Consider the following 288,358-nt stretch of genomic DNA (forward strand, 5'->3'; position numbering starts at 1 on the left):
TGCGGTGTTTTAAGAAAGTGACTCTCGGGTAATTGCTGTGTTAATAAAAGGATACACATTTCTCGAAGCATTGTTAAAGATCATGTATCTAGTCAATTTAAACGCTGCGTTTAAAAAGAGATAAAACATTTCTTGAGTCAGTGCAGTATTAAAGGAAATATGTGCGTGAAACCGTGATTAAAGAGATGCTGCATTAGAAACAAGCTCTTGGCATTGCTGTGGGGGGGGGGCGGGGTGGGAGCGCATTGCTTTGAAGTCTGATGCGGGGGGCGGGGGAGCAGCTTGGGAGCGCATTCCATTGAAGTCTGGTGCGAGGCTGATGGGTTTGACGTGCACGCGCGTGTCTCACACGACTGCATCACATGAACTGGGCGTAATCCGCAGTTGGTAGAAAGCACTTCCGGGATAATATACTGGAACCCGGAAGTGCTTTTGTTGGACGCAGGGAGGCGGTCACTCATTTACCAGGCCTGTCATGCGAATTTAGAATTGGCCAAAAGGACATATCATTCTCAGTATGTAAACCTATGTTGGGTTCAATTGGGTCTGGATCCAGTCCTGACTCATCCCTCGGCTCAAATAGGACCCGTGACAGGCCATTTTTAATGTGCATTACCAACTTTATAGACAAATAGCTCATGTTTTAATTAAACTAGACGGTGGCTCCAACGAATACTATATATATATTTCCTGGGCATTGACTCAGCGGTTTAAAGTTTGGGATATCATCAAGATCCCTTGCCTTCAATTTTAATATTTTGCTAAGGAAGAAACACAGCCTTCCTTATATTAGAGAAAACTGCCCTGAAGAAGGTTAACAACTGTCTACTCACCGAAACGCTGCGTCGACCTTGTTTTCTAAAATGTTATGATGAAATGTTTTATATGTAAAAATTGTTTTTAACTTTTGATTGTAATAAACGCATGGAACAAATTTTACTGATACTATTTTGATTGTGTATTTGCCCTTGTGTTGAACTGACGTACCTTATAATATTACTTTTGATGTTGTTGATGGGTTTACTTCCAGTGTGGTTCTTTACATAGTCTTGGCAGAACTGGGCTTCTCAGTAGGGACATTCTTGACTTTTGTACTGTATTTACCCTGTCCCTATTTGTACATTAGGGTACCTCTTCTTTTTTTGATCGGATTTTGAAGGTGACTCATTTCACCACGGTGAGACAGTGGAGTCTACGTAGGTTTCGGCTGATGTGTCAGTCCCGGGGGATGCCGAGGACGAGTCTGGTGGTGGTGTACTGTAATGCTGTTAGTGCGCGGAGTAGGGACTTGCTAATGGTGGCGTAGAGTGCATTTCCTTAGTCGAGTCTACTGGTGAAGAGTGCATGGGTGACTGTCTTCCTTGACTCTGGGGATATCCATTTGAAGGTCTTGCGGAGGATGCGGAGGGTGTTGAAGCAACTGGGGTGACGGCGTAGACCTGTCTGTTCATGGTGAGGGATGGGTCGAGTACGATGCCGAGGTTTCTGGCATGGTCCGAGGGGGGTTGGTGGGCTTCCGAGGACGAAGGCCAACAGGTGTTGCCCCATGCTGAAGGGGTGGTTCCAAGGTAAAGGACTTCTGTCTTCTTGTTGTTGCGCTTCAGACAGCTGTTGGTCTTCCAGACTGCGACGTCCTGCATAACTTTCTGGCCTCACTACACCTGCATGGAGAACATGGCCACCCCTCCGGCCCCAGGCTGCATGACTTGTCCCATTGCCAATTACCAATCACACTGCCGCATCGCAGCGTTGTGATTGACTCAGGGGAGGGAGCCTGGCTGCCTACTTCCTTTTCCTAGAAGCAGACGCAGGAGAGCAGGAGCAGTGAAGACATGGTACACGGCTTGGAGCTAAGACTTCCCTCAATACATTTTCAGCAACACCCGCTCACACACACATCCCCGCATCCATGCACCATCCAGTGTTCTTTCCCGCGTTTACCATCTCAGAGCTGTCCACACCCCCCCACACTTCTCAATGGTGGCCGCTGTGAGCCCATGCACAGCGGGTGTACCACTCTTGTGCCAAAGGCACATACATACTTGCAACGCATGCCATAACATTGCATTACATTCCAATGCATACTAATACTAGCCACATTGCAACAGTAGAGTAGGTGTTGCATAGCGTAGACTTTAAGAACACTGTTCCTACTTCGGTGAGTGCAACCCAAAACTATCCTTTACACCACAAACCCAACCGTGAAGCCTGGAATTCCTTTTTGAGCACCCACCACACACCCCAAAATCTCATTTGAGACTAATGCATACACCATTTTTCATATTTTACCACCTGATATACCACATTTTTCATATTTTACCCCATGACACACCCCATTTTTCATCATTTACCCCATAATACACCCCATTTTTCATATTTACCCTAATAAACACCCGGAATTTAAAATTTGTACATCCGAAACTCATACCCACCCGAAATATTTAAATTACACCATTACTGACCTCACAATGCGTTGTATTCAAATAGGATGTTGCAGCACCTGCATTGTCAGAGTTGCGTTATTAATGATGTACTGCCTGCGTTGTAATGGTCGTCTCCTGAGACAAAGACAACCATAGGCTAGGCCATTTGCATCCGACTGCCCCTGGACCGCGCTCAGCACCAAGGATCATTCCTCTTGGACATTCCACTGATACAACGCCAGCAACCGTCTCACCATCAACCCTAGACGCCACCTCGCCTGCCAGGACCAACCTCTGCTCTGGACATCGCCATCGCTGTCACTGACGGCTGCAGTGTCGCCTGCAAGGAGCACCGCGACCGTCAGAGAGGAGGCATTGCCATCACATACAGAAGCACACTCTAACTGACCACACACTCTAATGACCCAAGGGTGACCATGGACTACAGCAAATCCAAGATCTGGACCAAGCCCATGAACATCCTCTGTGGCACCCTCATGTGCAGGCCCCCCAGGCCATGGCCCCCATTCTCCAATTCCATTGTAGACCTCATTGCACCCCAGGGTCTTCCATCTACAGACGACATCCAACTCGGTGACCTCAAGTTCCACCTGGGCAACCCAAGTGACCAGAGCATCACCCCCTCCTGGGGAAGGTCACCGACATGAGACGCAAGCAGCAACGCACCTCAACAGGCCACATAGCAAGACACAAGGTTGAGCACGTCACCTACGCCAGCGGGCACTTCCACTACAGCCACGACTCCGGACTCTCCTGGCACTACCGTCATTGGATGAATCACGTCTTCACCTTGGCCACCGGACGCCAGCGCCATCATCGCACCCACTCGCAGCTGGATCGGGGCCACTGCAGAATGTCTTGTCAACTCCCTCCGTACCGACTCTCCACCAATGCTTCCAAACCATGACACCGCAGCTCGCAGCCCCCACCGATGGATCTCCAACATTCGGGCACCCCTCATGAATGGCACTGCGTCAGTATTTTCCGCCTGCTTCATTGCAGGCATGAGGGTGGGGCAGTGCCATAGGGATAGGCTGGCCTTTTGCATGGCTGGAGTTGCGTCATGGTTGTGACACGACTGCTGTAATGCGTGACTTTAGTGCAGACAGATACATCAGGATTCCTGACGTATCTGTCATTAATTGCTTCATGGAGCGCTCTCCAGTAAGTACAGCGCATCCATGCTGTTGCAAGGGGGGGGCGTAATGAGAAGTGTTGCAACACTGTCTTTTCGCAGAGCAGCATCACTTTTCATGACTGGGGCACAGGAATGCGCTCTATCTAATTGATGGTGCGCATTCCTGCACTGTATTTTTGTCACAGGGCAGCGCTGCAACATTGCTTGCAGTGCTGTCCAGCACCAAAAACATGCATAGATGTGGGCCCAAGACTTATCCCCCTTTTTAAGACCAGCTATTATCTGGTCTTTAGTTCCTGCAGCTAACGGGCCTTAGCGTGACTTTATTTATCGCTTTGCAGGTTCGGGCCATCCTTGCTAATAAGGCGAAGTGTGGTTAGCGGGAGTTTTGGGGATATTTAGAGGTGGAATGCATACCTTGCATGTCATTATCGAAAATCATCGCTGGCATGCAAGGCGATAGAAAAACCGTCTGCTATCGCCGGAATGCTGTCGCTAATGCCTGTTAGCGTCAGCTTGCTAATAGGGAGATAAATATATTGTCACTTTAGCAAAAAAAAGTGCCGCTAAAGTGGCGATAAGCCCTTGCTAATATGCCCCATGGTTTGATATCGGCACGTGAAGTGAGTATGCTGATATCCTAGAATTTGCAGTGGCACCGCAGCAGTAGACAAATCGGTGGAATTTCTCCTTCGTATAACTTTTGACTTCTAGTTCTAACATATTGCATTCCAACACTGGGAAAGCAGAAAATGGGAGATTTAAAACATAGGATTTATGTTGGCCATTGACGTGCATTGAAGTGGGGACACATTTCAGGCAGAATAAAGCTAAATAAAAGCCAATTTAGGTTTCAAAATCAGAGTTCCCAGCCTGAAACATGTAGTGCCAGCTGCACCGTTAGGACACTTTATCCGTGGGGACATTTCTGATTGAATTAGGACTCTCGCTGCATTGGCAGCAACCTTGACATTATGGTTTCAGAGCATTTGAGTCCCCCTCTGAGATGGCCAGTTGGCCAGGGAGACTGCAAGGTTTGTACAGAGCCAGGCCATGTTTAAGTATTTGTGGTGCTAGGAAATGCCTTTCATGTTGTATGATTTACGCACCCTGTTCTGAGTACCTCTAAAGGTGGCCTTATGATGACGAGGCTGTTGTGCATATTTTGATTTTGCTAGTCAGATTTTGTTCCACCCTATGCTCTTTGCCCCTAATGTTAGTGATTCTCAGGAGATTAGGGTCCAATAGTAGTCTGTTGAGATTATGGGCGTACAATGCGGTTGGTGCCGAATGTGCTTCTGTTACAGGCTGATACTAAGTACAGTGATCACCAGTGGTCACTGGGTGTTCGTTTATGATCTGTTTTACTTTGACTAATTGTGCTTTGTGATGGTTTTGACAGTGGTCCAGTTGGTCCTATCATATGTAAACATTTCCCTTGTAAATATTATCTAGTACTAGTTGGCTTCATGTATACCTAGATGAAGGGCCCAACAATACCCACCTCTCTTCCCGAACGGCACATTAGTTTAGATTTCGTCACCCAACGTCTGGAATATGTGCCCCCTTTTTGTCCTTATACTTCTCTTCACCACCGCTTTCCTAGTAACACCCTTCTCATATCTCCCCAACATGGCCACCACTCGAGTTAAGGCTGGAATTAACTGCTACAAAATCATTTATCATCCCGGCCAGACTAAAGCTTCAGTAAAACGATTGAACCATAACACTATTGAACATTTCCCTGATTCCCTTTTTGTTGATCAATTTTACAATGGTCGTTTTGGGAGGCGCAAAAATGATTTCATTTTCTTTACTCACGACACCCCCTCTTGGTCCACCAGCTTATATAATTCCCTTAATGTCACCTCTTCCTCCTCTATCCCTCATGGGAAATAACTAAAGATTTCCCCCTCTGCGTATTTCAACGGCTCCCTCACCATCTCAATCTATAACAACGGAACTGTCATGATCCAAGGCAAAGTCACCTGTCTCTCTCTCTTTGACCACCTCTTCCCCTCCCTACTCCCCTCCCCTGCGACCGGGTTTTCCCCTGACTCTCCATCTAGCTCCACCATTACTCCCTTTCTCTTCCCCTGACCCCCATACACTCCAATAGGCTGCACCCTTGGGAGGCACAGGTCGGCCCTCTTCCCTCCCCCTCCCTTGTGCCCTACTCTCCCTTTCCTCCCACTTTACAGTTTCCCCCCCCCCCTTCACGTCAGCCTTACCACTAGCTAATACACTCCTTGTCCAATCTGCATCGTCCCGATACTCCAATCTCATCTCCTCCCCCCTACTCCTACCTGCTACTACCTTTTTTAGTACACCTCTCCTCCAACCTCCTCCCCCAGCTAACTTTCCTTATGCTCCCCTCATTCCTCCATCACCCCCTCTTCTCTACCCCCTCCTCCCCTCGCTTCTCACCCAAGTCAAAAAGTTTTTATTTGTTTTGGTACTCAACTGAGGACCACAAATTTAAAACAGTTTACAGAATATATAAGTTTTATCTAAGTATTCAATACAATTTTAAAAAGGATTTTAAAAATTTATAGACATTATAGCAAACCCATTCATCAGTCGGTCGCTTACAAAGTGCAAGTAAGTTATTAACCGTTGTAATATTGCATTTCTGGTATATCGGCTTAAGGTATCTTGCGCGTGCATTTACTACAGTTGCATGAGGACAAACAAATAAAATATGCACAATATCCTGATCACCCCCAAAACAAAGGTTACAAATGGGGGAATTTCCCGGGAACCATTTAGATGTAACAGTGGAAACTGGGAGAATGCCTAAACGCAACATAGTTATACACCTTCTTGCTCCATGTGATAGGGAGAGGCCCAGGTATGGCCGTAGTTGTTTATATTCCAGCGACTCTATATACATTTTGTACGTGGATAATTTACTACAATACTTAAAATCAAGATCGTAGCTTAGCCTGGGAATAGAGCATTTCAGGAATAGCTTTAGTTGGGATTTTGTCCATGATGACAGAATATTTTCAGTCAGGTTCGTTAATTTAAATGCTTCAGACATATTTTTTGAGAAGATCAGGTGGCGGGAATCTGTTAAAAATATCTCAGTCTTTAGCAAGAATCTTAGCGTTCCTTCCTTGGCATGCAGAAGGTTATGCGCCCATCGAATAATATTAGCCATAGCTGTAGCAAATGAGCTTGTCAAAGAGAATTCCAATCTCAGAGCCTGTACAGATGTGGATGTGGAGATTTGTAGTAGTCTTTTCAAGATTTTTCCTTCAGTGATATCCATGAAGGACCATTGTTTTGCAGGCAGATGTTCAGTTGCATAGGACAGGACCGAGGGTATTTTTACTTTGTAAACCTTGAGTAGTGAGGAGAAATGCCTACTTCCTGTGGCAGTATACATTCTAGAGAGTGCCCCGGCATGGATAGCAGATTTTTTCTTTAGATTGTTTATGTGTTTGAGATTTTTTAAGTTCTTGGTGAAAATCCTGCCAAGGTAAGTGTACTCGTCTACTTCCTCTACTCTTTTCCCATCAAGGTTCCAGTAGTATTTGGCACTTTTTTTCCGACCAGAAAATGCCACTACTTTTGTTTTTGTTAGGTTGGGGATTAAAAAATGATCCTTAGAATAGATATTTAAGGAGTCCAGTAAATTTTGGAGACCGAAAGGTGTGAGGTCCAACAGAACAATATCGTCTGCATAGAGTAGCGCGTGTATACTCTGAAGGGCAATCTTTGGTGGCAGACTCGAGCATTTTTGCAAATATGAAGGGAGGTCACTCAGATACAGTGAAAAAAGAATTGGTGCAAGGAGGCATCCCTGTTTAAGACCATTTGACGTGTTGATTGATTTCGTCAGACCTTTTTCACTTCCCATTTGTACCTGGGACCAGGTATTTGTATGTAATTGGATAATGATTTGCAACAAGTTTTCAGCAACCCCGAGTCTTCTCAATTTCCTCCACAGCGTTGGTCTGTCCACACGATCAAACGCTGTGGAATAATCTATAAAGGCAGCATATACTGGTTGTGATTTATTCCCAACATATTTATCGAGGACAGTCTGGAGTACGGAAATATTATCCGTTACCGAGTGGTTGGGACGAAAGCCAGCCTGGTATTTCGGTATTATTTCATTTGAGAAGCACCAGGTTTTTAGTTTGTCTAGAACCTCTGCAGCGAAAATTTTTCCTGTCGCGTCCATTAATGCGATCTGGCGATAATTACTAGCAACATTTCGATTCCCTTTTTTAAAGATAGGGATTATTGTACTTCCTTGCCACGATTTAGGAATTCTCCTGGTGCAGAAGATACAGTTAAAAAGTGATGTTAACAGTTGACTCCATTCCTTAGGATTAGTTTGCAGAACTTTGATTGGTATCAGGTCAGGGCCTGACGCTGAAGTGTTCCTGGCATTTCTAATATGAGTTTCAATGGAATGTGCTGTACTTTTTTCTGTTAAGTTGCTTTCCAGATAGGATTCGACAACATTACTGTCGAACTCAGTTACGTTCACTTTATAGAGGTCGGTTAAGTAGGCTTTCCACTCTTGAGGTGGAACTGGGATAGCAGTTAGTTTCTTTTTGCTTCCGGTTATTTTGGCTATCAAAGACCAGTATTTTCTTTGATTGTATTGTTTCGCCGCCTCTTGTATATCCACCCAGTTTTTGTCTTGTTGCATTCTTTTTTTCCTTATTTTCTCCCTTCTGAGTTGATTTTTTAATTTGTTTATCTCTTGCTGAGTAGCAGATGAGTAAACTAGGTATTGACCTCGTATAAGTTTATTTAATTTCCTCCTGAGCATATTCTCATTGGGATTTGTATAAGCTTTGTTTTTGCATGGTTTTTCTCTCTTGAGAAGGAGTCCTTTAAGAGTTGTCATGATACATTCGAAGTTTATTATTTGATCTTCAGAATGTATTTTAGTTAGAATGTTCTCTTGTAGGATCTTTTCATTTATGTAGTCTATTGTTCCTGAGTTCCAAAATATTCGTCTCTGTTTTTTATCAAGATCAATTTTTCCCTTAAGGTACGTAATTGGATTGGTCGAAGCTTCTTTCAGTGACCAACCAATGGTTAGGCATAAAAGCGCGTGGTCACTTTCTTCTGTGAATTTTACCTTCAAGCTATGGAATGACTCTGATATCTCTATGCTACATATTAGGTAGTCAATGATAGAAGAGGATCCGTTACCCCGCCTTGTATCAGATGCTGGTTTGTCGCCTTCTATATTACCATTCAGGATTAATCCATTTATGTTTGGGAGTGAAGCTAGTAGCATTTTCCCTCTTTTGTCGGCTACCTTCCCTTTAGGGAATATCGGAATGGGTAAATCGATCAACTCATCTTCATACATTTTTGCCCATTTACATATTTCGGTATTAGAAAGTTTCCCGTTCACATCACCCACAATTAGATATGGACTATTTCCTCGGTCTTCAATAATTTTGGAGATTTGTTCCATTGTTTCTATAAAAGATGCATCTTGTGATGTGCCCGGAGGACTATACATGTTAAAGAGCAGAAGGGCGCTTTTTTGTTCAGAAGCGTTTGTTTTTGTTAGGATTTTGATGCATTGAAAGTGGTCTGATTTAGAATCAATTATTTCTTGAGACCATTGATGTTCTTCGCTTAACAGAATAGCCAAGCCTCCTTTGGCATGGCCTCTGCTAGTTGTTATAGCTGGAATGTCGTAGACAAAGTAACCTTTCTGTTTAAATGTGCTAGTTGCCCATGTTTCCTGGATGGCTACAATGGCTGGATTTTCCTTAAGCACTATAATCATTTTGTCGGGTGACTTTCCGGCCATATTCCACGAGATGATCCTTGGGTTACTGTTAAACAGTACATAGCAACTGCTGATTTCGTTTGTTGCCGTTTAAGGCCTCTGATATCCAGGTCCAAGAATCTATTGTTTTTCTGGCCTCTTTTGCTTCAAGATTTTGGGACCATATATTTCTTTGACCATTTTTTACCTGAATTTTCAGAACCTCCTGTCTTGAATTAAAGTTCTCCAATTCAGCGGGGTCTGTGAAGTTTGACGTTCTATTATTTATATGAGTGTTGGTGACCTTTTTTATAGGGCCAGTTGATTTAAATATGGAATTTTTAGATGGAAATATTTCGATAACGTCATATCCATATTTATGCAACGTTTCTTTTTCTCTTATAATGATCCCGGGAATAACAGTTGACCAGAAGGCTACTTTAGTGATTTTTAGATTTTCTTTTTCAGGAAAAGTGACTAAGTCTATTTCCTTGCTAGTAATAGATTGTAATGATTGAATTTGCTGCAGCAGATTTATTACCCTGTTTCGATTTAATGATGAATCATCTGTGGGAAAAAGTTCTTCAAATACTAGATATTTCGTCGAGGGGTGATCGTCGCCATAGGATTGAAACACATTAGTTGTGTTTTCTCTATTTGTTTGATCAGTTCTATTTCCGAAGGGTACGTATTCAGGTGCTTGATAATTCAGATGCTTTGTGAGCACTGTGTCTATAGTTGCATTTTCCTCCTCGACCACAGATTGTTTAGTTATTACTTTGTCCAAAGGTCTTTCCTCTTGATCCTGGTTTGTATTAACATTTTCAAATCTGACCTTTTTATTTTTCTTTTTGTGTATTCTTCTTAATGGCCTTCTATTTCTCATTATCCTTGTTGATCTTTTGCGTCTTTCCTTTAGGTTAGATTTTACATTTTCAGTCTCATCTGGTTCTGATACTAAGGCAGTCAGTTTTTCCCCTTCAGCGGTTTCTTTTATCCTTTTGGCACTCTTAATGGAGAAGATCGGAAACTCTTTAATTGGTGTAGAAGGTACCTCTCTAAACAGTTTCTTCAGAGAGTATATTTGATCCCCGTCTGTATTTTTCACGCTCCTGGTATGAGGTAGATGTGTGGATTTTAGCTCGATAGTTTGAGTACTATTGTCACATTTACCATAGGATTCAAGAGTTAGAGTTTTTGCAGATTGAAACAATTCAGGGGGATCTTTTCTTTCCTCTTCAGAGTGTATATTTTGTATTATTTCAGTGTGTTCTTTTTTTCTCTTTTCTTCAACCAGAAATTTCAGAATGCCAATTTGAGTGTCCAAGGTTTGATCTGAGTTTTCCAAGATGTTACCTAAGAAGGAAAGAACAGATTCGAGTATTTCCTGTAGGGTATGTAAGGATTTTGAAACGGGTGTCGGCATGTTGGTAGAGTTCATGTTATGTGGCAGAAATGTATTCAATGATATATCCATGTCTGTTTTATGATCAGGTATATGATAGTGAGATTCAATTTGCAAATCAACTATGTTAAGTAATTCCTCAGATATATTTTTTGTCGGAATATTCCCATTTCGGTTTTGATCCTCGGTGCATAAGGATTGATTTGTTTGTTTCACCGGTGTGATGGTGAATAATTTTGGGGAGTCAAATAGAGATGTAGATTTTTGAGACTCCTTTGTTGAGCTGGATAGTTGAGGTTTAGGTAGGGAACTTTGATCATCTGAGATTAAAGTAGTGTGAGCATCCGTAGTAGGCACTTGAGCTGCCTCTTGGCATGGATTGTTTACCAGCATTATAGACAAATCACGATCAGGTAGACAAGATGAGTTTTTGGACATGGCTAAGAAATAATTACTGATGGCTGGCGTGCCATTTAGCCGTCCTCGTTTTACCACTTTTTTGGAACTTTGTCTTACTGCTTCTTCTGTTCCCATTCTTTTCATGAAAATAGTACGCGATCTTAGTTTTTTATATGCCATATTCAGTTTTCGCTGTAGGTAATAGTAGTAGTAGTATGAAAGGTTACCGTGTTATGAACCAATGTTGTGTTTATCGATGACAGTTGAAAGCGACTGAAAATTTGCTTCGGGGAACAAACTTTTCCACGTTTGTAGCAAGTTTCTCGTATGTTGTTTCCACAGCAATGACTTTATAAATGTTAGAGGGGTGGCCCGTCCCGTCCTTGTACGTCCTTGGACGGCCTTAGACGGCCCGCCCTTTGCCCGGGCTTCTCCCGGCGCGCTCCCGCGCGCTCCCGCGCAGCGAGGACAATAGATCAAGGTATAGTCTATGGGCACTTACTGGTTGGTTGGCGTACAGGGGGGTGTGGCCAGCGGGGAGAGCAGCCCAGGTGTGTCAAATGGGCGCGCAGGGGCTCCTGGTCATCGGAGTCCCTGCCTGCGTGCTCGCAGCCCCGCCGGCTAGCTCACCTGCCCGCGCCTCCTGTCCTCAGCTGGTTAGAGATCCAAAGTCTGCTGGCTCCTTTGCGCAGAGCGCTGCGGGACCCGCGAAGCGGGTTCCGCGAGGTGAGGTGTATCAAGGGGGAGAAAGAAAATCTCAGCAATCCTCTGCTGTCACGAAGTGCAGGCTCTCCTTACTGCCAGTATCCACGAGCGAGCAGCAACAAAGTAAGAGATCTCTACACAATCCCATTGCATCTTTCCCCTTCCCCCCACTCTGCCAGCAATGCTGTGCTACCCCCTTTCCCCCCTTGGTAACCCTTTCCATCTCCCTCCATCAGACCCAGCAGAACCATTTCCTTTCTTCAACTTCCCCTTCTCCCAAACCCCCTCACTCTGCCAGATGCCTGTTCCCTCACAGCCACCTCTCCTAGCCAACAGGACCTCTCCAACCACCTCCCCTCTTTTCCTCCCAAACCTCCTACACTCCCATGACACCTCACAGTCCTCCCCTCTTCCTCTCCTTCTATCCCACCACCTTGATCCGCACCCATCTCCCCCTAAATATGTCCTTAATTCCTTTCCTTCGTGCAACGCCAACAAAGACAACTCTCCCTTCACCTCTGATACATCAACCCCCGCTCTCAACCTCCACCTTTCCCCACCTATGAACCCTATACCCCAACTCTCCTCCTGTCCCCCCACCTCTCCCTGCCTTCCACCACCAATTTCACCCCCTCCTGTTGCCATCGAGACACCCAACCTTCCGTGCTCTGCCCTACTCTCTCTTGAAAATAAGCTAGGCTCTCTTATCACCTCCATCTCCCAGCTTCTAGCTTCCATTTCACTTTTAAGCTCCAAGATTTCCACTTTCCCATTCACCTCAACTCTTTTGGAAAACTATCACCTTCCCACGAGATGCACCTCGCCCCCTCACCACATCATAGCCAAGCATAACCTGTCGTCTGTAAACATCGTTCACTGACACAAGCCCTTGAACGCCACCCTTCTTCAACTTGCATCTCTGAGTAACCCAACTATCTACACTATTCCGACCATCTCTTCTGTCAGAACCAAGCATCCACCTAAACCCTCCCGTGCACCCCTGTATAAGTACAATATCTCTATCACCCTTCATAGCCCAAGTGCCCCGTCACCAAAACAGTCTCTACAGAGCTGCGCTGTCTGCTCCACAACTGCAGACCTGCAATAAAACACAAACTCGAAATCTCTGATACCATCACCCTTCACAATATTGACATGTTCTTCCTAACAGAGACCTGGTTCAACGATACCTCTCACTCTGTGTTTGATCTTCTATTACCCACAGGCTATTCTATTTTTAGGAATGACAGACCTATCAAAGTCGGGGAGGTGTTGCAGTCATCTTTAGAAACTCCCTTCAACTTAAGGCTTCTCCCATCAGCGCCTTCCGCACTTTTGAATGTCTATCTCTTGACCTTCAACTACACCACCGCTCACCCCTCAGATTTCATGCCATTTACCGCCCACCTGGCAGCGGCCCTTCGTTTATGGAGGAACTCACTGACTTCATCAGCGACCAATACTCGCAAAGTGACAATCAGACCTTCGTGGGTGACTTCAATCTCCACTGGGGCTCTCTGCAAGACTCATCCGCGAACTTGCTGGCCACCTTCCTCTCTACAAACAATCTTATCCAACAATGCACAGAATCAACACACTCTGAGGGCTGAATCCTGGACCTTGTTATTTCTAAAGCAGGCATGCTTTCTATTGCTACCCCTATTCACGTAGGCTGGTCTGACCACCTCCTCATCCCATTTGCTCTTCACCTAGCACACTCTATAACTCTTGGTCAACCTAAGAGGGCTACCTTCTGGTTCCGTGACACTTAAAATATTGACACTGTTTCCCCTCTGTGAATCAGCTTTGCTGTCACTTCCAAGGCTACACCCGAACCTAGATGTTGACGATCTCACCTCCCAATGCCTCTCAGTCCTTGCAGTCGAAATCCATAACGTTGCTCCTCTCCAAAGCAAAAAGAAAAGGCCCATTCCCTCAGCACCTTGGTTCAACAAATCCCTCTATGAAGAAAGGAAGCACCTAAGACTCCTGGAGAAACAATGGAGGCAAGCACCCTCCACCGATAATTTGGCCACGCTTCGTTCAGCAAGATCCAAGTACCAAAGCACATCTTCCTTGAGAAAGCATCACACTTCAGAACCCTCCTTGACTCAGCCAAAAATAGACCCAAAAAACAATTTGATCTCATCAAGAATACTAACTGCTCTCCCCCAACCTCCAAGTTGGAGGATTCTACAAAGAAAGCAGCGGATTTCGCTGTATTCTTTGACGAAAAAGTGAAATCACTTGTGGATCAGGTCGCTCATCCTACCCCTCCAGAGGAGCGCAAATCACTAGCCATTTGGCAGAACTTCAACCCCATCTCTGAAGATGTCCTCCTCAAGTGCATCCTCGAAACAAAGCCCTCCAACCATTCTCTTGACCCCATCCCTAGTGCCATTTCCATTGACTTCTATACCCATTCTCTTCCCTATTGGACTACTCTGGTCAAACTCTCCCTCTGTCAAGGCTCCCTTCCTGTTCCCTGTGGGCAGGTCACCCCTCTGCTTAAAAAACCCACTGCTGATGCGAATGACCTCAACAACTTCCGCCCCATCACTAACCTACCCTTCCTTGCGAAGATCACAGAAAGATGTGTTGCGAAACAACTCTCTCGTCATATCAAGGACAATGATCTTCTTGACAATTTTTAGTCCGGCTTCATCCAAAACTGCAGCACTGAAACAGCCCTGCTGCAAGTGATTGATGACGCGCTGCGGATACTCGATTCGGGGGTGTCTTGTCTTCTAATTCTCCTTGACCTTTCGGCAGCCTTTGACACTGTCAATCACAACACCCTCCTCAACACTCTTCAACAGAGAATGGGCATGGAGGGCACTGTGCTTAAATGGTTTGCTTCCTTCCTCTCTGATAGATCCCAAGTTATCAAAATGGCGGACAGTCTTTCATCTCCATTGGCGGTGGGTCAAGGTGTTCCTCAAGGCTCTATACTTGCACCCACATTGTTCAATCTCTATTTGGAACCACTAGGAAATCTCTAAGTAAATCCGGGGTCCACTATCATCTCTACGCAGATGACACTCAAATCTACCTCAAGGTTGCCTCCACTCACGATCTCTCCGTCCTAAGCTCTACTCTGGACTCCATTCAAAAGTGGATGTCAACACATCAACTGATTCAGAATCCCTCCAAAACTGAATTCCTCCTCCTCTCCTCCTCACTTTCTCCTCCCCCGGTTCAATCATGGATGGACCAGATGAATCTACTGAACAATAAACCCATCATTGTCGACAGCGCAAAATCCCTTGGTGTCATACTCGACACAAAACTCAATCTACTCTCCCACATTAATTCAATTGCAAAGTCTGTTCGATACCAACTGCGCCTTCTTTGGGGGATTCGTCGCTTCTTCCCGGAGCATGACCTTAAAACTCTGGTCCAATGGCTGGTCCTCTCCAGGCTGAGCTACTGCAATTCTCTTCTTACTGGCCTCCCCAAATCCCACCTGTCCCCCCTTAAGTCGGTTCTCCATTCAGCAGCTCGTTTCATTTATGGGGACAAAAGAAGCGACCACATCACACCCATGTTACCCGGCCTCCGTTGGCTTCCCATTGAGGCAAGATCTATCTACAAGACTGCCTGCATCACCCACAAAGCCATGCACTCCTCCTCTCCTCGCTACCTGGCGAATAAACTGAAACTCTCTGGAGGCTCTAGACCAGTGTTTCCCAAACTGTGGTCCGCGGACCCCCAGGGGTCCGTGACACATTCCCAGGGGGTCCGCAGGCAGCAGTTTTAAAAGCACTTGAAAGTATCTTGTATAATTAGTAGTTTTCAAACAACAATTAAAGTGTCAAGATAACACCAGTGATTAATGTACCTGCTGGGGAGAGATGAGAGTTTTGTCCAGTGGCAGCTTTGAATTATCTAAAGTAGCACAGAGGGTTAACATGCCTACTGCAAAGAACATGTATAATGCATTTAAAAAAAGAGATTATTTTGGTACTGTGCAGTTCATAAGTGACACTCGTAATCTATCACAGTGAGCTATAAACTGTCATCAAAGAGCTGCTTGCAACTGCAAGGTACAAGTTAGTGACATGTTTTTCCCAGTCTTTCATTATCCTGATACTGTTAAAAAGGTTTATTTGGGTGGAAATGTATTTTTATTGTCAAAGTTCATGCTAACCACTGTGTTATGTTCTGAACCCTGAATTTGTGCTTTTCCAGACCAAGCATTGTATAAAAATGCCTACCAAAATGAATGACGTGAATTCTACACCTTGTAGTCCCCTTTGCCTTATGTGAGATTTTCTATACACTGATTTACAAGCATGATTCACTGTCTCTATATGTGTGTGATGTAAAGTGCTTTAACATCCTACAGTGGTATGAGAGATGCTATAAAAAAATGTAATACATGTTTCAGAGGGGCTATGGAGAGATGAGAGGTACTGTTGGAGGGTGATAGTGGGGGAATAATTGAAGAACCCCAAAAAAGATTGTCGTATTCTGGTGCATAGTTAGGACTTAATTTACTGTTCTTTAAAAGGTAATACAATTCAATATCTAATGATAACTGTGTTGTAGACTGCACCATTGTTTCCAAAATGTTTTTTGGGGGGCGCATCCCAAAAAAAAACTTTTGTACTGGACAGGCTCCCTCACTGCACTTGGTGTGCACCCTATGGGGACCGGTCCGAAAACATTTGCCAGGGCTGCTTTGGGTTTCCAGTCTGGCCCTGGCAGGAACAGGAGCATCCTACTGCAAAATAAAACCAACCATTTAAAAGTTAGTCACGGAGATGCCGCACCAACCTTCCCATCAATTAGCTTCATTTTTTCCAATTTTTTTCAATATAAAATAGTACAGTAGTGGCAGAGAGAATCGTTAGCCTATTTGGCTTAACGACATACTCCGCCACTTCAGAAACGCATGGCTGTCCCTATATTTACAAGAATATGATGCAGCCCTGTGTTTCCCCTACGCTCACGCTAAACCTAACTTTGTGGTGCCAACGCAGGCACCCTTGCACCGTAGTGCAAGGGTGTCTGCGTGCAGGGGAAGATTGTTTATGTACAGTAAGGTCCCCCTTCCTGTACAAACAATTTTGAAATGCCGTTTTGTCACTTTATATGTGCTGCTTAATGCAGCACATGGAAGAAACAAAATGTCATTTTTTTAAAAGATTGTTTATGTGCAGGAAGGGTCATCTTCCTGAACATAAACAATCAAAGGCGTTTGGCAAAAACTAGGAGAATAAAAGCATTTCTCCTTGTTTCGCCAAGTTGAGACCAGGTTTTCCCTGGTCTTAATTTTGTCGCTGCCTCCTATTTACGCTGCCCTTGTTAATAGGGGGAAGTGTCAAAATCAATGGGTGTTGCGGTGGAACGCCCACCGCAACACCCACTGCCCACCCCTTTCACGCTAAGCATAGGGTGAAAGGGGGTGTTATTTACAAGCCAGCGTTAAGCCTGGTGAAGTGGCTTAACGCTGCCTTGTAAATAAAGCGAAGCCCCTGCCGCCATGGGAACGTCGCAAAAAGTGACATTCTCATGGTGATAGTGGCTTGTAAATATTCCCCTAAAATACTTACTAATCAGAGTATTTGTTTTGTGTGCACATGTGTTTATTTTTTTTTAATTACTGTTTTAATGTTAGAATTTTAAATCCTACAAATTGCGTGGGGGTCCCCGGCTTCCAGTGGTGACTCAATGGGGGTCCGCAGGAGTCAAAAGTTTGGGAACCACTGCTCTAGACCATCACGAAATGCGGAAAATCTACTGCTTGAACCTCCCACTTTCAAGAAGGAAAGATCGATGGCCCAATCCTTTTAAGGCAACGCAGTGAGAATCTGGAACTCACTTCCGCCTCAGCTCAGCACCACTTCCTCCTCCCAGGCCTTCAAAACTGACCTCAAAGTTCTCCTCCTTCTATGACACTTCCAAATTTAATTCATGCCCTCTCTATTATCTGAAGAAAGACCTTTTATTATAGAAAATGTCTATTCTCCATGACTATGGAAGTGCCTTCCCAGTGTGTTCTTGTGGTTTAAGAGTCTGCCATTTATTGCAGTATTATCCTTTTACCTGTGTTGGTACTCTTTTGTAACATGCACACGTCACTTTTCTCTTGTAACACAGTTTGCTACCTCTTACATTTTGTTTACTTTCGATACTTGCACAAGTGCCACCATTGCCTACATAACGTTTGTTCTTTTGTTTGAGTGTCCTCCATTTATTGCAGTATTATACCTCTACTTGTACTTTGTACTCTTTTGTAACCTGCGCACGTCACTTTTTCCTCCTGTAATGCACCGTTTGCTACCTCTTGTATTTTGTTTGCTCACGATTGTCACTTTTGCCTCATGTAATGTAACGTTTGCTTTTGTAATTTGCTCACTTGTAATGTTCTCATGTACCAGTTTTGTTCCTATTGTGAAGCGCTCTGTCACCTTCGGGTAATGTCCGCGCTATATAAAAACGCATAAATAAATAAATAAATAAATAAAAAAGGAGCCTATGTGTTGGCATGAAAGGAGCCTAGGGCTTGATGTATTCTGTGACGAACTGCAACAAAACCAAATAGTCAAACTAGGGATGTGGAAGGTAGGGGGGTGTGCAATTTCTGGGTAACAGAAAGCCTCTTAGGGCCCCTTGCGCCACCGGTATGTCACTTTTTTCCCCATATCAAAAGTGAGGCAGCAGCTGCGCAAGGCGCCCCTAAGAGGTTTTTTGAAACCCAGAAATTGCACACCTCCCTTCTCTGACTCCACGATTGGTCAGTACACGTCACCCCCCTACTCCCTCGTGATTCGTTGACCTGCTATCGCGTTGCTGTCTGCCCGTCGCCTCGTAGTGACGTATGAAAAACGCGCCGTTGTCGTGTGTCGCTTTTTTATGTTTTTTTTTGTCTCCCGGATTACTTCCTTGTGAGGCAGCGTAAGAGAAGAGATTGCCTCGTACCGCAGCCGGACAGAGTAATCCACAAGGAGGTGGAGGTAAACAACGCCGGTTAGTAAGTCCGCTTGCTCAATAACCGTTCTCCGCATGAGACATCCGCTGCTCTTTTTTCTGACAGTACATGTACGCCCTGTCGGTTTGAATGGTGTATTCTACGGATTTTCAAATGCTCTGCTCTTTCCACCTGCACACGTGGCCGCAGCTTTGTGTTTCTCTTCTGCATACGAATGATTTGATTTCACGGCAAAGGATTTGAAAGCTAGCATGTTACTATTGCCATTGAACCCCTTGGCTACTATGTTATCTCCCTGATGACGGGCGGCGTCCAGTGTTGCTGGGGCGTCAAATGTCATGATTCAATGTGATCTTTTTGCTGCGAATAAGGGCTTCAATTGTATTGGAAAGTTAAGATTTCTGCACCATGTTAATGGTGATGACCGTTGGATGTCCACATGTGATCTTGAGTCCGCAATGTCTGTTGTCTTTCCTGATAGCCGGAGTCGTCTTTCCACCAGCATTCTAACTGGGCAGTCTGTAAGCTGCAGGCATGGGTGATGTCAAGAACTTCCTCTACGCCTGGTGCGGCAAAAAGAAAGTGACTCCCAACTATGAAATCCGAACAGCAGGAAACAAGAACCGCCAAAAGTTCAGTTGCGAGGTACTGCAAGCGGTCTAGCATGTGCTTTTTTTGGTGTGGTGGTGGGGGAGGGAATGTTTTGCATGTTTCATATGGATGGCTAACAAATGTTTATCGCAGTTGCTGGATCGCAATTATAGGTTGATAGTCTGTTTAGCAGTGAGGAATCGCGTCATGTTGTAAAAGGAGTGAAATGCGTCTGGTGTTGTAAAAGGGGTGTAGGTTCTTTTATTCCCTGTAAAAGACGCAGGAGATAATAATTCGTTGTCTGTTTTCTGTTGCGCGTTCTCTGGGAGATTGAAGGCAGCTTTGGAGTGAAGCTCTTATGGGCTCCGTGCCCATTGTGTACTCTAGGCATCATTCGAAGGGCCGGATGTTCTTCCGGAAGGCAGGTCGGCATCCTCGTTTCAAACGCACGATATATGTTGTGTAATGTAAATAGTAGTCACATCTTTTGTTCTCCAACCTCTCGCACGACACGATCAAACTAGATGACCGTGTACATTGCGAGTGGTTTAGTTTGGTCTCTAGCTTATTTCCACGTAGCGCCTACACTTTTTTCCCACTCCTTTTATTCCATTCCTTTTTATTTCTCCTTAAATTATTGTCTAGTAAGCTATTTAAATCCAAGAAGTGTGAACGGTTTTTACTGTGGGACAGGGACAGACTAATTTGCATATAGCCAGGTTCTGAGCTGGGATGGTGCAGTGAGCTAAATAACGGTGATGGATCAAGCCCTGATCTTTGGACAGAGTAAGAGTGGTCTGCTTAATTCGGATACTCTGTTCATCACCACCCCCTTTTCTGAATCGTTTTTGGCCACTATAGGTGTGGCAGGGTATACTCAGACATGAGTCCCTTGCTCACTGCACCATCAGGATTCAAGCAAGCCGGGCCGACGACGGCTGAAATGCCAGAAACCGGTCCCCGGTAGCTTGTCTCCTTTCTGGGGAAGAATTGGCTTGGTAGTTTTGTCTGCCCTGTTCCCATGATGCACTGGGCCAGGGACAGACTAATTTGCATATAGCCAGGTTCTGAGCTGGGATGGTGCAGTGAGCTAAATAACGGTGATGGATCAAGCCCTGATCTTTGGACTGGGTAAGAGTGGTCTGCTTAATTCGGACACTCTGTTCATCACCACCCCCTTTTCTGAATCTGTTTTTACTGTGCAGCCTCACTCGTACGTACCGTTTTCTCCTTCATCGTCTTGCTTCAATCATCAAGGGTCATAGACCAATGCTAGATGATAGTCTGAGAAGAACAAATAAAAGGAACCGTCCCAAACTGGTGTGCAAAGTCAGTGAGAATTTACCCCGCCCCCCGTCTAACTTTGTATAAAACTAGGAGCTGCTTGCTCACTTACTTCGGTTTCAAGTCGTCTCTTACAATGAAAGGGGTCCTCCATAGATCACCCATTAGACTACTGCGCAACCAGGACTGGCCTTGCTGTGACTAACTTTCCAGAGGTAAGGGGCCACACCTGGAGTCGCGTGTATAGAGAGGAAACAACTCCACGAGGTCCACAAATAGCGGAGGCTTGTTGCCTATGTTCTCCCCAAAGGCTTCTAGGTTAAGGGGATTCCTGAAAGTAGCTGATAGAGCGCAGGCTCACCTGCTCAAACATACTACCTGGGCCCATATATCTATGTATACATTAAACAGGTAAACCTACAGTCAATCAATTTGGGTTTTACCATTGGATATTATTCCATTTATCTTACCAATCCAGGTCACCAATACCTAAACTCCTAAAGGATCAAAGGAGTTAGAGAGAAAATAGGTAGCAATAATAACATTTAGCATTTCATAAATAACCACAAACTCGGGAAAGGTTTAAAATCTTTATCTAAGTAACAATTTGAAAGACTTATAAAACATGAAACCCAAATTAATTTCTTATTCTGTTCAAACTAATGCAGATTTAAAAACATAAAAATTTCAGAATGAGTTGGAGAGATGTCGTTAAGCATTCGAACAGAGGGTGGGTAGGGAAAAAACAGTACACTGACAAACCCACACTTAATAGCTACATATTCCGGTGTGATGGCCAACCCTGGTCATAGGATGAGTCAAAGAAATAGAATCCCAAAGTGCAGGTGCCAGCAGAAAAGAACAGGTGCAAGCCAGAATCAGGACAGGTTACGGACCAAATTGGATCAGGATAGGACCACCACAGGGTAAGACCAGCACCACAGTTAAAGTTCAAAACACCAGCGTTGTAAACCCTCTCCTAAGCTATCAGTCGAACCCGGATTGGGTCATTGATCTCCTCCCCAGAACCCCGATTGGATTTTCGAATCTTCTGATAGTGCTCCGCCAGCAACTCTGCTCCCGATCACCCATTGAGTGCGTTGGGTCAGTGACAGGTCAGCTATTCGGACAATCTAGCTAGCTAAGCCTACCCTAGTTATACTATTTTTCAGGTCAGTGTATCACCCCTAAATGTTGCAAATGTGTGAATACCACCATTTTATTGGACAAGAACGAGGAGTAGCCATCACACCATATTTTTCTAGAAGCAACTTGTCAATCATGTATTCATGACATCCCCTCCCATAACTTTATCTACCCATGTTCTTTATTCCCATCGGTAGTGAAATGTATCAATGATTATTTTAAAACAATTTTATCAATTCAGCTTCCTCCAGCAAGGCAAGGAGTTCACTCTTTCCGCCTTCTATGTCCATCTTGGCCATGATTCAAGGCTACAGCTTCTGTGGCTTCAGGACATTTGTCGCACAGGCGCACTTTCTCAAAAGATGGAGTTCAGCAAAGCATTTAGGCCCATTCAGTTGATCAAGTAAACATAGAAAAGAACAGTTTTAGAGACACAGAATAAATGAATACACTGTATACCACTTCTTTTCTACTCTACTCCCATTATTTTATTTTATACTATTGCGTTAGAGATTATGCGAAACAGACAGCTTAGCAAAGCAGCGATGCAAGCTTCTTGCATGTTAGGACACATAACGGCCATCTTAGTTCTATTGCGCCGAAGTTTTCCCTCCAAGCATATCACGTGGGCATGACAGACGCATGCGCAGTAGAAAATCCCACGTAGCCGCAGCCATTTTAGTGCAAGCGGATTATTGTTAGTAAAAGCACATTGACACGCTTCCCTTAGATATCTAATATGTCGTGTAATGCACTATTAATAAGACAAATCATATTAGTTAGTGCATTAATATTATTGTCGAGAGGGTTGAGTATGAGCAAGTCACTTTACGTGTGAAACCTTGCTCTATCCTAGCCTTTGCACATTACTCATATTTCGAAGACTGACTGTAGATTGGCGGCAGAAGAAGGTGGTTGCCTATTCGTGAAAAGGGCAAACTGCCTTTGTAGTTGGGTTCTTTTAGAAACAGTTTTTGTTGCATTACCCCCACCCCCCACACCCACTTTTTGCCTGATATCTGGTACAACTTTGACTGAAAGTGTGCTGGGTTCCTGCTAACCAGGTCCCCAGCGTTCTTTCCCTAAACTATAAGATTGTTCCACCTTTAGACCCCTTGTAAAGCCCTAGTCAACTGTACCCCTGGTACCTAGGGCATTGGACATAAAGAGGGTCCCTGTTTGCTGCAGCACAAATTGTGCCACCCTGTTACCCCTCACCAAGCTCATACAAACTGCCACTGAAGCCTAGATGTCTTGGTGCAGAGAAAACGGAAGAGTCAACATGGCGCACATCCCTGTGTGCCATGCCAGCCAAGCACTGCATATGTATAGGTAAGTCCCTACTACAGCAGGCTTTACAAGCCAAAGTCAGGATGCACTATACCCATGTGTGGCCATATCTACCTGAGTGGGTGCGTCCCAGTGATATCCAAGTTCGCCATACATATTGCAAGTGTGCAGGGAAGCCATAAAGAGGCCATGGGTTGGACGCTCGTAGTTACGAGTTCCCTAACTTCATGATTGCTTCACTGTACTCCAATGTGTGGTACCAAACATGTGATCTTAATAAACCCACACTTGTGCCAATGCTGGATTTATTAAGAAATGCACGTAAGAGGGCACCATAGTGGTGCCTTCTGAAAACCTACCGACTACTAGTGTGTTGGCGGACTGGTCCCAACCAACCAGTCACCATAGACAGGTTTCTGACCTCCTGAGGTGAGATCCGTTGCTCTCGGAGATAGTTAACAAAGCCTACTCTGGGCGAATGGACATTTTAGGACAGAAGCTTCAAAAGCCCTGTCATCTTTTGTTATGCGATCCCTGGGCCTCTCCAAGTCAGTCGGCGGCGTCTTTTCCACTGCTACATCTCTTCAGTCCTTCTTAGGTTGTCAAATTGAAGGAGCAATGTTTAGGGTTTCCCAAAATACTAGATTCAGGGGCGTTGCAGGAGTGTGCAGATTGGGACCATATGCCTCGTCCTGATTGAGGCAGTGCCCTCCTCTTCAAGATGAAGCTTCCCCTTCATGACCCTGCCAGTCCTGGGGGAGGAGGCCATGACACCTCTGCCCAGGATGTGCTATGTTTCAGGACTAAGAGAGAGGGGGCCTCAGAGACTGAAGTTAGACCAATTTTGTATATATAAAAAATATTTAGTTTTATTTCTAGAGCCAAGCCTTGCACAGGTAAGTTAAATAAATACTTTGCAATATATTATGCTGTGTTTACAAGTGAATGCAAGTTCAAATGCAGTTGTTAGGAATACAGGTAAGTCAAGGTATTGAAATTCCTGTACAGATAACTTTTTCTACTCAGTTTGATATGCCTAGATGTCACACTGGGACATTTCCTAGAGAAAAGGTAAGTAAAACAGTTTTGCACAATTGTACTTTTTTAGGTTTCCATACAAATCAACTCCACACTTCGAACATTTTCCAGAGAAAAATAGTCAATGGGTTCCTATGGAGGGAAATAAAGTTAACGTTTACCAGGTAAGTAATCGGTATTTGGAGTTGAGCTTCTGGGGTTAGAACAAGGGTCCCCCTAGGGTAAAGGATGCACTCTTGTTACACCCTCAGTGGCACTAGGGCGGCCAGGTGCAGAGTGCTGAGGCCCAGTGTTATCCAATGGGGGATAGGGGGCCTCCGGTTGGTGGCTGCTTACGAGCAGGCCGCTATGTTGTGGGAGCAAAGCTCCTGGCGTTAGGCTCGAGGCAAAGGGGGGGGGGGGGGGGGGGGTCCTGTTTAGCACAAAAAGTGCAGGGGCGGCTGGGTGCAGAGTGCTGTCTTGTCATTGGGTGCCCTGTTGGTTTCAATGGGGATTCTCCGGTTCCAACAAAGACTGCAGGCTCGGGTACAAAGATCTTCTTGATGTGACCACTGGTTGGAGCGGTAAGTTGGGATGCTAGGGCTCCATCGGTTTGACCACCCAAGGCAAGGTCGGTAGCTGGTGGGCTACTGACATTAGGGTGACTGCACCCTTGGTGTGCTCATCCCACGTGGGGCAGTGAACACAATCCCTAATCCTGATTGGAGAGTGGGTTTCTCCTCTCCCACCTGAGGGATAGGGTTGGCAGAAGTAGGCACGCCTTCTGGACTGTGCTTATTTTTCCTGCCTGTCTTCCTGCTAGAAAGGAGGGGAGACAGGAAAGGGTCGTGCTCCTGATAGCAGGAGAGGCTCTGGGTTGCATTACAAAGGCTGCAATGCCCTTTGAAGCTCCCCTGACACAGATGGCTCTTCCTGGCCAGGACTCCCTCCGCCCAGGAAAGGCTTTGTTTATGGGTTCAGGAAGCAAAGGCTCCCACCCCAGGGGTCCCGGAACATGTATTGTGGTGGCAGGCTGGTGTGCCGTTTTTCATGGGGCATCTCTAAGATGCCCTCTGAGTGCATTCTTCATTATATCCCACAATGGCGTCAGTGTGGGTTTAATGTGCTGAGAAGATACCGAACTTCCCCGTTTTCAGTAAAGCCATTATGGTGCTGTGGGGTTTATGATGACAAACTCCCAGCACAATATACTCTTAATGGCATTACTGCACGTGCAATGTCTAAGAACTGGTCTAGACACTGTAGGGGTACAGGGCTCATTCACCTGTACCCCTACAGTGTAGCGGTACAGGTGAATGAGTAAATAAAATAAATAAATACCCTCACCATTGGTATAGTGTACCCAGCTAGAGGTGTGGCTTGCCTTCGCCAGGGCAGTGGGTTGTAGGCATGGCACACAGCGATGTGTGCAATGTTGACTCTTCACTTTGTTCTTCATCAAAACATGCAGCCTGCAATGGCTGTGTATGTGTAAAGGTACAGGGCCCCTAAGGGTGGCATACGAAGTGGTGCAGCCCTTAGAAGCCTTCCCTGGCCACAGTGCCCAGGGCACCCATGGTACCTTTTACAAGGGACTGACATGTGGCCATAGAGGTGCCAATTGGGAGGTACACGGTATAGTTCTGGGAAAGAACACAGACCCTGGGAACCTGATTGGCAGGGACACATGGCACGTTGAGTCAAAGTGCATCAGTGGTCTGGCAAAAAGTGTGTGGGGGTTACTGCAAAAGAAAACCAGTTTCCTACTAGAACCACGCCAGGTTGGCCTTATTTCAGGGGACGTCTCTAAGATGCCCCCGAGGGTGTGTGAGGGTGAGAGGGTGTGTGAGGGTGAGAGGGGGTCTGAGGGTGAGAGGGGGTCTGAGGGTGAGGGGGTGTGTCAGGGTGAGGGGGTGTGTCAGGGTGAGGGGGTGTGTCAGGGTGAGGGGGTGTATCAGGGTGACACTGCTGCTGGTTTGGTAGCCCTTTGCCTTTGTATCGTTTCGATGTTGTTTGCACCAGGGTGTACGTGTTCTGTCTTGGGTGGGATATCTGCCGATAAAGCTTTGCCAAAAGGCGATTTTAGTGAAACGCGTTTGCGCCATGACCGTGCTTCTCCCGACATGCCTTTTAAAATCATAATTTGTAAACTCTGGAAATACCTTGATGCTTTTTAGTACCCAGAGGGCATTGTTTCGGACGACGATCCGAGCGTGAGTCACTCATTTTCATACCGTTAATAACCCTGCCTATCCTGTCAAAGCATCTGCTACTGTATAATAGATACCATGCCCTCCTTCTATGTTCGAACCAACCGTGTGCATTTCAGTAAGTCTAGACTGCTGCTTTTTCTCACTCTGGACTCTTGTCGAACTTTCTTTTTTAGCTATGCTTGGGAGTAGCCGAACGTGCCTTTAAGGCTTTTTAGTTAATGTTGAAACCACGTATTCATGCCCAAGTTCTGCAGGACACGTTTGCATTGTTCTGTCAGATGTAGGGAGGGGGTGGGCAGGCTGATTAGCTGCGGAGCGGATCTCTTTGAACTAGCTCACGGCCTTGAGGCCGTGAAAATTAAAGCAATTAGGGGGGAGGTGGGAGGGAGGCTGATAGGCAGAAGGCTCGGGGCAGATGTCAGATTAGAGGGAGGGGGTGGGCTGCCTGCAACTCGAGCGACCATATGTAGAGGGAGGGGGGTGGGCTGCCTGCTGGGAGAAGCTTGTGTGAGGGAGACTGGGCTGCCTTTGATGATCGAATGCAAGCTCGTGCACGAGGAGCTTGTGGTCACGTGATTCACGTGAACTGTTGGAAATCCTCATCGTAAAAAGTCAGTTTTGTCGTTTGGTTGCAATAGGTCTCTCTGCGAGACTTAAAAAGGGGCACTTTCCTGTAAGGTTCCTCCATGTTTTTTTTATAAGGAATTAGCTTTCTATGGTCAGGGTTATACCCACACCCCACAGAAGTTGTCATATTGAGAATGTAGACACACTAAGATAGGTAGCCCATTGGTTGCAGCATGTCACTCATCGTAAACACAGTTAATCTTAGGCAGGACACCTGAACCCAAGAACTCTGATTCAACAGATCGAGAGAAGGACGAACAAGAGTCGCTGCCTGGCGAGAACAGCAGAACTTTGGACTTGGGTGCAAAACCCTGCTGTCCTCCGCCCTCTCTCGACAATCGTGACAGTGACTCATCTTGCAAGCTGGAGAACTACTAAGGCCTTCGGTAGCTTGCCAGCACTTCGAAAATCACCTACAGTTTCCCTTGGAGTAGAGTATCTACTCCCCTGCAGTCCGTGGGCACAGACGGGCAGAGTCTGGTCTACCGCCTTGCAGCTCCCCAAGTCCGACTGATGCTGCATTGAGTCCACATCTAACAGGATTCCAAGGCTTTTCCCGTTGAGGGTAGTGTATTTACTAGATCTGCAGGCCAAAGTGAGATATTTTGTGTAAATGGCTAGTTTCAACATCTGAGTAAAGTGTTGGTGGTTCGCTATCATTCCCTATTTGACTGCTATTAAGCAAACCAAGTTATTGAGGGCATTGCCAGGCAGCTGAAAGTCTTAGGTTCTGTTCTTGACTTGTTTAGGATGGTTCCCAAAATGTCCTGATTCAGATCCTTACACAGTCTTGTATTCAGGTGGAAAGGAATGGCAATTTTTCATTATTGAGATGTTGAATGGTACGGCGAGTTGGTAGCTTCAGGTCGGGGAAAGCGTTTGAAAGTAAAGTCGCCATGATTAACAAAGAAAATCAATCCAGGGTGTGTCTTGACTAGTAGTACCTTGAATTAGTGATGATTTGTAAATTGCTAAGCTCGAAGTCCGGAGATTAGCTCTGAGAACGGAAGCAGAGTTTCAGAACCTCGTTGTGAAACTTGCTCTGTGAACGTATTGGGAGGTAGGAGATGAAGACCTTATTGGTTGGTCTCAGTCACAGATTACCTGTAAAGCCATCTCTGATCCACACCCATCAAGTGCTATATGAATGCAAGTCTTTCTTCCACTTTTATCCCTCCGCTATCCTTCTCCCTCCAAGTAACTGACTAATATCCACCACTGAAATTACTTCATATTTCACCATATTAATTCACCACTAATCCTTTATAGGCTTCCTGAATAGCATGCGTCAACAAGCCCTATATAAATACAAACCTTTGTCCTCCTCTATCCTTCTGCTATCATTCCAAATAACTGACTAACCTACCCACCACTTAAAATGTACTTGCATGTTTCATTATACTAATTCAACACTAATTCTCTATGGGTCCCGGAGTAGCGTGCTACTCGCAGAAAAAGCGATTTGATGCCTCGTCAGGGGTAGTAAGCGCTATATAAATGCAAATACAATACTCGTGCTCTGGTAGGTCAGATCAGTTTCCCCGCCCAGTGTAAAGACACCAGGACAAACCAAAGTCAATCTGCACCAGCCCGTGGGGTACTGGACTCCCTGCTCTAAACACAGAACATGAGTGTCCATTCAGGACCACATTGCACCAGGACAAAGCCGCCGCCGAGGGATGTCTGCATCACTGAGACCCACTTTGAGAATGGCCCAGCTGACTTGAATTCTCTTCTTCCAGCTGTTTGTCTCTGACCGTGAGGTGCATCTTTGTGCACCCAAACCAGCTGACAAACCCCTCTGCTCCCGAGCCCTATGGCCTGTGTCCCTACAAACCAGCTGTACCCCCATGCTCCAAGTCTCCTTGTGCAGCCTCTTTTCGGGTGGCCCACCTTCACTGTAGCCACACCATCACCCTGCTCCAGGTAGAACCCGGGTGGTTCCAGAAGAACTGCTGCTAATAATACTTTGAATCTTGGCCCCCTACTATTCCGATTCCAGAAGGTAAACCCTTAAGACCGACTGTACCCATCTGTTTGCATCTTTGACTTTTCCTTCAATAGGAATACATTGTGCGTAAAAGCACAGAGGTTTGGACGTTTACGCACCTGTAAATATTTATTTTGAAAACTATCTTGAAACGAAGTTCGGGTTTAAACATATATAAAAAGAAGTGTTTTTCTTAATTGCTCTTCGATTTTGTTCTTTGAGTGTGTCTAATTTATTGCCTCTGTGAGTACAACTGTTGATTGCTACACGAGCGCTGGTCGCGCTGTCACCTAGCTCGGACAACTGGTGATTTTAAACTCCCTTTGCCTATCTCTGTTCATTTAGGTTTTTTAAACCCATGATTTTATCGCCGCTACATTGGGCTTGCTGTCCCCTTACCTGCATTTAATTTGGGAAAACACACCGCCATTTGGCGGGTCCGGGTTCCGGGGCTGATTTCATTTTCGGGCGCCATCTTTGGTTGGGCTGAGTGTGTGTGTGCGCGGGCGCCATCTTGGAGCGTCCCGACGCTCGAGTGGATGTGGGAGACGCCTATTTAAGGCAGACTCGATTGTTCAGGCTTTCTGTTGATTGCTACACGAGCGCTGGTCGCGCTGTCACCTAGCTCGGACAACTGGTGATTTTAAACTCCCTTTGCCTATCTCTGTTCATTTAGGTTTTTTAAACCCATGATTTTATCGCCGCTACATTGGGCTTGCTGTCCCCTTACCTGCATTTAATTTGGGAAAACACACCGCCATTTGGCGGGTCCGGGTTCCGGGGCTGATTTCATTTTCGGGCGCCATCTTTGGTTGGGCTGAGTGTGTGTGTGCGCGGGCGCCATCTTGGAGCGTCCCGACGCTCGAGTGGATGTGGGAGACGCCTATTTAAAGTCGTCCTCTTCCGCGCAGCGGGATCGTGCAGCGGGACGCCGTCGCTTAGCCGGAGTCGTGCCAGAGTCCTGCCCGTCTGCGCCCGTCAGCGTCCCGGAGGCGTACGAGGCGACGGGCAGGAAGGGGCAATTCATCTCGTAGTTAGCTTGTATATGTGAGCATCATGCTCCACTACTCGGGTTCGGAACTTCGGTCTTGGCAGTACATAAATGGCTCCTGCCGGACTGTTTTTCCTGCTCGCCACAAGGGCAAGCATTGCTGCCCTGAGTGTGGCTGGCGCCCGCAGAAACATCTTGGCGATGCGCCGCAGAAGGCGGTGGTTAGCGCTAAACATCTGGGCCTACTGCTCAACACTAGATCTCTTGGCCGGCACGCTCTGGACATTTTTGATTTGCTGGAGTCAGAAAAACCCCTGTTTCTGATGCTCACCGAGACGTGGCTCGGCGAGGCGTCCAACCCAGATATTGCCACTGCTATCCCGCCCGAGTATAACATCTTCAGGCAGGATAGGCCGAAGGGGCGTGGAGGTGGGGTGGCACTAATAGTCAACAAAATGGCCACCTGTACCATCATCCCATCGGACGCGATCAAGGATCGCGAATCCCTTGCCTTTGCCATTGTCCTTTCACCACACCAGTCGATGAAGGGTCTCCTAGTCTATCGGCCGCCAGGGCCCATGGGCTCTTTTTTTGAAGAGTTCCAGTCGGTGACCTCTTCTTTGCTACTTACGTCAGAGCATTGTATTGTCGCCGGGGATTTTAACGTCCATATGGACGTGGAAACGGATGCCGATGCAATGAAAATGTTGGAGGTCACAGCCCCTATGGGCCTGGTTCCCTATCATGTTGGACCGACCCATGAGAAGGGACATACCCTTGATTTGACCTTCTCTACGACCCCTATAGAGATGCTGGCTCCCACCCAGGTGCTTTGGTCTGACCACAGGCTGGTGAAATTTTATTTCTCGGAAGTTAGGAAGCCTTCCGGTGCCCCCCGGCAGACTTCCGTGGGATTCAGGGCACTTCACCGGATTACTCCGGAACTGCTGGCACAGTCTTGCGCGGACCACCCCTGTGCTTTAACGGGGAACTTAGAGGAGGATGTGGAGCGATTGCAGGTCTGGTTCTCAGAGAGACTTAATGATCTTGCTCCTCTGAGACCCCTCCGCAAACCCGATAAAGGTGCATCTGCCCCTTGGTTTACGGAAGCATTGGCGGCTTCACGTCGGCAATGCAAGGTAGCGGAAAGAGCATGGCGCGTGAAATACGACGCGACGGCGAAACTCGCCTACAGGTCTCTGGCGAAAGCTTACCATCGAAACATCCTCGCGGAGAAGAAGGCTTATTTCGCGAGAAAAATTGAAGCTGCCTCCAATTCCTGTAAGGAGCTTTTCGCCATTGTGCGGGAGTTTACAACTTCTCGCGCAGCACCTACCCAGACCCCCCCTCCTGCGCCTTGGGTCAGGGCGATTGCGGACTTTTTCACCTCTAAGATCCAGCGGATCCAGGACTCCTTCCTTGTGCTGGAGCCTGAGATGCCAGGTCGGGCGGAGAATGCCGCTGTTATCCGACCTAACGCAGGTGTGGCCTTGGCAACTTTCCCTCCTCTCTCGCTGACCGCTTCATTTGACCTGATGGCTGGGCTTAAGTCAGGTTCCCCTCGGGATGCCTGCCCCGCAAAATTTCTGGCTAAAATGGCAGCTGTCATTAATCCACTCGTGAACCCCCTGTTGAACTGTTCTCTTGCACAGGGTGTGGTTCCCCAGTCCTGGAAGCAGGCAATGATCTTTCCCCTGCTTAAAAAGCCTGGTCTGGATGTGGAGGTGTTAGCGAATTATAGACCTATCTCGCTCCTGCCGGCTTTTGCGAAGGTCATTGAAAAGCACGTGCATAAGGTGCTTGCCGATTACCTGGAGTCCCACGACCTACTGCACCCTACCCAGTCGGATTTCCGCGCCAATCTTAGCACCGAAACAGCTCTCCTGGAAGTCTCGGAGGCGATAAAGGAGGTGCTGGGTTCGGGCGGGAGAGCGATGCTGGTGATGTTAGATCTGTCGGCGGCCTTTGACACCGTCCCTCATGAGGGTCTGCTTGCCAGACTCTCAGAGATTGGTCTTCGAGGGACGGTACTCCAGTGGTTTTGATCTTTCCTGGCAGGCCGTCGACAAACGGTCTGGGCTTCTGCTTGCTCCGCCGAGATGTCGCCACTGGGTGTCGGAGTTCCTCAGGGCTCTGTTTTGAGCCCAACTCTATTTAACATCTTCATGACCCCTCTGGCAGCACTGGCGGAGTCCTTCTGGGCCCAGATCGTTTCCTACGCCGATGACACCCAGCTCCTCTTCACCTGTGAGAGGGGTGCGGACTTCAATGGAGGTAGGATCCAGGGTTGCCTTGAGGCTGTGTTTCAGTGGTTCCATCATAACAGCCTCAAGTGCAACTCGGATAAATCCGAGGTCCTCTTTTTTGGGTGCAGTTTGGACCCGGACTGGAAAGTGTGGTGGCCTGAGAACATGTTTCCACCAGCAAGTTCGTCCCAGGTGGCTAAAAACCTTGGGATTAAGATCGACAATGGCCTCACACTACGCTCGCAGGTAATCAGTCTCACTGGCACCTGCTTTGGTCTACTCCGGATGCTTCGCAAGTTCCTTCCCCTGCTATCGGAGGAACACAGGAAGATCACGGTGCAGGCGATTATAGGCTCGAGAATTGACTATTCCAACGTCCTCTATCTCGGCCTGCCAGAATACCTGCTCCAACGGTTACAGGTTGTCCAGAATTCGGCAGCGCGTGCCATCTTTGGACTATCTCGCCGTGCCAGAGCCTCGGGCCTCCTGGAGGCTTTGCACTGGCTTCCTGTCCGGAAGCGGATAATTTTTAAGACTCTCACCCTGGCACACAAAGCCTTGCACGCCTCCGGAGCAAAATATCTTCAGAAAAGGCTGACCTTTTACCTCCCGGCCAGGTCGCTTAGGTCTGAAGCCTTGTCTCTTGCTGTGGTGCCCCGCGTGAAGAGAGCTTGCATTGGTGGCCGCTCTTTTAAATTACTAGCGCCTCAGTTGTGGAATAAACTGCCTGTGTCCCTGCGCAGCACTCCTAACCTGTTGGCCTTTAGGAAGGGGCTTAAAACCTGGCTTTTCACCTCTTAGTTTCGGGCCCTATTAGGTTTCCTTTTTTCTCTGTTTTTTATTTACTTTCCCTGTTGTGTTATGAGATTAGTGTGCAATTCAAAGCGTCGGGACACTCTTTCGAGTAGCCGCACGCTATATAAAACCCTTGTATAACATAACATAACAAATGTTTAGCACTACCCTCTGATAAGCCTAACTGCTCGCCCACTCTGTCACAAAAGAAGGTTTTAGTATTCTCTACGTTTGTCTCTGTGAACCAATTGGGGACCATTGGACTCTGCATGGTGTATTTCGTTTTAGTACACTATATAGAGAGACAACTTCCCACAGGTTCCACGCAGGAAGTGAAAACATCAAGTTGATCCTTTCTCAAAGTATATTCTTTCTACGGGCCTATACAGATACCGAAAAGGCAACAGATTATTACATAGATTCATTTTTTTAATTTCATTTCATTTAATCTTTATTTCGGTTATGTGTAACCATAAAAGATACAATAATAAAAGCACATTACATTTCCATGATTACTCCATCATTTCCTATTGAATTAACACAGTAGACAGGGCACAGATCGTGATTTAAAAAGAGCACGGCTATAACTATGCCATAAAAACCTATCTAGCCCAGGCATTACATTGTATTAAAAAACATGCTGGCCATCTATTTACATAGTTAAAAATGATCATTTACAATGCCAGCAACTCAAACTTTAATGCTGCGAGACCGATTGCATTGTAAATGCTTGTTATATAAGGTTGTCAACAATGGGTGCAGGGCCTTTACTAAGGATTGGTGCATTTTTTGCGCACCATCATCCCCTTTCCTTAGTTCGCCGAATGAGCTAATGGTATCGGAAAAAGTATTGTATATTTTTATCATTGTGGCATCTTTGGCCAATATATAAGGCCATTTCAATGCACGTCTATTGTTACTTATACATAATTCGCCTGTTTGATGCGTAATTTCCTCCACCAGAGCGCCCGTAGATTTAAAGGGATAAGATTCAAGTGAGAGTTCTAAGGGAAAGTGATCACTCTCTACTCTCTTACCAATTGTTAGATCGATAGTAATATGCCACAGATTCAAGGAGACTATAATAAAATCAATCTGGCTATAAGTGTTGTTTCTGCAAAAAGTAGCACCACTAGTTCTGTCACGGGAGGCGCCCATTACATGCTCGTAGTTCGTGTCCCAACGTAGCTTTCATGATTTGGGCTGCCGCTACCATTTTACTTCTCTGTGAGAGTCTAGGGTGGGGATTCCATATGCCATGTCTTGATCTTCAAACAGGTCGTCCATTCCTACCATAGGTTCATATTTACAATTGAAATCCCTGCCACAAATTCTACTTGACCCGGGTTCAATAGTGTCCAGGAATACATCCAATTGCCCTATGGCTGGTGATTCCTTGGCACTACTATTTGGTCTATTATATATATTGAATAGGTAAATGACCCTTTTCCCTAGGGTCGTTACTTTCACTCCTACTATATCTAGAGAATCAATATCTAGGGGGGTTACTTCTGCTTCTATTTTTATACTTCTCCAGATGACCAGACCCCCAAAAGGCCTACCCCTACGGCTTGCGTTTATACTGTATGTTTTGTAGCCTAGTCTATGTGGAGTTTCTAGGGACCAGGTCTCCTGAAGTAACACTATATCCCCCTGATCTATATATTCATTCCATGACCCATCTTCTAGGTTCTTAGCTAGACCTGCTATATTCCACGAGATCATTTTTATTGTAGGGTTATCGGTTTTCCCCTTAGCAGTGCTTATTACCATTTGATTTGGTGTATCCTCATTTAACTCCCTAGAATTGTGGTCATAATTCAGACATGTATTTGTGCCTATCAGCCCTTTTTCTATGCCCTGGCTTTCACCTATATTATCTGTCTCCACTATTCCCAATGGTACCCCTGTCATTGCTTTGTTCTTTGCTTTCATGGGGGAATTAATTATTGGCCCGTTGTCTTTACTACATCCAGTCAATCCAAGTCGTCCAACCCGGATAATTCTGTAAATCTGTTGGATAGAGCTACTGGGGAAATCAGGTCACCACCAATACCTCCCCTAGACCGATTGTAAAAATAGCCCAATGGGAATGTGTTTATATCAGTACTGCAATGTGGGTTCGTCTCGTGACAATCCAGTATTCTCTTGACTAACTGTGGTCTCCTAAAGTTTATTGCCACGCAGTCCCCTCTGAGGTGTTTTGGGCGTCCCCTACCGAACCCATTCTACGAACCATTAGTATATCGTCTGTGTTTGCTGGGTGAAACCTTTTGAATTTTTTCAGCCAATATACTGTTTTGTTCCGAAGGTTGACCCAGGATTCTTTTTGGTCTCGCCTCAGAACCGGTACCCCAGTCAGTACTATCACGTAGGGGCAGGAGGCCGGTGGAAGAGTTTATACAACCTCAATTGGGAGTAGATCAGTTTCCTTGGGACTATATATCACTTGTTTATTGAGATGACTAGTTTTAGGGCCTGTGGCTAGTGATGGGGCTACACTACGGCTTGCCTGGGTGGTATGCTGTTCTTGATGCTCCTTTTCTTTTTCAGGCTGACTTGCCCCGTCTCGGTTTAAACTCTCTTCTCGGGCCGTATTCTTGGTGGCACTTTGAGCATTTAAATCTATTGGGATGGTTCTACTTACAGTAAAGTTGTTTGCCCCTGTGTTTTTTTGGGATGAGCTATCTTTCCCTCTGGTGGTGCCTCCTCCACAATTTTTCTCGGGAGGTACCCTTATATACTCAATCTTATTCTCCCGTTTTTTTAGGCTTGCTTTCAAAATCTCCTCAGTTTTGTCTAGCCTATCTTTTAAGGCAGTCTCCACTGAATTTTTGGTACACAACTCTTGTTCTTTAGGAGGCTTTGTTTTCATACGTTTTTTGATACCACCCTCTATTTCTTCCTTCCTAGTTTCGATGCTTGAGATCTTTGTGTTAAATGGCCCCATTACTGTAGTAAAGAGTCTCAAGCCTTTCCCAAAAGCTTGCTTCCCCCATTTCAGACTTCCCACTACTAAAATGAGCAGTGGACATTAACACTTGACCCTCGCTTTTTTCCCCGTTATGTGGATTGGATCTTGATTTACAATACAGGCGATCAGCTTTCCCTCGCTCGTTATTTTTATTCTGGATTTTATTAATATAATTCTGTTTCATTTTCGCCTTTTGTCCCCTTTTTCTTACATGTACATTTTCCCTTTCTCCATCTTCCCCAACTTCCCCCTCTATTAGTTCTGGGTCCGATGTTAATGAAACATCCAGCTCTACTGGATTGTTAGATAAGGGGAAGGGTTCCTTTTCTGTTAATAATGGTTGCAGGGTTGGAGTTAAAGACCGTCTGCCAGCCAAGGGCGGAAGTTCGAATGGCATGTTTTGTTGGATAGGATTAGGCTCTTGCGTCGTAGAACTTGGAAACCCAGCAAACGAGGCCAGTAGTGATGAGTCCAGAGAAGCAACTGTGTTATCCAAAACATTTGATGTGATAAGCCAGGCGGGAGTGATAGGCGCCTCTCGGTGTTCTCGATTGCTGTGGCCACTACGCCTATGGTTTTCTGAAGCATCTTGTCTATGGCAGTTAGACTGGGTAAGGGGGGTGTTAGGAGCTGCTTTCTGCGGTTTTACAGGGGTCTTTTTGCCCATTGTGATATAGCCTTAATACAACAGTAACACTGGCAATGATAATAGCCCCAATATATATATGTGCAAACGAACAATGTTGATACAGACCTTAAGCGATTACCTCAGGCTTCTATTGTTTCTGTGTACTGAAACACAGCTCAGAGGGGTGGCCCAGCCCAGCCCTGGACGGCCACAGACGGCCCACCCTTCGCCCGGGCTTAGCCCGGGCGCACCCGCGACGCGGTGAGTGACGCTGATTTTTATGCGCCTCCTGGCGCCCTGTCCGTGTGCGCGGCTTCCGGCCGCAGAAACCACCGGGACCTGTAGTCCAAGGCTCACCCCCGCTCGGCGGCTGCTCAGCAGATGGAAGAGGCGGCAACGGGGGGGTAAGCAGGAGCAGCAGGGGAAAGAAGCGGGTCCGCAATGAAGACCAGGATCGTGGGTCAATTGCCTCCCAGTCCGCAGCAGGTAGAAATCACCAGAGCCTCCTCAGTATATTTATAAAAGCGTCCCATGCAGGAAGTGAAAACATCAAGTTGATCCTTTCTCAAAGCATATTCTTTCTAATGGCCTATACTGAAAAGGCAACAGATTATTACATAGATTCATTTTTAGGTTTCGACCTGGCCGTAGCACTGCGAAGCAGTGCTCTGCCCAGGCGAAAACTTTTGTTTACAGTATGGGGGACTTGAATCCGCCCCTTCTTCCATTGGCTAGCTCCATAAATGGAGTCTAGCCATTGGAAGAGATCGTTGTCAATCCGTCTTTCCCAGTCAGAACGCGATTCGGGGGCGTTTCTGGGTCTTTTTTTAAGTCCCGCCCTCTCCTCTTCCCATTGGCTGGAATTTTACCTTCCAGCCAATGGGAAGGGGAGAGCACGCAAACACACCCCCGAATCCCGAAATGACCTGTTGCTCTGCTCCAGACTTGTTTTTTGTGTGCCCGGGCCGATTTTCAATCACAATCCAACCCTGGTGGTAATGTAGGTAAAAAAAAAGCGGCCAGTTGGCAACGTTATAATTCAAGCCTCGTAAATAAATAACAATATAAAGCATTTCTGTGGTGTCTCATTTTGATGTGAACAGTGTAAAAAATATAATGAAACGCAGGCATTGTCATGTGTTCAAATGCTACGGATCAACAGTTCCGAGCATGCGCAAACAGCAGTGCATAAATTAATGTAAAAACATTGAAAGGGCTGCTCGTGTGTAACACGAACGCGCTCGGTAAAATCTGGCATCTGCTGCTTCTGTCTCTTAGCACACAATGGGCGGACCTAATTTTATGGGTCATTTCACTCCAGGTCAGGTACCGTGTGGGCATTTCTTTAGCGTTAACGCATTTCTTAGCAATGCATGCTTCTAGGGTCGCCATTAATGATAAGGAACCTGAATAGAAATCGTGTCTTTCTTCCCTAAAGCCAAGTTCATGGGAGAAGTGAAAGGCTATCTCAGAAATGTGTTTAAAAATCATGAAGTATGTACTGCTCTGGCTCTCAACTATCAGTTTAATGCCTCTGCGTACTTGTATCGAAACATATGCTGTGTTTGCAGCGTTTTCAACGCATCACGCTTCAGGTGCATCGTACTGCTTCAAGCATGCTGTATGTTTTGTACAGTACGTAGCTGTTTCTTTTTGTTTTATCAGAATACACCTAAGGCCTTTTATTTATCAAAAAGCCTTGTAAAGCAGTGCAGTATTAGAAGAACTGCTCAGTACCTTTCTAGGAACCTTCCAACCTCCGCAACAAGCATTGATTAAGTCAATAAATTTTCCAACATGTGCAACGCCACCTAGGCCATTTGTACCGATAGTTGCGAACTGTCTCCTTTTTGCCGGGACCTTCCCGGTAAACTGGAGACTGTCCCGGGTTATATTCAGTGTTTTTAAGGTCGGTGTCGGCTCCGCACTCTGTGGCCCTGGGCAGATCACTCAATGTCCCGGTATGAATGTGACTGCTGCCAGCGTCAAGCGCCCTCGGGTCGGGTTGGCGCTATATGACTGATGTGCCGCCTCTCTTTTATCACACCTGTAGACGAAGTGAAAGTGAAAGCAAAGAGGAGCCTGCAGTGTCGTTTCCTGTCCTGATCCACAGTGCACAGTGCTTCGAAGCCCTCGGTGCCCGTCCTGGTGCAGACCAGTGAAGCGTCTGTCCAGGGGTGTCACCCCCTCTTTATTTGTTTGTTTCGCTCCCTGTGTTTCTGTTGCTTTGATGGGCGCTGCCTGTAGTCTGACTTTAAAAGCGCTTAGAAGCCCTCGCTGTATTATTGGTTGAGGAGAGGATGTGTCGTTATGGCCAGAGCTGCCGACCTTGGAACTGGGGGCCAGGTTCGAGTCCCAGCGTCCGCTCCGCTCCGTGATTCTGCGCAGATCACTTCACCTCCCCGTGTCCGATATATGCATGTGTCCTCGTGGCTTGTGTAATGTGACCGGTGCTCGTGGAAAGCGCTTCGATTTTTTGAGCCCAATAAAACTGCAAACAAAACTGCTTTTCCGCCTTCTTTTGCGGCAGCTCTGTTAGTGCTTAGAAGCCTCTGAGGTGACGGACTTAAGGATCTGGAAACCCCCTGCTGCTCTGGGAGGATGAATGCTTTGGCTTCCCCTGCGGTGCTCTAGCGCCTCCAGCGGACGGATAGCGCCTCGATGACCGGAGAGGAGCTAATTTCCCAGAAACGGAGGATTTGATGCAGAGCGGGGGGGGGGGAACCTCTGATGTGAACTGAACAAGTCTGAGCTCAGCCCATCCCAGAACTTTAAGGCTGAGAGAAAACCCACCAATCAGAAGGCAGAACAGCGCGTCATCACTCCGCAGGGAGAGCCAGGCCTTTGCGTTCCCTTTTGATCCTTTTCTCAGCGCTTAGAAGCCCCCTTAACTGTTTGTAGGTTTCACCTTTTTTGTAGGTGGCTCTGTGTGTGTGTGTGGGTGGCTCTGTGTGTGTGTGTGGGTGGCTCTGTGTGTGTGTGTGTGTGTGTGCGCGCGTGTGGGTGGCTCTATGTGTGTGTGCGTGTGGGTGCAAATGCAATAGGTCTCGCATTTGCGAGAGATTACGCTATTGGCATTGTAAATGACAATGCCATTTATTTATCTGTTTTCAAAACCAACACATAAATAAAAAATGTGTCATTTACAATGCCAATAGCTCTAACTTTTACAAAGGCGAAACCGTTGCATTGTAAATGCTTGTTTTTAATAGCTTTTAATGTGCAGTCTTACTTTGCGCTATTTTGAAAGATAGGTTGGCATTTATGTGAAGGCGGCGATCCACCTCAAACAGTTCCAGGCATCTACATTTCTCATAGTAGAAGGGCATGCTTCTCTTACACGTTTGCACTGCTTGTGTGCTTGAGGCTGCAGTTCTTGATGTGTTTGGGCTAAAAATGGACACTTAAAATCTAACATTTGTTTCAGCAGTTGGTAGAATCGTTGGCATGTGTGTGTTTGCAAGCCATAAAAAGAAGAAACCATTAAACTTGGAAAATACTTGCCCCTTGCATGGAGCAGTGTGCGCCCGGGTGATGGTACTTGAGCAACAGAGCATTTCAGAATGAGTAGAACATTAGCCTCCTGGGATTGAGAGTAGTGCCACGAACTACAGTTGGTTAAGGAGTGGTAATCAGAAAAAGGACCTACCCTATGCAAACAAAACACTTATCCAGACATTTCCATAAAAGATCACTTGAGGAGTCCACATACTCTTGTTGTGTATGCATGGTGGAGACGTTCTGTTGGGGATCCATTCCATACTACCCTTCGTTTCAATTCTTTTAGCCATTAGCACGGCTCCTCCTCCGTCTTTGTGTACAGATAAATAAGGCGTTCATAGGATAAACATGTCGAACAACCTCACACCTCTCCGCAAAATAGCCCCAGAAACTGGGGAAAAAAAGAGCATAGTCGTTAGATTGGACTTTTGTGAGGTCATGAGCATCATTTCCTTAGAACTGACCTCGTGCGTTGGATTTTTTCCTTTCATTGTGTACTCAGTTGCGATTGCCAGGTGTCCTAATAAACCATTTCCACCAGCGAGTATTCACAAACAATTAACACTTTGGTTGCCATGAGAAAATCCTAACCACAGGCACCTGTGCCCAGTAGTGTTGCATACAAGTGCAGGGCCGACTAATGTCTACATTGTCGCGGTCGGGTTGGCCACGGCTTTAGCACTGCGAGGTAAGACTGCGACCTTCCAGACAAAGTCGAGCAGGGGACCAATGCCACTGACTGCTTTAAAACAATTAATTACGATCAGGCTTTCCTCGGTCCTGTGTTACACTATCTGGCATAGTAAAGTTTTGCAGTTGGTTGGCCAAAGAGAGCGGCGGTGGTTATATATTCTTATAGAACAGGGGTTACCCCCCCCGCCCCCCTCCCGAATTCATTTATGCATATAATTGTGGGAGAGGACAGCATTACCAAGTGCGTAGTGTTAGTCGACTTCCAGGAATAACGAGATAGTTGTGGAGATTTCTATAATTTATAAGTCTGAGAAATGAAAAAGTTCTGGTAAATCTTCAAATATTTAAGTAGGCCCTCTGCCAATAGGTATTGTGAGTTTAAAAAAAATATATATTTTTATTTATGGTATTTTATACATTTACATTCAGTGAAACGGGGTTTACTTCGTTTTGGGAAGTCCGCCGGTGAGGATACGAGGTGAGTCGTACATAATGCCTAATTCTGACCAGCTGGGAATGGGAATCTCTTTTAAAAAAAAAAAAAAAAAAAAAACTTGATGGCCGCAAGTGCTCTTTCATTGGTTCCACTGGGAAAATTTAGACAACTCATTGCTGGCAACATTCTTCAGTCGCAATTGAATTTGATGTCTACTACTTGATCTTCTTAGTGTTCACCCTTGGCGTTTTTTGTTTTCAGGTGCGTGTGGATAGCTTCAACTACACAGGCATGGGCAATTCTACTAGCAAAAAAGATGCACAGAGCAATGCAGCGAGAGACTTTGTCAACTATCTGGTGCGGATTGGAGAAGTTAAAAGTTCAGAGGTCCCGACATTTGTGGTGAGTGGCTTTCATTTACTGTGACCAGACTGTAAATATTTCGTCAACTGAAACCTAATTGGTAAGTTGTAAGTCTGTCACTTGTCCCGGCTGTTTGTTGTTTAGGCCCTTTATTTGCTTGCTTACATGGATGTGCTACTTTTCCTGTGAGTGTCTGCTGCTGTCAGTCATTGACTCTTCTCTAATATAAATGAACTCCCATAATTTCTCCCACAGCCTGATCAGGAGGATGTTTTAGAAAGTTGTTTCTTGAAAAGGCAGCCACTGTGCATGGTGGCAATAGCCGAAGGCATATTTGAACCAGTGGGGATTGCTGTTACTAAATTTAATAATTAATTCACATTATCTCTTAAACTGACACCTCTCTTTTGTGAAGAAAGAGAGGTTATTGCTTAGTTGAGGAAAGCTTATTTGCAAAACATCTGTTATGGGGTAATATTAATCCTCGAGAAAGTATCCGGATGCTGAGCAATTCCATTGCCATTTTGGTAGTTCATGCCTTATTCTTTGAAAGGGTCTGATTGCAAGGCCCTGCTTCTCAGGCGTGTTGTGATGTAGACTTGATCTCTTGATGCTTAGGATATTTTAGGTTGTTAAGGATGAATCCACCGTCTGTAATCAGTAGACTGCCACTTTCAAAACGGAAACAATGGGAAGGGTGCTCAATGTAACACTAGTGTTTATGCTTGTAGTTCTTTCACTTGGTTGGCCACTAATGTGAGTGGGTGTGTAGTGGCCATTATTACAACACTTATCATATCAGTAGCTCTGACGGATTTTCATTGAACATATGTTTCCGTTATTACAGAAATGGTTGGAGACTCCTGAATTAGACTTTCCTCCCTATGTGTTTAATATAAATAATCCATTGTTTGTAAGGAGTCATGAGTCCAGGAATAAGTGTGCCTGAGAGACGCGGGTGTGGCATTTTCTCTGCATTTTTGTGGGGGTGTAGCAGTTGATAGACATTTGGACTCCTTATCATTTACTGTGCCCAGACTTCTGCTGTTTAAATGAATTGTTCTTTTATCTATAGGTTGGGGAGGGACAAGGATCTGGTGTTCCTGCTGGGGGGTTTGAAGGATCTTCAGGGCCTCTTCCACCACACCTGACAATCAAAAAGGAGACTGGTAAGCAGAGATATGCAAATCCAAGCTTCACTGAGCAGGGTGAAACATGCTAACCTAATAGAATGAATTTTTTCTTTTTTTTTAAAAGTCTGTCTCCCGTTGAACATCTTGACCTTTACATGGACCACAATTTGTCTTGTAATAGTAGTTAAAACTGAGATGGTAATTAAAAGGTTACTGTTCTAATGTCCTCTTTTGTCCACACTATGAATTTGAGCATTTCCGACAGGACTGGTAAGAAATTAGTTACTTATCTGTAACACCAGTTCTCCTTCGTTTTCATATATTCTAATGCTTGAAACACTCCCTGTCATCAGCCTAGGAATCCCCAGTGATATCAAAATAGCAGTACACAGTTAAAATGGCCAGAGGACTTAATAACCGTGTTTGTTAAGTAGCACATCCACCTTACTTAAGGCAACTTTAACTTCGACCAATGAGGTAGAAGTGACTACCATAGCAAAGCAGGCCTACCTTTATAGTAACTGGTTTTGGAGGACTGCCTGTTATACTTCAGTGCCGGCTTCCATGTTCACATCACAGCAGTAGTGCTTAGTGAACGTGTGCCTGCGTCTCCAAGTAGCTGCACCATAGTTGTCTTGCAAGATTGCAGCAGTTGTAGCCATGCTCCTTGTAAAATGAGCCCTCGGTCTCCTGGAACAGGCGTGGCTTTGTTGTAGTAGAATGCTGAGAGCCAACATGCGACCCCCCCCCCCCTGTTTTGGACTGGGGTCAACCCTTTTCTGGTTGGCTGTAGGAAGCGGGCTCTTTTTATATATAGGAAAATGCCAGTTTTTAGGTCTCGCCTAAGCGCCGAATAGAAGGACCTTTAGCCGTCTCTCTGCTCATTTTGAAGCACACACTTGTGCTGGCATCCACCTTGCGGGAGTGCGCAGGGGCACGCCACAAGCACGGATACAGTGCTTCAAAATGAGCAGACTGTGCGCTCACGCACCACTGCAGGTCTTGTTTTAAACAGCGGCGCGCCCAGGGGCTATTTGTTTTTTTTCAAAATACTTGTTTCATGATACATTGCCTTGCAAATTACATTTAAGAAAGTATGTTTTCCTTGTTTGCATGCTGTGCTGCTTCCAGACAAAAATAAAACGCTGTCCTACAGTTGGAACTTAGCACTCAAACTGATTTGAATCTTACCCCTTTACCAGCCCCGCTACTCTTACTCACTGTCCCGAGCACATTGCCTACAACCTGTAAGCAGATGAGGCATAAACTCTCCTTTATGTAGGGGTAGGCGGCTACAAATCGCCATAAACCAGAGCAGATTATTTTAGCATTTTTACGAACGAGGCGGCTTGCATTTAAGTGTATAGGAAGGAATCCTTTAGCAACTCGCTCACACCTCTTATGTTTATTTTGAAAGTTTCTGTTTCAAAGGACACTATTCTTTAGGACTTATGCATTTCCCAAAACACCTACTAAAGTCTTGAATATTAAATGTGATGAAAGTTTGGATCTCAGAACAAGTCTGTCTCTTTGGAAACTTCTGTTTGTAAACCACACCCCATAAACACTTTTGGCATGCCTCGCTTGTCATTGTGGTTCCTGTCGGCTATTGGGTGATTTCTTTAGTGCTACCATGATGCTTGGAAGCCACTTTTAAAAGGAAAGGTAAAAACAGAGTGATGACCCAAGCAAGATGAACACTACGCATCGAAACACTAACCAGCAAAGATAGCGCCATCCTCAACGTTCTAATGCAAATGTCTGCTGCAATTAAACAATGCTGCGTTTCCCCCTGAATTTCATGTATTTTTTTGTGGCCACATATAAGCAAGATACACCAGCCTGACCCTACCATCCTTACAACCCGTCCTTGTCGATCTAGGTGTAATTGACTGGTGATGTGTATGAGCTCAGTTTGTGAGTTGGCATGTAGAATACCAACATTGAGATCCAATGCACACGAGATATTATTGGTTATGTAACTGCTTAGTTCCTTCTGTGCAACAACTGTTCTTGGGCAGAGAATTCTTTCACGGGTGTATAATTAAAAGTCACTGGTGCTGTGGCGGAGTGAGATCCTGCACTAAAATACTTAGTCATGCCACTTTTGAACTTCACTTAAGGAGATTTTTAAGCAGATTCTGAGATTTCTTTTGAAAACAACAAAACATTCTAGCAAGATGCTTTCATTTGGATTCTATTAGGTGGGACGGTTTAGTTACAATGAAACGGACTGTAAACCTATTACACCATACATTAGGAAAGTTGGCAACCCCAATTATTCTTTATCCAGAACCCTAATCAGGGCTCCAATTCCATTCGCATAGTCGAGCTAAATTTAACAAGGTCGAGCTGTTTTTAGGTCCTACTCGCCCTTTCTCTTGAGTAGGAAAACAAACCAACTTTTGTCCTCTGTCTGTGAAAACGGAGCAAATGTGACAAGATAACAAGATTTTAAGGCATTTTTATTGCTCACAAAGTTAATAAGCAATAAAGATGCCTTTAAATCTTGTTATCTTGTCACATTTGCTCCGCTTTCAGAGACTGAGGCCAAGTAGGTTGCAGTTAGGTCAAGGACGTTTTTTAAGGTACTAGTCCAGCAGGACTAGTACAATTTTTTTTTTTTTGCGGGGGGGGGGATTTTTCGAGCCCTGCTAATACAATTTCCCGTGCCCACGGCAAGGTTCGTAGATGTGGAGGATGCGCGAGACAGAGAAGAATTTGTGATGGTGCGCGAAATCCGATAGTACACTGGGCCTGTGGTCACTCCAGTGCTGGTAATTTCCCCCCCCCCCCCCCCCCCCCCCCCCCACCACCACCACCACCAACCAAATTGGAGAGAATCCCAGCACTAAGTATGAAGGTGTCACATGTTTCCTCTTTATGGTGATAGAGGATGCTGCAATGTATTACTCATGAGGCCATGGTCCTCAATTATCAACCCCATAGGATGCAGTGTCTCAAAGGATGCACAGAAAGGAGACTTCAAAAAGGTGAAGAAGAAACTTAATTGATAACAGATTGAGGGGGTGCGCAGCATCCATATAAGACTAGGTTCAACGTTTCTAATTTAGGCATCATCCATTCAAGTCTTAAACCGATCTTTCCTAGACAACCTTATAGGAGACATATTGCGTGTTTTTTTATAATTCTCTAAACCGTGCTAATCATCTAATAAGTTAATAAAACTTAGCTCAACAACATTGTCGTTACTGACTCTACACCTCTCTGCAGGGAACAACAATATGGGCAAGCCTTTCTACCCTCTCTACCTCTCACTCTACCTCTCTCTACCTCTACACCTCTCTCTCTCTCTCTGCCTCTCTACCTGTCTCGATACACCCGCCTCTCTCTACCTCTCTCTCTCCACCGCAACCACTTGAATTCCAGGAAGCCCAAACCATCAGTATTTCAAATCTGTGCATGAAACGTGGGTAGGATGAGCTGTGCAGCCCAGAAAGGGATGCCCTTTTTACATACTATGTATTTATTGGAATTCGGAAATAGGAGAACAGTCTCATGTTGAGATAGGGATTTACATATACTGGCGACCACTTTTGAATTGGCTTCAAAACCATTCAAAGATGGCTGCAGCGTCTACGTGGGATGCGGTGGACTAAGTTGCAGCCAGAGCCTGATAGCACTGCTTGTCCTTTAAAAAAAAAAAAGCATTGGCATAGCCAATAGGTGTTTAGTTATCCAGTACTATATATTCTTGGTGCAACAACATCAAGTGTTGCATGGCTAAACACATTATAAGGTCCCAAAGGCGAGACCTATTGGCTATGCCAATGCTTAACATGGTCACCCCACTTTTTGCCTGGTAAATGTGATTTCGACTGCAAGTGCACTGGATTCCTGCTAACCATGTGCCCAGTGCCAGAGCTCTTCCCCAAAATTGTGCAATTGTTTTCCCAACTGGCAAAACCTTAAGCACCCTCTGTAACTCCAGAGTAAATGGTACCCTGGTATTTAGCGCCTGTGGGACTAAAGAGGTCCCATAATGGCTGCAGCATGACTTGTGACACTCTAAGAGACCTCTCCAAGCTCACGCAAGACTGCCATTGCTGGCTGCATGTCTTGGTGTAGACAATGGTGAAAACACGACATGTCACACATCCCCGTGTGCCGTGCCTCTAACACTGCATGTAATGTTTGTAGGTTACCCCTACAGCAGGCCTGAATATTACATGTGAGAGCTGTAGGAAAGTGACCTTTTTGCATGGTTACCCCCTAACGTTTTGCCAGACACCCGATTTACTTTGACTGTGTGCCCTGGGTCCCTGCCAATCTGGTTCCCAGGGTCTGTGTTCTTTCCCAAACCTGTACCATTGTTTCCACAATTGGCACAACTCTGACCTACCTGTAAGTCACTTGTAAGGGGTACCTATGGTACCAAGGACATGGGAGCCAGGGAAAGGCCTCTAAGGGCTGCAGCATAGATTATACCACCCTCCAAGACCACTCAATACAAACATGCACCACTGCCATTGCAGCCTGCATGTTTTGGAGCAGCTAAAAGTGATGAGTAGACATGGCACACATCTGTGTGCCATGCCTGCCCAGCACTGTATGAGGCAAGTCTCCTTAAGGCAGGGTGCACTATACCTCATGTGAGGACCTATCTGCATGAGCAGACATGCCCCTGTAATATCTATGGCCATTCTTAGAGATTATATGTGCACAGTAAACCCATACTTAGTATATTGTCTAGAAACTGGTGATAACCAACCTGTCCTATGGTGTTATACTTAGCTCTCAGGGCCCAGTAACAACGCCTTTCCTGGGTGGAGGCCGCCTTTGCAAAACTACCCCTTCCCCCCCCCCCCACCCCCCCCCCCCACCCCCACACGTGGGGTGAGGAAGTGCCCTCTACGTCAAAAATTAAGCAACAAATTGGGAGAGGAAAGAAAGGTGAGACAAATAGGAAGGGGTAGGATGAGGGAAAAGACGGCAGGAGAGCTAAAAAGACGGCAGGAGAGACGAAAGAAAGTCTGCCTAAAGACTGACTGGGTAGGTGACGTCTGAGGAGAGAATCCACAGCCCATCACCCCAATAGCTAAACAGGTAGCTCCATCGGGCATCAGTCAGATAGCTACAAATAACTTTTTTATACAAAAAATTGGTCTGGATTCAGTCTTTGAGTGTGTGACATAATTTCTTGCCTGACTGTGTACCATAAATGCTTAAATCTAGCCTCTGATAAGCCTGATTGCTCAATGGCACTACCACAAAGAGTGTGAGGTATTATCTACTTTAGCCTCTGCCATCTATACCTGTGAGGACTCACTGGATTCTGTGCATACTATACCTTACTTTAGCATAGTATATACAGAGCCAGCTTCCTCCAAAGGCATACCTGCATGAGCAGATATGCCCCTGTGCTGGTCAGTCCTATTACTGCCAGTACAAGTAACCAGGGTAGCCAGTTAAGGACATGTGCTGGTCACTGGTGACAACGAGTTCCCGAGCTACATGGTGGCTTCACTGAAAATAGGGATGTTTGGTATCCCTCTCGTATTGGTAAACCTACACTGATGACCGTGTCCGATTTACTAATATATGCACTAAGAGGTGCCCCCTGAAAACCTACCAGCTTCTGCTGTCCTTGCTGACTGGTTTCTGCCACCCTAGTTGCTCTTCTGGCCTCCTAGGGTGAGAGCCTGTGGGTCTCTGGAGGTCCAGAACAAAAACCTGTCTGGGAAGAGGGTGTAATCCCCACACCCCCTGGATGACCTGTTGATTAGTCTCCTTGGGCCGGCGAGCTTCAAAGAAGCTGCCGCCTTTGGAATGTTAATCTGGCTTTTTATTTATTTATTTTCCTGTGACTCTAGTGCATTTTATTCTCGCCTTTTGATATTATCAATTTTACCAATATACTAAGAATTTTAGGTACTTTGGAAGGCACTTTGACATTGGCTGAGTTGTGTGGAAGATGCTCATTATTAACGCAGCCCAGCATGTGAGAACCAATCGCTTCCCCTTTAAGTTCCCCCTTTGTTTGATTATTTTGACCTGCTCTAGGGTCTTGTGGAGGAGATACTTGAAATTGTTTCACTAACACCATCTCACTTCTTTCCTAGGTGAGCCTCCAGTTGCTTCTGGATTCGGAGGAGGTGCTTCTTGGGAACGCGGTGCCAACCTGAAGGATTACTACAGCAAGAGAGAGGAGCAGGAGAATGAGGCGGTATGGTCCCAGGGGGTATCTGAATTTGAGCGGGGGTTGTGCTTTTACTGCCATTTTGTTCAGAAGGCGTTAAGAGCAAAGTTTTTACTTTCCTCAGGTGTCCAGCACTACCTGCTACTTGTAGGGGCATTTTGTGCCCTTGCATGCTTTACGGCCAGAAGACAGTCGCAATTACTTTATGACCTTTTGTGAAATTGGGTGTTACCTTAAAGGGGCACCTTAGTGGAGTTCTTGATTATTTACCCTGTTGTCCTATTAATTCCTTTAGATAGAAAGAATTTGGTTTAGAGTTTAAATGTCGATTGTTAAGACCAAAATCTTATGAACAACGAAGTCCTGATTTCCTCATTAGAGCAGACCAATATAAATTTAGGGAAACGATATGCAGACCTATTCAGCAAAGTATTTGTGTAATGTTGTGTGTTTTCTATTATCCTGTTGCTGTTACACTATTTACCCCACCTGCTTTCTCTCTGACGACAAGCAGCCTTTTGGCAGCAATTGCTGATATATAAATGCCCAACAAAATAACAGTGTAAAGATTTCATAGATGTTAAATCTCCATTTAGCTGCTAATTTCCTTTTGATGTAAAGTTATTCATGAATGTCTTCATGAAGGGCCTTCTTGCACTAATTAACTTCAATTTCCGTCCTATGAGCAAGTTGGGTAATTGACCTTAGTGCCAGCATGATTTTATACCCCTCTCTAATTAGGTATAATTGTGACTACATGTATAATATATTTAAGTTATTTCATGGTCGGTTTAAAGTTCAGCCAGTAAAAAACTGCAGATTCTGTTATGGTGCAGATTCTAGTCCTTAATATGCCAGCAAAGCAGAAACTGTTTCTTTAAAACAAAATGTACACTTTCACTTTTAGACGCTGGAGTCAGAAGAGGTAGATTTGAATGCTGGTCTCCATGGCAACTGGACTCTTGATAACGCCAAGGCCCGTCTGAATCAGTTCTTCCAAAAGGAGAAGACCCAAGCCGAATATAAATATAATCAAGTGGGCCCTGACCATAACAGGTTTGCTAGAGTCGCCTATTTCACGCTTCATTGGCTGCAGTGGTTTCCCTGGAAGAAGTATATTTTTCCTGGCCCTCATATTTTTGGGGCTTGGTGAACAGTTAATGGGTCCATGTTTGTCATATAGAGTTTGCTGGATGGATAGCAGTGATGCCTGGTACTGCTCTTCAAGGAGTTAGCCTGAAAACCTCAATGTGACGTTGCGCTTTGCATTTTAATAGTCCTATTAAAACGGGGCAAGTCTGGTAACTTAAAGAGTCTTTTACGCGGAAGCTGTGGTACTGTGTCATGCCAACACAAGTTCAAGGTGGGGCTAGTGAATACTGGCGTCCTAGTAGAGGAGAGGTCTGGCATGTTGACAATACTGGTTAAGTGGTTATAGATAGAAGTCCTGACAATAAAAGTTTATTCAAAATTAGGAAGTGTATATTTACCTCCATTTACAGCTTAAACGTGCTATTCAGTGTAGCAAGCGTACTGCACCTTTTGGGGCTGATCCCATTGCACTTTATCTGTTCCTCATTTACCCAGCAAGTTGTATTTATCCCTACTGGTTAACGATACTGAAGACGTATTGCTTTCAGGCCAGCATGTAAAATGTAGGACTCTTGGCAGTGAAGGTGACAGTATGTTTCTCAGCCCGCCTGTTACTGTTCCAAAGAGCATTCCAAGGACTAGAGCTTACTACTCCTCTGAAGGCTCGCACTGATTTCAGACATATGCTGAGTGAAAGTAACTGAATATAGGGCCTTGTAACTCAAAGGTTTCCAGTGTTGGTACCTTTCTTAGAGCCACATGCTTCCTAGTCTGGCGATGGAGAATATATTAAGCATGTAAGTCTTTAAAGATCAAATGCTGGTAAATTAGTGGTTTAATGATGTTAATAATGAGCTGTCCTATATGGGAATCCCAAAGTGAAGCCGTCAATGGCACATAGACTAATTAATCCTCGCTGCAGTTTGGTGTTGCTGATATTTTATCTTCATGCAGACCAATCAATCCCTAGGCAGATGTTAGGTGAGGGAGAATGTCTGTGCTTCAAATTGGTACATGCCTTACCATGGATAGGATGGTGTTGCTTGACATAAAACGTGAATCCCAAAGGAGCTTTGAGCCTTTACTGCACATGAATCCCCAGATGATTGGATGACTCCCCACGTTTTTGAATTCCATGGGTGAGCCTGTACAAACACCATGTGTGCATTCTGCGCTCTTACTGCAGGGCAGTGTACATGGTGGAACTGAAATGCCAATAGATTGCAATAGATAAACTTCTGAGCTATGTAGAGAAAAAAAGGGGAGTCCGGTGGTGACATCAGAAATCTGCCTTCATTCACACATGTGATTGCGCTTAGGCAGGACTAAGCAATCCCATGGCTGAACTCTCTGATTTCTGGTGTCACTCTCCCTTGCCAGGTAGAGCATTGATTGGCGAAATTAAGGCTGGCTGAGAAACATACTGACCCCATCGTTTGCACCAAGGAGCTGGGGAGCACTGTGCCATAAGGTCAGTGGTGCAGACGCAAGATTATTGTTCAAATGTGTTTTTATTCCACAGTCAATGAAGCACCTTTTCTTGGGTAACTGTAGCCTCCTTTAGGAAAATGCTTCTGTGCACATTAAATGAACCTGCTGTGTTTGGTGTTTTTTATGTGTGTTTTTCTCCTTGCCTTATTGTTTAGTTTCTTGCATAGCTTCCCCGTGTTTAGCTTGTTTTCAGTCCTTGCCCAAGGCAACTCTCCTTACCATCTTTCTCTCCTGCATTTCATCCCCTCTAATTTCCTTTCTCTGAGTAATTTGCTTTACTTGCTTAATGTCAGTGTGAAGCTGGCTTTGGATGAATCATGGGCTTACCAATGAGGGAAGATGAGTAAGACTCTTGTGACACTTTGCCTTAATGATGTTGTGCTGTGATCTTTGAATTCTTACTTTATATTCTCCATTGTCCACCCTCAAGGCTGTTACTTCTAGTTGATCCTGCAGCATTATTTTGTGTGAAATGTACCATTCTGCAGGACGTCAAAGTCTACCTCCAACTGTGGCACTTATTGGGAGGGCAATCTAGGCTTAGTTCAGTTTTTCTCCTTAATGTAGTCGATAAGTTGGACAGTATGAGGACGGGGCAGGTGGTGTTTTCATCCTGAGAAACGAAAGGACCCTCTCCACAGCTAAGCCTCTGCAGTGACTTACCCATGTGTCCTGTCCTTGTAAAATAAGCGACTGACAGGGTGTACTGATGTAATAACTTTCTTCCCATTTCTTTAATCTCTCAAGTCGGAACTCTATGCAGCACTCTCCTCTGCCCCAAAGCAACTAATAATTCTCCTCCTTTTCCGGTTCCACTCTACCACCATCCTATTCCTAACCTTGTTCCGTGCTGCAGCGTCAAACCGCTCTGCTGATTGTTGTATACGTGCAAACATTACATCTCTTCCCCCCCCTGCAATATGTTAAGTGAACAATCCCTCTTACAATTCTTCAATGAGCTGAATAGTTCACTGTGACCTGAGTAATGGGTCTGGTTCCTTAAGCTTCCTCAGATCTGAAGACATCAACCCTTTCACTGCTACACACTTCTCGACTGAATTCATCAGCATCATGTTCTGACTGTTCCACCAGGGCCTTGCTACTGCATCCTACTTCTTGAAATGAGACGCATTTTGTGTGATTTTTTTTATATATATATATATATATATATATATATAGCTGCATGATCACACTGCTTAGGACGTGTGTGTCCCTGGTAGGGATTCTCGTACGCAGTCTTACCCAACATCAGAGTGGCTGGAGATTTTCCAGCGGTGCTATGAGGCATGGTCCAATATATGCTCCTAGTACTTCATTCAGAGCCATTTGAACATCTCGCCTGGTTAGTTCTGCCTGTTATATGGTTTTCTTTAGTGTGGCCATAAGCTTCTCTACCATCCCTTTGGTTTGAGGCCACATGGGAGTGATTTTCTGATGTTGGAAGTTGAGGTGACTGGTGAATTAAGCAAAGTCATGTCCGTTAAACGGAGGGCCATTGTTGGTTTTAACTACTTTGGGGATGCTCCAAGCTGCAAAGGCCTCATTCAGGACTGGTATGCGAGAGAGGGAAAACAGACTTGTTTCCGTAGCACCCTTTTGGTGGCCACTGTGCTGTGCTCTTGTGTCCTTCATGCACCAGATGAATGATAAACCTGCCGCAACAGTTGAAGTATGACAAACTGTTCACCCGGGGGAAATAATCCATTATCAGTGGTTGTTACTTCTTCCTCTAGTATGTGGAAAGGAAGTCAGATTGTGTGAGTCTATTCCGTTATCGTCATGTGGTTCATCGAGGTGTCTCCATGATCTTGTTCGAAGGAGACTCATTGCGCCTTGAAGATTAGCACCTTTTGCTGTGGTTTTTGTGATTGCTTCCAGTGGAACAGCAGGTGGTCTTGCTTGATCAATGACGAAATGCATGTATCCATCAGCCACTGAGTGTCTCTTATTTGATGTCCTACGATGTCTTGACATGTACGCTGTTTTTTTCTGCCTTTCCTGGCTTGTGGACAATGGCGTACATGTATTCTTGAAGGCGAATGCCCCATCCCTTGATCCTAGGTGGCATCTTTTCTCGGGTTTCCAAATATGGCTGAGGGCATGGTGATCCGTTATACGGGTAAAATGCTTCCCATAGAGGAAGATGTGGAAATACTCACAGCCCAGACGACTGCCAGGCTTTCTTTTTTTGACCGAGTGTGCTCTCTCAGTGTCTGTTAGGCTACAGCTTGCATATGCTAAGCTATCTTTGGTCACCTTGCTTGTCATATTGGACTAAAATAGCTCTGAGTCCCACCGGACTGTCATTTACAGTGATTTTGGCATTCCTGCAAGGATAGAAGTATGCTAGGTAGATGGTAGACCTTACAGCTGTTGAGTGCTTGCTCACAGCGTGCAGACCATTGAAAATGTTGCATTTGCTTTGTGAGTTCTTGTAAAGGATAGCTAATGGTGGTGTAATCCTTCATGTATCTGGCACAATAGCTGGCCATTCCCAGGAAAGACCTTAAATCACGGACGTCTCGTGGACGGCGTGTCAGTCAGTGCAGTCACTTTTCAGGGTCAGGCCTCCTCCCTTCGCTGGAGATGTGACCAGAGATTTTTTATTTTTTTTAACTTTCTTTTTCAATTTACATTTTGCAAATACAAAAATAAATTGGCATCAATACAGCATATGTAGGCATACCGTTGACATTATTAATGGCATGTAGTATAGAAAGTAGCATCGGGGTAAGAGACAATGGGGAAATATAATAATTCGCAAGCTTCTTGCAGTGAGGAAGTAGCACAGGCATGCCACTGACTTCCATTGTGGATAATACCAGGGTTGGTCCTCTCGCTCCTCGTTAAGGGTAGGCCGACTGTCTACATCTAGCCTACTCTCCTTTCTGTCGGTTGTATCCTGCGAGGAGGGCTCCCTCTCTGCTAACCCAGAGGTACACATATCACGCCAAACCATTCGGTCTTCTTGCAGCTTCTCGTGCGTGTGAGGGAGCCTATGCGTGCCCATTGTTTCTCTTCCAGCTGGAGACCAGAGAATTTTAACGTAGATTTGGTAAACTCCAATTTATCGCTATTGAGTCACATTCGCTTCCAAGAGGATGTGACACACCTGATCTAGAGCTTTGTCGTGTTCCTTGATGGTGTCACTGATCACCAGGATATCGTCGCTATAGCTGAAGGAGTTTGGAATGTGATGAATAACTCTCCTTGCCGCTTATTTCTGCGACTGATGAAATGCCAACATTGAGATGTTTGTATCAAAAGTGGCCTTGATGAATTGAGAATGTGGTGATGTAGCGGGACTTCTCATGGGGCACGAGGTGATGGTAACCTTTGTTCAGGTCCAATTTGGACATACCTTTGGCCCATTCAGCCAAGTAATCGTACCACTGATGTTAGGTCACAGGAGCCTCTCTCATTCGATAGCCATGTTTGGTGGCCTCAAGTCAACCCAGTGGCACACTTTGCTGTTGGATTCCCGTTTGAATACTACCACCATTAGGGACACCCAGAGAAGGTTGGTCTGGTCGATCTCTCAATGATGTCAGCCCTCAGGAAGTTCTATAGCTCATCATCCACAGCTTTTTGATGGTGGAATGGCACTTTCCGGTTATGTTGAGCCACATGTGTTACCAGTTCATTGATGTGTAGCAAGACTTTAAAATGAGCCAATTTTCCAAGCCCGGCGAACAACTTGGAAAAATTTGCGTTTTAGATCTGGTTCATCATCCATCTGTACAGTATCTCCTCAAGTTTCAGGAGTTCTGCAGTGGGCAAACTGAGAAGACAGTCTGCTGCTTCAGGCCAACAATGACCTAGATTTGCGCTTGCACTGTCAGGGATGTGTGAAATTGTCCTAGGCAAGGTAGTCGCTCTATGGACATCCAGGAGTACTCTCACAACAGCCTTTTACAGCTTGGGTTTTGGGTTAATTTTGTTGTATTCAGTAACGCATATACAGTTGAGAGAGACTCCACTGTCTAGAACAAACTTTGCCGGATGATTTCCCATTTGAATATGTAGTCTCTGGTATTTCTTTAGTCTGTCAGGATCGGCCACCATGCACTCATATTCGTTGCTGTCTTGAGAAATCGGAATGAGAGATGACTCACAGGACGATAAGTGTTTAGATCTGTATGTGGCATGTGATCGTAAGCTGAATAGTGACAAGCTTGTAGGGTGTTCTTGCCAGTCACATACTGCCTTCACATGTTGAGGAATCTTGATTCTTTTGAGGATTATGGGAAGTCCTTCCAAGAAGCTCTACACACTTTTTCGAAGTAATTTTCCTTTCCACAACGTTCACATTGCTGACCATGGCTGGGCAAGATCCTGCATGTGAATATTCTTGGCTGCAGCAGTAACATTCTGTATTTCTCCTCTGTTTCCAGTCTGATTTGTGCTGAGAGTATGCTCTGTGGGTTTGGGAGTTCGTCCTTGTTCCGACTGGCATCGTTCTTTCTGCTAAGACTGGAGTCTGAACGCTTGTTGTGAGGGCAGGAGCCTGCTAGGTGCTGAATTGCTTTTGGCAAAACTCACTTTTTGCATGTAAAAATGTCCTCGTATACAGACACCGGCTGCTGGGAACGTGGAAGCCTGACTCTAATATGGCTGAAGGGGTAGAAACCAGGCTCCTGGATTACCGGTCTGACTTCAAAATGGCTGCTCGAAAGACTAGGTCTCACAAGGCTTCTGTAGTTCAGCAAAGTGTCCAGTACTCATTGGGGGAGGACATAAGAGGAACCAGCTTACCCCATTGCAGTGGGTGCACTGCAAGGCCAGCAGCTCCTGATGGCGAGCACGGTTGATTCCCTCAGTACCAGAGGAGGGGTGTGCTCTTTCAGCCATGAAAGACTTCTGCCAGTTAACGAGCAAGGTGGACACCTGCTGCAACGAAGAGGTGAGATGGAGCCGGTTAGATTCGGAGTGACCTCCGCCGGGCAATGAGTAGGGTGGTCTCCTACAGCAATGAAGAGGCAAAATGATGCTGGTGGAATGCAGAGCGATGATGGCGCTGTAACGGTGCATAGCAGGCACTCACTACAGACAGCTTCACGGCAAACAAGGTGAGGTAATGAACGTCAACCACCCTCGTCTCCAGTTGTCAAGTCCTTGTAAAATAAGTGACGGACGCTGTATACTGAAGTAATAACATTATTAATTCCTATTTCTTGAATCTCTTGAGCAGGAGCTCTATGGAGCACTTGCCTCTTCCTTTTCCCATAAGCAGCTAATAATGCTCCTCCCGCTCTGGTTCCTGTCTACCTCCATCCTATTCCTAACAGTGCTCCGGGTTGCAGGGTCCTATTGCTCTGCCAATTGCAGTACACATGAAAACATTACACCATGAACCACTGTCATTTGGCATTTGCTGCTCTTGTATGCCAAACTACCCTCACCATTTTAATAGTCAAAGCAGTTGTTTGCTAAGTACCCTGTCCTATACCAGTCTCGTGTATAAAGGTGACCGACCATGTGTCCACCCACTTGTCTCCAGGCACACTGATAGGCAAATAGGCATTTGTACACAATGACTACATGCTTGTCTCAACACCTCGTATAATCTGCCAGCTAGTTGCAGCTGGATCCAGTTTCATCCTTGCTGCACATATACAAATATGCTGTATGAGGTAGGCTTTGAACGTCCCCCAAATAATAATAATTTTCTCCTGCTGTAGTAAAATTCTCTTATTTCAAGCTTTTTTTCAGCGTGGTGTTTTTCCCCATACCCTAATTGTCCTTCATGGAACTATTTGCAGCTAAGGATGTTTAACTAAATTTTTTTTGGTTTTTAGCTGGTTCATTGAACCAGGACACCATCAGGTTCTACTAACTCATGATTGTCCTCTTTTTCCTAGCTGCCTTGCATTAATTTACTATTTTGTGACTCCATTGTGAATCTCCTTCAACTTACTTGAGTACTAGCTGTTGACTTCAGTTTGTGCATGTGGGGTTATTATTCCAGAGCCGAGTTGGAAAGCAGAGCTCGTGGGAAGTATATATGGAGCTTCCCTCGTGGTGAGCCTCTTCTACCATGCTAGAGTCCTCGTGAGTTACTCTTTGTCTGTTGACCATAGATTGTCAATGATTGTGCCGTTGCCCTTCACCTCATTGCCAAAACCTTTGGTGGGAACTCTTACCACTGGATGCTTACCTCCGTGGTGAAGAATTCCCCCAGAACATCTTGATTGTTTTCTCCCTTGGGACAGGTGGGACTCCCGCACCCTTAAAGTGGAAACTCTTGCAGAATTTTAAATTTGCAGATCCTCCATTGTATCTGAAGTGAAATCCTACAGGTAGTGAAAGTCCTGCTGCTGCTGAATGGCTTTTAGTGATTCATTTTTTTCCCACACGGTCTCCTCGGACATCCATTTGCAACACTGATGCATGATCTCCCCCTGTGTCCTAACTGTGGGACCGGAATACAGATTCTTCGACCTATTGTACATTGCACATTTGAATTTGGGCCCTAAAAGCCTCCAACAATTCCTACCCACACACACACACACACACACTTTTTTGTCCTGTTCTTGAAATGTTCTTTTTTGTTGAAGGTGCATTTTGTTATTTCCTGCTTTTACTATTCAGATTCTACCTTAACATAATCGGGCAAAGGGCCCCAAATCTTCTGGTGTTTAGTGGACCTCTAGATGTGTACACAACCTCTTCCTCAGTCAAATCTGTCCATCCCGCTCAGTTGTAAAACCTCATTCTTAACCCTCTGCTGGGTCCTCTTTTTTTTTCAGTTCCTCCCTTGGGTAAATCAACTTTCCATTTAGTTCCTTGTGTTGATGGATGTTAGTGTTTTATTAGCTACTCGCTTTAGCAGGTGACTAAACAAGCTGGTGATCTAGAAGCTGTCTACATTAAGAATCGTTTTTTTAACAAAGTAACTGCCCTTTTGAGTCTATTTCTGGCCTGGCTGCACATGGGACGGTGGATAGAAAATGGCTAGGGTAGTGGAAATGAGGCATGCAAATGTGTTTATTACATATTCAGTGGTGACCAGTTATTGACACACGGCTTTGAAGCACACCTGCGTGATACCAGCACTTTAGAAATAGCTTGGCCCATTGTTGTCCCTTAGAAAGAGCATCAACACAGGCGTTGAGGGTGATACAGTTGGAAAGGCCAAAGATTGTGAACGGGGAATGCATTGCTGTACTGGAAGTCTGAAGGGCATTTATATAGGAATTCAACATACTGGTTAGAGTTGTACGAGCACAGGAAACTGAGTATGTCTGTTGTAAACTACTCCTGTAAGTACCTATGAAGAGGGGTGTGGTTGTGTGTGCAATAACAGCTTGTATGGATAAACTAACAGTATCTTTCTGTCTGCAGGAGTTTTATTGCTGAAATGGTCCTTTACGTGAAGCAGTTGGGACGAAGTAAGGTTTTTTCTTTGCTTTCTTTTGTGCTCTTGTAAACAATTTTAAAGCAGCTTTGTCCATTGAACAGGAGTAAGCTAAATAATCAAATGGTTAGCCGCCCTTACTGCATGTGGCATCTAGTCGAGCTCGTTCTGTTTTTAGGCCTGTAAGAACAATTGCATCATTTGTCAAGGGCAGAAAACTGCTTTTTTCTATCTAAGGATTTGTGGTATTTAACGGGTAGGATAATCTTTGGAATGCTGATTGCTAATTTTGATTTGACTGCTATCCCAAGCCTTAACTTGTTTGTTAACTTGCATTTTTGACCGCGTCTGCTGGTGAAACATTTAGGGACCAGTCCACTATTACATTCTGATGTTGTATCAGTGATTGAACATTTCTTCTCAAAATCTCATTTTTGGGACCCTAGTCAAATTAACTTTTTTGAACTCTGCAGTGTAGGTATGAAAAACCTTCTAATTGTCCACTCGCACCTCTAAACTGCAGTTCTCTAGTAGAAATGTTGCCAAAAATAAAATTCAAACCTTTATGCATTTTACGAGCTTGTGATCATATGCAGAGTTCACTTTGACCTAACAGAGCTTTGAGCTACTGTGTTTGATAATGAGAACAAGATTGGGACATTAGCTAAGTTACGTAAGGCATTTCCCAGGTTGGGAAATTTGTGACAAATCATTTGTAGTTGAAATGCAGGACCACTATGTTAAAGGTGACCTGTTGAGCAGAAGGCTCAGGCTGGGAAATAATGACAAGTATACTTCATGCCTTTACATACAACTTTATTTGATTTGAAATATTGAAACTTTTACTGGAGATACTAGTGGCCATGCTTGGTTGAAGCACTACATAGGCCAAGCCATAGCCAAGTTGACTCCCAAGATTACTTTCAGGGAACCAGTGGACTGAAGGGTAGTCGTAACAAAGCTAACTAAGGCCTACAGCTTTGTTCTTGTGTGTGTGTGTTTTTAATTCTCTTTTTTTTTAAGCAGTGAATAATGTTCTTGTCCTCTAGCATATATAACCCTATGATATTCATTCTGGAGCTCAAAGTAGCCCCAGGCGATTTTCTCAGTCTTTCTTTGAAAGGAAGGAGACACTAGTTATAGGTGTCCCCAAGTACTTGAAAACGTATGTCAAAATCTGGGCATATAGGAATCCATAGCTTACAGGTTGTGATTGTTGCAAGTAAAATATTTATTTCCCCCCAAAAGTAATTGGGCATTCCCAGGCAAAAATAGGGAGGCCTTCTGTTTTCTCCTTTCAAACAGACATTTGTATACAGTTAGCAGGTCTCTGACATCCAGCTCTTGCATTGTAGCACTCCGTAAATCATGACGTGTTTCAAGGCAATTTTTCCTTACAGGTTTGTATGTCTTGGGTGTAAGGCATGACTCGCAAAGTCTTCTCTGTATAATAGTGACCTAGTGTACTTTAAAATGCTACTTGTGACGGTAGACTTTTCAGTCAAACCATTTTTTGGGAGATTATCCTAACGCCACAAAGTTCATGTACTTTTGGGGATGATTGAGGTTATTGCAGAGATATTCCAGCAACAGAAATCTGAGTCTCAAATGTGGGAGAAGTAAACCTACAGCAATTTTTCTTTTTGAAATTCTGGGAAAGCGCTCTTGGCTTGAAAAACAGGCATTGGCATAGCCAAAAGGTCTCACCTTTGGGACCTTATACGTGTTTAGCTATGTAACAGTTGATGTTGTTGCACCAAGGATGTTGTGCTGGATAACTAAGAAATATAAGGTCCCAAAGGCGAGACCTATTGGCTATGCCAATGCTTGTTCATCTTGGTGCCATACTCCAATTTCTAGCACAACCTATTATGGAAATTCTCTTGTTCCGGTATCCATTTTTGGGGACTTGCCATTGCAGTCTGGCTTGTAAATTACATGTGCTGTATGGGCCCTTGTCACTTTTGCTCTGTTAATGAGTACTTTGTAAGTATGTGAGTTGAATGAGAGGTGTGTAATATGTACTCTTTATCATCTCAACAATTAGAAAGCTCCACTTGTCAGGCCTTGAGGGGCTGCGTGAGACCTAGTTACGTTTTGTCAGTTGTAGGATCAAAGCAAGGAAGTTTTCCCAAACAAAATGGCCTAGTGATCAACCAAGGAACAGCATTTCTAATGTATCTGTCCCAATAAATTGCCAATAATGTTTTCCTATACCTTTGCTTTAAGTGCCAACCATGGGAGGCAAATCATGAGATTATTAACCACAATGGAAAGCAGGGTGCACTGGCGAGCAAGACAGCACCACACTGTTTCCTCTCTGAAAGTTGGTCAGGGCAAACAAAGGCGGTCACTAGGATGACCCAGGTACATAAATTAGTCAGGGCATCAAAGGTATGTGAGGAAGTGCCGTCTTGCATGGTATGCCCCCACTTTTTGCTGAATTGCTGATGTGCTTTGACTGAGCGTGCCCTGGGCTCCTGCCAACCAGGTGCCCAGGGGTGTGTAACTTCACTAAAACGGTGTTGAAACGAAACAAAACCCAATTGGCATCTCTGGCCACCTGTCAGCCCCATGTAAATGGTACCCTAGGTACCCAGGGCCTTGTGACCAGAGAAGACCCCTGAGGGCTGCAGCACTTATTGTGCCACCCTTTGGGGCCCTGTACCCCGACACACATACACTGCCTTTGCAGGCTGAGTGTCTTCGTGCAGAACCAAACAGAGTCGACATGGCACACACCCCTGTGTGCCAGGCCCACAAACACACTGCCCTGGCATCCATCAGTCACCCCTCTAGCTGGGTGCACTATGCCAGTGGTGTGGGCACAGGTGCATGAGCCCTGTGTCCCTACAGTACCCTGGGCCATTCCTGGGCACTGTAAGTGCAGTGATACCATTAAGAGTATATGGTGCTGGGAGATTGTCATTACGAACTCCACAGCACCATAATGGCTACACTGAAGACTGACAAATTTGCTATCAAACTTCTCAGCACATTAAACCCACACTGATGCCAGTGTGGGATTGAATGTAAAATGCACTACAGAGGGCAACTTAGAGTTGCCCCCTGAACCTAACCTACAATCCACGTCTTGTCTGAGAGGCTGCCTAGGCTGCCACACAGCAGACATGTTGCTGGAACCCTGGGTATAGAGCCATCCACTCTCCTGGGCCTGCAACAATGCACGTCCTGGGCGAGGTGCTAGGTCTCCTCCCCCAGAATGGGCAGGGGAAGCTTCAAAGGCATGCCTTTGTGAGCTTCTCCAGACCACTTGCGGTACCGAGCAACTGGCCCCCACCGGTTCTGACCCCCACTCTGGCAGGAAACCCTACGTAAGCAAAGGGGGTGTGCCATCCTGTGCCAATTCCACCCCTCAGGTGGGAGAGGCGAGGTGAAGCACAACTCCGGGCTCCAGCCATCTTGAGGATGGGGAGCCCTGCCCAATCAGAGATAGGCTCCTGCCCCCCTCCCACAGGAGAGGAGCAGGATAGGGGGTGTACTCACCCCAGGACAGGGACCGATTGGTCCGGTCCCTTCCCCTACCTGTAACACCCCTAAATTTAGTATTTTGGGGCACCCTGAACCTTCCTTCCTCAGATCCCGATTCCAAAACAAGAAAGAAGATCAAGAAGAAGCCCTGCCATGCAGCTGCTAACAAGAGGACGACACCAACTGACTTGGCCCCAGCCTTACAGGCCTGATGATCCTTGAACCTGAACCTGCTCCTGCTAAATCCCGGCGTCTCCTGCGGACAGCAACCTTGAACACCCCGGAGGACCTCCTGCCTTGAACCTCTTAAAGACTGGGACTCCCATGAGCAGTGGTTCTGCTCAAACAGCAATACCCCTGGTGCCAGCCAGGAACCGCAAATCCAGCCCACTCTGCACCCGCCGAGCCCGGCCTGTGCCCGAGTGGACAAAGACCCTGAGGACGTCCCCCCCCCCACACCCCCCCCCCGGCGATTGTGACCTGAAATCCAGTGCCCAAGGACCCTCCTCGATGACCCAGACGATGCCTGCAGTCTCACAACAGGAGACCCCTCCAACCGCTACCAGCAGAGGGTAAGATTTCCCGACGTCAAAAGACACCCCTGCACTCTTACAAGGTGACGTTTGTGGTTCAAAAAGCTGCAGCAGATGCACAATGAAGAACAGATCAGCGATGGCTGGCATCACATCGGAGGCTTTCCTTCGCACGCACCTTGCCCCAGCAGCTGGCGGCATTGCTATGAGGTTATTTCATGAAGGCCACATGCAGAAGGAGCTATGGGTGAGTCATCCTCCTGGAATGTGACTGTCTGAGCAAGCAGCGCGCGCTGAGGGTTACAATCATGTGGAGTGAAAGGAACTGTAAGGGCCTGTGCATCTTTGCAGACATGTGCTCGAGGCCTCCTCTCCTGTCCCTACTATTAAACGTCAGGAGTTGCACACTGTTTCAGTTCTGCTAATGAAAGTATTAGTTCAAAGATACCTCCTGGAAACCCTATCTGGTGATTAGCCGTGCTTTATTGATTGACTGATTGATTGTATGACTGGAACATTTCCCCAGATATCTATTTAATCTTAAGCCTATCTTCTATCACATTTCGAACTGCATGCTGCCAAAACATTTAGTGCAAAATTAACAGTTAATGGACAGAATGCAGAACAATGTCATACATTCACCCCCTACAGAGATCTGGGCCTAAATCCATCGTTTTTTTGCACTCCACACCACCCCAGTTCAGACATGGCTATATGCAAATCAGCCTTGACCCTGTGCCTCATGGGAACAGTCCAGCCCGAACTGCCAAGCCATGTCTTTCCTGGACCGGAATCAAGCATCCTAGGACCGGTTTCTGGCTATCAGCCATCTTCAGCCAGGATAGCTTGACTCCAGTGGTGTGGAGAGCATGGGACTCGCGTCAGTAGCAGCTTTCATTTCAATTTGCATGTTTAATGAGACGGGCATGGTGGCTTAGTGGACTAATTAGTTCACTGTAGGGGCATGTGTTTGACCGCAGGGTTACCGGTTCAAATCCTGCTTGGTCCATTCAGCTTTGCAAACACAGGTTCTGTTATGACATTATTTTGCATTGTGGCTTTCTTTCCAAAGGAGTTAATTTCATACACAAAAAGCCATAATATAGAATTCGCCGTTTTTTTTCTTGCATCTGGCCACATAAAAATACAGGTGGCTTTGCTTCAAAGCTGGTTTGTTTTTCATAACTCCTTTTATATATCCATGAGGTGACCATATCTATGCAGTGAATGAAGGCATTGTTTCTTTAATCATCATGAAGTTTCAAAACATCTGACACTGATAGCGGTTCTGCTTTTAATTTCAAAACCGGAGGAGTAAAGTGCTGAAGTAAACAGGAAGGACAGAGCACTGAGCTGGCCTGGTTACAATTCCAACTTGTGGCCTCCGATGACATAAAAAAAAAAGCCTGCGAGTGGTGTGCGTGCGTGCACTGTAAAGAATTTAAGGAATGCAGCAGGCACAGTGCGGGCTGCTGCTTGCTCCCTAGGCCAGGGGAGAGAGCAGGCGGGACATGCACCCGCCTTTGGCCAGTTGCGTGCTGTCTTTCTTAGATGCACGCAAAGGCCAATAGTGTGAAAAAGCACACGCACGAGCGTGTGGTCCAAGTTTGAAGTCCTCACTAGAAGCCTCGCAGAGCAGCGCATGCGAGCTGGCTCAGGCGAGACCTAAAAATGATTGTATTGAGTCATTCAATACCCATTTTTCCTTTTAACTATTTTGTGTTCTTGCAGGCTTGCTGTAGGAAAGTGCCTCTTGGTCGCCCCCACTTTTTTCCTGGTAAATGATGGGATTTCGACTGAAAGTGCACTGGAGTGCCTGCTAACCAAGTCCCCAGAGTCCCCAGGCTCTTTCACAAAATTGTACAATTGTTTCTCCCAATTGGTAAAACTGGTACCTAGAGCCTGATGTACTAAAGAGGGTCCCTAAGGACTGCAGCACAAATTGTGCCACCCTAAGGGACACCTCACCAAGCACATGCAAGACTGCCATTGCAGGATGCTGTTTTGGTGCAGACAAAAGTGAAAACATGATATGTCACACAGCCCTGTGTGCCATGTCCCGAACACTGCATGTCGTATTTGTATGTCACCCATACAGCAGGCCTAACAGCCCTAAGGCTAGTTGCTGAATATTACATTTGAGGGCATACTTCTATGAGCAGATATGCTCAATCCTATTACTGCCAGTGCAAGTGGACAGGGAAGCCATTTTATAACATGTGCTGGACATTGCGAAAAACGATTTCTCCAGCTACATGATGGGTTTGCTGAAAATAGGGATGTTTGGTATCTAACATTTCATTATGATAAACCCACACTGATGTCAGTGTGGCGTTTACCAGTAAATGCGCCCAGAGGTCACCTTAGAGGTGCCCTTTGAAAACCTACCAACCTCTGGTGTACTTGCTCACTGGTTTCTGCCAGCCTGCCACCCATATACTGTACTGACCTCCTCGGGTGAGAGCCTCTGCTCTCTGAAGACCCAGAACAAAAGCTTGTCCAGAAAGAGGATGTAATATCCCATCCCACAGGATAACCTGTTGAGTAGCGTTTCTTAGGCAGCAAGCCTCAAAGGGCTGCCGCTTTTAAAAAGCAAATCTGGCTCCCTTCATAAGATAGGGAGCCACTTCTCCCTTGTCCAGAGCCACCTTGGCTTCTGGACAGGTGGGAAATTAGATAGTCATGTCGGCCCGTCGCCTGCAGGCTAGTACCACCCTTAAAGTGGGCTACTATTTGGTGGACACAATTTTTCAGAAGTACTTATCTTTTTGATGGCATACTTGAGAATTCTGGGACATGGTTATGCCAACTACCCAAAGGAAGTGGTTATATTGGAGGCGTAGTGACCCCAAGGGTCAGTAGCCCATTTTCTACTGCCCTACACTACCCTAAATTAAGTATTCAGAGGAGTTTCTGGTACCAGAGAAGCAGATCCTGATGACCTACGAAGAGAGGACACTCTGCCGCCCCTGTGCTGCAGCTGGTGCAGTTTTGGTACTCGCCTGACCCATGGCCCTTGCTGACTTTTGATTCCGAAGACTGGGATTTTAAGTTCATTACTTACCTGTTTAACCGCTATATTGTTTTACCCTTAGGAAAACATTGAACTTGACTGAGCATGTGCTGGGATCCTGCTAGCCAGGCCCCAGCCCCTGGGTTATTTCCAAAAACTATACCTCTGTTCCCCACAACTAGCACACCTCTGGCCCACCTGTAATTTCCATTTTTTAAAGGTACCCCTGGTACCAAGGTTTTTGTGACCAGAGAGGGCCTCTGAGGGCTGCAGTGTGAATTATGCCACCCTCTGAGGCCCCTCTCCTTAACACCCACACACTGCCAGAGCATCCCTGTGTGCCATGCCCACCAACACTGCCTATGGCATGGCTAAGTCGCCTGCTAGCAGGCCATATAGCCCTAAAGGCAGGGTGCACCATAACACAGGTAAGGGCATAGCTGCATGAGCAGTATGCCCCTACTGTGCCTGTGTCATTTACAGATATTGTAAGTGCAGTGGAGCCCTTTTTTAGTACATGGGCTGGGAGTTTGTCGACACAAACTACACATCTCCATGATTGCTTTACTGAAGTCTTGAAAGATTGGTATTAAACTTCCCAGCCCTTTCAACCCACACGGATGCTAGTGCCTGGTAAAATGAAAAATGCACACAGAGGGCATCTTAGAGATGCCTCCTGAAAAACGACCAACTCTGGTGTGGTTCCTGACTAGCTCCTAGTCATCTGCCACTACCTGGCAGGTTAATGGGCTCCTCGGTAGATGGGACCCATTTGTCCTAACCTACACACACCTGTAACGCCCTTAAATCTTTATATTTAGGGGCACCCCCGAACCTTGCCTCTTCAGATTCGACGTTACAAGAAGGCTTGAAGAGCTGTGCTGCTCAAGAGGACAACTGCTTTACCCCCCAGCCCTACTGGCCTGTCTCCTGCTCATATTCTCCTGCAAGCTGAACCTGGTTTGTTATGCAGCCAGAAGCCTCCAAGAACACGGAGACCTGCACTGCCTTCCCAAAGAACTCAGATCGCTCATGAACACCGGATTTCTCCAACCCAAGCCAGGACTCAAGATCCAACCGGATGGGCGAGTCCTCACCACTCTGCACCCGACGCCCATGGCCTTAGAGTGGCCCTACACCCCAGTGATTCTGACCAGTGTTGGACAAACTCCATTGACCTTCTTGCGCGCACACAGCCTATCCTTAAGGGTCCCCCCAACCGTGATCAGACCTGTGAGAAGAACCCGACACGAAAGGACACCCCTGAGTCGCCCGACCGACTGTGTCCTTGTGTCCGGAAACTCTTCAACTTCATCCTCCAGTCGTTGGTTCGCGTCATTCAGTCTTCTGGCTGCAGCCTGCATTCCTTTTCTGCAACCATCATCCTCCATAGGAAGACTTTGGGCTTACCACACCTCAAGCACCCTGAACCTGGTCGCCCGTGCCCCTTTGGTGGTGTGGACTAAGTGCCAACCCTGGACACCCTTTGCCCTAACCTCAGGAACTTGGCTCCCGAGATCGAGCAGCCCCAACCAAGGTGACCTCGAGCCCCGTTGGCTAAAATTAGCGCTCTGCACCAGGCCGTCCCAGTGCCACTGATGGTGCACCTTGAGTGCCATCCTGAACCGTGGGTAACCTTTGATTTCTCCCCCCCCCCCCCCCACCCCCCCCCCAAATCCAATCCTAAAACAGTTTACTTACCTGTGAACTTAACACTTTGTTTTATCCATAGGTCTGAATGATGGGTTTGTGTTGAACTGTCTTGTACTGCAACAAAAAGTAACTTTCTCCCTTCACCAGAGTTAACCTATTTATCAATGTCCTGTGTTGCTCAAACTGTTGGGAGTGCGTTTCATGCTAAATTAGAAAATTAATCGCTCACTAATCCAAAAGTAATCTACCCGTAATCTCAAGTGCTTTTGAACAGTTTACCAATTGTTTTCTCAACTGCAAAAGTAAACTATATGTTCCTACCAAACCAGTATTTACTCATTTGTTTAACTTGCCTACTACGAAGTAATTCTTGATTCTAGAAATAAACTAACAAAATAACACCTTTTCACACAAATGATTGGTCTGGATTCACTGACTGTTCAACAAATGCCTAACACTACCCTCTAATAAGCCTAACTGCTCATCCACACTACCACAAAAGAGTACGGTATTATCTACTTTAACCTCTGCTATACCTCTAGGGATCCACTGGACTCTGTGCACCCTATACCTTACTTTGTATAGTTCATACAGAGACCGCTTTCTACACATGGGCTATATAATGTACTTTCTCTAAGCATAATTTTGAATTGGCAAAGAAATCTGGTTACAATAAGATTTTGTATTCAATATTCTTGCCTCAGTCCTGACTCCTGCATGTGCTGCAACAATCTCCAAGCTTATCCAGTTTTCTAATCCGTTTGATGAAAATGGTAGCAAGTGATGTCTGACAGCATAATTAAATTGTATGTACCAGTACCTGGTGTACTGCCAGTCCATGCGTTTTGCCTGGGCCGATTTTTCTATTGGAAATAGGTACATTTCTTCAGTGTGAGGCCAAAGACAGTAAATAGATGCTGAATGTAGTCCCTAAACTTACTATAAAATGCATGGTAAAACTGTTACTGCTCTTTATTACATGATGATGGTGAATTGGGCTCATGGACTATGCATTGTAGAATTACTGCTAAGCCATTTTTTTTTATTACCTTGATTCAAGCACCATTTGGATAGGAAAGGAAAGCGTATGTGTGAGAGGGACCTTGGGTACGTTTTCCATATTCCATGTAATCTATTTATTGGTATGCCTTAGGAATTACTGCTCGTGAGCATGGGTCCAACAAGAAACTGGCAGCTCAGTCCTGTGCCCTCTCACTTGTTCGCCAGCTATACCATCTGAATGTGATCGAGGCATTCTCTGGACAGACCAAGAAGAAAGAAGGAGAACTGGTGAGTCCCATCGCTTGAGGTATTTGTTTTGGCGGTAAGCTGGTGCTGGCTAAATATGTGACCATTGGATACTTGGGGCTAATGTTGACTTTCCATGGTCCCATGAAAACAAGATGATCCTGATATTAGCCTTGTAGCTTTGGTGCCTTTTGTCTTACAGACTGACTATAATGTTCATTTTCCACAGATTGAGCCTTACATGGTGAACTTGAATGGAGATGTGGAAAAACAATTGCAGATGGTGATGCAGGAGCTGGGTGTCGAAGTGATGCCGCCAGTGAGTAATGTCAACTGTTTTCTTGCCCAATGCATTGCTGATGTGACTTTGTTTCTCATGCCTCACCTCGTATCTCAGCCACTTGGAGGCCTCCTCTTTTCTGGTTGGTGTGCAGTTTTCTGGTAGCTTTCCTACACATTTGCTTTTGTTTTTTGAAATTTCGTTTTTATTGTCCAAAAATAAAATATACTATAGTTGGAGTTAAAAAGATTTGCCATTGAAATACAGCACCCCACAATTGGGATAATGTAAGGAGAGGAAGGTATGTGGAAAAGTAATCGACAATTCATTCTAGAATAGTGGTTGCAGGCAGCAGAACAACTGAACCTATCTAGCTACATTCCCCAATATAATTTCAGGAAAGATGAGGGAATACTAGCACATTTATGTAATGTATTTCTGCTTCTGAAGACTAGCCTATGATGAGCGTGTGTATGCGTTCATTCCCTCTAGTACCTATTTTGCTAAAATAACTTATTGCTTGGAGTAGTATGTGTTGTAAACGTTGATTTGTCATACATGGTTTTTATGAATCTTATTCCGTGCCACTTGAATTATGTCGGGAGAGACCACATTTTGTGGCAGGGTCGACTAACTTATGTGGCAAGAAAAGGCAAATTATGCTGCGTATTACAGCACAATTTTTGATAGTATTACTTCATTATTTTGTTGTCTCTACATTTGTTTAACCTGGTCTAGATGCCTCGTTACTGCCCAAATGCAGCAATAAGCAACTGAAAGGTGATCCGTCAACGTTTGCCATGGCCATCTACTCCATGCTATAATAACAAAGAAGGGAGGTAGAGTACAAAGTAGGATTCCTACTCCACGGGCACTGATAAATAAACAAGAAGAATCCTACTACCAGTGTGTATCACAGGGAAGGGGGACACTCAGTGTTGTGTAAAATACCCCTCACACACCAACAGGCCCCTTGGTGCCATGCTTCATCATCGGGGTCTTCGCACCCCGCTAAAGGGATGCGGCACGCTGCGACCTGCGACTACGCGGGAGCGTTGACAAGTTGGACTATGTGTGGTGTGTTGAGTGTAAGTGAAAAGGGATTGATGTGAGTGGGAGTTGTGGTGAAAAGTTAAAAAGTACCTGGCTAGTGGGTAAAGTGAAAAAAACTTTATTTCGTACCCCTGGCTGGTGCTGTTAAAAGGTGTGCTAAAGAACGACGTTTTTTTTGTCTTAATTAGGGACAAAACCTCTGGTGTGCGTCGACATGTTTCGGTACTGGTGTACCTTCTTCAGGACGGGGCACAACTTCCCAACCCTATTCACGTTTTTCTAAGAAAAAAAGGGGGGGTTATCTTAATTTTTCTAAAAAGTGATAACAATTTTAAAGACGGCTACAGTGTGCCTACAGCGGTTTTTTGGATCATGCAATTACATGTCCTGAAAAAAAGAAGAAAAAACCATAAGGTTTGGTTACCATATAGGAATGGCTCAGACAGGTGCAGTCACCTGGAGCCCCAAACGGTTAATTACACCTGTAAAGGAAAAGGACATACAACACACACAACATATAAGACACATTTAGGTTTTTTTTGTTTATACTCATTTTCTTTGGACATACTCATGGTCTTTGTAGTGTATTGTCTCATGAGCCAATCCTGGGCATCAAGGTAGGTAGGTGGATCCACAATCTATGAGGGTAGAGAAGTGGATTCAGTGTTGTAGCTTTTACTCACTGTTTAACTCCACGCTACACCTGGACAAACTGGGGTTGCATTTTGTTGAAGTATACTCACGAAATCCGCCTAAATTGGCCTCCTTCTACCACCCTGTGCTGCTCCGCCGTGAATGAATTACGAATGAGCTAGGCGGTATATATAGGAGGATTGGGTGTGATTTCATTGGTTAATTAGCGGAAATGGCAAGCGACCTTGTAAGGAAACATCCATGTTGCCGCCTCCTATGTACATGTGATCTAACCACATGTAACATGTATCCCTCTGTCATTTGTTAATTGCCGGGTCTTAGGATGTCCAAATATGGACCTTCCGCTCGTCAGCCACTCACGGGCTCTTGCTGTGGCTCGCGCTGATAGAGAACCCTTCAACGCAGCTGCTGCTCGGCTGTCTCTCATGCGCGCGTGCGCACAAGTGATTTCGCCGCGCCTCACTCCGCTGATTCTCGGCGCATGCGCAATACTGTTTGTAGGCAGCGCTGATCACTGGGGATGTCTGGTTCGTCTGTTTTCATTATTTTATCATCACTCAGGATGCGTCAGGGTGCCGATTACCAGTCAGTTTTTTTCAAAAGGGACACAAGTTAAACAAGAAGTGTCCATATCCTCTTCAATGCTAGTTTTTTTCAAGGATTTGGTACACTACATTCGTTGTCTAGAGAAAAAGTTCATTTAGATATATTCAGTTTGGTGGCATCTTTTTGCTGATATCCACACTACAGCATTTTTGTTGTTGGCACTTTTTTATATCAAGAAAGATCAAGTCAATTGGCTCCATGATATATCGCTTTTTAGACCAGTGATATGGGTTCCCAGGCTCACATTTACACAGGAGATTTCTTGTTGTTGACCCTCTCATATCTCAAGGGTGGTCAGGTGATTTGGCTCCATGGTATATCGTCATTTAGACCTGTGATATGGGTTCCCAGGCGGAACACCCAGCGTTGTTCCTTCTGGAACAAGCCCGTTTCAGAGGGTAACCGTTCGATGATAGTCCAGCGTAAATCATTGATGCAATGCTGGTGTGACAAAAAATGTGATGCCATCTTGGTTGTCGTTTTCTTGCAGCGTATATTGCTTTTATGCTCCCCTATCCTTATTTTGACGGGTCGGGTGGTCATACCCACATATTCCAGTCCACATGGGCAAGTTATCATGTAGACCACGTTTTTTGTGTTGCAGTTGGAAAATTGGCGTTGTTCCCATGATGTGCCATTTCTAAAGGTAAGGGTTCTGCTTTTTTGGGTTTGGTGACAGCAACTGCAATCCCCACATGGGAAGTGACCTTGGATACCAGTCATATTTTGTCTTCCAGTAGGGTTTTCCCGTGGTCTAGTGTGTACCACAATGTCCTTTATGTTCTTGCCCCTCCGATGTGCATGCATCGGTTTCTCAAAATTCAGGTCTCCACAGTTCAATATTCCCCAGTGCTTATTGATGACCTTTGATACCTGGTTCGATATGGAAGAGTAAGTTGTCACACAAATAGGCCTCTTGTTTGTTCCTTTCTCTTGTTGGTTTTCTTCTATGAGTGCCTCCCTGTGATTGTTTTTGGCGCGTTTCATGTGGGATACTGCCTTTGTACAAGTTTGGTTCTTAGGTCTTTTGCTTATCTGTTGAATTCGCTCAATTCTGTGCAGTTCCTCCGTAGTCTTAAAAATTGGCCATACGGCCGATTCTCCGTTAGGTGCCGCGGATGAAAACTGTCGTAGCGTAACAGACAATTCCTGGAGGTGGGTTTAAAGTGGGTAGTGCTTTTTAGCCTTCCATCCTCATTGTAAATATTCAGATCCAGAAAAACCATCGATGTATTTAAAATGGTGCTGGTGAATTTCAGGTATTCATTCTGGTTGTTTAGCCAGGTCACAAAATTCGTGGCGCTGTTGACGTCCCCGTTCCATATGATGAAAATGTCATCTATGTACCGTTTCCAGGTGTCAATCTGGGAACGGTAAGGGTTGCTTTCATGTAGAATTTTGTGTTCCTCCAGATGGTGGACGTATAGTCCTGCTAGGCTTGGGGCAAAAGTACTACCCATGCTCGTTCCGTGGGTTTGTAGGTATAGTGTCTCTTTGTACTTGAAGAAGTTGTCTTTCAGGGCCATGGTGATGCATTCTAGGACCAGGTTCCTCGGTGTCTGATACTTCCATGCATGACTGAAGAGTACTTCTTCTATAATCTCTAGTGTCTCTTCATGGGGCAGGCTCGTGTACAAGCTCTCCACGTCGAGGCTTACTAAGAGCTGTGCAGTTGGATCAAATATTTTTTCCTCTAGGAGTTGTAGGACCGATTTGGTGTTCAGGTACGTGTTTGTCGCTTGTACCATTGGTCTGAGGAATGCGTCAGAGAATTTTGACAAGGGCTCCAGAATTGACCCAATCCCAGAAACAATTGGTCTTCCTGGTGGATTTTCGATGTTCTTATGTATCTTTGGGATACAGTAGAAGTATGGTATCTTCGGGGTGGGTTGTTGTAGGAAATCCGCTTCCTTTTTGCTGAGCCAGTCATGGGCTAGGCCTTCCTCCACCATACCGCCGATCCGTGTTCGAAGTCTTTCTGTTGGGTCTCTCTCCAACACTCTATAGTTCCGTTCATCAGACAAAAGACGTTGGCACTCTTTGTCGTATGTCTCAAGGGTTTGTAACACTATAGCTCCCCCTTTGTCTGCTGGTTTAATAACGAGCTCGCTGTTGGCCGTCAGTTCTCGAAGGGCTTTCTGTTCCTCTGCACTTGTATTGTAGAAGACGTTTCTCCCTTGTGTGTTCAGCTTGTTGACCTCTGTGATCACTGCCTTCTCAAAGGTTAGAATTTCTACGGGGATATTAGAGTCGGGTGGGGTGAAGGTTGATTTTAACCTCAAACCCGTGTCTGTCTTCTCTTCTGGCATAGGTTTATCTTTAAAAAAAGCCTGCAGTTTTAGTTTTCTGAAGAAGTCTTGTAACTCCACATTGAGTTTAAAAATATCCGGTTTCTGAGCGGGTACGTACCCCAAGCCTTTGTTTAGGATATTCTTCTGCGTCACTGTTAATGTGATGGGTGTGAGGTTCACCACTAAGTCCCTCTCTTGCTGGTTGATGGCTGATTGGGAAGTGATCCCGTCATGCTCCGAGTTGTTCGGGCATTGGGCTGTTCCTGGTCCTCCCACACCACATTGTTGCCTTTCCGGTACTTCCCGCATGTGTTCTGTCGTGCCCCTAAAAAACGGTTGTTGTTGCCCTCCATAGGGTTGTTGTTGTCCATAATAACCATCGCTGTATTCCTGGTTCCACATTGGTCCGAATTGGAAGGGGTTGAATTGTGGTGGACCCATAAATTGTTGGAAGTGGTTTGGTGGTTGGTATCCCCGCCATCCTCTTTGTCTAGGGAACTGTTGACGCCTCTGTCTCCATCCTCCTCTGCGTTGTCTGTTTCCTTTGTTTCCGCTTGAATTGGAACCTGAGGAGCCAGTATCCGAAGTGTCGCTATCCGCGTCGCTGTAGCTATTTTTCGAGACATAATCCGCTTTTGTGTATGGATAAGCACTTTCGGGAGTGAACTTTGCCACATCCTTAGTCAGTTTGTTGGTTTTGCTCTGTTTTAGATTGAACTCTAAGTCGGTCATCTGTTGATTCAGTTCCTCGAGTCTGGTTTTCAGCTCTTCCGGTGAGATATATGTTTTCAATTGGACCTCAATTTTATTTATTTCAATTTTGAGTTCCTGTGTGATCCTGGCAGCTGTCTTAATTATAAGTACTAACCAGTCTCTTGAGCAGTGCCATGAGATTAATGACCACTCTTTCTTGAAAATCATATCATGCTGGAAAATTAGTGGTTCGTTTTTCACAATCAGGCCAGGTGGTGCCATTTTGTTACGGAGGTACTGGGTCATAAACAGCCCATGTAAGGCTGCTTTTATTTGGTTACGTCTGAGGTTCAACAATTCATTCCAATCATTTGTTTGTGGGCCTGTGTCCTGATTACATAGGCCCTCAAAAAAGTTGCTGTCTGCTAGAATTTTGTCAATTTCGTCCTCTGCGAAAGTGAGACCATGTTCATCTTCCATTGTGAGGGGGCCGCTGGCTTCTTTTATTATACTTAAGTGTGTGTCTTTCTATGTGTGTGATATAGTATGTCTGTAGGGAAAAACTCCTGCAGCTGTGCGCTGCCTAGAGACTATAATTAACAAAGAAGGGAGGTAGAGTACAAAGTAGGATTCCTACTCCACGGGCACTGATAAATAAACAAGAAGAATCCTACTACCAGTGTGTATCACAGGGAAGGGGGACACTCAGTGTTGTGTAAAATACCCCTCACACACCAACAGGCCCCTTGGTGTCATGCTTCATCATCGGGGACTACTCCATGCTACTGACTGCCTCGTCAGTAATGTGTATGAACTTACATTTGATGGTTTTCTTTGTTTTTGATTTTAACGTGGTAACAGCGCTATGATAATTTATTGCAATGGTTTTAATTAACTGTGCTAATTTAATAAACTATAAACTCTACTGACAGTGGGAAAAAGAACGAACCAGATTTTTACTCCACCAAAAGAAAACCATGCCCTATTTAAGTGCCATGTCGACTCTTTCACTTTGTTCTGCACCAAAACATCAGTCTGCAAAGGCAGTGTGTCTGTGTAAAGGTACAGGGTGCTCTTTCTCTGCATGGTTGCCCCCATTTTTTGCTGAACTGCTGATGTGCTTTGACGGAGTGTGCCCTGGGCTCCTGCCAATCAGGTACCCAGGGCCTATATTCTTTCCCTAAAACTGCATTGAACACAAAACCCAGTTGGCATCTCTGGCCACAGGTCAGCCCCTGGTAAAGGGTAGCACAGTTTTGCAGCGTGAATCTTTCTGGATTCACTATGCTGTCCATTATACCGCAGTCTAATGGTTGGGTCAGGAATCAGTCTTTTTTTTTTTTTTTTTTTCGTAGCCCAGGTGGGCGTCGACGTCCCACCTTCTGGTGTATTTCCTGTGACGTCTGCACGCTTCCTTCGGAAGCTCCCACCTTTGGGTGCCATCTTAAGATTCTTTTTCCCGCCGTTGGGACTGGATCGTCAGAGAGGTTCCAGAGTTTTTGAAAGAAAAAGCTGAAATCTACCGAAAAAGTTTGGAGAATACATCCAGGAACAAGACCGCCGGGATGACGAATAAGGAGGAGAACTTCGAATACTTAGACGTCCAACGGAGGATGCGCACACAGGGGGCACCCTGAGCGCAGGAATGGACAAGGCCCCGTTTAAATTCTGCCGCAATTGCCACCACAAGTACGCACAGAAGGACGAGCACCTGGTTTGCAACCTCTGCCTGCCGGTCGACCACGAAAGCACGGATTGCAACGCCAGCTCCGTCTTCATGCCGAAGACTCTCAGGATTAGAGAGAGGCAGAGGATAGCCAACCACAGCATGCAGGGAAAAGGCCAACCTCTGTCACTTCGGGATTTGGGCCTCTCCAGTGACTAAGAGGACAACATCGCCGTGGGACCAGATGACTTCACGGTCATAGACTGATAAGAAAACTACAAAAGAGGTAGGAGAGACGTCGACCCCTAAAGCCCCGACAGACTCTCGAAAAACAGAGTTTAAGTCGACGAAAGGAGCACTGGCCCCGAACATTTCGACAGCCGCAGCTGCATCCAGGTACAACCAGCCCAGCTGATCCTTCGAAAAGGACTCTCAGTAGGCGAAAACACACGAAAAGCCTAGGTCGTCTAAGCATGCCCCCGAAAAGGAGCACTCGATGCCGAAGGAAAAGGACCCGAAGGCTTCTTTGAAGTCGACGAGATCGTCCGAAACACTCGACGCCGAACAGGCCGCCAAGATGGAAAGGAAAAAGAGAAGGATCTAGGCCGAAATGGATAACCTCCTGCAAAGGAAAAGAGAATTCGATGAGCGGATGAAGAGGTTCACCATCTGTCGAAGGAGACGACTATCGTCGAGGACGAGTTCAACGCCGAAGAGCTGCCAAAAACTCCCGAGCCCCAGGAACACCAAGAGGAAGAGGGCCTATACTATATCGAGGAAGGTGAAGAAGACCAGCGCACAAGTTTGGACACTGCATCCTCGGTGGCGCACGACCTGGATTGGCAGGACCTCACTGCCGAAAGCCCGGAAGAGGCCGTGGAGATGTACCCTTCAAGGCCTTTGCCGCCAGATGACATTGGGATCTACAACATGATTATCAGGAACACGGCAACAGCTTATGGAGTGAAACTAGAGGAAGAAAAACCAAAAGCATGCTTCCTCCTAGAGACCCTGCTCCCCACTCAAACCAGGAGTCCATTCCTCTCCATGCTACCAAGTGTCCTGGACCAGGGGAGAGAGTCATACAAAGAACCAGCAAGCTGCAGGTCTGTCACACCCAGGACAGAGAAAATATACAAACACTCCTCTAAGGATCCTCCCTACATCCAGGGATCCGTCACAGCTGACTCCATCTTTTCAGCAACAGCCAGAAAAAGGGCCAACGGTCACACAAACTCAAGCCCACCACCTGACAAAGAGAGTAAGAGGCTAGACCTCACTGGAAGGAAGATAGAGAGGAATGCAGCAGTACACGGGCGTATTGCCAACTCTAATGGCCTACTCAATAGGCATACGTACCATTATTGGGACGAGGTTGGACAACTGCTCAAACACCTCCCTGAGCAATACCATCAGAGGGCAACACACCTGGTGGAGGAAGGCCAGAATATAGCCTACTCATGCCTAAAATCAGCCCTGGATGCGGCAGACACGTCCAGCAGGCTCATGATGATCGGGGTCACAGAGAGAAGGCATGCTTGGCTGAGTATCAGGCTTCAAGCTGGAAGTACAGAATAACATCCTGAACACCCCCTTTAATGGTGAAACCCTATCCGGGGCACCAGTGGATGAGAAACTCACCCAACTCAAAAAGGAAAATGAAACTGCAAGGTCCATTGGGGCCTTGCAATTCAGAGGAATGAGGAGAGGCACACCCACACGGAGGCAAAACTGAAGAGGGGGAAACCAGACTGGGCCTTCGCATCAGACATCACAGCAGGGCTACCAGGGTGACAACCAAGCACAGCAGGGCCAACAAAAACAAACCTGGCAATACCAACCTCTGGGCCAGTCCTTTCGCTGGAGGGCGAATGGACGAGGACAAACAAGAAGGGGGGGGGCGGCAACCCACTTCAAAGTGACTCCGCACCACCAACCTTGCCCACCCACACGACGCCTCTAGGGGAGGGGCACAACAAAGTCAGCAGAAAAGGGTCACACGGACAAAAGATCAACAAACATGTAACACCAGTAGGAGGCAGACTAAAACACTTCTTCCAGGAATGGAAGAAAATAACAGACAAATGGATACTGAATATCATACAGTTAGGATACTGCATAGAACTGGAAAAGAAACCGCCAAACAGGAAACCGAAAAGAAAAACGCACTCTGCAAAAGAACTAGAGCTCAAGAACTCCTCCACAAAGAAGCCATAGAAACAGTACCATTCAAAGAAAGAAGCAAGGGAGTGTACTCTAACTACTTCCTCGTACCAAAGGTGGACGAAACACTAAGACCCATCCTGGACCTACAGTTCCTAAACCAATACATAACACAAAAATTCAAGATGACCTCTCTTCAAGAAGTCATTCCTCAGATAAGGGACGGAGACTGTATGTTCACCATAGACCTAAAGGACGCCTACCTACACGTTCCCATGAACAGACAGCACAAACTTTTACTGAGATTTGCCATCAACAAAACATACTACCAGTTCACCGCCCTGGCCTTCGGACTAAAATCCGCACCAAGGGTCTTCACCAAGTGCCTCGATGCTGTGGCAGCGCACATAAGGAGGGAAGGGATCCATCAATACCCCTACCTCGACGACTGGCTCATAAAAGCAAGTTCCTACAAACCATGCAAGGAACATGCACAACGGGTCACAAACGCTAACGGAACTGGGATTCTCAATGCACTGGGGGAAATACTCAATGGAACCAGAGCAAGTGAAGATCTTCCTAGGCGCACAGATCAACGCCATATAGAGCAAAGTGTTCCCCAGCGACAATAGAACACTTGCCCTGCTGAAGGAGACACGTCTGTACCAGAAGGGGCGAGCTCTGACAGTGAGGACAGCGAGCAAGATCATGGGGATGATTGTGTCCTGCATACACCTAGTCCCCAATATACGGCTACACATGAGACCATTCCAGGAATGGATGCAACAACAATGGTCACAAGCTACAGGGAGTTGGGAAGATCTAATGGTTGTAACGCACGCAGTGCAAGAGGAGATAGCGTGGCGGAATGAGGAGAACATAAGAGGGGAAGCCTTTGTCACCACGAAACCCAGCAGTGACCATCATCACGAAACCCAACAGTGACCATCACCACAGATTCATCCCAGAAGAATTGGGGAGCACGCATGAACCAGCTCAAAGTGTGGGACCTGTGGAGTCCAACAGTTGCGATCAGGCACATCAACTACCTGTAACTAAAGACAGTGTTCCTCGCCCTAAAAGCCTTCCAGTACGGGCATAGAGTGTTGATGCAGACAGACAACACCACAACGATGTTCTACATCAACAAACAGGGAGGAACACAATCAGTCGCACTAAACAACCTAGTGCAGGACATATGGAGATGGGCCATCCCACTCAAAATAGACCTCTTAGCTATACACCTACCAGGGAAGGACAACATGGAGGCAGACTGGCTCAGCAGACCGACAGCTGCATCCCACGAGTGGGAGCTCAATGCACAAGAAACCTCCCTGTGTGTCATGCCTACAACCCACGACCCTGGCATAGATCAGTCACCCCTCTAGCTGGGTGCACTATACTAGTGGTGAGGGTACGGGTGCATGAGCCCTGTACCCCTAAAGTGTTGAAGTCCATTCATAGACATTGTAAGTGCAGTGCTGCCATTAGGAGTATATGGTGCTCTGAGTCTGTCATTACGAACGCCACAGCACGATAATGGCTGCACTGAAAACTGAGCAGTTTAGTATCAAACTTGTCAGCACATTAAACCCACACTGATGCCAGGGTGGGATTTAATGAAAAATGAACACAGAGGGCATCTTGAAGATGCCCCCTGGAAAAACAAGCATTGGAAATGCAATAGGTCTCGCAGCATTAGAGTTAGTGCTTTTAGAATTGTTTATGGCTTTTTTTGTAAATCTTTAGCATTTTTGTTTCCTGTAGCCAATGCTAAAGAATTAAAAAAAAAAAGCCATAAACATTTCTAAAAGCTCTAACTCAAATGCCCCGAGACCTATTGCACTGTGTGAGGGTGAGGGGTTGAGGGTGAGTGAGGGTGAGGGTGAGTGTGAGTTAGGGTGAGGGGTTGAGGGTGGGTGAGGGTGAGGGGTTGAGGGTGAGTGAGGGGTTGAGGGTGAGTGAGGGTGAGGGCGAGTGAGGTGTTGAGGGTGAGTGAGGGTGAGGTTGAGGGTGAGGGGTTGAGGGTGAGTGAGGGTGAGGGATTGAGGATGAGTGAGGGTGAGGGGTTGAGGGTGAGGGGTTGAGGGTGAGTGAGGGTGAGGGGTTGAGGGTGAGTGAGTGAGGGTGAGGGGTTGAGGGTGAGTGAGGGTGAGGGGTTGAGGGTGAGTGAGGGTGAGGGGTTGAGGGTGAGTGAGGGGTTGAGGGTGAGTGAGGGTGAGGGGTTGAGGGTGAGTGTGAGGTTGAGGGTGAGTGAGTGAGGGTGAGTGAGGGTGAGTGAGGGTGAGGGTGAGTGAGGGTGAGTGAGGGTGAGGATGAGTGAGGGTGAGTGATGGTGAGGGTGAGTATCGAACCACAGCTAGGTGTCAACAACCAAGACTATGACAAAATTATAGCAATGGCAACACAGCATGACACCATTGGAAGGTCTCGGTTGCAGAGCTCGACCAGCCCTACTGAACTGGATCACATGATCCATGTAGATGTTTAGTGTTTTTATAAAACTCTTAATACTGTGGCTATTGGCCTAGCGGTTAGTAGTCCACTTTAAGGCACTCCCAATTCTGACAAATAGCGGAATTTAATCATTTAGAGAAAAAAAATGAATTGTTCAGAATCACACAATGTGCTTGAATAGAGAAGCCAGGATTAGAAACCGGGCCATCGGATAACACACCATTAGAAGCCATCAACCCCACCCCTAGACCACATCACATGCTTGAACTAGCATTGCATTGAGCTGGGTGTTGCCTAAGTCCGGCAGTACAGAGAGGAACCAAAAGTCGACATTTGTGTCTAAAACCACAGGTCCTACAGTGTGTGAAGTCTCAACAACCCCTCTGGTTGAGGCTAAGCCTCTCAGGCTTAATCAACAAAGGAAATCGAGGCATCTAAAATGGCTTAATCTGGCTTAATCATTTTATTGTCATCCAGAAAACCGGTAACATTGCAAAACTGAGTGTGACACTCCCCTTGTCTCTCGCAATTGTGCACAGCACGTGCGGCACTCTGAACGTGCTCGCTGAGTTTCTCCCCAGATTTGCACTGCAGCCCCAGTGAGCCTGAACACGGAGGTGGGGGGTGAAGAGGCCGAGTGCTGTTTGCGCACACACCAGCTGTTCCTTAATCCACACTGACCTTCTAGTTCCAGCCGCCCTGTCAGACAGGAGAGGCATGCAGACCCCAAAGACAGGCAGGAGGCAGGGACAGGCAGCGTGGGAACCGGGAACGGAGGAGAGAGGCAAGAGGAAGGAAGGACGAGGAGAGGAAGGCCATTGAAGGGGGCGACTGAACCTCAAGGCAGAAAATTGAGGAGCATAATTGAAAAGGAGGCCGAAGGAAAATGTTTAAATTGAGGGACAAAGGTAGAAGGTGGGGGCACTTGGGAGAAATATTGTAAAGCTCGAGGAAAAAGAATACAGGAAGGGAATACCTGAAAGGAGAGAGACAAACGGAAACAAGCCTTTCACCGTAACACAGCGGGCAGGGGAGGGGGCGGGCAGGGGAGGGGGCGGAGAGGGGAGAGGTGCGACACGGCAGGCAGGGGAGGAGAGTAGGAGGAGGAGGGGGGAGGAGAGTAGGGGAGGCACGGCCTAGCGGCAGGCAGGCAGGGGAGGAGAGGAGGAGGGGGGAGGAGAGTAGGGGAGGCACGGCCTAGCGGCCGTGCAATCAAGTAGTGAGGGGGCGGAGCTGGGGGAGGCTGTGAGAGAGAGTAGGCAAGGCAGGCGGCTGGGGGCATGTGCACGCGCATTTAAGCTCAATGCGCATGCGCATTGAGCTTAAATTTCTCGTGCACTGCAAGGAATCGCCACGATTCCTTGCAGTGTGGATAAAGAGCGGATAAGTGCCAATACTCTCGCCTTGCTCGATGCGCATGCGCATCGACAGGCGAGACCTAAAAAGGGGGGGCTGAAACAATGCACATACTGGGACGAGGTACGAAGCCTTCTCCCCCAGGATGGGCAGGGTCCAAGAAGGGGAAGCTTCAAAGGCTTTCCGCCTTTGTGAACTTCTCCAGGCCACTTGCTGCTTTCAGCAACTGGTCCCCACTGGTTCTGACCTTCACTTTGGGTGGGAGAACCGGCGGGAAAACCAAGATAGGTGTGCCCACCTATGACAACTCTACCCCTCAGGTGGGGGAGGCGAGGTAAAACACAACTCTCAGTCCGTTTGGGGGGGGGGAACCACCAAACCAGGGAAAGGCTTATTCCTCCTCTCACTGGATGGTGGCATAATAGGGGGTATACCCACCCCAGGGAAGGGACTTATTGGTCCCAACCTTTTTTACCTACCTGTAACGCCCCTAAATCTAGTATTTAGGGGGCAACCCTGGACCTTGCTTACTGAGACAAGAAACCAGAAGAAGAAAAGGACCGAACAGCCATGCCGAAGCTAACAAGAGGACTCCCACTGACAGGACCCCAGCTTTACCGGCCTCTCCTCAACTCAAACCTTCTCCAGCAAAATCCTAGTGTGTCCTGCAGCCAGCAACCTCGAACAATCCAGAGGACCTGTCTGTCTTCCATCCCAAAGACGCCGTCTCCTGTGAACACTGGATTTGTTCATCAACAGACTTCAGCTCTGCAAGGATCCGCAGGTCTGCACCCGACGCCCACAGCCCGAGTTAGAGTGGCCCAACACCAAGTGGAGGTCTCCCCTGCGATACTGACCCGAGAGCCGGTGATCCCTGACCTGCCTGCAGCCTCAAACCGGAAGGTCCCCCAACCGCGACCAGGAGCTGATAAGAAGATCCCACCCTAAAAGGCACCCCTGCACAGAACACCACACTGCTTTGGGTGGCCCAATGACCGTGCCTAACCAACCCCCAACTTCCCAACTTACCTCTCCAAGTGGTGGTCACACCCAGAAGACCTTTGTCCCAGAGCCTGCAGTGTTTGCAAACCGGAGACTCCCCATTAAAAGCTACAGGGCGCCCAATGCCAAAACAGCACTCTGCACCCGGCCGCCCCAGTGGCGTGAGGGTGCACCTTTTGAGTTTGCTTGACCCACCATTTGTCCTGAGCTTAAGTCTAGGAGCTTTGCTCCCACAACCCAGTGGCCTGCTCGTCAGCAGCCACCAACCGGAGGCCCCTTCATCCCCAATTGGATAACATTGGGCCTCAGCACCCGGCCGCCCTAGTGCCGCTGACGGTGTAACAAGAATGCATCCTTGACCCTGGGGGACCCCTGAGTCTAAACACAGAACACCAACTTCCACAACAAAGTTCTTACCTGTTAACAGATAACACTATTTTCCTCCATAGGATAACATTGACTGTTTTTCTACGAAAAGTTTCTTAGTGTGGAGTTGGAAAACCTAAAATCTTTTTAAAATTGTACTAAATGACAAAAACGCTTATACTCACCTGTTAATCTACTGGTCATTTTACTAAAAGGCCTAAGCAAAGTATATGTACTGTATTTCCAAAGTATTGCATTCTCAGTAACAGTACTGTAATCAAAACAAAGTGCATATACAATTGCAATCCAAACTGCGTAACAACTGCGTTATTACTGTAAGGTATGTATTGCTTACTGTGCCAGGCTTGCTTTGTTCTAGAAAATAAAATAACTAAAAATATTTTTATACAAAAAGAATTGGTCTGAAGTTCTGTCTTTGTGTGTGAAACCATTTGCTGACTGAGTGTGTACAACAAATACTTAACACTGTCCTCTGATAAAACCTTACTGCTCGACCTCACTATCAAAAATAAGGATAAGATGATGAAAAAAGTCCAGTGCCAGTGTTCTAAAAGGCTTTTTAGGCTCCCCAAGTACAGTTCGGCTTGAGTTCGGCCTTGTACAACAAAAATACGAATGCAGGAGCACACTGGTTACATTTTGGTTCACACTCAGAAAAAATCCCTTAAGGAGACACTGAGAACCATATTTGAGGGGTCGTCTAACCCATGGCAGAAATACTGTGCATCACCACCCCCTTTTCTGAATCGTTTTTGGCCACTATAGGTGTGGCAGGGTATACTCAGACATGAGTCCCTTGCTCACTGCACCATCAGGATTCAAGCAAGCCGGGCCGACGACGGCTGAAATGCCAGAAACCGGTCCCAAAGCTTTTCTCCTTTCTGGTGAAGAATTGGCTTGGTAGTTTGGTCTGCCCTGTTCCCATGATGCACTGGGCCAGGGACAGACTAATTTGCATATAGCCAGGTTCTGAGCTGGGATGGTGCAGTGAGCTAAATAACGGTGATGGATCAAGCCCTGATCTTTGGACTGGGTAAGAGTGGTCTGCTTAATTCAGACACTCTGTTCATCACTACCCCCTTTTCTGAATCGGCTTTGGGACAGTGGCAGAGTTTGACTTCTCTACAGCACCCTGGGCCCAAGAAGACAACTACCTTGCAATAAAGAGGGTGCCAAATAAGCACACCGCCCAGATATCGAGGAACAAAGATATAGCAAGACTGAAGGTAAACAGAGGTCTGGCCGGCCTAATTAAAGCATACGGGTTGCATGAAATCCAGCCGTACATGAACAATCCTCTGATAATGAAGTGTTTAAAGGAAATTCAATGGGCGCACCTAGTCCCCCTACCAATAAAAGAACTGAACCCGGCCTGGAAATCGTTGCACAATATAGTCCGTTCCAGACTGTAATTATAGGGCTGAATAATTGGTACATCTACTATGCTGCTGCCATGCATTTCTACAGCATCGACTGATACTGTTAAAACCAATGTTCCTAAGGCATGGGACTAGAAGATGCGCTGATACAGGGGCATTGCTTCAGTCAAGTATAGAGTCTTCAGACCTGGCCAAATTTGGCAAATATATGAACATGACACAAAGGGCCCTAATCAAAAACAACACAGAGGAACGTGTGTTGGCAACTGTTGAGCCCCTGGTAGTAATAGAACGAGCAGTACGGTGAATAGCCCCTCCCAGGAAATAATTGCACGGCACCCAAAAGCCCCACAACAAACTAAGAATTCACTTCCCATGAAAACACAGGGAAATACGGACCTTGCTAATATTTTAATTTTAAAATCAATTAATTCAAGAACAAGGTCACATTTTAGATACGGTCTGGTATTATTGGCCAAATGACGGTCCTAATTTTTTATACATGTTTAGATAAATGTTTTACAATGTCGTGAGATATGTATTTTAGTGTAATTCTGGATAATGTACTGTAATTTTGCAATGATTTTAAGTAATTATGCAAAAATAAAAATGTGTTCATTCATTCACTATCACAAATAGAGAGTGGGGTGCTATCTACTTTTACCTCTGCCTACCTTTGGGGTTCCACTGGACTCTTTGCACGCTATACCTCACTTTTGGTATAGTATATACAGAGCCAGCTTCCTACTCAGGACCTCTAAGGGTGGCACAATACGTGCTGCAGCCCTCAGAGGTCTTCCCTGGTCACAGTGCACAGGGTACCTGTGATACTCTTTACCAGGGACTGACCTGTGGCCAGTGTGCCAATTGGGTTTGGTCTTCAATGCAGTTTTAGGGAATGAACATAGGCCCTGGGCACCTGTTTGGCAGGAACACAGGGCACACTTAGTCAAAGCACATCAACAGTTCAGCAAAAAGTGGGGGCAACCATGCAGAAGGAGGGCACTTTCTCACACTTCCAAAATACCTTTGTCGCAGGGTGCCCACAATCCTTAAGATGTTCGTGTAGCCCTTCCCTGGACCCCCTTCAGGCGGGACCTCTTCTTCAACCTTCTGTGCTTTAACAATTGGAGCTTTGATCCACCTGCTCAAAGTCTAAACTGTAGGTTTCTCGACTTTCCTCACATAACCAAAATTCGCAATCAACGCTGCAGTCAGTCTTTCCATATGAATGAGGACAGCCCTCCTAACATCTTGCATATGCAACCTCTTTTCCTCATTGAGAAGGGAGAAGGAAAAATTCCAGGAGAATAAGTATGTTTGCTTCCAGAAAACAAGCATTGGAAATGCAATAGGTCTCGCATTAGGAAAGTTTGAGCGATTGGTATTGTAAATGACACTTTTTTTATTTGTGTTGGTTTTAAATATAGCAAAATTAATAGCTTTGTCAGTTACAATGTCAATAGTTTTAACTTTCGCAAATGTGACACCTATAGCATTTGTAATGCAATGTGTGTTTTATTTACGTGACTTAGATGTATTGATATTACAAATAACAATGGCTTTTAATTTTGTAAATAATACTTAAATAAAAGTTGTAATTTATAATGGCAATAGCTTAAACGTTTGTAAATAACTTTTGTGAAGATTATGTTCAGTGTATTTTGTGACGAAAATCCAAGAACATTGCATTTGCACCTACACACACACAGAGCCACACACACACATATAGATGTGGTGATGGTGGATCTGGGGGATATGGTGGTGATGGATGTGGTGATGGATGTGGTGATGGATGTGGTGGTGGATGTGGTGGTGGTGGATGTGGTGGTGGTGGATGTGGTGGTGGTGGTGGTGATTGTGGATGTGGGGGTGGATGTGGTGGTGGATGTGGTGGATGTGGTGGATGTGGTGGTGGTGGATGTGGTGGATGTGTTGAAAGTGGTGGTGGATGTGGTGGTGGATGTGGTGGTGGATGTGGTGGTGGAAGTGGTGGTGGCACAACACAGGAACTACACATCGGTGGTAATCACACATACATGGAAACACTTCCCACATAGGATCAAAAGCAAGACAACCTCCGTCCACCCGGTGCTTGCTCCTACTAATGTAGCCAGGCGCTTCAGAGCCCAGAAAGGGGTGGTAAGCGCTATATATATGCGTTACTTTACCGTCTGAAACGCACACAAGGATGAATAGACTAAGCAAATGAGGAAACAGACCCTTTTCTTGCAAGTTTTTCTCAAAAGGACGTTTTCCAGATTTATGGCGCTTGAGTTAAACTGGGAGAAAGTGAAAGAGTGAGGGAGGGGGGTAAAGACGGAGACTGGGGGCGAGAGGGGTCGCCCAAGAGTGAGGGAACATTGAGTGAGTGGAAAGAAGAAAGGGGGGTGAGAGCGAGCAGCCAAGTGGGGAGACCCAGAGGGCAGAGCGCGTGCAAGAATGTGGCCCCACTGGGTGGCTGCTGGGAGAGGACGAATGGACAGGACAGCCTGACAATAGCGTGGGGAGGGGGCAGGATACGGGCGTGAGGGACAGAGCGAGGGGCGTGGCGGGAGGAGGGGCGCCTGTGTTTGCATTGTGTGTGGCTTGTGCCCTCAGCCCACGGAGGACGAAGGACACCCCCAAGCACTTAAGTCGGTTGGAGGAAGGCGCTGATAAGCGCAGCCCATGTCTTGTCTGTTAACCCTTTGCCGGCGAGGGCACAGACCGGAGGGCGCCACTCACTGACTGGGGCTGGGCACCAGCGGGGGGTGACTGTGGTGCCTCCCAGAACACGGTGGGCAGCTTGAGGGGCCCCACTGGGTGTGTTTGTGACTTTGTGGTTGGTGGGAAAGCTCGTTTGTGTCTCATTGCTTGTGGCGGTGCACGTGGGGTGCATATCGAAACCAGTACGGTGGCGGCACAGTGTCTAATAGGGAAAGCAGTGGTTGTGTTTACATTGCGTGTGGTTGGCCACGAGGGCTACACCCCCTTTCCCCCCCGGTTCACAGTCTCATTCTAAGGGGGGAAGGGTACTATGTTTGGTTACATTGCTTGTGGCAGGCCGTGTGTGGGCTGTACCTCCCAGCACTGTGTCATTTAAAGATGTGGCCATCTCCGTGTTTCCCTTTTGGCAGGCAGGCCATGTGTGGGTTGTGTACCTCCCAACACACTGAGTTTGTGGTACGCTGTGTGATGGAAGGGGTTGTGGGGGTGAGATCTGTTTCCCCCTTGGGCCGGTATGCCATGTGCGGGTTGTACCTGCCAGCACACTGACGGGGGTGGAGAGGTGGGCAGTGGGTGTGCCGGCCTGGGAATGACTTGTATCTGTGTTTTTCAATGCTCCTGCCAGGGCGTGTCTGCTCCTCCCCCACCACACAGTGGTGATGAGCGGACGGGCACTGAGGTGTTTGTAACTTGGGAGGGTTGTTGTTTTTTTCTTGCTTGTGGCAGCCACGTGGCTCTACCTCCCTGCACTAGGTGGGAGTGGGGGTATTTTTGTTTTATTTACTTGTGGCAGGCCAGGGGCTGTGCCTCCCTGCACACGAGGTGACCGTGACATGAGAGTCTCTGGTGTGCCTGTAGATGGAGGAAAGGTGATGGGGCGCACTGAGGAATGCTTGTAGGTGTGTGTGTAGGCGATGAGGGTGTGAAGCAGCAGGAAAAGACAGCACCAACCCTAACGAAAACTAGTTAAAAAAATAAATAAAACAAGACGGAGGGCATTGCTGTGGGGAGGGGGGGAGGAGAAATGCGACACGGCGGGCAGGGGAGGGGGCGGAGCGGCGATGAGGGTGTGAAGCAGCAGGGGCCTTTGAAGTGAAGCTAAGCTTCACTTCAAAGGTGTGGGAGGAGTGCGTCTGAGGGAACAGATGGCGATTTGATGATGTACACGTACATGCGCAAGCGCATTGACCTAAAAGCCACGGGCACAGCACCAAATCGCCCAGTTGGGTAAAGTCTGTTTAAGACGCTATAGTCTCGCTCTGCTCAATGCGCATGCGCATTGAGAGGCGAGACCTAAAAAGGTTTAAGATTCTGGGATCGAAGACTAGCTAGACTTAAAGGTTAAAAAGACACCTTAGTGACACTAGGTTCAAATCTCAGGAAGGAGATTACATTATTGAGCTAGTACCTGTATTTGCTAAGCTGCTTAAGTCTTGAAACTAGACCTCCGTCATCTATCCGATTTAGCCAGGTATCTCTGAAAGCCCGGATAGCCTTGACCCGGCCTGCAAGAATTCCTTAATAAACATTAAACCAACAGAGGTAGGATCCACACCACTGAGAAAAGGACTTCAAGTATCTAGTATAGGACAGCAGCGTGGACCGCAGCCGTGAAGCCTGCAGAGTATACACTAAACAGTCCTTGACTGCTTGCCCCTTCAACCCCCCTCTCTCAACCTCCAACTGTTGGGCAAAGCTTTCTTCTTAGAGTATCCTGTCTGAGGACTGCAAACTCGAGAGGAGAAGGAAGGAGTGGCAGCATTCCTGAGACACTCCTAGAAATACAGGAAACCAATTGGCTCTGGCTCCATTTCGACAGGCTGCCCGGAAGTTGTGCTCACGTCTGCCAACCCCACCCCTCAGGTGGGTGAGGAGTGGTGAAGCACACCCCTCAGTGCCCGCCGTCTTGCCTATGGCAGCCACTCATCAATCCGGATTAGGGATTCTGCCCACTCCCCCATATCGGGTGAGCACACCAAGGGCGTAGTCACCCAAGGTCAAGTAGCCCATTAGCTACTGACCTCAAGACCCCTAAAATGCCCCCTAAATACAGTATTTAGGGGGCAGCCCTGAACCAAGAAGATAGACTCTCACACCTTACGAAGGATGAAAAGTCGCCCAGCAGAGTAAAGTGCAGAGAAGATCCGACTTGGCCCCAGCCCTAGTGGCCCTTCTGCAGTTTCCAGAGACCCTGCGCCAAAAGTCACCTTGTCCTGCAGCCAGCAAGCTCAAAAAGACCGGATCTCCTGTGACCAGCAGCTCTGTCAAAAAGAAACACCAAGGAAAGACTCTGAGCCTGCTGAGAATAAAGAAACCCAACGCCTGAAATCATCACTGTACCAGATGCCCATGGTCCGAGTCACATTGGCCCACCGGTACCAGCGCTCCAGAGTCAGAGTTCACCGTGGGTTGACCCTACCAGGACTCCCTGACGTCTGCAGCCTCAGTAAGGTGAAAATCGACCTCAAAAGGCAACTGGAGGTGCCCCGATGTCCCAGAGCCCTCCAACTTACCTGCCCAGGTGTTGGTTCCTCTTGGAAGACTTCCTGGACTGAGCCTGCAGCCAAAACTGACGACTCCCATTGAAAACGGGGCACCCGATTGCAAAACAGCGCCCTGCACCCGGCCGCCCAGTGCCACTTTGGGTGCCAGCTTGAACTACCCCCCCCCCCCCCCCCCCCTCCTTTGCCCTGAGCTTAAGCCTGGGCTCCCACAACCTTGTGGCGGCTTGTGGGCAGCCACCAATGGCCCCCCCCCCCCCTATCCCCTATTGGATAACATTGGGCCTCAAAACTCTGTACCCGGCAGCCCTAGTGCCTTAGAGAGTGCATCCTTGACCCTTGGGGAACCCTGGTCCTAACCCCAGAATACCAACTCCAAAACCGAAGTACTTACTGATAAACCGAGAACACGGTTTTCTCCCATAGGACTGCATTGACTGCTTTTCTGTGAAAAATCTTTTAAGTGTGGGGTTGGTTTGTATGAAACCCTAAGAAACTGCAAATGAACAAAAACTGAATTACTTGCCTTTTCTCTAGGAAATTTCCCAGTGTGGTATCCAGGCATATCACCGAGTAGAAAATAACTTAAAAAGTAGTCTCTAAAGTAATTTTGACTGTTGACTTACCGGTAAACAAACCAGTTACACCCAACAGCATTTCAGTTGTATTTAACTGCATTATACCAGCAAAGTATTATTTTACTTACCTGCACCAGGCATGGCTTGGTTCTAGAAAATAAAATATAACAAAATAATATTTTTACACAAACAAATTGGTCTCATTTCAGTCTTTGAGTGTGTGATGTTTCTTACGTGTGTACAATAAATTCTTAACACTACCCTCTGATAAAGCCTTACTGCTCGCTCACGCTACCACAAATCGTGAGTAAGGTGCTACCTACTTTTACCTCTGCCTACCTTTGGGGTTCCACTTGTCTCCGTGCACACTATACCTTACTTTTGTATTGTATATACAAAGGCAGCTTCTTACAATGTGACAACAAAAGCCGTTCGGAAGGGGCTTGCATCAACCAATCGTCCAGATATGGGTGGACAAAACTTCCTTCTCCTCGAAGGATAGTGACCAGAGGTCCCATAACCTTAGTGAACACTCTGAGAGGACTTGAGGCCAAAGGTAAAGGCTCAAAACTGATAATGGTGGTTTTCTACTGCAAAGTGGAGGTACTTTTGATGCGACTCCCTGATGAGAACATTCAAATGGGTGTCCTCTAAATCTGTTGATGTCAACCAATCAACAATAACACGACGGTGAGATGGGACCCAGGGGAATGTTTATAGACCAGGCTCTGGGAACATCCCCAAGAGATACATGACAACAAAAGAGTACCAGAGGGTCTAAGAGAAAAACAATGGGTTTGTGGTGTGTGGAATCAGACGACAGTCACCCTTACCGCTGACCTGTAGAGAAGAGGTATTCAATGACAACCTGATGGATGGTCAAAGATACCCATCAGTCACCATTCGGAACCGCCCTTCATCATTTGGGTTTCTTTCAAAACCATCTACCCAGGTATGTCATTCTCAAACCGAAGGAGACCAAGATGTTAATAGATCCCTTCAGTTGAAAAAACAGGTAGTATGGTGTACCACTTCTCAAGATTAGTAAGTGGAAAAGTGGAAAGTGTAAGATGACTGATGGAGTGCAGTGCAAAAAACTAGGTGGATGAAATAAAATAACAAGGTGTGTTTAAAATTGGGTGAGGGAGTACTCACTCCGCCAACATTAAAAAAATTTGTTAAGACAGTTTAAGAAATGAGCTGTCTAGAAATGGAACCAAGTCAACATGTTTCAGCAATTAACGGACAAGTGTGTCCTTGCTTTCTTCAGGACCTTTACAACAAATTAATGCTACTGCGTGACAAAGAAATAATAAGTGATGATAAGAAACACAGTTAACAGACGAGTACTGATTTCACCTGCAATCTCTAGATGAAAAGTCTTGTCTTGTTCCTTACAGGTTGTCGTTCACTGGGAAGAGGTCAGAACAAGAAGGGTTAAGTGTCGAAGAACTGGAATCACACACACAAACACACACAGGGCAGCTAGGTCCAATGATTATAAACCTACAGCTGAGTCAGATTATAAAAATTGACTATAAACACTCATATACGTAATGTAGTTGATTTAACAGTATTAGAATATATACATTATATGCCCAAATGAGTGACTCTTACCGTAACTTGTAAGAAGTGAAGACCTCACCCCACCTGGCAGTGGCTCAGGAGTAGAGTGAAGCACCGCTCTAAAGGGACAAGTGAACAATAATTCAAGAACTGGTCTTTCCTCAGTAGACAGGCTACCAGTTAACGAAAATCCCCATTGTGACAAATAGAAAAACACTGAATCAGCGGTCCGTTACAAAATGTGAACTATACAAGATCTCGTTATTTGTCTCAGCGTTAGTATTAAGAATGTCTCAATGTTAATTGAAGCTTTAGCGTGTAGACATGTGCAGATGTATAACAGGACTGAGTGTCCGTCAAGCGAGACACCATAGTGCTGAATACTTAAAGAATGCCGAACCAGCGTCGGAGTGAGAAAAAAAAGAAAAAGATAGCCGTGGCGTGCTTACCTATCCGTCGGCGTCTGAACCGACTGGGGAGGCTCCGGCAGATAGTGTTGCGCCATGTTATAAGGACCTCGCTGATTGGTCGAGGGAACCACGTGATTGTTTAATACGTTCTGCGATACGTTCCCTGCGCCAAAGAGAAGTAAAGATGCCTGCCATTGGTTAAATGCAGTTTCCTCGGTGACCGGTGGTTTGTTGATCAACAAAACGCGAACTTGCGTGAACAGGCTTTATGGCAAGAAATAGCGTTTGTAACATCACACGGTTCACCGTAACAATATGCAGTTCGCTGCCTGATGTGGGGAACGTAAAGACGTCTATCATTAGAAATGTTCAAAAACCTAGATAAACGCTGTTTGTTGACGAACCACTTGTGAGGGAAAGGCGAGCCATCGTGGGCGGGCTCTTTGGCAAACGATTGTGTTTAAGCAACCCCCAAATTATCGATACTTCGCGAGTGCCTCACAAAGTGGATTCAATTCGCACAATGCAGACTCAGTCATCGCCTCTCCAGTAGTAATATCGAGAGGTATGCGTGTCAATGTATGGTGCATCTAGATGTAGAAAGGGGCCATCTTACAGCAGATACGGGGGAAAATAGGCTAATCACCGCTGGGTCAGACATGTATATACAGATGTGAATGTGAGTACCTATTCTCATTACATGGCAGTAGGCTTCACAATAGCAGCCGGGGCTGTTCCTTAACATGGAAGTGTCAAGAAAATGACACCTGTTAAAGATGTAATTAAAAGATGGACCACGGTATCTCATCGTTGAGCCCACTTCGATGAGTATCAAGTTTCAGGACCCATTACTGCTCTTTTAGAAGGAGAAATTTCGCCACGTCGGTGATGTGAGAAGGAACGAACGGTTGTTCTAACACAGTCCATAAAAATGCAGTGTTTAGGAACAGGCTATTGTGACCCTGGTGTTGGCACTGACTTGCCTTAGGCAGCCTGCCGCAAACAAACATATTTCTGGACCCCAGGGTTGAGAGCGTCTGCTCTCTGGGTCGAGAAATACTGTACATCCTGGGTAGAGGTGTAGTACCTCCTCCCCCATGATGGGCCAGTGCTCAAGTAGGAAACTTCAAATGTATACTGCTTTGTAATGTGACCCACAGCCTCTGCTGCTAACAGCAGATGACGCCCTCCACGGTTTACACCCCGACTTTGAGCAGGAAAACCGGCGGCCAAGTTAAGTGCACTTTTCAGTCACCTCAATCTTGAAGATGAGGGGACTCCTCCAATCAGGGCTAGGTCTGTGCCTCCTCCCAAAGGAGGGGGTATGATAGTCTGTGCAGTCACCACAGGAAAGGTGGCCATTGGCCCTACTTACTTCTCCCCCAATATGCCCCCGTAAATGTATTATTCAGAGGGTTCCCCCAGACCTAGAAACTAGATCTGGGACAACCTACGAAGAAAGAAGACACCCTTGTAGATAAGACTTAAGACAACCACTAAATTTGCCCCAGCCCTATCGGCCTGTCTCCAGCTTCGACGAACCTGCGGCCTGTCTTGCAACCAGCGACCTCAGGAAACCTTGGAGGACTGCTGCCTTTGAAAAAGACTCCCATCTTCCAAGGACAGGGGATCTGTCCATGAGAAGTCTACTCCAAGGGCTCCGAAACATTATCTAATTATTTTTTCGCCTTTTTACAGTTTTGCATCTTGATGTAACTCTTCTGTTTCCCAGTGACACGGTCAATTGCATGTTTTCATAGGAACCAAAGCATAGAAGACCTTGGTCAGCCATTGTTGGAATTTCTGTATCGACAATGAGGCTTTTGGTAGCAGATAATTTTGTCCGCAGAACTTTTAGGCCAAGTTTCTTCAGTTATCTGGTTGTCCTAGTTAAGTAGGAGCAGCTGGAAATGTCGACCTGAAGAGATTAAGGTTAAAGTGGATGACTTGTTAATCACTCCATGCTGGTTGACTGTTTACAGTAACTGTGATTAGTCATTATTTAGACCAAATAGTGTTCGGAGTATGGCTGCCAAAGTTATGGATCTGGCTACTTTTTACTCCACGTTCAATGATTCAAGGTTGGCAGTGATATTTGGCATGATTAAGTAGTTTATTAATAAGGATTCCGGTTTTCCGATTTTACTGATTTTTACAGATAAATAGAGACAGAAAACAATGTGTTTCCTGTCTGTATTTATTTTTAAAAGCGGAAAAATACTGAAAATTGTGCTTCTTATGAGAAACTCTCCATGCTGTTTGTCTTGAATTCTAGGCAACAGCTGAACAGGCAGACCGCATGGAGGGTTAAAATACAGGATGTGATTTCCTTAAATATGATAACCTATATTTGTAGTATGATGCTAATATGTACCGGTGAGTGTAGTCTTTTGTTATACGTGGCTGCTTAGTTTGCTAAAACGTGACAGGCATCCATGTTTGAGTGCACGTCGAAGAGTTATATTAATGCTGAAATCTACCATTTTACAGCCACATTTATTTCATAAACACAAAATAAATATGGATAAATACCAATAAGATGACCAAAAAATAAATATGGATAAATACAGACGGAAATGTTAAAATAAATGTCATGAAACCGGGAGCCCTATTTATCAAACTAAATGTTGGGATCCCTTAGGAAACATTTCAATCTCTGCTGTTGATATGGGCAGGCTTAGAACTAGGTGCAGATCGCATTCTGAGACTGACCATACATAATAGTCTAGCCATGTTTCTCTGATAGTCAGGTTTGAGGGGACTATAAGGTCTTTGGTATGTATTGTTTTTTTTAAATCATCAGTTGGTACAGGGCATGTTCTGTCCTATTTTGGCTAATTGTCAGGGTTGCTTTTGTGGGTGGGACAGACATTTGTTTTTTATGAGGAAAGGGGGTCTTGTCTGAGTACTATTATGTTCGAGTGTTAATTGCTAGGATTCCTGCTGTCACTGTTATTTTAACTTTTTGGTGTATTTGTTTCCCCTACTGAATCCTCTGGAATAGTAGAAGTTGACTTTTTTTTTGTTTTTGTTAGGTCGAGTTTACTCCAACCTATTACTGCTAACCCAGAAAATTCCTTTCCTAACAGGTGTATTCGGCGGATTTTGGACAGTGCACGAGAGTCACGTGACTCGTCGTGGACGAGCATGCCCGAGCCTTCCCACTGCCAGCAGCATTTCTCCACGGCTGCCAGGCCACATCAAAGGCTTCCCCAGCACTGCCCTGGCCATCAATCACCCTCCCACGCCAGCAGCTCTTTCAGCTCCGCCCCCTGCTCTCTGCCCCTGCTGCATCAAAGGATTTTCCGCTTTCTCTTCTCCCCGTCATAATCACTCTTCTGGCTCCTCTCCCCGCCTCACCTTCTGCCCATTTCTCCCCCTGATGTATCACAATGAGAGAAAATGCTGCCTGCAACTGAGCACAAAGCATGCAGCTCTCAGCACGCACATATTGCCAGAGACATACCGCCGGCTCCCTGGGACACAGATACCTCGCTAGATACCGGCGGGTCCGATAAGATTCACTTGCAGTCATGTGGTGCTACCTTTTGCCCGTTGCATTAATTTAGAGCCTGACTGACGTTTTTTGGATTGAAGAGGCGGCTGTAAATTAATCTACTTTCACCTCGCTTCTCACCCCCATCCCACTTCAGTACCTTTTTTTCTTTCTCTTCAGTTTTCTCTTCTCACCACACCTCATCAAGCATTCTTCCTATTCGTCTTTCACGTATTGCCTCTTCTCTTTAATTCCTTTCTTTAGTGTATCTGCGTTCCATTTGATTCCCCTCTTCTCTGTTCCTTTTCCTCTCTGTTTTATTTCCATGACCTTTACTCTAGTCACCCTCGTTTTACATCATTTCCTTTCATTTTTTTTCTCTTTCCATCCACACGTCCCTAAACCGAACTCCCAGTCTCATTTCATTCCGGTAGGCGTTATCATATCTTCTCTCCTTTCATCTTTCTTCTGTCCACCCTCTTTTCATTCTTTCTTCCTCCCCAGCCCCTTTCTACACAACTCTTGCCTCGCGAACTCCTTCTACAACCTTAAGTGATTTCCTTGTGCACACAAGTGATCTGGTCTTTCCTGTGTTAGAGGGGGTATTCGTGTAGAAACCGATGAAAGCCCAGTGTTGTTCACAATCACGTGTTGGACTCCAGTGCCTGAGGGCGTTTCATATGTAGACGCTATAGAAATCTATGAAGACGGTGTGCCGAGCTTTTGACAGCCCCATGTCACCGGGGCACCTCCAGCCATGTCTGCTATATTTTTCACCAACGCGAAGCAATTCTGGGACTTTGATTTCTCCTCCCCCTCCCTAGCAAGCTTCCCCCAGGCCGTATTCCCTACCACCTTTCCTCCTCTGTCCCTCTCTCTCCCTACATCCAGCGCAGAATCCACGACTGTCACGTCAGTGCCTGCCACATTAGGCACTGGTAGTGTTTCTTACCCATCTGATGCACTTTAGTTATTGTTTGGAAACTCTCAGGAAATCTTGGAGAGATGCCGACCTCTTACGGAAATGTTTGCAGGGAATGTTAGAAGACTACTGAAGTGCTATTCGCACATGCTGGGTAAACAAATGTATTGCACGTAGAGACTGGAGGCTTTGCCAGCCACAGGTATCCGTCCCCGTTAATAGTATTCCTCTCCTTATTTAACCGTCCTATCTAAGGTTCTACTCTAAGCTGTGTTGAGATGCGATCTCTAGGCAAGCCGGAAGGTCAAAGCGTGTTTACAGACATGGCAACACGTGTACGGCAAAAAATTACACCTAACTGTCCTGCTGAGCACTTAGAAATACATCGCATTGTAGATAAAATAAGTGCGAGTTACCTCTTTAGTCTCCTTCGTTAGCGAGCGCATTGTCTACCATCTTCCAGAGGCTTCCTTTCATGTCGGAATATCCCAGGGTCTAGTAAATAGTTCCCAGTGCTGCCTTTGTGTTGTGCGGTTTCATTGCAAACAGCTGATGTGAATAACTCGCACCACCTTCTCTCCTTATTACCGCAGTGATTAGCCTTTTGCATTGTTACAGAATAGCTCGTGCACCTCTGTGTCGCGGCTGATGTGAAGGTGGTACATTCAGCTCAGAATCAGAACTAGCACTGCAGTCTCTTATAGGGAGCGATGGGATGACGTAGTAACTCTGTTTATTATTATTTCACAAGGCTGTACTAGTCCCCTTGTGCACCTCTGTGTCGCAGATGGTGTGAAGGTGGTACATTCAGCTCAGAATCAGAGCTCACACTGCAGTCTCTTGTGGGGAGCGATGTTTTTTTCTCTAAAAACCCCGTACTCAAAACAGCTCTCTGGCATCCCTCCCCTTCCCATCCACTGCCTCCCGCTCCTTTCTACCTTCTGTCTCTGCGCCTCTTCTGTTATTTCTTAACCTACGCTTCCTCCCTCATTTCTTCTCCGCCCTCCACTCTCTCAATGCGTTTGCCTTCATCTGCCTCAGGTGATGAGTGAGTCCTGTTATTCGTTCTCTCCCACTCACCGGCGTCGCTCCAACAACTGGTTCAAATATGTTCTCTCAATGTTTCAAGCTTTATTACAAATGTCACAAAAAGATGTTTATATTGCACTTCTGTTCTTGTATTTTCGTCACAATAAAATACACTGAACATAATCTTCAAAAGTTATTTACAAAAGTTTAAGCTATTGCCATTATAAATTACAATAACTTGTAAATATTAATTATTTAAAAAAAATAAAAGCCATTATTTGTAATATCAATACATCTTAGTCATGTAAATACAATACATATTGCATTTCAAATGCTATAGGTGTCACATTTGCGAAAGTTAAAACTATTGGCATTGTGAATGGCAAAGCTATTAATTTCGCTATTTTCAAAACCAACACATAAAAAAATTGTCATTTACAATACCAATAGCTCAAACTTTCCTAATGCGAGACCTATTGCATTGCAAATGCTTGTCTGAAGGAGGGAGGCCATTAACACTGCCGAAGTGTCAGTATTGGCTTTCTTTAAGGCACCGGATTTCCCTAGCCTCCTTTGAGGCTTTGCAGTCTGGTTCTGCTGTTGGTTGCTCTTTCACTCTACCTTAGACTTCCAGTAAATGTCATCTGTCGGATACTTCAGCGTAGCAGCAGGCTGGCTCACCCCCCCTCACCCCCTCACCCTCTCACCATCACCCCACCCTCACACACCCTTACCCTCATCCCCTCACCCTCACACACCCTCAGTCACCCTCACACCCCCTAACCCTCACCCCCTCAGTCACCCTCACACCCTAACCCTCACCCCCCCTCACCCCCCCTCACCCCACTCACCCTCACTCACCCTCACTCACCCTCACTCACCCTCACTCACCCTCACTCACCCTCACTCACCCTCACTCACCCTCACTCACCCTCACTCACCCTCACTCACCCTCACACCCCCTCAGTGCTACACACATTGTGTTACAATAGGTGTCACATTTGCAAAAGATAAAACTATTGGCATTGTAAATAACATAGCTATTAATTTCGCTATTTTCAAAACCAGCACATAAATAAAAAATGTGTCCTTTACAATACCAATAGCTCAAACTTTCCTAATGCGAGACCTATTGCATTGCTGTGGTTCTCTCCCCTGCTGCACTCTCCTGCTCTCTAGAGATGTGGCCTAACGACCAGAGCTGCCATCTAAGTCACGTAAATACAAAACATGTTGCATTACAAATGCTATAGGTGTCACATTCGCGAAAATGATAACTATTGGCGTTATAAATGACAAAGCTATCAATTTAGCTATTTTAAAAACCAACAAATAAATAAAATGTCATTTACAAGAACAATAGCTCCAACTTTTCTAATGCGAGACCTATTGCATTTCCAATGCTTGTTATACTTGCGATATGTCTCTCGCCAGCTTTGTTGATAGTAGTTCAGGAAATAATGAATGATGAAATGAGGTTAGTTTAATGTTTCGGGAGTGGGCCCCGAAGTTGAAGTGCAGTTGCATTGACAGTTGTAATGGGCAGTGTGATGAGTGTTGTGGATGTTCATCTGGTTCACTTAGTTGATCTGGTTCTCTAATGCATCTCTGACTAGCGTGGAAGCAGACATTTTAAGGGTTAATTATTGCATGCTCACTGAATTCAAATGGATAATTGGCATTTCTTTGGGTTGAAATATGGTATTTTGGTCGTTCTTAAACTTGTTTTATGTTCATGACCAAACCATGGTTTAGAGATGGCCAACTATAGATGATCACTGTTAAACCTTGGGCCAAGGGATTTAAGTTGTATTCTTGTAACTGTAAACAAACTTCTAGTTATGGGTTCCATCTAGTGATTGGTGGATGCCCCTCTTATTCTGAAAGATAATGGAAGTACACGAAGTGTTCTAGTAAGCTACATGTGCTAGTTAGTTTTCTACCTCCTTATACAAAAAGATGATGCATTTGAGGGCTTTCATTTTCACTAAGGTAACCCTAACTGTGACTCCACCTTACTCCCAGCTTTTGGGCCCTCAAAATAAAGCCCTCCCAGCCTTTGTATTTTAGACTACAATATTCTTTAGTCCCTTCATGCCAGCAGCTGCAGAGAGTAATCAAGTACATATAATGCTTTTTCTGTCTGCCTCTTGCCCATTTAGTGTTAGCGTCCCCACCCTCTTCATCTATTTGCAGTTTTGGCAAGCTTTTAGCATTGAGATTTTCTCTATTTTTTTCTCTTATCATTGGGACTGCTACACATAATATACTTGGATCTTAGAGTGTTAGTTGCAGTCTCTTATTTTTTATTTGTTTTTGTCCTTTCAGCCTGAAGATCCTGCATATCCTGTATCACTTGTAATAGGAAAACTAGTTCATTTTGAACCCTCACAAAGGCAGCTAAATAGTGGTGTGGTGCCGTGGTCCCCACCACAGGAGAACTGGAACCCCTGGACAAGCAGCAATATTGATGAAGGTCCATTGGCATACGTAAGTGTTGGCTCTGCCCAAAACTCTACTTCAGGGCTACTATATGGTATTCTGTTAAATGCAGAAACTACATGGCATGGCACTGAATGGTTGTCAAATTTGTGCATTTCTATAGTTTCAGCATCCGGGATAATGTTTACAAGATGTAGGTGTTTGTTTCTTGCTCCAGATGCAGAGCCAATAACTATAAGAGACTTGACCCAAGGTAATTGACCAAAGTTAATACCATCACTTTGTGTTGTTTCTTTCAGGCAACTCAAGAGCAGATTAGTGCTGATCTGAAGAATGACCTGATGTTTCAGCTGGAGAAAGATCAGAGCTTGCAACAGGTATATAAGATTTATGAGCCTTTGGCGTGAATGAGGGGTATGTATGTGTTTGTGTGCACTTGCCTCTTTTCTTGAAGGTGGAGGTGCCTGAAGTAGAAGCAGATAATATAACGCAGGAGGGAGTTGGTGACACTTTCAAATAATGTAAAAGGTTACACTTCTTGTGCAATGACCATTGCGAAATGTTTGTCGAATGGAAAAGTGTTTTAACATTCAAAGGCAGAACTGGGCTTGCTTCTGGGTTAAGTAATCTTTTCCAACTCTGGCCCTGATGTAAGCAAACCCTCGGCCAGCCTTAGCTGCTTTAGCAAGCCCTTATTTAATAATAAAGTCCTTCTGTTTGTGGGTACAGCATGTGCTGGTATATACAATTTTAATGAGCTCCTCTAAAAAGTGGCATTTCTGTGCTTTCACACGTAAAATCCAGGCTTGCTTCTTGGAGAGAACGTGGAGTATATTGGATGTCCTCTGGCAATGCAGAGTTACTGCTGACTAACTCTTATGAAAAAATAATTACAGAGATAAAGAATATTTTATGGCTGAAGAACTAGCTCTGTGAATGTTTGATAAAATCTGCTATCTGAAATGGGACCCCACCAATGGTTGGTTTGGTTCCGGGGTCCCCTGACTCGCCCCAGCAGAGTACAGCATCTGTATTTCTCTTTAAATGCAGGGTGGATTTAATTTCTCCCAAAACATTTTCAAGATCATGTAAGTTCTGACTGGTTCGAAATTGTTGTTGGGTATTTCTTACTCCTCATCTTTAAATGCTACAGTTCCAACTTTGGTCTTTGGCTGAAGTGATTGCTGTGAGAAACAGTAAGCACAAAGGATCTGGCTCAATGTATGTCTTTTGAGAGCACATATTGAAGATTACCTTACCTGGCTTTTTAGGTCGAGCTAAAACAGTGCTTGCACTGTTTGTTGCTCAACATTTGTAAAGGGGATCTCAAAAGTGCTACCCAGCCTTTGCTTGCTGGCTACAAGCATGAGTGCACGTGTGCGTGCACGCGTGGCCATCTGCTTTGCTTTTCCTGCCTTTCGTCGCCTCTCACAACTGCCCCTTCCCCACCACAGAGCGTTTCACGACTGTCACTTTCACACGGCCGTGTCTCTTTCACGGCCGCGCGGCATGTTCCCTTTCTCTGCTCGTAGCCCCTCTCTCTAGGGATTCCGATAGGCTTTGCAGCCCCCTTCTCATCCCTATGCTAATCTTTTCAGCCCCCTTCTGCACCCTGCTCTCTCCCCGCCACTGCTTACGTGCCACGTTTTCCGCCACTGTGCTCCTCCTGAGCGCCTAGAGCAATACCTATCTCCCGCAAAACCCCCCCTTCCTAGACAGTTTTCATGGCAGCTGCTGTGTGGACTCGCAGCTGGCATGCCAAGCCGGTGTCTACCTATTTGCACCTCTTCCGTGCCCTGTGCGTGAACCTCTGGTCCACCAGCACCATCCAGCTAACCCACACCGCAAACATTAGAACCCTCCTATCAACATCTCTCTCTCCTAGCCGTTGCTTCCTACGCAACACATGCCTTGGAGCTCCATCATGACCTCCCACAAGACCTCCTGTTCCTCACAGAAACCTATTTAACCCCACTTCTGCTCCTAATATTACCACGGCCACCCAGCTCAGATACAAAATCCTTAGGCAAGACAGAGGCATGATTAAATCTACATGTGTAAATGTACCATTGTAAATAGTATTACTGCCAGTGGAGCACAACATGATTAATCATCGATCAACATTTCCGATTTTTAATAACCCCTACTTACACGTCTGGATTTCTGTGGCGATAATAATTATTTAATCACTCGCGCTAACATTTGCTCTGCTTTGCTTTTCCTGCCTTTCGTCACCTCTCACAACTTCCCCTCCCCCACCACAGAGCGTTTCACGGCCGTCACTTTCACTTTCACACAGCTGTGTCTCTTTCACGGCCGCGCGGCATGTTTGTTATGGTAAATGCCACTTCTCCTAAAAGTAGCCACACTTCTTTTGAAGCTACGCTCTTGGATTAGAGGTCCCTTGTGACCCTCCTCCCCTTGCCCTGCTGAACGCCCTCACACTCCAGCAGCGGCTCCGATCCTGACCGGTTCCGTGAAGGCGGCAGAGCTTGAACCCGCACGACCCTAGAGTCATGCAAACCCGCAGCCCTTGTGGGCAGCCATCCGTCTGCAGCACCCTCCATGGCCATGATATGCACACATCCGCGCGCGCACACTCTGAGACAACAGACACACATACAATAAAAATCATTCAAATGCCTTTGCTTTCTCTGACAAATATTCATTAAAAACTTTTCATCGTGCTGCCTTTTAATATAGCGCGGGCAATCAACCCGTGCAGGAAGCTTCCCAGAAGCGCACAAATACTGTGTAATTATCTTGCGGCTTCCTGCTGGCTGCTGCATATTCCAGGCACAAAGTGAGCAGACATGAACTGTACATGGTTACAGAGACACAAGTGATTTGTGTAAAGACATGAACTGTACATGTGTATAGAGTGGCTGATGATTCGAGTACATGCATGAACTGTACATGTTTACAGAGTAGCTGGGTATTCGTGTTCAGGTGTGAACTGTACATGTTTACAAAGTGGCTTGTGATTTGTGCACAGGCATGAACTGCACATGTGTACAGAGTGGCCGCTGATTTGCATAAAGGCATGAACTGTAAATGTTTACAGTGAGTCGTATGTTTTCCATGTACACTGGTTACTTTACTGTGAGATGTGTGCTCTTGGGGGGCGTGTGTGACCCATGGTTGCATGTGACGTAGCTCCCGTGTTAGCGCCTTGCAGGCTGACGTCCTGGCACTTGCAGGGGGCTCTGGGTGAATTCAGTGTGGGTCAAGGGTGCACTGCGGCTCTCAGGGTGCGCGCTGGTGTGTCGGAGGCAGGCGGGCCTATGACGTGTACTCCTGTGACAGCTTTTCAGTACTGCTGCGCTGCACTCCGCCCCTTCATGTCTCTCCCTGACTCAGCACCGCGCGATTCGGGGCCAGTCACTTTATGCGCCAAGCTGGGGTTCTTATAGCTTGTCCCCACTCACACGTGATGCGCAAATCTGCTCTGCTTCATGCCCATGCAGACAGCTCCCCCAGAAAGTAATCCACTGCAGGGATCTTTTATAAAGCTGCATATTTCCAAATCATTCCCAGGAATGACATGAAATGATATTGTTATATAAAGCGCACTAAAACCCAAGGTACCAAAGCGCTATTGCGAGACAGACTAATCTACAGAGTCAAACCAACTAAGAAGTGAGGGAACTGTAGTCAGAGAACCAAGTTTCCAAATGCGTTTTAAGTCTGCTTCAGAATTGTGAGTGGGCTCTGCCTTTCATCCTTCTGAAGTAGATATAGCAAGCAGCATGCATTAGAGCCACACCTCCCTCATTTACTGATCCGATTGGTCCCAAACCAGGTTTCTTTCGCTTTCTAGCCACACACTTCCAAAAGGGCGCTCAGGAACCGTTAAACGTATAGTGCATCGTTGCTTTCCCGGAGTACGAAGCACTATGCACGTGCACCAGTACTATGATAACTATTGTCTTCAGTGGCACAATGCGAACAAGCATTGGCATAACAAATAGGTCTCGCTTTTGGGCCCTTCTAAGTATTTAGGTATGCACCACAATATCCTTGGTGCAACAACATTAACTGTTGTGTGACTAAAAACTTATAAGGTCCCAAAAGCGAGACCTATTGGCTATGCCAATGCTTATTTACCTTATGCTTCAATGTGGTTTACTTTGGGATTGAGGACGTTGATTGCAGAGATTCCGGAGGGCCAAACCCATGTCAGTCCTGGGAACCACTATCTTGCATGCACTCCCAGAAGCCTTCCATCTTCATCACTTGTTTACCATTCTGTGTCTTCCTATTGGGCTGCTTCTTACATGTAACAGGTTTTTTTTTCATGCAGACTAGAGCTCCAATGAGCATGTAGCTTGATTGAGTTGTAGTATATGTTGAAATCTAATAGGGTCAAGATGGCACAGTTTGTTGTGGGGGGCAAGCTTTTCTTTGGATAAAATACTCCTACCCACTCTACTCCGACTAGCCTAACCAAGGCTGTCAAACAAGGTCTTTCTTCAAGCGTTTTGTATGTTTTAGGAACTCCATTTTATTTTCCTTCCATCACACTACAGTGTGAAACAAGTAGTGGCAAAACATCTGTACTATTAATAGAAATTAAAGGTTTGTGAGTTGTAAGGGAGTAGCCAGAGGTTGTACCGTGGTTCTACCGCTTCTTGCCCTTCCTAATTTTATGAGGCCATCCCTGAAATATTCACTAACTGTCATAACCCACTCTTCTCCAGTATTAGGGGTGTCTTTCATAGATTCACATGCTTGAATAATTCCCCGTCTTAGAAGTGGGAGTCCCATGGTACATAAAATTGTAGAGATATATATATATATATATAGAAAATTTTAAAAGAACCGTAGAACAATAGAGGCCCAAAGGGAGATTCACTTTAGCAACATATCCATGTCATTATAATAGTCCACATTCCAGCCAATCAGGCTGCAGCACCCTCTAGAACCTTTTCCTCAGAAGCTCAAGCCCTTAGATTTTCTACCGCACGTCGTGTGAAGGGAGTCTCCCTGGGCTCTGCTCAGTTTCTTCTACTTCAAACCTTTCAACTTCTTCAAAAGGTCTTCTACTAAAAAATCTTTATTCAGGCCCTGTTCTTCATGTGGAAAACTACGCCTGTTTTGAGCACCGTCACAGCAAGTGCATTTATTGCATGTACTCGGAACATGAGGTGAGAAACTGCAAGTTTTGCAGGACATTTTCTTCTAAGACTCTAAAAGGATAGAGAAGCCCGTCTCCTTCTGTGGCTACAGAAGTTGAAGACTACAGATAATCCTATGTCTGATGTGGAGTGTGTCTTTCTACCATCCTAGACCTCTCAAGCGTGTATCAGAGACTCAGATGCCTTCTCCTTTCCTAAAAAGGAAGAAGTTTGTGGACGCTCCACCAGGGTTCAATTCCCCGCCTCGGCGGGTCTTGGGCTCGAAATTCCACGGACCTGATAATTCTCGCCTCGGTGCCTATTCCAATCATGGAGTCCCACTCTGCAACTCTAAGCAATAGCTTGCTTAATCTCCACAACGGCCCCCACAACGCTAAGGATGCCTGGCCCCCACCATGGGGGTGCCCAGGAGTGGACACCTCACAGGGAAAGCCAGGATGGGTTCCACAGCGGTATTCGTACAAGCGCCTTGAGACCCTTGCGAGTGAGTAGTGCGCTATACAAGTATCAATGTACATGTACAATGTAAAATCTGTCTCCCCACGGGATCTGCCAGCCTCTAAGCCTACGGGACCTGGTTCTCTGGCATCGCAGTCCCAAGCTGTGCCCTCGTCATCTAAAATGAGCGCCAGCTCGTCGACGACAAGATCCGTCGACGCTGTGCCCACGATGACGACGACATGTTCTATGCCGACGAGGACGACATCGTCCGCAACGTCGCTGACGCTCCAAGAGGTCATTGCGAAGATCTCGTTGACGGCCTTGCCAAGGAGGCACTCGTCAACGAAGGCTTCGTCGACTCGCTGCTCGTCGACGACCCCACCTTCGTCGACGACCCCACCTTCGTCGACGACCCCACCTTCGTCGACGACCCCACCTTCGTCGACGGTACCACCTTCGTCGACGGTAGCCTCGTCGACGTAGAGTTCAATGTTGACGACCGCCTTGTCGACGGCGAAGAAAACCTCGCTGACGACAGCCGCACCATCAAAAGGAAAAGCCCTGTCTCCGTCGACGGCTTCCGCTTCATCTTTGATGCCTGGTCCTGCTTTGTTGAATCCCTCTACGGCGGTTTCGACCACAAGCTCGTCGACGGGTCACTATTCCCTAGCGACTGCAACAACTTTTACCGTGGTGACGGCTTCCATTGTAAAACGTCCCGCTCTGCTGGATTTGAGCCCTCTTCAAGGCGATTCTCGTTCCCCAGCTCAATTATTTGCATCTGCAGAGGAGGAATCGTCAGATGGTTCCTATGTTGATGACACTTTTCGTCCTGCATCAAGTCCTTCCGAACTCAATATAAAATATCAGGATTCGGGCCCAGACACCGTCTCTTCCTCCGGCATCTCCCCTGGCTTCTCCCCCAGTGGACATTGGGGGTTTCCACAACCTGATGATGAGAGCCGCGAAACGTTTGCACTTGCCTATGGACGTCAAACAGCAGGACTGCTTCCTTTATGACTCCAAGGATCAACCCTTGAAGCACATACATACTATCCCAATCATTAACTTCATATGGCAAGAGGGGCTTAAACTTATGGAACGGCCTAATTCCATCCCGGCCGTGCTTCAGCGCCTTGATAAAAAATACAAGGCGCCTGCAGATTCGCCGGCATGCCTTGTGTCACAACCTAAGGCTAACTCGGTCATTACAAAAGCTGCCCAGAAGAGGTCGCGTAACCCGACAACTCTGTTGACTTCGCCACCGGATCAGGAGGGTCGCCGCCTAGATACCATTGGGAAGAAATTCACCACTATGGCTGCCACGACGGTCAGGGCGGCAAACTCCCTGGCCATCCTCGGACAATATGACCGTCAAATGTGGTCAGAGATCGCGGCTTTGGTTGACCTACTTCCAGAATCCTCCAGGGTTGAAGCCCATAAGATTGTGCAGGAGTGGGAGAAGATCTTCTCGGAAATTATTGACTGTGCCATTGACATTTTCTCTACGGGTTTCAGGCAGCTCGCAGGTACTGCGGTCTTAAGGAGGCAGGCTGGCTCAAGGCAACTGCTTTTTGGCCTGAAATCCAGGCGAGGGTGCTCTACTTGCCTTTCGATGGAGGATCCCTCTTCGGCAAGCATATGGACGACGCCTTAAAGTCCATCAAGAAGGACACGGACACTGCTCGTGCTCTGGGATCCCTCCAGTACCGGAAGCGGCCCTTTCACGGAGCACGTGGCAGAGGTACTTCCTCCAATTTTCGTGGCTCCTCCCAGTACCGTTCCTATGGTGACAGCAAACCGCGATACTCCTATCAAACTCAGCATGGGCAATCCGATTCCAGGCCTTATCGGAGGAAGAGCACCTACCGAGGAGGTGCTACCTCTAAAAAACGGACTTTCCCAGGTTCAAGTGTTCTCCTGATCTGAACATTTGGAGGTCGAATCTCCCAGCACTTCTGCAATTGGTCACAAATAACTTCAGATCGTTGGGTCTTGGCTGTCATCTTAAAGGGCCACGCTCTCGAATTTCTCAAATTTCCTCCCACCCGCCCACCCTCTGGCCCTCCCCCAGCACATTTAAAGGAACTGTTTGCGCAGGTCAAAATTATGATACAGAAAGGGGCTGTCGAAATGGTTCCTCGATTACAACAGGGCAAGGGCTTTTATTCCCGCGTTTTCCTTATCAAGAAAAAATCAGGAGAGTGGCGCCCTATCTTGGACCTCCAAGCCCTCAAGTTCATCAAATCCCAAACATTTTGGATGCTGACCTTACTGGAAATTTTACAGTTCCTAAGTCCTGGAGAGTTCCTCTCCACCATCGACCTCCAAGATGCATATTTTCATGTGCCAATACATCACCGACACAGAAAGTATCTTCGCTTCACAGTAGGATCGAAGCACTTCCAATTCAAGGTCTTACCTTTCGGCCTTTGTTCCGCGACAAGTCTTCACGAAAATCATGGCTCCGGTGGCTGCTTTTCTTCGCCTACAGGGCAATCAGTTCTACCCTTACTTGGACGACTGCCTGATAAAAGCTCAAACTTTTCATGCAGCACAACACACTCAGACTTGCCGGTCTGTCTTTCACGCCTTGGGTCTTTCCATCAACCACGAGAAATCTCATGTCCGTCCGACACAACAAATAGTCTTTCTGGGGGCATAGATAGATTCTTGTCTGGCGAAGGTGTTTGTCTCGCAGGAGCGGCAAGCTCGCATAGTCCAGATGGTGGCTCTTCTACGCTCAAAGTCCGCTTCTGTCCGGATGTTGAAATCTTTTCTGGCCATGGCATCCTCCTGCATACAACTGATCCCCAATTGCAGGCTACATATGCGAGTCCTCCAAGAGGAGTTGGACAAACAATGGCTGCAAGTCTCCGGGTCGTTCAACGACAAAGTCTGCCTGACCCCCCGCATTCAGGGTGCATTGGAATGGTGGGCTCACCTTCCAAACATTGCCATGGGCGACCTTTCCAGGACACAGACCCCACGCTTACCCTCACGGCGGACGCCTCCTTGGAGGGTTGGGGTGCACACCTCGAAGGGTTCTCAGTCAAGGCCAAATGGACTGCAGATCAATGCACATGCCACATAAATCGCCTGGAACTCTTGGCCATCTTCCTCGCCCTAAAATCTTTCCGGATGCTGGTGGAAGGGAAATCGCTGCTGGTGCGTACGGACGACAACACCACCAGTATGCAATATCTCAACAAACAAGGAGGTACGAGGTCTCTTCTGCTGTCCAGACAGGCACAACAGATCTGGGAATGGGCAATTCAACAACGTGTCCAACTGACAGCAGTTCACGTACCGGGTGTTTCCAACGCCCTTGCCGACTCTCTCAGCAGATCGGCTACGGACAACCACGAGTGGGAACTCCATCAACCGACTCTGAAGTATGTGTTTCGCTTGTGGGGCCAGCCGGAGCTGGATCTGTTTGCAACTCCACTCAACCGCAAATGCCTACACTTCGCAAGTCGGCATCCCCACAGAGGATCGAGCGGGAATGCGTTTTCGATCAACTGGTCGAGCAAATTCGTTTACGCTTTTCCGCCGATCCCTCTGATTCCAAGCCTGCTGCACAGGATGAGACTTCAGCCATATCACGTCATACTGATTGCGCCCAGGTGGCCGCGTCGCCCATGGTTCACGGATCTCCTTCTATTTTCCCAGTGCGATCCGCTTCTTCTTCGCCCTCTGCCTCATCTGCTCACCATGAGTCCGGGCCAGATTTGCCATCCGGATCCGGCGTCTCTCCAGCTTCACGCTTGGAACCTGAGCACAATGAGTTCGCACATTTGAACATTGATCCCGAGTGCAGAGAGGTGCTTGCTCATGCATGTGCTCCTTCCACAGTTAAGACCTATAAGCTGAAATGGAAACGGTTTTGTATCTGGTGCCACAAGGAGAAGGTCGACCCTCTGCTCGCTCCTGAGCAAATCCTGCCTTTTTTCCTCCTTTTGGCAAAGTCGGGACTTTCGCATTCCACTCTTAAAGTCTTCCTGGCTACGATTTCCCACTTTCACCATGATGGTTCCATGTTCACTGTACTCCTCTCGGATCATTCGTCGGTTCTTTAAGGGCCTGTTCCGGATGTTTCCGCCCATCCGGCGTCCACCACCTGTTTGGCGTTTCAATCTGGTCTTATCACAGCTCCTCCGACCTCCTTTTGAGCCCATTCACTCAGCGGAATTAAAATTCCTCACTTGGAAAGTCGCCCTCCTCCTCGCACTTACATCCTCCAGGCGAGTGAGCGACATGCAAGCTTTCACCATTCAGCCTCCTTTTCTTCAATTCTCCAGGGACGCTGCCACACTTCGTACGAATCCTACATTTATTCCTAAGGTTCCATCAGACTTCCACCTTAACAAACCTGTCATTCTCAAGACTTTTTTCCCAGACCCTCAGTGTCCTGCTGAGCGCTCCCTTCATTCTTTGGACTTGAAACGCTGCCTCAAATTCTATATTCAACGCACTGCTGCTTTTCGTAAATCAGACCAGCTCTTTGTGGCCTATGGACGAATGCGCAAGGGACATCCAGTCACTAAACAATCCATTACTAGATGGATTTCTTCTGCCATCTCCTTCTGCCATCAACGGGCTGGCAAGCCTCTTTCTGCTCCGGTGCGAGCACACTCGACGAGGACAGTTGCATCTTCTACCGCCCTATTTGCTGGAGTGCCTCTACTTCAGATCTGCAGGGCGGCAATGTGGTCCAGCAGGCACATGTTCATGAGGCACTATTGTCTGGAGACAGCTGACGCTGCAGACACTGCTGTGGGTCAAGCGGTGCTACGAAATCTCTTCAGATGAAGGTGAGCCTCTGTTGCTTCCCACCTCCTGTCATAAAAGGTTTATATCCGTGTCTTCTTGCCGGTTGGCGAGACTCCAGAGCGCATTAGGAAGCGGAACAAGTGATATATAGCCTGGCTAATTCCGAACCGGCTGAACACTGGACCCTTCTCACCAACGGACAGCGCTACAATCGGATTGTTCTCTTGGACTTTGCCCGGGAAAATTGTGTGACTCCGGAAGGAGTAGAGCGCCTGACCCCCACCCACCCGAAAAGACGGATTAGTGATCGGAGAAAGCTGGTCGGAGCAGAGGTAGCTCTGACTCGAGTAACCAACCGGCTGAATAAAGAACCGGAGTGATCTACACGCCTGACAAAGTAAGCATCCGAGAATCCACGTAGTGGGAGAGAAGTACGGTGCCCAGGGGAATTTTCAACACCGGATTTTTTTCGGAATAGTTGTTAAGCACCTGGATAATTGTTATATAGACTGCAGAGAAATGTCGGGTGACAATGTTCGGGACCGGGAAACTTTGGCGGCTACATTGTTTTCCGACGACGCCCCCCTCCCGCCTGATATTCGCGGGAGGCCCAACAATGACTTTAGTGGTAGCGGCACATCCGCTATTAAGGAATTGTTTACAACACTGGAGAAAATATCTCGCCAGGAGCAAGCAAAATGGTGGCAATCAAAATCATTACAACGATACATAGATATACCTCGGTGGCTTAGAATCCTCACAGCACCCACATACAAGGACCCCAACCCTGAACTCCTGAAGGAGTGGGCGGAGAGTAACCTTGAGGCATCACGCCGACAAGTGCAAATATTGATAAAATATGCTGACATAGACAGGGCCAGGTTACTTACAGAAATAGCAACTATCCATGAAGAACTGGAGGCCCTAGGGGAGAAAGAAGAAAGAACCAAACTAACCAAAGTTATGAATGACCGCCTTAAAAAGGAGGAAGCCAAAATCGTTGATAGAAAGTCATATAAGTTCCAAAGGGACCGCAACGATTACGAATTGGGACAAATTTTCACGTTTTCATGTAAATATGATGCTCTCCGTAAAGGCTTATCAAAACCTCCACCTAAAGCCAAAAATGTTCGTCAGCAACAAGGGAAAAACACGCAAAGTGACTCCTCTAATATTACTCTAAGCTCTGACCCAGAAACAAAATCGGATTCTGACTGCCGCAGACAGGAACAGGCGGAGGGAGCTCCGAAACCATCCCCTGGCCAAGAAATTACTTTTTTATGTCAGGAAAGACTGAAAACGTTAAGGTCCCACACACAAAAAGAACAAGGAAACAGCGGGCCAACTACCGGCGACGCCAGAGGTGGGGGGCGGCAAAGAGGAGGATACCAAAAGAGGAAAAGAGGTGGAAGGGGACAGGGATCTGTCACCCAACAGGACTAGTGAATGCCACAAGTCGAACAATTGTTAATTTAACATCTCTGAAATTAACACTAAAAGAAGAGGAAATCCTCAAATTGGGACTCACTTATGCGGCACCTTGTAATTTTAATTATCCTGCAACAAGATGCGACATTTACAAAGCAGTTAGGAAATTGAAACTTCGCAAATTCGACACTATGAAGGAAAAATCTGAAGAGACACAACATACTGCACCCACAACTAGTAATGCCAATACTAATACTAATGCATCACAAGGTACACGTATTATCACAGAACTGTGGGAAACTGATGGAGAAGGTTATGAGGATACATACAGCACAAACATAAAAACTAATGAGATTGATCAATGGGGGGACAGAATCTCTTCGAAGACTCAATTCAGACCACCCTCAACCTTTTATCCCATCCTACCACGTGATAACCTTGACATATTTCATGAAAATGTGGTTGCAGATTTAAAAGAACTTCAAATGTGCATTGGCAAAAATAAAAGACATTTCGATAGCCAATCCCAGCAATATACAGCACTCACCAACAGGTTGAAAAAGGAAAAGGATCTAGTGGTGAGGAACAGTGATAAAGGTGGGAATGTAGTCCTGATGACCAAAACTGACTATGATAAGGAAGCATATATTCAGTTGAACGACCGAACTTGCTATGAACGCATACATACTCGAGTACTGATGACTATTAAAGGAGAGTATCATCGTAAACTGTCTAAGTGGAGATCATCCAAACTAATCACCGAGGCTGAATTCAAATACCTCAAAAATGATAATCCCATTACACCAATATTGTACTTTATTCCTAAAATTCATAAAGACCCCCTGCACCCACCGGGAAGACCTATCATCTCTGCCAGAGGCAGTCTCCTGGAACACACTTCTGTTTATATATACTATTTTTTACAGGGGTATGTGCAACAACTTGGGTCATATGTTCAAGACACAGGGGACTTTTTATTGAAAATTAAGGATGTGGAATGGGTTACTGGTGATTGGCTTATTGCACTTGATGTATCTTCTCTATACACAAGTATAGCTCACAGTGATGGTTTAAATGCAGTTCAACGTTATTTGTCTAGAAGGGGCCCTGAGTGCAATGATCACAAAGCAATGCTTCTAGAAATGTTACAATTTTGTTTGGTCAATAATGTCTTCCTTTTTAACCAACAATAGGGAGTAGCAATGGGGGCCAGCTTCTCTCCAAGCTTCGCATGTTTGCACATGGGGGCTTGGGAGGAGCTGGTCCTTGGCTTGGAATACCAACACAATATTCGTAATAATTTGGTGGCATGGTTTTGTTTTATCGACGATTTGTTGGTAATTTGGAGGGGCAGTCAAGATGAAGCATTGAAATTCATTCATGACATTAATGACAACAATCTAAATTTAAAGTTTACAGCCACCCTTAGTCAGGAAAAGATAACATTCCTTGACACTGAACTGTATATTAATAATGGACATCTTGAATCCAGAATTTTCCGTAAAGCAGCTGCTGGCAACAGCATTCTTCATGCTGCAAGTGCACATCCGGCACATTTGGTTTCCAGCATCCCCTATGGGGAAATGCTAAGAGTACGACAAGTCTGTAGCAATTCTGTTGACTTAGAGAGGGCTCAGGGGGAAAGCAAGTTGCGCTTTCTTGAGCGAGGATATTCGAGCCAATTAATAGAAAGGGCCAAACAAAAGTCTATGGCAATATCTAGGGAAGAACTTCTGGTGAAGAAATCTGACCGACAGCCAATATCTACTAGTGATACACAAAACGCAGGGAAAGATGGAGCTAGCTGTTTCCGAATAATAACAGTATACAACAAACAGCACCGGCAAGTACGTAAGATCATCGACAGACACTGGCCGTTGGTGATTAAGGACAATATTATTGGGAAAAATGTTCCCAATAGAGTATCCCTCACCTTCAGCAAAGCCCCCTCTCTACGTGATCACATAGTAGTGACAAATCCTGAACCTTATGTAAAAACTTCATGGTGGCAGGAAAACAAAGGTTTTTACAGATGCAAAGCCTGCCTCCATGGAGAAAATACCAAAACTTACAAAGATGGTTTCTCAGATATTCCACATCAGATCACACAGGTCTTCACCTGCAAAACGGAATTTGCAATCTACGTTTTACAGTGCCCCTGTCAGCTCAGATATGTATATGCAATTTCAATGGTTTTGTATGAGTGAAATGTCCAGCAAACTATAACACCCCTAAAACTTTTTTTCAGTGAATTTCAAAGGTTTTTTAAATGCTAATTCCTAACTATATAAGGCCTGAAACCTATGGTTTTTTAAGTGAATTTGCAAAGTTTTTTAAAGGCTAATTCCTAACTATATAAGGCCTGAAACCTATGGTTTTTTAAGTGAATTTGCAAGGTTTTTTAAAGGCTAATTCCTAACTATATAAGGCCTGAAACCTATGGTTTTTACAGTAAATTTGCAAGGTTTTTTAAATGCTATTTCCTAACTATATCCGGCGTGAAACCTATATTTTTTTTTCAAAAAACTTCAAAGGTTTTGTAAATGCAATTTCTATTATCGAATAACGTTTTTATATGTTAATATCCTTCTGGTACCACCTGAGCAGCCATCTCATTTCTCAGTAGAACTGAGGCACAAGAGAGCACAAAACAAGAGTGGAAAACGCAAAAAGGGGGCAGGGCTGACCCCCTAGCCCTTCTCAGGTTGTCCCAGAAGGACCCCCAAGGGCAAAACATTTTTTTTAAATGAAATCACGGGGTACGCACACGGTACGCGTACGTACGTGGACCTGTACGCGTACCTTGCACGCACCCCGTGATTTTTTTATTTTTTATGTTTTGTTTTTTGCCCTTGGGGGACCCACTGAGAGTGGCTAGGGGGTTGGGGGGTCTCTACCCTGCCCCCTTTTCGTGTTTTCCACTCTTGTTTTGGGCTCTCTTGTGCCTCAGTTCTCCTGAAAAACAAGATGGTGGCCAACTCTTCCTGGTTTAGACAGTTTGGAATGTTGGCAGTCGACTGCCAGCCAATCAGGATCGCGCACGTAAGGGTACGCGCACGGTGCGCGTACGGTACGCGTACCCGTAAGCTCATATAGATGTGTTTTTGGACGTAATTTTCATAAAAACCACTGGAGCAATTTTCACCAAACATAGCAAAGGCACATCTGCGTACCAGTCCCTACAATTTTGCCATGTTTGGCGTAATTCCGTACAGCGGTTCGGGCTGTAGACTTGTCAGACCGTCCTATGGAAATTAACATGGGGGAAACACGTTTTGGGACCCCCCTTTTTTCTCAGCCCCCACTTCACGAACCCCCCGAAACTTTCAGGGAAGGAGCGGAGCGCAGCGAGACCATTTTAAGGAAAATTACAGGCAGATCCCTCAATCGGTGCCAAAGTTATTCCCAATAAAATGTTTGGAATTTCCTATGGTAGCCAATCCTAACTATATATACCTACTGGCTATCGCCAGTAGGTTATATATATAGATATAGATATAGATAGATAGATAGATAGATAGATAGATAGATAGATATACTATTTAATGTACCGTGGGACTCGCACTTCGACAACGGGGAATTATTCAAGCATGTGAATCTATGAAAGACACCAGTACTGGAGAACCACAGTTTACAGGTAAGTAACTTTTGTTCTTTTCTGCCCTTGGTCAGAAAAGAGTGGGTGTTTAAGTCTTACTGTCCCTCTCCATGCAGTTCTTGCTTGTGGTGGGGGTGTTGCTGATAGGAGAGAAACCCTCTGTTCTAGAGAGACTGTACTTGCTGGATATTGTTGCTTTTTTATTTGTTGCGCATTATTCCAACTTTGATTATGTCTGATTTTTAACATTTGTGTAGCGCGAACAACCATTTCCAAGGCATTGTAGCTCATTCTTTACCCTGGTGCCCTTTGTTGCAGTAGACGACTAATTAGTAGTCTGATGTTTGTTGATATTTGTGTGATATTGGTAGAGAATATAGTCCATGTATGCTGTTTTAGAATAATCTGCATTCAATCTTAATAGACAATTGTACATTTGTGTGTGTCTGCATTAAGTAGTCTGTTATCCATTGCTTGGCTTGAGTAGAGTGTTTATCATGGCATCATATTTACTTGGAATTATAATGCAGAGTTGTGTGCATGAGTAGACGGAATTCTTATGGTACATTTATTGGCGTGTTTTTAGGTATACATTACTGTGATGTAGGACTGTGCTGTTGGTTTATCAGGTCTTTGCCAACCATATGGCAGTGGTGCAAGGTGTAATCTTTATAACGTGGTGTCTGAATATGCCCATTTGAAAAAGTATCTTAAACGATGGTAATTTAAGATATTTTATTTAAAGAATGGAATTAAAATGTTATCATGGGATATTGTTTGCTGCACGTCAGACGACTGTTTATAGATTTCTGATTGCGAGCATTTGTCATCGTGGGCTACAGTGAAATGTGCATCATTCAATTGACTTATGCCTGATCCTTGCCCACCTCCCTCATTTTCTCACTCATCAGAAGTCAGTGGGACCCATAACTCTCACATTGTACCTAATATCTGTGCCCCAAACCATGCGATTCTCTGTCCAGAGTCTTGTGCCCCCACCCCCCAGGATGTTCCCTACCCTTTTTTTTTCTACAGTAACCTATTACAGCGGTTCTTAATTTATTGCTTTCTGTGGACCCCGACTAAATCATTAATGGAATCTGGAGACCTTCAAGTAATCCTTATTGGAAGCGATTTCTAGTCCTTGGACCTCTAAACAATACACAAAAAATAGGTTGTAGGAAAGTGCCCTTTCTGCATGGTTGGCCCCTCACTCTTTTGAAATATCTGATGCAGTTTGGCTGTGTGCGCCATGGGTCCCTGCCAATCAGTTTCACAGGGACAGTGTTCTTCCCCTAACCTATACCATTGTTTCCACAATTGGAACCACTCTGACCTACCTGTAAGCTCCCTGGAAGTAGTACCTATGGTATCAAGAGCATGGTAGCCAGGGAAATAAATGCTGCAGCCTCTGAGTGTTGCAGCATGTATTATGCCACCCTCGGAGCATTGGCTCTCACCCCTGGGGAAACTCTGGTCCTGAAAAGCCTGCCACCACAGCAGTCAGCGAGCAGACTAGTAGTTGGTATGTTTTTAGGGGGCATGTATTAATAAATCTGTCACTGCAATCTGTTTGTTCGTTAATATAAGATGTTTGATCCCAAACATCTTTGGTTTTAGTGAAGCCATCCTGAAGCTGGGAAACTCGTTTGCACCAGTGTCCCGAGCTTATGCTGAAAATGACTTCCCTGGTTACTTGCACTGTCAGCAATTGAACTGACCAGCAAAGGGGCATATCTGCTCAAGTGGATATGTCCTTACATGTAATGTAATGCACCCTGCCTTAGGGCTGTAAGGCCTGCTGTAGGGATGACAGTAGGAAAGTGCCCCTTGTTGCGTTGTTGCCCCCCACATTTTTCCTGATGTTGATGCCCTTCGGACTATGTGCCCTGAGTTCCTGCCAACCAGGTACCCAGGGACTATGTTCTTTCCATAAAACTGTACTGTTGCACACCCAATTGCCAATTCTCTGGCGCATATTGTGCCACCCATAAAGGACTTGATACCTCCGGGTCTAGCCAGCGCTAAATAAACCTTTAAAAACAATTTTTAACACTGCTTATGGCATAGGTCAGCCACCCCTCTAGCTGGGTGCACTATGCTATTGGTGAGGGTACAGGTGCATGAGCCCTGTAACCCGACAGTGTCTAAGTCTGTTCTAAGACATTATAAGGGCAGTAAAGCCATAAAAAGTATATGGTCTGGAAGTTTTATTACGAACTCCACAGCACCATAATGGCTTTACTGAAAACTGGTGTGTGTTTGGTATCAAACTTATCAGCACACGAAACCCACACTGATGCCAGTGTGGGATTTCATGCAAAAAGCACTCGGAGGGCTTCTTACAGATGGCCCCTGAAAAACGACCTCACTCTAGTGTCATGGCTAACTGGCTGCTCGCCAGCTGCCACCCCCAGACATGTTTCTGGACCCCTGGGTCGAGAGCCTTCCACTCTCGAGGTCCTAAAACAAAGCTCATCCTGAGCAGAGGTTCCAAGCCTCCTCCCCCAGGATGGGCAGGGTCCACGAAGGGGAAGCTTCAAAGGCTTGCCACCTTTGTGAGCTGACCCAGCTATTTGCTGCTCCCAGCAACTGGCCCCTACCGATTCTGACCACCTGCTTTGAGTGGGAGAATCGTCAGGAAAACCAAGATGGGAGGAGAGGTGTCTCAACATTTGCCAACCCCACCCCTCAGATGGAGAGGCGAGGCGAAGCGCAACTCTGCCATCTTGTTGATGGGAGGGGGGACCCAGCCAGCCAGCCAACCAACCAGAGTGAGGTTTATGCCCCCCTCCCACTAGAGGGTTGCATAATGGGGGGTATACCCACCCCAAGGAAGAGACCCATTGGGACCAACTTGTACCTACCTGAAACGCCCCTAAATGTAGTATTTAGGGGCAACCCTGAACCTTGCCGCCCTAGACAAAAAGATACAAGGGCAGAAGAGCCATGCTTAAGCAAGATGAGGAGGACATCAACTGACTTGGCCCTAGCCCTACCGGCCTGTCCCAACCTCGAGTCGCTCCGGCAAAATCCTGATGTGTCCAGCAACCCCCAGAACCCAGAGGACCTGCCCTGCCGTCCTCAACCAGACTTTATCACCCGTGAGCAATGTTCCCTCCAAGATTTTTCCTCTGTGTGTGGCAGGGTAAGGTCTCTGTGCGCTGCAGCCAATGCTATGTGTGCCAAAAACCAGACCTAGCATGTGGGGCAACTTGAACTCTGTTCATATGGTGGGGAAATGTTGGGAGCCTGTACAAGATTGCATACCTGGGGATACATGCAGGGGGACATGTTATGCCCCCCTGTGTGCATGCACCTCCAGTTCCTGCAGGACATGAACTGTTGACACAACTACCTCAAACCAATATTTGAATGCTCGAAAAACTTCCTTTCCAATGGAGGAAGACTAGGTGGCTCTCCTTCCTCCAGAGCACCAAACAATACAATGAAATTTATTAAACGGACTCTTATGCATTTATACTACCTGTACTGAGTGAATTGTGTGTGCCTACATACCCAGCCTGTTTGTGTGTGTGTCTCACCAACAACTGCTTTTCCCACAGCAAATTGACGATGAGCAGACCCAAGGTTTCTGGTGCCAGATAAAGTGCTTTTATTGTGCCCAGCAAATCCGCCATAACGCGTTTCACTTCCAACGAAGCTTGATCACATGATGTATTGCAAACATTAAGGGCGGCTTTTAAAGTGCTAGTAACAGGAAATGGCTTCTCCCAGTGGAAAAAAGCATAAACATTAATGTGAGAAAGTGGCTCTATATATACTGGACTAGAAGGAAGTACAGTGCGTGTATAGAGTCCACCAACCCCAGAGGTTAAAGTCAGAACTGACCTTACTCTCCAAAGTGGTAGCTTGGTCGAGCAGTAAGGCAGTACCAGAGGATTGTGTAACGCATTTGATGTACACACTCAAGTCAGAAAAAGGTTTCACACACTCAAGGACTGAACTCCAGGCCAATAGTTTGTATATCCAAAGATATGGTTGTTTTATTTTTAGAACCAACAGTTGTAAAAATATACTTTTCAAGTTACGAGTACTCTCATGTAAATACTTTGCAGAGGAGCAATAAGTTTGTACACGCAATCACAGGTTAGCTAATAAGCAATACAGATTACTTTGGCAGTTCCAGGACTAGATCTTGGATTCAGTCCTGGGGTCTAAGCTGAAACCAGATTAGCAAAAACGTTTTAGTTACAGTGATGATTTTTCCTGAATATAAAGCTGTTTTAAAAGTTCACACTTCGAAACTTTTCGAGGTGATTCTCACAATGTTATTCAATGGGAGGAAATTCAGGTAAAGGACGATCGCGTTACTTTGTAACCCAGCACTAGTCTCCTAGGGCCAGCATTGTGGGCTTAGCTCAAAGCGGGTAGGTAATTGCGTTTCAGTATTTCGTACGATTTTTAAAGAATATTTGCAGTTTTCAAAAGTAGACACTTAGAAGAAATTTCATAGAAAAGCAGACAATGGGTTCCTATGGAGAAAATACAGGTTACTAGTAAACCCGCTAGGGATTACTTTTGTGGTTCAGTACTTGGCTGAAAGGTACAGTACTGGATTCTCTACTGATCACAGGTGAGTATTTTCGAATTCGGACTTTGGCTGATTTTATAGGAATATTTTCAGTTTTCAAACCTTCACACTTGGAAAATTTTCGACTCAAAAATGGGTCAATGTTATCCAATGGCAGGTACGTGAATTACCGGTTTCCAGGTGAGTACTTGGTTGGTGAAGTTAGGGTTCTGGGCCTAGACTCTGGTCCCCCAGGGTCCAGTGAGTACAGTTAGTTCAGTCCCAGCGGCGCTGGGGCAGCCGGGTGCAGAGGTAGGTAGGCCCAATGTTATCCAATGAGGAAAAGGAGGCCTTCGGTTGGTGGCTGCTGGCTAGCAGGCCACGCGGCTCTGGGAGCTGGGCTCCTGGTCACTTGCTCAGGGCAAGAGGGGAAGTAGGATAGGGCAAAGAGGTCACAACTAGCGGCACTCGGGCGGCTGGGTGCAGGGTGCTTTTGAGCCGTCGGCCGCTCAATGTTATCCAATGAGGATCTTGAAAAAGGAGCAAAGGCTGCAGGCTCTGGGACCGTGACTCTCCAGGGGCGACCAGCACTTCGAGAGGTAAGTTAGAGCACAGGTAGGTACCCCAAAGGGTGGCACAGAGGGCCGCGGGGCGCCGGGTGCAGGTGAGTCTTTGGGGGTCAGAAAAGCTTACCATCGGCTGGTTTCGGTTGGGGTGGCCCCTGGTTCTGAGTCTGCAGGCGTCGGCTGGTTCGTCGAGGAGGGTCTTTGGGCACTGGGCTTCGGGTCCCAGTCGCCGGGGGGGGGCATCCTCGTGGTCTTGGTTTGGGTTGGCCCGGCCCGTGCTCGGCTGGTGCAGATGGGGCTGGTCCGGAGCTTTCTGGTGGGCACCAGGTGGGTTGTTGCAGCAGAGCCTCTGCTGATGGGAGTCCCAATGGTGTTTGGTACCAAACTTGTCAGTCTTCAGTGTAGCCATTATGGTGCTGTGGAGTTCGTAATGACAACCTCCCAGCACCAGATACTCTTAATGGCATCACTGCACTTACAGTGCCCAGGAATGGCCCTGGGTACTGTAGGGGCACAGGGCTCATGCACCTGTGCCCACACCTCTGGCATAGGGCACCCAGCTAGAGGAGTGACTGAAGTATGCCAGGGTAGTGGGTTCTGTGGGCATGGCACACAGGGATGTGTGCCATGTCGACTTTGTTTAGTTCTGTGCTTAGATACTCAGCCTGCAAAGGCAGTGTGTGGGTGTCAGGGTACAGGGCCCCTGAGGGTGGCACAATAAGTGCTGCAGTCCTCGGGGATCTTCCCTGGTCACCATGCCCTGGGTATCTAGGGTACCATTTACATGCGGCTGATAGGTGACCAGAGATGTCAATTGGGTTTTAGTTTCAACACAGTTTTAGGGAAGGAACACAGGCCCTGGGTACCTGGTTGGCAGGAACCCAGGGGACACTCAAAGTACATCAGCAGTTCAGAAACAAGTGGGGGCATACCAAGGCAAGAAAGATGGCACTTTCTCACACCCCTTCCTTTCACAACAACAGAGTTAATCACTGTTGGATTCTCATTTTGTGTGGAGGAGGTCTTTGTTCCCTTGGCTGGGTAGCAGGGTAAACTACTTGCCCCAGTTCAATGGGGGTACAAAGGCTAGGAATCTGATTAGGAGCAGAGTATCAGAAATATAACAATTCATGTAGCGCCATAAGATGTGGAAGTATTGTGTTGGAACCCTGTACATTCAAACTCACCGTATGAGTTTTACCCATTTGAAATCTTTCAGGACTGTGGAGGCCTATTTGGAGTGAAACTGCACTGCAGGTTTGCCTAGATGTATAATACAATGAAAACCACAGTTTTTCCAGTAAGCCTTACTGACCACTCTAAGAATGCCCACTAATAATACAAGGCCTACTCCAGGTCTGCACCTATTCATGCAGAGTCTCTTCTGCGCCAGAATAGCTATTAAATTTAAGGCTCTGTCCTTAGCCTACAAAGCCATAAACAATAAAGGGCCGATCTTTCTTCAAAATCTGCTTTCTTGGTACGAACCCACTAGGAACCTCCGTTCCTCAGGCTCAAAACTTCTCCAGGTACCAAAAATCCGCACTGTGCAATGGGGTGGGCGCAGTTTTCATTTTTACACCTCCAAACTTTGGAACTCTCTTCCTCTCGAGCTCAGAACCCGCCACCCCGCCCCCTCTCTCATCTGCTTTCGGAAGGGCTTGAAGACCTGGCTATTCCAGAACTAGCCAATAGTGCAGACCCCCTACCTGTCCATAGCGCCAAGACACCTACGGGTATACGTGCGCTCTATAAATAAAAATAACATAACAGAACATGTGCTGTTACTGGGCTGTGCAGGACTGTAGTTTCATACGTGCAGCCCCCACACGTGTGTTTACATGTGTTCACATTTAACCAGCCTGGTGCCTCTTAGATTAACCGAGGCAGATACTGGCAGTAAACACTCTCACTCACCATGAATTTACCATGTGTCGGACTCCATTAGTGAGACTCACCCACAGTAAAGGTTAAATAACCGAGTAGTTAATTGCAATAAAAAAAATCTGGGTTAACTAAATGGCCAGAACACATGAAATGCAAACAATTTAACTGTGTAATAGTTAAAGAAGCAGGCGACTGGATCTGTTTGGCAACTGGTAAACCCCTGCAAATAACGTTGCTGTGCAGTTAGACACAGTTAGCAGGATTTTGTTTGTGAAAAGAGAAAAAATTGCATTAATAAATAAACTGATGATACATAAACCCCTTGTGGGTCTTCTAGGGCAAAAATCAAAGCAGTGTTCTATAGGTAGTTAAACAGTGTAATATTCCTATCCAAAGCAGTGCTAGGTGGGCTTGCTCTCACTCATAAATAATGATCAGACATCCGTCCGTAGATCAGAATTCCTTTATACCAAGCAGTATTTGCCCATGCCAATTCTCCTTGAATTTTGGTAGAGTTCAACCTATGAACATTAATGAGACTATGGTCCCACTGGAATGGAAGAGTGTCAATGATGTGCTCTGAAAAAAAATACTTTTCCGACATAGATTATAAGCCAAACTCTGCTGCAGGAAGACAGCATAAAACGTTCCTAGACAGCTATTCAGTGAAAGGTACTTAGGCCAGCAGTAGCAGTTTAAGCAGCAAATAAGGTAAGATTACAAAGACATGGTTTAAGGCACTCAGGCTTTTTATTTTCTGCTACTTTCCCAAGCTATCTTCTCTTATGTTCATGAGAGGAACCACAACAGAGTTCACTCTATCTAAATTAGTCCTTTGCAACCGCTTGATCCGAAATGTAGAATACTGCGTTTCCTGCATGCTTGCAAAAAATCTCCCATCTGTAGTGACAATTCAGTTTTCTACACATTGCAGGGATGATACAGTTAAACACAAATTACTGCTTTTATTGAGGACCTAGCTACACAGGAAGGCATTAGCAGGTAAGGAATGCACCAGTGGTAAGCCTAGCAATTACCAGCACTTCTCTATTAACAAATGAAATACAGCAAGTCTACAAGCACGACGTGTGCTTTGAGAATCAACTGAAAGTTCACGTTGTGCTTGTAGACTTGCTTCCTTTCATTTGTTAATAGGGCACAGCTGCAGGGCTGTTGTATGCCTTTGTTAAAGTTATGATAATTGCAGTGCATGACTAGTGCTGACTGTTTTTGCTCCGCTTGCATTTTAAAAGCGGTGTGCGACAATCCTGTGCACGCTTTACATTTTACAATGCGTGCTCCAGGAGACATTGTTGCGCGCGCACCTTAGAAGGAACAGTGCCAGTGAGCACCGGATTTGCTCACCAAACAGACTCTGGCCGAGGCTGCACCAGACGCCCACGGCCTGAGTTGGAGTGGCCCAACACTGCTATGTTATATATAGATTTATAACGCGCTCCGTTAGTCAAGACTGTCCTGGCGCGGGGAAGAAACTGAATCAGAGTAATTAGGGAATCAGCTATTCATGATCTATAAAAAGGTGAGTTTTTAGCAGTTTTTTAAAATTGATCAGGTTGGGAGCATGTCTAAGAGCATCAGGCAGGGCGTTCCACATCTGAGCTCCCGTTACCGTCCGAGATTGTCCCCCCAGACGAACTCTTTTGAATCTGGGGACGACCGCCTGCTTTCTAGAGGTAGATCGCAGCTGTCGGGTCGGAAGGTAGAAGGTTAATCTTTTGGCAAGGTAGGGAAGGCATGGTCCATGCAGGGCTTTATAGACGAGGAATAGAGTTTTAAAGCGAACTCTTTGGGCCACTGGAAGCCAGTGAAGCTCCTTCAGTTGTTTGCGAACGCTGAGTCTCCTCGGGATGTTATAGATGAGTCTCACCGTTGCATTCTGGACTACCTGTAGCTTTCTAATCAGAAAGTCAGGTGCCCCGATGTAAAGGGCGTTCGAGTAGTCCAGACGGGAGAGCACCAGTGCTCTGGCTACCGTTTCTTTGGCCGTTTGGGGGAGAAGGGGAAAGAATCTGCGAAGAGTGGTCAGGGTTCCAAAGCAAGTCCCCGCCAGTCTCGAGAGCTGGTCACGAAAACACAAGTCTGCTCCAAACCAGATACCCAGATTCTTGGCTATCCCACTCTCTCCCGTGGGGCATGTTGATTCGCTGGGCCAAATGGACTCCTTAAAGTCAGTGGGAAATTGGCCGTAGAGCAGGATTTCTGATTTGTCCTCATTGCATTTGAGGCATGCTCTAGCTAGCCAAGCAAATACAGAGGATAGGCATTGGCGGACTCCTGAAGTACAGATGTTCTCCTTATTCCAGGTGAAGAGAAGTTGGGTGTCGTCGGCATATGCCATAATCTTTGCTCCCAAGTTCTCTGCCAGCCGGATCAGAGGTGTTAAATAAACATTGAATAGAAGGGGACTCAAGGTCGACCCTTGTGGTACTCCAGTCTCTACCCTTCGGTTAGAAGAGTGATAGGGAGGTAGCCAGATCTGTTGGGACCGTTCAGATAGAAAAGACCTGATCCATCCTAGTGCCGTGCCAGAGATGCCGATATCCTCCAGCCTAGATAGAAGCTGGAGGTGGGGCACTGTATCGAACGCGGCAGAGAGGTCCAATAAAATTAGGGCCGCTCTGCCGCCTCCGTCTAGGCACTCCCTGATGGCCTCAGCCATCTCCACAAGTGCAGTCTCTGTACTAAAAGAGGTACGGAACTCTGATTGGGCTGGGTGAAGTGCCTCTGGGTGCTAGGTCGTCTCCCCGGCATTTCCTGACCTGGGATCTGGTGATTCCTGACCTACCTCACCTCTCCTAACAACGCCTGCAGCCTCTTTCCGGAGGATCACTGCGACCGGAGCCAATAAGAAAAACCAGACACCAAAAGACACCCCCTTACCCGGTGCCCCATGGCCTTGGGTGGCCCAACCGACTGTGTCCTGGCATCCCACGACATCCCAACTTAGCTCCTCAACCGGTGGTCGCCTCCTGAAGATCTTCGTCCCTGAGCCTGCAGTGTTTGCTGCGACTGGAGAATCCCCATTGAAAACAAGGCACCTGGTGCCAAAACAGCACCATGCACCTGGCCACCCTAGTGCCATTGTGGGTGCACCTTGGGTGCTAACTTGAACCCCTCTTCTGCCCTGTGCTAAACTCTAGGAGCTTTGCTCCCTCAACCTTGTGGCCTGCTCGTGAACAGTCCTCAAACGGAGGCTCCCTTGCCCCCATTGGATAACATTGGGCCTCAGCACCCGGCCACCCTAGTGCTGCTGAGGATGCTCTTGTAGTACATCCTTGACCCTGGGGGAACCCTTGTTCTAAGCCCAGAAATCAAACTCCCAAAACAAAGTACTTACCTGTAAACCGATAACTTCAATTCCTCCCATATGACTGCATTGACTGCTTTTCTGTGAAAAATGTTTTACGGGTGGAGTTGGAAAATTGTGTTAACTTAAACTGTGTATTTACAAAATCTGATTTACTCGCCTTTTATTCAGAAAAGATCCCAGTGTGATATCTATACACATCACACTGAGTAAAAAAGGTAATCTGAAAAGTAATTTAAAAAGTAATCCTACAGTAATTGCGAAGTAACTGAAAAGTAATTTCAACTGTTTCTGACCATTTGGCCTGCCTGTAACTGAATTATCGGAAAAGTACTATTTTTACGTACCTGCACCAAGTCTGGCTTGGTTCTAAAAATAAAATACCACAAAGAAATATATTTTTATACACAACAGTTGGTCAGAGTTCAGTCTTTGAGTGTGCCAAATCATTTCTTGCCTGGGTGTGTACAATAAATGCTTAAAACTACTTTCTGATAAAGACTTCCTGCTCCCCCACACTACCACAAATGGAGAGTAGGGTATTATCTAATTTAACCTCTCTAAGCCTTTGGGGATCCACTAGACTCTGCACATTATACCTTACTTTTGTGTAGTATAGACCGAGCCAGCGTCCTACAATGACTCACAAATATTACATGCCGTGCTAGACGACATGGCACGCAAGTGTGTTTTATGTTTTTTCACTTTTTAGAGCACCTTGTCATGCAGCCTGTAGTGTCAGTCCGTATGAGTTTAGCACTGGTTCCCTTTAGGGTGGTACAATAAATGCTGCAGCTCCTTGTACCTAGGGACTCTCTTTGGTACCTATGCGTTTAGTACCAGAGGTACTAGGATCTTACAGAGGTGGCAAAGGCTTGGTCATTTAAGGATCAGTTGTCCTGTTTTGGGGAAAGAACACTAGCATTGATGACCTGGCTAGCAGGAACTCAGTGCACCTCAGTCAAAGTTGCATCAGATACCAGTCATTACTTTTGGGGGGGGGGGTCTACTATAACAAAAACCCAGCTTCCTACAGTGGACAAGGTGAAGGAGTAGCTGAGAGCCTAGAAAGATGGGACAAATTGGTAGTGGGTGTTTGAGTAGGAGGAAGCGTGTGCTGTGAAGGTTAGAGGTGAAAGGGGTGCACGAAGCGGGTCAGAGAAGCATTGGGTGACTGTCGGGTGAGCGAAGGATAGCAGAAAGGGAAGGGGGCAATGAGGATTGAAATGCATTTAAATAAGAATCTGAGAGGAGTGCATTCACACAGTGCACAAGATACTTGACAAAATGTGACAGCCAAGCACTTTGGGCCTAGTTATGCTGAGTCAAGCACACCTCCCTGGCCTCCGTTACCTTTCCCAAATCCCCCATCCCTTTTCCAAATTGCTGTGCTTGTGACATGTGCTTGTCAGTTAAGTAGTGGCTTCTCTCCATGAGTAAGTGCGGACTCCAGCCCATACATCATATTTACTTTCCGCCTTGAGTCTGCAGTGCCCCTTTCTGTGAACTAATTTGGGCAGGTTATGCTGACTCGATCAGGTAGGCCATCCAAAGTGTGTTCTCTGAAATAGTGGAAGATGTTTTGCGTTCAGCGCTTAATGGAAAGGGGCACTGAACCAAGCAATCACCCCCATGACCCCCCATGACCTCCGCCACCCTCTTAAGGTGTCCCTAAACCTTTCTAGGAAAATAAATATAACTGTAATAATGTCTCGTCTTTTCAAGGGTCATAGGCTCATGCTCATTAAAATTAAAATGTCACTTATCTGCTTGGCAGAAAGCTTTAAACAGTACTGCATTGAATTTCGGATTTGTTCCCTGCAACGCACTGCAGGTAAGAACACTGAAAATGTCAATCACATTTTGCTCACACATCTCACCTTTATGGTAGCTTCCTGTCTTACTTTTCTTTTCAGAGCACAGGCTTCCCAGTCCCCCACCCTCCATCCCTGTAATAATTGATAATCTTGCCAGTTTGTAGCTGGTCTACCCAAACGGGTATAAAAAAGGTTTAGGGCATTAAAAAAAGAATCTAATTGTGACTGGCACTATCTCTGCAGGATACTGCTAAACTGTTTAATGAGGATAGACACCATGTGTTCTCCCATATGAATGTAGCAGAGGTATTTTATTTTTGTTGGCAAGGAAAAAGGTGCATTACTACATGCTTTAAGTTGGCAATGGCTTGTTGGGCTCTCATGGAGTTTTCTGGGGGCATGCAAGACATTTAGCTTTCAATTCTTACGAGATTTGATGTGTTGTAAATGTGAGACTGTTCTTCTTTTCTTTCCCATTCATTATTCCCCATTCATTGTCCCCCCCTTCTCCTATGCCCTGGCTTTCCTGTCTCCCTGTGGGATCAAGTGTGGGCTAGTGTATCTCTACAGTGAGTTTGATACTAAATATATTCTGTTACTCTCAAATCTGTTATCCCTCTATTGTTCTTGTATATGTCGTTTAATGTCAGTAAAATCATTGAAACAGAAAAGGGTCACCTGTTTTTCTTTTTTTACAATGGGCACATCCGTGGGAATCAATTTAGAGCTGAAACCTTCTATTGGAATAGTGTTTCTCATACTGTGCTACGGCATGCTGCATGTCACGCCAAATATATTTTCTTAAACCTTTTCTTCTACTGTCAAAGTGTACATCAAACTCACATCAAGGCCAACATATCAGAATATGTCCGCTTAAGCTCAGAAGTCTTGTGTGAGCACCTTATCCTAGTTGTGAGGAATCCAGGTCAGTCTTTATGTTCATCCTTCCTGTTGCTATAGTATTCAGTGGCTCCAACCATCCTACCCTCATCCTATAACCTTTGGTGGCCTGGACAATGTAGGAATGAACTCCAGGACTGTATCCCAATATATCTGCTCAAATTTAGATGTAAGATCTTTTTTTCTTAAACTAGTACAATTTGTTAATTTAAATAAGGCATACACCTTTCATTAGATATTAAGATTAGGGGCATGGGGGAGCAATCAAAAATGATCCTTCCCATAGTCCCATTATCCTCCTTTTGTGACTGATGTGTACTTGCACAGTAACATAAGGCATCGCATTGAAATGTGCCTAGTTTGTTGGAACGCTTCTGTGCTCGACCTGAATTACACTGCTTTCCCTCTCAGATTCTACGTGACCGAGAAGCTCTTCCTGTAAAGCAGTTTGAACAACCGATCTTGGATGCAATCCATAAAAATCCTGTGATCATCATCCGTGGGGCAACTGGTTGTGGTAAGACCACTCAGGTTCCACAGTATATCTTGGACGAGTTCATCTTGAATGGCCGGGCTGCTGAGTGCAACATTGTTGTCACCCAGGTGAGTCTGTTCTACGAGCATGGTAAACTATCACACAGATTGGGTGAGAGGAAACCATCCCAGAGAGGAATATTTCAATAGTCTTTGAAATTTGTGACCTTGTACTGAGAAATTCCCATCATCTCATTAGTACTTTAACTTTGGGATCTAAAAAGGCTTTATTAGGAATGTAGGGTTTAATTTTGATTTTTCAGACACAGATGACTGTTCTTTGGGGCACTTAAAAGCAAGAACAGGCTAGTTATGTTCATTAAGGCACTTAAAAGCAAGAAAGGGCTAGTTAGGAGTAACTTGTGTAAAAGTGTGCCAATGCATATCGCCTAAACACCATAACATCCGGTCTAGGTTATCGGGCCCCAAGATAAGCAAGGCTGTTGTACTTTCAATATGTAGACAAGTTGATGTGCTTTCAGAATGCTGGCATGAGTGTCTGTAACCACCACTTTCTGGCTGCAGCAGTAGTAGTAGTACTAGTTATTGAAATGGCGTCCTTGTTTTAGCTGGTGATAACAAAGTGGAGAATTGGACCGCAGCCCCACTTTGGACATCAGAATTGTACACCCTAAACTTCAAGATTGCAAGCTTTTTGTGTTTGTTTACCTTTTTTGTTGTCTGCAATTCTTAGCCCAGAAGGATCAGTGCTGTGTCCGTGGCAGAGCGGGTATCCTACGAACGGGGAGAGGAACCAGGAAAAAGCTGTGGCTATAGTGTGCGCTTTGAGTCCGCCCTTCCTCGTCCACATGCCAGTATTATGTTTTGCACTGTAGGTCAGTACTTGTTCCTGTGGCTCTTTCTTGCATGTTGAGGGTGCTAGTGCATGCTACAAGTGAGTTGTGTTGAACAATGTTATGTTACAAATGAGAAATCTAGAACACATTTCCCAAACAGTGGGTCGCAGCCCACTGATGGGCCACTAGCTGATTTCTGGTGGGTCGTGAAAGAGTAATTAAGATGTATTTATCTTGTCCGGTTGTGTCATCTTAGATATTGTGGCTTATTTTGTTTAACAACTGCAAAGTGAGACGATTTTCCAAAGTTAACTATGTAACAATCTTGCTGGTTTACAACGAATGTGAAAGGTAAGGCGTTGGATGTCAGCTTTGTAACACAACAAAATGTAAATACCTGTAAATGACTTGCACATGTATCAGTATATATCAGCAGTTAGAAAACAAAAATGAAGCACATTTCATATTCTGATGTCTGAAAGAAACAAAGATTTGTATAGGAGCAAAGCAAATCGAGATTCTTATTTAGTGTTGCGCAAAATGACAAATCTTCTCTGAAACCCAATTCCCAGACATCATGTGTGCGCTATATATTTTATTAGTAAAACGGTATATCATTGCAAATTTAGTGGCCAATTCAACAGAAAATATGTTGTCTGGAATAAGTGTGCTAATGCATTATTATATTTACGAATGTGTGCTCCAAAAGGCACCTCCGGCTAAATACTACACCCTTTTCCCCTCTCCTGAATACATTTGCCACACTTTGTGTGAAACTGGTGTATTGTTCACAATCCCGGTGACTTCATTGATGTCCACACCGCTGCTCTGAAAATTGTTCCAGCGCAAACAAGTTTAACTATGTGCTGAAGTCTGGTTTTAACCCCTTCCATGCTGATGACGAACCACAGCCGTCATGCACTACGGTGCTCGTGTGCTGATGACGGCTGGGGTTCGTCACGGCCCGCTCCTGTTCGTGCTGTTTACATGGAAAGGGTTAAAATAAACCCTTGCAATTATTCTCAAGCATGAATCTTCCAGTATTTTTGCTGCCTTTTTAAAAAAAAAATGTATTTATTTTTTTACTACATATATAGTGAGCATTCTCTTTTGAAATATCTTTGTGTAATACACAATCATCCCACTTGTGTATGACTTTCTCATTTAAATGAAGAAATATGGATGTGGTCAAATGGCAATAGCTGACGACTTTGGGTCTGGGTGCCAGGTTCCAGTCCCTGCTTTGGCTCTGGGCAAATCACTTAATCGCCTGTGCTTAAAAATAAAATTGTGACCTTATGTAATCTGATGCCCATGTAAAGCACTCCAATGTCCTTGGGTAGTATTTATGCTCTGTAAAACTTTAATATATATGACCAAAATGCATCATCTGAACACAAAAATGGATACAAGATATTACCCCATACTCTGCTACAGAAGGATGTTTTCAAATTTGATAAAATTACTGGTAGCAACACCAAGATTTTTCAGAAGCCTTGTGATGTTAGTGAACTGACCACCGGCCAGCTCCCCACTCTGAAATTTGTATCAGCCCCAGTGCAGTTCAACATCTTCCAATTTTATGAGCAGATCAGTATATTGGTCACAGTTGGATAAAGACAAAGTGAACTGCATGGTCAAGTGCGTGACATATACAAACGATTACTGTATGCTATTTTGATAATTCACAGCATTTTAAAAGCATGTCTAAAAATTGCTACCGCCTCGTCCGTTACATAGGTGGATCGCGGAAGTTTGTCATTCTAAAAAGTTGGGATGTGGTATGGGGAAAAACTGGTCCATAATATTGCTCTTTGTTAGTCTTCTCACCCTGATTGTAGAAGTTGTGGGGGATTCTCTTTTAGGTTATTAAAGCTCTGTTTGCTTACGTAGGAGTCCTTCTGAGGAAGCTGGAAGCTGGTATCAGAGGAATCAGTCATGTGATAGTGGATGAGATCCATGAAAGGGATATAAATGTGAGTTACTCTGATTCAGTCTCTATATATGTATAAGTCTGGTATGTGTTTAAAGAGGTGTGCCCAACATATACAATTTATCAAACTTTCTGTTTCCCTCCCTTTAGACCGATTTCCTGTTGGTGGTCTTGCGAGATGTTATCCAGACCTACCCTGACATCCGAGTCATTCTCATGTCTGCTACCATTGACACCACCATGTTCTGTGAATATTTTTTTAACTGCCCCCTCCTCGAGGTGTACGGCAGAACCTTCGCAGTAGAAGGTTTGTATGGCTGTGTAAAAGGAATACTAACAACGGTTAACAGTGACCACGTTTCTCATAAGCATGCCGCTAATTTATTTTGTTTTACCACTTTCGAATGCACTCTGTTTGCCTCACGTATATCAGACAGGGAGACATCCCTGTCCTCATGCTTATGCTTGTTATAAGAGACAGCCTTGCACCTTCATATCCATACCCTTTTCTTTGTTTCTACAGAATACTTTCTGGAGGATTGCATCCAAATGACCCAGTTTATACCACCACCTAGGGATAAGAAAAAGAAAGACCGAGATGATGATGCCAGAGATGATGAAGAGGCAAGTTGCAAGACTGAACAAGGATGGAGTTCAGGCTAATGTCTATTTTCCCACTGCATCAAGACCATACTCCTTCAGGAACAGTGCAAAATGTTACTTGGAGCAGATATGGGGTGTAGGAAGCTGGCTCTTTATGTGGTATACTGTAAAAGTGTCGCTTTTGACATGGTTAGCCCCCGCTTTTTGCCTGGAAATTGATGTGGTTTCGATTGAAGTGCACAGGGTCTCTGCCAACCAGGTCCCCTGTGCCAGTGTTCTTCCCTAAAACATTCACAATTGGTATTTCTGCCCCCTTTAAGTCCCTAGTAAGTGGTACCCTGGGTACCTAGAGCATGGGAAATGAAGGTCACCTGGGGTTGTTGGGTCACTGGGAGCCAATGTAACCTCCATTAATGGTTTAATATGGCAGTGTCATGGCTGTTAAAAATGATTCTTGCTGCTTGGTTTTGCGCCATTTGGAGTCTATAATTTACATTTTTTTGGAGTCCCAAGTATAGAGCATTTGCTCAGTCAATTCTGGATATGATTAAGACAATAGTGATTTGAATGCTACCCTCCATTGAAAACAATCTCCTAATTTTCCTGATTTCCCTAAGTTTAAGGAAACAGACATAGGTATGTCACCCCCTCTAGCAAGCCTTACAGCCTTAAGGCAAGGTGCTCTATACACCGGTATGAGCAGATATGCCCCTACAATACTTCGTAATTTCTTAAATATGTTAGTGCCAGGGAAGCCACAAGGAGTACATGGGCTGGAAACTCGCCAACTGGAGTTCCCCAGCACCATGATGACGTCACTGAAAAGTGTTTGGTACCAAACAATTACTTCTAATAAATCCACACTGATGCCAGTGTGAGATTGATTAAACCGTGTACTATCTGTTGTCCTGCTGGTTCTCCCGGCAAAAGTGGGGGTTTGAACTGGGGGCTGCCATTTGCTAGCATTAGAGGCTGGGGTCTCGTTACAAAGGCTGCAAGGCCTTTGAAGCTTCCCTCCCAAGCACTGTGCTCATCCGGAGGGAGGAGGTGTGACACTTCCAAACCGGATTTGCTTTGTTTCTGGCCTCACAGAGCAGCGGCTCTTGACCCAGGTTTCCAGAAACGTATCTAGTGGTGGGAGGCATCAGTGTGGGTTTAAGAGGATATTTTGGTACCAAACACTCCTGGGTTCAGTGAAGCCATCATGGTGCTGTGGAACTAGAGTTGTTGAGTTTCCAGACCATGTACTCTCTATGGCTTCCCTGGCACTTACAATATTAAAAATGTACTTAAATATTGTAGGGGCCTATCTGCTCATGCAGATATGCCCTCACCTGAGATATAGTGCACCCTGCCTTAGGATTTGTAAGACCTGCTAGAGGGCTGACTTACCTATACCTTAGACAGTGCTGCCTTGTCATGGCACACAAGCAGTGAGTTATGTTGACGTTGTTGTTTTTGTCTGCACCAAGACAAGCAGGCTGAAATGGCAGTTAGCATGGCTCTCGTGAGGGGACCCTCTTTAGTCCAATGCCATAGGTACCCGGGGGTACCTTTACTAGGGACTGTCTGATATTGCCAATTGTGGTTCAATTTTGGGTAACGAACACTGGTAATGAGAACCTGGACATCGGGTCTCAGTACACTTCAGTCACAGTTGTATCAAAGCCAGGCATAAAGTGAGAGGGGTACTGCAACAGAAACCCACTTTTGCACATGGGGGATAAGGTTAGGGACCTGGGTTAATTGTACAAATTTCTCACAAATGAGTCCTATTTTTCTTTCTATTTTGTGCTCTCACCCTGATTTGTATAGTCTCTGTACATACCCTTAAGTGCATAAATATGTAAATGCATTTTGGAAAATTGTGATAGAGACATAAAGGTATTGATAATCTATTCCAAATCAAGGCATGCACAACCATACAGCATCAAAAAGCTGATGAACAAATGGCAGACGTTAGAACACAAATGGTCTATATTGAATCAGGCTGTGAGCATGGTAGTCTCTTCCAAAGAAATGGAAGAAACCAGTTTAAATGTTTTCATGTTGCTGAAACAAGCGATAAACGGAGTAAGTTTTGCAGTTTTTCATACTGGATCTCGTACTAAGATTTTTTTTAACCTATTGTCTTGTAGAGTAAGGAGACATTGTGTGTGAACAAGGCATAGTTTGATCTCTTCCCCAGATGTGATGAGGATGAATAAATTGAATCTAAATTTTTACTTATTTCTCCACAGACAAACTGTAATCTCATTTGTGAAGGAGACTACGGCCCCGAGACCAAGCGTTCAATGGCACAGCTAAGCGAGAAGGAGACCCCGTTTGAGCTTATAGAGGCCCTGCTGAAATACATAGAAACCCTGAATGTTCCTGGAGCTGTCCTTGTGTTCTTGCCAGGATGGAACCTTATTTACACCATGCAGAGGCATCTGGAAATGAATCCTCACTTTTGTATGTCCATGAATCCTATTTATTTAAACATTTTTAGATGCCACTTGTTATGTGGTGGATTATTTAGGCTATCTTCCCGGGGGACCATTTCTCTTTGCTTGCCCTAGTCTCAACCTTAAATTTTGTCCTTTGAATATCCTTAAAATTCTAGTTGCCATCAGCTGCATTTACATTGAGATGCATGTGGCTAAAATTCAGTGTTTTTATATTTGAGTCAAACATTGATGGCGTACTCTAAAGTAAAATAAGCCCTGACATCTGATGTAGGCTATTTCCGGAGTTTATTTTCCCAGTGGATGCTTCAGCGGTTAGAATTCGCTAATATTCTAGTTATTAGGTGGGTGCGTTAGTAGTACGATTGGCTTGAGACCCTGGCCGCCACTAATACAGGTTTCGTAGAATGGGATAGGTCTGCTGCTAAGATCTTTATAGCTGTGTTGGAAATAGAAGAGTCCTAATTCTTGATGCCTTTGACTCACTGAGTAGAAGGCCCCCAGAGTTTTGACTTCAGTGAGTGCACTCTTCTGTTTATGACTCTATCACTGGAGCTTGATTGGCATACTTGTTTTAGTTGATTACAGGTGGTGAACTGCTGTACAGTTTAATCACTTTTCTTTTTGCTTTTCTTGCAGCATATAATCGATATCGGATATTGCCACTGCATTCTCAAATCCCTCGAGAAGAACAGCGCAGAGTGTTTGAGCCTGTCCCTGAGGGGATCATAAAGGTCTGCCAGTGACAGATTTGCCTTCCTGAATGTATTTTCAAATAATGTTGTGGGTGCTGCTTCGGAAAAAAAATGGACTAGGGATGTGTGAAGCGTATCCGTTAATTTAGATTGCAGCGTTTCCTGAAAGATTTGATTCCTGATTTTGCCATCTGTGTAACGTGGAATGTATTACTACCGAACCTGCATTATGGCTATGCTTCTTCAGTGTCACTACAGGGGAGTAGCTCCTCTACTCCAAGGAAGATTGCTGAAAGCTGCAAAGGGACGGCAATATTTTGGTGTTTATTGGTAGTTGCTCAGCTGCAGGACGAGTCACCTGGTCTGAATTGTCGAGCTTGGTGCAGGCTGTGTTTGGCACTAAAAGTCCACAGCACTCTTCAGTTCTTGTTCTCTCTCAGCTCTTCTCCATCCTCCTCTTCTGGATCCATCGAATCTAAATTCCTGGCATTAGGGGTGCCTCCTAAATACTCAACTTAGAGGGGTTAAGGGGAGAGGCAGGGTAGTAGCCAGTGGGCTACTTTCTTTTAGAGCCACTACACCCCTATATGCCTGACCCAGTAAGCCTAATTCCACCAAAAACCAAGATGATGGAATTCTAGTTTTCAGATCCACATCAGGTAGCTCATCTTAGGGGTGGAACTAGCCTGATGAGCCCGGGCAGGGTGTGGCATTTCCCCCTGTCTGTAGGAAGCTGTTGGCGCATATCAAAGACTGCAGAGGCCTCTGAAGCCTCCTGCCTTGATATGAGGATTACTTGGTCATCTTGCTTGGAGGTGACTAATACCTCTGGCCGGAGCAGGCATTGTTTCCGTATTCAGAGATAGTGAGCTCTCACCTGCAAGGGATTAGAAACCTGTCTGTGGTGGCAGGCTAGTCTACTGCAGTCTGCCAGTGCATTAGTAGTCTGTAGGTTTTCAGGTGGCACCTCAAAGGGACCCTCTGGGCGCATGTATGTATAAATCCATCACTGGAATCGGTGGGCTTATTAATATGAGATGTTTGATGCCAATCCTCTTTGGTTTTAGGGAAGCCATTGTGTAGCTGGGTAACTCTTAATTTCTAGTGTCCAGCACACGTGCTTAAAATGGCTTCCCTGTTCACTTGTAATATCTAAGAATCCACTTGGACATCACAGGGGCATATCTGCATGAGCAGATCTGTCCACACAGTATAGTGCACCCCGCTTTAGGGCTGCAAATCTTTCTGTATGGGTTATTTACCTATACTGCATGCAGTGTTTGCAGGCATGGCAAATAGGTCGTAGGCCATATTGTGTTTTCACTTTTCTTTGCACCATATCACTCATCCTGCAATGGCAGCTTGCATGAGTGTGTAAGGGGTCCCCCTTAAGTTGGCACAATGCATTCTGCAGCCCTTAAGGGCCCTCTTTAGCCTCTCTGTCATGGGTAACAAGGGTACCATTTACTAGGAACTTACATGGGGTGCTACAGGTTATGCCATTTGGGGGAACAATTGTACAGTTTTAAGGAAAGGGATCTGGCACTGGGTAATTAACTTGAAGGACTGCAGCACACATTGTGGCACCCTATAAGACCCCTCACTAAACACAGTCTGCTACTGCAGGATGTGTGTCTTGGTGCAGACAAAAGAGAAGACATGGCACATATCCCTGTGCGCCATGCCCACAGACACTGCATCGAGTATTAGTCACACCTACTGCAGGCCTTACAGCCGTAAGACAGGGTGCACACTTGCACACGTTGGAACATAACTGCATGAGCAGATATGCCCCTGTGCTGGTCAGCCCTATTGCTGCAAGTGAACAGGGAAGTAATTTTTGAGTATATATGCTGGACACTGAGGAAAACGAGATCCCGAGCTACTTGATGGCTTCACTGAAAATAGGGTTTTGCAGTGTGAATCTTTTCTGGACTCTCATGATGTGCATTATTTGGCCATCTAGTGTTTGGGTCCAGCGTCGTCTCTAAAACGTTTTTGTTCCTTTTACTCTTTGTGCTTGTTGTTGGTGGGTGTCAACGTACCTCTATTTGGTGCACCTTGTGACTGCATCATGCTTCCTCCGGAAGCTCCCACCTTTGGTTGCCATCTTCAGATTCTTTTTTCTGCCGTTGGGTTTGGATGTATGCACGAGAAATCTCCAACAATTGTGTAGGAAGGAGCCTCTGTGCACAGTATAACCACCTAGTAGTAATACCCTATACAGAGTCCAGGGGTTCCCCAAAAGTGTGCAGGGCTCAATGTAAAACCTAAAGTGCTCTATTAGTGGTAGTGGGAGCAAGCAGCCTTATGCCTAACAGAGGAATGTAAGACATTTATTGCACAACAGTGACAAGTAATGGACACACGACTCTAGAAGGAGATCCATACCAATTTTAGAAAATTATACTTAATACTTTATTTTAAGACCAAGATCTTCGCAATAAGGTAAGTACATTTTTAATGCAAAATGCTTTTGACTTTGTAAAATCGACACTTAAACTTTTCAGCCCAGTTCACTGTTACCGTATGGGGGGAAACAATATTGCTGTTAAACAGGTAAGTAATGCACTTACAATCTCAGTCTTAGGAATCAAAAGTCAGCAAGGGCCAGGTGAGTTCCAACACTGCACCACCAGCGGCACAGGGGTCGCCGGGTGCAGAGATCAAAATCTGAGTTCGGTCCAATGATTTTCAGCGGAGTCTGAGGGTGCCTGGAGCCACACTGCATGCATGTAGTGCCCTCTTTGTGCATGGTTGCCCCCACTTTTTGTAAACTGCTGATGTGCTTTGACTGTGTGTGCCCTGGGCTTCTGCCAAACCGGTACCCGGGTCCTATGTTCTTTCCTTAAACTGCTTTGAAGACGAAACCCAATTGCCACTTCTTGGCCACAGGTTAGTCCCTTGTAGATGGCACTGTGGCCTCTAAGGGCTGCAGCACTTAGTGTGCCACCCTTAGAGGCCCTGAACCATTACAAACACACACTGCCTTTGCCATCTGCGTGTTTTGGTGCAAAACAAAGTGAAGAGTCAACATTGCACATATCCCTGTGTGCTATGCCTTCAACCCACTGTACTGGCATAGATTATTCACCCCTCTAGCTGGGTGCACTATACCAGTGGTTAGGCTACAGGTGCATGAGCAGTGTCTAAGCCAATTCTTAGACATTGTAAGTGCAGTAATGCCATTAAGAGAATATGGTGCTGGAGGTTTGTCATTACGAACTCCAAAGTACCATAATGGCTTTACTGAAAACTGGGACGTTTGATATCGACCTTCTCAGCATATTAAACCCACACTGATGTCAGTGTGGGATTTAATGAAAAATGCACACAGAGGGCCCCTGAAAAATGACCTAACACTAGTGTCCAGGCTGAGTTGCTTCTCCTCAGCTGGAACTACCAGACACGTTTCTGGACCCTGGGTCCTAAGCCTGCTGCTCTCCGGGGTCTGAAACAATGCGCATCCTGGGACGAGGTGCAAAGCCTTCTCCTCCTGGATAGGCTGTGTCCGCGAAGGGGAAGGCTTCAAAGGCTTGCCGCATTTGTGAGCTTACCCAGGCCCTTTGCTCTTTCCAGCAACTGGCCCCCACTTTGGGCGGGAGAATCGGCGGGAAAACCAAGTGAGGAAAGGAGGTGTGCCCACCTCTGCCAACCTCAACCCTCAGGTGGGGGAGGCGAGGTGAAGCACAGCTGTCCCTACCATCTTGCAGATGGTGTGGGGACCCAGCCACCCAGAGTGAGGCATATGCCCCCCTCCCACTGGAGGGTGGCATAATAGGGGTGTATCCACCCCAAGGAAGGGACCCCTTGGTCCCAACCTTTACTTACCTGTAACCCACCGAAATTTAGTATTTAGGGGCACCCCTGAAACTTGCCTCCTCAGACAAAAACCGACCAAGGAGGAGTAGGACCGAAGAGCCGGGCTGACTAATAGAGTAGGATGCCCGCTGACTTGCCCAATCCCTACCGGCCTGTCCCCACGGCGAACCTGCTACAGCAAAATCCCTGTATGTCCTGCAGCCAGCAGCCCACCCTCCCCCGAACCTGGAGGACCTGCCCTGCCTTCCCAGAAAAGACTGTCTCCAGTGAGCACCGGATTTGCTCACCCCCAGACTCTGGCTGGATCTGTGAGTCTGCACCCGAATTAGAGTGGCCCACCACCACGATTAGTTCTCCCCGGCAATCCTGACCCATGATCCCTGATCTGCCGTAAGCCTCCAGCCGACGCCTCCAGCCTAAATCTGGAGGGTCCCCCCAACCGCAACCATGAGCTGGTAAGAAGATCCGACCCTGAAAGACACCCCTGCACCAGACGCCCCATGGCCTTGGGTGGCTCAACCCACTGTGTCTGGCCAACCACCAGCATTCCAACTTACCTCTCCAAGTAGTGGTCACACCCAGAAGACCTTTGTACCCGAGCCTGCTGTGTGTTTGCCAACTGGAGTATCCCCATTGAAATTAACAGGGCACCCGACGCCAAAACAGCACCCTGCACCCCGCTGCCCTAGTGCCGCTGTGGGTGTACCTTGGGTGCTGACGTGAACCCCCATTTGCCCCGAGTTAAAGTTCAGGAGCTTTGCTCCCACAACCTTGTGGCCTGCTCGTGAGCAGCCACCAGCCGGAGGCCCCCTATCCCGCATAGGTTTATATTGGGCCTCAGCCCTCTGCACCCAGCCGCATTGGTGTTGCTGAGGGTGCCTCCTCGACCCTGGGAGACCCCGCCTGAGTCTAACCCCAGAAAGCCAACTCCCACAACAAACCTGTTAACCGATAACTTTATGTTCGAGGCATATGAGCTGCAGATCCTAAATTTAGCAAAAGATCTCCACCTGGTGTTGGGCTCGGATGATTGCAGGTTGTTGTTGTCTTCTTGGAAGAAGTCTTTTGTAGTCACGAGATAGGTGACTCCTCCCTTGGACAATACTGCGCATGGTCATAGACTCAACCCTCAGATTGTTTTTTTCCGCCACTGGGTTCGGATGAAAGTTTTCCGCTCTGGCTAGAAAAAGACTTTTTCTGCTTTTTCGAAGCGAGAAACTTCAAACAAACTTCTTTCGACATCGAATAGACTTTCGACATCACCAGCTACATTCCAGTGCGTCGACGAGGGCCGTTGGGCCCATCGACGCTGTGCAGCCTACGCCTCATGGAAAGAACTCCATTCAAGAGATGCCCGGTATGTTGAGCAAAATTCCCTCATAGCGACCATCACGAGGTTTGAATCCTCTGTCTCTCTCCAGAACACGACGAGTCGACCTGCACAGCCTGTGCTTCCTTCCGATCGAAGAAAACAATTCAAGATCGGAGGACCCATCGACACGAAATGAGAAGATCAGCACCAGCACCGGAGGCCATCTTTGAAGAGGAGATCGTCGAAGAAGACTTCTCCGAGGACGAATATCCAATCGAAGATATCTCAGAGGACGAGGCTCCACTCGGCGCAGAGGAGGACTCGCCTGATCTACAGAACTTATCGGGGGCAGAGGATTCGGACGATTTGATGCCATCTCGACAACCCGTGACTACATCTGCCCCTGCACGACAGACATTACCCAAACAGAAGGCAACGGTCAGCACTCCGCCCATGGGGCCCAGTCGAGACCGACATTTACCCTCTAACGCCCCGCCTTCGGGCCCGGCTCCGAGGAAAGACAATACGCCTTCCGGGGCCTCGGCACCGAAGAAACACCATGTGCCAGTTACACCTCTTCCATTGGAACCAAAACATCCTTCGACACCGAAGGATTCGTCGGCACCGAACATAAAAAACCCTTCGGCGCCCAAAGACAAAGACACTTCGGCACCCGTACCATCGGCGCCAAAGACAAAAACTGTACCAAACCCAAAAGCTTAGACTCCGAAACCTTCCGGTTCAAAAAACAAAGAGGGGAAGCCAGTTTCCGGCGCCACAGGCCCAGCAAAACCTGTCTCCACGCTGAAACTTCTAATACCGGTACCGAAGACCCCGGATAAGGCTAAACAACATTCAGCACCGAAAACATTGCCAAAAGACTCAACTACTCCTCATAAGGCAAAAAGTACTAAACAACCTCTAACGGCTCAGACAAAATCGACGCCAAAGAAAATTATAGAAGAGGAAGAACTGTTTAGACCAGATCCTAGACAGAAGAAAGTCCAGATTAATCCAAAAACTGGACATGTGGAAGCAACCCCTTATAAGAAGAGACCAGCAGACACACCACTTACACCTGTGGTCCCTGCAAAAAAGGACTGTGCAACTTCTCCAATGCACCCTTCCTCTCCTTCCGCTTCTTCCTCTCATGTACCTTCTTCCTCTCCTGTTACTCCATATGTAGAACCTATAACTTCTCCTATTCACTCTCCTGCATCATCACACCACACTGATGAGGAATATGATTTGGGTGGAGGGGATGATGTTCCAGAACCACATACATACCCTTTAGATGAGGATGTTAACGCAGAATACCCTAAGGATGATGAGGATGCATATCATTTTTCACCAAATAATGCACCAGACATCCCTGATCCTCAGTACTGCCCAACAAAACCTTCCCCTACAGAGGACAGTATTGGGTTTAACCATTTGTTAAACAGAGCTGCACTTTACCATGGGGTTTCCATGCACTCTGATGACATTGAGGAGGACTTCTTGTTGGACACTTTCGAACAGTCACAAAGGTCTACCCAAATATTACCAATGATTAAGGGAGTCATAAAACATGCTCCAGAGATTTTTAAAGATCCAGTAAGGTGTAGGGTGTTAAATCCTAGAATAGAGAAAAAGTATAGGCCAGCACCAGCTGATCCACTATACATTAAGGGTCATCTGCCACTAGACTCCTTGGTAGTGTCTAATGCGCGCAAAAGGGCCAATTCTCAAACTTCTGGGGACACACCCCCGCCTGACAAAGAGTCCAAGATCATTGATGCGTCAGGGAAACTAATTGCTGCACAAGCAACAAACATATGGCGCATAGCAAACACACAGGCTTTACTGTCACACTACAACAGGGCTCATTATGATCAACTAGAAAAGTTAATGGAACACCTACCAGATCAACACAAAGATCTATCAGCAGAACTTTTACAAGAAGGCAAATTAATTTCAAATGCCTCAATTAAATGTGCACTAGATGTAGGTGACCGCATCCAGAGCAGTGAACACTAGTGTAATTCTCAGGCGTCACGCATGGTTACGCATCTCAGGTTTTAAACCAGAGGTACAAACTACCATTCTAAACCAGCCCTTTAATCAGAACCAATTGTTCGGGCCGGAGGTAGATAATACGTTAGAAAAGATAAAGAAAGACACAGATACCGCTAAGTCTATTGGGGCGTTACAATACACCCAAGCTAGAGGTTCCTTTCGCCGCTCCTCTTATAGAGGAGGCTCCAAGCAGACCGGCGCAGACGCAACATCATCTTTTAAAACACACACGCAGACCTCCTCTAATAGAGGATTTTTTAGAGGAGGATATAGAGGTAATAACAACAAGGGAAGAGGTAGAGGTAGTAACAACAACCCCTCCTCTTCCGCTCCTAAACAATGACTTCCCTCTGCCTCCCCTACAGCATTCCACTCCTGTGGGGGGCAGACTTTCACAGTTCCTACCTGTCTGGAACTCCATCACAACAGACAGGTGGGTAAGACAAATTATCCAACATGGCTACTGCCTAGAACTCACAGCAACCCCCCCAAACATACCACCCAGGCAGCGTCCAATGTCGGCAGAACACATAACTCTGCTTCAACAGGAAGTTCTAGCACTCCTACAAAAGGATGCTATTCAGGTAGTTCCATTAGAAGAACAAGGAAAATGAGTCTACTCCCTGTACTTCCTAATTCCAAAGAAAGACGGGACCTTAAGACCAATTCTCGACCTCGGGCCACTCAATCACTACATTCAATCAGATCATTTTCACATGATCACTTTACAACAGGCACTCCCATTACTACAACAGGGAGATTTTCTGTCCACACTAGACCTAAAGGACGCCTATTTTCATATTCCAATACATCCTGCGCACAGGAAGTATTTAAGGGTTGTCATACAAGGACAACACTATCAGTTCAAAGTCCTTCCATTCGAGTTTACAACAGCACCACAAGTGTTTACAAAGTGCTTAGCAGTAGTGGCAGCACATCTCAGAAGACCACAAATACATGTCTTCCCCTACCTAGACGACTGGCTCATAAAAGCAAGATCGTACAACCAGTGTGCACAACACACAAAGCAAACAATTCAAACACTGCACAACTTAGGGTTTACGATAAACTACACCAAGTCGCACCTAGAGCCTTCGCACGTTCATCAATATCTAGGAGCTACTATAAACACATCGGTAGCTCTAGCGTATCCCAGTCAAGCCAGGATTCAAAGTATTCAGAACTTAGTCTCCCTTTTTCAATGCCAGCACTCTCTACAAGCCAGAGTGTTCATGAAACTAATAGGGATGAGGGCATCTTGCATCTTCATAGTTCCCCACGCAAGACTGCAAATGCGTCCACTACAGGAATGCCTAGTACAACAGTGGAATCAGGCTCAAGGTCAGCTCACAGACCTGGTGTTGGTGGACAGCCGTACATATCGCGCTCTACAATGGTGGAACACCAAAAATTTGACAAAGGGACGGCCGTTCCTAGAACCTGTTCCACAAGTAGTGCTCACGACACTCATCCCTCACAGGATGGGGAGCCCATCTCCTGCATTATACCACACAAGGTCAGTGGAACAATCAACAAACAGTTCCACATTAACCACTTAGAGCTGCTAGCAATTTTCCTAGCACTCAAAACTTTTCAAGTACAAATCCAAAACAAAGCTGTCCTAGTCCGAACAGACAACATGACAGCCATGTACTGCATACAAAAACAGGGGGGGACACACTCTCTGCAACTGTCCCAACTTGCACAGAACATTTGGATATGGGCCATCCCTCAAAACATACATCTGACAGTAGAACACCTTCCAGGGATCCACAACAAGATAGCAGATCTGTTAAGTCGTCAATCACAACAGATTCACGAATGGGAGTTGCACCCACAAGTACTTCAACCGTTCTTTCAAATGTGGGGGCATCCACAAATAGACCTGTTTGCAACCCACAAGAACTCAAAATGCCCAACCTTCGCCGCCAGGTTTCCACACCCACGGTCGGAGGGGAATGCAATATGGATGAACTGGTCAGGCAGATTTGAGTACGCTTTTCCGCCTCTCCCACTCATTCCACTAGTAGTACGCAAGCTCAGACAACAGTCCCTCAAACGGATACTAGTGGCCCCTACATGGGCACGTCAACCGTGGTTCACCACGCTACTAGATCTCTCAATGGTTCCACATCAGAAATTACAGCTCACGCCATCCCTGTTAACACAGAACCATGAAGAAATAAGACACCCAGAACCAACCCAACTGAATTTGGCGATCTGGCTCCTGAAGTCCTAGAGTTTGGTTACTTAAACCTACCACCAGACTGTATGAATATAATTAAAGAAGCTAGAAGACCCACTACCAGAGCATGCTATGCTGCTAAGTGGAAACTGTTCGCAATATACTGTAACAACAATCACATTGATCCTTTGGACGTTTCCATCCAAAATATCATTTGCTACCTTCTACATTTACAAAGGTCCAATTTGGCTTACACTTCTATACGCCTGCATCTAGCAGCTATTGCAGCGTATTTACAAAATAGACAACATCTATCTCTATTTAGAGTACCTGCAATAAAAGCATTTATGGAAGGATTAAAAAGAATAATCCCACCCAGGTTACCTCCTGCTCCAGTATGGAACCTAAATGTGGTCCTTACAAGACTCATGGGACCCCCTTTTTGAACCGTTGCATAAATGTGAACTACTATTTCTAACATGGAAAACTGCTTTCCTTGTTGCCATTACCTATCTCAGAAGAGTTGGTGAAATCCAAGCATTCACAACAGAAGAACCATTTTTTCAAATACATCCTAACAAAGTGGTTCTTAGACCCAATCCAAAATTCCTACCAAAAGTGATTACTCCTTTTCACCTAAACCAATCAGTAGAGTTACCAGTGTTTTTTTCAAAAACCGGACTCTGTTGCAGAAAGAGCTTTGCCCACCCTAGATGTTAGTAGAGCTCTACTATATTACATAGACGGGACTAAATCATTCAGAAAAACAAAACAACTATTTGTATCCCTTTCTCCCCCACACAAAGGCAATCCTATCTCTAAAGGAGGTATTGCTAGATGGATTAAGTGTATTCAAATATGCTAGCACAAGGCTAAACGTACACTAACAGTTCCTCCTAGAGCACACTCGACTCGCAAACTAGGAGCCTCTATGGCTTTCTTAGGAAACATACCATTAGAGGATATATTCAAGGCAGCAACATGGTCTACAATACAAGCCAAGCAGCAAGCTGCAGTAGGCCAAGCTGTCCTTAAAACACTCTTTCAGTTTGCTGCAACGGATACAAGCGACCACCGCTAGGGGAGACACTGCTGCACAATCGTTGCTAAATGTAGGATCTGCACCTCATATGCCTCGAACGGAAAATGCTACTTACCAGTATGCATCTGTTCTTGGCATGTAGAGCTGCAGAATCCTGCATGCCCTCCCGCCTCCCCGGCACTTGTATCCGTTCCAGTACTCATCTTAGTTATATGCACACGCATGGACATCCTTTTCTCTTTACTTCTACTAACTCCATCATTTCCCATCATGGCGAAAAACAATCTGAGGATGGAGTCAATGACCCTGCGCAGTATTGTCCAAAGGAGGAGTCACCTATCTCGTGACTACAAAAGACTTCTTCCAAGAAGACAACAACCTGCAATCACCTGCAATCATCCGAGCCCAACACCAGGTGGCGATCTATTGCTAAATGTAGGATTCTACAGCTCTACATGCCAAGAACAGATGCATACTGATAAGTAGCATTTTCCTTCCTCCTATAGGATAACATTGACTGTTTTCTGTGAAAATGTTTCCATGTGGGGAGTTGGAAAATATATAAAAGTCTATACAAGTATAGCATTACCAGTGATTTTACTGTAACGAAAACAAAGTAGATGTACAACTGCAATTCAACTGTATTGTTACTGCAAAGTATAAACCACTTACCTGTGCCAGGCTTGCTTGGTTCTAAGAAATATAACAAAATATTTTTTATACAAACAAAATTGGTCTGAAGTCAATCTTCAAGTGTGTGACATTATTTGCTGAGTGAGTGTGTGTACAAAAAATGCTTAACACTATCCTATGATAAAGCCTTACTGCTCCCCACACTACCACAAATGGAGAGTACGGTGCGATCTACTTTTACCCCGGACTACCTTTGGGGTTCCACTGGACACTGTACACACATTTTGATGTTGTATATACAGAGCCAGCTTCCTACAGGTAGGTAAATCTGTTGCAGGGGCCAAGCTTTAGGGGTTCGCACCAGGACATAGGGGGAGGCCCGCAAAGCAGCACCAAACTTACAGCACCAGCGGCACTGTGGCAGCCGGGTGCAGGGTACAAAATAAGTGTTGGCCACCCTATACTTTTCTATTGAGATTCTTCTGTTGGCAAACTGGCTTCAGGCGTTTCACCAGAGGATGCAGGAGGGAGACCAACGACAGCTCAGGTGAGTAGAGATGTAAGGGGTTTGGTAGGGGCCTGACTGTTCAGCTCACCAAGGCCCGGAGGCTGTGGGTGCAGGGGTGCCTTTCGACGTCTTAGTCTTCAGGGGGGAAGCCTCTGGAATCACTCTGCAGGCGCTGAAGTAGAGTATAGGAGAGGTCAGCCAACACTGGACACAAGGCCAGGATCACTGGGGAGATTTCACTGCACAATCTGGTGCAGAGTGGGCATGGATCGCTGTTCCAGCTGGATTCGGAGCCATTGGAGTTATTTTCTTTTGGACAGGCTCACTGTCCATGGAGATTAGTCTTTTTCGAAGGCAGCAGTCCTCCCAGAGTTTTCAGAGGTCTCTGGCTGCAAGACTGGTTCCAGGCTCGCAGAAGCTGGAGACAGGCAGGTAGGGCTGGGGCCAAGGCAGTCATGTTTGTCGTCTTGCTTTATAGGTTGTCGCAGATCTGGTTTCTATGTCCAGGGGAGCCACCTAAATACTAGATTAAGGGGCAGTTAATGGAGTAGCAGGTAGGGCTAATGGGCACCTAACCTGGGGTGACTACACCCTCTATCATGCCACCCTCCTGAGGGAGGGGGTCATAGAACTAGCCCTGATTAGAGGAGTCTCCCCATCTTCAAGATGGCGGGGATTGAAAGATGTGCCTCGCCTCTTATTCTTCTGAGTTTTCACACTGTTTTTCCTGGCCGAAGTCTGGGTGTAAACCAGGGGCTGCTAGCAGCAGAGGCTGGAGGTCGTATTACAAAGGCGGCATGCCTTTGAAGCTTCCGCCTTTGAGCACTGGCCCATTCTGGGGGAGAAGGTGTGACTATTTTGCCCTGGATTTGCTTTGTTTCTTGTTCCAAAGAGCAAGGGCTCTCTACCCTGGGGTTCAGAAAAGTCTGGTGGTGGCTGGCTGCCTACAGCTGGTCAGAGACCACTTCCGGGTTGGTAGGTTTTCAGGGGCACCTCTCTGAAGTGCCCTAAGGGTACATGCTACAATAAATCCCATACTGGCATCAGTGTGGATTTATTGAAAGGAGTACTTTGGTATTGAACACTCCTGTGCTCAGTGAAGCCATCATGGTGCTGAGGAACTAGAGTTGCAATATTAAGCATTGGGCCCAATATTGTTGGGGCATATCTCCTCCTGCAGATATACCCTCACCTGTGATATAGTGCACCTTGCCTTAGGGCTGAGAGGCCTGCTAGAGGTGTAACTTACCTATGCCTGAAGGCAGTGCTGGTTGGCATGGCACCCAGGCAAGATCTGCAAAAACAGGTGATGGACAGAATGCAGAACAATCATACATTCACCCCAGTACAGAGATTTGGGCCTAAATCCATTGTTTTTTTTGCACTCCACACCACCCAGTTCGGACATGGCCATATGCAAATCAGCCTTGACCCTGTGCCTCATGGGAACAGTCCAGCCCGAACTGCCAAGCCATGTCTTCCCTGGACCGGAATCAAGCATCCTAGGACCGGTTTCTGGCTATCAGCCGTCATCAGCCAGGATAGCTTGACTCCAGTGGTGTGGAGAGCACAGGACTCACGTCTGAGCATACCCGTCCCACTCGGGGTGACAAATGCAAAAACCCAGGCAAGATCTGCCATCACAGGTTAGCAAAGAAGGACCAACACTCACTCTGCACCTCTGTCTACTGGTGGGCCATTGCATCGATGATTGTAACGCCTGCGCAGTGTTTGCGGCGAAGGCCCTGAGAGTAATACCAAGACATGCAGGGCCAACATATAACACCATCCCTGTGAGATTTGGGCCTGTAGAGCTACGACAAGGAAGAGAACGTTGCCAAAGTCCCAGAAGCAGCCACCAGCCGGAGGCCCCCTATCCCGCATAGGTTTATATTGGGCCTCAGCCCTCTGCACCCAGCCGCATTGGTGTTGCTGAGGGTGCCTCCTCGACCCTGGGAGACCCCGCCTGAGTCTAACCCCAGAAAGCCAACTCCCACAACAAACCTGTTAACCGATAACTTTATGTTCGAGGCATATGAGCTGCAGATCCTAAATTTAGCAAAAGATCTCCACCTGGTGTTGGGCTCGGATGATTGCAGGTTGTTGTTGTCTTCTTGGAAGAAGTCTTTTGTAGTCACGAGATAGGTGACTCCTCCCTTGGACAATACTGCGCATGGTCATAGACTCCACCCTCAGATTGTTTTTTTCCGCCACTGGGTTCGGATGAAAGTTTTCCGCTCTGGCTAGAAAAAGACTTTTTCTGCTTTTTCGAAGCGAGAAACTTCAAACAAACTTCTTTCGACATCGAATAGACTTTCGACATCACCAGCTACATTCCAGTGCGTCGACGAGGGCCGTTGGGCCCATCGACGCTGTGCAGCCTACGACTCATGGAAAGAACTCCATTCAAGAGATGCCCGGTATGTTGAGCAAAATTCCCTCATAGCGACCATCACGAGGTTTGAATCCTCTGTCTCTCTCCAGAACACGACGAGTCGACCTGCACAGCCTGTGCTTCCTTCCGATCGAAGAAAACAATTCGAGATCGGAGGACCCATCGACACGAAATGAGAAGATCAGCACCAGCACCGGAGGCCATCTTTGAAGAGGAGATCGTCGAAGAAGACTTCTCCGAGGACGAATATCCAATCGAAGATATCTCAGAGGACGAGGCTCCACTCGGCGCAGAGGAGGACTCGCCTGATCTACAGAACTTATCGGGGGCAGAGGATTCGGACGATTTGATGCCATCTCGACAACCCGTGACTACATCTGCCCCTGCACGACAGACATTACCCAAACAGAAGGCAACGGTCAGCACTCCGCCCATGGGGCCCAGTCGAGACCGACATTTACCCTCTAACGCCCCGCCTTCGGGCCCGGCTCCGAGGAAAGACAATACGCCTTCCGGGGCCTCGGCACCGAAGAAACACCATGTGCCAGTTACACCTCTTCCATTGGAACCAAAACATCCTTCGACACCGAAGGATTCGTCGGCACCGAACATAAAAAACCCTTCGGCGCCCAAAGACAAAGACACTTCGGCACCCGTACCATCGGCGCCAAAGACAAAAACTGTACCAAACCCAAAAGCTTAGACTCCGAAACCTTCCGGTTCAAAAAACAAAGAGGGGAAGCCAGTTTCCGGCGCCACAGGCCCAGCAAAACCTGTCTCCACGCTGAAACTTCTAATACCGGTACCGAAGACCCCGGATAAGGCTAAACAACATTCAGCACCGAAAACATTGCCAAAAGACTCAACTACTCCTCATAAGGCAAAAAGTACTAAACAACCTCTAACGGCTCAGACAAAATCGACGCCAAAGAAAATTATAGAAGAGGAAGAACTGTTTAGACCAGATCCTAGACAGAAGAAAGTCCAGATTAATCCAAAAACTGGACATGTGGAAGCAACCCCTTATAAGAAGAGACCAGCAGACACACCACTTACACCTGTGGTCCCTGCAAAAAAGGACTGTGCAACTTCTCCAATGCACCCTTCCTCTCCTTCCGCTTCTTCCTCTCATGTACCTTCTTCCTCTCCTGTTACTCCATATGTAGAACCTATAACTTCTCCTATTCACTCTCCTGCATCATCACACCACACTGATGAGGAATATGATTTGGGTGGAGGGGATGATGTTCCAGAACCACATACATACCCTTTAGATGAGGATGTTAACGCAGAATACCCTAAGGATGATGAGGATGCATATCATTTTTCACCAAATAATGCACCAGACATCCCTGATCCTCAGTACTGCCCAACAAAACCTTCCCCTACAGAGGACAGTATTGGGTTTAACCATTTGTTAAACAGAGCTGCACTTTACCATGGGGTTTCCATGCACTCTGATGACATTGAGGAGGACTTCTTGTTGGACACTTTCGAACAGTCACAAAGGTCTACCCAAATATTACCAATGATTAAGGGAGTCATAAAACATGCTCCAGAGATTTTTAAAGATCCAGTAAGGTGTAGGGTGTTAAATCCTAGAATAGAGAAAAAGTATAGGCCAGCACCAGCTGATCCACTATACATTAAGGGTCATCTGCCACTAGACTCCTTGGTAGTGTCTAATGCGCGCAAAAGGGCCAATTCTCAAACTTCTGGGGACACACCCCCGCCTGACAAAGAGTCCAAGATCATTGATGCGTCAGGGAAACTAATTGCTGCACAAGCAACAAACATATGGCGCATAGCAAACACACAGGCTTTACTGTCACACTACAACAGGGCTCATTATGATCAACTAGAAAAGTTAATGGAACACCTACCAGATCAACACAAAGATCTATCAGCAGAACTTTTACAAGAAGGCAAATTAATTTCAAATGCCTCAATTAAATGTGCACTAGATGTAGGTGACCGCATCCAGAGCAGTGAACACTAGTGTAATTCTCAGGCGTCACGCATGGTTACGCATCTCAGGTTTTAAACCAGAGGTACAAACTACCATTCTAAACCAGCCCTTTAATCAGAACCAATTGTTCGGGCCGGAGGTAGATAATACGTTAGAAAAGATAAAGAAAGACACAGATACCGCTAAGTCTATTGGGGCGTTACAATACACCCAAGCTAGAGGTTCCTTTCGCCGCTCCTCTTATAGAGGAGGCTCCAAGCAGACCGGCGCAGACGCAACATCATCTTTTAAAACACACACGCAGACCTCCTCTAATAGAGGATTTTTTAGAGGAGGATATAGAGGTAATAACAACAAGGGAAGAGGTAGAGGTAGTAACAACAACCCCTCCTCTTCCGCTCCTAAACAATGACTTCCCTCTGCCTCCCCTACAGCATTCCACTCCTGTGGGGGGCAGACTTTCACAGTTCCTACCTGTCTGGAACTCCATCACAACAGACAGGTGGGTAAGACAAATTATCCAACATGGCTACTGCCTAGAACTCACAGCAACCCCCCCAAACATACCACCCAGGCAGCGTCCAATGTCGGCAGAACACATAACTCTGCTTCAACAGGAAGTTCTAGCACTCCTACAAAAGGATGCTATTCAGGTAGTTCCATTAGAAGAACAAGGAAAATGAGTCTACTCCCTGTACTTCCTAATTCCAAAGAAAGACGGGACCTTAAGACCAATTCTCGACCTCGGGCCACTCAATCACTACATTCAATCAGATCATTTTCACATGATCACTTTACAACAGGCACTCCCATTACTACAACAGGGAGATTTTCTGTCCACACTAGACCTAAAGGACGCCTATTTTCATATTCCAATACATCCTGCGCACAGGAAGTATTTAAGGGTTGTCATACAAGGACAACACTATCAGTTCAAAGTCCTTCCATTCGAGTTTACAACAGCACCACAAGTGTTTACAAAGTGCTTAGCAGTAGTGGCAGCACATCTCAGAAGACCACAAATACATGTCTTCCCCTACCTAGACGACTGGCTCATAAAAGCAAGATCGTACAACCAGTGTGCACAACACACAAAGCAAACAATTCAAACACTGCACAACTTAGGGTTTACGATAAACTACACCAAGTCGCACCTAGAGCCTTCGCACGTTCATCAATATCTAGGAGCTACTATAAACACATCGGTAGCTCTAGCGTATCCCAGTCAAGCCAGGATTCAAAGTATTCAGAACTTAGTCTCCCTTTTTCAATGCCAGCACTCTCTACAAGCCAGAGTGTTCATGAAACTAATAGGGATGAGGGCATCTTGCATCTTCATAGTTCCCCACGCAAGACTGCAAATGCGTCCACTACAGGAATGCCTAGTACAACAGTGGAATCAGGCTCAAGGTCAGCTCACAGACCTGGTGTTGGTGGACAGCCGTACATATCGCGCTCTACAATGGTGGAACACCAAAAATTTGACAAAGGGACGGCCGTTCCTAGAACCTGTTCCACAAGTAGTGCTCACGACACTCATCCCTCACAGGATGGGGAGCCCATCTCCTGCATTATACCACACAAGGTCAGTGGAACAATCAACAAACAGTTCCACATTAACCACTTAGAGCTGCTAGCAATTTTCCTAGCACTCAAAACTTTTCAAGTACAAATCCAAAACAAAGCTGTCCTAGTCCGAACAGACAACATGACAGCCATGTACTGCATACAAAAACAGGGGGGGACACACTCTCTGCAACTGTCCCAACTTGCACAGAACATTTGGATATGGGCCATCCCTCAAAACATACATCTGACAGTAGAACACCTTCCAGGGATCCACAACAAGATAGCAGATCTGTTAAGTCGTCAATCACAACAGATTCACGAATGGGAGTTGCACCCACAAGTACTTCAACCGTTCTTTCAAATGTGGGGGCATCCACAAATAGACCTGTTTGCAACCCACAAGAACTCAAAATGCCCAACCTTCGCCGCCAGGTTTCCACACCCACGGTCGGAGGGGAATGCAATATGGATGAACTGGTCAGGCAGATTTGAGTACGCTTTTCCGCCTCTCCCACTCATTCCACTAGTAGTACGCAAGCTCAGACAACAGTCCCTCAAACGGATACTAGTGGCCCCTACATGGGCACGTCAACCGTGGTTCACCACGCTACTAGATCTCTCAATGGTTCCACATCAGAAATTACAGCTCACGCCATCCCTGTTAACACAGAACCATGAAGAAATAAGACACCCAGAACCAACCCAACTGAATTTGGCGATCTGGCTCCTGAAGTCCTAGAGTTTGGTTACTTAAACCTACCACCAGACTGTATGAATATAATTAAAGAAGCTAGAAGACCCACTACCAGAGCATGCTATGCTGCTAAGTGGAAACTGTTCGCAATATACTGTAACAACAATCACATTGATCCTTTGGACGTTTCCATCCAAAATATCATTTGCTACCTTCTACATTTACAAAGGTCCAATTTGGCTTACACTTCTATACGCCTGCATCTAGCAGCTATTGCAGCGTATTTACAAAATAGACAACATCTATCTCTATTTAGAGTACCTGCAATAAAAGCATTTATGGAAGGATTAAAAAGAATAATCCCACCCAGGTTACCTCCTGCTCCAGTATGGAACCTAAATGTGGTCCTTACAAGACTCATGGGACCCCCTTTTTGAACCGTTGCATAAATGTGAACTACTATTTCTAACATGGAAAACTGCTTTCCTTGTTGCCATTACCTATCTCAGAAGAGTTGGTGAAATCCAAGCATTCACAACAGAAGAACCATTTTTTCAAATACATCCTAACAAAGTGGTTCTTAGACCCAATCCAAAATTCCTACCAAAAGTGATTACTCCTTTTCACCTAAACCAATCAGTAGAGTTACCAGTGTTTTTTTCAAAAACCGGACTCTGTTGCAGAAAGAGCTTTGCCCACCCTAGATGTTAGTAGAGCTCTACTATATTACATAGACGGGACTAAATCATTCAGAAAAACAAAACAACTATTTGTATCCCTTTCTCCCCCACACAAAGGCAATCCTATCTCTAAAGGAGGTATTGCTAGATGGATTAAGTGTATTCAAATATGCTAGCACAAGGCTAAACGTACACTAACAGTTCCTCCTAGAGCACACTCGACTCGCAAACTAGGAGCCTCTATGGCTTTCTTAGGAAACATACCATTAGAGGATATATTCAAGGCAGCAACATGGTCTACAATACAAGCCAAGCAGCAAGCTGCAGTAGGCCAAGCTGTCCTTAAAACACTCTTTCAGTTTGCTGCAACGGATACAAGCGACCACCGCTAGGGGAGACACTGCTGCACAATCGTTGCTAAATGTAGGATCTGCACCTCATATGCCTCGAACGGAAAATGCTACTTACCAGTATGCATCTGTTCTTGGCATGTAGAGCTGCAGAATCCTGCATGCCCTCCCGCCTCCCCGGCACTTGTATCCGTTCCAGTACTCATCTTAGTTATATGCACACGCATGGACATCCTTTTCTCTTTACTTCTACTAACTCCATCATTTCCCATCATGGCGAAAAACAATCTGAGGATGGAGTCAATGACCCTGCGCAGTATTGTCCAAAGGAGGAGTCACCTATCTCGTGACTACAAAAGACTTCTTCCAAGAAGACAACAACCTGCAATCACCTGCAATCATCCGAGCCCAACACCAGGTGGCGATCTATTGCTAAATGTAGGATTCTACAGCTCTACATGCCAAGAACAGATGCATACTGATAAGTAGCATTTTCCTTCCTCCTATAGGATAACATTGACTGTTTTCTGTGAAAATGTTTCCATGTGGGGAGTTGGAAAATATATAAAAGTCTATACAAGTATAGCATTACCAGTGATTTTACTGTAACGAAAACAAAGTAGATGTACAACTGCAATTCAACTGTATTGTTACTGCAAAGTATAAACCACTTACCTGTGCCAGGCTTGCTTGGTTCTAAGAAATATAACAAAATATTTTTTATACAAACAAAATTGGTCTGAAGTCAATCTTCAAGTGTGTGACATTATTTGCTGAGTGAGTGTGTGTACAAAAAATGCTTAACACTATCCTATGATAAAGCCTTACTGCTCCCCACACTACCACAAATGGAGAGTACGGTGCGATCTACTTTTACCCCGGACTACCTTTGGGGTTCCACTGGACACTGTACACACATTTTGATGTTGTATATACAGAGCCAGCTTCCTACAGGTAGGTAAATCTGTTGCAGGGGCCAAGCTTTAGGGGTTCGCACCAGGACATAGGGGGAGGCCCGCAAAGCAGCACCAAACTTACAGCACCAGCGGCACTGTGGCAGCCGGGTGCAGGGTACAAAATAAGTGTTGGCCACCCTATACTTTTCTATTGAGATTCTTCTGTTGGCAAACTGGCTTCAGGCGTTTCACCAGAGGATGCAGGAGGGAGACCAACGACAGCTCAGGTGAGTAGAGATGTAAGGGGTTTGGTAGGGGCCTGACTGTTCAGCTCACCAAGGCCCGGAGGCTGTGGGTGCAGGGGTGCCTTTCGACGTCTTAGTCTTCAGGGGGGAAGCCTCTGGAATCACTCTGCAGGCGCTGAAGTGGAGTATAGGAGAGGTCAGCCAACACTGGACACAAGGCCAGGATCACTGGGGAGATTTCACTGCACAATCTGGTGCAGAGTGGGCATGGATCGCTGTTCCAGCTGGATTCGGAGCCATTGGAGTTATTTTCTTTTGGACAGGCTCACTGTCCATGGAGATTAGTCTTTTTCGAAGGCAGCAGTCCTCCCAGAGTTTTCAGAGGTCTCTGGCTGCAAGACTGGTTCCAGGCTCGCAGAAGCTGGAGACAGGCAGGTAGTGCTGGGGCCAAGGCAGTCATGTTTGTCGTCTTGCTTTATAGGTTGTCGCAGATCTGGTTTCTATGTCCAGGGGAGCCACCTAAATACTAGATTAAGGGGCAGTTAATGGAGTAGCAGGTAGGGCTAATGGGCACCTAACCTGGGGTGACTACACCCTCTATCATGCCACCCTCCTGAGGGAGGGGGTCATAGAACTAGCCCTGATTAGAGGAGTCTCCCCATCTTCAAGATGGCGGGGATTGAAAGATGTGCCTCGCCTCTTATTCTTCTGAGTTTTCACACTGTTTTTCCTGGCCGAAGTCTGGGTGTAAACCAGGGGCTGCTAGCAGCAGAGGCTGGAGGTCGTATTACAAAGGCGGCATGCCTTTGAAGCTTCCGCCTTTGAGCACTGGCCCATTCTGGGGGAGAAGGTGTGACTATTTTGCCCTGGATTTGCTTTGTTTCTTGTTCCAAAGAGCAAGGGCTCTCTACCCTGGGGTTCAGAAAAGTCTGGTGGTGGCTGGCTGCCTACAGCTGGTCAGAGACCACTTCCGGGTTGGTAGGTTTTCAGGGGCACCTCTCTGAAGTGCCCTAAGGGTACATGCTACAATAAATCCCATACTGGCATCAGTGTGGATTTATTGAAAGGAGTACTTTGGTATTGAACACTCCTGTGCTCAGTGAAGCCATCATGGTGCTGAGGAACTAGAGTTGCAATATTAAGCATTGGGCCCAATATTGTTGGGGCATATCTCCTCCTGCAGATATACCCTCACCTGTGATATAGTGCACCTTGCCTTAGGGCTGAGAGGCCTGCTAGAGGTGTAACTTACCTATGCCTGAAGGCAGTGCTGGTTGGCATGGCACCCAGGCAAGATCTGCAAAAACAGGTGATGGACAGAATGCAGAACAATCATACATTCACCCCAGTACAGAGATTTGGGCCTAAATCCATTGTTTTTTTTGCACTCCACACCACCCAGTTCGGACATGGCCATATGCAAATCAGCCTTGACCCTGTGCCTCATGGGAACAGTCCAGCCCGAACTGCCAAGCCATGTCTTCCCTGGACCGGAATCAAGCATCCTAGGACCGGTTTCTGGCTATCAGCCGTCATCAGCCAGGATAGCTTGACTCCAGTGGTGTGGAGAGCACAGGACTCACGTCTGAGCATACCCGTCCCACTCGGGGTGACAAATGCAAAAACCCAGGCAAGATCTGCCATCACAGGTTAGCAAAGAAGGACCAACACTCACTCTGCACCTCTGTCTACTGGTGGGCCATTGCATCGATGATTGTAACGCCTGCGCAGTGTTTGCGGCGAAGGCCCTGAGAGTAATACCAAGACATGCAGGGCCAACATATAACACCATCCCTGTGAGATTTGGGCCTGTAGAGCTACGACAAGGAAGAGAACGTTGCCAAAGTCCCAGAAGGGGATGTGGAGGCCAAGGTCCAGATTGTAGAAGTTGAGAAAAAGACCAAGAAGATGTCAAACAGCGGTTAGGGACACAGCGTCTTTAAAGTCTGGTGTCCAAACTCTGAAAATCAGAGGTTAAGATCTTGAAGACTGCATCTGCGTCGAATCTCCCGGCGACCACAAGCAAGTCCAAAGAAAGACACCCTTGGATCGTTCGAGAAGGACGTGCAGCAGTACAGACCCCTGAAATATCTGCGCCGTCAAAGGACGGTCGAAGACCAGACACTTCGGTGTCGAAAAAAGAGGTCCAAGTCAGAAGGATGCAGCTCTGCGACCGCATTGTCTATTAAAGAGCCGGTACCGAAACTGCCCTACGAAGAGCTTGACAGTCAACACAAAGAGGCGGAGATCTAGAGGAAGAGGAGAAGGCTTGAAACCAAAATGGCTAAAGCCTACAAAAGAAAAAAGATTGAGACCAAAGTCTTAAGAAATATTTGCTCTTCTGGGGTGCCTGCAGAATGCAGGGAAGGAATTCCTGGGTCTTAGTTGAAGGCTGGAAGTCCTCCCAGGCGTTTGGAGGCACAGACAGCTGCCGAACAAATCCTCTTTGACACAGTTGGCCAGCAGACAGTACGGCAGGGTTGGTGCCAACTCAGTTGCTGGTCTGTTCGAGCATCCTGACTTCTTTCAGGTTGGCAGGGTCTGCTTTTCTTGTGCCAGCGATTTCCCTAAAGACTAAATTTATGTGTCTTAGGGAGTGCAGGGTAGTCGCAGATAGACTACTTACCCCTGGGGTCACTGCGCCACCTATATGACCACTTCTATGGGAAGTGGGCATAACCCTGTCCCGGATTCCTAATTCTGCTCTTACAAAATTATCAGAATGAAATTTTGTGTCCACCTCAGGTAGCCCACCTTAAGGTTGGAACTAGCAAGAGGGTGAACATGCTTCTCTGACTACTCATTTTCCCACCTGTCCAGGTGCCAAATCGGCCCTGTACAGGGGTGGTGTTGTCCCTCTGAGGGAAGCCAGATTAGCATACCAAAGTCCCCTTGCTTGGACCCCCCTTCCTTGGAATGCGAATTTACCGGTCCTCTTGCTGGAAGGGGATGTAAAACACTGTCTGCCAGAGTAGGCTTTGTTCCTCTCCTCTTGAGAGCATTGGCCCTCAGCCCTTTGGTCAGAAACTAGCCTGTTGTGGCAGACTGGTCAGGATCAGTCAGCCAGCACACTAGTAGTTGGTAGGTTTTCTCGGGGGTCCCTCTAAGGTGTATTATTAGAGGATTGAAAAAAAATCTTTGGTTTCAGTGCAGCCATCATGTAGCTGAGGAACTCCTTTTCAACAGTGTCCAGCACATCTACTTAAAATGGCTTCTCTGGTTACTTGTACTCTCAGTAAGTGAACTGGCCAGCACATGGGCATATCTGCTCATGCAGATAGGCTGTAAGGATCTGCTGTAGGAGTGACTTGCATATACTGCATGCAGTGTGTGTAGGCATGGCATACTGGGTTGTTTGCCATGTCGTGCTTTCAGTTGTCTGCACCAGGACACTCAGCCTGCAATGGCAGTCTGCCTGAGTTAAGTGAGGGGTCCATTGGGGTGGCACAATATATGCTGTCGCCCTTGGGTACCCTCTTTGGTACCCATGCCCTGGGTACTTAGGGTACCATTTACTAGGGTCTTACAAGGGGTGCCAAAGGTATTGCCTGTTGGGGGTACAATTGTACAGTTTTTGGAACGAGATCTGGCACTGGAGACCTGGATAGCAGGAATCCCCTGCACTTACAGTCAAAGTTGCATCGAATACAAAATGTGGGGATGGCCATGTCAAAAAGGGACACTTTCCTACAGATGTGGAAAAACATCTTGCCACTAATTCATCTATTACTGGAAGACCAAACAAACTGCAAAGGCAGTATTCAAGGAGAGCAAGAACATCTGCAGCCATAATCTATTCTGCAGTTTTCATACCCATGCAGGCTTACGTCTTTTGACAAGGCAGCTTTCTGTTCAGAAGTCCGAGCAAAGATCCTGAATATGCCATATGCTGGACTCTGCCTGTTTAGAAAATGTGGAGGATGCCCTACTAAACTTTAACCTGGATATGGCAGAATTCCTAGGAGTTCTGCCATATTGATTTCCTGGTTCGAGCCTTTTTATTTTTTTGGCTCATGAAGATCCCAGGATTACAGCGGAGATTTCAATCCGTATGGAGGTCAAGACCAGCTATATTACCCCCATGACACCCCAGCAATGACCAAGAATATACACTCACAAGAACCAAAGTCATGGATATGGTATATTGTCAAGACTTATGAGGGCCGCCTCTCATACGTGGTCCCAAAAACAGCCAAGAAAGCGTGACTCCTTGCAGTTAAACCCCTGCCACCACCACCATCCAGAACTCAGCAGGTTGGAGAGAGAATTTCTCTTTTTACCTCTGCATGGGAGTCCATATTGGCCCAATGGGTGCAGCAGATCGTACACTTTGGACATACATTAGAGTTTGTATACAAAGCCACCTGTGCCCACTGAGCAGAATCCTGATCTTCATTTGAGGGAGCTACAAGAGGAATTTCCCCTCTCCTTCCTGAAGGGAGCGATGGAGACTGTACGGAGATCCTAGATAAACCTGAGATTGTATTCCAAATTATTTATAATAAAAAAGAAAACTGGACAATGGAGGCAATTCCAGACTTCAGGGAGCCGGACAATCTCCTGAAAGTCTATTCACATGGTTCTGCTCCAAGAAAACTGCTTCTTCTGGTGCTTCAGGGAGGAGATTACCGTATCTCCCTGGGTCTTCAAGGTGCTTATTTTCACATCCGGTTACACCGAAAGCACTGGAAATACCTCTGTCCATCGAGGCAGCACTATCAATTCAAGGTGCTTATATTAGGCCTCAAATCAGCACACCAGATATTCAACAAGTACCTAGCACCAGTTGCTGCCTTCCTTGGACGACCAGGTCACCATGCATGCCCATACTTGACAACACTCGTCAAGGCTTCCTCAAGTGAAGACTCACCCAGAGCAACAAGAAGTGCTGGTCCCACTCCAGCAGGTTTTGGCAACCAAAAACCAAGAGCGATGAGCTCTTTGCTTAAACCTTTAAGTTTATTTTGATTCCCCAAGTTTCCTAAGAAGGCGAATGCAGATAATCATACCCTGATTCTCATTGTCTTGACGTGGCCATGCCACTACTAGTATAGCACGCTTGCTCATACTATTGAAAGTGCACTTGAGGCTCCTCTCCAGACTCAATCAGGACCTCAAGCCTCTGAGCCTGACCACATAGCACCTGACCATTAAAAGTTCGGTCAGTTGGATCTGTCGGTAGAATGCAGGAAACATCCTGGCACAAGAACCAGCAACCACCATAATGCCAAGTGGAAGTGTTTCCATGTCTGCACAGGATTCCATTCTGCGCCTATGCAACCCCACCAAATACTTCCAGACCTGATGAACCCTACCAAGGGTGATTTTAAATAAGTCTGTACTGGTTCATCAAGAAGCATTATATAGTTTCAGAAGAACAGAAGGCGCTATTTTCACAAAAAATCCGAAAACTGTTTTTGTGTGGAAATGATGAACAATTTCATTTTAAAGTGCCCTTCAGTGCACCAGGAGCTAAACACTGTTTTGAGCCAGCTTGTGCTTTCTCCGTTCAAGCCAATCCGCAAAGAAAATCTAAAGTTTACCTTGGAAGATGGAGCTTCTCTTGGTGCTTACATTGCCTAGGAGAGAAGCAAGCATTTGCAATGAAAGAAGCTTTCCTTTCCTTACACAAGGGACAGTCCTCTTATGGACCAACACAAGATTCATACCTTAAGTCCCTATTGACTAAATTAATTGTCAGTTCTACTATGTGAATTGTTCCCAAATCCTACAACGTCAGCTAAAAGATCATTGGAATCTCTAAATGCCTTAGATTTTATATGGATAAAACAAAGCACATGTTTATTGGACCAGTGTTTGTGACCTTCGGACAGCCCGAGTCTGGCCCGGAAGCTGTCCCACCAGATAATAGTGCGTTTGCTGTCAGCTTGGATCTCCTTCTGCCACAGCAAAGCTATGCGTGTGCTCCAGGGAAGAGTGAGGGCATATTCCACTAGTAGTATGGCGATGACTGCTGTACTCTACTCTGCCCTTACAAGACCTCTCCCACAAAGCTAACTGATTGAGGGGATAAGTTCACAAAGCACTGCTTCCTGGATGTGAATGCAGTGGGACCGGCAATCCTATGCAACCTATTTCAATGAAGGTGTGGCAGCTTCTTTCTTGGTTATCCTTGTTGTATACTGTTTAATATACTGATTCAAGCATGTGAATATATGAAAGATCCAGTCCTGGAGAACAAATTATCTTTTTACCTGTAACTCCAGTTCTTCAGTGTTCACATGCGAAACTCCCTCCTCCCAAGTCCGACTCCATTATTACTTACTCTACCCACACTTTGTGCTATGATATCTCCGCTGTGGTGGCCTCTAGGAGGAGTAGAGACTGCCACCTCTGGGACCTGTACCAGGATCAAATAGACTTGATGTTCCACAAGTGGAGTCTACTTGCACTGGCTATTAGTTAAATAACTTCCACCTCATTGTTTGAGGTTCAGATTTTTTTTTAATTAGGTGGATGTGCTGCTAAACAAACACTTAAGTTCTATAGACGTTTTTAACACTGTTTACTGCTTTTTATTTTTTTCCAAGGATTCCCACCCTGACTGGGAATGATTCAAGTATGTGAATTTATGAAAGATAATGTTATAGAACTGGAGTTATATGTAAGCAACTAATTTATTTTTATTTTTCTGAGTTGGATGGCAATTTGTTAATTTTAGTTTATGCTTCTTTGTGAAGAGCAATCCAGTCAAAATTAATCTCTTTTGCAGGTGATATTGTCGACCAACATTGCAGAGACCAGCATCACCATCAACGATGTGGTTTATGTAATTGACTCTTGCAAGTAAGTTCTGTGGTGGTGCTCCATCTAACCTGTGCCAATCATGTTGGGCGCTTTGTTTGCTTTCTTGCTTTTTCATGCATTTGATTGTGTTTTTTTTCTTTTTTCTCAGACAGAAGGTGAAGCTGTTCACCTCTCACAATAACATGACTAACTATGCAACAGTTTGGGCTTCAAAGACCAACTTGGAGCAGCGTAAAGGCCGGGCTGGCAGAGTACGGGCTGGATTCTGCTTTCACCTGTGCAGTTTAGCTCGTTTTGAGAGGTGAGTGTAGGTAGCTGAAGTTTCCTAAAATGGAGCGAATTAGTGGTGAAACTAGGCATCTTTGTTTTGTCCTACTACAGATGACTTTGCTTTCAGAAAAGTAAATTCATCCTTACATAAACTGTGTTCGGTTGTTCGTGTTTAATCAAAAGAATTAATATATATGCCTGTAGTGTTTGAAGGCAATAGTTTGTTCGAGGCATATGAGCTGCAGATCGTACACTATGCATTAGATTGCCACCTGGTGTTGGGCTCGGATGATTGCAGTTTGTTGTCTTCTTGGAGGAGTCTTTGTAGTCCCGATATAGGTGACTCCTCCCTTGGACAATACTGCGCATGGGCATCGGCTCCATCCTTAGATTGTTTTTTTCCGCCACTGGGTTCGGATGAAAGTTTCTCCACTCCGGCTAGAAAAACTTTTTCAGTAACTTCGAAGTGCAAAAACCTCCTATAACTAAAATCGACATCGAATATGCAACTTTCGACGCCATCGACTCGATTCCGGTTCATCGACGCGGACCTCTGGGCTTATCGACGCCGTGCGGCCTACACCACATGGAAAGAACTCCGTTCAAGAAATGCCCAGTATGCCGAGCAAAATTTCCACATAGCGACCACCACGAGGTCTGCAACCTCTGTCAGTCGCCGGATCACGACGAGTCGACCTGCACAGCTTGTGCATCCTTCCGATCGAAGAAGACCCTCCGGGATCGGAGGGCCCGTCAACACGAAATGAGGAGATCAGCCCCAGCACCGGAGAATATCTTCGACGACTAGGTTCCGCTCGTTCCAGAAGAGGATTCTCCTGATCTCCGGATCATATCAGAGGCAGAGGACTCAGATGACTCTATTCCATCACGTCAACCCGTGAGTTCTTCTGCCCCTGCACCACATGCACTGCCCAAGCCAAAGGCGAAGGTCAGCACTCCGCCCAAGGGGCCCAGTCGAGACCAAGTACTTCCTCCTAAAGCCCAGCCTTCGAGCTTGGCTCAGAGGAAAACAACTATGCCTTCAGGTGCTTCGGCACCGAGCAAACCACACGTGCCGATTCCACCACCTCCATCTGCACCGAAGCCAAAAGACCGTTCGGCAGCGAGAGATCCTTTGACCCCCGAAGCCTAAAGAGGTACAGGCACTGAAAGAAGCTCCGGCTCCAAAGCCGTCCACTTCCAAAACTAAAGAGGGGAAAGCCAGCGCCTGACGCCACAAAGTCGCCGAGGCCAGCTTCCACTCCAAGACTCCCGCTTCGGTGCCAACACCCGCAAAGCCTGATTCCGAGGTTCCTAAGTCCTCGGACACGCCTGCCAAGCCGAAAACAACACCTTCGGTGCCGAGAACTTTGCCACAGGACGCTGTAACACCTCCCAAGGCAAAACGCCAAAAACAACCTCTGTCAGAACCGAAAAAGTAGACTCCGAAGAAGGTTGTACAGGAAGAACTGTTTAGACCAGATCCTAAACAAAAGAAGATCTACATAAACCCAAAGACTGGACATGTAGGGGCTATACCTCATAAAGAGACCAGCAAAAACACCACCTCCATCTGTGGTTCCTGCCAAAAAGGACTGCAACTTCTTCTATGCACTCTCCCTCTCCTGTATCTCCTTCCTCTCCTGTCCCTCCTTACATATCACCTCAAATCTCTCCTGTGCCCTCTCATGCATCATCACATTCACCACAGACTGATGAGGAGTATGACTTAGGTGGTGGGGAGGATCCACATGCAGACCCAAATACATATCCTTTAGATGAGGATATCTATACTTTTCCACCACATAATGACAGCATTGGTTTTAATCACCTCTTACATAGAGCTGCTCTCTACCACAATGTCACAATGCATTCTGATGACATTGAGGAGGATTTTCTGTTAGATACATTTGAGCCATCACACAGATCTACTCAAATTCTTCCCATGATCAAAGGAGTCATTAAGCATGCTCCAGAAATATTCAAAGATCCTGTACGCAGTAGGGTACTAAATCCAAGAATAGAAAAGAACTATAGGCCTGCACCCTCTGATCCAACCTATATTAAAGGACACCCTCCATTAGACTCTTTAGTGGTGTCCAATGCGAGAAAACTAGCGAATTCAGACTTCTGGTGAAACGCCCCTACCTGACAAGGAATCCAAAGTTATTGACGCGTCCGGTAAAAGAATAGCTGCACAAGCTACAAATATATGGCACATTGCAAATACGCAGGCCCTTCTCTCACGTTATGACAGGGCTCATTACGACCAATTGGAGACACTACTACAACACCTTCCAGATCAATATAAAGATCAGGCAACAGAGCTCATACAAGAAGGCAAATTAATTTCAAATGCCTCAATAAAATGTGCCCTAGATGTCGCAGACACAGCTGCTAGAGCTGTAAATACTAGTGTCATACTCCGAAGACATGCGTGGTTGCGCATTTCAGGGTTCAAATGAGGTGCAAACCACCATTTTGAACCAGCCTTTTAACCAAAACCAATTATTTGGCCCAGAAGTAGACACTACACTGGAGAAAATGAAAAAAGACAGACACTGCAAAGTCAATGGGAGCTCACCAGTCCACACAGAATAGAGGTTCTTTTCGTCGCTCCTTTTATAGAGGAGGCTCCAAACAAACTGGAGCAGACACAACATCTTTCAAAACACAAACCTCCTCTAACAAAGGGTATTTTAGAGGAGGATACAGGGGCAATAATAACAAGGGAAGAGGTTGCGGTAACAGCAATCGCTCCTCCTCCACAACTAAACAGTGACTTCCCTCTGCTCCCCCAACAGCATTCCACTCCTGTGGGGGGCAGATTAACACAGTTCCTGCCTGTCTAGAACTCCATTACAACGGACACGTGGGCGAGACAGATTATCCAACATGGCTACTGCCTAGAACTTACAGCAACCCCCCCAGATATACCACCCAGGCAGCGTCCTATGTCTACAGATCACCTGACTCTGCTTCAACAAGAAGTTCTAGCACTTCTACAAAAAGATGCTATTCAACTAGTCCCATTAGAAGAACAAGGAACAGGGGTTTACTCGCTGTATTTTCTAATTCCCAAAAAAGGACGGGACACTGAGACCAATTCTCGACCTCAGGCCCCTCAATCATTACATACAATCAGATCATTTTCATATGATCACTCTGCAACAAGTGCTCCCACTACTGCAACAAGGCGATTTCCTTTCAACACTAGACCTGAAGGACGCCTATTTTCACATCCCAATACATCCTGCTCACAGGAAGTACCTACGGTTTGTAATACAAGGACAACACTATCAGTTCAAAGTCCTTCCGTTTGGTGTCGCAACAGCACCACGGTGTTCACAAAGTGCTTAGCAGTAGTAGCAGCACATCTCAGAAGACAACAGATACAGTTCAAATTTGCTTTATTCGAGGTTAACTCATAAAAGCATTTACAGTCATCAATAAAACCATTAAAAGGCATTTATGTAAAAATAAGGCTAAAAACAGATAAAATACATCAGTTGCATTGTAAGGTAAAATTTTACAGATAAAATACAGACACTGACAGTACGTTGTCTACGATCTTCTGCCTCAGAACTTTTGTCGAATGGACCATGACCAACCAAGATATTTAGCAGTAGCTATTGCTATAGGCAGTGAAGAACTGGTACAGATGATTCTTGGGGCTACCACACTGCTAGTCGTTCCTAGATTCTTGCACATAGGAGTAAGCCAGATGCATCTGGGCTCCACATAGGATTTACATACAAATAAAAAGTGGCCAACAGTTTCATCATGCACTCCACAAGATGGGCAAATACTACTCAATGGGCCACCCCACCTGCCTGATCTAAGGGGAAGGGCACCCGCTCTGATCTGTAAAAGCAACTTCCTATCCCTCAGGTTAGTGATGACATCCCAGTAAAGTTCCAGGCTGGGAAAGGACTTTGCTTCCAGGAATCTTCCAGCCATAGTCTCTGTGCTCGTTTCATTCCAGGTTCAGACGGCCACCCTTTCCCAATAAATCTCTTTGAGGGCTGTCTTTGATGGAAATGAGGCACCTTCTGGGTTTTCCCATAACATGTGGAGGCCGAGGACGCCCAGCATTTTTCTAAGTTCTTTCAGCCATCCTATTTTGTGGTACACATCTGCTTTAATAATGTCCTTGAACCCCTCAACGTAATGTAAAAGTTCAGGTGTAGTCCAAAGTCTACGACAGTACATGATTGGACGCAACCTTGCTAGGTCAACAGCCTTCCTGCCCAGATCATACCTAAGGGGCAGCAAGGGAGAACCTTTAGTGAGGCCAGTAATCAGTCGGAAGAACTTGTTTTCCGAAATTTGCAATGACTGAAGCTTCTCATAGCCCCACAGCTCAGCACCGTAGAGTGTTGATCCGAGGGCTTTGGTCTCATACACCTGAAGTGCTGGTTTAACTGGTTTTGTTAGGGATTTTCTGTGCTCAGAGCCAAGTGTGCCGGCTATTTGTTTGTGTCTTACAGTTGCAATGTCTATATGTTTGGACCATCTTAGGTCGTTTGATACGTGGATTCCCAAGTATGTAAAGGCATTGAGAACCTCTAAATGACGACCATTCATAACAATGTGGGATCTACGGCCACGACAGGGATTAAAAACCATAAGCTTTGTTTTGGCCACATTCATTGCGAAGCCATGGTCATCGCAGAATTGATCAAAGATGGATAAGCGTGCTGTAGTCCACTCGGGGTCCTGGATAAAATCAGAGTGTCATCTGCAAACATTAAAATCGGTATCTTGGTATCCGCCAGTGATGGGGCGTCCACATTTGCAGACAACATACGGGCAACAACACAGTTGATATACAACGTGAACAATGTAGGGGCCATTGAGCAACCTTGACGTACCCCCCGCTCAACAGGGAAGTCTGAAGTGACCATACCACGGCCTCCCCACTGGATCTTTGCAAAGTTTGCCTCGTGGAGCCTCATTAACATTGTCAAAAGATCTTCTGGTAGGCCGAGGTTCTTCAGCACTTGCCACAGCTTGGACCTTGGGAGTAGGTCAAAGGCAGCCCGCAAATCAACAAAAGCCGCATACAGGCTGCCCTTGCCCAGTAACACAGTCTTCCACTGTAATAGAGTGAAACGGAAGACCTGGTCCATCGTGCTGATAGATTTTCGGAATCCTGCCTGGAATGGCGACAGAGCGTTAATCTCATCGGCCCAATCCAAAAGTCTATTAACAACCACCCTGCCGATCACCTTTTGGATGGTGTCAATTAGGCTTATGGGCCTATAATTTCCTGGTTGGGATCTGTCTCCTTTCTTAAAAACAGGAATTATAACTACACCTTGCCATGACGCCGGTATATTAGCGCCCTGGGCAACTGCATTAAGAAGAAGAAAAATATATTTGCTCCAGCGCTCTTTGTCGTTGATAAAAAGATCCGCCGGCACCCCATCCAGTCCCGGAGCTCTACCATTAGACACTGAACTCAAGGCCATCATAACTTCGCTGTTACTAAATAAATTATCTTTATAATAGAAAGGCCTATAGCCGTCCATCGAGTTATTAGGCTGTGTATCGGCATACTGGGGCTTAAAATAATTAACCCAGTCCTCCTGGGATACATTGTTGTTGGGAGGCTCCGCTACACCCCCCTTACCCCATTTTAGAATGTTCCAGAATAGCCTAGAGTCTTTTTTTATCACTAGCCTCCCTTAACTCTTGCCAGTGAAGCTCGTCCCACAGTTTCTTCGCATTTGCTATGCTTTTTTTATACTCTGATCGGGCAAGACGAATAGACGCCAAATCCCTCCCATTGATCGCAGCTCCTAGGGCTAATCTAGTGTTCCTACACTCTGTTGTACCACTTAGCCGGTTTAAGATTACTCGCACTACCTCTCTTTGCAGGTTTCTGGAAATAATCCCTAATGTCTGAGAAGAGGTTTTAGTGGATTTTGGTTGCTTTATCGCTGCCTGGGTCAGGTGGATTTGATTGCTCAAGGGATGTTACTGCTTCATCGACCTGAACATTAATACTATCCTGCTGGTTAGCCTTGACATATACCCATTTTAACCGGCGCATGTCATTAGTTGGAACAGCCAAAGGGACATTGTCTACCTTGTGTATCATAGCAGCACTAGTTGGAGTCCACCATTTGTGTTCAACACACAGTGGGTTATGGTCGCTTTCTATTCTAGATTTTACCTCCATATCAACCACTTGCCCCCAGAGCTTCAGACTACATAGGACGTAATCAATTCTACTCCTATGCCGCCCGTTGTCGAAGGTATTTGCCCCTGCCTTATCACTCATGGTCCTCCCATTTAATGCCCTCAAACTACTTTCGTAGCATATTGCTTTTAGAGAGATGATATCCTCCGTCCAACGAGTGACAGGTTTCAGGTGTAACTTTGGGACGCCCCATTGCCTGTCCTCCTCGTCTCCAGCAAAGTCATGTTGGATAGCCAAAGGTTCTGTTTAGATCACCCGCTATCACAACATTTTTATCCAGGGAGTGGGTCTCAAGGAGGGAGCCCGAAGCCGCACAAACTTCTGACCTCCCTCTCCTATTGCCCCTGGCGTAAACATTATAGATATCGAGCCAGCCCAAAGAACCCAGATCGACTCTGATAAGTTGGATATCTTTGCTTCTAGTATTAACTACTTTAATAGTAAGTGATAGATGCTGTCGAACCCAAATAGTAAGGCCACCCATGGGTCGCCCCTTGTAGCCCTTTAATGCTGGAATGTAATAATTCAAGTAAAAGAAGGTTCACACAGCCAGGTCTCCTGGAAAATACACACATCAAAGGTGTTTACAACACTTTTCCAGTCCTTAGATTCCTGTTTAGAACCTAGCCCGGCTATATTCCATGAGACTAACTTGCCTATGTCAGCCCCAGTATCCTCAATAGTTCCATTAAGAATAGGTACAGTAGATGTAGTCAGCAGCCCCTGCTCACCTTTGCGCACTGATCTGATGTTCGAATCAATTGTAAAAATCTCCCCACCATTTATATCCAACTTTAGATTGGGTTTGGGAGAATGATCAGCGCTCAGGTCTGTCGCACCCACTGTCTTAAATGCCCCCATGGTTTCCTCGCCATTCATAATCTCACGGATGACCTCAATCCCTGTTGTTGGATTTATTGGACGTCAATCATTACTGTCCAATCCTAAACAGTTTCTCTCACATGCTCGACCCATAACCCGAGAGATTTGCTCTTGGAGCTGGGGGCAAGATTTCCTTAGCTGGATCAAAGATTGTGCAGGGGCACTGGTTCTAAATTCTAGGGCAAAGAGATTTTCAGCAAGAGATGCATATTTCAGGGTAAGCTCTATGGAATCATATTTATAATTTGGGGCGCTAATCCTTTTTGCCTCCAGGATGTCTTCCCTTATCACTGAGCGACAGCCTCGGACGTGCCGCAACCAGTGGATGGCTTTATTTGTTAGGGAGTCAGGATACTCTGTATTATCATTTGACAGTTTGGGAACATTGGTCATATATATTTTGTTACGGGAGTGGCCTTTATTAAATAAGCTGGTCCCTTTTTCCCCTGAGTACTAACGCCTGGTACTTTGACCTGCTCTGGTACTCTGGGAATTGTGGACGATCCTCCTGGCATGATTCCGGGCTTCTGGCGGGTTTCAGGGGCATTCCCTGTTACTCTGGCACAATAAGTTATAGGTCCTTCTTTTATGCTTTTCTTTGTGGTAAGTCCAATCTTACTAGGGTCGGCATCACACGGCACAATTAGATCACTGCGATTGTCCCTAACTGGGGCTTGATGGACCTTACATTTTAAAGGGAAGGAATCTTGCAGACTAATTGTCGCATTTGATTGAATTTTGCTTCCTCCCTCATGCTCGCCCCTAACTAATATAGTTAGGTTTTTTACTAAAGACTTTAGTGAATCTATTTAGTCACGAAGAAGAATTACAAGGTTTGTTAAATAAGTAACTTCTTCTGTGACTACTGCGCCCCTGCTGCTGTTGGTATTAAGGGCAGCGTCCAAACTGGCTACCTGTTCCCCAACGGGGGCAGAACCTATATCTAACAACATTTGAGGGGCAGGGAGCTTGTTGTGCATGTCAGCCAGGACTGTATACCTGTTATGGCAGGGTATCGATGGGACAGTGGCCGTTGGTAGACCGTCACCGGTGATGTTAATAAGCAAGTCCTGATCTACATGTCCCTGGGCCTCACTCGGTATAATCAAACGATCCCCATTATCTATATTATTGTCAATCCTTGGTTTTCTTTTTGCCCGAAACATTGCTGGTATTATAGGTGCATCGTTAGTATCCTCTGGTAATCTTAATATGTCGCCACCCGTGTCGCTTATGACCTCCCCACTACACTGACCCTGGTCAGCCTCTGGGATTTCCCTGCAGTCATCAACAAGATCATTGGTTCGCTCCATAACACTTACAGCTGCATGACTAGCCACTTTTCTAGGTTTCTTTCCCTTTCGTTGTTTAGGGGGTTTACCATCCCCTCCCCCCACCTCCATAGTTTTAGGTTTCCCCATAAGACCAGTATATAGGCTACTATGCTTAATGCTATACAGCTATTGATGATGACCACGGACTACCCGATGTCACACAGCCTGGCTACTCGAACCTGTCCTCGCCTGGTTTGCACTCGGTCCTCAATTACGGTACAGGTCCTACCGTGAGTATGGAGAATCAGATGTTATTGATGTGGCCCAGCCCTGCCTCGATCTGCCCCGGATGGCCACAGACGGCCCGCCCTCTGCCCGGGCTCAGCCCGGCCGTCCCGCGGGACGGGAGGCGTTCCGAGCTTTGTTGGCGCCTCCGGGCGCTGCCTGTGACGTCCCAGGTGCGCCTCTGCCACTGGGGCACCTGGGAAATGTAGTTTGCCGCTGGCCGTTCCCCTCACGGCGCTCGATGGACTGGAGCAAAGGTGGTGGGCAGGTGCAGGGCTAAGCCGTTGCCTTCACGGCGATGGCTGTGCCTGGGTCAAAAGAACGCCCCCTCTGAGCACTTGGCGCTCCGAGCTTTGTTGGCGCCTCCGGGCGCTGCCTGTGACGGCCCAGGTACGCCTCTGCCACTGGGGCACCTGGGAAATGTAGTTTGCCGCTGGCCGTTCCCCTCACAGCACTCTATGGACTGGAGCAAGGGTGGTGGGCAGGTGCGGGGCTAAGCCGTTGCCTTCACGGAGATGTCTGTGCCTGCTGCCTGGGTCAAAAGAACGCCCCCCTTATCTTCCCTTATCTGGACGATTGGCTCATAAAAGCCAAGTCATTCCACCAATGTGTACAACACACTCAGCAGACAATTCAACTGTTGCACAACTTAGGGTTTACGCTCAACTAGACAGTCGCACCTAGAGCCTTTGTACGTGCATCAGTATCTAGGAACTACCATAAACACATCTACAGCTCTAGCGTATCCCAGTCCAGCGGGGATACAGAGCATTCACAACCAACAGTCTCTCCGAGCAAGAGTGTTCATGAGATTAATAGGCATGATGGCATCTTGCATCTTCATAGTACCACATGCAAGACTGAAAATGCGTCCATTACAAGAATGTCTGGCACAACAGTGGAATCAGGCTCAGCTCACACACCTGGTGTTGGTAGACAGCCGTACGCATCGCTCTCTGCAATGGTGGAACACCAAAAACTTGACAAGAGCACGGCCGTTCCTCAAGCCTGTTCCACAAATAGTGCTCACAACAGATGCATCCCTCACAGGATGGGGAGCCCATCTCTTACACCATACTACTCAAGGTCGATCGAACAACCAACAAAAGCTGTTCCATATCAACCATCTAGAGCTGCTAGCGATATTCTTAGCACTCAAAACTTTTCAACTTCAAGTACAAAACAAAGCTGTCTTAATCCGGACGGACAATATGACAGCAATGTACTATATACAAAAACAGGGGGGGGAGACACTCTCTGCAACTGTCCCAGCTTGCACAGAACATTTGGAGATGGGCCATTCCTCAAAACATATATCTGTTAGCGGAACACCTTCCAGGGGTTCACAATCGGATAGCGGATCTGTTAAGTCGGCAGTAGCAACAGATTCACAAATGGGAACTACATCCACAAGTTCTTCAGCCATTCTTCCAACAGTGGGGGCACCCACACATAGACCTATTTGCCACCCACGAAAATGCAAAATGCCCAACCTTCGCTGCCAGGTTACCACACCCACGGTCCGAGGGCAATGCAATATGGATGAACTGGTTGGGCAGATTTGCGTACGCTTTTCCGCCTCTCCCCCCTCTTTCCACTAGTGGTGCGCAAGCTGAAACAGTCTCTCAAGCTCATACCAGTAGCTCCCACATGGGCACGCCAGCCGTGGTTCACCACACGACTAGACCTCTCTCTGGTTCCACATCAAAAGTTACAGCTCACACCCTCGCTGTTAACACAGAACCATGGAGAAATCAGACACCCAGACCCAAACCAACTGAATTTGGCAATCTGGCTCCTGAAGTCTTAAAGTTTGGTTATCTCAACCTACCACCAGACTGCATGAATATCATTAAAGAGGCTTGGAGAACTACTGCCAGAGCGTGTTATGCCGCTAAATGGAAAAGATTTGCAAGTTATTGCGAACATAATCCAATTGATCCACTGGATGCTTCCATCCAAAATATCATTTGTTACCTTTTACATCTACAAAGGTCTAATTTGGCATACTCTTTCTTAAGCCTACATCTTGCAGCAATTGCAGCCTATTTACAAAACAGGCAACACCTGTCTCTTTTTAGGGTACCTGCAATCAAAGCATTTATGGAAGGATTAAAGAGAATAATCCCTCCCAGGCTGCCACCTTCTCCAGTATGGAACCTAAATCTTGTACTTACAAGACTCATGGGACCCCCTTTTGAGCCTTTGCATAAATGTGAACTGCAATTTCTCTTGTGGAAAACTGCTTTCCTTGTTGCCATCACCTCTCTCAGAAGAGTAAGTGAAATACAAGTGTTCACTATACAAGAACCATTTTTTCAAATACATCCTAATAAAGTGGTTCTCAGATCTAATCCAAAATTTCTCCCAAAGGTTATCTCACCTTTTCGCCTAAACCAATCTGTAGAGTTACCTGTGTTTTTCCAAAACCCAGACTCTGTAGCAGAAAGGGCCTTACACACGTTAGATGTTAAAAGAGCTCTGCTATACTACATAGAACTAAATCCTTTAGAAAGACAAAACAATTGTCTGTATCTTTCTCACCTCCACATAAAGGCAACCCTATCTCTAAAGGTGGGATTGTCAGGTGGATTGTAAAGTCTATACAGATATGCTATCAAAAAGCTAAACGCACACTAACAGTTCCTCCTAGAGCACACTCCACTTGTAAACTAGGAGCCTCTATGGCTTTCTTAGGAAATATACCATTAGAGGACATATGCAAGGCAGCAACATGGTCTACACCACACACCTTCACTAAACACTATTGTGTTGATGTGCAAGCCAAGCAGCAAGCTGCAGTAGGCCAGGCTGTCCTTAGAACACTATTTCAGACTACTGCAATGGATACAAGCGACCACCGCTAGGGGAGACACTGCTGCACAATCGATGCATAGTGTACGATCTGCAGCTCATATGCCTCGAACGGAAAATGCTACTTACCAGTAGGTATCTGTTCTTGGCATGTAGCACTGCAGATTCGTACACGCCCTCCCGCCTCCCCGGACTTGTATCCATTTGTTATCTTACTTAGATGCACACGCATAGACATCCCTTTTTTAAATTATTTTTTTCTCTTATACTAAATCCATCTTTTCCCATCATGGCGAAAAACAATCCAAGGATGGAGCCGATGCCCATGCGCAGTATTGTCCAAGAGAGGAGTCACCTATATCGTGACTACAAAGACTTCTCTAAGAAGACAACAACCTGCAATCATTCGAGCCCAACACCAGTAGGCGAACTAATGCATAGTGTACGAATCTGCAGCTCTACATGCCAAGAACAGATGCATACTGGTAAGTAGCATTTCCTTTCACAGCCCTCTTTGGGCCCCTCCAGTGCTTCTCAGTAGATTTGAGGTCTGACCTTGAACTTGACGGTCTCAAAATCATGATTCTTTCGTCAACCAATCAATCGCTAACTTACTGATGTGTTTTGGGTCACTCTTCAAGTTGCATGACCCACTATTGTCTAAGCATTATTGAACAGAGGGTCTCCTGTTTTCCTCCAGAACAGGGATACTGATTTTACTGTCCAAGTGGCCCTCCTTACCTTTACATGTGGCATCCTGATGATCAGCAGCCCAGGCCTGCTGTTTAGTTGGCTGATAACAAACATTCCGACAAATGTTAAACTAATGGTAAAACATTTATTTACACGTTAACTGAAATAAAGTAAACGAAGCAGAGAAGGTGCCCTGCACCACTTATCTTCATGAACAATTTCACATTTAAAGACCTTGTGTAGCACATGCGTACAAATTATAGTCTCTTCACATATCAATTGTATTTATCATGCTGAAGCATTTCGCTTTAGCGCATCAGATTAGATCACTGGTTTCCTTTTTCTTTCTTTTTATTTAACACACAGCGTCAAAGCCTGTTTAGAAGTAATGCCCAGATGAGACCGCATGCTTCACAGATCTGTAGTTGTCATTGGTGCTGCAGCTGCAGAATTATGGCTGTTTTAGTCTCTTTGCTTGCATTCGAGGACCAGGGCATACTTGCTGTGACAGTGTTGCTTTGGGCTTCGGAGCAAAGGCCCTATGGAGGGGAAAAATAAAGCTGAAGACCTACCTTGGTTTGTGCATTCGATAGATAGTGTGAAATGGGAGTCCATATAGTTAATTAAAGGGCATGGCACTAGCTATCATTAGTGAAGCAGGTGTACAGGCGCTGAGGGTCTTGAGGCCCACTGCCTCACAATTATGAATGTCTTACTTAAAAAAATATTTGAAAACCTATGTTGTAGTCACATTAAGGCTCAGCTTGTTTGGGCTTGGGGATCCAATAGAACCTCAAGCTAAACCAGGCATTTGTCTCAAACCTTCAGTGGTTTGCTCTTCTGTCACATAATTGCAATTATGGGGACAAAGACATGGGGGATTTGATCATTATCAAACACTTTGGTGAAGCATAAGCACCACTTGTATTGTGAGAAATTTGTGGACCTTGAAACGGGGAATCCTGAACTCATTGTATTGCTTTTACTAAGACTGCATGGAAAATAACCCAAACCTGAGAAAGTTTTCCTAGTCTGTCAGGCGAGTAGGAGTAAGGAAACAAGCTGGATTATTGCAGGGCCTACCCTGCCTTACATCCTCATGTCTAGGTCATTCCCTCTGGGGAGCTGACCGACCTCAACAGTTTTAGGACCCAGTTTAAAATGCCCTTTATCTACTTCAGTGTCCTCGCCCAATCTATTTGTTTTGGGATCAGAGGTGTCTACCTATGCCAACCCTATCTTAGCTAGCTAGGAGAACCCCCAGCTTAACCAAAGAGGCTACCCAACTCTTGAGTAACCCCACTATGATCAACGAGGTCACAGGGACTAGCTTACTATTCAACATGAGGTCAGACCACCATGCCAAAGATATTGCAGACATAAATACTAGCACCCAGCAGAGGCCACTGACCGCTGTCATTGCCCAGAACCACACTGTTAGCTCTTCAATGACCGGAGAAGATGCTAACATACATGCTTCTTTGGGTGTCTCCTCCCCTCTGAAATCTCCAACTCACCTTTTGGGCCCACTTTCCAGTTAAATGCTAAGAGGACTTCCTCATTTGAGGAATCTCCATCAATGGCTACAGTAGCATCCCCTGGAGTTACACTAGTGGGTTTGTTTTTAGTAGCAGAACAGTCCTCGACTATGTGCCTGGTCTGCTTTTTGGCTTCTTTCTTTTTGCCACCCCCACCATGCCTGGTTTTGGACACTCTTGTTTTTACCCAGTGCTCAGCCTTCCTCCCAAACTCTTGGGTAGACTAGCCCCCAGGTCCACCAGGTATTGATTCAACTTTTCAGAAGTACAGTTACTTAACCAATGTTCTTTCATTAGCAAATTGTAAAGTTCATCATAATCTTCACCTGACTTCCCTTTAACCAGCTACCTAGTGTTTTCACTGAAAGATCTGAAAAATCTACCCAGCACAGACTGTGGGTTTTCAGAGTCTCCCTGAACCTGATCCGCTATTTTTCAGAGGTGAGTCCAAAGCCTTCCATCCGGGTATCCTTCATGAGTTCATAAGATCAACCATTTGTCTCATTCAGATTCAGGAGCCTATCCCTACACTTGCCTTTTCCTGAGAATCGCTCTGAGCAGGGAGCCCCAATACGCTTTAGGTTTCGCCTGCCCAGCAAGCGCTGTGCAGGCTCTCATCAGTTCCCATGTTCATTCACTTTTGTGTGGAACTCTTTTTCTTTTCCTTTTTTTTGTCAACTTCCCCATGCTGCATGCATTTACGATACTTCTATTAAAGCTATTCACCCTGTGTATACCTCATTCCCCGTCAAGATATGATATCTTCCCACAGAAAAGGCAGACCGCTTCTAACAGTATGCAGGAATGCTTGCTTTTTATTACTTAATTGTGTAAAGCAGATGCTTTAGCCTTGGAAAGTTTTTGGCATATCCTAAACATGCCTCAGTACCCTTTTTTTGCAATTTGTAGACATTTTTTCAACTTCATCTATTTGATAATTATGATCAAATTCTGCTCATAAAAAATAGTTAATATACAAGAGCTATGCTATATTTTGGTACTTGACAGGCAGCCGCAAGCGCATTTACTTTGCAGACAACAGGGTCATAATTTGAAGGATGCAGCAGGTGAAGTAACACTGGGCCTAAAAGTTGTCAGAGTTCCTCTAAACACATAGTATTGCTATTTCTGATTGATACATCTGCCAGTGGATTCCTCACCTTGTGAATATCCCCTGCGCAGCAGCCAATCGGAAACTTTTGTAGCTCTCCACGCCGGCGAGGTCATGGACGACGTCAGAGTGTACGACTACGCTCGCGACCCCGCTGACGTCACTGGATCCATAATAGGGCCTCGTCAGCGTGATGACGTCAGTTGCCTTTTTTCCGCACCGTCGACGCCAACAGTTTCTTTGGGACTCTCCGTAGTAACTTTGTATTTCTTGCTGTTTTCTTCTGTTTCTCTTGTTTCTCTCGGCCATGTCTGCGAGGAAGTCTGGTTTTAAGCCATGCAGAGAGTCCCGTTCCGAATCCAGGTCGGGATCGAAGTCGACGTCGGGACACTCGAAGCATAAGAAAAAGAAGCAGTCCTCAAGGCATCGATCTGAAAAAGAAGCTGCGACGGAATCTACCTCGCCTCGGCGTCGCAGAAGGGATCATGTCTCGCCTTCATTGTCGAATCCAGCCTCTCCAGAGAAGTCGGCTTCACCCGAAGTCTCTGCGTCGATCACCGACACTGGCTCCATCTCCGGTTTCAGTCCATTCTCCGGATCCGAATGAAGATCATCCTGTGCCGGAAGAACAGGAGCAACCGTAAGATGTTCCGATGTCAGCACCGGCTGGCCCGAATCCAGGAACACCGGCTTCGGGGACAGTACCAGGAGCTTACCTTCCATTCCCAGCTCCGGGACAAGACCCATCACATTACCTTAATGCCATGCATGGTGTCTTCGCAAGAGCAATATTCCCCTCTGGTGCGCCTGCGGGTCCCATGGGTCCATTAGCCTTTAATTTGGGATTTCCTCAGGCCCCCTTCATGCTGTTCCTCCCGGCGGCTCCGTCTTGGAGTTTCCCGGCACCGTGGGCTTAGACTCCGATAGCATCTTCACCAGTGCCGTTTGTTTGGTCTCATTCGGCGCAAGCGGCGCCGTCGGATCTGTGCACGACGCCGGCCCCGAATCAGACGGAGTAGGTTATGGATCCTTTGACGTCTGTTAAAAGGATTTGCTCCAGGAGAGAGGCCCAGAGGGTTTTAGAAGAGGAACGTTATCGTGAGGAAGTTGAGGAAGGTGAGCAGCTTGATTCAGAAGACTATTTTGCTGAATTGAGGGAGGCCAGTGGCCTGGACATTTCACCTGAATGGGAGTTTTCACCTGATTCCCAAGCACCATCAAAAGATGTAGCCCCATATAATGTGGTTGTAAGGAAAGCGGCTGAATTGTTAGACATTCAACTCCCTACCACTGAGTTCAAGTTAAATTTGTTAACGGAGGTTCTCGATTCGCCTTCTTCAGTTGTTGAGCCTCTCTTGCCTTTCAATGAGGCAATTCTTGAACCTATTTTAGAGGTCTGGCGAAAACCTAATTCTGCGCCTGCAGTTTCAAGGTCTATTGCACGAAGATATAGAGTGGCTCCTAGCGATCCGGAGTTTTTATCTTCTCATTCGTTACCTGAGAGCCTAGTGGTTCAGGCTGCATGCTCCAAGAGATCTTCAGGGGCTTTCCCTCAAGTTCCAGCTGACAGGGAATCTAAAAGAATTGACCAGTCTCCCAAGAAAGTATTTTCCTCGGCAAGCATGGCGTTGAAATCTACGAATGCTACCTATTTGACGGGAAGGTTCATCCATGCTTTGATGGATTTATCTAAACAGTTGCTGCCTAAACTGAATGAGGAAGATCGGAAAAACTTTCAGGAAGTTTTGATCGATACCCAGGCTGCTGCCCGTCAAGTCATTCAAAGTGGCTTGGACACGGCTGACTCTGTGGCATGGATTATGGGTTCTGCAGTGGCTACTAGAAGGGGCGCATGGTTGAAGTCAACAGACTTTTCAACAGATGTGCAGGCTACTCTGATGGATTTACCATTTGATGGTTCAGGACTCTTTGGTAAAAAGGTTGATGCTGCCCTCGAGAGATTTAAAGAAAGCAAGGCGACAGCGAAATCACTTGACTTGCAAGCGCAATCTAGAGGCTCCTTTCGTAGATACAGAGGATTTGGGAAGTCATCCTTTCGTTCCTTTGGCCAGCGTAGTCCGCAGCAACAACAACAGAACTCTCTATACAAGTCGTATAGAGGAAAGAGTAGAGGTCGTCCCTGAGGCCGCCAGCCCTCCTCCTCCCCTTCTTCCTCTGCCTCCCCTCCTATCACCGCAGCAAAGCAGCCCTAGATTCCCCATTCCAGATCATGTTGGTCCTGTAGGGGGGTCGGCTTACTCATTTTCTGCAAGATTGGTAATCGGTTACTACAGACCTTTGGGTTCACAATCTTGTAGCTCTTCCCTTTAGGGAATTCCCTCCACATTACCCTCCTTGTCAAGGGGCTTGCTCAGAAGAACATCTCCATCTCCTACGAGAGGAAGTTCTGACCTTGTTAAAGAAAGGTGAGATAGAGGTGGTTCCAGAGCACGAAAAGGGCTCAGGGATGCTACTCCTGGTATAGTCTGATTCCCAAGAAGGATGGCAGGTTACGTCCAATCCTGGATCTCAGGATCTTATATCTTTATCTGAAATCAGAGAAGTTCAAGATGTTTACCCTTGCGCAGGTTCTTCAGGCGCTGCTGGAAGAAGACTGGATGGTGTCGATTGACTTGCAGGATGTGTATTTTCACATCCCCATCCTGAATTCCCACAGGAAGTATCTCCGTTTCACGGTGGGTTCGCAACATTATCAGTTTGCGGTTCTCCCGTTTGGACTTACTACTTCACCAAGGTGATGGCAGTGGTGGCAGCCCATCTCAGAAGATCGGGGATTCCAGTTTTCCCCTATCTGGACGACTGGCTGATCAAGGCAGAGTCTCCAGAGAAGGTGCTTCATCATTTGCTGGTGACAACCCAGCTGTTGTACAAATTGGGGTTTTCGATAAATGTACCCAAATCTCACCTGGTGCCCTCACAGCGCAACCTGTTCATAGGGGTGGTACTGGACACTGTCTATCAAGCATTCCCTCCACCTCAAAGGATTCTTGACCTTCAGGAAATAATTCCCTTGTTTTACAATGGAGCGGTCGTTCCAGTCCTGAAGGTCCTTCGCCTGCTCGGTCTGTTTGCTTCCTGCATTCTGTTGGTCAAACATGCACGCTGGCACATATGAGGGCGCTCCAGTGGTGCCTCAACACAACGTAGATCTCAGGGAGTCAGTCAAGATCTCCAGAGAAACTGCAGCGGATCTGTCTTGGTGGAGCATGGAGGGCAATCTGTCTCAAGGAAAGCCCTTCCATCTGCCTCCATTGGTTGCCACAGTGATAACGGATGCACAGTGATAACGGATGCTCATCTGGGGGATTTGGAGGTCAAGGGTCTTTGGTCTCCAGAGGAAAGGTTGCTTCACATCAATCTTCTAGAGTTACGGGCTATACGTTTGGCGCTCAAGGCCTTCTTTCCTTCTCTTCGCGGTCGGTCGGTTCAAGTCCTAACGGACAACCAATCAATCAATCAAGGACATTTATAGAGCGCACTTCTTACCCTGAGGGTCTCAAGGCGCTTGGGGGAGGAGGGGTGCTGCTACTGCTCGAACAGCCAGGTCTTGAGCTTCTTCCTGAAGGAGAGGTGGTCTTGGGTCAGGCGCAGGTCGGTCGGGAGTTCCAGGTCTTGGCGGCCAGGTAGGAGAAGGACCTTCCTCCTGTTGTCGTTCTTAGGATGCGGGGGACGGCGGCGAGGGCGTGACTGGCTGATCGGAGATGGCGTTTGGGAGCGTAGAAGTTGATGCGGTTCTTGAGGTAACTCGGGCCTTGGTCGTGTAGGGCTTTGTGTGCGTGGGTGAGGAGCCGGAAGGTGATTCTTTTGTTGATTTGGAGCCAATGCAGGTCTCTCAGATGTCCGGAGATGTGGCTGTGTCGTGGGATGTCGAGGATGAGTCTGGCTGAGGTGTTCTGGATCCGCTGGAGTCTCTTCTGGAGCTTGGCGGTGGTTCCGACGTAGAGGGCGTTGCCGTAGTCCAGTCGGCTGGTGACGAGGGCCTGGGTGACCGTCTTCCTGGTCTCGGTGGGGATCCACCGGAAGATCTTCCGTAGCATGCGCAGGATGTTGAAGCACGACAAGGAGACGGCGTTGACTTGTCTAGTCATGGAGAGGGAGGAGTCCAGGATGAAGCCCAGGTTGCGTGCGTGGTCTGTCGGTTTGGGTGTGGTGCCCAGGGCGAGGGGCCACCAGGAGTCGTCCCAGGCGGAGGGTGAGGAGCCAAGGATGAGGACTTCCGTCTTGTCTGAGTTCAGTTTCAGGCGGCTGGTCGTCATCCACTCGGCTACGTCTTTCATCCCTTCGTGAAGGTTGGCTCTGGCGGCGGCAGGGTCGTTGGTCAGGGAGAGAATCAGCTGGGTGTCGTCAGCGTAGGAGATGATGTTGAGGTTGTGTTGGCGTGCGATGGCCGCGAGGGGGCTTATGTAGACGTTGAAGAGGGTGGGGCTCAGCGAGGATCCTTGAGGGACGCCGCAGATGACTTTGGTGGCCTGTGACTTGTACGGTGGTAGACGGACTCTGTGTTCTTCCGTCGAGGAAGGAGATGATCCATTCCAGTGCCTTCTCCTGGATTCCGACGTTGCTGAGGCGCTGCACTAGGGTGCGGTGGCAGACAGTGTCGAATGCCGCGGAGAGGTCTAGGAGGATGAGGGCCGCTGTTTCTCCGTTGTCCATCAGGGCTCTGATGTCATCGGTGGCAGCGATGAGGGCGGTCTCGGTGCTGTGGTTGGCTCGGAAGCCAGACTGTGAGGGGTCGAGGGATCCATTCGTCTCGAGGAAGGCGGCCAGCTGTTTGTTGACTGTCTTCTCAATGACTTTGGCTGGAAACGGGAGGAGCGAGATGGGGCGGTAATTCTTGAGTTCGGTGGGGTCCGCTGTTGGTTTCTTTAGTAGAGCGCTGAGTTCGGCGTGCTTCCAGCTCTCCGGGAAGGTGGCGTTGTCGAAGGAGGTGTTGATGATGTCCCGCAGGTGGGGTGCGATGACAGCGTCGGCCTTGTTGAAGACGTGGTGAGGGCAGGGGTCGGTCGGAGATCCGGAGTGGATGGAGTTCATCATGCGGACGGTGTCTTCGGTGCTGATCGGAGTCCAGGCGCTGAGGGTGGTGGTGGGGGGCGGTGGTTCGGTCGTGGCGTGCGTCGGTTAAGTGCTGAAGCTGTTGTGTATGTCCGCGATCTTGTTGTGGAAGTAGGAGGCGAGAGAGTTGCAGAGGTCTTGCGATGGGGTGATGTTCTTGTTTCCGGCGTTGGGGTTGGAGAGCTCTTTCACGATGTTGAAGAGTTCCTTGCAGTTGTGTGCGTTGTTGTCCAGCCGGTCCTTGAATGCAGTTTTCTTGGTGGCGCGGATCAGTTGGTGGTGCTTCCGGGTGGCAAGCTTGAGGGTGGTCATGTTGTCCGGTGTTGGTTCTCTTCTCCAGACTTTCTCGAGGGCTCGGCAGTTCTTCTTGGAGCTCTTGAGTTCGTCGGTGAACCATGGGGCCTTCTTGCTGCCGGGTCTGCTGCTGTGCCGCGATGTGGTATGTCAACAAACAGGGGGAAATGGGGTCGCAGTGTCTCTGCAGAGAGGCTCTGCGTCCCAGGTCCTGGGTTCAGGACCACCAGATTTGTCTAATGGCAAATCATCTGGCCGGAGTTCTGAACGTGCGTGCAGACAGTCTCAGTCTGCAGTTCTCGACCGACCACGAGTGGAGGCTTCATCCAGAGGTAGTTCGTTTCGTCTTCCCGATGTACGGAACTCCTCGGGTGGACCGGTTTGCTACTTGCGAGAATGCTCACTGCCCGTCATTCTGCAGTCTCCAGTATCCGGTGCAGGGAGCTTTGGGGGGGGCGCGTTTCAGTTGAGTTGGGGCTCAACTCCTTTACGCGTTTCCTCCCATACCCTTGATTCCTCGGGTTCTTAGGAAGATTCGCCAAGATCTGGCCCAAGTTATATTAATCGCCCCGGATTGGCCAAATAGGGTGTGGTACACAGATCTTCTCCACCTCTCCTTGTCCGTCTCCCTCTCCTTGGGCAGACCACCTCTCTCAGATGGAGGGGCAGGTTCTACACCCCCACCTCCAGAGCTTACACCTTCATGCCTGGAGATTGAACAGGGCAACCTGAATTATTTTTCTCTCCCGCCTGATGTGGTGGTTGTTCTTCTTTCAGCCAGGCGTCTTTCCACCAAGTCCATCTATTCTTATAGATGGTCTAAATTTGTTTCATGGTGTGGAGAGAAATCTATTGACCCCTTAAGAGCATGTTTGTCCAACAAACTTCAGTTTGCTCTTTCTTTGTTCCAGCAGGGCTTTGCTGTTACGACTGTAAAAGGTTATTTATCGGCCTTGTCGGCATTCCTTTATTTGCCGGACCAACCAACTATGTTTAAGTCGCCTATTGTGTTACCTTTCATAAAAGGTCTTACCAACAAATTCCCTCCTACTCCATTTATTGTGCCTCAATGGGACTTGAATCTTGTTTTAACCTATTTGATGGGTTCACCTTTTGAACCTTTACACAAGTGACCCATGAGACTTCTGTTTTTCTTGTAGCAATTACCTCAGCACTGGAACACGGAAACCGGGAACCTTGAAAGAGGGAGACTAACACTGACAAAAACTTTTGCCGACGTTGACGATACGGCGCACGCGCCTCCTTCGCAACGCTTTTCTCCTCCCGGTATACTCCACTCACGGTGCAGAACAAGATACCCATTTATCGATTTGGATTTTGACCGGAGTTTTCGAGCAACGCCCGGACGGGGCGTTTCCTATTGACTGATCATCCCGTAAATATTTTCTACGAGGATATAGAACAGAGCCGTGTACCTTCAACAACCCAATTTTAAATGACAAATGACTAGAGATCTGTACGGATTCCTTCTAGTCTTCAAAGTTTCTCCCCATTCAGCCCTGAAGATTCGCAGCTTGTTCCCTGCGATGAAACACGTGTTGGCTTACGAATTGGAACAATAAACTGAAGTACCCACACTAAGAACGAACTGTGTTTCTACTGATATTACCCACACTCAGGATTATGAACTCTTTCTCGAAGATGTATTACAAGTTTGGATTTGTATAAAATTTGTATAAAAACAATAACTGTCAATTGTGAAATACTTCTATAACAATCACTACCTGTCATCACATAAATGTCTAAGTGCAGGGGCATAGCTGTTTTTCTATAGTTTCAGTTGATCACTTTCCTGGTCAACGTTTTGAGCGGTTTAGAGGTATTACCGCCCGCCTCATTGCCTAGACTCATTAAAACATTCTGAATAGTACTTTTGCGGATACTCAGGAAGTGCGCCCACCTTTCCCTGGAAACCAAAAGACCTCTTAGTTGTTCTTACCTCAGCAAGGAGTGTGAGCTTCAAGCTCTTAGTTCAAAGCCCCCATTCTTGACCATTCATGCTGATAGAATGGTTCTCAGGACCAAGGCTGCTTTTCTGCCTAAGGTGGTAACTCCTTTTCATCTGGGGCAGTCCATTACCCTTCCTACCTTCTATCTTCCCCCCTCACCCTTCCAAGGAGGAGGAGTGGCTTCGTCGTATGGACCCTAAGAGGGCGGTGAGCTTTTATCTCGATCGGACTAAGGACTGTCGTGCGGATGACCAGCTCTTTGTTGGATTTGTCGGCTGCAAGAAAGGAAGAGCGGTGCACAAGCGCCCGCTATCAAGATGGATTATCCTGTGTATTAAGATCTGCTACGTCCTTGCTGGTAAGGAACCTCCAGAGGGTATAAGAGCCCACTCTACTAGAGCAAAGTCTTCTAAATCTGCTTTGTCTAGGGGTGTTCCTGTAGAGGACATTTGCAGAGCGGCAACTTGGGCCTCCCTCCACACTTTCGCGAAGCATTACTTCTTAGATTCCGAAGTGAGGAGGGACGGCCATTTTGCTCGTTCTGTTCTTCAGGATTTTCTGGTATAGAAGAGTGGACACCCTCCTCCTGGAGTGGGGACTGCTGTGGGATTCTATTCACAAGGTGAGGAATCCACTGGCAGATGTATCCATCAGAAGAACAAGTTGCTTACCTTCGGTAACGCTTTTTCTGGTGGATACAGTATCTGCCTGTGGATTCCTCACTGACCCACCCGCCTCCCCGTTGTCCACTCTTCTATACCTGATAAGTGTATTTTTGTAATTTTCAATGGAAGTGTTTAATTGTTTTTGCTTATTGCATGGATTTCACACTGTGTGTGTTGGTTTGAATACTGTGTACTATGTATACTGTGCTTATTTATGTCGGTCCGTCCGTGTGCCTCAGGGGCACGGAAAAAAGGGCGGAACTGACGTCATCACGCCGATTAGGCCCTATTGTGGATCCAGTGACGTCAGCGGGGTCGCGATTAGAGTCGTACCCTCTGTGACGTCGTCCAATACCTCGGCGGCATGGAGAGCTACAAAAGTTTCCGATTGGCTGCTGCGCAGGGGATATTCACAAGGTGAGGAATCCACAGGCAGATACTGTATCCATCAAAAAAAGCGTTACCAAAGGTAAGTAACTTGTTCATTTGACCACTAAACAGGCAGTCACAATTAGTTACCTTGCACTAAACCCAGATCATTGCTAAATTTTACTACTAAACTAGACCGTCTCAAGTGCATTTATCTAGCAGGCAATAGGATCATGATTTGAATGGTGCAGCAGGTACTATAGCACCAGGACCAAAAGCTCTTGGCACCCCACTAAAAACTAAATATTGCTATATTTTACTACAAAACAAGGGGTTACAAGTGCAGTTACCTTGCAGACTAAAGGGTCATGATTGGAATGATGCAGCAGGTGCTGTGGCACCGGGCCCATGTGCTGTGAGCACTCCTCTAAACACCTAATATTGTGGTGTAGCGCAGCGGCTAAAGCGGCTGACTGCAGGGCTCGCAGTTTGATCGCCAGTGTCAGCTCAGCATCATGTGACTCTGGGTAATATTTTTTATTTTTTTTTATTTTACAGAGTTTTATATAGCGCAAACTTGACCCGAATCGGGTATCGGAGCGCTTTACATAGCAACAGTTGCATTACATAAGGACACATTAATTTTGTTAGGCACAGGCAGATTAAGTGATTTGCCCAGAATCTCAGGATGTTCAGCATCTTTGCCGAGACTCGAACCCAGTTCCCCCTAGTAGACATCGACCGCCCTGGCCGTTACGCCAACTCCTCCTCACTTAATCTCCCCAACAGCCCCCAGCACCTTGAAACCCTTAATGGGCAAAATGTTTGCGTTTTATAAATTGGAATTATTATATATTTTACTTATCGGACCCCCAGGATATTGCGGCATAAATTTGCAAATTTAGCGGCACAAAAATGAAAATTTAGCGGCATTATTGCGGCACTTTATTTTACTCGTAAGCATTCCTTTTCAGCCCTAAATCAATGGAACCTGTTTTAGCATAGTATTCCACTTTGAAATAGGCATATTTAGTTTCTGCAGCTCTGCGGAAGCACAGCTCAAATCTACTAGTCTCGTGGGAGCAGGCCGTATTTCTCCCTGGGATGTTCTAGCACCCATGTATGCACCCCTGGCTGGGCACCACTTTCACCACTCCCTGGTTTGTCACACAGCTCCCTTCACTCTCTGGTTTAAGTCACGCAGCACATTTCACTCTCTGGTTTCAGTCACGCACCTCCCTTCACTCTCTGGTTTCAGTCATGCAGCTCCCTTCGCTCTCTAGGTGCAGTCACACAGCCCCCCTTTGCAGCGGCGTAACAATAGTCCCAGCAGAACCCGCGGTGCTGGGGGCCCTAGCCCCTAGCTCCAGGGGGTCCCCTCAAGCACTGCGTGGCATGGGAGACTGGTAATAAGGGTCGTTCCCTAAAAATGATGGAGTCAGCAGCAAAAGTAAAATACTGAAAAGATGCTCCCTACAGAAAATAGTTCGAGTTTTGGGGGGATGGGGCAGTTACGTACGTGGCCATTGTAAGTGTGGCTTATGCTGGTACTGTGGCATTGTCTGATTTGGCCTAGGGCAGGATAAGTACAGCAGAGCGACAGGCAGGGCAAGGATGGTCAATTTAGAGGGTGGCAAACGCAGGCACATTGATAGAGCAGTCTCCACCCACGTGGTTCAATTATTACATTTTCCTCATTAGGTCAAATGTTTTACATCAATGGTCAGAAAAACGCATCGGGTAAACCGCCAGATAATCTTCCTTTGAATAGTCCAATTCAGTCAATTTGAGCCAAGGATTTGTGTGTTTGGCCTGGCTGGTAAAATTAAAATGGCTGTGCTGAAAAGTCATTGACAAAGGCATAACAAAGAAGACCGATAAAACTGCACACTTCCTTCCAAGCCATCTTTAAAATTGCTGCATCGTATTCTACTCATGCACACTAACAATTTCGGTGCACAATCTCAATAAAAATTATACTCCCATGCACATGAGGCATGACTTGTGTTAAGTACATCCCACATACTAGCAGAGTGGTTTACCAGTGGGTTAAAGAGTGGTCCGTTTAACAGAAGCACTGATGGGCTGAGGCGAAAATAGAAGGCATGGTCAAAGAAAATTGCAGAAACAGCTAATAATTTGGGGATCCACATAAGAGCACTCTCACACAATTATCTACTTTCTACAATGAAAAACTTGTCCTCACCCAAAAAAGAAAATTTGACTCTGCAGTGTCTAAACTCCCTGTGAAAGTTTTTCTTTGATTTGAATAGTATGTTAGTTCACAGAGGTCCCTTGCAGGGGGGCCCCCTCCATTATCATTACGCCACTGACTGTTCTGTCGGCAATTTGGTGTCTTGTTATTTATCCTGCAATGAGTTTGGAATAGAAAAATGTCAGAAAAAGATATTGCCCGATTGGGGGCCCGTAGCGGGGGGTTGGGGGTGCACATGGGGGGTACCTATGGTACCCCCCTGCATTTGAATGTAAAACGTGGCAGGCACTGCGCAGTGCTTTCATTTTGTACATTCAAATGCACAACTTGCACTTGTGGCATTGTGGCGGGTGGTGCTTTCAGCACCGCCCGCTGCAATGTTAGAAATGCGGGATGTACCATCCTAATGGTATGTGCGGGACCGCCGCATGCATTGCGTGCGGTCCCATTCCCCAGGGGTATGGCGGGCAGACGAAGTCCGCCCGCCATGCTAATAATGACCCCCTTAGGCTTGGATTTTATATGTAGCGGAAATTAGGTGAGAGTAAGTATTGTCTTATGGGAATACTCATCCTAAATATGTTTGCGAATCTCCAAAAAGTCAGAAAAATATTCCATAGGTAGGGGTAAACTAATGGGAGTAAATTTCAGATCATGATGTATCAGTGTTTGAATTTGTGAATCTGCCCTATGAGGGTACCAGCAGGCAGTACACCTCTGCATATTGTTGAGGAGTGGAGGGCTGTATACCAAACGCTTATAACTCCAGTCCCTCTTTAAACTTACAGATGCAGAGGGTGGAAAAAAATGCAGAGAAGATTTAGAAAACAGATTAAAGAATCCCCGTGTTTTCCTGTTTTGGATCCATTTCAGAGGGGAACAAATTAACAAAAGAAGGAAAGAGGGTGAGAACCGTTTCTTAGAGTCGGTTTTCAGTAAGAGACGAGGAGCTGCTAGGCAAACAGAGGGAATAAGAGGGACGAAGAAAGAAAGGTCGGAGGGCAGCTGAAGCGGCAGAGCAGAAGTGAAGAGTCCTTTTCTTTCTCTGCCCTTCCAATCGTCCCCGTGCTGGGATCCTCATTTTTTACATTCTTTACTGCAATTACAGGACAGCAGTCGAGCCTGCAAGCTGGAGCGCAGAGAAGCAACACTTTCTATTTCTCGCTCGCATTTCATAAATAGTGTATTGAAAGAAGCAGGCAGCTCTCACGTTGCACAGTGCCGTTCACGTGACGTAGGCGCTTACAGCCAATAAATTGGCTTTATTTTTTTTTGTACCTGCCGGGAGACCCTTTTTTTGCGGCCGGTTTGGTAAATATCGCCGCCATCGCGATTGCCAGCTGATTTCGCGATTCTTTCGTGATTCGCGAAATGCTGGAGGGTCTGACTAATATACAGACACAATTGCAGTTATCTTGCAATTAAGAGGCTTGATTTCAAGGGTGCAGCAGTTACTGTGGCCTTGCAGCAAAAAGCTCTAGGATCCCCTCTAAACGCATATTATTGCTACATTTCACTACTAAACAGGCAGTTACAATTGCAGTACTAGGGTCATGATTTCAATTGTGCAGCAGGTGCAGTGGCACTGGGGCCAAAATTTGTCATAACTCCTCAACACATTATATTGCTATTACATCATTTAATTCTACTGTTGCTCTTTCATTTTTCAAAATGTTGCTATTACTTACCCGCACTAAACCACTAGTAACGGCACAATATATTGCCTTTTTGTACATAAACAAGTTATAACACTTTAGCAGACTTTCTGTAACTTATTTTGTATAACTACTCAGCAAGCTACAACTTACAACAAAACAGCTTATTAATCACATAGGCGACACCTAATGCATTTACCAATGCTTGTAATTGAGTTCCCTCAGTTGACCAGCCCTCTCAAAGGCTGCAAACCATTTGGTGATATCACCTTCTGTGTATTTAGGGGCAATCCCTTTCGGGATTTTAGGGTCAAAACCATCTTCCTTATTTATAATTTTGCTGCCACCAGAGATGGGTCCTAGGCCCAGTTTAGCTCTTTTCTTTTCTATAGCCAGGAGCTTAGCCTCTAATGCTATTGAGAGGCTATCCTCTTGGCTAATTTCTGAAGATCTGCATCTTTAGTGTCTATCTCTTTTGTAACCGCAGTGGGGGTGCTCCCAGTGGTATTGTTTACCGAAGGGGTATGGGTGGAGTCCGTGTCAACATCATCCACCTCTGGGTCTTCATCATTTTCCCCAGTGGGGGAATCTTTACTTGCTATGGCCTTGCAATTTTCGTCCAGCAACTGTTGCAGATGAGCTTTCGTGGGTTTAGGTCTCATGGCAAGTTTCCATGCCTTGCAGAGCTCCTTGAGTTGGGGTACTCTAAGGTGCTCAAAGGGAGCCATGTTAAGTTCCTGGGACGTCCCTTCTGAAGACAGCATTTTTTGTAGTTTAAGTTCCCACTTTAAAAATCATAATTACTGCTTATGACCTAACTACTTTGCAAAACTGATTAGAACTTAAAAAGTAGTAGAGGGACTAAGGACATATCTGCTATTTTAAAACCATTTAGAAAAATTGAAAATTGGAAATGTTTTTAACTAGACAATTTTGGATTCCTCTGTGGAATATTTTATCAGCCAAGTGGTCCAGCAAATGTCGAGTATTCTAATCCACAGCTGCACCACCAAAGTAGGAAGTTGACTCTTTAAGTGGGCATTATGGTATGAAAGTCCCAAAATAACTCCACGACTCAGTCTACATCAAGCTTCTCTCCCCCAGGTCCACCTGACTCTGGTCACTCCCAGGAAAGGCGATATGTTTACCATTGTTTATGCAGGAATAGCTTTTGGCATTTGGGTTCTTCCTGTTTCATGACTAAGAAGCATATTCTTAAGCAAACTATTGACAATCACCATTCGCCTTTCTTTCGTGGTGTATAGGCTGGAGACTCACCTGACCCCAGAGATGTTCCGTACTCCACTGCATGAAATCGCTTTGAGCATCAAGCTGCTGCGTCTGGGAGGAATCGGGAACTTCCTGTCCAAAGCCATTGAGCCACCACCACTGGACGCTGTCATTGAAGCTGAGCACACACTAAGAGGTAATAGGGGAGGGCAGGTGAATGTACTGGGAGAGAGTGGAGAAAGGATGGGCTGGGTAAATGTTGCATGGACATGCAGGAGGTTTCTGCAGGAAATTTAAAGTCTGCTATGTTGAAATAGATGACCAACTGAACAGTGGAAGAAATTAACAACTGCTAAAGCCATTGTGCAGTGTGGCCTACGATTCTGGTACTGCTTTGTGTGTCAACCCTTTGAATGGGAAAACCTAGGCTTACCCTCGGTAGCAATGGCAGCAGGCTTTTCCTCCATAAAATGTGTTTTAAAGTAGTTAACTAAACCAATATTAAGGTTAAGAAAGGAGTAACAATCCCAAACGGGTTTAGTAAAAATAATATATATTTAATGATTAAATGAGTGCCAAAGAAAATGGATGAGACAATCTGCAAAGTGTTTTTTTCTATCTCAGTGCCCAAAGGAATAATAAGTGCAAGTCAAAATGTTGTTTGTATTCATTACCAAAATTGATGAGTGGAGGCTGTAGAAAGCTGGTTGTTGTAAATGGCCCTTTTTGCAGGGTTACCCCTAAAACATTTCCTCCTATTTCTTCCTTACCTGTGTGTGTTGGTTTTAGGACTCTGGGCACTTTACCACTGCTAATCAGTGCTAAAGTGCATATGCTCTCTGTGTAAACTGTGTTATGGATTGGTGTTTCCATGATTGGCTATTTGATTTATATGTCAGTCCCTAGTAAAGTGCACTGCGCGTGCCAGGGCCCATAAATCAAATGATGTTGGTGGGCTGCACCACTGGATTGGTTGGTCTTTGCAGTCCTTGAGACTTCTTAACAGGAGGCCAGCTCGGTTTCAGACCCTTGGAGATACTCAGCACAAGTAGAGAAAGTTCAGTCCAGACCTTTCATTGCCCAAGGTAGAAGCAGCAGCTGCTGCAGGCCAACCCAAGAAAGCAACAACACAGCAAAGGGGCAGTACTCCTCCTGGCAGCTCTTCTAGCTCCCCTTCTTGGCAGGTTCCTTGATTCCAGCGAGTTCCCTGAAGTCTTTTCTATCCCTGAGACTTCCAACAGGAGGCAAGCTCTACTTCAAGCCCTTGGAGAAAGCTGTAACAGCAGGATGATGAAAGCACAGTCCAGTCCTTTCACTACCCAAGACAGAAGCAACCACTGCAGGCCAACCCCACAACACGCAGCATTGGGGCAGTACTCCTCCTCCAGCTTTCCCAGTCCTTCTTCCTGGCAGGTTCCTTAGTTCAGAAGGAATCTAAAGCTTTGGGGTATGGGCCCCAATATTTATACCAGCAAATCCTTTGTCCTCTGAAGGCAAAGAGGCGTGTACCTAGTTCAAACCAATTCTGGGTGCATTCTGCCAGTGTGCACCTTATTCCTTTGTCAGTGTAGGCCAGGGTCATCAGACGCACCAGAGTAGGTGGAGCCAGCATCGTGGAAGGCAGTCACAGCCCTATTCAGACCCAGGTGCGACTCCTCCCACCCGTCTATGTGCAGATAGGTCTATTCAGCCCTGTGCTGACTCCCCCTCTCTCCTGGAGTCTCCCCTAGCCCCTGTCACTCACAAACCAGACAGACCATGCACAAGCTAGCATAGACAGGGTGGATGGTTAGGTCCGAAAATACCTACTTTCTAAAAGTGGTATTTTCAAACACAGAATGTTAAAACCAACTTCACTAAAAGATGGATTTTATCATTCTGAGTTCAGGCATACTAAACTCTACCATGTTCCCCGAGCCAGTTAGGATTATAGGATGTTATAATCAAACTGCCCGTTCTGGCCTATAGGGAACAGATAGCCTTGCAATAGTGAAAAACTAAGTAGGCTGTAATTCACGATCAGGACATGCCACACACACCAGGGCATGTCCTACCTTTCACATGCAATGAACCCTGCCCATGGGGTTATCTTGGGCCTTCCTTAGTAGTGACACATGTAGAAAAGGGAAGGTTTAGGGACTTGCAAGTGTGTGCACTTGCTAAGTCGACATGGCAGCCCCAGGCTGCACACAGGCTCTGCAATGGCACGCCAGAGTTACACTTTACGGGCTGTTTGCGTGGGTGGCACAATCCAGTGCTGCAGCCCACCAACAGCATTTGATTTATGGGCCCTGGCACGCACAGTGCTCTTTACTAGGGACTGACCCATAAATCAAATAGGTCAGTCATGGAAACACCAATCCATAACACAGTTTGCACAGAGAGCATATGCACTGATTAGCAGTGGTAAAGTGCCCAGAGTCTTAAAACCAACACACAGGTCAGGAAAAAATAAGAGGAAAAAGCAAAAAGTTTAGGGGTAACCCTGCAAAAAGGGACCTTTCCAACACTGGTTCTTTATATAGTGGACCAAAATGAGGCACACTGTGTAATAGTCCAGGCAAACATCCGTTGATTTACAGAGGCAAAAAATATACCCCAAATGCTCTTTTGTGGTTGGGTACACAGACAATAAATGAGACACTCTCGAGAATAAATCTGTGACCAATTTAGAAAATTAACTCTGGGTGCTCAGGTGCAGAGTGGAAATGTTGGCTGTGCTCTTTGCGTCTCAGGGCCTTGCGATAGTCTGTCTCGCTGGTTGAATGTACAGAATCAGGACAGCTGGATGTGACTCTGTGGTCCCTCGACAGCTGCTTGGTCTGTCTTTGGAGTCTGGATTGGACTCTCAGCCTTTTGTTTGCTGCAAGGGGTCCGGTACCATGGGTATTTATCTTGTGCAGCTCTGGTTTGTACTGATGTCCTCACACATTCAGGAGCACAGTTATTTCTTCCTGGGAGGCTGTGGGATCGGGATGGCCGGTGAGTGGAAACTTGGTGAACCGGACTTTGCTCTTCAATGCCTGCGCTCTGCAGAGAAGTAGCTCTTCGGCTTCAAGGGCGAGTGCTGACAGCTTCCAAGAACCCCAGGAGACAGCCAGCCCTCCGCAAACTATCTACGTTGCCACGGGCAGGCAGCGAATGCTGAGAGAGGGAGTAGCTTTGGTATAAGAAGCTCAAAGAATCTACTCCTGAAACCCCGTAGATTCAGGAAAGAGAAAACCTACAAGCGCTCCTTCTCAGGAATGGCACCCAGGATCTGGAATGCGCTCCCGCCTGAAACTAGGCGTATCTCCTCCGCTGCACTCTTCAAGAAAGAGGTGAAAACCATCCTTCTGGCCAAGATCTCCTGAACATTATAGGTATTGGTTCAGAGACTCTACATTGCCTGGTATCAGTGCTCACCTTGTCCTTTGGCATTATACCTCTACCTGATGGTGACACTACTTCGCCTCATTCGTCCTACCGACCAATATATGAGATACATTGGTCACAGATTCACCCTCCCGATGCCCTCACTCAGTGCGCTCTCTATACTAAAACACTGTTATAAGCTTGCCACACACCCAAGGTGTACCTCAACACCTATATAATGTGATCCATGACTTGTGCAGTTTTATTACCTGTTCACCTGACTGTATATTGATTTGTTTATGTATGTTGTTTTCTTATTATCCTTCATGTTGTGACTACTACATTGCTCCCATTACCACTGTTCTTTCCTACTGCCACTACCCTGCCATTGTGAAGCGCTCTGATATCTGTAAGGATCTTGTTCGCGCTATATAAAACTTTGAATAAATAAATAAATAAATAAATAGAAGCGTCCCTCCCCTCCCATTAGGAGCTCATGAGGCATCTTAAAATCGCATACAAAATATAAACTTAAACAAGACCATCATATTAGGTGGTTCCTGAAGCAACATACCTAATGGGTATTGTATAAAATGATTTAAAAATCACTGTTTAGGCATTGAATGACTACACTCACCTGTTCTTAGGAGTGATTAGAAGGGATTAACTCTATCTGGTCCTGATGAAGAAGCCGTGGGGGCAGGCTTTGAAACATGTAGACCGGGAGCCTACACATTAATTTGTGCTTCTCCCAACTACCCCTTTTTAACCATATCAGCCACTAGATCCAATAAAGTATATTTCTCTCTAGCGGACCGGTATGTTTAACATTTACTCTTTACTAATCACTGACCCTCTTCACTCATATTCTAGTTTTCATCATAGTCCCCCCCCACCTCCCAACAGTGCTCAAACATCTCCGTCTGTTACAGCACGCCCCGCCCCGCAGTGGGGCAGGAAGAACCCTATGATGAAGCCAAGGGGACTTTTGGTGGGTGAGGGTTATTTTAAGAAAGTAAGTCTTTTCCCTTAGGGATTATCTGGAATGACCCCTATCTCTACACTCTAGTTGACTTTCTTTGATGAGCTCATATCGTACAGGAGCCAGGTCCACTTTATACCTCTCTCTCCCCTTTTGATCATTACTAGTTCTTGGAAGCTGGTCAGCTGCAGGACAAGTCGCTGGTCACGATTGTCGAGACTTTGTGCAGGGAGGATTTGGTGCCAAAAGTCCACAATCTGTCTCTGGTTCTTGTGGCTCTTATTTGTCCTCTCTTCTTCATCTGTCGAATCTAAGTTCCTGGTGTAAGGGGTACCACCTAAATACTCAATTATGGGGTGATATGTGGGATTGACAGATAGTAGCCATTAGACTACTTGCCTTTAGAGAGTCTTCATCCTCTATATCATCACTTCCTGTGGGAAGTGGGTATAATCCTGAACCACAGAGCCTAATTCACCCAAAACTAAGATGGTGTATTTCTAAAAGTCTGGTCCACTTCAGGTAGCCCACCTTATTTATTTTATTTATGTAGGAAGTTTTGTATAGCGCGAACGTGACCATCGAGAGTATCGAAGCACTTTACACGGAGATAACAAGATTAGCACTTGGTCTGATCAACATGCAAACCTTATGCTTGAGAGACAAATAAATCAACAGTTAAGAATAGGCTAACTGTGGTTGGAGTATAACGCAGCCAGTGCTAGGCAGGATAGTCTACATAAATTGCGATCTGAGTCTATTCAATGACATTGATAAGTTGATTTAGGGTAAGAACTTAGACAGGTATGATTTGGCTTCTCTTATGAAGGCGTAGGTGGAGGACAGTAGTCGAAGGTCCGGCAGTAAAGAGTTCCAAATCTTGGGAGCGACAGTCGAGAATGCTCTAGCCCCAGTTATCTTTTTGAGGGTTTGTTGGGCTTTCAGCAACAAGGGGATGGCTCTTCGAGAGGATCTGCAGCCCCCTGATTTTTCGGACAGGTAACTGGGTGTGTTGAAGTGTAACGCTTTGTGCGTCATGCAGGCAATTTTCAGTTGGATTATTGCTTCATTTGGTAGCCAATTTAAAGTTTTTAGGGCTGGTGAGATGTGTGCATTTCTTTTAGTTCCGGAGACCAGTCTTGCTGCTGCATTGAGAGAGGCTCTTAGTGGTGCTAGTTTGTATTTGGGTAGGCCACATAATGTGGCAATACCGTAATCCAATCTGGGTAAGACTAGGGCTTGGACTGCTAGCCTTAGATTTTCATGTGGCAGGTATGGTTTCAGTTTCCGCAGAATGCTCGGTTGGTAATTTGCTTCTTTGGTGGCAGCATTAATGTGACCCTGCATATTTAGGTGTTTGTCTAATGTAATATCTGAGGATCTGGCAGAGTCTATGATGTGGGGCGCTTTTAAGGGCTATAGGATGATTCAGCCACAGATCCATCTTGATGCTGTTATTTGGTGGAGAGATGAGAAGAAATTCAGTTTTAATAGCGTTGAGTTTGAGGTGATTAACCATGAGCCAGAGGTGTGTATTTTGTAGAATGGAGTTGAGGGATATAATATCATCTGGAGAGGCAATTTTGTGATCTAGCTGGGTGTCATCCGCATACATGTGGTAGTGGATGTTAGCTGATTTTAGGCAGTTTGCTAGTAGTTACAATAATAAGTTAAAGAGAAGGGGGAGAGAGCGGATCCTTGAGGAACACCAAGAGTTATCGCTTGTGACTGAGATGGGGATTGATTCATTTTGACTCTTAAGGATCTGTTTTGGAGGAAAGAAGCGAACCATTGTAAGACGGCCTCTGATAAGCCCATTCTTTGTTCCAGTAGTTTCAGTAGGGTGTTGTGTTTGACAGTGTCAAAGGCAGCAGATGAATCAAGCAATATTAGAAGGCATGATTCGTTCTTGTCCAGCATTTTTAGTATGTCGTCTACAATATGAGTAAGGGCTGATTCTGTGCTGTGATCTTGATGGAAGCCTGATTGGAATTGATCGGGAAGTTGAAAATGTTCTATGTGATTGCAGAGTTATTTCTGTACACATTTTTCTAAGCGCTTAGCCGGAGTAGGGATGTTGGAGATGGGCTGGAAGTTGTTTGGGTCAGAGCAGTCTGCCGTAGGTTTTTTTAGAATGGGTGTTACTTGACCGATTTTTAGGCAGTCTGGTGTAGAGAGGCGTTTACAATCTTTGACCATAGTGGGTGGATACAGGTTTTGATCTCTTTGAATATGCTGGAAGATAGAGGGTCTGTGAAGTGGTTAGATGGGTTTAAAGACGAGAGAATATTGTAGATTTCTTGTTCGCCGATTGTGGAGAAGGTGTTGCAAGTGGCATTATTTTTGGGGGTGAGCCAGGGTGGTTCCATTCCTTCCGTAGGTTGGGACTAGTGAGATAGGTTGACTGGGAAGGCCGGTAGTAGTCCCTTTGCTAGTTGAAGTTCGTTCTCCATCTTGGTTGTTTGGTCCTTGAAGAAGGTGGCTAGTTCTTCGCAATTTGGTAGGGTTCTGGGTCTGGAGTCTACGGGGTTTTCTGTGTTACGTGATTGCTGTTTGACTATTTCAAATAGTTTTTTGGGCCTATTTCTGACTTTGTTGGGTTCGGATAAAATTTGCTTTCGCCAGTCTTATTCTTTGATTGTATGTATTCCACATTGATCTTAAGCGTTTTAGTGACTCTATTGATGGGGAATCTTTCCACGCTCTTTCTGCCGTTCTTAGATTGCGTCTTTCTGTGTTCAAGTTGTCGTTAAACTATGGCTTTGAGTTTTTGATGGAGATGTTTTTCTGTTGTAGGGAAGCAATAGAGTCCATGACTTCTCTTATCGAAGTATTGTAATAGTCTTTGAGGTCGTTGACATCCTCCATATTGTGGTTAGATCATTGTGGTTTATATTAAGATTCCTTTTCCTGTGTTTTATTTTCTTCAGTTGGCCATTCCTTGGGATCTCCTTTAAGTTGATGAGGAAGATGATCTCCTTTAAGTTGATGAGGAAGATGATGACCCTTAGGGGTGGGTGGAATTAGCCTGAGAGGGGGGCATGCCTCCTGACTAGCTAATTTTCCGCCTGTCCCGGTCTCCTGTCTTTTCCTCCAGCCGCAAATGACTCGAGCATGCGATCCGATGCCAAAAGACACCACTGCACCGAGCCCCACTGCCTGAGAAGTGGACCAGTCGTGTCCCTACGTGCCCAAGCATTTTCAGGCATAAGCCTCCTGTGGGTTCAACCGGTCTGGCCCACCAGTCCGAGCTTGCAGCCTGTTTTCGACCAGACCGTTCCCCAATTGAGGTGAATGGGGCACCAGATACCAAAACACATCTCTGCACCCCGCTGCCCCAGGGCTGCCCGAGGTGACTTGTTAGTGTGGCCTTAGACCTTGCTCCATACTCACCTTAAGTCCTGGAGAAGGGTCCCATAAGTTGCTGTCAAGTACCCAATGCAATACATGTTTTCCTTTCATGGAATAACATTACCGCTCCAGAAATTCACTGTCAATTTTCGAAACTTATAAAAAATCAGAATTCAAAGTGCTTACTTGATTCCGTTGATTTTGGTATCTAAATTCATATAAAAAGTGTTATTTTTATAAATTGGTGTCAGATTTCTTTATTCAATGTCTCACTTTCTGCCTTTGTATGTGCAATAAATGCTTAGCTCTACCCTCTGATAAGCTTGCCTGCTCGCTCACACTACTAAGAGCAGTTACGTTATCATTTGTGCCTCTGTCAGCCAATTGGGTTTTGCCTACTCTCTACACAGTGTACCTAATTTTGGTTCCTTAAATAAAGAGCTGGATTCCTACCAATGGTTTCATAGCTAATGCATTTTTTGGCATGTCAAAATTAATTACTTTTGGAATGTGCTTGGCTGCAGGTTCTAGTTTCCAGACATAGACCTACCTTTGCCACTTAGGTAGACTTCATTACATAGAAAAAAGGTTTAGTCCAAGACTTTGTTCACACCAGTGCCATGCATACATTTTAGGTGGCTCATTTCATGTAAGAAGTATCTTATTTAGTCAGTCTTGTTCTTTTCATGGATGGCTGAAAACTTGTGAGTAGACCTTAGCAGGTTTAGAATATTTAATGAGTTTTCCTTTTCAGACCTTGATGCTTTGGACACAAATGACGAACTGACACCCCTGGGCAGGATACTTGCAAAATTGCCTATTGAGCCACGTCTTGGCAAGATGATGATCATGGGCTGCATCCTTTAGTAAGTATGAACTTATTTGCATCCTTAAGGCCTCTTACTGGTGCCAATCCCTACTTGGACCTTCTAAGCCCTTCACATGGTCCTAATGAGTACCAAACTTTCAATTGGAGGCATCTGTTGGGTACCAACTTCAAACCCACCCGTCAGATTAGTCCTGAAAAGAGGTGTTTGGTTTCTGCTTTTTGGGAACTTGCAGGTACTCACATTCTAGGCTGTTTGATGCTAAATCACAAGATTGAGTTCCCAGGGTTTGGGATGTTAACTGACCCTGATGTTGCATAAGCAGATTTGCGCACAGTTGAAGCTTCATTTGAGGTTAGACATTTCTAGGAGCACTGAGAACCAAGGGCTGTTGAGCCCAGATAGGAGCTATTAGGATCGCTTGAATTGGAATCTGATGCATTTTCCTGATGACCGAAGGCATCTCTGTGGGTTGGGGGGAGAGGATGCAGGTGAATGGTTTGTCTTGTGTTCTAGTTATTGTGTGACTGCTCCCTTTTTCTATCCAACTGTCTAAGTATGGAAACAAATTAATGTGATTGTGCCATAAATTGGGTCACCTTCACAGCACGACATGTGGTGAACTCTCTAGGGGCTATTTTAACCCAAGATAGTAGTGCCTTAAAATGATAATGAACTCCAGTTACCACAAACCTGAACTACTTAGGGTGAGCTAGATGAATAGATATATGAAAGTAGGTGTAATTGTGGTCAGATGTTGCCTTATAAGTTCCCCACTTGGAGTAGTGGAATGACCTCCTGCAGCATAGACGTTTTGAAATAATTGATGTGTTGTCGTGGTTGAGAGCTTACAGGTCGAGTATAGGCCTCAATGTCTTTTCTTTCTTGGCTACAAGAAAGTATAGGGAATACACCCATTGTTGCTTTCAACTTTGTGAAAGAAGTTTGGTCTCATTTTAGAAGAGCTTGTACCTCCTCCAAGAGTTACTGATACTCCTTAATATGTTGACATGGTAGGATGTTTGGTTGTGTCCTATGAAATTCTAAGTGAAAACCATCGGCAACTGTTTTGTGTGGCCACTGGTAAGAGGTTATGTCCTGCAGCTAAGGAAGGTATAACCTCAGACGTCTCCTGACAGGTGTTAGATGGTTCGATATGGGAAGTGTTTGAGGTCATTGCTTGGAGGCAGCAGTGCCTCGACCATCTGCACCTCTTGCCTTAGCAAGGCAGCACCATTCTGTTATCTGATACAGTCTCTATAGACTTTGGTGTCAAGCCTTTCATCTCTGAAAAATACCCAAGGAGCCATCCTCTATCCAACTGTTTCAGCTGCACCAAGGTCTTGACCAGTACCTGCCTAATGTTCTTTCTAAGCAATGCTAGCTATCTGATAAAATCGTAAAGCCCGTTTAAGGCAAGCATTATCGGGAGCCTCTTTGCTTCAAGCCTTGATTCTTTAGTCTGCTTTTTTGTTTGTATCACAGGTTCTCATCCAGGGGATACTCGTCAATAGTCATAATCTATGAATTATCCCCGCCCATGTGCGGGATCCCGGAGCATATAGAAAATACATATAAATATATATGTATATATATATGTGAAATATATATTTGCAGCCTAACAAACATTTTCCAACTGGCAAAATTGCCGCAAAATTACATAAATTAGCATACATACAGTAGTACTCTTCCAAACCCTAAGGAAGAAAGAGAGCAGAAAGACATTTGTATACAACAATGCTTTATTGCCATAGGAAAACCTGTAATTGCAGGCATTTGCCAGTAGGCTGCAGTAGAGTATAAAGCAAACAGAGAAAACTGACACCTTGCCTTTAAGGCATTAGAGTAGGGGTACCGTGCCTTTAAGACCTGAAGGCAACCCCCTGCTCCCATGATGCACCACAGGTGACAGTTGGGTCAGTTCTTTTTTCCGGCTCCTTCTGTGAGGATCCTGGAGCTTGAGCTCTTCAGTTTTCAACTGAAATTGGTTTTTTGAGAGAGTTTTCTCAAATTATTCGACATTTTTTGAATAAATAAGGCTTCTGATTTATTTTTCTGTGGTAACCCATAGGAATTTCCTGTCAGAATGCCTGCCCTTTTTAGGAAATGTCCTTCTTGTGACAAAAAGATGGCTCTGAATGATCCACACTCTGTGTGTATTGTGTGCCTTCCATCTTCACACATTCCTGATCAGTGCCATCATTGTAGAAAATTTAAAAGTCGGACTCTTCGCGACAGGGAGAGGATTCAACTTCATGCCATGCAGGAGATGGACAACAGTCACCAGGTGGGTGCTTCCTCAGCCCCTAGATCGTCTCCTACAAGCAAGCATGCCCAGAAATGGCGTCATTCCACCTCTCCTGTCTCCAGAAAGAGGAATGAAGGTCTAAGATCTCCGTCGACGTCGAGGACGCCGTCTAAAAGGCCCAGATCATCTTCACGACGTCGAAGATCGCCGCCGCAGTCAAGTAAGTCGGCGTCGAGGCACCATGCTTCGGGCTCGAAGTCCATGGCTGCTGCTACTTCTAAGTCTCCGTCGACGTCGAGGCTTCCGTCGACGTCGAGACACTCTCCGCCACCCCGGGAGGGATCGGCGTCGAGAGTTAGGGCGGCATCTAGGTTGCCGCTGGCAAGCGGGCCGCCGTCGAGAGGGACTGTCAGATCCCATCCTTCGACGCCGAGGCGACGTCAGGAAAGGTCGCCGTCGACGCGACGTCGAGGAAGATCATCGTCGAGACGACGTCGAGCAACGTCGTCGACTCGACGTCATGAAGTACCTCTACCTGATCGACGTCGAGGAAGATCACCGTCGAGGGATAAAGTGACGGCAGAGGTGGAGTCACCGGGTTCAAAGTCTTCAGGAGGAAATCGTCATCTCCTGGCTTGAACATTGTGCAGGTTTCCCCAGTATCTACTCCCAAATCAGCGGGCAGCTTGATTTCTCATCCTCAAGGGGCTGTATCTGGACACAGTAGTCCGGGCTCGGACTACTCCCGTACATATTCCCCTTCTAAGGCGAAGACTCCAGCTAGACCAGCTAGATCTCCTCGGAGCCCCAGGAGGTCACCCAGACCAAGATCGCGAGTCAGATCACGTTCTCCAGTGCGGTCAAAGACACCTGCCAGATCCAAATCTCCAGTCAGGCCAAGACCAAGATCCAAATCTCCAGTCAGGCCAAGACCAAGATCCAAATCTCCAGTCAGGCCAAGACCAAGGTCTCCATCAAGACATCGTTCTAGATCTAGGGACAGTCATAACAGGAATCGTGACAGGTCCCATAGGAGGCGACGTACAAGGTCTTCCACAAGGTCGTCATCGACTAGGTCTTCTTACCGAGATTATTCTCCGACCTATTCCTCTACGCCACCTTCCCGAGTCTCTCCAATTGATGACCTCGCGACTTTCTCAGATGTATTAGTCAGAGGAGCAACGAAGCTTAATATCACGCTGAACACTCCAGTGGTTCCCTCTTCTGTGATCTTTGATACCCTCCGTCATCGTACAGCGCCCAGACCTCTACTACCCCTGGTCCCTGGCCTCCTAGAACCAGCTATGGCTACATTCCTCACACCAGCAGTGGAGGGATCTGTTCCATCTCGGATAGCCAAAAAGTATAAGGCCCCTGCAGAGGATCCCTTGTTCCTCAGATCGGATCCTCCTGCGGATTCTATCATTGTGGCGGCTGCCATGAAGTCCCATGCAGGCTCTACGTCTTCCTCAGTACCACCTGAAAAAGACCGCAAGCTTATGGACTCTTTTGGAAGGAAGGTATGCAACACCTCTTCTTCCTTTATGAAGGTGGCGAGTGCCTCTGCCTTACTGGGAAGGTACAACAGGTCTCTTTGGGACTCCCTGACTCGCTTTACAGACAAGCTCCCCAAGGAAGATCGCCAAGATTTTCTGGAGACTTTGCAGGAGGGAGGCCTGGTAGCCAATCAAGTTATTAGCGCCGCAGTTGATGCCTCTGACCTTGCAGCTCATGGCTACTCAAGTGGCATTTGTTCTCGTCTTCAGCCTGGCTCCGCCTGACAGGGCTCAAACCAGATGCCCAGAAGAAGATTTTGAATTTGCCCTTCAATGGGAAATCTCTGTTAGGTCGACACACGGACGACGAAATGTCCAAAATGAAAGCTGAAATGGACACCGTCAAAGCTGTGGGATTAGAAAAGCGCAAGGAGTTCAAGAAACGCTTTCGCCAAGGTAACAGGAAGGCCTTCCAACAGAGGGTTCAAACCCCTCAGTGGCAAACCCAGTCGCAACAGAAGATGCAGTTCCAGCAGCGTCGTCCTGGCAGAGGAAGAGGTGGCAATACCAGACAGCAGTTCAACTCAAAACAACCTCCTAAGCCCTGAGCCATTGCTTCCTCCACGTCTGTTCACCACTCCGGTGGGAGGGAGTGTTTCTCATCATCTGACAGAGTGGCAATCCATTACAAAAGACAGATGGGTGCTGAGTATTGTGCAGCATGGTTACTTGCTGAAGTTCAAATCCCCTCCTCCTCAGCGGTTTCCCCAGTTGCAACATCTTCCACGTTACAAGACTCAATTGCTAAAAGACAAAGTCTCCATCCTTCTAGAGAAAATGGCCATAGAGGAGGTTCCCTCAATTCACAGAAATCAAGGAGTGTACTCACGGTATTTCCTGGTTCAAAAACGAGGAACTGTCAAAGAATACAGACCCATTCTAGACCTTCGAAGGTTAAACAAGTTCATACGAAAAGAAAAGTTCCGTATGCTTGCCCTGCACCAGATCTTCCCACACCTACACCAGGGGGACTGGATGTGTTCCATCGACTTGCAGGACGCCTACTTCCACATACCAGTGTCCATCAAACATCGGAAGTTTCTAAGATTTCAGATCGGACGTCGTCACTACCAATATCGAGTACTGCAGTTTGGCCTGAAATCTGCACCTCGGACATTCTCAAAATGCATGGCGGTGGTGGCTGATTTTCTCCGCAAAAGAAAGATCTTAGTCTATCCATATCTAGACGATTGGTTGTTGAAGAGCTCCACTCCGTCTCTGCTTCAGAACCATCTCTCGTTCTGCCTCAGACTGATGAAGTCGTTGGGTCTTCACGTCAATCTGAAGAAATCAGTTCTCAACCCTTCCCAGCGGATCCACTACCTGGGTGCTTCTCTGGACTCACTTCAGGCAAGCGTCTGTCCTTCGGAAGAGAGGTTGTCATCTATGCTTCTGAAGTCTCGCCTTCTTCTGGACAATCAGGCCCCCACAGCCAGACAAGTGTCCTCTCTGCTGGGATCGATGGCATCATGCATTTACATTGTGCCCAATGCTCGCCTTCGAGACCTCTGCAACAAGCCCTCGAGGATCAGTGGTCTGAAAGACGGGATCAGTGGGAAGACCGAGTCATGCTTCCTCAAGGAGCCAGGGACTCGATCAGATGGTGGTTGAAACGATCCAATCTTCTACGAGGAGTTCCATTTCATCGTCCTCTTCCATCTCAGTCAATTGTCACGGATGCCTCCCTCCAAGGCTGGGGTGCTCACATGGACCAACTCCAAGTTCAAGGTCTTTGGTCCGAGATAGAGCAAGGCTACCATATAAACTTCCTGGAGCTTCGAGCAGTCCATCTTGCTCTCAAGTCTCTTTATCCTGCCCTGCGCACCAACCACCTCCAGATTCAGACGGACAACACAACAACTATGTTCTATCTGAACAAGCAGGGAGGCACAAGGTCAAGAGTCTTGTCTCTGGAAGCACAAGCCATCTGGCACTGGCTCCTAGCAAGAGGCCTGTCCGTCGTGGCAGTTCATCTACCAGGAATTCAAAACGTCCAAGCAGACTGCCTCAGCAGAATCTTCGTCGAAGCGCACGATTGGGTGCTCAACGAGGAAGTGGCTCAAGAAGTTTTTCGGTGTTGGGGCGTACCAGACGTAGACCTGTTCGCAGACGCGGACAATGCAAAATGCCCCGTCTTCGCGTCCAGGTTCCCCCAACAGGGATCACTGGGGAATGGCCTTTTGATCAGCTGGTCTCAAACGTTACTCTACGCCTTTCACCCCCTGCCTCTGATCCCGGCAGTGATCCAGAAGTTCTACAGGACCAACACCAGAATGATCCTGATAGCACCAGAGTGGCCACGCCAGTGGTGGTACCCCGATCTTCTTCAGATGTCGGAGGTTCCTCACCGGCGCCTACCATGCCGTCCAGACTTGCTGACCAAAGACCAGGGGAAGGTGTTGCACCCCAACCTTCCTTCCCTTCGCTTGACGGCATGGCTCCTGAGGTCATCCAGTATGGACATCTAGACCTCCCAGCAGACTGCATGACTATTCTTAAAGAATCGAAGCGACCCTCCACTAGGAAGTCTTACGCTTTCAAGTGGAAGAGGTTTTTCATATGGTGTCGTGAGCATTCTCTTGACCAGGTACATGGCCAAGGGCAGGTGATTCTTCCATACCTATTGCATTTAGCAAGATCAGGCTTGAAATATCCCTCCATCAGGGTTCATTTAGCTGCCATCACAGCATATAGGAAGTCTCCTAATCGGACATCTTTCTTCCTTATGCCTGTAGTTAAAGATTTCCTAGAAGGTCTGAAAAAGGTTTTCCCACCGGTGAGGTCCCCCTCCCCTCCCTGGGAACTTAATGTTGTACTGACTAAGCTGATGAGTGCTCCTTTCGAGCCTATTCATAAGGCCTCTTTGCAGCACTTGACCTGGAAAGCTGCCTTTTTAGTGGCGATTAAATCTGCCCGTAGGGTCAGTGAAATCCAGGCCTTGTGTTGCAAGGAACCTTACACGATTTTTCATGCTAATAGGGTGGTTTTAAGAACGCACCCAAGTTTCCTGCCTAAGGTGGTTTCAGACTTTCATATCAACCAGTCTATTACCTTACCTACATTTTCCCCAAATCCTTACACTCCCCCGGAGAGATCATTACACTCCCTTGATCTCCGGAGGGTCTTGAAGTTCTACTTGTCAAAAACCCTGCCTCTGAGAAAGTCTGACCGGCTTTTTGTTAACTATGGCAATACTAATACTGGCCTGTCAGCTTCAAAAAGGTCCATTTCTTGCTGGATTGTCTCCTGTATAGCTTTTGCTTATCAGCTAGCTAACAAGACTTTGCAGGGTAAACCACATGCACATTCTACTAGAGGGAAAGCTTCCACTACAGCTCTCCTTCGTAATGTTCCTATTTCTGAAATTTGTAAAGCGGCAACTTGGCGGTCTGTTCATACCTTTACCCGCCATTATTGCCTGGACTCAGATACTCAGGCCGATGCCAGAGTAGGGCAGGCCTCTTTAAGGAACTTATTTGCATAAGATGTATTTGCAATATATGTCTTAATCGTTCTGTGAAGTTTTATACTTCTTGCTCGTCCGCGAGACTTTGGGTATGAGCTTGCTAATCTATTAATAGATTATGACTATTGATGAGTATCCCCTGGATGAGAATGATTAGTTACTTACCTGTAATCCTAGTTCTCATCCAGGGGTATACTCATCAAAGTCATAAGCTCCCGCCCACCTCCCCGGACGAGCAGAGTTACACAGTTATGCGATGGTTTATTGTGGATCTCCTCAGGTGTTATGCACCTCCAAAAAGAACTGACCCAACTGTCACCTGTGGTGCATCATGGGAGCAGGGGGTTGCCTGCAGGTCTTAAAGGCACGGTACTCCTACTCTAATGCCTTAAAGGCAAGGTGTCAGTTTTCTTTGTTTGCTTTATACTCTACTGCAGCCTACTGGCAAATGCCTGCAATTACAGGTTTTCCTATGGCAATAAAGCATTGTTTTATACAAATGTCTTTCTGCTCTCTTTCTTCCTTAGGGTTTGGAAGAGTACTACTGTATGTATGCTAATTTATGTAATTTTGCGGCAATTTTGCCAGTTGGAAAATGTTTTTAGGCTGCAAATATGTTTCACATATATATACATATATATTAATATGTATTTTCTATATGCTCCGGGATCCCGCACATGGGCGGGGATAATTCATAGATTATGACTTTGATGAGTATACCCCTGGATGAGAATTAGGATTACAGGTAAGTAACTAATCCTTCAGGGCCAAACCGTTTGCTAGATCTTTTAAACAGGTTCATTAATGTTTGCTTTTTTTATTTTATTTGTATTCATTAATGTCTTCTGCTGTTCGAAGAAATGTGCTCAAGATCAAGAAATGTGTTCATAGATGTAGATGTTTGGAGCTTAGATAAGTTTGTTTAAAAGATAAAACAACAATTAAGTCACCACTTCTGCCATCATAAGTGATATTGTTACTGGAACTTGGTGGATGTTGTCACAGAAGAGACAGGCGTACCTCGGCTTATGTAAAGTACAAGTACATTGCCTACAGATGGGTATCAATCTTGTATTATTCAAGCCGTCGAAAATATCACTTTAAGTCCAATATTCCATTTTGGAAATATTGATATACTTGCTGGCGGCCTATATTTGTCAGACCTTCAAGGTAGCCCCTCCCTGATTCACCCTGTGGCATACTGTTGTCTAATGATGGTTGGGTCCAGAGTTGAAGCATTGTCTCTGAGCTTGGTTTTATGGCCGGGAATGCTACATGAGGTATCCAGAGAATGCCAAAGTAAATTCCATAGTATGCTTTGTGGGTGACTGGATAAAAAAAAGTAATTTGAAAGTAGTTCTTCTAAAGTTAATGTTGCTGCAACATTAAAACCTGGTCTTGTGGTTCTTTCAATCTTGGTAGTGTGGGTGATGCGGTGTGTACCATCTCTGCTGCAACATGCTTTCCAGAGCCTTTTGTCAGTGATGGCAGGCGACTCGGCTATGTCCACAGGAATTTTTCAGGGAACAGATTCTCCGACCACGTGGCCCTGCTTTCGGTCTTCCAAGCTTGGGATGATGCAAGGTATAGAAAACTGAACAGGCCAATGGAGCCTTGAAAACATCTACTATTATAGGGTTTAGACCCAACTTTTTTTCACAGACCAACAATGCTTTCAATGTAATTTCTACAGAATGGGCGGTGAAGATGCAGAAATAAGATTCTGTGAGCACAAACGACTCAACATGTCAACACTTCGGATGACTTGGGAAGCTAAAGTACAACTGAAAGATATTCTGGTTAATTCAGGCTTTCCAGAAGGTGAGGACTCGTCTGAAGTAGATAATGGGTTTTTGTGACACGGAGCAGCAGTTTAAGTAAACCAAGTGTGTACGACCAAAGAAATCCACTTTTTAGGCCTTATTTTAAGTACTTCTAGGAGGTACATTTTTGAATGCAGAGGGATCCTGTCCAATATATGCTGCTCCCATTTGTGGTTCTGAATCCTGATGATTACATTATGGGTGTCCTTCTCTTACTGAACAGTTGGTCTGTACTATTTGTCATATCAAAAAATGGTTTCATTGCTTCTCTTATTTCTCCAGAGTGCTTGATGACACAAGTTTTCAACAACACTGGACCCGACAACAAGCTGGATGTGGTTATATCTCTGCTGGCCTTTGGTGTCTACCCAAATGTGTGTTACCACAAGGAAAAAAGAAAAATTCTTACAACAGAGGGGAGAAATGCTTTGATTCACAAGTCTTCTGTTAATTGTCCATTTACCAGCCAGGAACCAAAGTATCCATCTCCTTTCTTTGTTTTTGGAGAGAAGGTGAGTGTCAGATACTGACATTATTGGTTGTACTCTTAAGTTCATTTTCTGTCTTCAGTTTCCGCCTGTCACTTCACTTTTTCTCTACGTTCCAGAAGTGCATATTGTGGTGTACACGTATCTGGGTAACCAGACAAAAAACAGCCCCATACTAATGCAGGACAATAAAAGTCCTGTAACTCCCTATGGGAACATACGCTGCAGCAGTTGTAGGAAGGGAACGACAAACAAAAAATCGCAGAAGACAAAAGTGGACTATTGGGTTCGGGAGGTTAAGAAAAACAAACAAACATTTGCAATGCAATCAGTCTCGCCTTTGGGACCTTATATGTATTTAGCTATGCAGCACATTAACCTGGGTGCTGAAACATCTATTGTTCTTTAACATGGAGGAAAAGTAAGCACCAAACTGCATGATACACCAAGTATGGGAACACATTGAGAGAAATATTGCCTTTCAGAGGGAAATGGTATAGTCTTAAGCTCTGTGGAGGGCAGGGATCAACAGCGGACTCCGATGGCCGCAACTCTTTGCTGTGTTCCCGTCAAATATAGTTATTAGAGTGGTCACAATGGTGTGCACAAACTGCTCCTGCGCCCACATTTGGGAGATGCAAACTGCCAGGCTGATAAACAAGAATCAGAAAACAATGGAGCGGTGCACTACCCTGGTCTTATGTTTTAGTAACAACAAATAGTCAATTTCCCCTAGTGAAGTAAGGTTCTTTATTTAGATAATCCCCCAAAAATGTTGTGCATAGTCTCAGCCAACGTTTCGTTCAACAGAATGAACTCAGTCAGAGATTCCACTTACATCCAGAGGCGGTCCGAGGAAGGAGTACACGGCTCCAGAACACAGGATTGGGCTCTTATCAAGGAGGCACCCCTGAGACCTCGGATCCACCCAACGACATGTGACTGCTACTTAAGCGACATTTCGATACTTTTTACTCAGGAGACCCCATCCACACGCAACTTAATGGAGTCTATCTTCATCATTACACACGCCCTGACGAAGTTCATTCTGTTGAACGAAACGCATTGGCTGAGACTATGCACAAACATTTTTTTGGATTATCTGAATAAATAACATTGCTTCACTAAGGGAAATTGACTATTTGTTGTTACTAAAACAGAAGACCAGGGTAGTGCACCGCTCCATTGTTTTCTGATTATAGTCTTAAGCTCTGTTTTTAGTATAAATTCAGGGCCTTTGGTGGTCGTATAACTGAAAATACAAGATTTGAAAAATAGTATTGTCTACGGTGCTCATGGAAGACATTTTCTATGGACTAGAATGTAGAGAATGCTAAATTGATTCTGGTATTTTATTGACCTCTACTGGTCGTTTTTTATCAAAGTTAAATAGAAGCAGTTGAACAGAAAAAAAAGTCCCTAAGTGGAAGCAGGCAAGTCCTAGGGCTGATTTCCAGAGCCCACAAAGTACATACGCATATAAGTATATACTAAAGTATATACAAGAGGTCTCGAATGCTCGACCTAAAAAGGCAGGAAGTATTGCCATTATCTTTTTTTACTTAATTCCTGCCAGTCTTCAGTATCCCTCACCCATCACATTCAACTGCATTCCAGAAGAGCATATCAAGATGTATTAATGGGTTAGCTGACTCTAAACCAGCACCATACCAAAGCTGGACGCTACACCACCTGCTTCTCATTTTGAGATCCTGCACTGCAGAAGTTGCCCAAAAAAACTACAGAAGGAAAAAAGTAAGGGTTTGAAGTGCATGATCCTGTTTTGCAGTGTGAATCTTTCTGGATTCACTATGCTGTGCATTATTCCGCGGTTTAGTGGTTGGGTCCGGAATCGTAGTCTTTTCTTTCTTCTTTTTTTTTTGTTTGTTTTGTAGCCCAGGTGGGCGTCGACGTCCCACCTTCTGGTGTGCTTCCTGTGACGTCTGCACGCTTCCTGCGGAAGCTCCCACCCTTGGGTGCCATCTTCAGATTCTTTTTTCTGCTGTTGGGTCTGGATAGTCACCGAGAGGCTCCACAGTTTTTGGAGGAAAGAAGACGAAAAATACAAATTTTACACGGAAAAGATAGGAGAAGACACCGAGGAACAAGATCACCAAGCTGGGACGACTAAGAAGGAGGAGAACTTCAAGAACTTCGGCGTTCACCGGCGAATGCGCACACAGGGGGGCCCCTGAGCGCAGGAATGGACAAGACACCTTTTAAATTCTGCAGTAACTGCCACTACAAATACGCGCAGAAGGGCCAGCACCCGGTTTGCATCCTCTGCCTACCGGTCGACCACGAGAGCAAGGACTGCAACGCCTTCTCCGTCTTCACCCCGAAGACCCTCAGGGTTAGAGAGAAACAGAGAAGAGCCAACTACAGAATGCAAGGCAAAGGCCAACCCCCGTCGCTTCGGGACTTGGGCCTCTCCAGCGACGACGAGGATCACCTCGCCGAGGCACCAGATGAATATATGGTCGTAGAGACAAATAAGAAAACATCTAAAGAGGTAGGAGAGACGTCGACCCTGAAACCCCGACAGACTCTCGAAAAACAGTCTAAGTCCTCGAAGGGAGCACTGGCGCCGAAAATCTCGACGGCCGCAGCTGCATCCAGGGACAAACAGCCCAGCGGATCCTTCGAAAAGGACTCCCAGGTGGCGAAGACCGGCGTAGCCAAGGTTGTCGAAGCACGTCCCCTCAAAGGACCGTTCGACTTCGAAAGAGAAGGACCCGAAGGTTGCTTTGACGTCGACGACTACGACGACGAGATCGGCCAAAACACTCTACGCCGAACAGGCCGCCAAGCTGGAGAGAAAGAAGTGAAGGCTTGAGGCTGAAATGGAAAACATCCTGCAAATGAAGAGAGAGTACGAGAAAATGAAAAGGTTCACGATTCCGTCAAATGCCGACGACGATTGTCAAAATAGAAGAGGAGGAGGAGTTTGACACCGAAGAACCGCCGAAAACTCCCGAGCCCCAGGAACACCTATACTATGAGGAAGAAGGCGACGATGACCAGCGAACGAGTTTTGGCTCGGCATCCTCGATGGCACAGGACCTGGAGTGGCAGGACCTCGACGCCAAAAGCCCGGAAAAACCTGTGGAGATGTACCCTTTGAGGCCTTCGCCGCCAGATGACATTGGGGCCTACAACATGGTCATCAGGAACGCGGCAACGGCTTATGGGGTCAAACTGGAGGAGGAAAAGCCAAAGGCATGCTGCCTCTTAGAGACCCTGCTCCCCACTCAAGCAAGGAGTCAATTCCTCCCCATGCTTCAGAGTGTCCTGGACCAAGGGAAGGAGGCGTTCAAAGACCCAGTGACCTGCAGGTCTGTCATGCCTAGGACGGTGAAGAAGTACAAGCACTCCTCTAAGGACCCTCCCTACATCCAAGGATCTGTCACGGTGGACTCCATTATTGCGGCAACAGCCAGGAGGAGGGCAAATGTTCCAACATCATCAGGCCCACCACCGAACAAAAAGTAGGAGGATGGACCTAACTGGGAGAAAAATAAAGAGGAATGCAGCGGTACACTGGCACATGGCAAACTCCACCAGTACCAGCATTGGGACGAGGTCGGACAGCTGCTCAAGCACCTCCCCGAGGAATATCAACAAAGAGCGTCACACCTGGTGGAGGAAGGCAAAAATATAGCAAATGCTTGCCTGAAAACAGCATTGGATAGGGCTGAAACATCCAGAGGGCTGATGAGGATCTGAGTCACAGAAAGAAGGCATGCCTGGCTGAGGATCTCCGGCTTCAAGCCGGAAGTACAGAACAACATTCTGAGCACCACTTTCAACGGAGAAACACTGTTTGGGGCACCGGTGGATGAAAAACTCACCTAGCTCAAGAAAGAAAACGAAACTGCAAGGTCCATGGGGGCCTTACAATTCAGGGGAATGAGAAGAGGTACCCCGACACGAAGGCCTAACAGGAGATGGGGAAACCAGCCAGGAACGTCACACCAAACATTCCAACAGACCTACCAGGTCAAGAATCGAGCACAGCAGGGACAGCAAAAACAAACCTGGCAATACCCCGGGCCAGCCTTTCGCAGAAGGGCGAATGGATGAGGGTAGACAAGAGGGGGCCAGCAACCCACCTCAAAGGGACTCCACAACACCAAGCGTGCCCACCCAAACAACACCTCTATGGGAGGGGCACAACAAAGTCAACAGAAAAGGGTTACACGGACTAAAGATCAACGAACATGTAACACCAGTAAAACACTTCTTCCAGGAATGGAAGAAAATAACTACAAACAAATGGATACTAAACATCATACAGTTTGGTGGGTTTTTTTCCAGTTCTATGCAGTAACCAAACAGAAAACCAAGGAGGAAGGCGCACTCAGCAAAAGAAGTAGCGCTGCTCCTAGGCGAGGCACATGAACTCCTCCAAAAGGAAGCCATTGAACCAGTTCCATTCAGAGAAAGAAACCAGGGAGTGTACTCAAACTATTTCCTAGTACCAAAAGTTGACGAAACGCTAAGACCCATCCTGGATCTAAGGTTCCTAAACCGATACATAAAGACACAAATTCAAAATGACATCCCTACAAGGTCATTCCTCAGATAAGCGATGGAGACTTAATGTCCACCATAGACCTCAAAGATGCCTACCTACACATTCCCATGAACAGACAGCACAAACATCTACTAAGATTTACCATGAACAATGAGCACTACCAGTTCACAACACTAGCCTTCGGACTAAAACCCGCACCAAGGGTCTTCACCAAATGTCTCGCTGCCGTGGCAGGGCACCTGCGGAGGGAAGGGATTCATGTATACCCTTACCTCGACGGCTGGCTAATAAAAGCAAGTTCTCACAGGACATGCAAGCAACACGCACAGCGGGTCACAGAAACACTGACAGACCTGGGATTCTCCGTACACTGGAGGAAATCCTCAATGGAACCAGAGCAAGTAAAGATCTTCCTTGGGGCACATATCTACACCATCCATAGCAAGGTGTTCCCCAGCGACAAGAGAACACTTGCCCTGCTGAAGGAGACACGCCACTACCAGAGGGGGCGGGCTCTGACAGTGAGAACAGCGAGCAAGATCATGGGGATGATTGGGTCCTGCATACACCTAGTCCCCAATGTACGGTTCCACATGAGACCATTCCAGGAATGGCTGCAACAACAATGGTCACAAGCTACAGGAAGTTGGGAAGATCTAATGGTTGTAACGCACGCAGTGCAGGAGGAGATAACGTGGTGGAACAAGAAGAACTTTACAATGGGAAAGCCTTTAACACCACCAACCCCAACAGTGACATCACCAAAGAAGCATCCCAGAAGGGATGGGGAGCACACATGAACAAGCTCAGTGAGGGGTCTGTGGACTCCAGATGTGATCAAACACATCAACTACCTGGAACTAAGTACCGTGCTCCTCGCCCTGAAGGCCTTCCATAAACTGTACAACCAGAGCGTGTTGACACAGACAGCACAACAATGATGTTCTACATCAACAAACGGGGAGGAACACAATCAGTCGCACTATCCAACCTAGCGCAGCATATATGAAGATGGGCCCTCCCCCTCAAAATAGACCTACCAGCCATACACCTACCAGGAAAGGACAATGTGGAAGCAGACCGGCTCAGCAGACAGACATCAGCGTCCCACGAGAGCGAACTCCATACTCAAGAAACGCACAAGCTATTCAGGAGGTGGGGGACACCAACAATAGACCTATTTGCAACACACCAGAATGCAAAATGCAGACACTTCGCATCCAGGCAACTAGAGGAACAATCCCAGGGGAATGCCCTATGGATAAGCTGGTCGAAAACATTTGCCTACGCTTTTCCCCCGATACCACTGATACACAGGGTACTCAGCAAGTGCAGAACCAGAAACATTACACTGATCCTGGTGGCACCACAGTGGGCCAGGCAGACCTGGTACTCACAGATAATGGAAATGGCACAGGGACCACCCCACAAATTCGGGGAAAGAAAAGTCTTACTCTCCATGCAAAACGGAGAGGTACTACACCCAAAGCCAGAGAGCCTCAGCCTAGCTGCATGCTCCTGAAGACATAGTTTGCACACATAAGACTACCGGAGAGCACGCTCCGGGTGCTACAGGAGGCAAGGAGACTTGCCACACAAAGGTGCTATGTGGCGAAATGGAAAAGGTTCACACAATGGTGCAGCAAGGAAAAGCTACACAAGAAGATGACAAGGGAATCAACGGTGCTAAAATATCTAACACACCTGCTGAAAGCAAAACTAAGTTCATCCTCGCTAAGAGTACACCTAGCAGCGATAGTAGCCTACACAAGAGGAGAGACAGGAAAGAGCTTCTTTAGATCACAAGTAGTTAAGAGATTCCTGGAAGGGGCAAAAAGGATTGCACCACCTAAGAGGATGCCGCCACCGGCATGGAACCTTAATTTGGTCCTAACAGAGCTTATGAAAGCGCCCTTTGAACCCATTCATAAGTCCTCACTACAAATGCTCACAATAAAGACAGCCTTTCTGGTGGCAATCACTTCGCTGCGCAGGGTAAGCGAGCTGCAAGCGCTGACGCTACAAGAACCCTATATCCAAATACATAATGACAGGGTGGTAATGAGAACGGACCCACACTTTATGCCAAAGGTGGTGTCAAGGTTTCACATGAACCAAACAATACAGATACCAAGCTTCTTTCAGAAACCGTCAACAAGCGCAGAGAGGGCACTGCACACTCTGGACGCTAGAAGGGCAGTAATGCATTACATGGAAAGAACGAAAGAACACATGAAGACAAAGCAGTTCCTTGTGTCCTTCGCAACCAGTTTCCTGGGTAGACCAGTAACAAAAGGCACCATTGCACGATGGATCGCACAAACTATACAATTCTGCCACAAGCAAGCAGGGCAAGAGCTAACTGGGGGGCACAAGCCCACTCCACAAGAAATAAGGGAGTAACAATAGCCTTCCTGGCTAACACACCCATTCAAGACATATGCCTGGCGGCAACATGGGCTTCAGTGCACACATTCACTAAGCACTACTGCGTGGTTATACAAATGAACGAGGAAGCACAGGTAGGACAGAAAGTGCTTCAACATATATTCAACAACCAACGCTCATCTTCCACCCAGCCGCCACAAACCTAACAAACCGCTACAAGCATAGTGAATCAAGAAAGATTCAAGCTGCAAAACGAATAGTTTCTTACCTGTCCGTGTAGTTTTGCAGCTTGAAGATCTTTCTGGATTCACTAGCGAACCCACCCACCTCCGCCAGAAAGATGAGGCAGGAGAGGAAGGTGGAAACACAAGGTATAAAATACAAACAGACACTTTAAAAGACAAAGTGATAAATCATTTACTTTGAGGAAGAACTTGTAAACATTGCCAAGGATTCACGAACGGAACAAAAAAACAAGAAAAAAGAATCCGAAGATGGCGCCCAAAGGTGGGAGCTTCCGCAGGAAGCGTGCCAACGTCAGAGGAAGTACACCAGAAGGTGGGACGTAGACGCCCACCTGGGCTAAAAAAGAAAGAAAAGACTACGATTCCGGACCCAACCACTAGACCACGGAATAATGCACATCATAGTCAATCCAGAAAGATCTTCAAGCTGCAAAACTACACCGACAGGTAAGAAACTATTCGTTTCTTCGGTTGCAGAAATTGAACTGTACTGGTAGACTCATACCTCATACCCATCACTATCATTCCCTCAGCAACATGCCCTTTGGTCTTCGGTATCCAAAACGTGAACCGTTCTGTTTTACCACTATTATTAAACATCACCACCAGCAGGAGCAAACCTCAAACAATGGGGGTCATAACCTGCACCAGGCACCACTTACAATTCTGTATACAACTTAGTATCATTGCATCTCTGGCAAAGCTCTCCATGTTCATGTAATAATCTTGTATGCAAGCTAATCGTCCTTGGAATCACTTTAGGAACAATGATATTTCAGCCTTGATGCTAGGAATGTTATGAGCCAGCAAGGCGACTTTGAGGGTTGATTTATTTTTAAGGGAGCTCTGTGCCTCTAGGACATATCTCTAACAGGAAAAAAACCTTTCCTAAGAAATAAGACTTCCGCTTTCCATCTGTAACGCACCTAAAGTCTTACTTATTTTTATTACTGTTAGTTCTTTCCCTTCAGGACCACCACTCAGTCTGTGCGCTGGTGTGTGTCCCACAGTGAAACCTCTTTTGGCAGCTTTCCTTCCCCAATTTTCTGCTGGTTACTTTTTCCTTATTTTCTTTTTTATTTTTTTTCTCCTGCATTTCCCATGGCGTCTTATGTGATCCAAACAGGGTGAAAGGCTGTGTGTAGAAGGCTGCGAAATTAGACAAAATACTGGTTTTACCCGACTTAAACCCTCAGATTTCATATGCCCCTCCCCTCTCACTTGCCAACTTGCTGAACTGACCTTTCTCACTTCTCACAAACAAATCCAGCCATTTATCTGCTTCCTAACCATGTGTACCTTGTATTCTATTTAAATGAACCTTTCTCTTCCAACGCCTTACAGTATTTAGTTCTTAGTCCATTTGGCACACATCATAAACTAAATCATATCTGGACATACAGCAAGCTGAATACAAAATTAGAATGGGGAAATAAAGTTGACACATTAATAGGTTCTTACTGTAAGCCAGGTGGTCTGGTAGTGTTGTGCTGCGAAGGTAAGCTTATGCCACTGTTTTATAGCAACAGAGAAATGGTGTCCGTCTCCTTTAAATCTTTGTGGGGTAGGGGAAATGGTGGTGGTGTCTGGTGCAAGTTTAACTGGATTGCTAGAGGTATGGGGGTGTGAGATGGGCTAAATATTACTACATGAGGCAGAGGTTTTTTGACCTCATCCTGTGTGACAAATTAACTGATGGATGCTCTTTAGGATAGAGATTGGACCTTTTTATACTGGTAATCTGCCTTCAAAGAGCCAACATTACCGAAAGTGCACTTGGGTGGGTCCAGCAGGCATGTGCATCCACATATTGTGATTGCGATGGTGTGATTCCATGGACGCATGCTCTTATTTGCATGTGGGTCTGCCCCATGAAAATGAGTGAAGACTTTGCTCCAACGCCTTATTACAGATATGGACATAGAAACATAGACCATCAGGAGTTGCAATTGTGTTAGTTGGAGGTGGCACTCCACCTGTGTCCGTACTCTGTGGTTCCCCTTGGAATAGAGGGGTGCGGGCCTCTGGGACACCCAGCTATTTTTCTGCAGGCAGATGCTAAGTCACTGCACCTGCCTGCAGGTGGTTCTCCTCCCTGCTTTCAAACTCCAGCCAGATTACTGCCCACACAATGAAGCGCGTGGCTTCAAACAGCCTGTCTGCCTTTCACTAATGCACTACTCTCCATGCAGGCAAGAGTTTGTGCATATGTAGTATTGGCCTAATTTTGTTTTGAACCCCCTAAATGTTGTTTGTTTAGTACTTCCGGTGGGCAGACAATGATGGCATTGGCATAATCAAGTAATTATTGCACAACACAACTACCTTTCCTCCATCTTTCTACCACTGAATGACTGCAAGGATCAGTAAGCTTAAGTATCTGCACGCACTTTCTGCTCAATCCATGTCACCCTGTAGGAACCTTTGATTCTGTACTACATTTAAAAGTGCCAACATCACTCACATGGTCTACAGCACTATGGAGGTTCATATGCATAAATGGCTTTATATTAAGAAATTTTCTTTCCATTGCAAAGCGCATATGACAAAGCTAGAGCAGCTATTCCAGTATCGACCTCCGTTATTAACAGTGGTTGAAATTTAAGCCACATTGGGTGAGGTACACTAGGGCAAGATGTTGCTGTTCTTGTTGTAATGCAGTTGGAAAATGATTACCACCACCTTGTAAACCATGACATGCTTTCTTATCCCCTGTAGATACGGACAAGGGCAATTTCTGCCAAAAGCATGACCATGGTGAGCCCACTCCAGCTGCTTCTGTTCGCCTCCAAGAAAGTAATGTCTGATGGGGAAATGGTGGTACTGGATGACTGGTAAGATTGTTTTTTTAATATGTGCAGAATATCTGATTTGCCTCTCAATTAATAAGGACGCATTTGTGATAAATGGCAATGTTAGAAAAGGCTGGTGTGAAAAGTAAATAGCTGGATAGGCTCCTAAGCAATCTTATTTTCCAGCTCTTTGATTCAGCAAGCAGTAGTTTAAATGTGATGGTGCTCCTTTCCCTCTGCTTCTTACTTGTCCCCGAAACTACACCAGGGAGTCTATGAACTGTATCAACTTTTAGAAATAGTTTTCACTTCTCATTCCTTCATATAACGTTGATGATGTGTTCTTTTTGTCCTGCTTTAGGATAAAGCTGCTCATACCTCACGATGCTGCAGCCTACATCACAGCACTGCGTGCAACTATGGAGGCCCTTGTTGTCGAAGTTACTAAAGATCCAGAGATTCTTTCCCAACTGGACCCGGGGAATGAGCAAATGCTGAACATAATCCGCTTGGTCTCCAGGCCCTCCACAGCTGGCATTAACCTTATGATGGGCAATGCAAGGTGAGCTGGTCCTGGGCATTTACTCTCCCTAGAACTAATAATCCCAATATGTTACAAGTGACTCCACCTGTTTGTGTACCAATCGGGGACTTCAACAACATGATACATGGTGTTTATGCAGCTGTTTATGAATAGGCATATCCCAGTTCTCCTAGTATACATTTTACTCTTTACTTAGTATTTCTGGCTTCTTAGGCCCTGTTAGTGATGGAAGTGTCATCCTGTTTTATTTTTACCACCTCCTGATGTAGTCACTCAGAGCAGATATTAGCCTGGCCGTTATGATTGACCACTTGGAGATTCATTCAAAAGAAGACTTACTGTAGGACCCAGGCTCTGAATATGGTATACTGCTAGTCGGCTACACCTTAAACAGAGTCCCGAGATTCCCCCAGAAGTATACAGGGCTCAATGTAAACCTAAAGTGCTCTATTAGTGGTAGTGTGGGCGAGAAGCCTTTGGCCTAACACTGAGTAAGATAAGACATTTATTGCACAACATTGACCAATAAGAGACACACGACTCAAAAAGGTGATCCATACCAATTTTATGAAAATAAGCTTTGAGTTTTATTTCAAGACCCAAGATCTTTGCAATAAGATAAGCACTTTTAAAAGTCGACACTTAGTGCAATTTTCAAAGAGCTCAATGTTAACCTATGGAGGAAAACAGTGATGTGGTTATACAGGTGAGTACATAACTTACAGTTCCGGTCTTCGGTACCAAAGGTCCGCAAGGGGGAGAAGTCAGGTGAGTACCAAAACTGCACCACCAGCATTACAGGGGCAGCCGGTGCAGAGGTCCAGATCGGAGTTCAGCCCAATGCATTTCAATGGAGACTGGTGGTGCTCAAATCGCCACTGCTTGCCGGTAGGTAAATCAGTTGCAGGGGCCAAACTCTGGGGGGTTAGAGCAACCACGGGGGCCACAAAGAAGCACCAAACATACACCACAAGTGGCAGCAGGGTGCAAATACAGTGTCGGGCACTTAATACTTTTCAATAGAGAACTTGCTTCAGACAAACAGGCTGCAGGCGTCGCACTGGAGGCTGCAGGAGAGTGACCAGCGACAGCAGAAGTTGAAGTGTAGGGTGTTCAGCTCACCAAAAGGCCCAGGGGCTTTGGATGCAGCGGTGTCCTTAGACGTCAGATTCTTCTGACTGGAGCTGGTCGCGGTCTGGGGGAGGCTCTGGATTAGTGTTGTACCCGTCACCGTGGAGTCAAGGAGGGGTCAGCCAACGCTGGACTTGAGGTCAGGATCGCTGGGGAACCTGTTCTAGGTCGGTGGTCCACCTGGACATTGGACGTAGGCGTCTGGTGCAGAGTGGGCAGGACTGGCAGTTCGGAAGGGCACCAGAGCCCTTGTGTAGGTTTCTTAGGAACAGATCTGCTGTCCTTAGAAGTCTCTGGTCTTTGTTGAAGAGCAGGCAGTCTTCCTCGGGTTATGGAAGTCACTGGCTGCAGGTCAGGCGTCCACTTATTTTGCTAAGTCTTGGAAGCTGGAGACAGGCCAGTAGAGCTGGGGCCAAGTCAATAGTAGTCTTCAGCCTTTGCTGCACAGCATTGTCTTCGTCCTTCTTAGGTCGTCAGGAACTAGTTTCCAAGTCTAGGGGAGCTACCTAAATAAAACATTTAGGGGGCGTTTTAGGGGAGTAGCAGGTAGGGCCAATGGGCACCTTAACTGAAGAGGCTAGACCCACTATTGTCACCCTCCTGTGGGAGGGGGTATAGACCTAGCCCTGATTAAAGGGGTCTCCCTATCTTCAAGATGACGGGGACTGAAAGATGTGCTTCACCTCGCCTCTCCCACCTTAGGCGTGGAGTTGGCAGAGCTGGTCACACCTAGTTTTCTATGTTTTCCTGTTGGTTTTCCCGCCCAAAGTGGGGGTGTAAACCGAGGGCTGCCATCTGCTGCTAGCTGCAGGGGCTGGGGGAGTCGCATTACAAAGGTGGAAGGCCTTTGAAGCTTCCCCTTTGAGCACTGGGTCCATCCTGGGGTAGGAGATGTGACACCTCTGCCCAGGGATCCAGAAACCTGTCTGTGTGTGGCAGAATGCTTGAAGCCAGTATGTGACCACACAGTGTCTGTAGGTTATCAGGGGGGCTTTTATTACAAGGAGTTGCTTCATGCCAAACACTCCGTATTTGAGTGTACCCAACATAATGCTGGGGAACGCAAATAGTCTAGTTCCCAGCCCATTTACTCCTTATGGCTTCCCTGGCACTTACATTTAAAAATAATTGACTTAAGTATTTTATGGGCATATCTACTCCTGCAGATATGCCCTCATCTGTGGTATAGTGCACCATGCCATAGGGCTTTAAGGGCTGCTAGAGGGGTGACTTACCTATACCTTGTCAACTTTGTCATTTTTCACCTCACAGGTGCATGCAAGCTGCGGGGGCAGTGGCATGGTCCTAGTGAGAGGGTACCAGGGGACTTTTTAGCTTCCAGGCCCAAGGTACCCATGGTGCCACTTACTAGAGACTGACAGGGTGGCAGAAGTACCAATTGAGGATACGCTTAAGCACTGGCACAGGGGACCTGTTTGACAGGGACCCTGTGCACTACAATCGAAACCACATCCATGCGAGGCAAAAAGTGGAGGCTAACCATGCCAAAAGATGTACTTTCTCACACCTACCTATCATGGCAAAATAATTCCATTGACCGTGCAGGAAGTTGAGGCGACTGAGGCACAGCAGTCCGAGCAATGTCAACCTTCTCAGCCGATCCAAATGCCCCAACAAAATGTACAGTTTCTTTCGAGCTGTGTAAGACATCATCACAACCAAAAGCAGCAGCTCCACAACCAGCCATCTTCTGCTGCCTCAAAACCTCTTTGGCCTGCCCTCCTATAGCCCACCCGTTACGTTATCGCAATTGATCACTGCGCCATCCAACTAATCAGCAGGTGCTATTCCTTGCCCTTTATGCCCTTTCCTTTAGACTTGCCGGTTTCTACTTTCTTCCACAAGGAGCGTGCCGGAGAATTGCTGTCTGACACACACCTTGATTTTTTTTTTCTCTTTCTACCCATTTGTTTGGGGGAGAGGGGTTTTAGAAGTGGTGCCCATTGACAAAAGTGGTTATGGGGTTTACTCCCTTTACCTCCTGGTCCCCAGGCAGGACCAGTCTTCAACCAGTCTTGGACGTTTGCCTCTTGAACCTTTTCAGTCAGAAGAACTAGTGGACGATACTGGCTTGAGCCACCTTCTGCTGGCCCTCAACATGGACGATTGGCTGGTATCCTACGATCTATAGAATTTATACTTTTTAGCCGCTTACCATAAAAGCTTCCAGATGCTCCTTGAGGTTTAGTGTGGGGGGTGTCTGCACCACCATTTGCCAGATTTGGCGTTGGGTCTGACTGCACATAGAGAATACACCAAGGTGATGACACTGGTGTAAGCTTCACTGCTGAAATCAGGCGTCCATATATTCCTGTACTCAGTACTCCACTGATCTTAAACGTCCCATACAGAAAACAATCCAATAAATGGTGATGCTCATGTTGTGAAAATCGTCACATATATTTTTTGTTACACGTACAACTGCATTCATGCATCAATTAACTGTGGCCAGCTAACTTCACACTGCATGGACATTGTTGTCCTTAGACGTAACCCAGACCATAGGTTTCGGCAAAACTTAATTTGAATAAAGGAGTGTCTTAACCAAACTCCTTACAGAATCCAGAGCATCATTTAGTGAGGGATATGACTAATTTTCGTAAGATGATTCCGCTTTTTGTCATTTTGAGGGGTTTCATTTTAGCATTCTGTGCCGTCCAGGCTATTAAAAGAATAAAAGTGGACAAACTGCCTACTTCAAAGGAATTAAAGACTCAAAGACCCTTTGTGCTCTGGTGCCTTTTCAAGACTAGAGCAATGAAGCTAGATGGCTAATACCAGATAAAATTTCCAAGCACCACTGCCTGAAATGTAGAATCAGAGGGGAAAAGCATCTGAGTAAAGCCTATTTTGGTATGGTGAGTCTGCCTTGCAGTCGCAGCTTTTTAAATTGCTTCAAATTATTACAGGGTTATCTTCGTGATCATTTAGAGGGGAAGTCCTAAAATTACATGCTTACATTTTGGAAGTCATACCACCTTTTTTGGAAGTCTGCATCTTCTAACACCTTAAAGTTGGGTATCTAAATCATATCCACAACAAAAAGACTGAAGTCCATAGTCTTTTTTTGTGCCACCTGGAATATTCATTTTGTTTTCCAATGGTTTGGGCAAAATCAAAGACTAAGATATTACGGAACCCTATCTGGAGCACAGGATGCTAAAGGAAGTAATTGACTTCTGGCTCAAATGTTAAAAAAAAAAATTATGTTCTTCAATGACTTTTTATACAACTCTGCCTTTGGAGACAGTTTCAGTTCTGAGCTTTATATTGCTGTGCGATAAAGCAAAGCATATTCAGTGGATGCTTGTGGCATGCTTTAGAGTCTGAGATAGGTTTAGTAAAAGGTCTGAAGATCCATTACCTCGCTTGCAATCACTACATAACCAAAGAACTAGATGCACCCACTGCTGCTTTAACTGATTCTTTAGTTATGTAAATGTAAATGTACAGGAATTTATATAGCGCACATCACCAACCGGTCTCTAAGCGCTTGCTTAGGGAACCCGTCCTGGTATTCCCCTGTGAGATAACCCCGGCAGGGTATCTGCAAGGTGAAAGCCAGGCATCCCGCCGCGAGGGGCCATTGTGGAGATTAAGCAAGCTATTGCCCAGAGTCGCAGAGTGTGAGCCCGTGAATCGAGTAGGCACCGGAGCGAGAATTGTCGAGTCCATGGACATTTTAGGACTCAAGACCCCGCCGAGCCGGGAATTGAACCCTGGTCCCGGGCTGACCTCTGCTTCCAGGTCTGCCTCCTCTAACCCGTGAGCCACACTTCTCCACTAGTTTCACCATGTTAATGTTCTTTGGTTCTCATCCTGACAGTAAGCATTCATTCAAAGCATATATATCTGCATGTAAGTAACCATTGTATTTGAGCTGTAGAAATGGCCAGTAACACCCTAATTGCTTTTTATTCTCACTAAAGTCCCTTGCTTGCTCCTCAGATCTGGTGCCACTTTGATATTCAACATTGTGGCCATGTACACTAAAACAAGTAAACATTTTAATGTAAAGAAATGCCTATGAATCATTAATTCAGCCAAATGTAGACTGATATTGTGGACATTGCATCATCAGCATGGATTTGGTTGGTTGACTCCTATCTTTGTTCTGATCTACGCAGTTTTCCAATCTTACTCTGTGGTTCTGTATATGCATCTTGAACATTTTTATATCATTTGTGGTTTTCCAGTATGCACAGATGTCTGCAAACAAATGTATCCAACTACATTGAGACTAGCATTCTAGAGCAATTGCTATATAGAAGAGCTAGTCTTTAGGTGGATGTAAATGTATTGCAACTTTTATATAGCGCACGTATCACCCGAAGGCATCAAGGCGCTTGCCTTGGGAACCCGTCCTGACTTTTTCCCTGTGAGCTAGCCCCTTACTGGGCATCCCCAAGGTCAAAGCCAGGCATCCTGCAGCGGGTGGGCCGCCGTAGTGGAGATTAAGCAAGCTATTGCCCAGAGTTGCAGCGTGGGACCCCATGATTAGAATAGGCACCGAGGCGAGAATTATCAAGTCCGTGGACATTTTGGGCTCAGGACCCTGCCGCGTCGGGAATTGAACCCTGGTCCTGGGCCCGACCTCTGCATCAGGGTCTGCCGCTCTAATCAGTGAGCCACACGGCGGTTTGTTAGTTATCAATAGAATGCGCTATTCCTGAAGACTAACAGTCTCTCTACAATTCCAATTCGGTCACATCTTCGTCTGTCTCTCTATGAATTACAGGGTAATTTATAGATTGATGTGTACTGGGAATATCGGTGAGTATCTTTGGGTCATGGGTGTAGTGTAGAAGAATTTACTTCATTATTGCTGCACTTGGAGAAAGAGCCTGGATAAGTAGGACATTTCATGTGTTTACCTCTGGCAAAATAAAGTTTTGTTCATAATATTTCTTAAGATAATGGTATATTTTTTGTCACCCAGACTTTCACTTTGCTGCTATTGTTGACCATCTGTAAATGGCAAACTGTACCAAGAGGATAATAAAGTTAAAATGATTTGTTTTACAGGTTTGGAGATGGTCCCCGTCCTCCAAAAATGGCCCGATTAGATAACGGAGATGGCAGGGGAGGTGGATTTGGAGGTAACCAAGGCAGAGGCGGATTCCGAGGCAGAGGAGGAAATTATGGTGGTGGATTTAACTCTGGAGGTTCAGGATCCTACAGAGGAAGCGGTGGAGGATTTGGGGGTGATGGAAGCCGTGGAGGATATCGAGGTGGTTACCAGAGTGGAGGTAGAGGAGGCTTTGGTGGAGGTGGAGCTGGAGGTAGAGGAGGTTTTGGTGGAGGTTATCAGAGAGGAAATCGTGACTTTGGTGGAGGATTCCGGGGCCAAGGTAGAGGCGGATTTTAAGGACTTCTGTTGCTCTTACACAAAGCAGCATATTTCCAGTCTGAGTTGCTGGAATTTGTGCGTTTGGCACATTTCTTTAAATGACTTTCTTAACACACACGTTAAAGCGCTTCTTCCATTTCAACGTGAATTACATGGATGAGAAAATATTGTGGATGTGCTGCAGTCTATTGTGTATTATATAGACTACTGAGCCCATATCAGATGACCAGTTTTTCTCGTTAACTGGTGGATTTGTTTTTTTACTTGAAGCTATTAGTTTAAAACATTATGTATAATGCACATTCAGCATGTGGAAAAGTTCCTCTCAGTAGACAACTGTTGACATCGGAATAAATGTGTTTTTTGTATCATTTAGTCTTGCGTTTTTTCTTAATATTTTTTATGCATCATACAAATTACCCCATGTACTGTTGTGCTGCTTGCCCACTTCCCAACTGGTGGGGAACTGCCTGAACTGAAGGCAGCACTGGAAGAAACTTTTCACAAGATTTTTAAGAGACTATTTTTTGGGGAGGCCTGAATGTTTGTATCACTATATTTGCATAGAGGACCCCCACCAGGGCATGACCATTTTTCCCAGCCCAGTTTCTTTTTTTTCTCACCTCTGCTGCACCGCAAGAAAGAATGGAAACCTTTGCAAAAATGTGCTATCTCTTAAGTCTTGCCCTTAAACCCAGAGAGCAAGCATTCTCCCCATGCTTCCAGTCCTGTTTTCTACTCGTGCGTCACAGACCTTCCCAAGTCCAGTTTTATTTTTTCAGTTGGGCCAACGTGATCTGATGGAATTGAATAGCGACATTGACCGATGGGGACATTTCTATACCACGTCCCTCATGAGAGTCAAAATGGCGTGGAATCCATGATCTTTACTTCCTGACCCCTTAAGATGGACGCGTAGCCAACAACAACAAACGTCCTGACCGCTTACCTTTTTCCTCCTGAACCACAATGACCCTATACAGACCTATTTAGACCTGCTAGCCTTGAGCGCCACCTAGTGGTCCTATCCTGAACTTCGCCCCTCAATGCTTATTTTATACGACCAGCTATAGTCTTATTCCTTCCAGACCTGCTAGCCTTGAGCGCCACCTAGTGGTCCTATCCTGAACTTCGCCCCTCAAGGCTTATTTTATACGACTAGCTATAGTCTTATTCCTTTCAGACCTGCTAGCCTTGAGTGCCACCTAGTGGCCTTATCCTGAATTTCGCCCCTCAATTTATTTATTTATATGACCAGCTTTGTTATTTCCTTGACATGACCCCGATAGGCCTTTATCACCCGATGTCCTCATACATGCACCTATGTTCATAACCTACCACTATCCCCTACTATGCCTCCTCTTCAGCTATCCCAACATGGCCCGAACTCCTGGTCCATTCTCTACCCCCCCCCCCATCTCTCGAAATACGCAAGAAAAAAATTCAAACACAACCTTCTCGTCCTTAACTCTGAAACTCTCATTGTGGACAACTATAACAGCCTGACCGCCCCTATTATTACCAACTACATTTTCTATTCCAAACGCCCCTCTAAATGGAAAAGCACTTTCCTACAATCTCTCCCAGTCACGAAGTCCCTCAAAATCCCCCATGGCCATAAACTATCCACTTCTCCCTCTTCTACCTTTCCTGGGGAAATCAATATCTCCATTTTTAAAACCGGTAACATCCTCATCCAAGCGGCCGTTCCCCACCTTAACTCCTTTGAATTACACTTCAGATCACTGACCATCCAACTTCAAAACTTCGCTAATAACCTTCCCCCTTCACATCCTTTGCCCTCCTCCTTTTACCCCTCTCTCTCATCCTATACTCCCCTCGACTGACGTGCCCACAGTCAACAATGCCTTACAATTGCTGACCATCCAACTTCATAACTCCCCCCCTGCCCTCCTCTTTAACCCCTCTCCCTTATCCTTTACTCCCCTCTGCAGATATGTCCACAACCAACAATGCAGTACAACTGCTGGCCATGCACACGTCCAACAATGCCTCACAATTGCTGATCCCCCCCCCCCACCCCCGCATACCCTCCCGGCCGGCCTTCTCCCATGGACCCTCCTCTTCCCCTGATTCCCCCCCTACTCCCCAAAGCTCCCAATCCCCCACACATACGACCTGCCCTCCCTCTGCCCTCATTCCCCACACCACGAGTGCTATTCCCCCACCCCCTTTCTGGCTCACTGCCCTTCCCCTCCTACTCTTACTCCACCCTATTCCTCCTCACCCAAACCCATCCTCTGTCCCCCGAAACTCAATGCACCCACCAACCCGAACCGTCTCACTCTATTCCAGAACCGCCCCTTCACCCCCCCCCCCCGACCCATCCTCTCTCCCTTTGATTATCTTGGCCCCCCCCCTCCCGACCCGTCCCTCACCGTTCTTCCGAACACTCCTGCCCCTCCATTTCCTCCTTCACTCTCGTTGGCCACATACCCACCTTCCCCCTCCATGTCCCTCCTCTTGCCCTACTACCACAGTCCTCCCATCTCCCCTTCTAGGAACCCCACCCTCCCTCCCAACAGCAAACCACCCCCTATGACGAGCATCGCTAATCCCGTGCCGCTCCTTCCTCCTTCGCCAATATCCCACCTTAGTCTTATATCTAACTCTCTTTGCAAAATTGAACACTATCTCGCCACTCTCACTAGAGATCCCGCTCATCTTAGATCTGATTTCTATTCCCTCAAAAACGGAGCCCTCCCACTTCGGTTAAACTGCGCTCGTACTAGACATATGAATTCCGCTACCCCTAAACCGTTTTGCACGACTTCTCTACACTGCCGCACACACAGACCTCTCCGCACCTCCTGCCCCTCTCCCCCATGGAGATCCTAGACCTCTGCAAATCCTACCCTCACCCACTAATATCCAGCCTCCCCCGGCCTCCAGCATCCCTGTCATACTGGGGACTAGCCGAACTCCCCGCTCACCTTGCTCACCTAGGCCTCCTCCCCAACTCACAGCCATCCACTCCCCAAAACTCCCCCGAAACCTCTTTACTGCATACTTGTTAATTGTCTGTCCGCTGTGCGACATGCCACTGAAATATCAGAAGCTATCCTTAGTGAATCCATCGACATTGCGTTACTAACGGAAACCTGGCTCAAAGACCACTTGACAAGCATCCTGGACCTCCTCGCCCCTCCTGGCTATTCTATTCTCAGGAAAGACCGGCCCATCCGAATTGGCGGTGGTGTTGCCATCATCTTCAAAGAGGAACTACAAATTTCCCTTGTCAATAATACTAATTACTCCACCCTTGAATACCTTGAAGCTGAACTCAAAATTCACGGCTCCCAACCCATTTGCCTTCACAACATCTATAACCCTCCCGGCAATACTCATCCCTTCGTTAATGAGCTTTCCAACCTTCTTACACAATCCTCACTTTCCAATTCCCTCAACATTTTCCTGGGAGACCTTAACCTCCACTGGAATGAGCACAGCGATCCCTCTATCACCCTCCTTTCCAACCTTCTCGAGATCAATGACCTAGAGCAACTCTGTCACTCCCCGACCCATTTCAAAGGAGATATCCTAGATGCCATAATTACTAGCAAAGATCTAGCCCTCCTATCCAACATTGTTCCCATCGACTGGTCCGACCACCATCATACTGTTCTCTATAGCGGTCTCAGCCACTCCCCGCCCACGAAAACCACTAAACCCTCGAAACTGACCAGAAATTTGAATAATATCCCCCCCCGGATGTACTGGAATCCAAACTCCATGCCCAACTTCTCGCCATCCCGCCCTCACTTAACGCAAATGCGCTTACAGAACACTAAAACAAAGCAGTTGTCGAAACCCTAGACCTCCTGGCCCCGCTTAAGCTCAAAAACCAAAGAACCGTTCCTTCCAAATCATGGTTTAATACGGAGCTTAACAATGTAAATGTAAATGTAGTTGAGCTTATATAGCGCACAGCTACCCGCAGTGGGTGTCCCGGCGCTTGCTTAGGGAACCCGTCCTGATATTCCCCTGTGTGATAGCCCCAGCGGGTATCCACAAGGTGAAAGTCAGGCATCCCGCCGTGAGGGGCCGTTGTGGAGATTAAGCAAGCTATTGCCCAGAGTCGCAGAGTGTGAACCCGTGAGTCGAGAAGGCACGGGAGCGAGAATTATCGAGTCCGTGGAATTTTTAGCCCAAGACCCGCCGAGGCGGGGAATTGAACCCTGGTCCAGGACCGATCTCAGCTTCCGGGTCTGCCGCCTCTAACCCCTGAGCCACACTTCTCCACAGTGAAAGACGCTCACTGAGACAGACTGAAAGAACATGGAGACTGCACCCCTCCCGCTTGCACCTAGCTCGCCTCAGACTTGCAAGATCCTCTTACAAAAAACACATCTTTAAACAAAAAGCATCCTTTTTCAGAACACAACTTGACCAAGCCAAAAACAGACCCAGAGAACTGTTCAACATTGTTCGCAGTCAAACCTCAGCCGCTCCGCCTGTACTTACGGCCTCGACGACCAGATGCGAGGAAATAGCCCTCTTTTTCTCTGAAAAAATTGCGAAAATAGAGCAATCCTTCCTGCCGACTCTGACCTCTACCTCCATACTACACATCCCCCCTACCGCACCTGCGTCCTGCCCACTCCCCCCACGACCCTCCATAATACTGATCTCACTCCCCCCTCCTTTCCCTCCACCCTCCAAGATTCTAATCCCCCCAACACTCGCCCTAAAAATAACGCCGCTTGGCATAATTTCCAGCCAGTCACTGAAAGATGTCTTTGACATCATTGCAAAACTTAAACCCTCCTCCCACACTAAAGACCCCCTCCCTTCTAAACTCGTCCAAAACCTCAAACATATCACACCTGCCTGGACCTCGATCATTAACACCTCCCTAGCCACCGGCTGTGTCCCCACCTCCCTTCAACTGGGACAAATCACCCCCATTCTTAAAAACCCTACGGCTGACCCTAATGACCTCAACAACCTCCGTCCTATCTCCAACTTGCCCCTCCTCTCGAACGCCCTTGAAAAATGTGTCCTTCAGCTTGACAGACCACATTGAACTTTTTAACTTACTTGACCCCCTTCAATCAGACTTCAGGAAAGGCTGCAGCACAGAAACCGCCATGCTTAACATTATAGATGACATTCACCACTCCCTCGACAATGGCGAATCTAGCCTACTGATCCTCCTCGATCTCTCCGCAGCGTTCGACACCGTTAACCACTCTGTTCTTCTCAAAGTCCTTAAAGAACAATTCGGCCTTAATGGCATGACTCCTAATTGGTTTGTTTCATACCTGCAGCACCGCGCTCAGCAAATTAAAATCCACAATTGCCTTTCGAACCCATCCCCCATCTCTCTAGGAGTTCCACAAGGATCCATACTATCTCCCTCTCTCTAACCTCTTCATGGAACCTCTTACCCTCATTCTCAAACAAGCAGGGATTAACTATCACCTCTACGCTGACGATACACAACTCTACCATAAGATAAAAACCCATGCTGACATCCTCCACCTCAACAACACCCTCATCAAAATTCAAGCCTGGTTCCACTCGAACCATCTCAAACTTAACCCCAAAAAAACGGAAATTATTCTTTTCTCCCCAAAAAACAACTAACTCCCCATTCAAAAGTGGATCACAGACCTTAACGCCCTCAACTGCTCCTTCTCCCTAGCCACCTCAGTCAAATCCTTGGACATCTCCCTTGACAACCGCCTAACTCTCAATGTACACATCAACAACTCTGCCAAAGGAGCCCTCTTTACCCTCCGTAACCTTAAGAAAATTAAGCCCTTCATCCCAATTGATGACTTTAAACTGGCAGTCCAATCGCTTGCTCTATCGCGCATTGATTACGGCAATGCCATCCTCACCGGAATTCCCAAAACCCACCTGGCACCTCTTAAATCTGTGCTCAACCTCGCGGCTAGGCTTATCACGGACTGCAAACGATTTGACCGCATCTCTCCCGCCCTTAAATCCCTCAAATGGCTCCCCATTGAAGGCAGATCCACATATAAAACCGCCTGGATTACGCACAAAATCCTCCACCAAAACACACCGACATACCTCTCCAACATACTGACCAAAGACCTCTGCTGTAACCAGTCCTACCCCAGCTTCAAAAAAGAACTCAAACTTCTTCTCCTTAATAAATACTGGGGTTTCTAATCCCTCCCTGGTAGCCACGCCCCTCTGCATCACCCCACCTAGCTGCTCCGCATATGACTTGTGACCACCCGCCTGGCCAACTCCCTATCCTTCTATCTGATCACCTTACCTCCCCTCCTCATGACCCTCAGTTCTCTTGCATTTTTTTTGTATACTTAAGTGAGGCTTCCCGCCAAACTGTGACCGCTATTTGGTATTAGTCATAGTGTCTAGCAATTGTTTTTACTTCTTTATCTAGATGTCATGTATCCTATGTGGACTTGCTCTTTTATTATTCCATTGTCTGTGCTTATACACACTGTACCTGTATGGAAACACCTGTAAAGCACTCGGATACTCCTGGGTCCAGCCAGCGCTATATAAAACCTCTTAAATAAAAAATAAAATAGACTTAAGAAAGGGCTTCTTTTCAGGAAGGTCCACAGTTTCTGGAGGCCTTTGTTTTTTTCCTGATGAGATTGCTTCTAGTTTTTATGTTCTTTTAAGTTACCCTCAAGAAGAAAAATTGCCTGCATTCCTCTTGAACCATTCCAGGGCCATTCGCTGCCAGGCCGGGAGGTACACTAAGTATGGTAACAATAAAAGGGGGCTTTTCTATACCAGTGGAATAGAGTAATTAAATCCTAAAAATATGTTTGAGGCATATGAGCTGCAGATTACACACTATGTATAGATGGCCACCTAGTGTTGGGCCCGGATGTTTGCAGTTTGTTTTGTTGTAGAAAAGTCTTTGGAAGTCACGGGATAGATGACTCCTCCTTTGGATGATACTGCGCATGGGCATCAGCTCCATCCCCAGATTATTTTTTTTCTGCCACCGGGCTCTGAGTTTCCATGGCTCCGTGTTGGAACCGATTTCCCTCTGCGCGCAATCCTCACCAACTTACAAAACTTAGTTTTGAACGCTTTCCAGTCGACGCTACTCTTCAACATCCAGGATCTCGATTCCGGTCGTAGACGGCCTTCCGGCATACCTAGGCCTCGACTCCAGCTCATGAAAAGGATGCCATTTAAAAAGTGTCCTCAATGTGGGTCGAAGTTTCCCCACACCGACCTTCATGAGGTGTGTAACCTCTGCCTCTCTCCGGAGCACGATGCGAAAGACTGTTCAGCTTGTGCCTCTTTCCGCTCCAAAAAGACTATCCAGGACCGAAGAGCGAGGAGAGCAATGGCTCAAAGATCTTCAGCTCCGATTCCGGACGACATCTTCGAGGAAGGCGTCAACGTCCCAGAACAGCAAGACGTCGACAGCAGCTCCGAGGCAGAAGATTCCGATGTTGAGGACATCACTCCAGCGCAACGGGTCGTAAGTAAGACCGTCGACCCCGATCCTTCCGCGACACAGAAGGTCCCGGTCACACGCTCGGGTGCACACCGTCACTCTGCTTCTACTGCCCCACCTTCGGGCCCGGCTAAGAAGCCAATTAAGCCTTCAGGCGACTCGAGCTTGAGTCGACCTTCACACGGTGCCGGCGCACATATACCGGCACCGAAAAAGACAACTGCACCGACATCCAAACCATCGACGCCGAAACATACCACTACTCCTTCGGCACCGAAACCCAGGTCGGAACCAAGCAAACCCGCTTCGGATTCCAAAAAAACACCGGAACCGAGTCTTCTGATCCGAAAAAACCATCTGATCCAAAAACCATACCGGAACCGAAAAAAGCTTCGGAGCCGAAAGATTGCTGCTTCCCCAGTGAAAGACATTGTCAAGAAACCATAACAAGCCATTTCGGTGCCCAAGCCTTCCTCCGCACCATAAGATCAACCTCCTGCAGAGGATTTACCCTATCTAGACCCTGCTCAAAAGACTCTAGCTAAGGATCCAATTACTGAACACTTAATTTTGGCTTCAAAAAAGCGACCACTGGACACACCAGCTCCAGCTCCGCATTCAAAGGAGGGCATGGCTACCGCTCCCTTAATACTGCCTTCCCCTTCACTTTCACCTGTACCATCACCACATCCTCCCATACCACAGCATTCTCCAGCACCCTCTATCATACCAGAAAGAGATGATAGTTCTGATGATATGGGGGGTAACATACCTGATCCAGCCACGCCCACAGGATCCTCAGACCCGTGGGATGATTGTACCACCCCAGATGTCCCTCAGGATGACATATACCCCTCAAGGCCTTCCTCACCAGAAGACACTATAGGGTTTAATGAATTAATTCACAGGGCCGCACAATATCACGGGGTAGACATACATACAGACCCTGTTGAGGAAGACTTCCTAATGGATACATTTGATAACGCACAAAGGTCCTCATCCATTTTACCGATGCTTAAAGGAGTGATCAAGCATACCCCTGAAGTCTTCACGGACCCAGTCAGAACTCGGGTCATTAACCCTCGTATAGAGAAAAAATATAAAGCTGCCCCCTCAGACCCAACATATATTAAAAGTCCAGTACCACTAGACTCACTTGTAGTTTCCAAGGATAAAGCAAACGAGCTTATCCAAGAGGGGAAAAACATCACAAACACCTCTATTCGCTGTGCCCTCTGCAGCAGATACTGCCTCTAGGGCAGTTAACACCAGCGTTTTACTACGCAGACACGCCTGGCTACGTATATCAGGGTTCAAACCTGAGGTACAAAGTGCCATTCTTAATCAACCCTTTGAGCAACACCTATTTGGACCCGAAGTAGATGTATCACTAGAGAAAATGAAAAAGGATACAGACACCACCAAATCTATGGGAGCCCTGCAGTTGCAGGCTCCCAGACGTTCATTTCGTCGCTCATCCTATCGAGGTGCTACCAGGGGATATACTTCAGACACAGCTTCTACCTCGTACAAAGCCCCAACACAGTCTACTTACAGCAAAGGCTACTAAAGGGGTGGTTACAGGGGTAACCATAACAAAGGCAGAGGCAAAAATAACAACTCGTGCTCTGCCTCTACCCCTGCCCAATTACTCCCTTCCCCGTCCCATTCCACTCCTGTCGGGGGAATCCTCCAACAATACCTGCCAGCCTGGGAAAACATCACATCAGACAGGTGGGTGCTCCAAATAATTCAATCGGGTTATTGTCTGGAACTAACATCTACCCACCCAAGCAGCGTCCAATGTCACAGGAACATTTAACATTGCTCAGACAGGAGGTAATATCCATCCTGCAGAAAAATGCAATAGAAACCGTTCCAGAGCATCAGAAAAACAAACGAGTATATTCCCTATATTTCCTAATACCAAAGAAGGACGGATCTCTAAGACCCATCCTAGACCTCAGTCCTCTAAACATTTACATACAGTCGGATAATTTTCATATGGTCACACTCCAACAAGTCCTCCCATTACTGATAGTAAACGATACCTTGTCACTCTAGATCTCAAGGACGCCTACTTCCATATTCCCATCCACGCAGCGCACAGAAAATATCTCAGATTTGTGCTAGACTGGCAACACTACCAGTTCAAAGTGCTCCCATTCGGAGTCACAACAGCGCCAAGGATGTTAACCAAATTCCTAGCAGTAGTAGCCGCACACTTAAGAAGACCACATATTCATGTCTTCCCATATCTGGACTGGCTCATAAAAGCCAGCTCATCAGCCAGTGTGTGCAACACACTCACAATACTGTTCAACTGCTTCATGACCTTGGATTCACAGTAAATCACGTCAAATCGCATCTGCAACCCTCACACATACAACCGCATCTCTGCGCTGCAATAAACACCCAACTAACACTAGCTTATCCCTCTCCAGCCAGGATAACAAGTGTACAAACTCTATTAACAAAATTCAAACCGCAACACTTGCTACCAGCTCAAGTGTTCATGCAGCTCATAGGGATGATGGCATCTTGTATATTTGTAGTACCTCACGCAAGACTGCAAATGTGTCCACTTCAAGAGTGCCTAGCACGCCAATGAAACCAGGCTCAAGGACAATTACCAGACCTAGTGTTGGTAGACGGTTGGACTCATCGTTCTCTGCAATGGTGGAACACCAAAAACCTTTCCAAAGGGCTGGGGAACCCATCTACTGCATCACACCATGCAAGGCAGATGGACACCGCAACAAAAGCGACTCCATATCAACCACTTAGAGTTGCTAGCTGTGTTTCTAGCTCTGAAAGCATTTCAAACTCAAGTGTCAGGCAAAGCGGTCTTAGTCCGCACACACACTATGACAGCTATGTACTACATAAACAAACAAGGGGGGGACACGCTCTCTGCAGCTCTGTTAGCACAGCAGATATGGAGAGATATAAAGATCTTCCTCTTAGCCCAACACGTCCCAGGAGTACCAAACACTATCGCAGGTCTGCTAAGTCGACAAACCCAGGAGATCCACAAGTGGGAACATCATCCGCAAGTTCTTCACTGTTCTTCCGAATGTGGGGACAACCTCCGATAGACCTCGTGCCACCCACGAAAACGCAAAATGCCCAAGCTTTGCCCCAGATACCCACACCCATTGTTCAAAGGCAATGCGATATGGATAAACTGGTCAAAACTATTTGCGTACGCTTTTCCTCCTCTCCCACTACTTCAGTTAGTGGTACGCAAACTACATCAACATTCCCTGATGCTTATCCTAATAGCTCCAACTTGGGCCAGACAACCGTGGTACACCACGCTGTTGCAAAGTCTGTAGTACCATACCAAAAACTAAACCTATCTCCACGCCTATTAACACAGAACCATGGAGAGATCAGACACCCGGACCCAGCTCAGCTCAACCTAGCGATCTTGCTCCTGAGGTCATAGTTTGGATACCTCAACCTTCCTCCAGAATGCATGAACATCATTAAAGAAGCTAGAAGTCCCACTACTAGAGCATGTTATGCTGCTAAGTGGAAACGCTTTGTCATGTACTGCCAAAACAACCAAATAAATCCCTTTGACGTGTCTAGCCAACACATCATAGGATACCTATTACACTTTCAAAAGTGTAATTTAGCCTATACGTCTATCAGACTACACCTTGCTGCCATTTCAGCATACTTACAAAATAGACATCTCTCTTTTTAGAGTACCAGCTATTAAAGCTTTCATGGAAGGACTCAAAAGAATAATTCCTCCCAGAACGCCACCGGCACCAGTGTGGAACCTGAACATTGTTCTTACAAGGTTAATGGGTCCTCCCTTCGAAGGATTACATAAATGTGAATTGCAATTCCTAAGTAGCTTTCCTAGTAGCAATTACTTCTCTCAGAAGGATTAGTGAACTACAAGCATTTACCATTCAAGACCTTTTTTGCAAATGCATCATAACAATGTGATTCTTTGTACTAATCCTAAATTACTTCCTAAAGTCATTTCACCATTCCATCTAAATCATCAGTTGAGCTGCCCGTGTTTTTCTCGCAGCCTCAAACAGTCGCAGAAAGAGCTTACACACCTTAGATATCAAAAGAGCACTAGTGTACTATATCGAAAGGACACAAACTTTTCGTAAAACAAAACAACTTTTTGTGTCTTTTTCACCGCCACATAAAGGCAACCCCATATCAAAATCAGGGATCGCCAGATGGATTGTTAAATGCATATAAATATGCTTCCAAAAAGCAAAAAGTACCTTAACAATTCCTCCAAAAGCCCACTCAACAAGAAAGATAGGGGCTTCAATGGCATTCTTAGGGAACATTCCCTTAGATGACATATGCAGGGCAGCTACATGGCTTACACCGCACACATTCACAAAGCATTACTGTGTAGATGTGCAAACTAAACAACAAGCCACTGTGGGCCAGGCTGTACTAAAAACGCAGTTTCAAACAACTGCAACAGATACTGGTGGTCGACAATAAATGTGGGTACTGCTATACAATCTATGCATAGTGTGTAATCTGCAGCTCATGTGCCTCGAACGGAAAATGCTACTTACCAGTATGCATCGGTTCTTGGCATGTAGAGCTGCAGAGTTGCACACGCCTCTCCCGCCTCTCCGGCTACCTTTATCTGTTCCAGTATTATCTTTATTAGATACAAATCACATGGACATCACTACCTCTTGTACAGCTCCATCACTTCCCTAATGGCGAAAAATAATCTGGGGATGGAGCCGATGCTCATGCGTAGTATCATCCAAAGGAGGAGTCGCCTATCTTGTGACTTCCAAAGACTTTTCTACAACAAAACAAACTGCAAACATCCGGGCCCAACACTAGGTGGCCATCTATGCATAATGTGTAACTCAGCAGCTCTACATGCCAAGAACAGATGCATACTGGTAAGTAGCATTTTCCTTATACTACACCCGTCTCTTCTTGAAATGTGTAATTTATATAGGATTTCAGTAAGTTATTTTATTAACCTAAAACCTCCATTGTTTATCATTGTAGCACGTGTAGCTGTGTATATACGTGATTTGCATACTCCAGCCCAGAACGAATCCATCTCAATCTCTGGTTGAACTATGTAAGAAACTGCTTAAAGGTACTGGTCTTGTACATCCTTGGGCTGATCCAGCTATTATCACCGGTTTCACTGCTGCTATGGTCAAAAATGTTTTTAAATACAAAACATGTGGCACATATTGACTCTGAACGCACAACCATACTGCCTCATAATTATTTACACAAAGCTTAATCTGGGTATTGATTAACACTTGCACAACATCTGCCCTGACTCACACCGCACTTTATATGTAAAATTCTGCTTGGGCATTTTACCTATTAAATAGTACCTTGCCAAATTTACCAACAGTCTGGTTGATTTCTATCTTTGGGACTATGAAGTGGGTGGCCAGGAGATAATAATGCACTTCATGCTACTTTGCACAAAAACTAAACATCCACGAATAAATGGCTTGCACCACTGTTTAAACCGTTTTGTAATACAACCTACATAGAAGCACTAACACTTTGTTCCAGATCAGAATGTCAAGCTATTTACGAGCCTGTGGCAAGCTACTTCATGGGAGCCTGGTTTGAGACCAGATTTCATATAAATCCCTCCTCACCCTCTGATCAGCCATATTTTCATTACACTGTTAAGATAAGAGCTGTTATATATGACCGCACTATTTTAAATTGCTGCATCAAGTGATTGGATCAGTGGACTTTAACCCCTCCCATGCTAGTGACGGAACCGTTCCGTCACGAGCCTCGGGTGGGCTGTGCGGGTGACGGAACGGTTCCGTCACAGCCCGCTCGCGGCGCCTGCGCGGCGCGAATTCCGCGCCTGCGATGGACGTTCTGAAGAGCGGGCGGGACCGTGACGGAACAGTTCCGTCAAAAGCACAGCTCATCCGCGGGCCGTGACGGAGCGGTTCCGTCACGAGCACGGGACCGCCGCGCGGCCCCGCCTCCCCCTTAGCGCTTCGGCGAAATAGCCGCCGCAGCGAAGGGCTTAAAGTGTTATGGCAGATATATGCTGATAAAGACTGATTGATTACATACTCTTGTTATCCAGTGTTGGATGTGCAAGTTGTTTTTGAGTCACAAGTCCTGTTGGCCCCCCCCCCCCCCCACACACACTTTCTTCAACTAACCCAGCACTCTACCCACTCCCTACACCCATTTAATCCATTGTAGGAGGCTGGCTCTGTATATACTATACCAAAGTAAGGTATAGTGTGCACAGTCCAGTGGAACCCCCAAAGGTAAACCGAGGTAAAAGTAGATACCTTACTCTCTATTTGTGGTAGTGTTGGCGAGCATTAAGACTTTATCAGAGGGTAATGTTAAGCATTTATTGTACACTCTCAGGCAAGGAATGATGTCACACACTCAGACTGAACTCAGACCAATTTGGTTGAAAACAAAATATAATGTAGTTATTTTATTTTCTAGAACCAAGCCATGCCTGGTGCAGGTAAGTGAAATAATATTTTGCAGCAGTGGCGGATGACGACATTTGAAAATGGTGAGGCGTAAAACAATTGTCGTACTGCACTGCGGCGAGCGAGCCCGAACCACCCAATTTCTCCCCCTGCGAAAAATTTGAAAAAAGTGTGGTCAAATTATGCATTTTCAAGCAAATTTGAGAAATCAGGAAAGTATCAACCACTCTGAGGTCTGATGACCCCGTCCAGTCCCCGACCCGGCCGCACCCCGCACCCGGTGGGTCCAACTAAGGCCAGTTGGGCCATGTTAATGCCACTAGTAGAACTCAGAAGGCAGGCTATTCCACAAAACGACTCCCCCAGACCATTATCTCTTGAGTTACATGGTTGGAAAAGAGTTGAAATTATTCCATACATCATGAAAGAAACCAAGACACATACACATGGGAGTTATTGGCTTACATTGGCATACAGAAACCAAAGTCAAATCAACAGGTAAATTTCCACACTGAGGGAAAAGATGTAAAATCCGGCATTTCGCTGACTCGCACCAACTCAACAGTTGCCTACATTACATACATGAGAGTTAGGCCCTCTTTAAGAGTTGAGCAATAAATCTGCTCTGTACAACTGCACGTTTACCAGGCAAGTCTCCACACCCACTAATACAGAGTGCAGAAACACACCTCTTAATTCTGTGTCTCTCCATGTGTGGAAACACCCAGAATCACCTCCCCCAGTATTTCAGGGTGTGGTCATTGAAAATGCCACTATGCGTTGTAGTTGAGCCTGTCTGTAGTGTGGATTTGCCACCAACAATCGCCACCAGGTTTGACTAGGTCTTAAACTGTACCACATTATACCAAATGAAATTCAAAGATAAACGACAATGAAAGCACCACTACTGACAGTGTGCAGCGGGGAAAAAATACCCACATCAAATTTACCCATGAAATGATAGCCAATCATTTTTGCAGGTTAATCCAATTTCCCAAGCTGATCAGTAAAGATGAACACACTCTGGACCAAACACAATACATGAATTTCAACTGGAGATCTGCAACTGCAGATTGTTGTCACTGCAGTGTTGATGGGTTGGGGTGTTTCCTTCCATGTTCGTGGCATAGGAGCTGCAGATCGTACACTATGCATTAGATCGCCACCTGGTGTTGGGCTCGGATGATTGCAGGTTGTTGTCTTCTTGGAGAAGTCTTTGTAGTCCGGATATAGGTGACTCCTCCCTTAGACAATACTGCGCATGGGCATCGGCTCCATCCTTAGATTGTTTTTTACCGCCACTGGGTTTGGATGAATGTTTCTCCGCTCTGGCTAGAAAAACTTTTCCAGCAACTTCGAAGCGCAAAACTTCCACAAACTTAAAGAAACTACCTTCGACATCAAAGACAAGGCTTTTCGACGACATAACTTCCATTCCGGTCATCGAAGTGGGCCGTTAGGCCTATCGACGCCGTGCGGCCTACACCACATGGAAAGAACTCCGTTCAAGAAATGCCTGAAATGCCAGGCAAAATTCCCGCATAGCGATCATCACGAGGTTTGAAACCTCTGTCTATCGCTGGATCACAACAAGTCGACCTGCTAGCTTGTGTGTCCTTCCGATCGAAGAAGACCATCCGGGATCGGAGGACCCGTCGACACGACATGAGATCAGCCCCAGCACCTGAGAATATCTTCGATGACGAGGTTCCGCTCGTTCCAGAAGATGATTCGCCGGATCTCCAGATCATATCAGAGGCAGAGGACTCTGACGACTCGATTCCATCACGTCAACCCGTAAGTACCTCTGCACCCCATACACTGCCCAAGCCCAAGGCGAAGGTCAGCACTCCGCCCAAGGGGCCCAGTCGAGACCAATCGCTCCCTCTTAAAGCCCAGACTTCGAGCTCGGCTGTGAGGAAGACAACTATGCCTTCAGGTGCTTCGGCACCGAGCAAACCACACGTGCAGATTCCACCGCCTCCAACAGCACCGAGGCCAAAAGACTCTTCGGCACCGAAACCGAAAGATTCTTCGACGCCGAAACCAAAAGACTCATCGGCACCGAAATCAAAAGATCATTCGGCACCGCAGACTAAAGTAGTACCGAAAGAAGCTCCGGCTCCAAAGCCGTCGACTTCCAAAGCTAAAGATGGAAAGTCAGCTTCCACTCTGAAGACTGCTGCTCCGATGACAACACCCTCAAGGCCGGATCCTGAGGTTCTGAAGCCCTCGGACACGCCTGTCAAGCCGAAAGCAACACCTTCGGCACCAAGAACTTTGCCACAGGACACGAACACCTCCCAAGGCAAAACGACAAAAACAACCTCTGTTGGAACTGAAAAAATCGACGCCGAATAAGGTTGTAGAGGAAGAAGGGGAAGAATTGTTCACACCAGATCCTAAACAAAAGAGGATCTACATAAACCCAAAGACTGGACATGTGGGTGCTATACCTCTTTAGAAGAGACCAGCAGAAACACCACCTACGCCTGTGGTCCCTGCCAAAAAGGACTGTGCAACTTCCCCTATGCACCCTCCCTCTCCTGTATCTCCTTCCTCTCCTATTCCTCCTTACATTTCACCTCAAATCTCTCCTGTAGCCTCTCCTGCATCCTCACATTCACCACAAACTGATGAGGAGTATAACTTAGGTGGTGGGGAGGATCCGAATGCAGACCCAAAAACATATCCTTTAGATGAGGATGTCTATACTTTTCCACCTCATAATGTGCCTGATATCCCGGATCCACAGATATACCCATCAAATCCCTCTCCTCCAGAGGACAGCATTGGCTTTAATCACCTCTTACACAGAGCTGCTATCTACCATAATGTTACAATGCACTCTGATGACATTGAGTTGGATTTTCTGTTAGATACTTTTGAGCCATCACACAGATCCACTCACATTCTTCCCATGATCAAAGGAGTCATTAAGCACGCTCTAGAAATATTCAAAGATCCTGCACGTGCTAAGGTACTGAATCCAAGGATAGAAAAGAAATGTAGGCCTGCACCCTCTGACCCAACCTATATTAAGGGACATCCTCCTCTAGACTCCTTGGTGGTGTCCAATGCAAGAAAAAGAGCGAATTCAGACTTCTGGTGAAACGCCCCCACCTGACAAGGAAACCAAAGTTATTGATGGGTCAGGTAAAAGGATTGCTGCACAAGCTACAAATATATGGTGCATTGCGAATACACAAGCCCTTCTCTCACGTTATGACAGGGATCATTACGATCAATTAGAGACACTAATACAGCACCTTCCAGATCAGTGTAAAGATCAGGCAACTGAGCTCATTCAAGAAGGCAAATTAATTTCAAATGCCTCAATAAAATGTGCACTAGATGTCGCAGACACAGCTGCTAGAGCTGTAAATACTAGCGTGATACTCAGGAGACATGCATGGCTGCGCATTTCCGGGTTCAAACAAGAGGTGCAAACCACAATTTTGAACCAGCCTTTTAACCAAAACCAGTTATTTGGTCCAGAAGTAGACACTACACTGGATAAAATGAAGAAAGACACTGATACGGCAAAGTCAATGGGAGCTCTACAGTCCACACAGACTAGAGGTTCTTTTCGTCGCTCCTTTTATAGAGGAGGCTCCAAGCAGACTGGAGCAGACACAGCAACATCTTTCAAGACACAAATATCCTCTAACAAAGGATATTTTAGAGGAGGATACAGGGGCAATAATAACAAGGGAAGAGGACGCGGTAACAACAGCAATCGCTCCTCCTCCACAACCAAACAGTGACTTCCCTCTGCTCCCCCAACAGCATTCCACTCCTGTGGGGGGGCAGATTAACACAGTTCCTGCCTGTCTGGAACTCCATCACAACGTACAGGTGGGTAAGACAGATTATCCAACATGGCTACTGCCTAGAACTTACAGCAACCCCCCCCAAACATACCACCCAGGCAGCCTCCTATGTCTACAGATCACCTGACTCTGCTTCAACAGGAAGTCCTAGCACTTCTACAAAAAGATGCTATTCAACTAGTCCCATTAGAGGAACAGGGGACGGGGTTTACTCGCTGTATTTTCTAATTCCCAAAAAGGACTGGACACTGAGACCAATTCTCGACCTCAGGCCCCTCAACCATTACATACAATCAGATCATTTTCATATGATCACTCTGCAACAAGTGCTCCCACTGTTGCAACAAGGCGTTTTCCTTTCAACGCTAGACCTAAAGGACGCCTATTTTCACATCCCAATACATCCTGCTCACAGGAAGTGCCTACGGTTTGTTATACAAGGACAGCACTATCAGTTCAAAGTCCTTCCATTTGGTGTCACAACAGCTCCGCGGGTGTTCACGAAGTGCTTAGCAGTAGTAGCAGCACATCTCAGAAGACAACAGATACACGTCTTCCCTTACCTGGACGATTGGCTCATAAAAGCCAAATCATTTAACCAATCTGTACAACACACTTTCGACTGACAATTCAACTGTTGCACGACTTGGGGTTTACGATCAACTACACAAAGTCTCACCTTGAGCCTTCGCACGTGCATCCGTATCTAGGAGCTACCATGAACACATCTACAGCTCTAGCGTATCCCAGTCCAGCCAGGATACAGAGCATTCAAACCTTACTCTCAACTTTTCAACACCAACAGTCTCTCCAAGCAAGAGTGTTCATGAGATTAATAGGCATGATGGCATCTTGCATTTTCATAGTGCCACATGCAAGACTGCAAATGCGTCCATTACAAGAGTGTCTAGCACGACAGTGGAATCAGGCTCATGGTCAGCTCGCAGACCTGGTGTTGGTAGACAGCCGTACGCATCGCTCTCTGCAATGGTGGAGCACCAAAAACTTGACGGACGTTCCTCGAGCCTATTCCACAAACAGTGCTCACAACAGACGCATCCCTCACAGGATGAGGAGCCCATCTCTTACACCACACTACTCAAGGTCGATGGAACAACCAACAAAAGCTGTTGCATATCAACCATCTAGAGTTGCTAGCGATATTCTCAGCACTCAAAACTTTTCAACTCCAAGTACAGAACAAAGCGGTCTTAATCTGGACGGACAATATGACCGCAATGTACTATATACAAAAACAGGGGGGGGGACACTCTGCAACTGTCCCAGCTCGCACAGAACATTTAGAGATGGGACGTTCCTCAAAACATATATCTGTTAGCGGAACACCTTCAAGGAGTTCACAATCAGATAGCGGATCTGTTAAGTCGGCAGTCACAACAGATTCACAAATGGGAACTACATCCACAAGTTCTTCAACCATTCTTCCAGCAGTGGGGGCACCCACACATAGACCTGTTTGCCACCCACGAAAATGCAAAATGCCCAACCTTTGCCGCCAGGTTCCCACACTCAAGGTCAAAGGGCAATGCAATATGGATGAACTGGTCAGGCAGATTTGCATACGCTTTTCCGCCTCTCCCCCTCCTTCCACTAGTGGTGCGCAAGCTCAAACAGTCTCTCAAGCTCATTCTAGTAGCTCCCACATGGGCACGCCAGCCATGGTTCACCAAACTACTAGATCTCTCTCTGGTTCCACATCAAAAGTTACAGCTCACACCCTCGATGTTAACACAGAACCATGGAGAAATCAGACACCCAGACCCGAACCAATTGAATTTGGCGATCTGGCTCCTGAAGTCTTAGAGTTCAGTTATCTTAACCTACCACCAGACTGCATGAATATCATTAACGAGGCTAGGAAACCCACTACTAGAGCGTGTTATGCCGCCAAATGGAAACGATTTGCAATATATTGCAAACATAATCACATTGATCCACTGCTTCCATCCAAAATATCATTTGTTACCTTTTGCATCTACAAAGGTCTAATTTGGCATACTCTTCCATACGCCTACATCTTGCAGCAATTGGAGCCTATTTACAAAACAGACAACACTTGTCTCTTTTTAGGGTACCTGCAATCAAAGCATTTATGGAAGGATTAAAAAGAATAATCCTTCCCAGGCTGCCACCTTCTCCAGTATGGAACCTAAATCTGGTCCTTCCGAGACTCATGGGACCCCCTTTTGAGCCTCTGCATAAATGTGAACTCCAATTTCTCACATGGAAAACTGCTTTCCTTGTTGCCATCACCTCTCTCAGAAGAGTAAGTGAAATACAATCGTTCACTATACAAGAACCATTCTTTCAAATACATACTAATAAAGTGGTTCTCGGGTCTAATCCAAAATTTCTTCTAAAGGTTATCACACCTTTTCATTTAAACCAATCTGTAGAGTTACCTGTGTTTTTCCAAAACCCAGACTCTGTAGCAGAAAGGGCCTTACACGCGTTGGATGTTAAAAGAGCTCTGCTATACTACATAGATAGAACCAAATCCTTTAGAATGACAAACAATTGTTTGTATCGTTCTCTCCTCCACACAAAGGCAACCCTATCTCCAAGGGTGGGATTGCCAGGTGGATTGTTAAGTGCATACAGATATGCTATCAAAAAGCTAAACGCACGCTAACAGTTCCTCCTAGAGCACACTCCACTCGCAAGCTAGGAGCCTCTATGGCTTTCTTAGGAAATATACCATTAGAGGACATATGCAAGGCAGATACATGGTCTACACCACACACCTTCACTAAACACTATTGTGTTGATGTGCAAGCCAAGCTGCAAGCTGCAGTAGGCCAGGCTGTCCTTAGAACATTATTACAGACTACTGCAATGGATACAGGCGACCACCGCTAGGGGAGACACTGCTGCACAATTGATGCATAGTGTACGATCTGCAGCTCATATGCCTCGATCGGAAAATGCTACTTACCAGTATGCATCTGTTCTTGACATGTAGAGCTGCAGAGTCGTACACGCCCTCCTGCCTCCCCGGACCTGTATCCATTCCAGTTCTCATCTTACTTAGATGCACACGCATGGACATCCTTTTTTTCTTACTGTATCTTTACTAACTCCATCATTTCCTATCATGGCGAAAAACAATCAGGGTGGAGCCGATGCCCATGCGCAGTATTGTCCAAGGGAGGAGTCACCTATATCGTGACTACAAAGACTTCTCCAAGAAGACAACAACCTGCAACCATCCGAGCCCAACACCAGGTGGCGATCTAATGCATAGTGTACGACTCTGCAGCTCTATACGCCAAGAACAGATGCATACTGGTAAGTAGCATTTTCCTTTCTAGCCACACATGTGGGTAAAGGTGAATGGATAGTTGTACCGACTTGAGGAGATGCCTAGAAAAGTAACTCTGGTACCTCTCTGCGCCTGTGATATTCATTTTCCTTGTGAGGAAAAATGGAGCTGAGAAGACTGGTCACGGGAAAGGGGAAAAACCGTTTGGTACCAATTTCTGAGAAACAACAAAACCTCTGATAGACAAGTGAGATCTGGCAGGACGTTGATTGTAAAGAAATGAATATATACAGATCATTGGAAAACAATGTTAACTCATCAGTGTTGGACCGTAGTGATGAAAGGGCCTAGAGGGGGGAGCATGCAGATTGCAGACTTTACTGGTAAGTATTACAAACACTGACGAACTAAATAATAGCTAGGAACCCTATCAATAAGCAAATAAACTAAATTAGGTATCGAAAAAGTGTACAAAAATGCCTGCTGCTATGAAAAGGGCAGTCGGATGCACGAACGGGCGGAAGCAGGAAACCCACCCTCAAAGTATTGCCACAATATGTTTGAAAAAGCAGACATACAGTGTATGCGCGTATGCAGTATCTTTTAAAGATTTTCATATGCGACTTAAAACATCCCATATGCTCCTTTCAAGCATTTCTCGCCCAAAGGTTTTTGTTGTGGTTCTGAATACAAATGATAGTTTCATCTGGTACACAGTGACTTAGGCCGGCTTTGTACTGCCGTAACTTAAACAGCGGTAGCAAATCCAGATAACAAAAGACGCAGGCAAACAATTTGCAGACTTTGTAAATTAAAAACACAAACCCTGCACTTTTCTACAACTCAGCCATGGTAATGCCATCCAGCCATTCCGTGACAAAGAAAGAAAGCCCTAATGGAGTAGACGTGGGCTCAGTAGGTGAGTTTGAGTGTTCCAGAGAGAGCATATGAGCAAAACTAAATGAGCACCACACACTTGTAAGTTTGTTTTCATTTACATCATGCAGGTAGTTTCCTACTGTAAAGATTCTAAAATGTTCTCCTGTAAAGCACTGCATTTCTCAGTGTACGAATAGGAAGAGAACCCCCCCACATTTAGCTGGGGCTTAAGGGATTAGGTTTCTCCATAGGGAAAATTTTGGGGGAGTTGAGAAATAAATAAAAACAATTCTTTAATTTGAAAATGCACACGTGTCAATTTTCTGTACCTGGAAATTTCCACATGCGGGGGGGGGGGGGGGGGCCGGGGAAATAACATTTTTTTAAAACTTACCTGACCGCCAGTCTGCGCTGCCTCTGCTCCTGAAACCTTGGCGCTTTCACTAACGGCACTGGAGTGGCAGCCCCTCTCAGCCAAAGTTGTGGGAGCAAAGCGCCAGTATTTAAGCTCCGTGCAAAGGGGCATCCGAGTTAGCACACAAGGTGCACCCACAGTGGCACAGGTGCGGCCTGGTGCAGGGTGCTGTTTTGGTGTCTGGTACCCTGTTTTTAATGGAGATTGTTGTTTTTGGTTTTTAGCTGCAGGCTCGGTCCAGGAAGTTTTCCAGGAGGCACCAACAGCTGGACAGGTAAGTTGAGTTCTCAGGGATATAGGAGCACCTCAGGTACTCCTCTCCAGGGCGCAAGGTGGCTGGATGCAGGGGTGCCTTTTGAAGTTGGATTTCACTTTACCGGGCCACATGAGGTTGGGGGGGGTATCCTGCAGAGGCTGCAGGCGACGTCCGGGATTCGTGGAGGGGTCAACCCACCCTGGACTCTGACTCTGGAGCCCTGGGGGACCTCGCTGGGACCGGTGGGCCACTCTTGACTCCGACCATATGGTTGGGTGAAGTGGTGGTTCCAGGCGTCTGGTTTCTCTGTCCTCAACAGGCTTGGAGTCTTTATTCTGTGATTTCATTCAAACAGAGCTGCTGTTCAGAAGATGTAGGAGATCTGGTCTTTGTTGAAGTCAGTCAGTCCTCTCAAGGGTCCTGGAGGTTGCTGGCTGCAGGACAAGGCTACTTTTGGCGCAGGATCTCTGGAAACGTCAGCCATGGTGGTAGGGCTTGGGCCAAGTCAGTTCTTCTCTGCACTCTCCTCTGCTGGGTGTCTTTTCGTTCTCCTTCGTAGGTTGTGGGAATTGGCCTTCTTTGCTCAGGGCTGGCCCCTAAATACTGTATTTAGAGGGGCGTTTCAGGGGTCTCTAGGTCCATAGCCAATGGGCTACTGACCTTAGGGTGACTACACACATGGTGTGCTAGCACCATGTGGGGAAGTGGGCAGAATCCCTAATCCGGATTGGAGAGTGCCTGCCATCTGCAAGATGGCGGGCATTGAAGTGGGCCTCGCCTCGCCTCCCCCACCTGAGGGGAGGGGTTGGCATAGGTGGGCACACCTGCTCAGTCAATTGGGGATTTGTGAAGTGCACTACTCACCTGTGAGGTTCTCAAGGTGCTGGGGAGAGGACGGGGGGGTTGAGCAGCTGTCTCATCCGTAGAGCCAGGTCTTGAGGCTTTTCCTGAATGCTTGCACTGTTGGGGTTTGTCTGATGGTGAGGGGGGAGTGTGTTCATGTGAGAAAGTGGCTCTATATTCACTGGACCAAAGTAAGGTAGTGTGTATAGAGACCACACCCCCCAGAGGTATAACCGAGGCTAAAGTCACGGCTGACCTTACACTCCAACGTGGTAGCTTGGTCAAGCAGTAAAGCAGTACCCAGAGGACAGTGTAAAGCATTTGTTGTACACACTCAGTCAGCAAAAGGTTTCACACACTCCAGGACTGAACTCCAGGCCAATTGTTTTTATATCAAAAGATATAGTTTTATTTTTAGAACCAACAGGTATCAAAATATACTGTTCAAAGCATATGAGCTGCAGATTACACACTGTGCATAGATGGCCACCTAGTGTTGGGCCTGGATGTTTGCAGTTTGTTTTTGTTCTGGAAATTCTTTGGAAGTCACAGGATAGGTGACTCCTCCTTTGGATCATACTGCGCATGGGCATCAGCTCCATCCCCAGATTGTCTTTTTTCCACCACCGGACTCTGATGTGTTTCCAGCGATCCGCGTTGGAACCGATTTCCTTCGGCGCACAATCCTCACCAGCTTCGGCTGTATAGTTTTGAACGTGTTTACAGTCAACGCTACTCTTCAACTCAAATCTTTGATTCCGGTTGTCGACTAAGGCCTTTGGGGCTACCTAGGCCTCAACTTCCAGCTCATGGAAAGGACACCATTTAAAAAGTGTCCTTAATGTGGGTCGAAGTTTCCCCACACAGACCTACATGAGGTGTGTAACCTTTGCCTCTCACCGGAGCACGAAGCCAAAGACCGCTTGTGCCTCTTTACGCTTCAAGAAGACGATCCAGGACCAAAAAGCTAGGAGAACAATGGCTCGTTCATCAGCTCCGATTCCAGACGACATCTTCCAAGAGGGCGTCGACATCCCAGAACAACATCATGGCGTCGACAGCAACTCCGAGGCCGAAGATTCCGAAGTCGAGGACATCACTCCAGCACAGCAGGTCGTAAGACCGTCGACCCGACCCTTCCTCGACACATTAAAAAAAGGCTTTGGTTACACCCTCGCCCTCGGGTGCACACCGGGACACTGCTTCCACTGCTCCACTTTCGGGCTCGGCTAAGAAGCTCACTAAGCCTTCCGGCGACTCGGGCTCGAGTCTGCCTGCCCATGGTGCCGGCTCACACCTACCGGCACAAAAAGACATCATCGGCCTCCGCGCCGGCATCGAAACAATCCGCGCCGAAGCCCAGTGTTAGTCCCTCGGCACCGAAACCAAGATCAGACCCAAGCAAACCCGCTTCGGAGTCGAAAAGATCATCGGATCCAAAAAAAGCCATCTGAGCCGAAAAAGCCATCGGAGCTGAAAAAGCCATTGGAGCAAACAAAACAATCGGAGCCGAAGAAGGCTCATACTTCGGCTAAAGACACTGCCAAACAACAAGCTTCAAAGACAAAAGAAGCTCCCAGCTCGGTGCCGAGAAAGCCCTCCGCACCAAAAGATCTGCCTCCTGCAGAGGACTTATTTCATCCAGACACTGCACAAAAAACTCCACTGGGTACAGACCCCTAAACCTGTACATACAATCAGACCTCTTTCATATGGTCACACTCCAGCAGGTCCTTCCACTCCTTTTACAAAACGACTTCCTTATCACTCTAGATCTCAAGGATGCCCACTTCCACATTTCTATCCACACAGCGCACAGAAAATATCTCAGATTTGTACTAGATGGTCAGCACTACCAATTCAAGGTACTCCCATTCGGAGTCACAACAGCATCAAGGGTGTTTACCATATGCCTGGCAGCAGCACACTTAAGACAGCATATCCACGTCTTCCCATATCTAGACGACTGGCTCATAAAAGCCAGCTCATACAGCCAGTCTGTACAACACACTCACGCCACAATTCAACTGCTTCACGACTTGGGAGTCACAGTAAATCACACCAAGTCACATCTGCAACCGTCACATGTACAACAATATCTCTGTCCTACAATAAACACCGAATTAACACTGGCCTATCCCTCTCCAGCCAGGATAACAAGTGTACAAACTCTCCTAACAAATTTCAAACCACAACCCTCTATTCCAGCTCGAGTGTTCATGCAGCTCATAGAAATGATGGCATCTTGCATATTCGTAGTACCTCATGCAAGATTACAAATGCGTCCACTTCAAGCGTGCTTAACATGACAATGGAACCAGGCTTACGGTCAATTAACAGACCTAGTGTTGGTAGACAGTCTGACTCATCGCTCTCTGTAATGGTGGAGCACCAAAAACCTTTCAAAAGGCCGACTGTTTCTAGAGCCAGTTCCTTAAATAGTCATAACAGTGGACGCATCGCTCTCCTGCTGGGGAGCTGACCTACTGCATCACACCATGCAAGGTAGGTGGACACCGCAACAAAAGTTACTCAACATCAACAACTTGGAGTTACTAGCTGTATTTCTAGCCCTAAAAGCATTCCAAAAGCAAGTATCAGGCAAAGCTGTCTTAGTCCGCACAGACAATATGACAGCCATGTACTACATAAACAAACAAGGGGGAACACACTCTCTGCAGCTCTCTGTTAGCACAGCAGATATGGAGATGGGCTATACCACTAAAGATCTTCCTCTTAGCCCAACATGTTCCAGGAATACAAAACACCATAGCAGATCTGCTAAGTCGACAGACACAGCAGATCCACGAATCGGAACTTCATCTGCAAGTTCTTCAACCGTTTTTTCAACTGTGGGAACAACCTCAGATAGACCTCTTCGCCACCCACAAACGCAAAATGCCCAAGCTTCGCCGCCAGATATCCACACCCGCTGTCCAAAGGCCTTTTGGACCTTCCGCCTCCTCACCCACGCACACAAAGCCCTACACGACCAAGGCCCGAGCTACCTCAACAGCCGAGTCAACTTCTACGCTCCCAAACGCCACCTCCGATCAGCCAACCACGCCCTCGCCGCCGTCCCCCGCATCCGAAGAGCGACTACAGGAGGAAGGTCCTTCTCCTACCTGGCCGCCAAGACCTGGAACTCCCTCCCTCCCGACCTGCGCCTGACCCAAGACCACCTCTCCTTCAGGAAGAAGCTGAAGACCTGGCTGTTCGAGCAGTAGTGCCCCCCCAGCGCCTTGAGACCCTACGGGTATGTAGCGCGCTTTATAAGTGTCACTGATTGATTGATTGAAAGGCAATGCGATCTGGATGAACTGGTCCGGAAAATTTGCGTACCCTTTTCCTCCTCTCCCACTACTTCAGTTAGTAGTACGCAAACTACAGCAACACTCCCTAAGACTCATTCTAGTTGCTCCAACTTGGGCCAGACAATCGTGGTACACCACGCTGCTGCAACTCTCTGTAGTACCACACCAGAAACTAAGCCTATCTCCACGCTTATTAACGCAGAACCATGGAGAGATCAGACACCCGGACCCAGCTCAGCTCAACGTAGCTATCTGGCTCCGGAAGTCATAGTTTGGTTACTTTAACCTTCCTCTAGAATGTATGAATGTTATTAAAGAAGCTAGACGTCCCACCACTAGAGCATGTTTTGCAGCTAAGTGGAACCAGTTTGTAATATACTGTCAAAACAACCACATCAATCCTTTAGATGTGTCTATTCAACACGTCATAGGATACCTATTACACCTTCAAAAGTGTAATTTAGCGTACACGTCTATCAGAGTGCACCTTGTTGCCATTGCAGCATACCTACAAAATAGACAACATCTATCTCTTTTTAGAGTACCTGCCATAAAGGTTTTTATGGAAGGACTCAAAAGAATAATCCTTCCCAGAACACCACGTTCACTAGTGTGGAACCTAAACATTGTTCTCACACGGTTAATGGGACCTCCCTTTGAACCGTTAAATAAATGAAATTGCAATTTCTAACTTGGAAAGTAGCTTTCCTAGTAGCTATTACTTCTCTCAGAAGAGTTAGTGAACTACAAGCATTCACCATTCAAGAATGCTTTTTTGAAAATGCACCATAATAAAGTGGTTTTCCATACTAATCCTAAATTCCTTCCAAAAGTCATTTCACCCTTCCATCTAAATCAATCTGTTGAGCTGCGGACGTATTTTTCTCGCAGCCACAAACAGTCGCAGAAAGAGCTCTTCACACCTTGGATGTCAAAAGAGCATTGCTTTACTACATTGAAAGGACACAAACTTTTCATAAAACTAAACAACTTTTTGTGTCTTTTTCACCACCACATAAAGGTAACCCCATATCAAAATCTGGGATAGCTAGGTGGGTTGTCAAATGCATACAAATCTGTTACCACAAAGCTAAATGTACGTTATCTATTCCTCCTAAAACCCATTCTACAAGGAAAATAGGGGCTTCAATGGCATTTTTGGGGAACATTCCCCTAGACAATATATGCAAAGCAGCTACATGGTCTACACCGCACACATTCACAAAGCACTATTGTGTAGATGTGCAAACTAAACAACAAGCCACTTTTTTTTTTTTTTAGTGTATCTTATATAGCGCACGGCTACCCCAACGGGGTGTCCCGGCGCTTGCATTGGGAACCCGTCCTGGCTTTTCCCTGTGAGATAACCCGTTCTGGGCATCCCCAAGGTGAAAGCCAGGCATCCCGCCGCGGGGGGCCGTAGTGGAGATTAAGCAAGCTTAATGCCCAGAGTTGCAGAGTGTGAACCCGTGATTCAAGAAGGCACCGAAGTGAGAATTATCGAGTCTGTGGACACTTGGGCTCAGACCCTGCCGCGTCGGGAATTGAACCCTGGTCCCGGGTCTGACCTCAGCTTCCGGGTATGCCTCCTCTAACCATTGAGCCACACTTCTCACTGTAGGCCAGGCTGTACTAAAACCTCTGTTTCAAACAACTGCAACAGATACTGGTGGTCGTTGCTAAAGGTGGGTACTGCTATACAATCTATGCACAGTGTGTAATCTGCAGCTCATATGCCTTGAACGGAAAATGCTACTTACCAGTATGAATCTGTTCTTGGCATGTAGACTTGCAGAGTTACACCCGCCTCCCCGGCTACCTTTTATCTTTTCCAGTATTATCTTGATTAGATACAAATTATATAGACATCAATACTTTTCTTGTACAACTCCATCCCTTCCCTAATGGCGAAAAACAATCTGGGGATGGAGCTGATGCCCATGTGCAGTATGATCCAAAGGAGGAGTCACCTATCCTGTGACTTCCAAAGACTTTCCAAAACAAAAACAAACTGCAAACATCCGGGCCCAACACTAGGTGGCCATCTATGCACAGTGTGTAACTCTACATGCCAAGAACAGATGCATACTGGTAAGTAGCATTTTCCTTTCTCAATATGAGTGTTCTCAGGTAATTGCTTTGCAGAAATGTAATAAACTTTGTAAACACAATAGGCACAGGGGTTGCAGTAGGCAACACAATTCTAAACACAATTTAACATTTAGTTCAATGGGTTTTTCTACATAAATGCAGTTGATTACTTTATAGATTACTTTTGTAACTCCAGGACTGGATCCTGGATTCAGTCCTGGGGCCTTAGCTGAAAACAGTTTAGTAAAAATGTTTGGTTATTGCAATGATTTTTTAAGAATATATAGGTATTTTAAAAGTTGACACTTAGAAACTTTTCAGTGAAAAAACTAGCAATGTTATCATATGGAAGGAAATTCAAGTCACAGGTAAAGTAGGTTCTCGTTACTTTTGTAGTCCAGGACTGGACTCCTACGTTCAGCACTGGGGTCTCTACCTATGACATGTAAGTATTTACGTTTTAGTAGATGGTACGATTTTTAAGGAATATTTGCAATTTTCAAAAGTAGACAAAAGAAATTTCAGAGAAAAGCTGTCAATGGTTTCCTATGGAAGAAAATTCAGGATATGGCTTAGTACAGTTCTAATTACTTTTGTGGTTCAGTACTGAGCTGAGAGGTACAGTAATGGCTCCTCTCCTGACTCCAGGTGAGTGATTCGAAATTCGTTACTCGGCTGATTTTATAGGAATATTTTAGAGTTTCAAAACTTCACACTTAGAATATTTTTCTAGTCAAACCAGTCAATGTTATCCAATGGCAGGAAAGGGAGTTGTCGGTTTCCAGGTGAGTACTCGACTGGTGAAGTTAATGTTCTGGGCATAGACTCAGGGGTCTTCCAGGGTCGGGAAGGTACAGTAGTTACACCCTCAGCGGCACAGGGGCAGCCGGGTGCAGAGAGTGTAGGCCCAGTGCAATCCAATGGAGAGGAGGGGGCCTTCGGTTGGTGGATGCAAGCAAGCAGGCCACGTGGCTGTGGGAGCTGAGCTCCTGGTCACTTACTCCGGGCAAGTGGGGAAGTAGAGTAGGGTAGTAGTTGCAGTTCCAGCGGCACTCAGGGTGCAGGGTGCTTTTGATCCGTCGGGCACTCAATGTTAGCCAATGGTAAAGTTAAAAACGGAACATGAGCTGCAGGCTTGGGGACCGAGGTTCTTCAGGTGCGACCACCACTTCGAGAGGTAAGTTGGGATCCTGGAGAAGAGGTAGGTACCCCAAAGGAAGGCACAGTGGACCGTGGGGCGTCTGGTGCAGGGAGGTGTCTTTTGGCATCGGGAAAGCTTACCCTCGGCTGGTCGCGGTTGCGGGGGGAGGGGTCCCTGGTTCTGAGGCTGTAGGCGTCGTTGGAGTTCTTTGGGCACTGGAGTTCGGGTCCCAGACGCCGGGGGGACGTCCTTGTGGTCTTGGATCACTTGGGCACGGGCCGGGCTTGGCGGGTGCAGTGGGCTGGATTTGTGGTTCCTGGCTGGCACCAGGGGTATTGCTGTTGGAGCAGAGCCTCTGCTCAGGGGAGTCCCAGTCTGTTAGAGGGTCAAGGCAGGCAGGTCCTGCAGGTTGTCCAAGGTTGCTGTCCGCAGGAGTCGCCGGGATTAAGCAGGAGCAGGTTTCAGGATCGACAGGCCGGTATGGCTGGGGCCAAGTCATTTGGTGTTGTCCTGTTAGCAGCTGCATGGCGGGTCGTCTTCTTGATCTTTCTTCTTTCCTTATCAGGCTCTGAGGAAGGAAGGTTCAGGTTGCCCCTAAATACTGAATTTAGGGGTGTTACAGGTAGGACAGGGACCAATAGGTCCCTGCCCTGGGGCAGGTACACCCCCTAGTCTGCTCCTCTCCGGTTGGAGGGGGGCAGGAGCCTAGCTGTGATTGGGCAGGGCTCCCCATCGTCAAGATGGCCGGAGCCCAGGGTCGTGCTTCACCTCGCTGCTCCCACCTGAGGGGTGGGTTTGGCGCAGGCTGGCACACCCCCCTTCCTGACGTAGGGTTTCCCGCCAGTCTTCCCGTCAGAGTGGGGGTCAGAACTGGTGGGGGCCAGTTGCTGAGTCCAGCAAATGGTCTGGAGAAGCTCACAGTGGCGGCAGGCCTTTGAAGCTTCCCCCTGCCCATCCTGAGGGAGGAGACCTAGCACCTTGCCCAGGATGTGTATTGTTGCAGGCCCAGGAAGGCGGGTGACTCTCCACCAAGGGGTCCAGCAACATGTCTGCTGTGTGGCAGCCTAGGCAGCCTCTCAGTCCAGATGTGGATTGTAGCTTAGGTTTCAGGGGGCATCTCTAAGATGCCCTCTAATGCATTTTACATTAAATCTCACACTGGCATCAGTGTGGCTTTAATGTGCTGAGACGTTTGATATCAAACTTCTCAGTCTATCATGGTGCTGTGGAGTTTGTAATGACAACCTCCCAGCACCATATACTCTTAATGGTAGCACTGCACTTACAGTGCCCAGGAATGGCCCTGGGTACTATAGGGGCACAGGGCTCATGCACCTCTGCCCACACCACTGGCATAGAGCACCCAGCTAGAGGGGTGACTGATGTATGCCAGGGCTGTGGGTTTGTGGGCATGGCACACAGGGATGTGTGGCGAAAATCAAGAGGGAGAGAGAGGACCAGATAGCTAGTCCAGATCCCCGGTTATATGTAAGTTTATCAAAAGGAGACTAGCTCAAGAGCAGGGGTTAATCTGACATTATTATTATTGTTTTCCTAGCGACTCAGTATGGTTTTGCCGATTGGCAGTGGCACCTGTTGGGTGTCTTTGGAAAGCCCTCACCCACCAACCTAGTTGGTGGCATGCTTCATCATCGGGCCCACCCAGTGACACCTAGCGTGTCCCGGGTGTGCTTTGACGCCTGATTACAGCGGAGCAGGTATGTCACTGTGTGTGCGGTGTGGGGTGTTCAGGTATGTGAAGTTAAAACGGCTTGGCGGATGGTCCCTGAGGTGAGGATACTTTATTAAAAGGGCCTCCGTCAGCGGTTAAAAATAAGGCTGTGGGACGTTAGAGGCGGGTTACGACCTCCTACGTCCTTAGTGTCAACATGTTTCAGCCAGTGCCTTATTACTAATCTGGCTTTCATCAGGACTGTAAAATATGTGTGAGTTAAAATAGGGGTTGTGTAGTGTAGTCTATGTGTCTACACGCCCTAAAGTGTATCTAACTGTGAGAGGGGGGATTCCCTTCTCAAGATCACGCTTTCAAGGCTTGTTTTTTGCTCCAAGGTTATTGAAGTGGCAAGGTGTGGCCAGGATTTCTGGCCAGCAGCAGCGTGGGACCTGTTGTGCCTCCTTCGCAGAACCGGTTCTGCGAAGGAGGCACAACAGGTCCCACGCTGCTGCTGGCCAGAAATCCTGGCCACACCTTGCCACTTCAATAACCTTGGAGCAAAAAACAAGCCTTGAAAGCGTGATCTTGAGAAGGGAATCCCCCCTCTCACAGTTAGATACACTTTAGGGCGTGTAGACACATAGACTACACTACACAACCCCTATTTTAACTCACACATATTTTACAGTCCTGATGAAAGCCAGATTAGTAATAAGGCACTGGCTGAAACATGTTGACACTCTAAGGACGTAGGAGGTCGTAACCCGCCTCTAACGTCCCACAGCCTTATTTTTAACCGCTGACGGAGGCCCTTTTAACAAAGTATCCTCACCTCAGGGACCATCCGCCAAGCCGTTTTAACTTCACATACCTGAACACCCCACACCGCACACACAGTGACATACCTGCTCCGCTGTAATCAGGCGTCAAAGCACACCCGGGACACGCTAGGTGTCACTGGGTGGGCCCGATGATGAAGCATGCCACCAACTAGGTTGGTGGGTGAGGGCTTTCCAAAGACACCCAACAGGTGCCACTGCCAATCGGCAAAACCATACTGAGTCGCTAGGAAAACAATAATAATATTGTCAGATTAACCCCTGCTCTTGAGCTAGTCTCCTTTTGATAAACTTACACAGGGATGTGTGCCATGTTGACTCTCTGTTTAGTTCTGTACTGAGACACTCAGCCTGCAAAGGCAGTGTGTGGGTATCAGGGCCCCTAAGGGTGGCACAATAAGTGCTGCAGCCCTTAGGGGCCTTCTCTGGTTACCATGCCCTGGGTACCATTTACTAGGTGGCCAGAGATGTCAATTAGGTTTTAGTTTCAACACAGTTTTAGGGAAGGATCACAGCCCTGGGCACCTGGTTGGCAGGAACCCAGGGCACACTCAGTCAAAGCACATCAGCAGTTCAGCAAAAAGTAGGGGCATACCAATGCAAGAAAGATGGCACTTTCTCACATTTCAGGTCTTGGCCGCGATATAGGAGAAGGCTTTTCCTCCCCTTCCGGCTCTGCAGATGCGAGGGATTTCTGCCAGGGCAAGGTCGACAGAGCGGAGGTTTTTCTTGGGTGCGTAGAAGGAGTCTTTCGTTGAAGTATTGGGGTCCAGTGTTGTGGAGGGATTTGTAGTCATGAGTGAGCCAGTGGCGTCACTAGGGTTGGTGTCACCCGGTGCGGGTAACTCATGGTGTCACCCCCTCACGACTTACCGCATGGACCTCCTCCGCTCCGAGTCTGCCAGTGGAACACAGATGGCAAATATATATATGTTCATACAGTTTCTCTTTACTGCGTCATGTGATGAAATCACAGAACCATATTTTCATCCTGTGATTGACTGTCTCTTTCACTTTAAAATCTGGTTCCTCTCTTCTCTTTGTGGGGACTTGAAAGGCGCAGCATGAATGCTCTATTTTCTAACTGGTAACCCCATAACGCCTCCAACAGGCCAGACACCCAAAAGAGAAATGGCACAGCCAGTGTACCCAGAGAAGCAGGTCCCCAACCGAGGGAATGACCAAAATAACAAATCACAAGGCAGCAGAAACACAAATCCACAGCCAAAAGCAGAGGGACATAAAACCTGCCACTGCCAGGATGGACAATAAGGCAGCAGGATGAAGACCGGCCAGCAAAGCAGGCATATTTCAGCCAAAGCAGTTCACTTCATAGTATACGTATGAAGTGAACTAACTGTGAAGTGAACCACCTGCAAGTGAAGTGACGAGTTTAAGGAAAGGCCTGGCCTGCTCCCTGCCTTGAGCAATGAATCATGCAGCCGGCCGTGTGCAACTGCAAGCACAATGCACCGCCCGGGTCAAGACTAGCCTAGGAGGCTGGAAGGGCGGGGCCGGACAGGGTCTTCTATTTATGTATGCGTTTTTATATAGCGCAGACTTTACCCAAAGGCGTCAGAGCGCTTCACATAGGAACAGTAATGAAACATGAGTAGAAAATTACAAGTGAACAAATTACTAAAGCAAACGTTAAGTTACAAGAGGCAAAAGTGACAATTGTGAGCAAACAAAATACATGAGGTTGCAAACGGTGCATTACAGGAGGAAAAAGTGACATCTGTGTGCAGGTTACAAGAGAAAACAAAGTATAATTAGAGGTATAATACTGCAATATATGGTTGACGCACAAGAACAAATGTTACGTAGGCAATGGTGGCACTTGTGCAAGTATCGAAAGCAAACAAAATGTACACCCCTGCAATACAGTCCGCTTCAATGAACAAAGCAACCTTTCCCGAGCCGAGAGCTTAATAGGCACGCAGCAGCTCATTAAAAACCCATCCCTGCCTTTGAAGGGTTAGAAACCCTCGAAACCGGCCACACGCTTTCTGATTATATGATGCAATGTTGCAATGTTTGGCAATAAAGGCACTGGAAGCGCTGGAGGGTCGGCCAAAGATTATGTGGGATTCACGAGCTGGCGTGTGATTCTTTTGAAAGCTAGATACATTAAAAAAGCAAACCGTACTAACACTGTGTTAGCATCCTGCCTTTTGCCACTGATGACATCTGGGCTGTGATGACCTGCACTCAGAGAGCAGCGGCTTAAAGAAAACATTTCAAATGCAGGACGATGTCTTTTTCTAAAGGATCCCAACTCATTAGAAACCATGTTCCTGCCTTAGGTGATTACAGTGCGTGAACTTGAAAGGGTATGACATTTTAAATTGATAAACAATAATGAAATGATAATGTTTCACAAGCTGTGTTGATAGAACGTACTGATTTATTATGAATGAAAAACAAGTCCTTGGAAATGTGTGAGTCGTGCCCTTTTCCATTCTCATAGGTTTGAATCATTTAAATTATAAAAACTCCATTTAAATCCCTTTAAACTTTTATTTAGAGGTTTTACAAAGTGCCACTGTCAGTGCCACATTCTATGGAGCATTGTGATCTACAGAACTCATTAGTGAAACGAAGCCCGTGGTGCAGACTGCCGTGGTGTGTTGGGTACAATCAGATAGGGAGGCCCTCTGTGTGTAATCTGCATACAGCTCATGCCATTGCCTGGAATATGCATGCATAACTGGGTTCGGCTTCGGTTTCGTCACACTCACTCACAGAACAATTGCAAACCCTTCGTTGTGTGACAGTGACTGTGACCCATCCGTGCAGAATACAGATGGCGGATGATGGTCTCATGGTGCACGTGCGATCAGCTACGGGCCGGGGTGGTGACGGTGGTGCGCTTGACTTGCACTAAAGCAGGTAGTCGTAGTCAGTGAGTGTAGTAGATTGGTGTCACCACCAGATGGGGTGACACCCGGTGCGGTCCGCACCCCCCTAGTGACGCCACTGGAGTGAGCAACTTGAAGGTCACTCTTTTCGAGTGTGAGCCAGTGAAGGTCTCATAGGTGCTGGGTGATGTGGTCTTGTCCTGGGATGTAGAGGAGATTCTGGCTGCGGCGTTCTGGATAGTCTGAAGTTTGAGGATTAGAGATTGGTTGATTCCAGGGTAGAGGGAGTTCCTGTAATCCAGTCTGCTGGGTATGAGTGCATGGCTGACTGTCTTTCTTGATTCGGGTGCCGGATCCATTTGAAGCTCTTGTAGGATAGGATAAATATTTATAAAGCGCACTAAAACCAAGCGGTGTCAAGGCGCTGAGTGAGACGGAAGAGAGACCAGCACCAGCCAACTAAGAGGCACAGAGCCATGTCTTTAAAAGCTTCCTGAAGGTCTGGAGTGAATCCGCTGTGGTGATAGAAGGGGGCAAAGAATTCCAAAGTTTAGCGGCTGCCACAGAGAGCGGCCACCCCATTTGGAAATCTAGGAGAAACAAGATTTCTTTGAGTGGAGGATCTCCAGGCTCTGCCAGGAGTGTACCAATAGAACAAGGGTGTGGGATGTGATGAGCCTATGCAGTGCATAGCTTTGTACACAAAGTTCAGAGCCTTGAAGGTGATGCGCTTTCTAATCGGAAGCCAATGCAAGGCACGGATTCTTTCCCTGGCGGACTGGTGTTTAGGGATGTAAAGAATAAGTCTTGCTGCAGCGTTTTGCACCACCTGAAGCTTATTCAGAGAGCCTATACTGCCATTGAGGTATAATGCATTGCAGTAGTCAAACCGAGAGGTCACTAGTGCAATGATGGTGGGCCGATGGAATTCCGAGGGAATGTACGGCAGCACTTTCTTCGGAGTTTTAAGATTGTAGAAACCGGTGCTAACTGTGCGATTCACCTAGGCATCAAAAGGCAGGCTCCCATCAAAGAGGACTCTCACATTTCTGGCCATTTTCACTGGAACAGGAAGGGGACTGCAGCTTTCGGACCACCAGGCGGCAGACCAAATTGAGGTTTAGGGGCCGAAAACCAACTCTTCGGTTTTGTCGATGTATATTTTAACAGTTGTCCTTCATCCATCGTGTAATGCTGGTCATACATTGATTGAACTTTTGGGCAACCAGCTGCAGATCATTGGAGACGGAAATTAGGATCTGCGTGTCATCAATATAAGAGAACCTGAAAGCTGAAATATCTCACCAACGAAGCCAGTGGGGGGGGGTCACCTAAAGATAAAAAAGGGTGGGGCTGAGCGAAGAGCCCTGGGGTACCCCACACGGAAGGCTGAAGGCCTTGGCTTTAAACCCTCCATGACTGAAGACATTGGTTCTGTCGTGCATAAAAGAGTGAAGAAGCTGCAGGTCCCCTCCGGTGATACCTGCGTCCCGCAGAGGCTGAAGCATGCGAACTGGGGAGATGGTGTAAAACGCCGCCAAGAGGTCGAGCAGAATCCACACCGCAGAACCGTCCTGGTCGACCTGCATGCGGATACAGTCCGAGGGGCTACTACCAGGGCGGATTCTGTGCTGTGACCTACCCGAAAGCCATTTTGAGAGCTGTCAAGGATGTCATGAGCTTCAATATGTTTCATAAGCTCGACCTTGATAAGTTTTTCCAGCATTTTGGCGGGTGCGGGGAGGAAGGAGATAGTCCTATAGTACTAGAACTCTGATGGGTTGGTATTGGGCTTCTTAAGGAGTGGTGAGACAGATTCCTTCCAGATGCTCGGATATTGCCCTGATAAAAGAATGTTATTTAAGACTTTAAACAGGAAATCAGCTGTAAGGTTGGGAGCAAGTCTAAATGTGGACACCCTCCAAGGATCTGTGGGAGCTCCAGATTTGAGGCCAAGTAAGAGTTCTCTTATGTGAGGGATTGTAGTAGGAGAGAAAGATGCCAAAGCAGGCATAGGAGATAAGGATGCCGGAGCGGACTCTGTGGCATGGTCAGTTTCCTCCGAGGAGAGCTCGTGAAAGATTTTCAAAACTTTTTCCTGGAAGTAGAGTGCTCTATCGTCACAGAAATTTTTAGGGGGATTCAGGAGTGGAGCTCCTGGAGGTTCAGCAATTTCTTTAATGACTTTAAAGAGCATGCTGGATGAATTGTCAGCCGGCTCAATCTTGTCAGTAAAATACTGTGATTTAGCCTGGAAGATGGCACGCTTATAGTTCAGCAGCAAGGATCTCTGCTTCATTTCCGCCCGCCACCTCCATTCTTGCCTGCAGCAAAGCAGTCTGAGAGTCATGAGTTCTTCAGAGAACCATGGGGCTGAGGGTTTGGCTCTTTTAACTGCACAGCTTCTGACTGGAGTGATAATGTCCAGTGTGTTAGTAATCCAGCTACGGAAGTCCTCTGCTGTGGGAGGGTAAGCAGTGGGGCTACAGGCCGAGGCTGAAATCCAGGCAGGCTTCCAGTCCGTGGCCGTGACCTTATTCAATTTGCTGCATAGTATATTTTTAAGGGGGTAGAACATGAGATGGCCTTGGTAGACGGAGGAAAAGTAACCTCTAACTCTACCAGCCAGTGGTCAGCCCAGCTGAGAGGCTGAGCTGCCTTAATCTTAACACTGCTATGGTTGGCCCTATGGGTGGAAGAGCGAATAAGTTGTTCAAAGCCCATAGAGGTCATAAGGTCAAGAAGATCAACAGAGTCAGTGTCCTGGTAGCATTCAAGATGGAAATTAAAATCCCCAAGGATAGTGTAATGTGCCATAGTGGCAAAGGGTTCAAGCATCTAGCCCCATGTCTCAAAGGTGATCCTAGACCCAGGTGGACGGTACACCAAGAGGCCAGAGAAATTGCGGTTTTCTGCTAATTTGATTCAAAAAATTCTGCCTGCAGTGGCTTTTGAAGCACTTGGAAGATACACCGTTGATCTGGCGGTTCATGGTGAGGGAGGAGTTGAGTATGATGCAGAGATTGCGAGTGTGGTCCATGGGTGTAGGAGGGTTGCCGAGGGTGTTGGGCCACCAGGTGTTGTTCCATGCGGAGGGGGTAGAACAGAGGATGAGGAATTCCGTTTTCTCAGAGTTGAGCTTCAGGCAGCTGCTGCTCTTCCAGGGTGTGACTTATTTCACTCTGTTCCGGGAACTTTCTGGTATGTTGGGTTCCTTGGTGAGGGAGAGGATGAGCTGGAAGTAATCGGCTTAGGATACTATGCAGAATCTGTTTTCTGACAATGGTAGCGAGGAGGGGGGCCATGTAGATGTTGAAGAGTGGGGCTGAGTGAGGATACTTGGGGTACTCTGCTGCTGATCTCTGTGGGATCGGAGAGGAAGGGCGTGAGTCCAATTCTTTAAGTACGGCTGGTGCGAAAGGAGCAGATCCAGTCTGGGGAGGTTCCCTGTATTCCGGTGTTGTGGAGTCTGGCAGTTTGTGTGCGATGGGAGTCGGTGTTGAAAGCTGCTGAAAGGTCTAGTGGGAGGAAGGCAGCTGTGTGGCCTTGGTCAAGGAGAGTGTGGATGTCGTCCGTGGCAGCTAGGAGGGTGGTCTCAGTGCTGTGGTTGCTACAGAATCCGGATTGGGAAATGTAGAGTATCAAGTTGGATTCTATAAAGTTTGTGAGCTGGTTGGCTTTCGCTGCAAAGGGAGGAGATAGATGGTTCTTTAGTTCTTGAGGTCCATTGGATCTGCTGAGGGCTTCTTGAGGAGGGGCTTGATTTTTGTGCGTATCCAGTTGTCGAATGTGCCTGTTTTGAGGGAACAGTTGATTGTCATAGTTCTGGTGCTATTTCTGAGGTGGTTCTGTGGAAGATGTGCAGCGGGCAGGCTTCATTGGGGGCTCCTGAGTGTATGCTCCTGATGGTCTTAGTGGTGTCCTCTGTGGTGACCGGGGCCAGACGGTGATGGTAGGCTGGGTGGTGTTACCGGTGGTAGTTGTAGTGTGTGTGCCTTAGTTCAGTTCGTCGAAGTTGTCTTCGAGAATCCTTATCTTGTGCTGGCAGTAGGAGCCAAGCTTGTTGCAGAGGTTCTGGGATGGAGGGACTTTGGAGGTTTCGCTGGGGGGTTTGGTGAACTCCTGTATGATGCTGAAGAGTTCTTTAGAATTTGAGAGGATTCTGTCCTGGATGAAGTTCCTCTTCGTGGTTCTGATGAGTTGGTGGTGTTCTGTCATGGCAGTCTTTTAGGCGGTGCGTGCTTGTGAGGTTTTGCTGTTCCTCCAATCTTTCTCGAGTTGCTGGCATGTGCGCTTACATTCTCGGAGGTCGGTGGTGAACCAGGTGGCTTTCATGGTGCGTTGTCTGTTGGAGTTCTGGAGGGGGCGAGAACGTTAGCGCAGTCTGTGATCCATCTGTGGAGTTCGTTGGCTGCAGAGTTGGCGTCGGTCGTTGTGGATGGAGGATCGCGGTTGATTGCGGAGGTAAGGTGCTCTTTGGTGATCTTGCTCCAGTTCCTGCGCGGGGTGGGGTGGCCTTGTGTGCAGCAGGTTTCAAAATGAATTGGAAGCAGTGGTGGTCGATCCAGATGGGTTGCGTGGTGTGGCTGAAGTGAATGTTGTTCTATGGCCTGCATCTTTTCTGGATTAACATGCTGTGCATTATTCCGCATAATGGTTTGGTCTGAAATTGTAGTATTTCTTTCCTTTTTATTTTTATTTTTGGTGGGCGTCAACATACCACCGTTTGATGTCATTCTGTGACATCAACGGGCTTCCAGCGGAAGCTCCCACCTTTGGTAGCCATCTTCAGATTCTGTTTTTTACCACCGTTGTGTCTGGATTGATACGGAAGGAGCTTCCAAGATTTGAAAGAAAAATCGATGAAAATCAGGAAAAACTCAGGTAGAACGTTCCTACTTTCAATCCAAAACGACTGGAGATCGTGGAAAGGGGAAATCCAAATCTTCGAAGATCGGAGGATGCAGGGGGTTCCCTGTGCGCGGTAATGGACAAAACACTAATCCAGTTTTGCAAGAACTGTCACCACAAGTACGCTCAGAAGACTTTTGCCTTCTGCTGGATCAATGAAGCAAGGACTGTAACGCATGCTCTGTATTCACCCCAAAGATGTTAAGGGTGAAAGAAACGCAGCGATGAGCCGACTACAACATGCAAGCCCAAGGACCACTGCCTTCTGGCCCTTCGGCGATGTCGCCGGAGGGCCAGAAGGGCCAAAAGGCGACAAGGATGTTTCGGTCGTGGAAGAAGACTTCGAAGGAGGTAAGAGTCGTCCACCTTGAAAAAACTAGAAGTGTCTAGAAAATCAGACTCTAGACTTGCAAAGGGAGCCTCGGCGTTGAAGCACTCCGCGACCGCAGCTGCATCCAAACAAAAACACACCGTAAGATCCTTGGATAAGGACTCCGTACCGGCAAAGACCCTCAAAAATAAAAACGTCGAAAGAATCTAGAAAAGGATGCCTCTGCATAGAAAAAAATAGGTCAAAGCAAGTGTCAACAACCGTATCGGCGCCAACGACCGCGAAGCAAAAAGCCGAAAGTCTCGACGCCGAAACACACGTGGCCGAGAAGTAGAATAAAAGGAAGAGGCTCGAAGCCGAAATCGCTAATATTTTACAGCGTAAAAATTACTTAGACAAAAGCTTTAAACAATTCAAGATACCGCTGAAAACAACAGTACTTACGGCGAAAAGGTCGTCTAGGAACTAATACAACCAACAACAGTTGAGCCGATCTAAGAAGAGGAAGAATCATTCGTCTTCGGAGAAGATGTCGTAGAAGACTAGCTAACATTTGCCAATTCAGCGATCTCTGAGAATCAAGACCTCCAATGGCAAGATCTCTACGCGGAATCACCTGAGGAGGCTGTGGAGATGCATCCTTCAAGGCCATCACCGCAGATGACATTGCTGCTCTTTTATACATTCCAGACACTTATGGAGTTCAGCTGGAGGAAGAAAAACCCCAAACTGATGCCAACACAATCAAGAAATCAATTCCTACCAATGTTTCCAAGTGTACTGGACCAGGGAAAAGAGGCATTCAAGGAGCCCGCAACATGCAAGGCTATCACTCCAAGAGCAGAAAAGAAATAAGCGCTCTCTAAGGACCCTACATACATCTGAGGGTCTGTACCAGCTGACTCTATTATTACTTCCACAGCACGGAAAAAAGCAAATGTACCAACAACAGTGGGACCACCTCCAGACAAAGAAAGCAAGAGGATGGACCTTGCAGGGAGGAAGGTAGAAAGAAGTATGGAAAACTAGCTGCCATGGCTGGTAGCATCAGCTGAAGCCATTTTGTTTTCTGGCAGCCATTTTAGTTAGACTTGTGCTTGCCATGTGCTTTCTCCCTCTTCACTGTTGACTGCTCTTGTATTCTGCTTGTGTCATGTGATATAGGTAACTCCTTCAGCACTGAACCGGAGCCTTGCACATGCTCAGAAAGACCCGTAGCTGTCAATACTCCTGTTCTAGTATGTAACTGTCAGGCTATTCTTACTGATGTAAGCAGTTTAGTTTCTCCTCCCACTCTGTTGACTAAGCGATTCTTATGTATCCTTATATGTATTTGTGTGCACACTTGTACTGCCTCTTTTTCAGTCTTCATGCTAACTCCGCAATAAACTGGCCATAAAAGGCCCCTGTTCTCTGTACTCCTTAGACTGTCCCATACAGCAGCCTGAGGGTACGTATGATGCAGCCTTCCTCATGTGAGGTTAATAAATGCATTATTTTGATATTACAGCTTCCGTGCCAATCTCTTCGTTGTTGGTTTAAAGGACAAGGTGCATCAGTGAACCCCCTTAAAAGGTTTGTATTTCTACAAATTGGCACCCATACGTGGGGCTCATCGGAGAAGCGGCTATTCAAGGGAGTAATCTTGACGGAAGACCGAAATCTACCGAGGAGAACGGGACTAAAGTCTACAGAGGAGGTACCCTGCGCACAGAGATTCTTTTGTCTTTGCAGACCCAGGTGTTTCTGGTTTTTCAGATCTGATTTACCCCCCCACCCCCCCCCCCCCCCCCCCCCCTCCCGACTGGAACTTCTTTGACGTGAGTATTTTAAAACGACCGTTGGGTCATTCAAAATTTGGCAGTTGGAGTCGGGAGACTTTGGTTTGGTAGGGTTGCTGTAGCAACACCTTTTGGAATGACTTGACCAAGATTTTGTTTGTTTGATTGTTTGCTGCAGCAAATGAGGGCAGGTAATGAGATTTGAACGGCACACATTGTGTTAAGTGTCACTTGGCGAATAATATTGTATATGCTACAATATTTTTGGCATGCCTGTTTCTAGCACACTTCGTAGAAAGTGTTGCTGTCTTGGAGGTACCAATATGGATATAGAAAGTACTCAGCTGATTCCCCTAGAGGGGACACCTAAATAGGTATTTCTTCCACTGTGACTAGTACACCATGGAACAAGATAGATATACACAAAGGATCCAGATCTGTACTATATGGCAGTCTTTTGGCTGTCTATTTCTCTTGGTGTAATCTCTGTACTTTTTTTTAGAGCTCTTTTTGTAAACAGGACTTACAATTCGTATTTACAAATGGTTTGGTTTGAGTACAGTCTGTGGGCTGTCTCTTGTTTTTGTCCCAAGTGTTGATTTTTGGGTTGATTGTGTGTTTGAATGTCTGTGGTTTGACACCGGTGGTACTTGTGTGAGTAAGTAGCGATTGTGCTCTTTGTGTTAGAATGGCTAGCCTTAAGCACGCTGTGTTGTGTGTTATGAATGTGTGGCCCCCTTGTTGAAAATGTTTGGAATGAGCTCAATTTGGTTTGTTGTCATCATTTGTGTTCTGCAGATGCCATTGGGGAAATTACACTTTGAAATTTGAAAAAAAATGAAAAATCTAGCATATGGTAGGTAGCTATACGCTACTATCAACAATAATGTAGTACCAGAGTATAAATGTGTTAACCTTTCATTATTATATCGCTACAGTGGTAAAGCACAAAATTAGAATTCACATTCAATAGGATTAAAATAGGCCTTATATAAAGGAAGAAAAAACGAAATTGTGTGTTTTGCCTAACTAGGACTCCATACAAAATGTTACAGCATTTATCCTTATATATTAATGTTAAAAAGGCATTCACATCATCTGAGTGAATTGGTTGTTGCTGAAATAAACAGGACATTACAAAACGATCGATTTTGACTGGCTTGAAATGCCGGACTTTTAAATCGACTGTGACCGGGCTCACATTTCAGCACCAGAAAAAGAGCTTTCAAACAGCTGTGTTAAAGTGCTTAGTATTATAGATAAATGCATTTAAAGGCGATAGGAATGAGGCTTGCTTTTCATATGTGGAAATATCAAAAGGGTTGGTGATCATTATTAAAAAAATTATTTTGACTATATTAAAAATAATTGCACTAAAATTGTTCTTGATCTTTAATAATCATACTGTTAATAATATATAGCTTCTAGCATCAAAATTTTATTTGAGTGCCACTTTACCACAATGTGGAGCGTGCAATGAGAAATTTCACTTTACCCAGGCGTACAAAAACTGATTTTATAAGGGTGTACCTTATACATTTCTGATCCCCCATCCCTGGGATATCTAGAGGGGACACTGGGGGTCCCTAATATGCCAAAACATTGTAGGTTATTCATTTGCTTCTACCACCAAAGTCCAATTTGTGCAAAATTTACTTTTTCAAAGCAGTTCTTCCACCCAGGGCAGTTTTCAAACTGATCTCGGGCTTCAGTAATGCACACATGCAAATACAGAACGAACAGCTGACCTGTATACTGCTAGAAAGCGCACCACACACAAATGAAAATAAGTATAAATAAACCAGCAGAAGTTATTATCTTACCTTTAAATTATTGGCAAACAGGTAAGAAACAGGACTGCCTTTCAGCTGTGATTCTCCATAGTTGCTTTGAATTGGAAAGTCTGCATAGCATAGCCCTTCTCAGACAGGGGACTGATGGAGCAAGGATTCGCACGTAAAGCGACTTGTTCTTACTCAAGAACCTCGCCTAACTTGTAATAATATTAATTCAACCTGTCCGTCATTTATTTCGCCTTTTTCCCCAACACGCGGGTGTCCTTAGGAGGCTTGCCTATGTGTTTTTCCGTAATAACAAAGCTCGCACTACAGAATGGCCGCTTCGCAGAAAATCCAGTCTGCGCATGCGTCGGTCATACCCATGTGATGTGACGCACTCGCATTTTGGAGGGATTTTTGTTGCTCATGCGCATTGTTGCTAAAATGGCCGCTTGTATTTAACCATGCTCTGCCCACTCCTGCTGCTTTTTGCATATCTGTCTTTTTCGCATTAACCTTAATGCTATAGATATTATAAAGTAAGGGGTGCAGTGAAGTATTACCTGGTATACAGTGTATTCATTTTGTCTGTGTTTCTAATTTGTTTTCGCTTACTTTTCATGTATTACGCATCCATGGGCTGGGGTCGGGAGATGGAATCCATTTTGAAGCCTGTAAACTCCCCGCACACGTGATAAGGGAAAAACCCAACTGCGCAGAAGCAAAACTCAGCCAGCTGGCTCCTGAAGCAAGATGCGCCTGGGAACCTACCTAGGCCATGGGAGAAGATGCTGATATCTACCTAGCTAATGATACAATGTTTCTATATGCGGTGCACTCTCATTGTTTTCCATATTCCTATGCCTGGGAACGTGAACGCAAGGGGCGGGTATGAAAAATTAAATATTCATTGTGGGAACACAGAATTATAGGTGGTAACCATGACATAACCACCTCTCCTGACCAATCATAAGTTGGGAAATTGTTACTTGCAACATTTGTGGGTGGTCTAGGGGTCCCAAAAGAGTATAACTAGTCTAGTTTAGCTTAGAGAAATTGTCCGACTTGTCAGAGTAGCAGACCTGTCACTGACCCTACGAACTCTATAGGTGAATGATGCAGAGCGCTGCGGAGCACTCTGTCCACACTTTCCACAAAACTCTAAGGGGTGGAAATAGTCCTAAGTGCTGGCGAAGCACTTTGCTGGGAGATTCGAAAACCCAATCGGGGTTATTGGCGGATTCCGTGCAGAGAGGGGGTAACGCAGGCGTTGCATCCGAGGCTGCAGGTGTTGGTCGTGCCCTATGGTGAGCCCAGTCCTGACCCAAATCCTGAGGGGTATCCTGTCCTGACTGTCCGTGAGCTGTACCTGCTCACCCTTTGGTATTCCTGAATCCTTGAGGGTCCTTGTCCCCGAGCGTGTCCCAACTGACCCGTGGCCAGGGTTAGTCTTCATTCCCGTCCTAGGTAAATATTTTATGTGGGTGTCCGTCTGACTATACTCTCACCTTTCCTCTTCTTAATAAAGCACTCTTGCCTGTGATATTGCCCTATCACCTTTAAAGTGATTTATATGCAATTGTTTATTAGTAATGTTCCACCTCTCTCCCTACCTGTAGGATATTATTAAAATTGTCATATTATGTTAGTGTGTTCCATTTTTCCTTCCCTTTAGCATGGTTGCCGTGAACTTAGTAAGAATAGCATAAAGTTTAGAATAAGAATATTAGTGCACATGTTAGGCCCTTCTCATGTCCCTTGCCTTAGTTTAAGCCTGTGCTGAATAGCGTATTCCCTGATACTCATACTCTGTAGTGTTCCCTAAATACTCTAATGGTACTTGCCCTAATCCATAGTTACATTGTGGCTTTAATTCTAATCATTGATGTACTGATTTGTATCTGCCTCATTATCTTGGCATATTCATTCTAAACATTCTTATATAAAACTTTGAAAACCCATCAGGTGTCTGTGGTCATTATACATTATAAAGTGTGGATAAATGTACTAAGTGTATAAAAATTCTACTTCTTTGTAGGAATCTTGTTGCCTGTCCACTGCTAGCTCCTGGTCCATCAGGAGTAATGTGCCTGTGGTAAGTCAGGTACATGAATAGTAAGTGGTGTGAGAGTCACCCCCCGAATTACTCATAGTAGCGTGTGGAAAAATCACCCGGTTCACGCAAAACACTGACATTTGTATGCACGCCAGGGCCCAGTGCGTGGAAATTGGGAAAAAGGTGACCCGGGTGAACTGCGCGCTCTATCAGGACAACAGGTTTAAGGGTCAGAGGCCAAGGTCTGGTTTTAGAACTGACCAGCCCTACTGAACGTGAAATTTCCGCGCAGAGAGCCACTGTCCGTATGTGATTTCTACATTACACTATGGAAGCTTGTAATGTTGAAGAGTAGTTTAATCAACTGATTTCTTTGTATTAATTAATTATCCTGATTCTCACACTGTAGGGTAAAGCACTATAAGTAATATTTTAGGTAACATTAGCTACAGAAAATATTGCATATTCTGTTAGGAGCACATGGGGATATCACTGTTTTCTTGAGACATAATACAAGTGTAAGAGATATGCAGGTGGGATTTATCCTATTGAATAACATTATCAAGGGATAGCAGCGTTTGTAGGTCATATGCAGAGAATAGCTCAGCCATGTATATAATACTAATGCTCTTAGTTTAAATATTACTGTGTAAGGGCTACAATAAGCAGGCAATGAAATTCAGTTTGCATTCATGCGCCCTCATGTTACACTAGTACAATTGCTAAAGGAATTGGTAGTTGGTTATTAATGTTTTCTAGCTAGCTCAATGTTCTATTTACCTCCTACAAGTTGGTTTGTGCCCAGCTGCCAAAAATAGGGGCAGATCGTGTCGACCGAAGGTAAACCTGTTTCAGTTTCTGTTGGACTTGGGCCTTTTTGGCAAGTTCACCCCTAAACTTTTTGCCTTTATCTTCTGGCATAGTGGTAGCGATTTTAGGCCTCTGCGTACTTTAGCACTGTGGCCCAGTGTAAAGTGCGTGCGCACTCTGAGCGCGTGTGGTGAGATGGCCTGCCCTCCAATAGGAATGCATGGGGGATATGTGTGTCCATGGTAGTTCCTGATATGTGGGAAGTGCAGGGGCGAGTTTGGTATGTGCGAACTCATGAGAATAAATGCTGCGCTATGGTGTGTGCAGATTTATTGTGTCTAGTGGAGAAGTGCCACTTTGAAAAGTTTACATTTCTGTGTGCTGTGAGGTGTGAATTGCCTCTCTGGCTTGTGAGTGACCGTGGCTGGCTGGTGTGGTTGGCTCCAGGAGCCAGGATGAGTCTGCCCGGTGGTGAATAGGGAGATCTGCATGTAGATGGGAGGGAAGAGTTGCACCTGGGACCTGAATAGGGCTGTGTCTTCCCTCCACAATGCTGGCTCCACCTCCTGTGGTGCGTCTGATGTCCCTGGCCTGTCCTGTGAAAGGGAGAGAGGAGCTGGGCACAACAATGCGCTCCTGAACCAGTTGTATCTGCTTCTCCCCTTGCCTGCACCTTTGAGACAAAGGATTTAACTGTATAAAAGGAGGGGCTGTCACCCCATGAACATGTTCTTGGTGACTTGAATCTACCAGGGGCGTGCTGCTGCTGGGGCTCAGGGGAAGCTCTGCCCTGCCCCTGGATGCCTGGAGGACTTCTTTCCTAAGGACTCTTTACTCCTGGACTTTTGCCTCCACTAGCGCCTTTGGAGCATTTTGATCTAATCCCCCCCCCCCCCCCCCCCCAGAGGAGAAGAACCTGGGGGCTGCACAGCGCTGAGATGCAGCCCCTGGTGAGGGAACCCCTCTCATAGGGATTCCCCTGTGAAGGCTGCCTGGCGGTTGCCTACCCTGCTTATTTTCATACTTTATTGCAGGTGCCCACCCTGCATCATGGCCGCTTGCCTTTTATTTGATGATGCCCCGTGCTCATGTGCCCACCCTGCGTCTTCGATTTCCCTTCTAAATTGATGCAGGTGCCCACTCCGCTTATTGGAGCCTTAGCGGGTGCCCACCCCGCATGCCAGTTTTATTTTGCATTTCGAGGGAGCCCACCCCTCATTTTCCGAAGGGGAATTCACCACCGCAGCGAAAACGGAAGTCAGGCACCAGGTGCCTCACGGCGGGCGGGATTTCTGGTTTTAAGGAGGAAGTCCTGCGCACACCCGGCAGCCTGGAGGAGTCGACTGAAGCAGCCCGGAGGAAGAACGGTGGCGCCTCGCTGCGTAGGGCTCCCTTGACTGAGGGAGAGCCCTGCAGGCGCCACTGAGTGCAGCTGGAAGGCAGAGGGGGCTCGAGGCACATTGCCAGTGCCTGCCCCCACCGCGTGCACAAAAGAGTCCCGGAGCATCCCTGAGCATCCCGGTAAGTGGGGCTCCTTGTTCCTTGGTGCCTTCGAAGCACAGTACCTCGCCCAGTCTTGTGCGCCCCCACTTGCAGCGGGTCGCTCCACCGAGCTTGGGGGGGGGGGCATAGTTACTTTCAAGGCCCCGTGTGTTCCACCATAGGGCACAATGATTTCTAGAGCCTACAGGGCTGCAACGTTTGGGGGCATATTTAAGTCCAGAGCCTAGCTGGCTCTAACATTTGGCCATATTTACTTAAAGGGCCCAGTGGGGTCTTCAGGGGTTCGTGCTATCCCAGTTTGTGCATAGTTAGTTCAGAAGCCCATCTGCTCCATGGGACCAAGGTGTTTCAGAGCCTAGATGGCTCCAACGTCTTGCTACTTATTTCCAGAGCCAGATGGCTCCAACCTGGGGCACATTTGTTCAAGGGCCACTGAGAGCCCATGCCTCATTTAAATGTTTTCCAGCTGCCCAGCAAGTAGTGGACAGCTGCACCGTTTAGGCCTTTTTCATTTTATGGGGACATGTTTTTGAATCCAGGAGTGAGACGCACTCCTTCTCCCCATCTTTGCCTGCACAGCTGCGTAGCACTTGGTGCCAGCTGCTACGTTTCGGCCCTGCATTTGAGATTCCCAGCTGCCCAGCAAATAGTGGGCAGCTGCAACGTTTAGGTTTGCGCCAAGTGTGCACCCGTGACTGTCGCTGCATTAGGCAGCGCGCCCTGACTTTGGACAGAGGGCATTTGAGCCCCTTAGAGATGGCCAGTTGGCCCTGGGGATTATTAGGTTTATACGGCGCAAGGCCCTAATGTCATTTTTATAGGTGCTAGGAAATGTAATGTTATATGGTATGTTTTATGCACCTTGATTTATGCTTATAGATGTGATTTTATGCTTATTAGGTTTTACCTACTGTCTTATGTTTATCTATTTCTCTACTGTTGTCTAGGTTTGATTTATTCCCTACTGCAGGTTATGTTATTAAGTTTATTTCCTAATGCAAGTTATGTTTAGGAGATTATGGTCTACCATAGTTTAGCTTATGAGGTTGGCACAGAATAGAGTTCTCGCCTTATGTGATACTGTGCCTGTTATGATTTATGTTACAGGTTGACGCTGAGTATAGTGTATGCCAGTGATTACTGGCTGTGTTCTAAGTTCCTGATATATTCTTACCTTTACTATTTTTACTAAGTGACAATTCTGACAGTGGCCCACGTGGCCCTGTCATGTGTAAATAATCCCCTGTAAATATTGTCCATGCCAGTTCGCACAATGTATTATGTGTGATTGCTATCTAATGTGTTTTATGATAATACAAAGGCTATTTTTATATATAACCTTGTGTGGAGTTCCTTTTGTGGTCTGCCTAGTGTGTTGTCACTGTGTGTGTTGTGCAAATGAATTACACATCGCCACCGGGGTAAGCCTAACTGCTCGTGCCAAGCTACCAAGGGAGTGAGCAGGGGTTATCTTTGGCGTGTAACTCCCTTTCCCTGACTAGAGTGGTGGTCTCTGCCTGGCTTTGGCGCAAGCCTTAGCCAACCAGAGATCCCCATTTCTAACAGTTTCCTTCTGTCAAAATGGGGGAAAGGAGGTTAGCTCCTGGGTAAATTAAGGGTAAGCAAATGTATGTTCTCTTTTTCTCACTTTCTTTTGAGCCTGTAAGAAGCTGTCTAGGAAACGGCCATAAGACATTTAATTGGCTATTCAGCAATACTGTTTTTAAAAAATTGTTAGCATTAATTAAATGAATAAAAAAATACGCCACGTTATTGCCATCCTGTCTGATGAAATTTGCTTGAGGTGACCCCCTTTGAAACAAGGGTTGCTTCAGAGATCTCAGCATTAAGCCCCTGAGTCCATGTCCCACAGTGAATGCAAGTCTGTGCCTTTGTTTGTTAATCAAGGAATGCCTGGGCATACTGGGTACAATCTGTGGCCCCAACAAAAGAGCAGTGCGGCAGCCGAGCAATACAAGAGTTAGGGAAGGACTTGAGCTCAGGGTACATGTGCTGTGCCTTTGGTGCCTGTTAGATTAAAGTGAAGAAAACTGGTGCACTGCCTGAGATGCTGGACAGGATCGTTGAGGGTATTTGCCCCGGAAGGTGATTGCCCTATCCTGAAAGAAGAAACTTTTCCCTTAAAACTGGGCCATGGGGGGGCGCTAGAGGGCGCAAGGCAAGATTAATTTACTCTCATAATTTCTATGCAGGTAAGTACTTAATCAATAATAACTCAATCAGAAGGAAAGAAAACAGAGTCCGTGGTGTTAGAGTTTCTAAGGGTTTTATTCCTCATAATGGAATCAGGATATCATGTTCTGACCACCACAGGGGTGTCAGAAGGGATAGATGAGCGCGCTCACGTTTATTGACATTACATAGCTTATATACTTGATTTACATCATAAGTTTCAGTGTGAGAGGCGTAACAGCTGAGAGAAGACAAGATAACAGTGTACACGTGGTACCAATACATCATCAAGAGGCGTAAACTAGGCGTGAACTAGAGGTGTGTGCTAGAAACGTCACTGATAGGTGACGCAAGTGGGTGGCACCAAGGGGTGGCGCTAACAGAATGTTGCAATGTCAGCAGAAATCGGAAGCTTGGATGCGCGCGCAGCTGCATGACGTGTGATTTGACGGGGTGCAGGGGTCTTGACATTTACACTGACGGAAAGAGACAGAAGTCTGGCATGTCAGATCAACTTGTACTTCTATCATATCTGATATCTGATGTTTAGGAACTATACTATCTGGGCGGAAAGGTCTCTAGGGTAGAGGCTATTCTATGCTAACTGTGGATGCGTGTATGAGCGCCTGAGTGTCTACATGTGGAGCGTGGGGGGCACGGGGCCTTCCATGGAAGCATGGCAACGGAGGCTATGAATTACTTGCATTAAGACAGGTCGGCCTTTTGGCTCTGCAGCTGGAGAGGATGTTTACAGGATCTAGTAGGCAGGAATGTATTCTCGGGGAACGGAACAGATAACTCGAAGGTTATAGTCAGTCTTGGCAGAAAGCAGGCTTGAGCTGAGCGCAAGGGGCCGCGCTGAATGTAGGACAGAGTTCACGAGTACAAGGGTAGCCTGGGCAGAGTCAGGAGCCACAAAAGAGGTTCAGATAGCAGGAATTCAGGGCCTACTCTGGCTAGAGCAGGAAAAAGTGAAAAGTGTACTACAAAAAGACGTTGGCATAGCATACTTAGGAACGGACCATATAATCCATTCATGGTGCATCTGAAAGAGGACAAGTTAACGGTGGACGCAAATGTATTTGCGTCTTCATAGCTGACACAGGAGGGAAGTTACATGCACTTTAAGCTGGTACATGGAGTCGGTGGGGTACGCGCTAGGGAACACAACATGGCCAAAATTTAATTTTCCTCATTCCCTCCTTGTTCCCTACGGACCCTTCATGAAATATCGATCCTCATGAATCGATCAGTCTGTTCTTGTAACATCATTTGTTCTTCTTTCTGTCGGTTACGTTTTGAGTGAAAACTGGAATGTTCAATACAAGAAGTGGCACACAGTCCACAGATCGCTGGCCCACACTGCAGGCACAGGCAGCAACTGAATACTAGGACTAGGCCAATGCCTAGGAAGGATAGGATCTTCCATCCCCAAGCTGTTAACGTTGTCCAGAACCAACCGGACCAAGTCCAGGTGCCTGGATTCTGATGTATCTGATTTGCAATTTTATGAAGACGGGTGATAGCTTGATATACAGAGGGTGCATTTTGTGGAATGAAAACACAGCAGCTTGACCCGATGACCTTACAGGCTCCACCTCTATCTGCCAAGATGACATCAATTACAAGACGATTCTGAAGGACAACAACCCGCATAGCGGACTGCTCTTCTGTTAAGTTACCTAAGGCGGAGGTAGTTTCATTTACTACGGCTTCAAGTGTTCTAGTTAATCTGCGTATTAATTTACTATTCTGGACAGGGCCTAAAAAGAAAAAGAATCCTTTATTAAAGTCAGTGTACTGTTCCCATGCCGTTTCTGTGTAGTCGACAAGGGGGGCATCTCTTCTGGGTCTATTCTTTACTAGATTGCTATTTCTATGGTAATCAGAAGGAGCTAGAAAAACGGGTGGCAGAAGGAATGCAATGTAACAGGTACCATCCCAATCTGGAGGTAGACGGATGTATGCGGTATGACCACACACAAAGTAAGAATGACTGATAGCTTTGAAAGATGATTTTCCATCATCACTGAATTCGACCACAGTAGTGCATTTACTATGTCCTAAGTGTACTGAACCTTTCTTCTTGATACATAATTCACCAGTGACTGGTAGTACTGACATAATAGGTAGAACTGGTGCAGCTTCGGATTCGACAGTAAGAATCATAAGGCTAATTGTATAATTACCTAATCCATATACTTCATTTTCTAGATCAGTTCCTATTCTAATGGGGAGTCCCTCCTTATCCGGGTAACAGACGTCTAGTAGGACCAAGTTCAGGTTTCCCCAAACCCAACCCCCATCGAAAACAGCAATGTCGGGATCTAAAGAATTAATTATCTTAAACCATGCTCCGCAGGAGCCATTGTGGGTGAACGGATACGGAAAGAGAGGCAGGGCTCCCTTGTAATTCTGATAGGGAGGGAGTCGGCCACATATCCAGCAGTTTGTAGCATTGTTAGTTTGATGAGAATGATGTAACATACTAATGAATGTATTGTTGCGCAGCGCAAGTCTGTAGGGAAGCTCATGAGGAGGTAATTCACTAAAAGTGTGTTCAGCAGAGACATTGTAAGCAGATTGTTCACGCTTGAAGATAGGAAAGTATATCGGTAATAAGATGCTAGCAACAATTATTAATATACTTAGAATAAACATAATTATTAGTGTCACTATGCAGTGACTACGAAGTGATTTGCAATATGTTCTTTTCTTTTCCTCTCTCTCTCTAACTCGATCTAGGGGATACATGTCAGAAACTATTTAACCGATTCACCTAGGGGAGGACTTAAACAATTAAACTGTCTGACTTGCTAGATCGCAATTTCATACGATATTGTTCTTGAGGAGTTTTTTCTCGTTTGGGTTCGGAAAAGTCTTTGATATCAGAGTCTTTGGTGGGGGTGGGTGTGTCTTGTTCCGGTTTCAGTCCTGGGAATGTTTTGATATGGCTTAGGTGGACCCACCCCTTTCTTCCTTCCAACTTGACGGCGGTCCTTGTTGTTAGTAGAACGGTTTTCGGAGACTTCCAGCGGGGCTCCAACGGACTTTTCCTGTCGAAGTTACGGACTAAAACAACGTCACCGGGGCGGACATCATGCTCCTTCACATCGGTGTTGTCAGGGAAGGCAGCGGCAACCTGTGAACGACATGATTGGAGTGCAGACATCAAGGAGGCAAGGTAATCTGTCAACATATTAGAATCAACATCGGTTATCTTTTTAGGAATGGGCGTCCCCCACATATTCGGTGGTCTGCCAAAGACCACTTCGTACGGAGATAGCCCTGATCTCGAATGGGCGACCATTCTCATATAGAATAGTGCCACCGGCAGAGCGACTATCCAGTCGACCCCTTTGTCCTGACATATTTTGGCAAGGCGAATCTTTAATGTCTGATTATGCCTTTCTACAAGGCCTGCTGCTTCTGGATGTCGGACACAATGGAACTTCCACTGGTATCCCAATAACAAGGAAACTTCTTTCATTAGGGCAGACGAGAATGGCTGACCGTTATCTGAGTACACGACACGAGGCAAGCCGTACCGTGGGAAAAATTCACGAACCAACTGTTTGGCAGTGGTCGGAGCAGTGTAATCGGGGACTGGGTATGCTTCGGTCCAGCGGGACAGAGCACAGACAACTACGAGAACATATTTGAATCCTCGACAATGGTCCATCTGGATATAATCCATCTGGAGGACTTCAAAAGGGTGATCGGGAGGATGAAATCCACCTTGCTCTACAGGGACGCTTTTACCTGGATTGAACTGACAACAGATCATGCAAGTACGCACTTTCTGTTTTGCGGCTGCTCGTAAGTGTTTATTGTTCCAGAGATTTTGCAAACTGTCTAACATGGCTTTCTCTCCCAGGTGGGCAGGACTATGTGCTGTATTTATCATGACTTGAACCATAGAGTCAGGGAGAAACCATGTAGATTTTCCCTTCGTCATCCAACCTTGATCTGTCTGGATCCCTCCTAGTTCGGTCCATTTCTTTATTTCGTCTGTAGTAGCATGTGTCTGAATGTCAATAACATCTAGTGTGGGATCCCTGACTGTCATGCAGTTTGTCGGATCTGTTATCTTTGTCGTGTCAGTTGTCTGAGTGTGAGTCAGTGCTGTATGCTTTGCAGTTTGATCTGCCAGGTCGTTACCCTGGGAAACAGAATCTGTGGCTTTAGTATGTGCTTTACACTTCATGACTGAAATGGCTGAAGGCAGATGTATTGCTTCTAACAGTGCTTGAATGAGAGGACCATGCTGAATTTTGGTACCATGAGAGGTCAGGAAACCTCGTTCCTGCCAGAGCATGCCGAAGTCGTGTACGACTCCAAACGCATAACGGGAATCTGTGTATATGTTAACATTTCTGTTCTTTGCTAGAATACAGGCTTGGGTCAGAGCGATGAGCTCTGCCGCTTGAGCAGACAGTGTATCAATACGATGTGTTTCTTTAACTTCAGTTTCAGTGGTCACGGCATATGCGGCCACTAACTCTCCTGTACTTGTTCTCATGCATGAACCATCCACATAAAGTGTCAGGTCTGGATTTGTCAGTGGAACATCTGTTAAATCTCGTCTGGGCTTTGTTACTGCATTAATAATCTCTATACAATCATGTGGAGCTGGATCTGCCATAACTGTAGGTAACAATGTTGCTGGATTCAAGATACTGCAGCGTCTGATTTCTATGTGTGGCTGGAATAATGTCAATTCGTAACCTGTCAGTCGTGCTATAGTTAAGTGTTGAGTCTGGGTTCTGTTTAACAGAACCTCTACAGAATGTGGAACTTGTACTGTTAACTGATGACCTAAAACAATTGAATCGCTTTGTCTTATTGCTAACGCTGTTGCTGCTACTGACTTTAAGCATGCAGGGAGTGCCTGTGCTACTGAATCCAATGTGCTTGAAAAATAAGCGCAAGGCTTATGCGAACCTGCTTGATCTTGAGTGAGGACAGACAATGCTGTACCGTCACGTTCTGTAACAAAAAGTGTAAACGGTTTGCTGTAACATGGTGTCGCTAAAACTGGTGCTTGGCATAAAGCTTTCTTTAATTCCTCAAAGGCTTGTGTGTGTTCCTGAGTCCAAGGGAGGACAGTCGAAGTCGCTGCCTCCTGTGTCGTTAACTGGATGAGTGGTTTAGCTAGAAATGCATATTGAGGAATCCATTGTCTGCAGTACGAGGTGAGGCCTATGAAGGCCCGCACTTCTTTTTGTGTCTGGGGTCGGGGCATGTTTACAATTAACTGGATGCGATCGGGAGTGAGCTGTCTCCCCACTTTGGACAGCAAGTGACCCAAGTACACAACTTGCTGAACACAGAATTGTAGCTTCGAAGGAGACACCTTGTGTCCCTTGTCGGCCAGGAAATGCAAAACTATCAGAGATGCTTGTTCACATTCGGGCTCACTTCGTGCGGTGATCAGTAGATCATCGACGTACTGTAGTAAAGCGGTATTAACTGGCATTTGGATACAATCTAGTTGTCTTTTCAGTGCTTGACTATAGATGCTGGGGCTTTCTGTAAATCCTTGAGGTGCGCGTGAAAATTTGAAACTTCGTCCATTTAAACTGAATCCGAAGAGATATTGGCTCTCCGGGTCAATGGGTACACTGAAGAAAGCGTTCTTGAGATCGATTACAGTAAAGAACGTTGCTTCTGAATCAATGGCAGTCAACAGGGAAGAGATATCGGGGACCACAGGATACTGTGGTACAATGCATTTGTTCAGTTCTCGAAGATCAATCACCAGCCGATATACTGGCGGTGCATTGCGGTCTGTACGTTTAAGAATTGGAATGATAGGCGAATTACAGATATTGGAGTCGGTCTCTACGACCACTCCTTGGGCAATAAGCTCTTCAACGATTTTCAGTAAAGCCACTACAGCATCGGGTGGTAACTTGTATTGTCTGATTCTGGGTAGAACAACACCTGTCTTGAGTGTAACACGATATGGTGTGATATGCATACAACCTACATCAGCTGGGCCTTTTGCCCACAAGTGGTCTGGTACATTTTTCAATCTGACATCAAAGTCACGTAGAACATAATGACCTTTGAAATCTCGTAGAAAGAGTCTAACTCCCTCCGGGGAACAGCAAATTATCGCTCCTAGAGCCTTCAGTGTTTTAATTCCTAACAGATTTTCGGGACATGACTTCGTAAGTAACAAGTCTGTAACTCGAGATAATGGACCCACAGCTAGTGGTACTGGTTCTGATACTTCATTTACAATAGGCTGTCCTGAAAAACCAAGGGAAACATTCTGTGAGCCTGAGAGGGGTGCCCCTGGAACTTCATTATGACTTATAGTAGTGCGACTTGCCCCTGTGTCAATTAAAAACTTTCTGTCTTTTCCTAATACGTGACTATGTACATAAGGACCTTCTTGATCTACAGGAATTTCAATAAGAGGCAAATCACTTTCCCTCCCTAGGCTGTTTCATGTATAACGCTGATAGTCCGGATATGCCGACTGGGCATACTGGTACATCTGTTGTGATACTTGTCTTGTTGCGGCAGCGGGCTGTGTCTGAGCATGCTGTGGCTGCGGTACTGCTACTGTCTGTACTGTATGGGACTGATCATGCATAGGCTGTGTATTCTGCATTGGATGTTCGTTCTGTGGGGTCTGTTGTTGACCCTGTTCATGTCTAGGCGGACGCGGTCTTTCTTTAGTTTTACCTGTCTCGATGTTATGTTTCAGGACTGGACATTCATGGACGTAGTGACCTGGCTGCTTGCAGTAATTACATGTCCCTTTAACGGGAGCGGCAGAATGATTTGTCTGGGCCCCACCTTTTCTATGACCCTCGGCTGGAATTGTCTGGGCTACTAACATTTTCATTTTCGTGTCTTTCATACGTTTCTGTTCCTGATCCTGTTCTTCCCTGATTCTATTCTGGTGGTATTGTAACATTTGTAACATCTGTGATGGCGTATTTGCCTGCCAAGTACTTTCAACCTTGTACACTCTATTTTTAACTAGTGGTAGGGCGTTCTCTACTAATTTTGTTACAAAAAGGTGTGGATATGACTCGCTACTAGTTTTGAGGCCACTATTGATAATGAAACATTTCTCGAATCTTGAATAAAAGTCACTAGTATCTTCATCTTGTTTCTGTTTGCAGGACGAGATTGCGTCCCAATCTTCCTTTCTAGTTGTCAATAATCTTGGCAGAACCTGTACTATTAAACCTGGTAATGCTTTAGTCTTGTCCCCAAGGCCTACCCCTGGGACTCGTTTGCTTTCTTCGTCTTCTATTTCCGCCCATGCTATCTTTGATTCTCCCACTTCCCAATCCTTCTCCTTTAATTTCTCGTAAATGCCCGTGGGCAACAGTACTTTCAACATTTTCATAATATCATCATACGTGTAATCTCCCATCAGTAACATGTCTTTAAGCTCTCTGTGAAAACCTGCAGGATCTTTATCATGGCATGGAACTAATTTCTTCATTTCTAACAGTTCTAACTTAGTCAGTGGTGTGTGAACATACACACGTTTCAGACGTTGGTCCGCACCCATAACTGGATGTACTTCTCGTAAGGGATTCTGACTTTCAATGCCACTACCGCATTGCATGTGGTACATTTTTCTTTCTGGAGGTGGGGCGGGAACATATTCAGAGCTTAGAAAAGTGTTATACTTACGTCGTTGTTCTAGAATTATTTGTATTAATTTGGTACTAAAACCTCTCCATCTATCCATAATTAGTGCTTCTAATGTTTCGTGTAAGGGACCTGGATCAGAATGATCGTTTCTGAACTTGATGAGGAGGTGCTGAATCATGTATACACCTGCTATTTTCTGCTCTTCCGGGGAAAGGTTCAAGAATGTCTGCACTAACGTGTCATCATTATATATGTCTGCGTTTTCGGCCCACAACACGGCGGACCGGGCTAGTTCCTGTTCATCCATAGAATTGAGTATATGATACCCTACTCGATCTCGAAGCCTTTTATCAGTTTCCTGGAACTGATGTTCTGAAGAATTCGGATTTGTTAAAGCGGAGAAAAGAACTCTCTTGCTCTCCGGACGGATGCCTTTCCGAAGGTAATTTCCCTTACCTACATACGCTATTATATCTGTAGACTTTTCTGATGTTTCATCTTCATCTTCCTCCTCGGAGGAAGTTTTATCATTTACTTCCTGATGTGCAGTTAATACTGCCTTTCTAATTTTCTGGGACATAGTGGCTATACATGATAGCTTGTCATGTTTCGCGTCTGCTATATTTTGGCCCCACTTGTTTAATGCATCTAACTCACTTTGATCTGTCCCGGGCCTGTCTCGTTCTCTTATCACACAATTTATGAAGAATCTTAAAATCTGTTTTTGAATGTCGACTTTCTGTTTATACATGGCAGCTTTAACACTGTCGGGGTCTTTCCCTGTCTGTATGAATTTGTATAGTCTGTCGAGAGCTTCCTGCATTCCTACACAGCATAGCAAGTTATCGGTGGCAGATCTTAAGCGTAGTGATGCTAAGACCATTAGATCGTCTGTTCCGGGTACTGGATCATATCTGCAGAATGACATCCTATCTTTGAATGCGTCTAGCCGGGCTGAATAGGGTGACTGGGAAGGATTCTGTGTGTCCTTTAAATGTAATCTGTGTGTCGGTGGCGGGGTCTGTAGACCCGCTGTCGCACCTCCTGAGGCGGATGCTTGGGCATTATCTCTCCGCGGAGTCTGTATCTGGACTTGAGTCTGTCTTTTAGTAAGATCAGGTAGTACAGGTTTCGGTAGGTCTGTCTTAAGTACGGGGGGTGGCGGAGCGGGCGGAGCGGGAGAGGTCTGTTGCGGTACCGGCGGAACTGGATCTGGGGGCGTAGTGCCACCCCCATCCCTGTCAGTAGGCAGGGCACGAACCGGCAGATTGGTGTAAGCTGGCGCTACATCCTCTAGATACGAATTCAGGAATATGTCTTTAGTAGTCTTGTGCATTACTTTAGTTGGAACTAATGGTGTCGGTAAGTTTTTCGGTATTTCTGATTCAATTTCGGATGGGCCATCTGCTGCGAGGTACATACCGTTTACAAGATTATTTCTGGCACGGTCTATTTGTTCTGTTTTTACTCTGATCCCTTCAGTAACTAATTCGTTTTCTCGCTCTTTATCTGATTCTTTAAGTCTGTCTTCTCTACGGAGTGCTTTGTCAGCACGCTTACGTGATTCCTTACGCCAAAATTCTATGGCGTCCTTCTGAGATTGCCTAGCTTTCTTTTTCCATAATGCTTCTTCTACCCTCATGATGCACTCGGCATCCCACGTTCCGGTAACAGGCCATCTGTGTCTTTCGTCTAGGTGCTTGGTGTAATCGGCCCATAAATCTAGATATAATATGGCATCTATGCCGTGCTTCTGATACATAAAATTGCCTAGAGTGTCCCTAGGGGGGATAGGAATTTCTTCCTCTAGTAACCCTTTCCTAGTTCCTATCTGTTTTAACTTGCTGAGGAACGGCATCTTGTTTACTTATTACTTGAACGCTAGATCTTTATTCCTGGATACGAGTTGCTAGTTGATACGAGAAATACAATGATACACAATAACAGTCACATTCATACCACGACATTAATCACATGAAAACATGAAAACATTGAGGACATAGCTAACTACCCCCTACACTGAATGTACCGCTCAACGGTACGGATACACTGGTGTAACAGTGCAAAAATTCGGAATACTTTATATACTGCTAAACAGTACAGATACACTGCCTAAAAACAGTGCAGACCGGACTTGCGTACCCAAACCCGTCTAGATACGACCCAGCAATGGTACTCACCGGGAAGCACGGAAACAGAAGGCCTCGGAAAACTCGACTGGACTCGACTCGGAACTTCGGAAAACTTCGGACAACTTCGGAAAACTTCGGAAAACTTCGGAAAACTGGTGGGCCTCTTCACACCTCGGACCTTGCTTCTTTCGGCTGGGCTCTGGTCGGGATCCTCCGCACTCCTCACCGCCTCGTCTGGGCACTGATCGCAGTCTTCGTCACCTCCGTGTGTCAGAGGGGGATGCAGGAAATCCTGCCAGTACACGTGTTGTCCGTCTAACTGATGGCAGGGGACACGGATTGCAACGCACCTTCCGGCGCGTGAGGTGGGGGAGGGGTCCCTATTCGGGCGCCAAAATGACGTAAATAATTAATTTACTCTCATAATTTCTATGCAGGTAAGTACTTAATCAATAATAACTCAATCAGAAGGAAAGAAAACAGAGTCCGTGGTGTTAGAGTTTCTAAGGGTTTTATTCCTCATAATGGAATCAGGATATCATGTTCTGACCACCACAGGGGTGTCAGAAGGGATAGATGAGCGCGCTCACGTTTATTGACATTACATAGCTTATATACTTGATTTACATCATAAGTTTCAGTGTGAGAGGCGTAACAGCTGAGAGAAGACAAGATAACAGTGTACACGTGGTACCAATACATCATCAAGAGGCGTAAACTAGGCGTGAACTAGAGGTGTGTGCTAGAAACGTCACTGATAGGTGACGCAAGTGGGTGGCACCAAGGGGTGGCGCTAACAGAATGTTGCAATGTCAGCAGAAATCGGAAGCTTGGATGCGCGCGCAGCTGCATGACGTGTGATTTGACGGGGTGCAGGGGTCTTGACATTTACACTGACGGAAAGAGACAGAAGTCTGGCATGTCAGATCAACTTGTACTTCTATCATATCTGATATCTGATGTTTAGGAACTATACTATCTGGGCGGAAAGGTCTCTAGGGTAGAGGCTATTCTATGCTAACTGTGGATGCGTGTATGAGCGCCTGAGTGTCTACATGTGGAGCGTGGGGGGCACGGGGCCTTCCATGGAAGCATGGCAACGGAGGCTATGAATTACTTGCATTAAGACAGGTCGGCCTTTTGGCTCTGCAGCTGGAGAGGATGTTTACAGGATCTAGTAGGCAGGAATGTATTCTCGGGGAACGGAACAGATAACTCGAAGGTTATAGTCAGTCTTGGCAGAAAGCAGGCTTGAGCTGAGCGCAAGGGGCCGCGCTGAATGTAGGACAGAGTTCACGAGTACAAGGGTAGCC

General features: G+C 46.3%; 1 protein-coding gene across 3 annotated transcripts; it reads left to right on the forward strand.

Annotated features, from left to right (window-relative positions):
• The first annotated feature begins 18,643 nt into the window (after positions 1-18,643).
• Positions 18,644-226,945, forward strand: DHX9 (DExH-box helicase 9). 3 transcript variants are annotated; one of them, XM_086955648.1, is made up of 28 exons: positions 18,644-18,808; positions 19,265-19,428; positions 41,467-41,607; positions 42,644-42,737; positions 48,785-48,888; positions 49,769-49,917; positions 58,789-58,835; positions 68,646-68,782; positions 68,970-69,059; positions 100,267-100,428; positions 100,680-100,757; positions 129,202-129,393; positions 130,019-130,160; positions 132,015-132,097; positions 132,205-132,361; positions 132,578-132,678; positions 134,898-135,111; positions 135,744-135,838; positions 162,891-162,964; positions 163,074-163,226; positions 191,507-191,667; positions 199,913-200,024; positions 208,678-208,839; positions 208,949-209,076; positions 209,361-209,590; positions 219,455-219,570; positions 219,890-220,090; positions 226,250-226,945. In XM_086955648.1, the coding sequence occupies exons 2-28, from the start codon at positions 19,318-19,320 to the stop codon at positions 226,590-226,592; spliced, it is 3,777 nt and encodes a 1,258-aa protein (XP_086811774.1). In that variant the 5' UTR covers positions 18,644-18,808; positions 19,265-19,317; the 3' UTR covers positions 226,593-226,945. The 3 variants fall into 3 exon arrangements, with proteins under 3 accessions (XP_086811774.1, XP_086811777.1, XP_086811784.1); XM_086955651.1 differs by having other exon boundaries at positions 18,663-18,821; XM_086955658.1 differs by having other exon boundaries at positions 18,663-18,808; positions 49,769-51,424.
• The last annotated feature ends 61,413 nt before the right edge of the window (positions 226,946-288,358 follow it).

Source organism: Lissotriton vulgaris, chromosome 1_1 (genome assembly GCF_964263255.1).
Source record: "Lissotriton vulgaris chromosome 1_1, aLisVul1.2, whole genome shotgun sequence".
Classification (NCBI taxonomy): Eukaryota; Metazoa; Chordata; class Amphibia; order Caudata; family Salamandridae; genus Lissotriton; species Lissotriton vulgaris.

What these genes read in the sequence shown, in the direction of transcription:
- DHX9 (XM_086955648.1), top strand. Translation starts at nt 19,318, where the DNA reads ATGGGTGATGTCAAGAACTTCCTCTACGCCTGGTGCGGCAAAAAGAAA. An exon ending in AGAAGAAAGAAGGAGAACTG is followed by an intron (nt 68,783 to 68,969) that starts GTGAGTCCCATC and finishes CATTTTCCACAG; the next exon opens with ATTGAGCCTTACATGGTGAA. An exon ending in TATGTAATTGACTCTTGCAA is followed by an intron (nt 162,965 to 163,073) that starts GTAAGTTCTGTG and finishes CTTTTTTCTCAG; the next exon opens with ACAGAAGGTGAAGCTGTTCA.